Source organism: Rissa tridactyla, chromosome 3 (assembly GCF_028500815.1).
Source record: "Rissa tridactyla isolate bRisTri1 chromosome 3, bRisTri1.patW.cur.20221130, whole genome shotgun sequence".
NCBI lineage: Eukaryota > Metazoa > Chordata > Aves > Charadriiformes > Laridae > Rissa > Rissa tridactyla.
This window is the reverse complement of record NC_071468.1, coordinates 84,943,304-85,231,661: the sequence shown is the minus strand read 5'-3', so window position 1 is coordinate 85,231,661 and position 288,358 is coordinate 84,943,304.

Sequence of the window (288,358 nt, the reverse complement as noted above, 5' to 3'; positions counted from 1 at the left end):
AGATCGTTGCAGAACTTTACATTGAAAAAAGGCCACCCTTGCACAGAGCTGCATTAAAGGGACAGTTGGCCCACATATACCACAAATTTAAGTTATGGAAAAGTAAAATCATATACAAAAATTAATATGGCTCTATGAAAAAGACACAAAATCATTAATTGAAAACATCTTGGGTTTTTCTTTTCAGAAGTGTCATTAAAAATTCTCTTTTTTTTAATTGAAATGTAGTCTTTCTAAAATTTAGTATATCTTATTCTGTGAAATGCATTCTGTGTTACGGATTTATATACAGCACAATTTTAGTCTAACTTATTTAATCATGAGAGTCAGTAAAAAGATCAGAACTGTCCACATAAAGAATATGACCACTGCTTGGCTCAGCGCTGCTTTAATAGTTTAAGCAGAAGCTATTAAATAAGTACCTGTAGCAGAGACAATAGAGGGTATCAATAGGGAAACTGCATTATTTAAGAGCCCAAACAAATATACCTCTATAAAAAAGATAAAGTTCCAGTCAATTAAAAAAAAAAAAAAAAGGTAAAAGTTAAAATTAAGGAAAGAAAACGTGGGATCGAACAGAAGCATTCCTCTGCTTCTCACACCTTAAATAAGGGACTTCAAAAAAATTAAACCTCTTCTCACATCATAAAATGCATGCAGGAGGAATCTAAGTGGGTTTCAATTTCTCACACAGTGGAGGCAAGGTGTCCCTTTGTCCTTGCTCAGTTAGTGCATCCCTGTGCTATTTGTCTTTGTCAGACCGGTGCATTTCAGTACCTGCACTCTGAAGTCCCAGTTTGGGCCATGCTCCTGTGCTAAATGGATGCTCTGTAGGATATTGACTACTGCGAGTTTGACAAGGCTGCCCTTTTGACAAGGTGAAAGAGGTCATTATATTCACCTCTGGGATGCAGCCAATATAAATCTCGTTCTTAAGGAGACACAATGTGTTTAGAAGCCAAGCCACAGGTCCAACAGCCTCCTGGATATTACCTCAGAAACATAGATTTTAAAAATTTTTACAAAGTAGTTAGGGTCACACAAATATGATAGGAAACAATCAATACTGTTTATTGCTCTCGGTGGTATAATATCTGTATGTAGGACAAATTCAGGAGACGTATCTTGGGGCTTTCTGTGACAAACAAGACTTTCTGTTTGAGGGGAAATTAATGAATGCCAGCCCATCCACCGGGGAGATGAAAACATATGCAAATGAGCAAACCTCCACAAACCACTGCATTTCTTAATCTTCTTCATCTGTCCCACCCCTTTTTACGGTTAAGTGAGTTATTGCAGCCCTAAAGCTGTAGAAATCCTAGCACAGTTGCCACTAGAGACTGGGGCTGAATCCCAATGAGTGGAAAGCACTGATTAAATGACAGAACAGTCTTTTCCATTCCAGTAACTCCAGTGGTCAGACATTGTGTATTGCAAGGACTTTGAATGTCATTGAGCTAAAGGAGCTTTCATACTCATTATCATTCTTTGCATATTCATCCACAAGGTGGGCCCTGGGCTTCATGGCCTCCTAAATGCTCTCTTCAGGCTGAACAAAATTAGGAGAATCTCACTAAAGAACCCCATATGGTGCCAAGGAAACTGTGCCACTTTTACAGACCACTGACAATTGAAGTTCCGCTGCAGAGAAATAATTTTGTTGCCCAAAGGACAAAGCTGACTCAAACACAGCAAAACATATATTATCATCACAGAAGCTTTAAACTGAAAAAAGCTCAGAAAAGCAGTCAATTAAGTTCTTATACAGCCTTGGGACCTCTGAAATATTTGCCAATCAAATACTAAATAGTAAAGGACTGCTTTGCCTACCTACTATTTACTGTTTAGTGTTTTTCTGCATAAGAAAAAAATAATCCATACCATATAGAAAAGTGCATAAATTGTCATCTGGATTATGCCTCTCCTGTAAACCCTCAGGAAAGCTGCCTGCTTTTGAGACAAACTGCAAGTTCATGGTTCAGATGCCTAGAATTTTCAATACATATTTATTATCAGAAATACCTATTTCCTTACCTTTGTGGTTATTCTTGGCAAATTATGCCACAGAATATATCTGTAACATCTGTATATTAAGTCTAAATAATGAGTATTTAAAGGTTGTCTGTATTAAATTATGAAATAAACATAGGTGTGCCAGTGAACTGATCTATGTGAGACTAGTCTACACCAGAAAACAGGATGCAAGGTCTAATGAAGGAAAAGTTCCTGAGTTTGGCCCTGCTAAAAGCAAATGTGGAACCAGATGACTTCCAGAGATTCCTTCTAACCTAAATTATTCTTTGATACTTCCTTCTAAAGAAATTGACCACAAAGGTTTTCTACTACCAGTTTCTCACATATTTCTCCCTTATTTTGAAGCACAGTTGAAGTACAAGCCTGCTGTTGCCACTCTGCATAGCAATGAATTGATGGTTATGTGGTGCAGGATGCTGACCAACTGTACATTTGTCAGATGTAGGAAGGTATGCTCTTTCCTTTTGAGAAATCCCTAATAATTTTATTTTCCAGATCCTTACCTTTTTATTTGCCTCATATTTCATGTGAACATCTGTCTTAATCTAAATCTCTAACCTTTTTGTATGCGTGGGCATTGACAGCTATTTGTTAGAATCACATATATTTAAAATGCTCTCTATTTTTCTGTCTGTTTTGCAATTGCCTTCCCGGATGGCTGTATGCAGGCTACTGTCAAAGCATCTTTCCTCACATTGTTTAGTATTCAGTTCACTGCTCATTGCTTAATCCTCTTCACTCTCTTCTATTAAAAAGGGGATTAAGCATTTCTAAAAATAAAAATAAATGTTTAAAAGTTTGAAAAGGTGATGCAAGTAACTGTGAGTGACTAGCAGTTTAAAGAGTTCAAACATTCTCTAATTAAACACCAGTGTCAAGGAATGCTAAATGATCCTAGGAGTTGAGCTCTTCAGGGGCTGGTAGGTACTCATTGATACAGCCAGACAAGCTGCACACCGGCACTGGAAGAACAGTTATATCCCTACATTCTGCCAGAAAGAAAGTTGGAAAGTTAGGATCAGACAATTTTTAAAAAGTGACTTAACGGGAGATGGACGGAGTATCAAGGTGAAAGTTCAAGCCCGTTCTCCTTCCTTTAAGTTGTCAGAAGAAGCCCTGGAACATATTGCTCCAAGCTTATTCTCTGCTGACCCCAATGGAAACAGAGCTGTTCAGCAGAAAATTCTGCAAAACTTCAAACTTTATCTGCCCACTACAAATTAACTCCTTTCAAATAATAATCCTTATTTCTGCCTCTGACTTTGTTTGAAAATTATTTACAACCAATCCTTAGAGAAAGCAAAAGCTTAGGATATTTACTTAGGCTTTAGAAGAGACTTCTGGAGATGTTAGTAGACATGTCTTCTTCCCAGCAGATATCGGAGACTAATGCCGTTACACAGCCAGAATTGCACCTACGCTGCACTCAGAAACCCTTACACACAGAAACCCTTGTTACATAGAGGGAAAACTGAGGCAGGAAGAGTGATGACCAAGGTTTTTTCCAGTTCCAGCAGTCTATACTTCAGTTATATACATGCTTTTTTCTGCAATTTACTAATCCCTCATTAGTGTTGAGATTAAACAAGGTTTTTATAACCTCAAGGAAATATTATGTGGTTTTACTTGATGTATATTTTTACATACATGGAAAAATAGGTAACAAATAAAGGGTAATTAAACAGAAAATTAATAACATGGAAATAAACATGCACTTCTCAGCATTAGAAAGCATTTCTGTTCTTTCATCCGAGGAATACAAAATTTAAGACGTACATTTTTCAGAGATGGGTAATACTCTGTAATGCATAAATATAATACACAATGAAGAGTACTAAAGATTATGAGAAAGTATACAATGAGAAGATGATGGCTTAGATTTTTATGCTAGTGAAGTGTAAAAGTCAGTGGAAGATCTATCCTGAATTCATTTTAAGACCCTTAGCTGAAGCTTAAAGAATGTGATAAGGCATCCATAGGAGGCAATTTTAAACTAAATTTCTGAAGAGAAATGAATTAATGCTGAGTGACTTCAGAGAAGCATTGGCTAGAGAAAAGCTATAAAAGGGCTAATCAATAATAATGGAGTTCTAAAAAAAAGGAAAAGAAAGAGCATGTAGATAAGGCTGGTAAAAATGTTACGTGAAATTATTCTAATGACTGTGAGGTCACCGCAAAAGCCGCCGTCTGTTTCATGGAGTTTCTAGAGAAGATTTTTAGAGAAACAGGCAGGAAGATACTTTTTTGTAGTTAACTGGATTGAATTAGCCAAACTGAATTTTTCTGTTCTGGACAAAATAATTGTCATAAGGTTTTGTTCGGCTATGATTTATCACTGACTCTTAGGTACCTTATTTTGTCATTAAAATCAACAAAGTAAAGCAGTATGTGCAAATTGCAAAAATCAGAAAATATTCAGAAGCAGAAGATGACACTCATGAAAGAGATACAAAACTTCTTCTAAGAGGAAAGACTGAAAAGATGTTGATTGCTGCACTCATAGACTTGATGAAAAGTTTTGTCCAAAATTTTAATGCTTTGATTAACTTCTTATGTCTCTTTCTCATGACTTCAATGTATGCAATTTCTAAGTACCTTAAAATGTATTTAAATGGCATTGGGGAAACCATAATGATCCATTCCAAATCATCCTGTAGATTTGTATCTTCATGCAGAGGTACATGTAGATCTTTTGTCAATGTATATATTTAGACCTGAATAAACATTTGATGTGAATGCATAAGTACTGTGCTATGATTGTAAAAGTTGAGGCTGTTTTTACTTAAGCTGGAGTAATACAGTCTATCTTATTAAGTTAGTTATTCTAATATGCTCCTAAAATTGTTGAATATATTGATAAATTTCTCCTGAGAAGTGTAACATTGTAATTGCTACTTAAAGGAAGAAAGGAGAGGAGAGGAGAGGGGAGGAGAGGAGAGGGGAGGAGAGGAGAGGAAAGGGGACAACGACAAGCTTTTGTTTATAAAAAATCCTGACTTAAAAGTATTGTGAAAGATCATATTTTTAGGTGCTCTCTAAAATTATAGTGTCTTATGTAAACATTATATTAAGAATAGCTGTAAAATAATTGACCAAACAACATTTTTCAGAAAAAAACACACACTTCTGATATCATAGAACCAAAATATAAAATAATATTAATAAAAAATATTTCTGTATTTAAGAACAAAATTTATATATAGGAGCAGAGAAAGTGATGAAGCTCCCTGCAATATATTGGGTACAGCAAGGAGTGCAAGACTTACAATAAAGATCAGATACGTAAACATGATCTTCACGATCCTTAATGGAAGCACAGCTGTTAGAAGTCTCAAGGTTTTCTCATGATGGGGTGACAGCAAGTGTTATTTATCAAGGACAATGGGAGAATTCTGAATGCTACTTCCATTTCAGGTTGAAGCAAAGAAGCTTTAAATTTATTAAAAATAAGAAAAAAAAGGGTGATTTAATTATTTTCCTTTCAAATATTTATTTTAACTATTCCTGTTGGAGAATACTTATTCATTTATATAGAAAAAAAATTAAATAGATTTGAAGCATTTTGAAAATTCAGTCATAAAAATTTCATGAATCTTGAGTAGCTTTTTGTCAAACTGAAAGTGTCTGTGCCATATCTGAGTGCCTTGTGTTTAGGCTATCATATTTTCTTATGTATCCTACATTTCACAAGATTGACCAACAGCCTGATTGTTAAGACAGTGTGATAGAAGTTGTGATGAAAATTTCCATCCTGCATTTGAGAAACTGTTTTCAGAATCAGTACTTTAATGTTTCTACAAATTAGAATACTGATTGATGAAAATTGTTTTGTCAGAAAATGACCTAGTAACTCACTTAATGACATTGCCTTAGTTAACTCCAGTGTAATTTTGAAGTTTCTAGTTCTGGGGAAAAAATCAATACTCTTTATCTGATCTTGCCCCATCACCTTAGTAGAAACAAATTCATCTGTTAAATTGGGTCTTTTCCTGTGATGATTTCAAAAAGGAGAGAATTTATCCAGTGTCCTATTTGATGCCCATATTTAAGCTAAATCATGAGAACATAAATCAGAAACTGAAGTAACAGCCGTTCAGCTGACAGATCAGGTAGGAGGGAATGCTTAGTCACAGTGATTAATAGGTCTTTTCAGGAAGCACTTAGATACCATGGTGATGGGTGTTATAGCAAATCCTCAGAGAGTCCTTGATGACTTCATATGGTCTAATTCCTTTTTGACAGTAAAGGGAGGGTAAAAATTAGACTTCTAAATTGCCTGCTTGGTATTCACATGGAAATAGGCTGAACAAACTACCATGACTACAGGGGTCTAGGTTGAGACTGTCATTTCCAAGGACACTTGAAAGGAGAGCTCCTAATTTCCTCAGATGATTTTGAAACACTAGCTGAAGGTCTCGTCTTGTGAGCTGTTATGCACAACTGCACATAGGTCAATCCCTCCAAAGTTTTGAGCAGATTATTGTGTAAGCACTAAGCTTTTATGGACTGGGGTTTACAACAGTAATAATTAAAACGCCCTGATTAGAAGCCTTGGGCAAAGACTCTAAGAGGAAAATGTGGAGGGTTTTTGGCTCCAAAAGATGCCTATGCCTACGGGGAGTCCCATGTCTGGCTGCAGTCTGATAGAATCACCGTGGTCCCTGGGACCTATTTTGCCTATGCTTCAACTTCAGCAAATCAGTCTCATTATTCTTATTGAAAGAATAATCGAAGACTGTGGGAAAGCAGTCATTACCCTGAAGGAACAGTTACAGCTGCTATTCCTCCTGTCCCCCAGCAACAGGGAATGCTGCTCATTTTCAGCGTTGCTGAATATGCTCAATGCTCCAGAGCTCTCCTTCCAGTTTTATCTTTCCTATGGAAAGAACAACCAATTCCAGTCCTTCTTTTCTAAGGCAGAATAATTTTGTTTGCTATACAGCTCTCCTAATCTTTAAGCTTTTCTGAATCACCACACTGCCTTAGACAATAGTTACCATTTCCACTTTGAAATTGACCTGTTCTAGCATTTTTAGTACAAATTTCCCTAGAAAGAAGCCCTAATAAGAAGAGAACTAATTTTTTGATAGGTTATCTTGAAAAAGCTATTATATTTAATCTGACTATAAATTAGAAAGATAAATACATAAACTGATTTTTTTTAATAAGGTTTCTAAGCAAATTAAAAAAACCTAAAATGCCTATTGGCATTTTGGCTTTCAATATAAAAAATAGATGCATTTTTTGGACTTATGACATTTTTGATCTGATACAGAGCTGGAATAAATTGGCAGAGTTCCACTGAAGTGAATGTAATTGTGTTGATTATCACCAGCAGTGGATCTAGCTTTTACATCTCAGCTGCTGTGTAATTACTATAGTAACTCTTGTACAGAGAACCAACAAAACCCACTAATTTTATCAGAAAGAAAGAGGACTTTGTAGGCTTTTCTTATGTTTAAAAAAGCTTTGTGTGAACTGGAGTGCAAATTGTAAGTAACTTATAACATACACCATAATCTTTCTGCCTCCTGACGGTCCCATTTCCAAGGGTATTTAAATTCTGGCATATGGATGATTCTAAAGTATGTTCTGAAGCATCAGCATCCATAGTGAAGCACCAAAAAAGAAGGGGTCAAGTGAGAACTTACAGAGCTCCTGAATATCAGAGGTATTACTGATGGGTCACATCCTCTGCCGCCTTCTCCAGCTGAAATAAGCATCTGCTTATTCCACAAACATGACCACATGTGTTCATAGGCTTAATGGGATCATCTTTTGAATATATTTGTTCATTTGTTCATTTGTTAAATAAGTTCCCTTCAACCTTCCATCTTTCAATACGTCCTATTGCAATTTGTGCTTGGCAGGAACAGCGTTTCAAAACAGTGAATTGCTTGAGCCCAAGGTACATAAAACACTGTCTTATCCTTAGGGTTCCTCTCCTTAAGAACAGTGGAGCTGCTTATCACCATTGGAAAGCACAGCTGTATGAGAAAAAGTCTTTTTTTCCTAAAGGTTGAACCTTTCCATTTCTATAAAATTATGCATTCGTTTAACAAGCGAAACTTCATTTTCCAGTTTTACCATGATTCTATGCCTCTGGTTAGAAAAGATCTCTGAAGGTTGTCTGTTCCATCTTTCCATCCCCAGGCTGAAACAATTAAACCTTTACCATCCCTGACAGGGATCTGTCTGGCCTGTTCTCAAAGTCCACATCTGATGCAGACTCTTACCATTTTCATTATCAGTCTATTTCAGTCATTTGCTATTCTTAAAGTCAGAAAGTTTTCCTCATGTCACACAAGGCTCTTATGCTGCAATTGCAGCTCATGGCTTCTTGACCTGTCCCCCCACAGATAGAAAGCAGATTGTTCTTTTTCACTTTGCAGGAGCCTTTTACATATTTCAAAAGTGGTATCATGTTTCTTTTCTGTCTCCCTGTCTAGACTAAACAGCCACAGTTCTTTCAAGCTTTCTTCACAGGTCATGTGAGTAGGGTCCTACATTACTCTTGATAATTTATGCCAGGGTTTTCTCTACCCACATCTTTCTTGTAGTTTGGTGCCCGTAAAAGACCCAGCTGAAGCTGTACTAGCACTGGTAGAAGGGAAATATTGCTACCTGTCTTTCAGGTTTGGTAGATGTATTTCACTGTGCTGATCTACAGTCTTAAAACTACTAAATATCATTGATGCATGCTCAGCTAACATTGCCCAGATACATTTTACTGTAATGCAGTCAGTTGGACAAACAAACATTCTAATCAAAAGGCAGAATCTTGCATTTATGTTTATTGATATTTCATTTTTGTCACAAATATTTCTTCTATTTGACAATATTGCTTTGATTTTGGAATCTGCCCTGCAATTTATGTTTACAACTTCCAAAATGATATGCTATGTCCATTTAATAAATCTGATTTCTACTTCCATCATCTAAATTGTTACATATTGAATAGTACTGGATCTCTGCAGAACCACATCCTTCCATTTGAACTCTTATCTGTCTCTGCTTTCTAGATACAGTTTTCCATCACAATCTAGAGTAAGCTAGTTCAAATACCACCATCTGGGCCAAACTAATTTATAAACTATTGATTTCTGAGAAATCACTTGCATCCTAAATACATATGAGCACAAGATCATACCATTATTGAGGTTAGAAGGGACCTTGGGAGGTCATCTAGCTCAATCTCTTGCTCAAAGAAGAGTGGACAGTGAATTTAGACCTGATTGCATGGTTTCCACCATTCATTTGAGTCTGAAAAACTTTCAAACACGGTGATCCCATAGCTTCTCTGGGCATCCTGTCCCAAGGCTTAAACAAACTCATAGGATAGATTCTTTTCCTTATATCCCCTTGAACTTGCCCTGTTTCAATTTATTACCAGTGTCTCTTTTTCTCCCTCTCTCCACCTTGTTAAGGAACCTGGGTCTATCTTCTTGGTAGCCTCTTCTTAAGTATTAGAAAGCTGCTACTTTCACTTCTACAGTGTGAACAAGCCCTGTTCCTTCAGCCTCTCCTCACATGGTAAGTGCTCCAGCCCCCAACCATCTTGGTGTCCTTCTGCTGGACTCTGCTGCACTCATTCAGCTTTATAAACACTTCTTGTACCAAGGTCCTGAAAAATGATTGCAATGTACCTGATGGAGTTTATTAATTGCTGAGTAAAAGGCAATAATCACTTCCTTTGATCTACTGAATGTGCTTTTGTTGATACAGCTCAGTATGCAACGAGCTTTTCTGCCAGGGCACAGAGATGACTCATGTTTGGACTACTGCCCACCATGTTCTTTTTCAGCAGAGCTGCTTTCTGGCAGGCAGTTCCCAGCCTATACTGCTGCAGGGGGTTAGTCTGCCTCAAACACAGGACTTTGCAGTTGTCATTGCTGGATTTCATAAGGATCTTGTTAGCCCATTTCTCTAGCCTTTCTAGATGACTCCCAATTGCAGACCTCCCCTGGAGCATATCAACTGCACCCCCCATCTCAGACTTACCCACAAATTTGATGAAGACAAACTTTATCTAGTCCTACAGGTCATTGTTAAAGATACTAAACATGATAAATCCCCATTAGCCTGTGAGAAACTCTACTTGTACCCAATCTCCTTGTAGATTATGACCCACTACCTTTTGAGTATGATGATCCATCCGATTTTTCACTTACCTAATTAGTCCATCCTTCTAGACCATGATGCCCCATCAAAGACACCGTGGCAGATGGGGTGCAAAGTGTTGCTAAAGTCAAAGTAAACTCTGTCCACCACATCTACAGATCTAGTAAACTCATCATAGAGATCAATCAGGTTGATCAAGCATAGGTTACCTTTGGTAAACACGTTGGCTATTCCCAGTGACCAGAAATGACTTCTAAGGGAACTTGCTCCCTGGGGAGTTCCCAGGGACCAGAATGAGACTGACTGACCTGTAGATCTGTTTTTGCTTTTTTTGAAAATGGATATAACATTTGCCTTTCTCCAGTTCTAATATATTATTTCTGAAAACAGAAAACCAAAGCAATCTGCAAAAAATTAACACATTATTCAAGACCTGGGATAGGGGAAGAAGCTGAAGTTTTACAGTGGCATAACACTTGTCTGGTTTGCTCTGTATTCCCTTCCTAACACTTTATTTACTTTTTTGACTGTCACTGAGTTAAAGTATTCATATACCTATCTGTGTAATCCCAAGGATGCATTCCACTGCATTAACAGGTTGCTCTGAGTTCATCTATGAAGACCCAATAGTTTTTTCTACTGTCCTTCACTTTCCATTTATCTTCACCGACTTTTGTTTGTCACTGGTGTCTCAGGTGTTTGATTGTGTGAGTCTTCTTCAGTCCTCACACAGGTTTTCATTTTTCCCAGATAACTTTGTCTCATTTCAGACTTTGACAACTCTCTGTTAGTCTTTCTTTCTGGATCTTTCATTAAGTTTTCATTGGTCTGAACAAAGATTTCACTAAGATTCTATTCATAAATGCCCTACACTTCAAAATCTGATTTTTTTTTTTCCCCTTGTTTCCTAACTTTCAAACAGCTATTCATTTACCTGTGGACCTCCCGCGGTTTTCCTCTTAGAGAGCAGAATTGATCAAAATATATTAAAACAGTGATTTTGAAGGGAAAGTAGAGACTATTGTGCACATGAAAAACACACAGACAATTTAGTTAAACAATATCATTAACCTACTTGGAATTGGGCAGGTTTACAGTTTATAGAAACCCTTCTAGGAGAAATGCCTTTGGATCTTGATAGGTATAAGTGCTCAGTTTGCTGGATTTGAATTTTATTTAGAGAGAAAACAAGCTTGTGTTTCTGAAAGGTTATCTGATGGTAACTTTTCCTGCAGAATTTCAAAGATAATGCAACACTACTCTTGCCCAAAATACTAAAGTCAGAGTCCCCAATATGACATTGGATGGGTTCTGATTTAGAGGTAAAAGTATTACCTACTGAATCAATAACATCATCCGTTTAATATAAGTACATGGTGAAGTAAATAGAAGTTTTGTTATTGACTTCAATTGGATTTCACCTCTAAACAACTCTTAGAAGCTTCTTAGCCATGTAGAAAAACTACTGCTGACCTTGTTTATCATGCTGATATTATGAGATTTCAGTGCAAGGTGATATAGCTTCAAATTTAAATTCGGTCACTGGATGCAGAAAAACCGAAGTGTTGCATTGTCAAATATGAGTAGGCAAAAAATGGCTGAACAGAATTGTAATACAGAGCATAATGATGTTTTTACGTTCTCTCCTTGCCTTTCATTGTTGCAAGCATACCTTGAGATATTCATTACTATTAATAAATCACAGAGAAGCTATAGTGATAAATTTTCTGACATTTTCTTAATGTTGATGTCTCTTAACTATGGATATTGTTACAATTTCATTTCCAGTGCTAGCTCTAAGGATTTTAATAGAAGAATCTTCTGCAACTTATATATGCACAAACAAACACACTGACTTGTTTTTGTAATGAAGATTTGGAGTCAGTGAGTGAGGATGAATCACTTAAACTGATCATAGTTCATTTGTCATAAGTCTGAATCTCAGAGAATGGAGTCATGGCTGATGACAATCATTCTTGGATAGTTGCTTTGAGTGCCTCTATGTTGCTTGTGAACATGACAGCTGTTGAGTTTTTTATGAGAGATACATTGCATACATCAAGATCTGAAGGTTCTTTCTCTATATCTGAAAACTTTGGTAAGTATTTTAACTGACAAAAACTGATGTTGAAGATATTATTGTTTTCTGTAAGTTTTATCTATTTATCATAAGATTATACTAAGATATTTTCCATGACCTTATAGAAATCTACTCTAGATCATCTGGTATAAAGATTTCCTGGTTTATTTTGGGTGGGTTTTTTTGTTTGGTATTTTTTTGTTTGTTTTGTTTGTTTGTATTTTTAAGAATCACTATTACCAACTTATCAACTAAGGAAGTTTTTTATTATTGTTTTCTATTATTTACTCCAGCACTTTGCAAGACTTGTATCAATGCTGAGCATAATTTAGAAGATACACCAACTTTGGTTTATATTTGTTCAAATAGGTTTCCGTGCTGTTTCTAAAATGTGCTTATAATTAAAGAATTATTACCTTACTCTTTCTTTTCCTTTTTTATGCAGTTTGACTGGAGTGTTTTGATTTGTTTTAAGTTTTACAAAGTGAAAAGAGTTTAAAATAGAACTGACAGATTTATTTATGATGCACTTAATGGTGAGGAAGTCTTATCTCTTCAAATTTCTTTACATAACACTTTGTTTATAATACTACTTTTAAGACTCACACCTGCCCTCACTCCACTACTGTGCAATGAACCACACTGGAGAACTGACGGAGCTGAAAAATAGCTGTTTCCTTCTGCTGTGTGAGTTTTCATCAGCATCACTCTCTTAGTGCTTTTCGTTGCTGCAAAGTTATGCTGGCATGAGGGAGGATATGGCATGGGGACAGGACTGTGTAACATAGGATGCTGCTAGTAGCACTAGCAGCTTTAAAAATATCAAACTGCAATTGAAACTTCTCTTTTTCACTGAGTTGCTCTTCATTCCTCTTTCCATACATTTCTTGCTTTATTTTGTAGGATTAGTCAGCTAACATAGTGCAGTAAATTTTCCATGGATTTCCACTGTAAATTACCCTCAAAGTTGTGTATTTGCTTTAAATTAATGATATTTGGATGAAAAGTTATTGGGTGAGGTATTTTGCTGGAATCTGAGTAAAATCAAGGACGTGTTTCCAGCCCTGACATAGATGGAGGTGAGGGAAGAGGAAAAGAGTGATGGTGGGGGAAAGAGGCTTTGCAGCTGTGTAATCACAGTTGCATCACAGGATGCAGGAGACAGCACTGCTGTAGAGTGCGAATGGAGAACCTGAGTGCCCTTAGCACACCTGCACCTTGATATAATTAGTATAGAGCTCTTACTTTTAGAGAAGAATTGCACGTTTTTAACTGTCTAAAAGGTAGGTGGTATAAATCATGCTGTGGAGGTGACACTACTTCCCCTGAGTTTAGACTAGGCAACCAACTTTTTCATGATTTTGTTGCATAGACCGTCACAGACAGTGTTTCCCAAAATCTAATTCACTGGGATCAGGATGGGGGATCAAATCTCTTGAACAGAACAGTTGGTGGCTGTCTAGACAGCAACACGCATCCCCATTGCAAGGGTCTTTGCAGCAGTGTCTTCAGCTGGATCGGCTGGGACTCCTTGACCTACTGTTGTGCTCAGTTCTTGCAGCCCAGCTGGTACTGGTCGACACCTTTGCCATATGCAAGTTCCATTGCAAGGGATTATTTCAAGCTACAAAGAAAACATCTAATTCTAACTGTCTACAAAAGACTGCCCCATTGGACTTATCTATGTACAATTTGATCAATTTTGCTGCAAGAACCTCCTGAGAGTCTCTGAGATAGAACGTTTCTCCACCCAGGATGTTAATCAACATATTTAAGCATAGAAATTGGTCTCGGCACTGCAGAGTTTCCTGGGGGAAATCTTCGGGGCAGTCCAAAATTTCCACCAGGAGAGCTTCTGCACCAATTAGTCAAATCCTTAATTGAGAGGGTGGCTAGGATTTCGGTCAATCACTGTCTTAGGTCGGTCTATTGTCTAAATTGCTCCATTATCTCCTCTACACAGATGTCTATATGGGGAGTTTGTGGATCACCCAAGGAGCTAATGACTTGAGTGCACTAGGTATGCACACAGGCACAGCCCTGTTACCCAGCTACACCACAATTATTAACTGTAGGATAAACTTGAATTTCATACTTCTTTGTATACTTAAGTTCTATACATCTTGCTGCAATTAGAAGCCAGGCAAGATGAAACTCAGCACCTCTGTAACTGTAGCACAGCCTGAGGAGAAAGACTAGTTTCTGACCATTTTTTTATGGAAATTATTTTAAACAAGACTTTTTTTACAATGTTGGGGTTTTTTATGCCTTTAGTGGATTCAAATTGTCTTCATAGCAAATGCATAGTGACTAAAAATAACAAGATAACCACTAACGAACTTAAAACATGACCTCTTTTCTTTGTGTAGGTGGGGCCTGACTGGACAATGAAGAAAAAGACTTACATACATGATTTTTCTTCTCTTAAGAGAACAGCATATTGTGTTTATTGTCTACCAAGCTGAAGCATAACAAAACCTCATCAGAATGAGTTTTCCATAGCTGATGATTCTTATATGCTCAAAATTAATGCACACTGTTGCTTCAGCCTTACAGTAATGTTTCAATTAACCAAGTGTTCACACAGTGAGACCAAACTCACAAACTTTTAAAAGGCCTGTCTAATGAACTAATTGTGGTCCTTTCCTTATTTGCATTTAGCTTTTCATAGGTCATGGTAAATGAAAGCCAAATAACTTTTCTTAAATTGTAGCAAAGTCACTTTAAATTTATTTAGAATTAAAAAAGAATATTATCATTATTTGATAGACATTTTTTAGAAGGTTTTTTTTTTTTGAAGGTTGTTTTGGTTTTCAAATTTAACAATTGTACTTAAAATCAATTAGTCTGAAAATAACAATAATATTAAAAGGCTAAAAGCTTGGCATATTCTTAATCTATGTACTCTGACAAGCAATTAACCTCTTTTTTTTTGCCTCTTGCACAGACAGTCTATGCTCCAGCACAGGCTAAAGCAGCATGACTACCCACAGCTTAGGTTGGAGGTAACTTCAGCAGCATTTATACCTCCATTCACCTGTCAGAACAGCTGAGCTCATCCAGGTTCACAGCTCTTGGGTACAACTGAAACAGACCACCAGCTGATTACGGCTAGGTGTATCCAAGAAGGGAGAAGGGAGGAATAGAGCAATACAGATATATCTTGTGAAGGTAATGTCCCTTGAACATCATTTTGGGACATTGCATCTGGTGATCTCAGTCAATGACAATCTGCAACTGAATATTATGAATTTATAAATTTTAGTTATGAATTTTGTCATCTATCTAATAAGGCATCAGCATCTATGTTAAGAGAAGGAGAAGTAAGAGAAAAAGAAATCAAGACAAGTCTCCCTATTGTTAAATCACTGCCTCACAGCTGTTGAAGTGCTTTACCTACATCTTAACAGTTACTACAAATACGTGATCTGGCACTTGAGTGCTCCTAAATCACTTTAGCAGCTGTTTTTAACAGGTATTTCTGAAAGAAAGGCATCTTAACTGAGGTGTTGTTATGCAGGTTTCTTAATCTCAAGGCCATATTCCTCCCCGCAGAATATCAGCAATTTCCACTGACTTTAATAGAGGCAGTTTATGTCCTGCAGGGAAGAAAAAGACCCTGAGAGCATTAACTAAAAGAGCTTTAACACAGAAAACTGTAACTGAGGTCATCTTAATTCAGCTCCTTTACACTGTGCTAGCCTTAAATGAACTAATTTGAGACCTATGACCTTAACAGAGGGGTCTCTCAATTGACATACTGTCAACTGTTGCAAAGTCTACCTGAGATAGCCTTAGGAGCTCTATATGAGCGTATGACCGTACTATGGGAAATGTGAATTTCTTTTGGCTTTAGTAGAATCAGCTACTCACATGAAACCTCTCTAAGCAAGCAATTTTAATTGGGCTAGTCCTCAACTTTGCAGGTTTTACTCAGCTTTTGAGTAGAAGGAAGAAAATAATAATGAATTATTATATAAGTTTATTAAAATATCAATTTATAAACATTTCATATAACTTACATGTGATTATGGAAAATCAATGGCTGTGTTTATCCTATTAAATAGAAGAGAAAAAGAAATTAACCCTTGGGACCAATGCCTATAAAAACCAGCTAGAATGTGTCCCAAAAATTTGGAGCTAGCACCATCCCTTTAAAAAATTAGGTTTGGAAGTATTTTTGAAAATCCAAATCAAAGCCAGAGATTCAGTTAACAATTAAGAATACAGATGATCAGAGCTTATGTTCAGGACTCAAGCTTCCCTGTATTATTTTCCCTTATTAACTATAAGAAGTAGCCAGAATTGTAGGATTTTTGCATGCTGAGGGAGAATTCTGTTTCCAAGTATTAAATGATCAGGACACCCTACCCCCTCCAAAAAATCCAAACACAGAGTTCCTGGAAATAAAGTTGGATAACACGAAAGAATACTTTAGAGGGTAGACTATACTCCTATCTTAGCTAACTAAGGGGATAATACTTTTCTTCAAAATCTCATTCCTCGCCTATTTGCTTCATCTATCTGAATCATGATATGGCCTGATTCCTGGTGGAACTAGTTTCTTCTGTGGCAAAGAAAATGGTAGACTGAAGGACTCATGTTCCTCTGGGGACACAAGGGCTACTCCAAGATCTGCCCTGAAAGCACACTTACTGGTTAGCATCAAGACCATTGCATAGAGTGAGGTTTCAAGTTCTAAAGAGAGCTTGACTTCAGTCCTTTGTAGTTGGCCCAAGCATTACATCTCCAGCTCACAATGAGGACAGGACAGTTATAGAAATCTATTATGGCTTCTCAGCTTGAATCTACCAGCTCAGTACCTCAAGGCTATGTGGAGTGGTCAACATAGGACAGAGAAGTGGATTTCAGCTCATTCCTGGGGTAGGCTGTACTACCTGACAGATGGTGACTGAGCTAGAGAAGTCACAGGGCTGGAGAAGTCAATATGGGGAGTGAGTGTCACAGGCAACAGGAAGGAATTATGAGCCATGGACCTCTGTTTCCTAGGAGAGTTTCTGAAGCACTTTCCCTCCTCATACTGACAGCTAAGTCTAAGAACTTAATCTAGCCATAGTAATTGACTACTCTATTTTTTAAAGAGTTATAAGAGAGAAAGGGACAAATGATAATAAACACAACAAATAAACCATATATAAAAAATGTTTTAAATTATTCATGTAAAATACTTTTTCTCAATAAGTGTGCATGAAAAGCCAAACAGACGTATGCAGCTCAGGAATCTGTGCCTGTGTAATTCTGACTTCTATCTGCACTTCAGACATTTGGCATTTAAATACACGGACACTTAAAAACATTTGGACTTTATTGCATTGTTACAGATGCTAAAACAATTTAGTACTTGGCAATATCTAATCAGAACATCAGTCTATATGATGACTCCTGCAACAGAACCCTTGTAATCAAATGTTATATACACAGATGTAGAACAGAAACAAAACAGAACAGGTATGAAGTTCTGACTTCTCTTTCCATGCAAAAATACAAGATTTTATTTTTTTCATTTGATCAAGGTTGCTTATCTCAGAATGGTGTGTTAGGTTTTGCACCAGAGTTTACATTTTTTATTCTCATGGCTGATTTTTATGGTTTTAATGCAGATTGTTGATTTTGGACTGCTGAGTGTGAATGCTTATAACAGACAGAGGGGTTGGATGTGCACCTTCAAAGTGCCCTTCACTTACAAAACTGACCTTGCAGAAACAAATCCTTTCCTGTTACAGTTGTGAAGGTTGTGCAGTTGCTGCTACATTATGATCTCTCAGAAGGATATACTTAGTTTTTTCTGCCTAATTTACTTCTTCTGTGTTGTATTAGTTATTTTCTGTTTCTAGTTTAAAATGATACTTGTTTTATGAAAATTTCCTTCTTATAAAGTTCCATACACTTCCACCACACATGAATGCATTTATTTCATAATGCTAGTTAATTGTTCTTAAGAAAAATGCCAGATCATTCATATGTATATTAAACAGAACTTCACCTGAGTTTTAAGAAATGAGTGTCTAACCCTCATTTCTCACGTTGTCTCTCAGATCACATTTTCCACCTTAAGGTCTTAAAATGTTTACGGCAATGATCAACATCGTACAGGGCTGCTCTTGCATCTGCTAATTTATCTTTATGTATTTGCCTATTTGGGAATGTAATGGAAAACAGTATTCTCCTGCTTGATGGTATATTTATGCTGCAGACTTCTGCCAGAATAGCCATGTCAGTCAGGGTAGACGAGGTATGATTTGAGATTGATTTAGCTGTAGCGGCAAAAACCTATCGTGTAGACTATAGAGGCAGAATCGCATTTTTGCCAGCTCTCTGTGAGAAAGGTATGCTTTGACAGACATAATAAAGATATGTGACCATGGAAAGAGAGCTTTACTGACACGATGTAACAGTGTAACTGTGCTTAGAAACTACAGATATAGTAAACATAGCCAGAGTAGTAACAGAGGTGATTACCTGTTTTTTGTGTGTTTTGTTGTTTTGGGGTTTTTTTTGAATGGCAATTTCAAGACAGCTTTTCAATGACACACAAATCCATGTCAAACTTGTTAATGTTTTTGTGTCTGGGCATGTCCCTGCAATATCAGGTGAATGAAAGGCTTTGTAAAACCTCAAGGATTTAGTACATTTTGCCTTCTAGACTATTTGTCTATTGGATCCAGTTACTTTAGTAGGTTATTTGTCAGGAGGTTTTTTCTGGTAAGAAAAAGAGCCAAACAAAAGTTGGCTTCTAAAGTAAGTGTTTTAGCATGGAAAAGATATTAAACCAAATAACTTGCTTGGTCCACCTATGCTGTATGTGTTCTTTCTGAAGTTTACTCTAAAAAAGATGACATATAGCCCTGCAACATGATGCTGTTTCCAAGAGTGAATTTTTCACTAGCATTAAGGAGCTCATAATGATCTGAATCAAATGCAATATTCTTGAATATGTATCTGCATTTGAGAATCCAACACCAAGCAGATGGGTGCTCACATAAATATAAAATATCACTATCTTTACGTATAAAGGGACAATATTTCAATAGTATTTGTAAAAGTCATATAATCAGCAATGAAATATTCACTTGAAAAGGACTTGAGTGTTTCAGCCACAGTTTGTCTCTGCATCTTTAAGCAGATTAACAGCAACTTGGCTTCAGCTCATCAAGGTTTTCTTCCCTTCCTGCCCGCAGCAGGAATCCCTCTGTGAGTGAGCAGGCTGTTTTACAACTGAAACCTTAATTTGAGACAAACAGAGGTAGTGTAAAATTAGAGAGTTGTTTTGCTTGGTTTTTTTGTTTGTGGTTTGTTTTTTTTTTTTCTACTGGAAGAGAAAATAAACAAACAGGTTATCATGCTGGCTACTTTAACCAATAATTTGAAATTCACCATTAATTCACTTGTAAACATTTGCGAATCCTTGTAAGTTCTTATAAGCAATACTACCACAACATTCCAGATCTCCAGAGAATGGGTTATCATAACCTCTTTAAGAAAAAATTATAGAATGAGGATTCACTCTTCAATTGTGCTACATCTTGAGGCTTATGACTGAGTGAATGTTTAAAATCTGCTTGTGTTGCATGCAAGAATACCTCAGAAAGGCAATCTGAGCTACAAGCATCACCCAAGAAGTGTGGGATACTGGCAAGAGAAATATTTGAAATGCATTTTTCTCCAGAACTTAAATACTTAAGTAGAGGATGAAGGAAGATATGTGTGCTAGGTAGCATTGATACCTCTAAATATCCTTTAAAAAATTAGAGATGTTCATAGAACAACTTCTTCTCACCTTTTGTCCGCTGTGTACTTAAAATACTAATTCGCAAAGGGGAATCTTTAGTTCAAAATCCTATTTTCTGTCTCAAGAGAATGTTCTATCCATACGGCTGGAGAAACTAGGAAGAAAAATGCACTCACCTTCTCATGATGCTGTGCACTTTGAAGACACCTTGGGACAATATGAGAGCATAAATCCACAAATTACCAGGAAATTGTTACAATTCTTACCTGTGAAAACTTCAGTTTAGTTTCCCTTTACTAGGAACATTCCTGTATTTTATTCATTGACTCTTGAGTGTAAATGTAAAACAGTTCCTACAACAGATTTTATTCTAAAGGAAAGCGAAACATTATCCTAACCAGGCAAAAGGGTGATCAGCATACAAGCTGAAAGGACTGATTTTTGAAAAGGAGAAAATGTAGGAGATGGATTCCGAGACCGACAGTACTCTTTATCATCTGTTCATCCTTCCACTGGGATAGGCCAAATAAGAGATCTCTATTGTACAAGGACAAATAAGAACTGTAATAAACTTCCTGTTACATGATAGTAAACCTTCAACTAAGCTATTTCTTTCCGTGCTAGTAAGCAATTTTGCATAAAGAATAGGTCTTCTACCCTAAAATGTAATCCCTAGTGAATTTTGTACAAGTTAATTGTAGATTGGTGAAAAATAAGATAACAGAAGTGTTGACATAATTGTAAATAACAGCATGCTAGACTAAAATGCCTAAGCTGGATAACTTAATGCATCTTTTGAAACTTTGCTCATCTATGTGTGCAATATTGGCTTTGAACCAGACATAGCTGTTTGCAGCCCAGCAACGTGTCCAAATTTAACACTGTGTATAATGACACAAATGTGATTAGAATGTCACACTGAGATCAGTATGCTATGCATTGTACGTCCACATAGTATGAGTAGTTCCTGCACTGTGAAGATTAGGGTTTAAGAAACAGAGGAAATGCAAGTGCTACCAGTTTTGTACAGTGCAGGACTGCAGTATTGAGATTATTGATGATGTCCAAGAAAGTTTGCTGGGAAGCTGAGAAGTGAACTAAGATCTCAGTATCTGGCTAGTGTCTTGAACTTCTGTCATTCTACTACATTGTTTTTTTTCTGAGACTATCACACTAATGTGACTTAATCTCTTGAATTTTTTGCCTAAATAACTTCAAATAGGTTTTTGAGACTGGGGTAGGTCCTGAGTCTTCAAACTCTATGCAAGATTAGCAGTGCTTACTTACATAGAGAAAGTAATTGAAGCTATATTTATGAAAGGAGTATTTAATAAATCTAATTTTGCCTACACCACTAGAAATGATGAAATACCAAACGGAACAAATGTCTCCTTACTCATCAACTATGATCACTTCTTAATTCAGTTGGAAATAACAAACACACCTTCTAGAGCATCTTGACAGGGAAATTAAACTCTGCCTGTGCAGCTGGACATAGTTTGAGTTTGCCAAGGGAGAAGAATCACAGCTTGGGCGAACCTGAAAGTGGTAAAATGTGAAGGTAAGTTCTAAGCATATCACCTAGGTACTGGATTACTTGGATCACTATCTAACTTGGATAAGATATCCATGACCCTGGCTCTTCCATAGCCTCTGACATGCCTTCTCCTTTGGAAGAGCAGAGCTTGCTAACATGTTAAGTTTGGCTGTCCTTCTCTGGAAAATTTCTGTTGCTTGGGACGAGAGCCAGCAACCGTCATGAGATGATTATCTGCTGGAATACATAGTCACAGTTAGAACAGAGGTCTATGTTTCTGAAGAGGAAAGATGAAAACCATCCATAATAAGGCATGTTCCTAAAGGGCAGAAGGGTCGTTGCATGAACACTTGTGTTTTAGGAAGAGCGAGGCTGTCTCTCACTTTTGTGTGTAGAGGATAGCAGTTCTTTCATGAAATGGAAGAAAAAGCATTTAGATGAACATGTCAATCATTGAACTAAGGAAGTTTTATCCCTCTAATCTTAGGGGGCACAGAGGGGATGTTTCCATTGTTGTTTCCTACATGAAAAGATAAGATCTAGGAGAGCTGTAGTCATAAAAGCAGCACTGTGTGAACTTCCTACTCTACATTTATTTCCCTGCTTCCTAGTAAATGCATGTGGCCTTAAGCTTAACAATAATCTATGTAAAGTTAAATATTTATGAAAAAACTTTCAATTTTAAAATATCATCTGCACTTTTATCTTGCATGTTTATGCTAGATAAGAGGAAATGTGTTTTCAGTCAAATGGAAAAGCATCGATGTTCTATTTCCTGTAAAAAGAGTAAATTCTTTCTCTTAGATACAATATGCGGGAAATTTCCAAGACCTCCAAGATCTCTTAAACAATCACCTTTCTGACACAGCTGCCAACCCTCTTTTGGCTTTAAAAGAAGAAGCTCCACTGTTTTCTGGAGCGTCTAATCTCTGCTAGATAGATTCCAAGGAGACACAGGACAATAGTTTAAGCTCTATTTGATTGCATTTCTTGAAAAAAAGTAAATAAGAGACTTCCAGATCAGCATTGAGGTTTTAGATTCTGACCTTTTTATTTCAAATTAAAAGAAAGAAATAAAAGCACTAGACCTAGAATCTAGGTCCCTAACTATACACAAAACACTTGCAGAAATATTTTGCTTCAGAAAAGGACATTCTAAACTTTAGTAATTACTGCAAGATATATGCTGTACTGATCCTAATATTACAAAAGTCAAGTCTAAAGTTGGAGAGCTAATTCACTGAGCATTGGTAGAAATAGTTTCAATGAAGGCAATTATAAAGTTAATCATACATATACATGTTTGTAGGACCAGAAATTTTATTAAAAATTCATTTTCATAAATACCTTCATCATGTATTCATCGAGATTCCACCTCTTCTGTGTCCTTTATCTAAAGAAAAAATGAAAGGGAATTTGAAGCTATGGTAGTTTTTATTTTGTGAACATGAGAGCAGAGGGAGCAAAGAAAATCTGAAATAGAAAAGTATACTCACCCTTCATAAAAAGAAATCATAGAAAATCAAAATGGTATGACAAATGGAGTCTGTTCTCACTGCAACAGTTCTATAAGGGGCCTTAGATTAAATTCTAATTATAAATAATAGTCGCTTCTAAATAGTAGTTTTGTCTCACATTACATGAACACCTGAAAACTCATCTGAAACAGACCTTCGGCATTTTTTCCTTTATACAGTGGTGTATTTTCTTCCATTTAGTTAAATATAATCAAAGGATAAAATGTAAATGCTTCCAAAAACTACATAAAAAAGATAGAACATAAACTGAAAACACAAAAGCAAAATTCTTTTATACCCTGTCTCAATTATTATTCAAGAAAGTATGCCTTAAGATAAATCTTGTTGTCTCTCACTGTTCATATGGTCTACATACAGCCACTATTTTTAGCAGAGAAATATTGAAATGTAAGACTTGTACAAGAAATTATTGCTGATTCACCCAGATAACAAAAATAGTTATTAGTTCTCAGCAGGATAGATAGTCTTGAGATAATAGCTGTGACTGGATTTCTATTAGGTACAAGTAGGATATCTGTTTACAGAAGAGGACCCAGAAGGGAAATTTAGATGTACAAAAACCTGTTTGATTTATACAGTTCTGTGAATTAGAATACCAGCCTGGGATTCTCATTACATTTTTACAGTCAAAACAATAACAAATGTTCTCCTACATTAACTGACCAATTCCAAGTAATAACTTGTTCATCTCAAGCAAGAGTTCATCTGACTTCCAGTGCCAGTTTAACAGTTACCATGCAAACACAGGAAATTATAATCTTTTGCTATGTCATTTATATTACTAATGAAACATTTAACATCAATTTGTAATCTTTCCCATAGGAAAATTTCTAAATGTATTCATCTGGATTTTCTGGGTGTTTGGTCTCTTGACAAGGATGGCAGTGATATCTTGTCTTACTTAAATTCTGTTAAATTGTGATCACCTGCTTATATACAGATGCAGACATTGTTCCAGTCCTTGTGGTAATAAAAGCTTTTATTTTAAAACCTCTAATGAGCCATTTAGGAAAGGATATGAGTAATATTTGAAATTCAGTGCATATGACCTTGACAGACAGCCAATACAGAGCACTAGAGAGGAACACACAATGAAACCAATATGGAAAAAATAAGTATCCTTTTAAACATATCCCATTGAGAGGGAGTTTTTCTCTTCATCACTCATTCACAATGGAAATGGCTTGAGGTAAAATGAGAGTTTCCATATCCTCACGTATGGACCAGCGTATTCACCAACCTTCCATTTTATTTAATACAGCATCTTAAGAGGATCAAGATGGATCCCCTGGAAAGACTTTGGTGTATATTTACCTGCAAGTCCAAGAAGTTAAATAAACGAACACCTGAAAAGGGTGTACGTGTTTAATTATCCTCTTGAGTGAAGCTCTGTTTTGTCCAGCTAAACATCCTATAATAGGTCACTGAAATGCTTCTGGCACCAGATTATAATGACCAGAGGTCCCTTCTCTAACTCTCCACAATTGTTTCACATGGATCCTAAATTACTTAAAACTTTATTGAATGGATTCCACTGTAACTCAATAAAATGTGCAAAAGGGAACTGAGGAGCAATACTGAAATAAATTTGATTTCAGCTACCACCCACCCTTTAATTGCTTAAGTGTCTGAAGTCTCTGACCATTTAATCTTTGAGGCACTAGTAACATACCCAAATGATTGGCTGCAAGTTTTTAAAAATTACCTTGTGTACATGCGTTAGGAGCTCTTGGTATACTGCAGCAGAAAGGAACTGCCATAGAAACACGACCTTAACACACTCCATTCCCTGATGGCTATAAAGAGATACAGTGGTCCCCGAGTAACTACTGCTAATCCACATGACATTCAAAAATTACTAGGTTTTTACTCTCAAGATTCATACAACGCCAGGGAACTCCCCCTGCTTCCACACACCCTAGTCTCCCACCTTTCCATTCAAACTTTCTCAGATGGAACTTTGGCCTTATCATTCCCAGAATGAACAGTGTCTCTACAATATGCTGTTGATTTCAGAGAGTTCAGTTAGTATAGAAGAGGCTTAGCTAAAAAGTAAAATTACTGAGCAGAAAATTCGTTCTGTTTTACCTCAAGCCAGGATGCCTATTCATCTTTAAACATTCCTAACATTTAACCACCTAAGAGTGGACAGAAATACATGCGCAGTACAATTAATCTCCTTTCTTGAGGGATATTGTGATTCAGTTTGAAATGACAATTTCTGAAGAAAAATAAAAAGTTAAATCTATGCAGGACTAAAATTAAATACAGCCCATCTCATGATGACTGCCACAGTCTAACATTAAATCATTCATTCAGGAGGTAGGAGACCTGACTTCTACGCTATCCTCAGTCTGGAGAGGGATTTAAATATAAAAGAACGTTAACGGTCACTTTGTCCCATTCAGGCTGTTTCTTGCTCTGTAAAAATAAGACAAAAAGGGCACATGATTAAAGCAGAATGATTAGGGAATTTATCTAGAATAAATTATCACAGCTGGATTGTCGTCAATGAAGGGCAATGAAGAAAGGGGAGACTTTAGTAGAGTCTTCCTTGGCAGACATTAGATATCTCCTTTCCTCTGCTGACTGATTGCAGATGGTTCTTTTAGATTACTTGGATTAGTGTCCTTATCCTTTCTACATGTGAGCATCTACAATATCATTTTGGTAATATCTGGGCTAGATATCTAAAGTAAATGGTAAGAATTCCAAATTCCAGATTCATTTCCTTCTTTATAACTTTCCCAATCTTGTAACTAAAAGAAATCCATTTATTTTTTGGTCTATAAATACTTGAAAAATTATTCTCCCTGTCAGAATTTTCCATTTAATTATTGCAGACAGAACTTGTCATAAGCAGAAAGAGGACTTGGAAGTGTTCGTGTCAAGTTGAGGAACCCATCTATTCAGATATTTCACTTTAATGGTGTCTTATTGTCTCCCTTATCTCACAGAAGCGTGCAGTACTTAGAAATGACCAGAAAAAAATGTTGTGAAAAGTCTATGGTCAGTAAAAGTTTTTCTGACAAAATATCTTTTTTCCATGAAGCTGCATTAATATCGTAAGTTTTTAATGTGAGGAAAAAGCAAATATTTTTATTTTGTTTTCTCATTTCAATTGGAAAACAGTGAATTTGTTTTGATTTTTTTGTCGTCTATCCTATGTTTTAACATGACTACCATTATAGAAAAATCAGCTTCATTTTTGAGATTTAACAATAATTGTCTTTTATCAGTTGTTGAAACATCTTTTTTTCTGTAGGTAAGATGTGTTTATACAGAAATGGAATAACTTACCAGTTAATAGTACAAGAACGTTATTATCACAAAAAATAAAAAGGATACAAAAAATGAAGGAAAAAACCTTACTGATTAGTGAGTTAAAATCCTTAAATCCATATGGTTTTGTGCTCTTTATAAGCAATGAGAATGGGTTTCAAGAAACAAAAATGTTCCATGAAGATAGTTTCATTTACTTATGAACAAGAGCCACCTCACCTGATCCGATTAGGCTGAAAATAGTACACAAGTTGAATGTCATGTTCTTTAACATCATGTCATCTCACCTTATTCAAATGAAACGTAAATGGGTAAGGTGTTTAAAAATGCCAATAGTTTTTATACGAACCCTGCATAGGCTGATTTATACCGTATTAATAGCAGCTGGGGAATAACTTTTCTTCAAACCTTAGATAGGGGTAAGTGCTATCACACTATTATGTGCTAACAGGAAGAGATCTTTGATCTGATGTAACAAAAATCATCTCCCATTCTATTATTTCTCCTCCACTTTTAAGTTTCATTTCCCATTTCAGAGATACTTTTGTCGTAAAAAGACTCACCTTGTGTGAGTGCACAGTCTCCACCTGTTTCTCCTGTTGGACCATTGCTTTCTTATTCTCTCTAAGTGGTCAATGCCATATTTGAAAGTAATGACTGTTTTAAAAGTTCTCCCAATAAAGTTCTTGGCTTTCTAATGCTCTCTATATTTGCTTGAGGGGAACTATTGTTTCACTAGCAGATTAGCCATTCCTGTAGCAAATAGGAGTTTCTGTCTTTTCCTTGTCTTTTCTTTTAATGCTTCTTAGAATGTAAAGAGATACCATGAAAACATGGCACATCTCACTCCAGACACCAAATTAAAAATAAACAAACAAACAAAACCCTCCCTAACCACCTAAAGAAACAGTTTCTTCACAATTTGTCTTTGCCACAGCTTAGACCTGAAATATTGAATATGTCTTAAAATTCATTGTTTATAAGCAAGTCATCTCATAGGATGGGAATCCTGAATTTAAAACAAGTCATTTTTTCACCTTTAGTATGCCATGGGCTCAATGACTTCAAGTGATTCTGAAGTGAAGTGACACCCTGACTGTCTGACTGTGCAGTGGTAGCTGACTGTATATGATCTCTAAATTAGTAATCCTGATAAGTAACCCTGACAGGTTTTGAATTTAATCAGAAATAGAAAGGAAGATATTTTAAACTATGGGTTTTTTTAATTTTAGACCACTAAAATAATTGTGTTATATACTAAATGAAAAAAAATGTCAGTTATTATGTCTGTAATCATTACATGATTTTGAAGGTTAATTGGTAATAAAATCTGAAATGTCCAAGCTGTTCCAATCATAACTATTATATCATTTTTAGAATAAAGATCACATAACTATTGAACTATAACAGACCTCCCAGTTTTTATGAAATATGTCTCAGGAGGTCTGTTAATCTCTTCTGGGCCATCTGTCCTATTTGAATCAGAGAAGATAAAGACTTTCGGGATCAGGGAGAAAGTAGGGCAATGCATTCTGGGACATATCTAAGTTAGGTAGAAATATTCAAGAGCGGCTGTTAAACAAGGATCATTGAGCAGGGCACATGAATGGCAAGAAGTCTGGTTAGAAGACTTCTAAAACTGTAATACTTCACATGGAATCTTGCCAAAGCTCGCTGAAGTTAGTAAGAGAAAGAAAAATGACAGTGGTTAAAGTTTCGATTCTCCAGATTTTATCAGAAATTATTTCCTTCATCTTTGGCTATTTGTCTCCTGCTCATTGTGGTTTCTGGCTTAAAAAGGAAAAAGATACATTCTTTTTATATAAGTATATTCTGAAAAATGGCAATATAATTTAATTAGTCTGCTGGTCTCAATTGTTAAGCCTCTGCCAAAGAAACATTGGTTTTTTTGGGGGGGTTGTCGTTTAGGTTTTTTTTACTACAAGGTGTACTCATGGTATAAAACTTTCAACAAACTACAGAATTATGATAATGAAATTTATTGAAGTCTAGCAATCATGGGTAGCTCATATTGACCTGCTAGAATAGCTAAAGTAGCTATGTTAAATAGCAGCCACCTCTCGGAGCAGGCCTCCAGAGACCTCGGCTCCTCACCAGTGTTGCCCCCTTGGTGCTATGCCATACCCATGCTCTCCACAGGGGTAATCCTAACACTCTTTCTGTCTCCACTACCAGAATGGTTTGCTGTTGGTTTTTCAACTCACCCCTGGGAAGAAGAACACAGAGACTTCTCTTTAATTGGGACTATGCATTTTGGAACAGCTCGAGAAATTTTAATGGCCTCCTAGATGTCGGTGGGGAACCGTACTTTTTATCAGGTTCAGCTATTCAATAAGAAGCAACCTTTTCAGAACCTGTCAGTGACTGTGAGTTTAGACTGCTGTATGTGCATTTGCTTTTCTTTGAATGCTCCATCTCTCTGCAAGCAATATTGTCCAGCAAGGGAAAAGCACTTTTTACTATTTCAACTGTAAACATCAAAAGCTGGCTCTCATCTTTTTGCTCTTCAACTTAGTATAAATAACCAACTAGTCAAAGAGCAAGAACTGCCTTAAACCCAATACAAAAGAATCTGAATAGCCAAAGGAGTAAAAAATCTGAGCTTCAGATGTGGCTCCCTGATAATAACATTGTTATGTTAAGCCACTGGGTTGACTAGACTGAAATCACATACTGAACCTTGCTTTTAAGCAGATCGTTTTAGAGGCTGAATTTCAGACTTCATTTTTCCTAATCTGAGAAACCTCTATGTACAAAAAAGTTAAAATATTATTTTGAATTTAATTTGTTAAAAGCTGTACTTTTTTTTAGCATGTACATTGGAATACTGTGCAATTCCCTAAACAATATTTAATTATATTTACTTCAAAATAATTCACACAGGCATCCATCCTCACCACTTCATAAAAATTGCTCCAGTACCAGATATACTGATGGCAGAGCTCTCAATATAATTTTCCCAAAGCAGTATGCTTCGCATCGTCTGAACAGTACAAATATAGAAGCAGACATAAAGAAGAACATTTTTCGTGTGTAAAGACATAAGTTTGTTTAGGTTTTGCTCTTGGTACTGAACACTGTCTAACTAGTAAGCAAGCACAGAGGGATGATTCCCACTGATGAGAGGACACTTTTATTAGAAGAAAAGAATTCCAAACACTGAAAAGCACCAAACGTTTCATTAGGTTACTATGGCTTGTTGAGATGCCGTATATGAGCTAAACTAGTACAAGAGACCCATTGTGTACCCTTGGCTCATGGCAAATGCGAAGTAAAACTGTCCAAAATAAAAAACTTGTTTGTTTGTTTTTTTTTAATACATGTTTTATTTCTAATTTACAATAGGTTAAGTATCCAGGTGAAATCAGGTAAAGCACCTGTCTAACACGTGGTAAATCAATTGTTTCTCTTAGTCTGTATAACCTGACCGTGGACCTGTGCCAATATGCATGTAAGAATTATTCACATTCCTCTCTTTTAAGTGGCTTTACAGAGGTACACTTGCCATTTCTTAATTTATTCCCTTTTGTATTATTTTTAATCATGACTATGGCTTTGCTTTTCCTATGACCTCACTGTCTGATATGATTACCACCAGATCAGAGGCCAGCCATGCTTCTGGCCCCAAGAATGCCATTAAACAGAGAAGGGAAAATAGAAAGGAGGTACTTTATTTAACGTAAAAACTCAATGTCAACTAGGCGCTGAGGGCCCCTCTTGCCAGAGACATCCCACAAGGGTGAGGATTCCCTTCTACTACACTACAGCCCTCTACCTACGTTCATTCCCTAGCTGGAGTCATTACCTGTAATCTACAGGTTGCTAGGATCCTAGGCAATCTCCTGAGATGTCAGTCAAGGAGCCGGGGCCAGAACCTGGTGATTCTGTTTCTGTGTGTCCTTGCCCTAATAAATTTGGTATATAGCTTAGAGATGAAAGGAGGCTATACTACATTCTAAGGTCAAAAGAGACTGGATAACAGTATTGAGGGCTAAGCTTCCAGATCTTGTCCTGAAAACAGTCAGTGCACCTTACTTTATGTGAGGCTTATTTAAAGATGATCTGGCAGAAGTTGAGGACTGAAATGAATTTTCCGTGGGTGTCAGCCTGCTTTGAATGCATCCACATTCCTCAGGGCACTAGTGGCACTGTCACCAGCAGTTGTCTGCTTTCATGTTGCTGGACTTCATGTCATCAGGCAGGAAAGAAAGCGTCAGCCTTATTTAAGACGAAGATGACCAGATTCCTAAACACAAGTGTCATGTGATAATATTTTTGTATGTTAAAATTTCATAATCCTGGCATATTCTTGGCATATTCTGGAGTAACTGGACAAAGATGTGTTTTGTCAAGGACTATTGCACAGAAAGCTATTGTATTTGAAGGATATAATGAATTCTGGAGTATTGCAGGTAGCAGTAATACCATCCAGCGGTAGGCAAGGGGTAGGTGGTCCCAAAGACATGAGATTATCTCAGTGAGTGTGTCCACATTGATACAGTGGGTGATGGATTGAGTCTCACGTCTTTCAGATGATGCCAATTTGCACTGGGATTAGATTTCTGGAAGAGATATGCTCTCACATAGTGCTTTGGTCAGGTCAATATGGAGAACATGAACACGCCCTTGCCCAGGGGAAAGCTGTCTAACCTCTGCTGGTTGTGCCATACCTGAAGGGCTTCATGACTCCCAGTGTGTGCAGGCTTTACCCAGAAGCAGTGGGAGACAACAAACTCGTGTCTGAAGGCCAGTCTTTCAGGGTGTCTCTAGACATTACAGAGAATATATACTGGGTTCAGCAAAGCTCCCAACCCTTTATGAGCTTCCTACAGCCACCCGTAGGGTTAGTGCGATGCCAGTAAGCGTGCTGCTCTACGTGTGCTCAGAGGGGCTGGGCATGCCCACCAGCAAGGGACTGTAGGAATATGATAGGGTGTGTGAGAAACCTCATATGTAAACACCTATAGGAGGATATCCAGACTAAATGCCTAAAAACACTCTTACAAGTGTTTCTAGATTGCAGCAACCAGGACAAATTGTGACTAAAACACCAGTCTTTTAATGGCACTTGAATACCTATTGTTTCCATAGAACTCAGAATTAGGCACCCAGCTACTTTTAAAAATATTCACTGTAATGCTTTCATGGATTCTGGCTTTGTTATAGCTATTTAAGAGCCTTACAGCTAATGATATTAAGTAATATTTCAAGGATTAGGTAGAAAAGAACTTGTGTTTCTGCTCTCCTTTGTCTGTCCTAGCCTGAAAAATAAGTAGAGTTCATTCCTATGGAAAACAACCTACAACCCTTGCTAAAAGGAATAAAGTAATGCAACTGAAAAATGTCGTAATTTCCCCCATCTTGTGCAGAAAAAGAGATGCATAGAACACAACTGTTTTGCATTTGTGTGCAAAAATCACAGAATCGCAGAATCATAGAATGGCAGGGGTTGGAAAGGACCTTCGGAGATCATCTAGTCCAGCCCCCCTGCCAAAGCAGGTTCACATAGAGCAGGTTGCACAGGAACGCATCCAGGCGGGTTTTGAATGTCTCCAGAGAAGGTGACTCCACAATCTCTCTGGGCAGCCTGTTCCAGCACTCTGTTACCCTTAAAGTAAACAAGTTTTTCCTCATGTTGAGATGGAATTTCCTGTGTTCCGGCTTATGCCTGTTGTCCCTTGTCCTGTCACTGGGCACCACTGAAAACAGTCTAGCCCCATCCTCTTGACATCCACCCTTTAGATATTGATAAGCCTTGATGAGACCCCTGCTCAGTCTGCCTTTCTCCAGGCTAAACAGACCCAGGTCTCTCAGCTTTTCCCCGTAAGAGAGGTGCTCCAGTCGCTTGATATGGTAGCAAAGACACATGGTAGCAAAAAAAGGCATGATATCCATCCTTTCCACTGCACAAAGAGATCTGGAGAGCAACATAAAGCTCCAAGCTTCCCCAGAACTTCCACCTGGCTCTTTTCCTACCCTTCCTGAATCTCTGACAATTATAAAATGATTTCAGTGGATCTCTGTCTGTCACTAGCCCTTGTGACACCTCCTCAGTGCTCTTAACTTCCTGGAGGACTAAAATCACCCCAAGGGAGTTAAAGCTGTAGTGAATAAACGGTGAGATTACTGTCTACTTCAAAGTATTTTAAACTGTGTGCGTAACAGATAAAATAACTAGCCCATAGGCGCAGCAAACTGTCCCAAATCAGGAGAATGCAAATTTCAGTTGTACTACAAAGGGGAAGCTAACCCGTGTACTGTACTAATTCTTATGAAGTCTTTTTGCCATGCATGAAGCCAAGGTTATCTGAGTATTTCAGACATTATTTTCATTCTCTTTTTTTTTTTTCCAGCTTCTCTTGCTCCCTTAACAGAGTTACTGGATCCCCTGCATTAAGATAACAAAAAGCATAAGATGCCTACGTTTCTCTCTATGTGCAATCTTAAACAATGAAAGAAATAATTTCACCATTTCTGCTGTCTGCTGTGAATTTTTTTCACACAGCTCTAGATGGCAGTGCTGATAAACAGCTAGTGCATTCAGCAGGGACAGATTTTACTTGGTGAACTGCTACGACTGATTTGGAGTCCTAACCTTTCCTCCACTTACCCTGTTTCCCACTCTACCACCTGCAGCCCTATAAACAGAAAAGACTTGCATGATGGAAGCCATCTGTACAGTAACTCATCAGAGTGCTGAAGAGCTGTTCTGCTCAAGTGTTATCAATGTCTTCCAACTCACTGTGTATTTTTCTTACTGCTAAAAACAATCCCAAGCATTCTCTTTGGCAGATTAGTAAGGAATTCAAGTAGCAGATGTTCAAATCACTTTTTATTTTTTGCATATTGAAACTCCATAAGGGTACTAAGATCTGTTTCTAGGTCTTTGTGCTAAGTGCAGCAGTTCAATCATCTCTGCTTTATAGTCAGTAACTATGATATAAGGAAATAAGTGTATATTTATTGTCTGAAAACCGATGCACATTTTTTTATTATGTTTAGCCTTCCTGGGAAATGCCAAGAACAACTTACACTGATTTTTTTTCCTATGTTTTCCCCACAAATAATAAACATCAGGTTGTAGGAAATACCTGAATAACTGTTTACAAGTTACTGCTGAACAAACTTCCTTCCATCAAAACTCTATCTGATGTACTACAAATAGAAACTTCTACCTAGCATTCCTCGGTATAAATTCAGCATACAAAGGTCCCCTGAAGATATGACTGAAGTGGTCTGCTGGGATAAAATCTACTGGATTACTTGAACTAGAAATCTCTTTTATACCATACTTGTCCTCTTGCATATGTTGAGGCATACGTACAGACTTCTCATCATAATTTTTTTCCAGAGTAAGTAATTTTAGGTACATACACATTAGTATGGTTCTATTAGTAAAATAAATAGTGCCAGGGAAGGTTCTCAAGCATTTTAGTTGGATCTTCTACCCTGGTAAATCTTACAACCCACTCAAGCACAATTTTGGTGCATGTTGACTAGGACTACCACAGCAATTCCCAGACATAGTTTAGTAGTAAGAACCTTACAGGATCCATTATCAATGGGAAATTTGCATTTAGTTAACTTGTTTTGGAGACAGTGAAACTATACAAACATGCACATAAGTTTTTCTATGCCACCTAGCTTCAGTGCTCTAATACATTCTTGTGCATTTTTAATTTGCTGGTACAGAAATGACCTGAATTTTCAATGTTTTTCTTCTCCAAAAAAGTACATCATTGCTTTCAGACCATAAACTTATGAACAGTCATAGGCACTGCAGTTACAGAATCCAGACAAAACAGGAATAAGGGCAGGCATTGGAACACATCCATTTATACCATCTCATTCCAAGGAAGCCTTACTTAAGCATCATGAATATTGCGATTTTACTGTGAAGATTTCATATTTAGCACACAAATCTTGTTATATTAGTTGAGTGTGACACTTTGCATGAAGACGTCAATATTTGGTCAGAGAAACTTTTTAAATTGGAAATGCCGGATGTCTACCACACGGTGGTAGATGATACACACAGTCCCTGTGAATCTCAATTTATCGGCAATGAAATGGCCATAAAATTAACATTTCACAATACTCTAAAACTCATTTTATTCTTTGAAATCTTTAGGATCTCTAGATTAAAGGACTTTCCCAGAATAACTGAAAATCATTATATTTGTTTTCAATTGCCCTATACATTTAACCTATAGCCCCGATACATTATCAAGGCATAGAGGAACATAATTTGGCAAATGCACTTCAAATCCTACCAGATCCATATGTTTCAGAGCCGTCTCAGTTGAATGCTATTTAGCTAAATTGCTGATCAGGTTTCTTGAAGAGAATTTTTCTCCAGCGTGTCACTAGTCACATACAAACTTGTCTGAGAATGATGTGTAATGATGGCTACAAATGTCAGAAATGCAGGTACTATTTTACATTAATCTACTCAAGTGAAAAGCATAGACGCCTACCTTGAGAACAGAAGAATAGACCTTATTACAACATGAAATCTGCATAGCATATTTAACTCATAAATAGTGCAACAAAACTAGTACATAACACAAGATTGCAATATGTAGCTATATTCAGGCCTGCTGGAAGCATTACAAGTGGATAAAAGTCACCATTCCCTCTGCCATGTATGCAACTCATAAAACTGATCTCACATACTTTTTACTTTTAGCTCTATTGACTAGAAAGCTAATACATTTTTTTAGTAACTATTCAAACCTATTCCTAACTAAAGAATAAACATTTCCTATCTGAAGAAAAGAAGGATATTGTTTTCTCTTTTTCAGGTTATCCCTGTAGTCAGCTTCTGCAGTTAGTCAACATGTGATGTTTTTTAAAACTTGAAACATTGTAGGTATTTATCACTGTTGATGAAAATTCTGATCGGAAGTCTTCTGAGAGTTAATGGGGACTGAAAAGAAGCTATTTCAGTTTTGGAGATATGATGCCTAAAGTACTGTTTTAAAAGAAAGTACCTATTATAGATATCATACACTTTCTGTAAGACTGCACACTCATGCTGTAAGATTATTCACCTGCTTAAGGAATTTTTTCTTTATGTAATAGTCTAACTAGCTTAGAAAAAATATTGAAAGGAAAAGATATAAGGGAAGTCTGGAAAAACATTGCCCTCTTCCATATAAGTTTTGGGTTTTAGTATAAAGGTAAAAAACCCATTGCAGAGTGCTGCAAATGTCCACGCATGAACAAATGGTGCCTTGAAAAGACTTTTAATTTTCATTTCAGTCATTACATAAATAACTTTTCTTGGTTAGTATCTGGTCTTTGGGAACTGAAACAAGTAGCTGTTTTGATCAACAACAGTAAGATCATTCTCAAACTAGATTTAATTAATAAGGCACACAATTCCTTTAAGACGCATATAAAACTAGCTAATGTGTTTGCTTGTCTCAAATAGGCATACCATAAGGCCACATTAAATATCTTAAATTATGACAATTTTATCAATTCCTTTGGCATTTTTTTTATAATTTCTTAATCTAATTTTATCAGTTAAAGATTTTCTTAAATCAAGTTAAATTTTTTCTGGTTAGATAGAATGCTCATTCTTTTCTTATTCTGCCCTTGTTGGCTAATGAGAATAATTGGTCCCCATCCTTTTATAACATTCCTTTATGTATTTGTAGGCAGTTATCATGGCTCTCCAGTGGTCATTATGTTTGGGTATTGAACATCTGCTCAAGAGTTTATTGATGCTGCAGATAGCATCATATCTACTGGGAGTTATAGCACATTGCACTGTGTAGCCATTCTAGGAGCCCTACCTGCAGGAAGGTCACTCGGTACTAAATCAGAAACAGCTACAAAATGCAAAGTCCTTACAGTGAACACAATGAAGGCATGCATTTCTGCACATTTAGGTGAATTAAGTCTTTGCAAAGCTAGAGTAATGATTTGTTAAAAATGTATAAAATTCTGATACTTACTTAAAAAAAATTAAAAATAGAAACAGGGACTTTCTGTATCTACATTTGATCATGATGTTTTCATGGTGTCTCAAAGCATCAGATAAACTTTTATATTTATTTCTAGACATTTTGTTCTGAATTCCCATGAGGTTTTGACATTTCTATAGTACCATCCATGCTTGAGAAGAAAATATTACAAGCCTGACAGGTGTTGACAAGCAAAACATTTGTTAGTGAAGCATGGTATTAATTATAAAGTTTATGTCCTTTGTTTTGATCCCTGGTTTGTCTCAGGGTAATTTTCAGGTAAGAAGCACTTGCTTTTAAAGTCTACAGGAAAAAAGAGAGGAAGTTTTGGGCAAGATTATGAAAAAATAGAAGATGACTTCAAGCTAACAGAACATCCTGATCTACAGATCATTTCTCTTTTATTTAATAATTAATGCCAGCTACACCAGCACGCTTAAATCCTCCACAGATAAGAAATAATTAAGTTAACACCACTAAAAATGATATGTAATGTCTCAATCAGTGAGAATTTTTAAGTGGGAACATGGGGAATGAAACTAAAAGGAAATAGGCCTTTGGGTTTCCTGAAGTTTAAGTGAAAGACACATTCACACAGATGCAACTACTATTGCACTTTAAGAGTTTTGTATCATCTGTTATAATAATCACTATATCTGCCAGCAAAGTAATGACTTTTCAGTGGCATTCTCACTCTCCACTTACATTTCTTTCCTCAGTCCCCAACAACATTCTGCGAACACGATAGTGATTACACAATTCCCTTAAGGAGGCTACAGGACAGGAAGGGAGGAAGGGAGGAAGGGAGGAAGGAAGGGAGGAAAGGAAGGGAGGAAGGGAGGAAGGGAGGAAGGAAGGGAAGAAAGGAAGGGAGGAAGGGAGGAAGGAAGGGAAGAAAGGAAGAGAGGAAGGAAGGGAGGAAGGAAGGAAGGAAAGAAGGAAGGGAGGAAGGGAGGAAGGGAGGAAGGAAGGAAGGAAGGAAGGAAGGAAGGAAGGAAGGAAGGAAGGAAGGAAGGAAGAGAAAAAGTATTTGAATATCTAAATGAGAATCTGCTATTGTTAGCCAGCAAGATATTTGTAAATGAAAGTATTTTCTGTTTTACCTTCTTGTGCAACCTCAAAATTTCATTGCCGTGTGCTGTGATAAAGATGTGACACTGAATGCTGAATATTGCTGTACTATTTTTATTTACTAATAGAGCAGTGTGGTGGTGTCTCACTCTATGTAAAAACTGCTGGCATATTAGCAGCCAGAATGCTGAGAGCCTTCCAATTTGAAGGCATGGGGTGGGCCAACTGGCACAGTATTTATGAAAGGGGCATTCATACTATGCACATTGCTAAGCTGCCCACTGTGAATCAGAGAAAGAGAGACAAGCAAAGTGCTATTGAAGCAAAGCCTAGAAAAAGAGCATCAAAGAGATAGGAACAATGAAGGCCCAGTGTCAGAATGGGATCATGAAAGCCTGAAGCCCTGTAGCAAGGCTGGCAGGTGGACACATGCTGCTGCAGATCGCAGCAGCAGGACAAGCCATCAGGATACTATACATAGTTGGCAAGGTTGTTAGAATCCATTTGGGGTAGATTAGGAGCCCTGCAGAGAAAGGATTAGCAGCCATGAGCATAGTTTAGACAGCAGAAAGGCAAACTGGAAGTCTACAGTCCACTAGCATCTACCTTTGTGTTTTCTTCCTTGTTGTCAGTGAAAAAGACCATCATGAAATGAAATGTTTTCAAATCAGTCAAGAATAAACTTGCTACTCCATTGTCTTCCCAGCTCTTGAGAGTGAGAGCATTGTCTCTGTAGTGGATAAGGAGAGAAAAGTCAGTTGTCTATCTCCTACCAACTCTAATATCCCTTCTACATTCAAGACAAATCTTGGAGTCCTCATAGACCATTTAAGTTTCTATGGAAATACTATAAATGGGAAACCTATGCATGTATAGGTGAGTGTTCTACATGCTGTTTTTGACTAGTTTCTCAAAGATATCCAGCATGTAAGCCTAGAGTTGTTCTAGGGTGTGTTGAGAATACGCAATGGATTGCACTGAAGTCCCGTGCTCATGTTTTGGCATGGACTCTCTAATACTTGAAGCTTAGCTCTTCTTGCTGACTTAAGCTGCAGGAATTTCCAGTTTTCTGGAGTTTGGTTAACCTCCTGCTGAGGTTTCATATTTGAGGACCAGACAGGTCCTCTGCACTATTACATCACCAAGGAGTCTGGCCTCCTTCACAGTGAAGCTGGAGGTTGTAGCATAAGCCTTCTCCTTTTCTGTTTTTGTCTTTATTGTCCCTACATGGAAATAGAGAGAATAACTGGAAGAAAACACTTCTAATGAAAGAGCTGTCCCCCAGTGGGACGTAAAGAGGCTATGTCAGAAAACAGCACCTCTTGTACATGGTGATCCCTTTTAAATTGTCAGACAAAGCACTCACTTAAGTGTATGTGTCAAATCAAAACCAAAATATAAATCAACTTTATTAATTTATTTATTTTACTAACAGATCTCACCCAGGTAAACTATCACAGCTAGTTACACGATTGATTGTATCAAGATAGTAAGACTAACATTTATACTGATTTTATTTCATGAGGCATATGGACTGTATTGTCTGGCTTTGGCTTATCACCCAGTTCATCTAATAACAGATCAGCTCAGAAGTATATGAATAAAAACCTGTGTGTGTTCAGAGAAGTATTAATTTTACTGCCTGCCTTTCCATTTACTCTGAATAGTGATTGAGGACTTCTATAACTTTATATAAACTTTGCTGGTATGGACTTTTAGCTTGGATCTTTTCATTAGAGTTGAGCTATGCTAGTGAACTCTTGCATCTGGCAAACCTAAAGTTATGTAGATATACTTTCCCACATTATGCTACTTGCAAATAAATCGTAAATTGTTCTAAAGAATTCAGGGGAGCTCCTGCAAATATCACTATCCATGTATTCTGATACATTTCCAACTTTTTCGGTGGCTGAATTTCATCCTTCCATAAAATTCCTGAATATGTAGCCTTATGTGAGTGGGGGTGGTGTTGAAATATCAGAGAAAATGGCAAAATGTTCTGCAATATCCAGTTTTTTACTCCACACCCTGAGACTCCTTCAGACATCATTCTTTCCTGATCCTTTGGTGTGACCTTACATTTTTTTAGTTTCTAGTTGCCTCTTCTTGGTATGATTGCTCTATTAGTGACATAGTTTCAGGACAGTCTTATTAAAACAGACTTGTTCAAATCTTCCTTCATGTGTTACTATTGACAATATCATCATTTTTCTTGGAACCTAAAAGGCAGCTTCAACATGGATATCCTGAGGTCCTTATATTCGTGCTGTCTTGGTTTTAGGGATTATATTCTACATATTTTTGTATATGCAAAGACTTTTTTTTTTTAAACTTTTCCAAGTAACTACTACTGCTGAAGCTCACTGGTTTCAGTTTGGATAATTTTTATAACCTTTTTTCTAGCAATTCAATTTCCTCATTCATATATATTCAGAATGATGTGCAAATCTATCTTCCTGCTCCTTTTTTTTTTTTTTTTTAATATATATTCCTCCACAACCCCTTTTCTTTCTGCGGCATACTCTATAACAACCTAGCTAACTTTGTTTTTAAGAATATCCTGGCTCTACCCTTCATCTGTTATTTGCCATTGAGAAATTGAAATTTACCTTGAATCCACAGTGCTGTGCCCAGCCTCAGCTGTTGCATTTTAAAAGCAAACACAATGACAATTGCTTCCTGTTTTTTAATCCTGCCTGGGAAGGGATCCTCAGGAAACTTCTGCTAAACTACATCACTACCATTTCTTATCTTTCTAAGAATTTTTCCTTGATTCGATACCAACAAGAGACTCGTCAGAGATAATCCACTGACAAGAGTTGTGGTGATCAGTGTTGTCCCATTGTTTTGTTGTAAACTCCCTCTGAATCTGCTTTCTTTTGTCTTATGATTAAATCATTAATTCTTATTTCAGGACTTTCTTTTTGTTCCATGAGTATACAGCACCTAACACAAGAGGTCATGGGAAATGATTAGGGCTCCTAAGTGCTAACTATAATTATGATAATTATAATCAACAAGTATTTGCATGAATGTCATGCTATCCCCTTTTATTTATCAAGCTGGACCATCATTTGATGAGATTATGTGCAGATTTAGCAGCTTTATCATATTTCACTTTCTTACACCAAAGAAAAATGAGCTATAAATGGGAGCTATGTGATGAACTGAGTTTAGATTTAATTAGAAACGGAAGTTAAAAGCCAAGAGCCAGGCAGGAATAAGCTGCCAGCAAAGGTTGAGGCTGCTATAAACCTGATAAGGAAGAAAGTGTGGGGTTTAAAACTGAGAGTGCTGGTAGGGTGGCTGTGGGTTTCTGTAGTGACAAACTGTACTTACAGATTCAAGGAGTCCCTGATGAAAAGCTGCTCTCATTCCCTAATGTTTTATGGGAACACTGCAGCCTCCTGGAATATTTTTCAAGCAGAAAGCCATCATCGTGACAACACTGGAGAAAGAAGGGCAAAAAAAAATTCTTTCTGGTAGGGAAATAAAGACGTCTTAAGCTCGACTTCAAAAGCTCTCTACAGCAAACAGTAGCTGTGGAGATACCGTTTCATCTTTGCCTCTGGGATATTATTAAGCCTTTCTAGTAGCTCTAACTGCAGGAGAAGGGATTACAGAAGTTGCTGCTGTGTAGCTGCCTGACATACAAATATGTGGAAAAGCAGAGATCACGTTTTTGTACAAGGGCCACTTATTAGACAGCACTGAAAGCTTAACCTAGAATGAATAGCACAGCACACTCTGCTAGCTGCGCACAAACAAAAAACATGCAATACCCTCACGACTCATGCTGGCCTTTTAAGTGCTTTGGGAGAATGTTCAGGCTCCTGGCTTCCCTTTTGTCATGGCTGTGTATACAGAGATTGGTGCCAATTGAGGCTGTGCCGCTTTGGTACAGAGAGCCATGCCATGCCATTCACCCCGCTTCAGTTAGGGCTGTGTCAGCATTTCCATGACAAATCCATACTTTCAAGGGTTTACAGCTTAATCGTAGCAAAATCCGCAATTGGCTGAATGACACACACTGTTCCAGTGTTAAAGGCTTTGTGTGCAAGCACCAGAAACACAGAGAAATAAATGATTTCAGGTGCTTCTATTTACTTGGAGCTGCTGCAGCGGCCTGGTAATGGCTTTGTACTTTAAAAAGGACATTATAGAGTCAAGGTCCTTATTGTGAGTTAATTGTTATATTTGAAAGGGAGGGGAAAAATCAAAAGAACCGTATGTTTTTTCAGGGCTTTTCAACAGATCACTAAGGATTTTGCAAGATTAGCGTGGTGAATCAGGGATTGGAAAATGAGTTGCAAAGTGGTAGAAGGCAGTTTAGAAACAGTTGCTCTCAAAACAAGTCCAGTTTCACTTTGTTAATCCTGTGAGACTGTATTAGACTGAACAGCTATGCTTTCTAGGCCTCCACAGAAATAAGTCCCAGGCAACGTGTAGCACACGATGTCCTTAGCATCTGCTACACCCTGTCAAGTCTCAAGCACTTGCACTGAAAGACAGATTTTGTTTTTTAAAGATTAGCATGAGAAAGGAAAGTCACTTCCTCTAAATACTGATAAGAAACGGTGTGATGTTACAAAGCTGGAGAGCTGTCATGATCAGAGGACGGTCACTGCAATAAATAGTCTTTAGGGCAGCTGTAGCAAGTGTCTCCTGGTCAAAGGGGATGAAGTGCTGGGTGCTTCAGCGTGACCAGCGTAAAATCAGGCAGGTGGATAATTGTTTGTAGGTTTGGATATAAGCTTGATACTTTGCCATATCTGTAAGTCAAGTGCCGATGCAGTCATTTTTATTCTTAAGGAGCTGCTCTGCCACTTGCAATACTCATAAACAAAACTATTGCTATGCACTTGGGAAGATGCCACCAAATTTTTCTTCCATCGTAGATGCAGTTCTTATGGTGAGGACTTATACGGCCATCTAAACTCAGCTATTTAATTCTATGATTAAAATAAGGACATTATTCTGCCTGAATTTAAATCTTCTGTTAAAGTTAATCTTGCAGGATTCACACAATTCACACAATATCTTTCTTACTTTAATTTGAAAAATTGTGTGAGTCCGGACACACTCAGAGACTGTATACAATAGACTTTAATACCTCCAGTAAATATAGGCCTCTAGAGAAAGATTTTAAATTATAATTAATGTTATTTTTCTTATTTTAAATAATGGTATATAATAAGGAATGCTGGGAGTCTATCTCTTCTAGGTGACTATGAAAATTTACTTCATACTTCAATTTATTTCCATATGTGAACAATATCTAATTATTGATTTTAGAAAAGATAATTGATGAAAATATCATTAATATGTAGTGTCTTGAAAAGCAAATCAGATTACGTGAGAAACATTGTCAGTTATTTAATGGAACAAAGCATAAGTAACCTGGAAATTGAATTCCAGAATGAACTAGTGGCTAGCTTCTATAAATAGCTATTTGCAAAACAGGTCCAAACTTTCACTTACTATGTTCCCTCAAATGGAGCTTTAAATAAAAGAGCACCTTGATGAATAATATATTCAAATGAATAAACAATCTTACATGAAGTGAAGAAGCAGAAAAAAATAGGATTCATTAAGCTGGATCTTTCATGTGAGAATGAAATAAATGTGAAATCAAACAAAACAATGTATAAGGAAGAATGTATTTCTCCTGCGAAAAACTGGCCTGTGTATTGTGCTTTTGCTTTTCTTGCTTGTGTCATGTAAAAATTGAATGGCTGACATGATGCCATCAGACCAAGTGGAGTTAGAGATGTTGCCATGATATGACACTGCTGGTTTTCCACATATCTGTCACTGAATTCTTTGTTTCTTGTCTGGCATGTTCCAGTGCATATTCCAGAGTTGAATAGCAACACCACAGTACAAAGTAAAAAGCTATTTGTTAGTTGTAAAAGTAAGAAAATTGACAACGAACTATGCTTACTAGTTTAAACTCATTCAAATCAAACTAGAGCACTGATGAGAAGCAGAGAAGGAATGGCACAAGTGGTAGCACAGCACTGTGGCACTGCCCTACTTCTCCATCAGCTCTTGGAAGGCAATAAAGTCTTACTTCTGTACGATGTCCATATAACGGTTGTCATAAAGGGAAATTACATGATCTGCCAGTTTCAGAAATCTGAAATTCAGGGGGTTCCTGAGGCCAGGGACTGCTTGCATATTGTTTTACATTTTAGAGAACCAACGAGAGTCATACTGATTATCAATGGTCCAAAGATGTGGTAAACTGAATTCTGGAAATTATCTCATGAAACTTGCTTTCGGTGACCCAAATTTTCCTTTATCTTCTGTTCTCCTACCTTCTTCTCTCTGTATGTTTGTTCATATATTTAATACTGTAACTATGGACTCAGCAGCTTCTATTTGTACTTTCCAGGTAGGAATGCCTTCAAAGTATAAGGCTTCATAATTGGAACATAATAATAATCAGAGATAACTGCATAAATCTGAATACCGTTGTCACACAGGATATCAGTCTAGAAGCCTAATGGTTCCCTCTGACCTTACAATCCAAGAATCTGTAAAGAATTGTAGCGGTAACTTGAAGATCTTAAAACACTTCTAAAAAAAATAGGTTACCCTAAATACAAAATACTTGTAAAGACAAGGAAAAGTCCTTTAGGCATATAGCCAAGCTAGCACATTGTAGAAAATTAATTTTCATGCTTGTGCTTTCAACAAGAAATATGTCACCATGTAGAAATTGTATGAAAAGGATAACCATTTCCTTTACAACAATATGTGCTGAAAAATAAAACTTGTATAAACATTTTAGGTACAAATATAGTCTTTATTTCTCCCCTTTGAAGAACTGAAATACATTTTAAATTACCTGGTGTAAATGGTATATCATGATATGATGAAAAAGCCTGTATTTTTAAATCAATGTGGTATCAGATTGTGTAATGGGGTTAAAATACTGCTTAAATGAGTTTAAATTGCTGAATTACATTTAATAAATTTCAGAGAAAGTGTAGAGTTTATACCAAATTCATATCTTAGGTTGAGCATAAAAATCAAACACTTGATTTTCTGTTTTCTTTTATGTATAGAATAGTTACCATTTTTCTTCTTCAATCTTCAATCAAGGTAAATGAACAAATAAAATATAAAATAATAAAATTTATCTTTTGATTTATCATTTTGAAATGCTGCATACATCTATTATTTTACAAAATCCCATGTCCTTTAGATTTTATTTGAGATTAACTAGTCAGTAGAATTAAACAAAATCTACAATAAAACTGACAGCGTTATACTATATTTCAGTAATCATCAAAACTAAGACTATAATTAAACATTCTAAATACGTAAATTTCCTGATAAGTGGCAATGCAGTGTATATTAACTCTATTAACGGTGTTTTCTTCAAAATAACTTTAAATGTAAAAGGATTATCTGATTTTCCTTTTGTAAAAGTAATAGTTTCCTTTGCTAATAGAAGTTTTAACTACTTTATCTTGTCAGACATATTATGCCTTAGAAATGGAAACGGTATTGGAATGCCTAAGATTTTTTTTTCTAATCTAATTTAATTTGTGGAGACTTGCAATATTTTTGGGGGTTTATTTTTCAATTAGAAAATCCAATCTCTATAAGTTCTATTACCAGTAATTCTGTAAAGTTCTCAGACTAATTAATTACTTATATTTCTTTGTACATATCAGCTATTTTAATGATCTTTGATCTTTAATATTATTTATATGAGTTCAATATTGCCTTTTAAAATTTAAAGACAAAAAATGTCAAAATATGCAAATAAACAGTAAGAACACAGGAAACTAAAACAATACTTATGGTGTTGATTTGTTCAGTACAAAATAATATTTTATAATTCATAATTTTTAACAGAAGTGAAAACTTGATTATGGAAACTGACAAACACAAAATCTTTGTGTTTGATATCTAGTTGAAATACATGAAGACAATACCTCTTTAGTATTCTGCACATCAGTCTTAGAAAACTGGCCTGCCTTTATACTTTTAACGAATAATTAGTGCTTAATACCCTAAGAGGAAAAATCAGAACAACAAAGCACCTCTGAAAAGATCTGCAAAAAGGTAGTTGTCTGTAGAATGGAAGGAGCGGGAATGTCAGAAAAACTCATAGTGCACTGATGAATTGTTCAAAATCAATTTTAATTTTAGGAACAAATACTGTGAAAAAAAAGTAAAGATTAAATGAAAAGATAGATCATGCCATGGATTGATCTATGCAGCTAAGAAAGCAAAGAGAAACAAATTTTATGAAAGTCACTCTCATAAATTGTAATATATAACCTTCAGTTTACTCGTGTACCGTAATACAAAGATTTTTTATACTGTGTATTTAAAGTTATGGCTTTCTGTGTCAGTGGTGTACTGGAGTGATAGCAGCTGATGTGCCAACAGCCCTGGAAATATTACGCCAAGCCAGAGGAGCAGACATAATATCTTCAGGCTGCTGGTGGAAACAAGACTGCCAACAACATTTCCTGTGCGGCTTTTAAAAAGGTGCAGTGTGTAGTTCTTCCAGCACGGCTCTGCAGCAATGAATGGCCTTTTAAGGAAGGCAAATAGTACCATGTTATGATAATCAGAGCCCTTGAAAAGGAGATAGGAGCAGTGAGGAGAGGGAGAAAAGCTTTAAGCAGCCTGCAGTGCTATACTCTGCCCCCAGGTATCTTTTGTAGCTTCTATCAGAAGCTAAAACCTTGTTAAATGGTGTCAACCTTGCTGAACGCATCAGTAGTGAGGGTGACACCTGTGCAACGGAAACACCTTAAACACGTTTAAGTTTGGAGGAAAACAAGAATGTGGCAGAAGTGCAAAATATTAAGGTACACGAATTAGTGCTAGACATAAATCTCCATTTTTGAAGACAAGAAGAAAGGCTCACTATCTACACATACATTGAAAAAGCAGTACAGACATAATTGGGGATAATGAGAGGAAGAGCGGGGAAGAGAGAGAGGAATTTGCCCCCTGAAACTGAGAAAGTGCCTCTGGAACACTTACTCTGAAGAGCGTTGCATCTCTAAGCCGGTGCCCACAGCTCAGAGATCACACCAAAGATGAAGCTGGAGGAAGAACTGTCCCAGGCCGGCGTAGCCCTGTGCGCACCAGTTGATCACCAGCACTGCTAACAGCTTCTACCTACTGAGGAAATTAGCTGGCAGGCATGGTGCCTGCAAATGGTGATTTCCAACAGGGACACTGAAGCATCTATGAAAGAATTTGTTGTTGGAGTTAATCTAGTATTATGAATTATATTTTATTTTTCATAACTGTTCCGTCCCTCTATCCAGTCTGCTACTCAGGGTGGGTCTGTGTGAACCTGACAACTGGTCCCGAGTTCTCTCTGGAACTAGTGGGTACAAGTAAAATGATGTGCCCAAGCCTTCTCCTGGAAGACTTTCATTTCAAGAAAAGGCCGGGGGACACAAGGCACAGGGGAGCTATAGCTGCTGTTGGGAGAAAGAGCATGACACTTAGAGCCACAGTCTTAGGACAAGTCCTGTCTGATAAGCATAGGTCCCTGCAACACCTGCAAAGAGAATATCATGATTCTGGGCAAGCCTTGAAGCCTGCCCTGACTTCCTCTGACACATCACATCGCCTCTATCAACAAGCCGTCTGTTTCAGAAGGTAGAGAGAAACGTGCATTTTCCCAGAGGGTCACATCTTTCATTGTACAGCTCTGGTGAGTACAAGCCTGTTCGCAGGCTGCAATAGTGACTTCTGGGTATCTTAAACATCTGGCTTTGTGACAGTGCTGTTACACGAGAACAGCTTTTGTCCCACAGAAACCCTGTGAACACTTATCCGCAACGGAGATCTATCCTGATCTTCTGTAGGAGTATCATATAAGAGAATTCTGATGGTATGGAGACTAAGTGCTGGCTGATCATATGACTACAATTTTTTAAACTCCAATAAGGCAGTGATGCAAGAAACAAGGGTGACTTAGTAAACAAGGGGTATTAGCTGCATGGTAGTACTACAGTATCTGAGCAGTACAGCGCAGCACCACACATGCCACATGCCATTCAAAAAAACGACAATCAAAATATTGCACAAAGATTTTAATACTATTTTTGCATTCATGGAATTCATGTACAAATACATTATATTCAATAATAAACTGAAAACTATCTCATCCCTGAACTAGCAGTCACTTGCGTCACTCACTGTGACTTCATTTGGAAAAGGTAGCAAGAAGGATTCTGGTAGGTTTCCTGTGAAGAAAGGAAGATTTTTCAGAGTATAAACTTACCTTGATACAGCATTTGTACGACTTTGCAAGTGCTAAAATGAGAAAACATCCTTTAAAATTTGTAAGATAAAAACAATGCAAAAATTGCGTGTATGAATAATTCAGGGAAACAGAGACCTCCTTTATATAAGGTTTATATAAGGTTTCATAGGGAGATTTTTTTATAATAAACATACTTGCTAACTTTTCCAATCATTCTTATTTCTGAATTACTTTTTCCTGAAGAGGGAATTTCATTGACATTGTTATGGGCTGCAGTTTAATTCCTGAAGACTAGTATGAAAAGTGACAAAATTCAGTTAAAATAATTAGATTTTTCACTCCTTGAAAACTCTCAGTAATATTTTCCATTCTTCATTAAAAACAACAACAACAACAACAACAACCACCACCAAAAAAACCAACAAAAAAACCCCACAAATGAGTTAGCCTGTAAGAGAGGATATTATTTTGAACAGAGAGATTTCTAAAGATGCATTTTTACTATCTGTAGTTACATTTCAAATGATTTTTATCTCCACCTCGGAAATGAGCGCTCTCTGTTTATATGTATTTTCCATTTGTCTTTTTTTGTTTGCAAATTTACTTCCACCCAAAGTTCCAAATCATTCATTTCTTCTCCTTTTTGTGTTTCCTCCCCTTTTCCTTCACTGCTGACACGCATACAGCTCTTCAATCCCTGTGAGTCATTTTGAAACCTGTGAGAGACTGCTGCAAGCAATATATTCCCTGATCATAACAATTTGATGTAGACTCATTCCCTGTGCAGATCTAAAGAGGAAAGTAAATTGGAATTTTTTTTCAGCTGGGGAGAAAGCAGTAGTGCCAAATACCTGAAGTCATTGAAGACCTCATTTCAAAGATGATCTTAGAATTTAGGAGCCATGACACCTGTCTTATTTAGGACACTACTGGCAATTGGCTACCAGATGCGTTTGCACTCCTAGCTGGTAGAAAAGCAGCAGAGAATAAACAAAAAGTAAAGCTGCAGAGTTACCTTTAAAATGGTAAAACCTGTGCTAAATATCTTTGAAAGAAAAGGTATGTCCTCAGTTCAGAGGTGGTTCATGACAACGTGAAGAATTTTCTTTTAACCCCTTCTGGTAATAGGCCTATTCTCTTCATTAATTCATTTAGCATTCTCTATTTAATCCCATATTATAAAATTTAGCACTTTTTAAATAGCTCCATAAAGCTAATCCATTTCTTCAATCCATGAGTATGAATCCATACTCATCCAATAAGTACATAGTTCAAATATGTTAATTTGTTCCTGTTACTGTCTGTATTTTGGTAGTACCTACAGGACACACCTCCCTCCTAAGCCCTATTTTGCCCCTCTGACCTAGGCAATATATTGGGTACATTCAGATATAATAAACAGGAAATTCTTGTCCTACAGGGCACACTGTAAAAAATGACAGCATAAATGTACAACAAACAGAGCACTAAACAGTAAAACTGCGGTATTGTGTTGTGTATTGGAAGACATCCAGAATGAAGGTCAACTGCCTTATGACATTTGGCATGTTTTTAATGCCCTCTTAAGCATGAGAAAATATAGTCAAAAATGTGATAAGAGTTTTCTGGTACAGGTAGAAAGGCATAGCTCAAGCCCAAACATCAGCACTCAGGAAACCTGCCCAACCTTGATTTATCCACTTAGCAAATTGGGAAAACTGGGGTAGAAGACATCAGGCAGAGATCACAACCAAGCATGAGTCAACTATGTCAAACCACTTCAAAAAAGAAAAACAAACCCTGACCTTCAGGCTAGGTGAAGATGTAACAGTTGTATCTGGAGGCACATGCAATAGTTTTATTTTTTGGCTTACTACTGGAAAGTCACACTTCGGATCAAAATGTGCTGCTTTTTATGGCTGATAAGAAAGGTAGAAAATCTGACCTAAGAGGAAAAGCAAACAAACAAATAAACAAACAAATAAATGGAAGACATTGATAGGCTTCATTGAGAGAAGCGAAGGTAAAGGAAACTTCATAACAGCCTTCAAATACATCCAATGAGGATGTAGAAAAGGAGTGCATTGCTCACCACATCCAGTGTGTCGAAGACAAGAGAAGGTTTGAGTTGGAACATGGAAAATACAGGGTCAGTATTAAGGGAAAAATGATGAAAAGTACATCTAGCTCTCCATCAATGAAAGCTGTTTGGATGATGGTTAGCAAACAGTTTTCAGGAATGATTTAGTTGTAGTTAATTCTGATTTGGACAGTATCAGGTGGCCTTCTGCTGTTGTTGCCAGCTTTAATTTGTATGGTTCTATACAGGCTGCTTAGGGAGATTGTGAAAGGCACCTATAACTCATACGAGATGGTACAGTGGCTCAGCCAGTTTAAAAAGATAGGTAAACTCCAAATTTACCCAAAAAGCACTTAAATTATTTTCTCCTTTTTTTTTGTGTGTCTATCAAAAGAAAAATTACGATAATTAATTTTTCTATAAAAATGAAAAGTTATGTTTGACAAATACAACCTATATCCAACCTAGCTATTATGTTTAGAAATTCAAAATATTTTACCTTTATATATTGATACCATGTATTATTCTTCTAAAGTAGTGTGTTCCTAAATTTTATGCTGATTTATTTTAAGCAGTATATATTATTATTTTCATTTTAAATCTACAATGATTTTGTTTTCACTTCTTGTCTTATGAGTATTTTTATATATGTTTCTTTAAATTTTCTTGAAAAGCAGTATTTTTTCAATACTAAGGCACGTAAAAGCTGATATCCACCTATAACTTTTTTTGCCAACTGGATATATGCAGGCAGTGGATAACTTTTGATTATCTGTAGGCACTTCAGAAACCTGAGTGCCATAATTTGCTGCCTACACATTTGTAAAATATGACAGTGTTGGAAAACTCCTATAACATGAGGTATGCCCTGTTTTCTGATGTGCTTTTGCACAATCCTTTTAGGATTAGACTTAAAGAAACCTTTAATACGTGGTACCAGGAGACATAAAGTTAATCCCCAAAATGATTTACTATTCTGCATAAATGAAAAATATAACTATCTCAATAAATCAAATATTAACCACTTTTGCTGTGAATAACCTTCCTTCACAGAAAAGACTAATAAATGTTGTTCCCCATGCACAGCATCATTACAAACACAGCTTGTTCATTTCCTTCTGTTGTGCCTCTTATTTCTTCAAATTGCAGGCACCAATATGGATTCTATGACTTATGGATTTTTAACTGCACTGAAAGGGGGGGGGGGGGGGGGCGGAATGACAAAAAGGGGAAAAAGGCAATCGAATTTTACATCAGCTTTTTTCCATATAAGAAATATCAAAATATTTTGTAATAGTGTGAGCTCCATTACTGTGAATGGTTTATTCACTATTTTCACTTCTTTTATTGTTTGTGAATCACAAGCAAACACTGCAATTTTCACAAATTTGTTCATTGGTTGAAATTGTTGAACAAATGCTATATAAGGATATATTCAAGCTAAAAAGCTGATTGTGAGCTAGTATGGATATTGCTTCAAATAATCAATATGTGCAATTTGGAATAGCAGCTGTTTGATAGGCTACAAAGAGCATGTGACATTCATCTATCCCCTGTCTGGATTAATCCCTCTTTTACTTTACAGTTCCCACTTTTCACGATTATCACTTTCAATCTGCTCCAGTGACTGCAAAATCTGCTGCTTTGGCAGCCACTCCAGTCAGCAAGCTTGTTCAATGTTCAGTGCTCTTAGAGAACAAATAAAAAGGCTTATAAGCACAGATCAAATAAATATATGTGAAATAGGGAACAAACGTGAGTATACATCTGGGGTAACACTGAGCTGTGCCTGATTTTAAGCACTGAATTGGACTTTTTGAGTCCCTTCTCTACTCGTGACAGTGATGAATGACCTCAAGCAAGTTCCTTCCTCTCTTTGCTGCTGTATCTCTCAGTGATCCTCACCTCCTTTGTAAAGTGCTTTTTAAATCTGTACTAAATCAAGACTAGGTGCTATTATGAATATTATGACTATATAAGCAAAAGTGACTGACCTTGTCACTCATCTGTACCTGTCTACATATAGAACCAGGGCTACTAGAATCTGTTTCACCAATAGAAGACATGTAGACAGTGTTGTCCTGTATTTTGTATGATCTTAAGTCCTTTGGATTCTCAATATCTGATAAGGCAGACACAATAAATGAAAAAATAAAAAGTGAAAAAAATCTCAAGCTAGTGACTTTCCAAAGGATAGAGCAATAAAATCACAGATCTTTGTAACACAAAACCATGTATTTCAATGACAAAAATCAAAACATTTTGATTCTTAGAAAACTTGGAGAAGCTGTGCTTTCTTAGAAGTTACAGCAACAAAGATGAGGACAGAAGATTTTGGGTTAGCATCAATCACACATTAAAGAAGTCCAAATTAAACATCTAGCAGACCAAGATTTCATCGCTTCTTTAAAGGGAAAGTGTATCTTTAAACCAGTAAACCAGTTTACTTTCCTTTTTCAGAACACGCAGGCATAAAAATCAGGTTAAAAATATTTACAGACCTTTGAACTATTGTATTCTACCTGATGTCTTTGAAGATTGCAAAAAAACCTTTAACGGAAAAGAAGAACATAATGATGCTATCAACATACACACAAAGAAAGCACAAGAGATAACGGTGTGTATTAAAGCAAAGCTGATGGATGGACATCATAGAAATTGTGACATAAAGATATATGAGTATTTCTACTTTTTCCAATTACTTTAAAATACTTTTAAATAACAGTGCTCAAGTGTCCAGGAATCATTGCTGGCATTCTCAAATATTTGTATTAATCACAGGAGATGCAGACCAAGCTGACTAGATCTGAGTACCTGATGGTGCACGAGACATGGAGACAATTCCACTTGCTCCATCCCAGGCAATACTTCATATAATTTTTTGACCTGGTGTTCTCCGCTGGCCCTGTCTGTGGCATATAATGCAAAATCCTAGTAGTTTGCACTTCAGGAATCTACAAAACTTAATTTTCTCGTTCTCCATGTGTCAATGACTATTATAATAGAGGACATACTTAATGGATCTATGATCCAATCTAACCAGACTAACTCCTGTCGAAATTCTTGTCAAGACCTACACCAACTTCACGTGTTAGCCCCTTACTATCCCATTTACCGGCACTGCTTTTGGACTGGGTGGGCTGTTCTAAGTTAATACCTCTTATTTGCAATGAATTTCACTGCCACAAATTATACTTAGTGAAAAGAAAGTATTTTACCTCACAGAATTTTACACAATAAGTTTCACTTGAAGCCTGTGCTTTGAAAAGTTCACTCACTTCTACAGCTTCTGATTCATTTTGAAGAAATAGCCTTTAAAACAACAGAGAGATGGTTTCTACTTTTCTAGTATTTTAGCTTGTCAAACAGAGTAAATAAAATGTTTTGATTTCTCCTTCCCCAATGTGTTTTTGCTCAGTAAGGCTCAAATCCGGCTACATTTAGTGTTGGGTGACAATGCAAACCATTTGTACCCTGTTCATGTGTTGACTGACTGATTTGGTAGCCTGTTTTTGTTTATTTTTAGCAGGTTAAATCCTACAGGATCTGTATATGGAGGACTGCCTATTTCTTTGTGATGTTGCCTTCCAATTTTACAAATGCTGTCAGGCAATGCTTTTTTTACGAAGGATGGTTTCTCTTGAATTAATTTTCAGCTTTGCATTTTTATTTTAAGATTTAGTGTTCAAATGGTGACTTTTCTTTACATACAAAAATCTGGAAATTATTCTTGTTCTTTCGAAATTAAAATATTTTTTCCTATTCACATTTATGCAATAAGGCTCTCCCTGCAGAATTCCCTACCAGGAACCTATGCTTCATTTTGTTTTATCATCTACAAATACACACTAACGACTCTATTAGTAGGTATTTATAGGGGGGAAAAAAAAATATCTTTCCCGAAGCAGCTAATTTATAATGAATATTGATAATAAAAACAGCTTCTTTATAATGAATACTGATAATAAAAAAGATTTCAATTAAAGATTAGGAGAAAAGAAAAACAAAGTCAATATTTACAATATGCTCTGTATTTTTCTTAGAAAGCATAGTGTGAAGTAGTCCTGATCAGAGCTATTCCAAATTCAGCAGTAGTTAGGTCTGATGCTAACAATTCAGCATATACTTCAGTTCTTGCAGATCCAGCCTGAGCACAAAGTGACAACACAAGGCGTTCTCGGTTGTGCGTGCCTCTGGGCTTATGTGATCTCCTACAATTTTAAAAGATTTTTTTCATATGAACTCTCTCTTTACAGTACATCAGATTTGTGCTCAGAAAACTATAAAACACTAAACTAAGATATGGATAAAGAACCATTTTCCAGTTAGCTGCAACTTGTAATACTTGGCATATATACTTTGTACTTGGACTTGAAGATACCAAGACATCAACAGAGTCAAAACCTGGAGCACACTTCAAATGTTAAGCATTGCGCCTTTTAGTAGTTCTCTTCTTTTTTCTTTCCGTTGGCTCTTTGGAAGTTTTTGAAGTGACTGTGCAGGAGTAGCACAGGCGTCTGCTGCAGCACTTTGCTGAGCCTCACTCGGTGTCTCGGGAAGAATATTACCTGACACTGACACATTAAGTCAGAGAAGCTAATGTAAATTCTGTGCTTCAGCTGTACAAGCAGAATGTAGGGTATTTTCAGTTTCATTAAAATTAAAGAAACCTATTGGAAAAATATGACTTTTCTAAAAATAATGATAATTTTTTTAAAAGAATGGAAAGAGTAGCATCAAATTTCTTTCTTTGGGAATATTAAAATTCTCAGCAGAATACTAAGCATCAATGGTTGAACTTTTAAATTTTATAAATCCACTAAGATAGCCCACATAGTTCTTAATGCTTTTCTCCATATTGCCTTTATGAAGCTTCCAATTTTTGGCAGCCTTAATGCATTTTATTTGTCGGTGTTATTAATTAATTAAGCTGTAGCAAGCGCAATGTGCCGTTTCATGAAATAATAACTTTTCAGCTGTAGATATTCAGTGGCAAGAGACGCACGATAGGAATGAGTGAAAGAATGTAGTTTTGCATTAGTTTTGTTGTATGTCTTTTCCTTTTTGAAAATGCTTGAAAACAGAAGTAAATGTTTGTTGAGAAAGGGACAAAGAACAGAGGTGTGGAAAGTTTTGATTGAACGCTTAATGCATTTAGATTAAAAAACAGTAATAACAACAAAATTGTAAAAGGGACATTATAATTCACTCCGAACAATAAAAAGAGAGCCCTTCATTTCAAGGATGTCCTTTCAAATTTTATCTAGGTCAGCGTGCACCAGGGACCAAGTATTAACTCTGCCACTATGCTAGGAAAGACAATGAAGTCAGCCCACAGACGAATTTTGTCCTAACTGTCACTAACAACTCCTGACTAACTCACAACTCTGTGCAGACTGAATTAGACATTTAAAACTCCCAAAGTGGATGTATCCACAGTATAAAGCTGTGTCTTACACCAAATGGCATCCTTGTGTGAAGGCAGCCAAGAATGGAATATTTGTTATTGTTATCAATAATAATAATTGTTTCCAGTAGAGTTTGTGGTCTGTGGTTCCTGCTAATAGTAATATTGAGACTGCTTATTTTCTCACTTCTGCTTTTCTGCAATTCAATCTGCTGCCTGCATTTGGCTCTGTTGCTCAGAAAAAGGCTGCTCGTACTTCTGATCCCTCGTCTACACCCCTCTCTCCTACACTGACCCCCAACCTTCCTCGCCTTGCTCTTTCTTCTTTCCTCTAACGTCCTTTCCATTGACCTCTTACTTTCCTCTGACGTTTTCTTCTTGAAACTACAGTTATGCTTTAAGAGTCTGCCTTCATAAATCCAAAACAAACCCACCAGACAACCAGAGATCTGCCTTGGTTTTTTTTTCTATTTTCTGATTGTTCCCCTCTTCAAAACTCCCAAATTCTTTTTTACCACTACAGTTTATTCAAAGATATGATTGGGTTTGGTTTTTTATTTTTAATTTTTTAAAACAACTTTAGGAGACTATGAGAAATTCATTAAACATTTGAATACTGGTCAATTCACAGCTTTCCCAGAAAAAAAAAAAGTGTTTAAAAATGTTCTTGTATTTAAATAAAATTATTTTTAAAGATATTGAGTTTAAATTACTTCATTTATTTACCTGAAAAATTTTGTATAGATGGTAAAAAGGGTAAATTAGAGTATTGCTTAGGCTCTGAAGGCCATTATAAAGGCCTCATAATTCTGATTAAGAATCGTGTTAAGTGACAGTGAGCTACCAACTGACTTAAATGAGCAAAGAAGACTGTACATCAGGGAGTAGGTATGTAAGAAAAACCAAACCAGACCAAAAGCAAAACACATTTCAGTAGAAACTTCTGTACTGCATAAGGATATCCAGGACTTTCCTTTTAATTTAATTAACTTCAGCAACAATTACGTTTTGCATGGCAAATGTTCTTCTCTTTGCTTACTTCAGTCTTCTGTCAGCTATTCATTTGATTGTAACCACCAGCAGAAAGTGTACTTGGGAGTGGCAGTGGCTTCATTTTAGAGAAATATGAAACAGGTTGGAAAAACATTAATAAAAATCATGAGGAAAATAGTCTATGATGTCAACACAACCTTCAAATCCATGGACTGCATTTATTAAAAAAATAAATATACACTTATGTCACGCTCTTGTCATTAACATTTAACGTGCGAAGAGTGGGCGCACATTCTATATTTAATTAAAACACAAAATTATGACTTCCATCTGCACATGCAGACCTGAGAAGGAGCTTAAGGTGCACAAAAAATTTACATCTGGTATTCAAATATTGGTGGGGGGGATATTTTGACCATATCAGGTATCACATCATTCCTCTAGTGTAGAATAAATATGATACTTTATTTATTAATGTTTGAAGACATTTTCAATATTTGAAGTTTCTCAGGCACTTGCATAGAGTTTAAATCATGCGGGGGAGCACAGCTTCCCAAGGTTAGGAGTTCTCTTCAGTTATTTACTTATTTTTATTTTATTTTTTGGTTTCTTTGGAAACACATACAGAAAATTTTTTTTCTTAGAGCTGCTTTTTCTCTAATTCTTTTGTTCTATATTTGGTGCCAAGGAGCACAGACCATGTTAAATCCATACAGCAGTCTGCAATCTTCTTAACCATATGCTATTTTTACAGCAGGTCACCTGTGGAAATGGTTTTTGTCAACCAAATCCTCCTCTTCTTGGCTTGTCACTCTGCTTGCTCACACTGAGGCTAATCCTGGTGCTGTCACTCTGCAGCCACCGAAGCCACCATCTGCTCTTTGCCCTATTCCGGCCTTTGATCAAGCAGCAAGCAAATCCTTCAGGATAGGGAAGGATTTCCTGGGCACTGGCCATACGGCAACATATTTGGTCATTGCATGGAGCCCTATGTAGCACTGCAATTGCTGGGAAGTAACATGCTTCCCCAACGTCTTCACTTGGAGTTAAGGAGATTTCTCAATGCAAAAATCAATCATTCTCGTCCACCTCAGAACGGGCAAAGGCACTTGCACACAGCTTTGAAATAAGGTTATGAAGTGGACATCATGTCCCCCAGAGTGGCAAAGACTAACCCCCCACAAGAAAAAGGAAAGGACCATGCTGACCTTCCCACAGTCCCCACCTGAAATATGTTTGCTGACAAGGAGTTCAGGTGACACAGAAAGATGTTGATTCAGAATTGTTTTCTTGTCTCCATGTGAACAGATCTGAAACTCAAAGGATAAGGCTGGGTAGCTGCAAGAGGAAATCCAAAATGCCAAAGGGGATCCTGATTTTGTGACAGAGGGAGGGAACTGGGGCCACTATAATAACACAAGATAGTAGACCTTAGCACATCTTAGTTTTGCTGAGCAGTGATGGGACCCAATATATCACTTATCTCTCTTATGGGCATGGGGTGGGGGCACTTAATGGTACAACTACTGCTAAACCCTGCAAAACTGCATCTGACATGGCTTGAGGTAGGACAGAGGCTAACACAATCGCTGAGTAAGTGTAACTGCTGGGCCTTAAAATATCTGTAGACTATAACAGAATTGCTGAACTAACAAGCTGCTGAGCCAGCATAACGAATAGAACAGAGCAAAAATAATGCAATAACTTCGTGGTTAAGACAGCTGTAAATGAAAGAGAAGGGAAGGGCTGTCTCTCAGCCAGTTTCAAAGAACTGGCTCCCCAGTCTCTTGTATATGGACTGGAATGGCTTCAGCAAAACAGCAGAAGGACAGTCTGGACAGCTGAGAATGTATGTGGCCAGTGGGTCACAGCATTATAAGAAGATAAAAGACAACTCAGAAATTCACCAAGGTGGGGTCAGCAGAAGAGAATCAGCATTGCAGGTGCCAGGGGCTGAGAAATGTTTTTTGAAAGGTGAGCATTTTCTCCAAATTTCCTTGACATACTGGGCAGGATGTGCCTGGATCCCCATGCTGTGAGTGTGACCTCTAAGTGTCAATGGGATCTTGCAGGCCTTCATATGTTGAGAGAACCTAGGGATCTGGCCAGAAGAGTGTCTCATAAGCAGAGTTTTTTGCTGCTAATGTGTGTACTACAGAGTTTATAATAAATGTCCACTGCTGTTTATATAATTTAATTAGTTATTTTACAGGATTGCAACAAAGATAGATAGATGGGTGGATGGATGGATAGATAGATAGATAGAGAGATAGATAGATAGACAGACAGACAGATAGATTCATACATACATACATACATACATAAATTCATTTCCATGTTTAGCTTATCATTATCTCATTGTTCTGTTGCTATCATTGCCTGTAGTCCTTGGCTCGGTTTGGTTGTTCCACAGTTAAATATTGCTGATTTGTAGTTATATTTGCTGTTGCTGTGCTTGCACCTATACACTGGAATTTCTATAAGCTGCTAGTCAACATAATTTATTAAAATCATTATATATACACCGTGTGAATAGTTAGTTTCCTTCCTAGCTGGAAAGTGTCATTGCACAATCCTGGGCTTGTGCTTCTACTCACTAATTCATTTGTATTTTCTATCTAAATTTTACAGTTATATCTTTAAAAAATTAAAAGGGAGTATGGTACTGATACGTAGTCATTCATATTGCTAAACTATTAGCCTGGTTTCTGATATCTTTGGTCCAGGACAACTAGCAAAAGTACTAAACTACCATGCCAACTAGCACGTCTGGGTATGCTTTGAAGGATGGCATGAGCTGGAAGCTATTCCAAATAGATAGTTTGGATGTCGTCACCATGTTTTGTCAGGAAAGGATTTTAATCGTATGGACACGAACTGCACCATATCTGTCAGCGTCAGGAACAAAGCACAAAACCTATTTCATCTGATATAACACTTACACACAGCCTTATGTATCTTTCCTACTCGTGTCCACAACAGTTTTGAGCAGGGTTCTAAAGCTTCTAGTAGGTCTTTTTTATTATTCAAACAGCTACTGTTTTGCAAAATGAAACTTTTGGAAAAGTTCCACTCAACAAAGCAGGGCTGATAGCAATTGAATTTTGCATAAACATATGCTAAGATCCTACAGAACTTAACAGAGAATGAGAGTTTCTTATAAGGGTATGGATCATCTTACAGAATAAATTAATTCTATATCACATTCAGCACGTCCCAAGAGCCATAAACAGAATATTTTGTCTTTATTTCTTTATTATTAAATTATGTTACATTTTAATCTGAGATTTAATACTGTCCTTTACAGAGAACACATGCTCAGTTTTTTCACGTGCTTTTTTTTTAGGACATTTTTTCATTTCTTTCTATTCTGCATTTTAATAAAAAGCAGAGAAAGTATGCAAAATATAACACATTGAGCTCTCCTTTCAAGCACAAGCAGAATGTTTACCCTTGAATTAAAGAAAAAAAACTATATGACAGCATATTTAATTTTGCATTTATATGAATTTGAGTCATTAAGATTAAGTCTAGACTCAGGATGACATTTTTTCCCCTATCATCTGGTTTTAATTGAATCATAATTTTATGTCTTCACAGAATGACTCTCACATGTTACTAGATTTTTAACAAAAATATATATAGAGAAAAAGACATGATTTTTCCCCTATCACTTCCTATTTCCTTTTCTCAAAGACTTAAAGAATTATTTAGCACTTTAAGATCTACTCCTCTTCTCTTCTCCTATTTCTCAGACAAATTTCCAAAAAGAGGGGAGGAAGTTTCCCCTATCTCTTTTACAAAGTTAATTGTTCCCTTGTGGGATAAGTTGCCGAAATGGGAAACGTGAAAAGAAAGTCTGCAAGGTAAAGCTCACAGGGCTCCCGTGGATGCTCACTTCAATCAGCAAAGGTTTGGAAATGCATCGGGGATCAGATATGTTAATCATTTAAAATCGGTGCCTAAATCCAAATATACCAGAGTGAAAATACAGAAAGCTGCTGCATTTCCCCCCTCCCAAGAAGCAGTGTTTCAGTTAGAAGCCATGTTGACAGCAGCTGTTCCTGCTGTGTCTGAGTCCTCCTTGCGCCCCTTAAGGAGTGCAATATTAATGTCTGTGCTTAGTCTGTGCTCAGATATCTGTATTCACATAAGCAGCTATTCTGCGTTTCTTCATTTCCATCACAACAACACTCAACACATAACCAAGGCACTCTGATTTTACGGTGCCTGTTGTAATGGAATATGCTAAACAGGGAAAAGTGCAGTACTGCAACTGAAAGCATTAATAATTCCTGGCAGATAAATGGGCATACACCATGATATAGCTAAATAACAGTAAAAATGTTATAGATCTAAATAAATTATAAACAATAATAATAATAATGAATAAATAAGAGTTTAAGATTTATTTTTCTTCTCCTTTTTTGTCTAAAATCAAGAGGTAAAGTCAAGCTACATTTTCAACATGAAACCCGCAAGCATAAGCACTTGGTACTTCATTGCTACTTAATGAAAACTAAGATTCCAAGTAACAACAAAAAAAAACAAAAAAAGCAACTCCGAGAGCTGAGGTTTCAAAAAAAAAAAAAAATGATTCATGACAAAATCATAAAAACAGACATCACAGAAACTATACTGTTGAGATGCTGCTTCTTGTCTAGACAAAATTAAGGTGGACTTTTCACTCTACTCCCACATAAATAAAAAGCAGGCTGTGCTCTAAGAGAGTAAATTTTGTAATTCTTAATTTTTCCTCAGGAGTGAATTATCTAAATAAGTAGGAACATAAATGCTGTTAAAATGTGACTGCAGAATTTACTCTTTATCTCTTCTTTTGTTCCTTTCCATTCATTTAACAATTTCAGAAGAAACTACCTTTGCTTTCCATCGTCTTTCTAAAGGCTGAGTGAAAACCTGTGTCGCTGCCAACTGCTGCTGCACCTGATGTTTTATTTCCACAGCTCTCTCCAAACTTGTACATGAACCTTAAGACCTGAGCTCATTCATGAGGCAAGCCTTTGCTTCCAACCTTATGCAAAATAGCCAGTGGGGTCATTTATTCGGCATAAGATTTATTCTTTAACTACTGCACATGGTTAAATTTACAGTGATGTTAACTGGGGTTCAATGTGTATATTAACAGGATGCTGGAGGACTAGCTGAATTCCTTTCTGGTATATTCAAAGTCACCATAGGTGTTATTTATGCCACTTCTGTTCTTAGTGCCTTTGCCAAAAAATAAAAGTCAGTCCAACACAGTTGTCATCTAAAAATAAACACCAATGAGATCTTCTTCCTGTGGGCTGTAAGGTCATTCTGTAACTCAGCATGGTTCATTGATCTCTTCTACCCCCTGTGCCTTTCCAGATTTATTGGAAATCTGTTCAAAGGAGAATATATCTTACCGCGCACTACTCCAGGAACTGCTGCTAAACGCTGAGTAAAAGATTCTTTTCTACTCCCTTTATTCCTTGTCCTTAGAGACAGAACCAAGGAAAATCTTCCCAAGTGCCTCAGTCATCAGCTGAAAACAGATGAGCTGGGAATACAGGTTGAATACCTTCTGCTGCTCTTCCTTTGGACAGGTTCACTAGTTCAGGAAACACCTTGGGAGCAATTCACGTCAGTGTGTGTCTGTATTGCTTCTTTCATTAGCGTGAAGAGCTTCAAAGTAATTTGAGTCAATGATCTGATTATTAATAAAGAACAGCGCTGGACACAGGTCAGGCATGCCGGCTTTGTATTTATCTTCCCTTTAATATATCACAGTATTAAATAGCACTATGAAGAGAGAAATCACATTGCAACTAGCAAGAGATATCTACCTATTTACTTCCTGTTAACCTAATCATATCATGGCACAGGGCAGTTCAAGCACTCATGTAAACATATGTAACTTATTAGAAAAAAATGGAGTTTCATCCACATTCACTCAGGTTACGTCCCCTCTTCACAGTAAATTCTGATATAAACAGGAAAATATAAACACATGTGCTGGGAGTTTTACTGGAAGCTCAGCAGCTGGAATCTAATCACTGAAGTTTGATTCATTTTTTTTTTTTTGTTCTTTTCCTTTTTTCTTTCTTTAAAATCAAGGTTTCTAGCAAGACTAATGTATGTACACTCAAGCCAGCGGTATGTGTTGTATTAGTACAGCAGCACAGAAGCAGTAGGGTCCTGGGGTCTGTGGAGCTCTACCAAAACAAAGGGCTCGTCTTCGAGCTGCCCCTGGAAAGCAGTGTGCAAAAAGGGAAAGACGCTCAGTACTTCGAGAAAAAGTAAGATGAAGCACTTAAATTTCTTTGATTCCTACTACAGAGATACATATGACAGAACAAATTTGCGTCAGACTTTTTGTAAAGTGTTATCTCCTGCTTTCCCCTACTGCTGGGCCAGGCAGCTGCGTGCCCCTTCCCCATCTGGACCTCGTTCCTCTCTTCTCTCTCTTCTCTATTACTCTTGAATGTGAACACTCATCTGCTTTTGGCCTCATGTTTTTGCTGCCAAGTGCATAATAGTGGGCTAGAAAGGCTGTGCTTTCAAGTCCTAATAATGGAAGACTCTTCCTCACACAGTAAATTTGATAGGATGCTCTCTTTAAACCATTATCTGATTAATAATATATAATATCAACAGTCACTTTTTTCTCTGTCTCATCTTCCTCCTTCATCCCAAAGGAGAAGTGGTGCTGAAGAGGCAATAGAATTCAGAAATGGAATATTTCTCTTTGAGTAGACATTCAAACACCTTTATCTCTGTCCACCTCTCTCATATTCTCCAAAGACATCCCTGCCTTCATGACCTCTCCAGCTTCCAACCAGTCGATTCCTTTGCTCTCTCCCCTGAAACAAACATGCAAAACATATTGTGAACTTTACCTAAATAAACGCAATGGTATTTGAAATGCATATTTAAGTCCAAGGGTGAAAGATGCTATTTCAGCCCAGCAGAACAGCATGCAAGGCACTCCACTGTCATACTTGTACACTGCGACTAGGCATAAGTTCTTTGTGAATTTCTGTTAAAAAGTTTTAAGTCCTGCTATCACTACTTCATATTTCATTTTTTAGTCAGGATGTAACTTATTTAGCAGTAATTAGTGAATTACGTGGGTGAGTTGCTTAAGTGCTAACTTTCTTCCACTCCATGCAAACTGAATGCAAGGCCGTTTTCAAGGAGGCATGATCCAGACTTCAATAGATACACACAACAGGTGGTTGTCCTATTTCTGTGTACATACTAAAAGTAGAGTGGCAGACTTGCTTGCCTGGTGCATCACCCCTGCATGAGAAGCACATGAAAAAGTCTTTCTACTATTGATTTTCTTTCTTAAGGTTGGTAAACATCATCATAAACCCAGCCCCAAATATAGTAATTCCAGCTCAAATTTGTAGCCCAGTCTACGAAATAAACACAGATACGTCCTTGGAATTCAATGTCCTAGAAATAACTAACTAGTCCAAATTCCTGAGAATTATACAAACTCTATGAGCATCTGAGTTTGCTGACATAGAGTCATAGAATCATAGAATCATAGAATGGTTTGGGTTGGAAGAGACCTTAGAGATCATCTAGTTTCAACCCCCCTGCCATGGGCAGGGACACCTTCTACTAGACCAGGCTGCTCAAAGTCCCATCCAGCCTGGTCTTGAACACTTCCCGGAATGGGGCACCCATACATTCTCTGGTCAACCTGTTCCAGTGCCTCACCATAAAGACTTTCTTCCTAATATCTAATCTAAATCTCCCCTCTTTCAGTTTACTACCATTGCCCCTCATCCTATCATTCCACTCCCTGATAAAAAGTCCATTCCCATCTCTCCTGTAGGCCCCCTTTAGGTACTGGGAGGCTGCCATAAGGTCTCCCTGGAGCCTTCTTTTCTCCAGGTTGAATAACCCCAACTCTCTCAGCCTGTCTTCATAGCACAGGTGCTCCAGCCCTCTGAGCATCTTCGTGGCCCTCCTCTGCATGTATTTCTAAATATGTGTTCTTTTTTGTTTCAGTAGCTTTCTTAGGAAATCTAAGATATCTCCACATATTTTGCAGATAAATGTTTAACATTACCTGGAATGGGTATAAAAGCTATATATTTCCTGACACTGTTCCTAAAGAAATACGGTGAGATTGATCCCTCATGATTACAGGTAGCAAAGCTAGACTGTGAAAATAAACATGCAAACAAATAAAAACATTAAGGAAGCATCAGGATACCACAGCACTGAATACTGTAACACTTAAGACACCTTTGCATCCAGCAGTTGGAGATAGGTAAGAACCTTACAAGATGATCCTAATAACCAGCATGCTGAGCTGACAGCTATAATGTTAAAATACTGTAAAAGCAGCCAACTAAACTAGCAGAGCAAAGAAAAACCCCTGAATTTGTGTTTAAATCTCACGGATAAATTAAACAATGATTCATTTCTTTTTCCCAAGATCTGTTGAGGTTTAGGGCCTCAGAGCAAGAACTGTAACCCACAACTTCCCATCATCACATATGAAATGAGCGCACTTTAACTGTGGAGCTGGTGAGCCTTCTCTCTCTCTCACTCTCTCTCCCCCTCTTTTCTTCTTCTTGCTGTAGTAGAATGCCTATTTCAGTAGGTTTTTAACAAAGTGAAATTCCTTTAAAATGAGTTCAAATAGTTGTTAAAATAGGATGTAAAATAGGATTCACTGTAGACTTTGACTGTCCCAGGCCGCACGTACCAAATTGCTTCCTAGTTAGGGCAAACCATAGGAAAACTGGCTTTGAGTTATTTCAGGCAGAAAGGGTGACTGAAGCCCAGGTCCTCTGGATGTGAAATTAATGCTCTAACCACTGACCCTATGTATAAAAGGATAGCATAGAAACACATCATATCTTACAAAAAATGGCAAGTGTGACTGAATGCAGTGTAAGTGTACTCATAGCACTTCTGCTGGATTGAGTTCTTTCAAGGTTCCTGGTAACACTGCATCTAATTTATAGATCCAAGCCAGCCCAAAGCAGCACAAAGTTGTCCAGCTTTATTAAAACTGTGGCATTTTTGGACAGACACAGAACAAGACTTAAGGTATTTGAGGAACTCGTCTGTTGAAAACTGAGCAACTTTCTGAGTTCAAGTGCTTCCAGAACAAGAAGTCATCTGAGTTGGGGTTTTGAGGATGGCAAAGCTGACTTAGAGTGCATGAATTCCACCTGACTTCCACTTGAGGAACTACAGACCTTTCTGGAGTTATACATCAATTTACAACTGTAGGAAAAAAAATAACCCCAAAGTATTTTTTTTTCCCATAGGTGCAGTACTTTAACTCCCCTTACACACGTAAAGAAAATCTACACCCATATTTCTCAGGATTATATTCTGAGATATCCTTCCATTTCAAAATAAAATGTGAAAGAAAAAGGCCAAATACAAGACATGCTGAGGATCTGTAACAATTTTGCAGTTAATGCTTTTATCCAGACATGATTGAACTTCATGCCTTCCCCAAGCTCTTTCCATCTGCTCAGCGAAGCACAGGGTAAGAAAACAAGTAACTGCTGTAAATTGATCCTGAACTTTACCGTCTCACATGCAGGCCTTCCAAAAAATACTTAACACAGTAACTAGAGTTGTAATATACTCATGTAAGAAAGAACATTGAGTTAGGCAATTAAAATCTGGTTGTCTTCTTTCTAGTATGGATCTGGAGTAATTTCACTGAAGTTAAGAGTGTAAGTCTTGATTTACATTAGTGGAGATGAAAGCAAAAGTTTGGCCAAGAGCATTTCTAAATTTATGGCATTAGTAGATTGACACAGGTTCTCTTTGGGGTTAAGTGAAAAAATAACATATAATATCTTTCAAACCAATGCAATTGGGGCAGCTTTAAGCACTACACTTTCCTTCTGAGTACAGAAAATACACGTTTATTATGCATGGGGGATCTTTTATTTTATCAAGATTGCCGAAAATATAAAGGGAACCAAATATACCCATGCTAAAATTACCTCCAGAAGCACATTTAAACAAGACTTACACAACATTGTCAGAGGGGAAGAGCAAGCACAGAAAGTGTCTTCTCTGATTTTCTGTAAATCTCTCCCTGGGTGATTTTGATGACTCAAGACCTGAGAAGCTTAGAAAAATATATATGAGACAGTCAGCTGCTGTTAACTCTATAAATACAAACAATAAATATTGTATCCCCCACTACAAAAGAAAATTATAGTGCCCTGAGCACTGTAAGAGTAACAGCACTACCAAAAGAATATTATATGTCATAAGCTGTTACAATTAATGATCAAAAGGAGAAAAAAAATGCCCTAAGTCCCTTTTTTAATAAGCTTTGTATTCATGAGCAACAAAATTAGCAGGCATGTCTCATTTCAAATACTACTGTAAATATTATTTAGTATCTGGAAACTGACTAAAACATTTTGACATAGCAAAAATTTCAACAGAACAATTTGTTACTCTAAGAAAGCAGTAAGTCTTCAGCTGCTGTAATCAACTCAGTGTAATTGAATAGCTCTGTACACCTTTGAAAAAAAAAACAAGGAAACAATCCTACTTCTGTATTCTGTCCACACTTCATATTTAAGCCAGTCCAGCTCCAGACCCTGATCTAGATCGTAGAGCCCATTTGTGTGATAAACATAAACATTGGACACAAGAACTCTGCCAAAGGTTTATAGTGATTGAACCTGCCTGATCCAAATACCTTTGCTAAAAATAGTTATTCTATTTTTAAGCTTTTTAGACTCTGATCATTTTCTTTCAGGCTTCTTTTACTTATTCTGGGTAAGTTGAAGCTTTCAGTAGTATCAAACAGCTATTTTCCATGGACAAAGTGAATATCTTTTAAATTCCACAAACACAATATTTATTTAGATAAAAATATAATTTAAAATGTGTTGCAGTGTTCTTAACCTAATATCTGCGAGTCAATGCTTAAAGCTTTTAAGAAAAAATGAATTGTGTTCACATGGACAGTGCATTAGGCTGAGATTCAGAAGACCTTTCCTTTGCTGTCTTTCCTTGCCCTGGTACTGGTTGTCTGCTGATGATGTTGGGAACATCACTTGGGCTACATACTCAGTAGCAAACCAAATCTGCCCAGGACTATTTTCTACCAAGGAAGCCAAGTAGAATATCCCATACCTTTACTATTTGACTCTATTATCTGTCAAAAAATGCAAGATCTCCAGAGTAATTTTCCAAAGCCTGTGCTGACTCTGAACTGTGACTGAGATAGGTTTAGAACCTGTCTGTCCTTTGCCATTAGATAAGTGAGTTTTAGTATCATCTGCTTGGGGCCCTCTTTTGTTTATCTGTGTAGACGTAGGTTTTACTTCCGTCTTCTGCAGTTTCTCCATCTGTAAGAAGGGGAACATGATACCTGCTTCCCCTACATCATGCTTTGTAATCTATAAAGGAAAGCATTAGCTATTTTCCTTAATAAAGAAAATGAAAATTAACTATTAGAAAATACAGCACATTCTTTCTCCCCTTATAATCACTATAACTCTTCCAACCTGCCGTCCCCAGAAAAGCCTTTATGTCCTTACTTGCTCTATAATGAAAATATGCTGTTGGAACAGTAGCATTGACTTTCTATAATGTCTACTAAAGGTGTAGTAAAGCTTTTGTTAGGGATATAATCCTGAGAAATACAAAGACAGAGTGCTGTAAGTTTTCTCACAGTTTTAATCATTATTTTTTATTATTAAAATTGGAATGGCTAGGTATTTAATGTTACCTATTATACTGAATATAGAAGATGCAATTCAGCAATGTGTTTTGCCACTTGCTTGTCCTGTTTAAGTCAAGGAAGCTTAAATGGACTTGTAGAAGGCAGCTATTTTGTATTCAGAGCCATGGTGATGCAGGACTATGTATTAATTTTAAAGCTTTACTATGCAATCCCTATTATCTATAAAAGACAGCTACTAGCATTGTTTCTTGTTATTTGGTTTGTATTCTAATGAGTGGTATTTCAACACATGTTTGTGTTCTAACAAATTGGAAAACAGATTTTTCATAGGGAAATGGAAAATGTTGCTGTGCAAAGTAAGTTCTAATGAGGTGTTTCTGGCAAATTTTAGGAGTCAAAGTTGAGAACTAATGAGTGCCTTGAGTCAAGTGAATGATAAAAGACCATGTGGCAGTTGAGAACTGCCTTGGTTCTTTATTTGTTAATTTCTTGATTGTCAAATAATTTCATTTAGTAAAGAAAGTATAAGTTTCTTTTTTTTTTTGTATCTAGCATTCATTTTCACCCAGAACCCTTGATTGGTAATAAAAAAAAAAAAAAATAGTATCTGTTTATTTTCTGTGAGTGTTTATAGTGTCAGGTCCTGTTCCTACATGCTCGTACATGTGTGAATAATTTTAAGTGGATGAGCAGAATTAAAATGTTTGCAGAAGTATTTATAGGAATAAAGCCTAAATCCAGTTGGTAGTCACTGATAGTGGAAAAAGAGCTCTTTTCAGACCGAGCACTTGCTTCCGTTGCTTCAGCTTTGTTAGCCGACTTTTGAGAAACTCTTCTCAAGTCTGTGCATGCCTGCAGTGTTGGTAGATAGAAAGTGAAAGTTGAGATCCTTAGAAAAGACAAGAGACTTGACATGCACCTCTAAGAACATTTGCTTCCTTTATTACTAGAAAAGGCAGGGAAAAGTAGTAGGCAAAACAGCTTTCTTTCCCACACCTACACAGACACAATGCAGAACAGTAGTTAATGGTTAGATGCCAAGGAACAAAACTCCATGGCCACGTTGGGAAGAAACCTCTTAAGGTAAGTTTTTACGATAAAGGTTTTGGTCTCCATATCTTCTAGATATACTCTGAAAATAGACATCTTACAGAGAGACTTGACCCTGGGATGTCTATGGTGCAAGACGACAGGCATTGTCAAGCACAGTGGACTTTCATTTAAGCCAACAGCTCCTTGCTCTTTCCCTTTCCTGGCAGACCAGTCTGCAGGAGACAGAAGAGTGATAGCCCTGAGACAGGGCAGACTGGAGGTGAAGTCCCTAACAGTGGCTCTGTGAGATGTCTTGTCTACTTCTTTAAGAAAGGCAGAAGAGCAGAGGGAAGAGGCTGGAGGATAGTGTGGGAATAAAGAGAGAGTGATAACAAATTGGCTGTCTGCAAAGCTGATAAATGCCCATGGGGCCTTTTGTTTGTCTTTTAATTCCCTAGGTACCGGATGCATGTGGTGATGTGCTAATCTTGAGCATCTCTGAGCCTTTCTTACCATGGAAGCAGCTGGGAGGCAGACATCTGCACTGTGAACTTACTGTGTGAGATGATTCTCTCACCTCCCTTCCCCCCTCTCCTGATGAGCGCTGGCTCTGATGAAGCCATGTGTGTGTATATTCAGGGATGCCTGCAGAGTTTCCCCTTCCCCAGGAAAGCCAGGGCTAATCTGAGAAGTCTGGTTCATAGGCAGTTTTGCAGATATTCCCACAGAAGGAAGTGAACATATGACTAAAAATGAATGACCTAGTTAATAACATTGTTTTGGCAAGGTTGTCTGTGAGAAAATTGGTACCAAGAGTTAAGTTATACTAACCTGTTCCAGGAAGCAATGATTCAGGGTGAAACAGGACATATTTTCAGTTTAAGGCACTGCCAGGTTATTTCCCACACCACTATCTTCAGTCAGCTTCTTCAAAGACATACAAAGACCACATGTGGCTCGCAAAAAACCTGCCTCTCCGCCCCCCAAAAAAAAAGACTGACAAGCTCACCTATCTTTCCTGGGACTTGAATTTCCATCTTGCTTGAATTGGAAACACACCTGAACAGCAGGTCAGGTATGGGCAGGGCTAACTAGAATGCAAGAAGCAGCAGCAGCATCCTGGGACAAGCTGGACCACTCTGCACTGGGTCTAGCTGGGATGGAGCTAACTTTCTTCATAGCAGCCTGTGTAGTGCTACGTTTTGGATTTGTGATGAAAACAGTGCTGATAACACGTCAATGTTTTGGCTGCTGCTGAACAGTATTTATACAGAATCAAAGCTTTCTCTTTTACTCACTCTGCCCCGGAGTGTGCAGGGTAGGGCTGGGCAAGAAGCTGGAAGGAAACATGGCTGATCTGAATTGGTCAAAGTCATATTTTGTACCACATAGCACCATGCTCAACAAAAAAAGATTTTCTCTTTACAGGTAGCCGTTACTTGCAGACTGGATGGACATTGGTCTGCTTGTGGGGGGTATGTGTGTGTGTGTGTGTTCCCTCTTTCCCTAATTTATTAAACTGTCTTTCTTGCAACCCACAACTTTTCTCTCTTTTGCTCTTCTTATTCTCTCCCCATCTTTCTTGGGGAGGGAAGGTGGATTGAGCAAGTGGCTGTGTGAGTGTTTAGCTACTGGCCAGGATCAACCTATCACAGGTCCTATGACATTTGTTTACAGTCACGATGTACCTGTTCTGGAGTGACATATATTTGGTTGACTTGCACCGTGCCATGCCTCCAACCTTATATGGCATGCCAAAACTCTGACTCAGAAATGGGAAAAGAGAAAGAAAATTATTCCTCCAGGATCACTGGGAGAATGTGGCTAGGCACAGTCTCAAGAATGTTTTGTTAGTTCATGCAGATAAACATCTATTTGGCTTTTCTCCGTCTGGGTGCTCGTATGTCCTTACACACTGACTATGAGTACCATTTCTGGCCTCTGCAGATCAGTGAGGGATCTGTAGTCTTATACGATATCTGGTCTTAAGGGAAAGAAGCACTGCTTTGTACTACTGCCACATTTAGCTTCAATTTTACTGGAATAATTTACATCAGTGGCCCTCCTCAGATCCTATTCTAGATGCAATTTTTACTCTCTGGTTCATTCCACTTGTCTGTACTCTTCCACTGTCACTGTGTGCTGCTCAGCACAGCACCTGCTAGGCTACTAAAAGCCCAGAGTCCGCAGCCGTTAGTTTACACTGTTAAGTTTTCCTTTTACTCCTCTGACTGGTGCTGTGGAAGCAAATACTGTAGCCTCCCTACCCTTGCTTGCCAGGCAGCTGTATCTCTTCTTAGATGTCAGAGGATGACTCCTTAAGTAATTTTTATCAGTCCTTAGCTATCTGATCATCCTATTACACATACTAGTAGAATATGGCTTAGGGATGGTAGTCCATCTCTACAGCATTACCACACTGTTGGACTAGTGTCAAGGGAGCATGATTGTGCATCACACTAACACAGCTGAACACTGCTTAAGCCCTGCAACCCTCACCTGAAAGAGTACGATTGAGCTTTTCTGGTTTTGATTGGTTTTGTTGGGGTTTTTTTTGTAAATGTGTTAACCTCCAATAAACTGTTTCCACAGAAATTCCCTTCCACTGTCTGGGAAAGAATATTATCTCACCAAAAAAAAAGAAAAAAAAAAAAAAGGTCTATTTCACATGACTTTCCCAGCATTTTATAACTTGCATTTTACTGTACATCACTGGAGCAGCTGACTGGCAGCAGTCTAATGACACAGAACAGAACCAGAAGGCAAACAGCTTACAGTGTGGTTTTGCAACTTGCTATAAGTATAGCGCTGCTAATGGATGGCAAGGCTGGGCCCAAAGAAATGGAGGTGAGAGGTAATTACATATTACTCATATAACTTCCAATGCAGGCCAGCAGATTACTATGGCATACGCAGCTATGATTCTGAAATGAAGTCAGAAACACTTTTGATTCAGAATAAGTACATAGTTAAATCTACACTGAAATGCAGTGAAGTACCATTATTTAAAAGATACTAATTATTGTTGTAAATGGAAAAGTGGTCAGAGTGATTTTTTTTCCCTTATCTATTTTTAAGCCTTAACACTTTATTCTTTCTTTTTAAAGAAATTCTTTGTCACTTCAAATGTTAAATCAATGTCACAGGTGCATGGTTCTTTGTTTTCCCTGTAAGAGTGCATATTGCTTTACAAGCGGATGCTATATTTTAATAAAAGGCATTTTGCACTGAATTTCAATATAATAGAAATGGACATTCTGTAGCATGCGTTCAACTGTAATAAAATAGATTCATTACAGTATGGGAAGGACTGTGAGTTTGAAAATATGTTTTCTTCAGAATATTTAATAGAAAAGAACATATTATTCCTGTATATAAATTGATAGAAACACGATGCAATCACAGTGAGAATGTGCACCCATTAATAGGACCAGAAAAGGAAGGATTGTGATGAATATGTTTGCAATTTTCACATCTTACAGATAAATTCTATCAGACAGAAATGAAAGCCATTTTTCCCCTTAAAAAAAAAAAAAAAAAGAATACAGGTTTATGTGAACTGTACGGTAGGTCCTTGCATTCAAGGACTTCTCTGCCTAGCAATACCTAATAAAGCAATTGGAGTAATAAAACTCTGCTTGCTTACAACTAAATCTGATACAAACGAACACTAGACAGTAAGATGTGAAAAAAGTAAGTGAACTGGGATAGGCACTGAATAAAGGGATTGTTTTTTTTCTATTGCAAAAACTAGATAGACCTTTAGGAAGGCTGAGTTCTGGTCCTGATTTGTCTGCAGAGGGTCTATGCATTCTTAGTCAAATCATATGAAAGTATTTCTAAGCCAAAGGTGTGTACTTATTTAGCTGGCTTTGAGATTCTTAGCTAAAAGGTGACGTGGGATCATGTAACTCACGCTAGTCAGACTATGACAGCCATAAGTTTTCAAAGGTAGCCTTCAGTGTGGTTATGGAGTGAAGGTACAAAACCCACGCGTACTAGATCATTTGTAAATCACTTTATTGACAGCTAACAATTAGTTCTTGAGTTACTTTAATTTTGCACTATCTTCCATTCTCCAAAGTAAAGTTTAAGAGACACACTATGTCCCGTCCAATCATTATACAAAATTAAAACCATGGAAGTCATTGACAACAGATTTTGTGGATGACAAATATTTGCATGGAGTCAGACAGCAACTAAATGCATTCATAGAAGAAAAATCCATCAGGAGCTATCAAGAAGAAAGATTATACCCTGATCTTAGAATTCCCTGCACACTGCTAAAACCTGTGTTTGCATTAAGAAGAATTATTACATGCATCTTTCCTCTGCTAGGCATTGTTAGGAGAAAGGTAGTTGGACTGTGGATTCAGCCTAATATGCCCATTTTGATGGTTTTAAGTACTGAATGACTAATTTATGTATTCACAGGCTTCCCATCATGCCAAAATAATGATCTACATGCATTTTTGAATAGAGGTGAGAAAGGAACCAAGTTAAGAATACCGTAAATTAGTGAAGTTCTCAGACTTGTTTCTGTTTTCACTTCAAACAGGTTAAGAGTAAAGACTGGGACTTGTTGCTTCAAATTGGTATATCTTTCAAAGAAACTGTGATAAGCTAGTGGTCCTATCAATCTCATCATACAGCATACAATGCAAGAAATGAACAAAATCTCCCACAAAAAATACAGCTATTGTAGACTGACGATTCCTTTATTATTCTGAAAGAAGATATGGAAATGATTGTTCTGATTGCTTACTCTTTTGTAGAAATAACTGTAACAGCCAACTTTAGGAGCATATTGTGCCAAATCCTAACTATTGCAAGTGTGGTACAGAGCCTAAGATGTATAGACAGAGAAATAGATTTCCCATTTTAGAAAGACCTGGAGATATATCTTGCTGTAATTTCAAACAGCAAATTGATGTGCAGGTTTTTAACTTTGTAGTAAAAATCCTCTCTGCACAATTTTCCCTTTCCACAAAGTAGTTTCCCCCCTTTGATTTCAAACTCCAAACTTCTATAACTCGCTTAATGTTTACACAAATATTCCACACTTAGGACCAGCACAGCAAAGACTGAAGAAGTGGTTGTCCGCAGCTTTATCCAATACCAAAAGTTATTTCAATGAAAATGGAGTACAAAATTCATTCTCACACTTCACAACTAGGTCTTGCAGAGATTGCAGCTTTTGAACAAAAGTATTATAAAACACAGAAGGAACCCCTTGAGTCTTGATATTTGAGGAAATTGTCTCTCATATAAGGAAAATTCTCATTTGAACCTAAGAATTGAAATTGCCCCTTACATTTCTCTGTAAGTTTATAACTGTTTATAACATTCAGTTTAATAATAGATAAATAGAAAATTCACTGCAGGTTGCTGAATCTAGTAGTCTGACAGAGGTGAGGCTGCCACAGCACCACGGTCCTCGGTCCAGCCAGCAACCAGACTGAGCTGAGAATGTATCATTGATGGGCATATACGTACACACACAGAGTCCACCTTCACAATATGCATATACACACTCATATGGCTGGCCACACAAAACCACACGAATACAGACAGATTAGTCCCATTTCCATCTCTGACAGCTCAGGACTGTTAGTGGGCAATTTATACATGCACTATGGACACATCCAGTAGCTGGATTTAGACCAGTAGGTGGCCCCTGGATCCTCTGGTTTCCCAGGTGCCTCACGCACAAAGAAACACACATGCAAATGAGTCTGGTCCCCAGGCCTCACACTCTCCCCAGTTGCTGGCTTGGATCTCCTGGATCCTCCAGTAGCCAACTCTCAGACCACTCTGGTCTCTCCAGCTGCTCCAGTACTTGGCTCCCAAGCCTCTGTCATACTCACCAGCTGGTCCAGCTGGATTTTAGCTAATTATCACATACCAACATGCACCACTCCAGCCTCTCAGGTTGCTGGCACCTAAGATATATGGTCCCTATAATCTGTAGTCCCCAGTTCTGGCTTCTGGCACTCAGGCCTCCGTGTATACACATGCATGCTGAAAATAAAGACCCATACTCATAAAAATAGTCAAAAATAGGCATAGGGCATGGCCAGGCAAGCGTATTGACCAGCAGCCTGATAAGAGGCATCTGGCCCCTTTTATCTCTTTATCTCTCTATTTACCCATCCCTGTTCACAAACCAGCCAGATCCTTCTCTTTCCCTGCCTTTGGTTTCTCCTCTAATCCTCTGATAGTAGTTTTGTACAATCCCGAAACGATCCCCCCTGCATCCCACATCAAGTCCGCTGCCTCTATAGGTAGTATCCACTCAGCCTGTAAGGTGGCCTGGGGATCCTATCCCATTGACTGGTGGTGATGGGGCTCACTCACAGCCCATGGGGCTGACACCCTCCCAGGGCACCCCGGGAAGGGACGAGTTGGGGGACTCATTCCTCTGCCTGGGTTATTTGGGTTCCCTTGCCTCTGGGCTTCTTCATGTGTGTGGAGATGAGCCTTTAATCACAAAACCTAACACAACACAAATCCGGCTGAAGTTGGTTTTGCCTGTTTGTTTTGCAGTCAGATCATGACGATATCATATTGCAGGTCTGTCTGGGCAGGAAGAAAGACACAGTTGTAAGCCCTGTGGGCTCAGTCAGCTGCTGCTTTTTGGGTAACCTCTATTCAGATAGGAACCACAAGCAAAATTCATCAGTTTACTTCTGCAAGACTGAACTTTGAACATCTAAACTTTGTAATTCTTGTTCCTAAATTAAGTGAGGACCTCCACTGTGTGGAAGGAAGTCAGACCCTTTGAGAGCCTCAAGAGAGAGATCACCTCTGCCCAATTAAGTTGCTTAATGTCCTTTCTGGAGGCCTAAATTTTAGATGAAAATGAGGGAAGGATGGAGGATAGAGTCACCTAGGGCACTTCACCATGGAGAGTCTGCCGCTTCTCACATGAAAGTAGTTGTAGAGAAAAGGAAACAATTTATAGCATCTTAAGGCAGATTTCTAAACCAGGCCAGACTAATTACAGACTGAAATGGCCAGTATCTCTCCACTGATAAAGGCAATCCAGGGTGATAAACTCAGATGTAAACACTGTAGGCATCAACATTTACTCTGATGAATCTCACTTTAAGTCATTAGTTAGATGTGCAACATAGGAGAACTGGATGCTACTATAAATAGCTTTAAAGTCACCTACCTCTCAGTAGGTATAAAATACATATCACTTAACATGAGAACTGGTGAACTAGAAACTTAAATTTAAGCATTGGTAAAGTGCCTAAGTAAGGTAAAATGCATCTCTTTCAATATTTTCCATATGAAATTCAAGGTCCATTAATCTCAGCAGGTGTTTAACTCAAACACGTTTGCGTTAGTTTTAGAGCAGCATGAGCTTGAGCCAAAAAACTTCAATCCAGAATTCTCAACGGGGAAAAGTTTGAGTTTTTGAAAGTTTAGATAAATACTTTTTTTGAGGATTTATTAATTAGAATATATTAAGACAAGATCAGAACAAAGCAAAACACCACCATGTTACAGGGAAAGAAACCAGAACCTTTTTTTCTTTTTTTTCAGGGATAATATTCCTAACCAGCAGGCTAACAGTTCATGTCCTCTTTCTTTCATCTGATGAGCCAAACTTGGCCTCATAAAGGCAAAGCTTGGAAAGTCTAGGCAAAAAGCAAAGTATGACTGAAGCAAGGGTAGAAATTTGGATTTATGCTCATAAATTCCTGTTCAGTATGATTTCAGGTGCCTCCTTTATTTTTGATATGGTCATTTAGCCGCACCTGAATTAAAGACAACATTTTGGATGTCAGTTTAGCAGCGTATCTCTCATATATATTCCTTATTCTTTTTTTTTCCCTGAAAAAACAAACAAACAACTTTTTTTTTTCTTTTCTGTCCTTGGTATGCCTTACAAATTTTGCTCAATATTACAGTTCTTGTCATAGTTCCTCTAAGACTGATTTGGCAGCTGCCAAGATGCAGTCAGAGGTGAGCGCCATGATAGGGAAGTACTTAAGCACAGGTGACAGGCTGCACGGCAGCAGCAGCATGACATTTTATCTGGAGACACAGACAATGCAGGCAGTAGCACATTGCATTTGATACACACAGGGGACAGCTGTGGTAAGTGTGGCAATGCACAAGTAAGTGCTTTGAAAGAATATGACAGGCAAAATCTGATTTATATTAAGAAATGGGAAAAAAAGGAATGTAATGGAAACCAAAAAACAGATTCTATACCTTGAGAACAATTTTGTCCTACATTAAATAAGCTGTATGTATACTGCACACATGCAACATTAAAAAATACTTAAAATATAGATTACACCTGTCAGTTGGAAGATTTAATTCCACACAGTCCCAGCCTTTGAAAAGGTTTGAGTCTCCCTGCCTAACGTGCATTAAATATAACCTCGTCCATGAACAGTTCCACTGACATGAGTAAAAGTGGCAGTGTTAGGTTCCTGTTTGACAAAAGCAAAACCAGGTATCAATCATTCGTTTTGGTTTAGGTTTCCCTTAAGAGTTATTTAATTTCTGTGTTGCTCATAATTCTCAGCAGCATAAAAAAAATAGAATACCGAACTACCCTGTGACTCTTCTGGAAAGTTAGAAGTCATGTATTCAAGATCAAGTACTAATATCTCTCATTCGTACGATACATTGAATCTTGTTTTAAAAGACCTTGGAAAGAAGAGAGCGAAGGATACAACGGTTCATTGAGGCCCACCACTGGCAAACTATCTTTTTACTTTTTTTGATCTTTTTACAGATCAACCCTGATGTTGTCACTGAGTTGTTACAAACCACAGAAGAGCAACAGTGGAGGTATGTTGGCTTTCTGCAACACCATTATCCTCCACAGCTGGCAGGATTTTGGACAAAAATATTTCTGCCATTTTTGAAAGCACATGGAGAGATAGCAAAGAGATATATGTACTAATAGGCTTTTATTTTTCTTCACAGTAACCTGAATTCATGACATTTATTCAATGTACAACTGTTACACTGTTTCAGATACAGAGGAAAAAATACAGAGGAAAAAAAAACCTTTTGGCATATTTTCCTCTTGTATCTGTGTTCTATAAGTTTTTGTGTTTAATTATATACTGGTTGAGAACCTTAATAAATATAAATCAATACAGTTTAAATGGAATTAAGTAGAGTTATGCTGCTTAAATCTTTTACATCTTTTAAAATTTGGACCTTGTTATATAGCCAGAAACACTTCTTTTTATAGACGAGAAGTAAAGAGAAATCTGACTGCAAGATGAGGATACGTCATTTATCTACGTGTCTATCTTTTATGCTATGTTTCTTGTTTAGAGCTTGCATAGGTTTCATTATTTTCAGCCTTGGAATCAGTAGGCAGTAAGCTCCAATTCTCCATTTTCCTGCCCAGTCACACATCCCTCCAGGAGAAGGAGATCTCCAGAGCCCTCCTACCCTACTCTGGAGCATGGCACCCCCCTTGAGGTGTGTTTTACAGGTACAGAGCAGTGATGTACAGAGACATGTGAAAAAAGTGATATAGAGAACTCGTTGAAGCAAAGAGTTGTGTACCACACCAGCAAAAGATGAACAGCAACACTGTGGGTTCCTGGGAAACTACAGCCTGCAAATTCTCACCACCATGAATGATAGATACATCGCCAGGTCCAAAGTAAAGAAAAAGGAGATAATGAGACAACAGCTTTGGCAAGACACAGATGTAGATAATGATTTTTACCTGTCTATCTGCTCTGCCTCTCGAAAGATGTTCCATTATCATAACATTTACTGGGAATTTTTAGTTAACTGCCCTAACAGAGAGAGTTAATTATAGCAAATATGCCTAAAGCACACTATGTTAAAAGGCTGATGTTTCCTTAACTGCTCCAGATTTCTAATAGTCTTCCTATTGTCAGGAATTTTGCACTATTGGTAATACCAAATTACTCTTTGGCAAGGAAAAGGTGGTTGTTTTTTATTGCCTCAATGTTGGTTTTTTTTCTGCAATTTACTGGCAGGGCAATTTGAGAAGAGAGAAAATGTTTGTTTGCAGGATCAATGAAAAAAGGAGTAGAAGTGAAAATGGAAGGTAAGAAAGTCAGAAAGACAAAATATAAAACTATATCAGGAAAAAAAAAAAACAAAACAACAAACCCTGAAACCAGCACAGATAAGGCAGTGAAATCAGCTAAAGAATACAAATATAGAGCATTCTAATCAAGAATCAAATGGAAAAAGGTTGTTGAGTCATAAGTAATGTAACACCTAAAACTTGTAGAAGACTTGAGAGACACCAAAGAAAAAAGGCAGAACCTAAGATGCCATGAATTAGAGGAAATTTGAGTATAAACATACTGGGGGAAAAAAAAAAAAAGATGAATCCTGCAATATTTCTTCTGAAGTGGAAATGTCAGGCTTTTCAACAATAATGCAAAAAGAACTGTTTAATAATATTTCTTTTCAGTCTTTTAGTATAATAACACATGAAATATTTTCCATTCCAACAATAACTCAGGAAAAAGCTTAATAGCAGTTTATAAAGTTAGATATTTCAAAGAAGCAGGATTAATAACTTGAATCTAAAACTATTAGAAGAGCTGAGCAAGGACTTTTATGGGCCAATAATGTTGATTTTCAATAAGTCCTGGACATGGGAGAAGTTCCAGAGAACTGGAAGAAAGCTAGTGTTCTATCAATATTTTAAAATCTGTAAACAGAATGACCGCACATTATAGGCTTGAAATATATGTACTACACAAAAAAACATGAAAGTGATAATATAGAACTTGACTGATTACATTAGCTCTCTTTAATTCTTTTTTAATGCAAATCAACATGGCGTTACAGAAAACAGATTGTATAAGCTAGGTTTTGCTTCTTCGGGTTTTTTTTATTTCAACTGTGGCTGCTAATAATAATAATTTTCCAGTATACTTTGAATTCAGTAGGCTTCTGGTTATTTTTTAGGAAAACAGAATAAAAAACAAATCAAAAAAGCAAAAGCAAAACAAAATAAAACATGACACGTTACTTTGATTGGACACTGGCTAACTCAATATTTAAGTGGATGTGTTTCTAATGGTGTCCTACAAGCAATCAGTTCCTAGCCTACATGCATTTGAATGTTTTTATTAATGTTTAACATGGAATAGAAATTTGGAGAAAGAAAAAAAAAAGAAAAAAAGAATTATGAGGTATCAAAACCAAACAGAAGTAATCAAGCTGTTTTTATTTCTGACTATAAATTATCATCAGATGATGTATATGCTATTCACATTTCTTTGTTTTGACTGCAGTTTCTTGAAAATGAAACAAATTAATAAACTGTTGATCTCAGTAGTATGATGTATTCCAAAATCTCACATAAATTATTTTAAGAATAAAACTTAATTCCTATCTTTAAAACCTTCCAAGCCAGGCTTAAGCCTATATATAACTCTGTTGAAACAAATCCGGCCTGGTCTTTTTATAAAGAGAGGAATGAATTTATATTCAGATAATATGCTTAAATTTTATTGCAGTCATACCATTTAGCAAAAAGCATACACTGAAATAAGAATGACCTAAAGCAATATTCCTAGTAGTGAAATAATTTCATAGCTAGATTGAATGAAGTTGAAGGGATCATCATTCCTATCTCTTAACTAAAAGAAAAATTAAAAAAAAAAAAATTCCGAGGTTGAAGACCCTATTACTGAAATATGGGAGTACAAAGAAAACACAAGGTTCTACAACTTTATTTTGGAGAGGCCATCTTTTGGCCCCTACCATTATTTGACTTACTGCTCGAATACTAGCTATATCTAAAGGTGTATTAAATGCTAAAAGTCCATGTTTGGAAAAGACAGGTGCTTATGACTGGTAACTAAGATAAGAGGAATAAAGAGAAATAACATATGCACCTGTTCTAGAGAGCACTCATTCAGATGGGTATATAATACAGATCAAGCTCACTGTGCAGCTGGGTCCTTTATAGCAAAACCCATCTTTCTACCATCTAGTAGATTAAAACTCTCAGTACAGAATAGGCATTGCAAATATCAAGTTAATCTGGCAATTAGGAAAATAACCTCTTCAGATTTATCTCTGAGTCTGGCAAAGTAAAGAGGGACATATATAACTTAAGGCATAAAAAGTTGTACCTTTGACTAATGGCTAATCATTTGTTGTTTATTATGAAAAATAAAAATTGCAATAAATGCTACTGTAATAATGATTTGGGAGAAGACCAAGTGAAGGTCTAGGTATTTCTTGGCTGTTTATTATTTTTACAGTACTTTTTTTCTACTACCATTAGTTATATCCTAGGATTAGTCATATCTAGGAACAGAAGTCAATTACTTCAGGAACTTCAAAAATAATCCGGACACTAAAAAAAAAATTAATGACTTAAAAAATGACATGGCTAGTCTAAGCAATTTCACCTAGAATCCTTCCTTAACGAAGTCGGGCTCTATCAGGTGGCCAAGTATCCCTTTCAAACACAGGTGAGGTGATTTGTCAGTCTTAGATTGCCTAATCTACAAGTATGTGTTCAATGTGTGCATGAGTGGGGAGAAGGCAAAGAAAGCCAGGTGGCCTAACACAGAGTTAAAAAATATGAATGATTGGGAGGAATCTTAATTTTTTAAATGCTCCAGACAAGATTATAGCCTGACCTCATTAATAGGGTGCAGATTGCAGCTTTGTCTTTGCCACTGTTACTGTGCTGTGATCTGTGTTCCACCCTTAACACTGCAGTAATTGTTACATTTCCAAACTGTTACTGATGCTAAGTAGAAGGGAGGTCTTACACTGGATGCCACTAATATCATGGCGAATATCTCACAGCTTACAAACAAAAATGCAGTGATTCTTAAGACACAAGTGCACAATCTAATTTTTGTACTGAATTTAGGATCAAAAGAAAGATGACACTGCTGATACATTTACTTATATCTTAATCGTTCGTAGGATAGCATCCTATGGCAACAACTCTGTAGTGATAAGGACAATACAAATACAAAATAGAAACAGTCATTCCTCAGTTCTGTAGTTGTTTGCAGTCCACGTATTCAGCTACATTTATTGCCTTCCAAAACTGGTCCTTCCCAAATAATGAAATACTCTCCACATCCCTTTGTATTCCTGTTGAAAGCTCTTGGTCTACCCTGTCAAATGCATTTTAAATACTGTTTTAAAGACCGAAATTTTGACGACTTGATCTAAAAGTTTTGACTCATTGAAAATAACCTTTTTTTGTGGGTGTTCTGGTTTGGGCAGGGATAGGGTTAATTCTCCCCAGGCTCCAGCAACACAGGCATTCCATCCCACGGGAGCCATGCCGACTTGGAACTGCTGGGAGTGGGGGACGGGCTGGGGCGCCCTGGGTCTGGTCAGTGAGCGGCAGTTCCATAATCGTGTTTTTATTGTTACTGTCGTTTTCTTTTTCCCTTTGCTGTTCTGTTAAATTGCCTTTGTCTCAACCCAGGAGTTTTGCCTTTTTCTTCCGATTCTTCCCGGTTGGGAGAGAAGCTCGATAGAGCGGCATGTGGTTTTGTTGCCCTCTGAGGCCAAACCCCAACAGTGGGCACAGGCAGTTCTAACCTGTGAAAGGTCTCTTCACTCAGATTTTTGGTTTGAATGAAGTACAGCAAGCTGGACAGTCTTCAAAATAGCTATCACATTAAATATGGGACACCTTCGATCAAAATACAGACAGATGCTACTAGGCTTACTAGCAGATTGCTTGACCATGAAAAGAATGGAATTTTTTTTCCACAGGTTCTTAGGCAATAAATTCCACATTATTTAAATAATTGCGCTTATTGTACTTGAGTGTGAGAGATCTGTATTCTGTATTTCCGTGGTTAGGGTATTCAGATGGGCATCAGAAAAGTGATACAATAGGGACTGATGAACACAGCTACAAAAGAAAACTCTTGAATAACCAAAAAATGTTATTCATTTATTAATAAAAAGTTGGGTTTTTTTCACATTTGTTTTTCTGCCAACATTATTTAATAGCTGAAGCATAATTTTGCCCTTGTTTATGTCACATATGTACTTTTAAAAAGCTTATTTATACCCTCCTTCAGCCTTTCATTTTTTGGGTAAGCATGGTACACGTTTTTCAGATAAAGTCTCACAATGTTTTATATAATGACATTTCCCTTTCTCTGTTGGATATACCTCTTATAGTCATTATAGCCATATTGCTTTAAGCTTATAGACACTTCATGGCAGAGGAGTGCATACAGGCTTTATAAATTCCCATCTTATTGCAGAAATTTATACTAGTCCTATTCATCCTGTTTCTGAATGTCTGTCATGACATTCTAATTTTCCTGAAGAAGTACCCCACCTCTGTGCATCACTAGCTTTTATTATCACCATCTTACTTTCTGTAGCAGAGCTGTTAATTTGGAAGTTGTTAGAAGTCTGTTAAACCAAAACATTTGACACTCTAAGAATAGCCTCCTTTCAGCCTCATAGTTTGACTTACAGCACAACTTATTTTAGTTCCTTATTCCTAACAATTCTGGAAATTATGTCCACTTCCTCCAGATAAACTAAGATTTTGCAGGTGGAAACACATCCTTTTTTTTTTTTTTTCTTTTAATTGCTATATATATAGATCAGATCTGTATTTTCCTTGACAAAAAAAAAAAAATACTGTAAAAGATATCATCTAGATAGCTACAACTTACCTTTGATAGTGTCATGTGAAATTGCATCACATGTTCCAGTTGGAATCATAGAATCATAGAATTATTTGGGCTGGAAAAGACCTTTAAGATCGTCAAGGCCAACCATAAACCTAACTCGCTGTCGCTCATCACTTGAAAGAAGAGACCAACCCCCACCTTGCTATAAACTCCTTTCAGGTAGTTGAAGTGAGTGATAAGGTCTCCCCTCAGCCTCCTTTTCTCCTGACTAAACAACCCCTGTTCCCTCAACCACTCCTCATAAGACTTGTGCTTTAGACCCTTCACCAGCTTCATTGCCCTTCTTTGGACATGCTTCAGCACCTCAGTGTCTTTCTTGTAGTGAGGGGCCCAAAACTGAACATAATATTTGAGGTGGGGCTTCACCAGTGCCAAGTACAGGGAGGCAATCACTTCCCCAGTCCTGCTGGCCACACAATTTCTGATACAAGCCAGGATGCTGTTGGCCTTCGTGGCCACCTGGCCACACTGCTGGCTCATATTCAGCTGCCTGTCAACCAACAAACCCAAGTCCTTTTCCACCAAGCAGATTTCCAGCCACTCCTCCTCAGGCTGTAGTGTTGCAGGGAGTCATTCTGACCAAATGCAAAACTCACTTAGCCTTGTTGAACCTTGGCGAGGTTCAGCAGAGTTGAATAGAGTTGGCCTCAGCTCATCGTTCCAGCCTGTCCAGATCCCTCTGTAGAGCCTTTCTACCCTGAAGCAGATCAACACTCCCACCCAACTTTGTGTCATCTGTAAACTTACTGATCGACCCCCTCATCCAGATCAATGATAAAGGTATATATAAAATTGGCCTCAATTCCGAGCCCTGGGGAACACCATTTGTGTCCGGCCACCCGCTGGATTTAACTCCATTCATCACAATACTTTGGGCCCGGCAAGACAGCCAGTTGTGTCAAAGGCTTTACTAAAGTTTAAGCAGACAACATCCACAGCCTTTCCCTCATCCACTAGGTGAGTCACCGTGTCATAGAAGGAGATCGGGTTAGGGACCTGCCTGCCATAAAACCATGCTGACTGGGCCTGATCACCTGGTTGTCCTGCATGTACTGCGTGATGGCACTCAGGATGATCTGCTCCACAACCTTCCCGGCACCAAGGACGGACTGACTGGCCTGTGGTTCCCTGGATCCTTCCTCTGGCCCTTCTTTTAGGTGGGTGTAACATTTGCTAGACACCAGTCATAGAATCACAGAATCATAGAATCATTTAGGTTGGAAAAGACCCTTGGGATCATCGAGTCCAACCATCAACTCCACTCTAGAAAGTTCTCCCCTATGCCATATCCCTTAACACCACATCTAAACGAGTCTTAAATACATTCAGGGATGGTGACTGCACCACCTCCCTGGGCAGCCTATTCCAGTGTCTAACCACTCTTTCTGTGAAGAATTTTTTCCTAATGTCCAGCCTAAACCTACCCTGCTGCAGCTTGAACCCATTCCCTCTTGTTCTATCGCTAATTACCTGTGAGAAGAGACCAGCACCAACCTCTCCACAATGTCCTTTCAAGTAGTTGTAGAGTGATGAGGTCTCCCCTCAGCCTCCTCTTCCTCAAACCAAACAGGCCCAACTCCTTCAATCGCTCCTCATAAGATTTATTCTCCAGGCCCTTCACCAGCTTCGTTGTCCTCCTCTGCACTCGCTCCAGCACCTCGATATCTCTCTCATATTGAGGTGCCCAGAACTGGACACAATACTCAAGGTGTGGCCTCACCAGTGCTGAGTACAGGGGGACAATCACCTCCCTACTTCTGCTGGTCACACTATTTCTAATACAAGCCAGGATGCCATTGGCCCTCTTGGCCAATTGGGACCTCCCCAGCTAGCCAGAACTGCTGGTAAATGATGGAAAGTGGCATGGTGAGCACCTCCACCAGCTTCATCAGTACCCTTGGGTAGATCCCATCTGGCCCCAAAAATTTGTGTGTGTCCAAGTCATGTAGCAGGTCACTCACCATTTCACCTTGGATTATGGTGGCTTCATTCTGCTCCCCGTCCCTGTCTTAGAGCTCAGGGGGCTGGGTACCTTTAGAACAACTGGTCTTACTAGTAAAGACTGAGGCAAAAATGGCATTAAGTAGCTCAGCCTTTTCCTCATCCTTTGTGACTACGTTTCCCCCCCTCCAATAAGGGATGAAAATTCTCCTTAGCCCTCCTTTTGTTGCTAATGTATTTATAGAAATGGTTTTTATTGTCTTTTATGGCAGTAGCCAGATCAAATTCTAGTTGGGCTTTGGCCCTTCTAATTTTCTCCCTGCATAACTCACCAGGTCTCACCAACAGTATATTTATTACATTACTTTTCAAACATACTGTACCATTACAAACAACAAACTGATTTAAAACACCAAAAGACTTGTACTAGATTTGCAATTTTTTTGTATATATATTTTTTGGAATTAAAATAGAAATTTTGGGTGTGTGGGCTAGTTAATCTTTTGTTTTTCCCATTGTGATGATATTCTTTTCTTTATACCTTTTCTGGGCATTTTTCCTTTCTATTTTTATTCAATATAATGTGAAACCTGTATTGAAAAAGTATGCAGCTACATATAGACCTTTTTCCTTTTTTTTTTTTAAATCTGTCTCTTCATTGCAGTGTCCTCATTTCTTCTTTCCTCATCCACAAGTTTCCCCATACCCATTCAAGTACTCCGTCAATCAAATTATTCTTTTTTTTTACCTGTATTAGCATTGAAAGTCTCTGTTTCAATTTGACAGGGAGTAGAAAATTTTTTAACTGTGTTAGAATAGGCTGAGTTGCTTAGAAACTGAGTGCTTTGAGTTTCCATCTATGTGAGAGGCCTAGCCTTGTTTCCCCTTTGCCATAGTGTTTCTGTAAAGTGTTTAGACTGTGTATTGCAGAGACCATGTTTTATAAACGCTTATAGAGGGTCTAGGTAACTGCAGTTTCTGTTCTCAATTAATATAAGTAATCGTGATTATCTGATGGAAAAGTTATGTGTGGAAGAGCAGGGATGGAATGCATTCTCTGTATAAAATATAACACACATAAATGAAGAATTGAAAGAATTTACCTTAGTTTTTTGAACTGGAAAGTCACTCCTGACCTATGGAGTTTGTGTGCCAAGAAGATTTTCCCTATTACTCTCAATCAGTACATAAGGCATTTGTTCATTTAATCACAGGAGGAAATGGCACAAAGAATTAGATAACATTCATGTTAAAACCCTACCAGAAGACAGGTACTAACAAAGATATATTTTATATGATTCCATAGCAGACTGGATGTTCCATGCTAAATAATAGAGATCTATCTTCATTGAGGCAGGGGAGTTGATGATTCAGAAGTGACATAGGGAAAGATAGTTGCAGAGGCAATTGGTCACCATTTTAAAATAAAAATATATTTTACATCTTTAGTAATTTTATAATTTATTTGTTTTATAAAATTAAGTATTTTTTTACATTCTCATACCTCACTCTCTGCTCTCTAGATTGATCTTTTGACATTTGCAGTGTCCCGTATCTTCATTAAGCTCCTGCTTCTATAGCTTTTCTTATGTTTCTTCAGTTACAGGTTAGTCCTCATCTGATACAGGTCCATGTGGCAATGCTGAAGTCACTGAAGTCAATTTAAATCAGCTAAGGAGCTGCTCCAAATGCAACTAATATGATCCACTTGCTACGCTTTTAAGATGTTTGGTGAATTATTTCAATGATGTTATATGTATGTATGTATGACAGCTACATACATAATGGGACCTTTCACTAAAATCTTGAAAACGTCTGCAGTATTGCTGCTCTGCATTGGAGCAATTGAAGGTTCTAAATTCGTTTTGCATGTGCAAAAACCAAATCCCACTAAATTTGCTTTAATCAACAAATGATCACAGACTGACATACAAGCAAAAGATGATGTGTTAAAAAAGGGACAAAACACCTGCCCTCAATGTTTAAGTAAATATATATATCTCTCTCTCCATTTAAATATGTATTAGACACAAATAACATTTGCGTGCCTGGATTCTCTGCGGCAAAGGTGCAGGCTTCCAGTCCTTCGGTCAGGTCGAAGAGCTGCCAAATTCAATGACTGGTGCTATGAAGAAAGAAGAAAAACCTCTTCTTGCCCATAGCATTTCTAAGTTCAGACAGAGTGGCTAAATTCAGCTGTGTGGGGATATACAGAGCTGCTAACTGTCTACAGTACTACAGATCATGAGAGATAGCAGAAGTGACCTGTTCATCACTTGGCAGTGCCAGTTAGATCACAATAGTGACCTATTATATACTAGGTGACTTATGCTATCTAATATCTGTATAACTAACCACTTTTTAATATCTGTTCTTTTTGTTTTACTTACTCATATTAATGGAATAGCTGTTTTGGAGGTTTTTTGGTAGCAATACACTAAAAAACAAAATTTATGTGATATTTTATCAGATTTTTCTTAGTTAACAGTAAAAATTATCTATTGGCAAGCCTCAGCCTTTTTTCATTAAAATGGAAAAGCATGAATGGAAGGTAGTCAAACATAAAACGTTATGAGGTTGGACATGTCTCAGGCAACTATGGCATTAACTACTGTGCCTTTTTAAAAGAATGCAACTTGTGTTTCCATGTCTGAATTTGTCTTCTGCTCATTTCACAGTTAGTGTTCTTGACGGTGAGCCATGTGAAGGAGCTATTGTGAGTTAAAAAAGTAATTTTGCTGCTGTTACATAGAATGAAACAGAGAACTGATTAAAGAATGGAATTAACTAAAGTACCTACAGGAGTCTTTTAGTTTTGTGATAACTTCTCCTTATTTTATTGCCTAGTTTAAAAAGAAAAACAGCTGTTCAGCCAGTTAACTTGACTCTTCTCTTGGTGTATTAAAAGCTAGCAATAGACCACAGGGACACAAATCATTGCTTTCACTCAGCTAGAGGTTCACAGGTAAAGAAAATGGTGAATACTAGAGGAAATAGTCCTTAGGTATAGGTATGGAAAGTTTGGATAAGACTTGTTATATGATCTAAAGCCATGGTTTGGGAACATCCACAGAGGACACTGTTTTATATTTATGTCTTCAAGATGTAAAAATTGTGGTCTCCTTGCACTTAATGAGCACTGATGATTTCCTCCTGTATTTTTTATATATTAACTCATTTATGTGAAAAATGGGTATATAAGAAAATGCCTTGAAATGAAAACTGCAGTTTTTCGTGACTAGTTTGAATCAATGAAACCAGCTAGACAAGAAGGAAGCAATGCAGATTAAAGGCCAGTCTGTGTTAGGGTATCTTCATGTTTTTCTCTGGTATCACAGAACATCATTTGGTTTTCATTACATTTTGTTTTATTTTGTGTTCAGTGGGAAATGCTCTTTATATTCTGTTTCCTTTGTACAAAATATTTGATTAATCTTCTCATAGTTCTCTGTATGTTTCTGTTTCACCGATGGAACTCTGTTCATTGGCTCATTTATCACCAATAGGTTCTCCTGGATATTAATCAAAGACTATAACCTAGTGGGGAAAGCTCCTTCCCACTGTATCTTCAAAACATCAGTTCAATAAAATCCTGTATCCATTAATTTCTTATACCTACCGTGATATACAAGTAACTATATTTTACCAGTAATTGAGAGTAGTAAGGTGAATATAAAAATGCACACCTTTAGCCCTTCTAATACAGATTTCTCTTAATGTGACTAATACAGTTGACAGTATCCATACTTCTTATGTGCATAACTATCAGTTCTAATAAGTGCATTCCTACCAACTTGTTAAAAATATGTTATACATATATATGTATATACAGAGAGATTTAAAAAACCCCAACCCCAAAAACCCCATAAAGCATAAATCAAAGTATTTGATTTGGAAGTCCTCCTGTTTGCCAGCTGCTTTACATAATATACATTTTTTTCCGGGATACGTATTTACTCAATCGTCAGAGAGACTGAAATGTAGGTAAACAATACACTACGTGTTTTGAAAACTAAGTTATTTATGGCAGTGGAATAATTTCCCAAGCCATTGTAGCTCTAACATAGGGCATGTTCATTATCAGATCTGACAACAGAGAATTTAAAAGAAAATATGCAACATATATATGTATATAATACACTGTTGAATGAAGGGTTAAATATCAGAAAATCACTCACTTGCAATTGGAAAAGCACTATAAACAGTAAAGTATGTTTTAATACAAAAAAGAACCAGGCTGGGAAAATAAAAGTTAAGACTTTCTGGGTTTGATATCATTACGTCATTTTTGGACGAACATTAACCCCACTATATCAGAGTAGAGTAAATCTTCATTAACACCGAAGTCAATAAGATTACTCTCCGGCCCTTTGTCCTGAGCTTCTGACAGCGTTGCGTTCTGAAATAGTATTGGAACTGATAGACAGCCTCAGAGCCAGACTTGAGTAGGCACATTTGTCTTTGCATATGAAATCCTTGTTCAATTAATACAGATACATAATCTCTTTCAGAGTATAGAGATATTTACAATATAGTTAAACCTATAGATTTAGATCAGATTGACATAATCTAGTTTGCGTTTCCTAAGGCGTTACATTTACTTAGATATTAAAAGATTTATAATAGAAAAAGCATTACTCTATCACAAAAACCACAAGGAAATAGATGCAAATCTTGATTGTCTATGCAAACACTAATCTCACATTCTGTTTTCACATTTGAATTGAGCAGCGGAGGTTTGCTTTTGAATTGAAATGCTATTGATATCAGCATGCGCTTATCAGCTCAGGATAGAGAAGTTGTCTCTGTTCCCATGCTCTTACAATTTGCAGAGAGGTTGTTTTTTTCAAATGTTATTTTTTTCTAGTAAAGAGACAGCTCATTAGATCTCATTACTAGTCAGCAGCTGTCACAGAGCATGGATTTCAAACTTATGGCAATACGTCTCTTCACAAAAGCTTTCTACGAAAATGGGGAAACAATTTATTTTGTCATTAACCTCAAATGACATTATATATGGCTGCATTTACACCTTTTGCTCTGCTAAAGAGCATTTCAAAATTCAGTAGTTTAAACTTGTTTTATGGCATTTGTTCTCTTTAAAATACTGATTTCTGCTATTGGAAAACTAAACCAATAAATGAAGTAAAACCCAAGATATTTCATCACCAAATTCAGTCACAAAAATAGGAGGAAAATATTTTATTTGTTTCTCCTCACAGCATGTTTGCAAGGAAAGAGGGATTCCAGGGAATTCATTGCTTCTCTCAAACTAAGAAGGGAACTTGAGCTAGAGAAGGTTGACTGGGCAATTCCCATTTGTACCATAAGAAACTGCAAGGATAGTGTATTATATTGAGGAAAAAAGATGTCCAGGGAATGTTGGTAATGTAACTTTAGAATTAGTAATATTAATTTAACATTTCTGAACAAGGGTATTACAAAGGTCTTACTTCCGAAAAGGATTTTACAGCCCTTACATTAAAATTAGTAAAAAATAGGATTGTTATTTGCAGAGCTAGAAACAATATATAATGATCTTATTATTTGAACGTTTCTTTCATCTTTTAGAAAATGCAAAATGAGGATTGTACACAGTGTTGCAGGTACAAGTGTTAAAACCCATAGAAATTGGCCGCCAAGTGCTGCCATATCAAGCATTTTCCATTGTTAAGCAGAAATATGAGTTAAAGAGCAGTAACCAACATTTTACAATTCATGGTGCCATTAACGAAATCTGAAGGCCGAAGGGTGCTTACAGGAGACAATACCTCCAGTAAGAAAAAAAAAAAAAGGCAGCTTCTCATGCAGACATTTTCTGAAAAAGAAGAGGTAGAAAAGGTATGATAGGTATGATTTACAACATCGCTTATGACTCCGATGACACTTCTCTGCATGTCTGTTTGATCCTTAACATCACAGGCTTTCTTTTTCTTTTTTTTTTTTTCACAAAGCATTTTACAGTACTGTTTTCTTTGTGGTTTCCACTTTAAATAAAGCATATAGGTGTGCCAAATTAGGGTCTTCCACAGGAGAAAGGTGATATGTTTTTTGTTGACTATTTTGACATTTAAACAAATGTTTTCATGTTTTACCATCTGCCACTTGCAGAATATTTACAGCCTGTAACTAAAGAATTCTATTAAATATTGTATTAAAAGCACAAATCCCAATAACTATTATGTGTGACTGCCAAAACTTAGGATCAAAGAAAATAGTGTGGAACATTAAAGCAAAGTAGGTTATAAAAGCTACATTTTAAGTTCTGAAGGGTGACACACACAAGTCTTTGGGGCCAGATGGGATCTACCCAAGGGTACTGAGGAAGCTGGTGGAGGTGCTCACCATGCCACTTTCCATCATTTACCAGCAGTCCTGACTAGCTGGGGAGGTCTCAATTGACTGGTGTCTAGCAAATGTTACACCCACCTAAAAGAAGGGCCAGAGGAAGGATCCAGGGAACCACAGGCCAGTCAGTCCGTCCTTGGTGCCGGGAAGGTTGTGGAGCAGATCATCCTGAGTGCCATCGCGCAGTACATGCAGGACAACCAGGTGATCAGGCCCAGTCAGCATGGTTTTATGGCAGGCAGGTCCCTAACCTGATCTCCTTCTATGACACGGTGACTCACCGAGTGGATGAGGGAAAGGCTGTGGATGTTGTCTGCTTAAACTTTAGTAAAGCCTTTGACACAACTGGCTGTCTTGCCGGGCCCAAAGTATTGTGATGAATGGAGTTAAATCCAGTGGGTGGCCGGACACAAATGGTGTTCCCCAGGGCTCGGAATTGAGGCCAATTTTATATATACCTTTATCATTGATCTGGATGAGGGGGTCGATCAGTAAGTTTACAGATGACACAAAGTTGGGTGGAGTGTTGATCTGCTTCAGGGTAGAAAGGCTCTACAGAGGGATCTGGACAGGCTGGAACGATGGGCTGAGGCCAACTCTATTCAACTCTGCTGAACCTCGCCAAGGTTCAACAAGGCTAAGTGAGTTTTGCATTTGGTCAGAATGACTCCCTGCAACACTACAGCCTGGGGAGGAGTGGCTGGAAATCTGCTTGGTGGAAAAGGACTGGGTTTGTTGGTTGACATGCAGCTGAATATGAGCCAGCAGTGTGGCCAGGTGGCCACGAAGGCCAACAGCATCCTGGCTTGTATCAGAAATTGTGTGGCCAGCAGGACTGGGGAAGTGATTGCCTCCCTGTACTTGGCACTGGTGAAGCTCCACCTCAAATATTATGTTCAGTTTTGGGCCCCTCACTACAAGAAAGACACTGAGGTGCTGAAGCATGTCCAAAGAAGGGCAATGAAGCTGGTGAAGGGTCTAAAGCACAAGTCTTATGAGGAGTGGTTGAGGGAACTGGGGTTGTTTAGTCAGGAGAAAAGGAGGCTGAGGGGAGCTCTCTACACATCTCTCTCGCTCTCTACAACTACCTGAAAGGAGTTTATAGCAAGGTGGGGGTTGGTCTCTTCTTTTAAGTGATGAGTGATAGGACAAGAAGAAATGGCGTCAAGTTGCACCAGAGGAGGTTTAGACTGGATATTAGGAAAATTTCTTCACTGAAAGTGTGGTGAAGCATTGGAACAGTCTGCCCAGGGAAGTGACTGAGTCCCTATCCTCCCTGGAGGTATTTAAAAGACGTGTAGATGTGGTTCTTAGGGACATGGTTTAGTGGTGGATTTAGCAATGTTAGATTTACAGTTGGACTTGATGATCTTAAAAGTCTTTACCAACTTAAACGGTTTTATGATTCTGTGATTCTAGGAATAAGCATATTTGGATATTTTATGGACAAAGGAGTGTTGCCTGCTTTGACAACTGAGATATGAAAAAAAAAAAAAAGTAGTAAAAGGAAGCTTCCTGGAATTTCTTTAACTTACCTTAATGGGTCATTTGGTAAATTAATCAAAACACGACTGAAACAAAATATCATGAAAGCAATCTTAATCAATTCTGAAAATCGGGGATATATGTATCTGAGATCATCTAGTCCAACTCCTCTGCAATGAGCAGGGACATCTTCAACTAGATCAGGTTGCTTAGAGCCCCGTCCAACCTAACCTTGATTTTTTCCAGGGCTGGGGCACCTACCACCTCTCTGGGCAACCTATGAAAGTCTTTCACCACCATGTTTGTAAAAAATTTCTTCCTTGTGTCTAGTCTTCTTCCCTCATCTGGTTTAAAACCATTACTCCTTGTCCTATTGCAACAGGCCCTACTAAAAAGTTTTTCCCCGAAATCCTGACGTGTTGCTCAGGGAACATCATTGTCATCATACCCAGCTTTATGCAGCTTAAAATGATTTTGTAAATTTCTGCTATTCACTGTAGGCTCTGTAGTCAAAGGAAAGAGATAGACATCTACAAAAGGTGATTCAGGTCCCTTGCAGGTGACTCCCAATACACCAATAAAGCTAGATGAGAAGACTCTGCCTCTGTACACCAGCACGCTTACAGTGAAGCTACTGGAGGACAGGAATATATCACAACTGTCTTATTTTCTATATTCTTAAAGAAACTAATGACTCACATTAGTTTATATGAGGATCCTGGTCCTGTGATAGGTGTTAGGAATGCTCTGAGTGTGTTGGCCAGACAGAGGATTTAGGGAGAGAGACATTTAGTTTCTGTATCGTGGCCAAGTTAAATAGCGCTTTTTAAGCAATAAGCTGAGCTATGGAGAATGTAATGAACTCTGCCAATATGCAGTTATGGCACTTTTAGGAACTCTAAAGGTAAAAATAATGATATCTGCAGAATACAAGTGTTTCCACAATGAAGTGGCCTTGAGATCACAACTTAGGCATGTAAGTCCTTTTCTGATACCTAGATTTATGTGATATGCCAAAGATCAGAAAGACAATCCATGGCAGAGAAAGGATTTGACCCAAGGCCTCAACTCCTGAGCTAATATTTGAAATACTCCACAAATCAGTCTTTCTTTTTGACAGTTCACTATGTGAGAATGTAATTTGTTTCTAAGCAAAACATGTTCCAGATGGTTTGCATTTGTAACCACGCTTGAGGAAGAATTATGAATATACTTGTTTGGCTTCCATGTTAGAATTACACGATGAAATACTTGCCATTTATGAGTGTCTGGACCTAATATTTACATACAATTTTCACTTTCTAGAGTCAGATTCATACCTATTTTTGCTCCAGCTGCCCTTGATATAAATCATGTTGCATAGGCATCGATACAAAACTTTTTGCATGTAATCAAGATGTCTGAAACAGAATTTCTCCACAGTCCAGGATTTTGTGACTACTAATATGCTAAGCAAGCTGCCGATGGATTTTTCAAAATATGGGAATATTTTCAAATTTGTGAGAACGAGGTCAAAACATTGAACTGAAAATGGGGGCACATAAACAAAGGGGAAAACAGTTTTTTAACATTTATTGCAAAATATATGGTGTACCCCTAACTAAAACAGTTCAACTAGCTTCAGCAGACCATATTTTTATACTTAACTCCTCCAAGAACATCCCATGATATTTCAGGTCATATTCATGAATCACATAGGTTAGAATTTCAGCTAGGGTCTAGCTTGCACCATGCTGGACTGATAAACATTTCCCTTCATAATACAAGACAAATCTTCATTTAACTGGATATTAACATAATTTTTAATTAAATAAGCTAATTTAACATGCTTAGGAGATTTCAATTTTAATATTAACATCTTAGATGTCATCTGAAGGTGTGATAATAATAATTACGGTTTTGTATAATAATTCTGTCTTGGGTTTGTTTTTTTTTGTTAAGTACTATTTGAGTACTGTTGTTAGTACTTATTTACCAATTTTTAATTTAATTTTTTGATTTTTTTTAATTTAAGTACTATTTAAGTACAATTTAACATTGTATAAGCAAAGGGTATCTTTCTCTGCTTTATCACAATTTATGATTTCTTTACAGAGATTATATGGTTTGTGATTTCCTTTTCAAAATGTTAATTAAAGATCTCTAATAAGATCTCTGATAGGATGAAACCAGTAGTCTTTACTTTGAAGCAGAGACAACTGAGAAGGTCATGAAATCTTGGGAGGTAGGGGAGTAAGAATACCATTTTTGCAGTAGCAACATCTATTTAACCATAGTGAAAGACAGTAAATTTCAGACTGATGAGGGAAAATAATGATTTCCTAAAAAAAAATTTACCAGAAATTCATTGCAACGAAATGTCATTCACTGAATTTTCAAAAAAATGTGAAACCTGATCAGTGAAATAAACAATATTATCTTAGGAAAAATATCCAACCAAACAAGAGACCAAAAATTAAATGCCAACCAAATCCTACCAAAAAAGAGACCAAAAAACCAATTATTTTGTTTTAAAAGTCAATTCATCTTTCGTAAGGTATGTTTATAAAACAGAAGTTAAAAAAGCAAATAAAACAATGATTCTGTTTTCCTCTAAAGAAGCTTTGTCTAAAAATTGTTTGTGGTCCTACTTCTGTTGAGACTGTGAGTAAATAACTTCACCAAAAAAAAAAAATATTCTTTCTTATTCATTTTATTGTTTAATTAGACAGTAGTCCTTTTAGGACAAGGTGACTCTTATTACAGTGATTGCACAGTCCCGGTTGTGATTGAAATCTCTGACTGCTATGGCATACAGCAGTAGTAGCGTCTCTGTCTTATTGTTGGTGACTGAAACCGTTAAACAATAGTTTATACATCACAAAGTTCTTCCACTGGCTGTTCATACAAGTAAATTTTACTCTTTAAATATGGAACGGTTGAAAACTGTGTAATAAAGGCCTATGTGCAGCAGGTGATGCAGTAAATTAGCAACGTATGAGAACTAAAAATAACCAAAACTTACAGAACAGTAGATGAGTAAATTACTATTCATACTATCACTAAAGATAAAGCAATTATGATTTATGCTATGTATATAGCAAATAACATGAAAGTCGTAATTTATTTTTCAGGCTATTTCAAAAGAATACACTAGACATCAGTTTATCATGGTGTTCTTGCTACAAGATTTCTCTACTGTGCTACATTCTCAACGTGCTATGACAGGTACGTATTTTCTCATTCTGTGTAATACATTTACCATTAATGATGGTAAGCTGCTCTTGTGTATTCTGCTAATTGTTCAGGCTTTGGTGAAATACTAACTTGGCTATGGAATTGAACATATTTGGTTATAGAAAGTAGCAATACATCTGCAATTTTCACTTTGCTGTTCTTGCCTTTTTGTATGCAGCTCCAGCTGTCTCAATGAGAAAGTAAGGGCTGTAATTCATTGGAAGGGACAAATCATCAGACACCAGTTATAGTTGTTGATGTGTGTGCTCTATAACATTAGTATCATCTTCTGCTGCATCTCATTCTCTTCCTTTCTCTTCCCAGAAACCTCATACATACTGTTTATGAGCACATCTTGGGTGTTTTTTTTGTTTCTTTTTTTAATTTCTTCCAAATAGCCCAGAATCCAATGGACTCTTGGAGATATCTGTGGCACATCCTTCAAGCAGTAAGTAGAAATTTTCTATTGCTTTCTGGCTTTTGTGGTTTTTCTCTTAAATTAGTCAGAGTAAAATTTTGCTCATTTCTTTGTTTCTCTTAGGTGAGCTTTCCCATGCTATAGATCCCAAAAGCTGGCACATCGCAAAAAAAAATCCTAATAACAGTAATCATATGGCATCAGCTGAAAAGTTATATGTCATATTTTTTTAAAGTAAAGAATCAAACCAACACCTGCCATCGTACACTTCCCCCTCGCACCCCAAAAAATAAAAAAAAAATCCCTAAGAGGAACCAGGAAGTGGCTTGGGGAAGATTTTTGAAAGATACTATTTTTGTGAAAAAGCTATGTTTTCTGTAGTGCTCTTTATCAGTACATTTCAACCTTTCTTGGAAATCTCTACTTTACAAAAAACGAACTAAGACATAATAGTATGATCTTATTGTCTAAGGTCAAAAGTGCTGCTGAGCAGGAAATAGAAGTTTAAATCCTTCTCTAAGATAGCTCATTGACTAAAACCTGCAGAATCCAGGATTAACCTGTATGATCTGTTTGTTTGTGGCGTGGAAGAAGGCTTTAAGGGCTACAATCTAGTGTCAGTTTCAGCTTCCCTAACACTCATTAAAGAAAAAGAAAATTGCTTAACACTGTGTTTTTAAGAGTCCAGCTGGTTAACTGCATTCTCTGCTGCAAAATAGTTCCTTCTGCCAGCTTGGACTGTCAGTTGCAAAATACCCCTCCTGAGGGATTCAACACATAAAAGTAGTATCAATAAATTGAAGATATACTTGTGCCATAAGAATGTATGACAATTATGTCCCAAGTCTTTACTTACTCTTAGGCTTAGAATTACAAGTCTTAGGTCTCCTAAAGACTATTTCAAATGAAAAATATTCTGTAGTATGTTTTATTTATTACCTGTTGCTGAAGTTGAGCCTCTCTGTATGAAAAAGAAGATGATGAAGCTGCCTTCTAATCCCAACTCCAAATTGGGTAAACAGCAGTCCGAATATGTGTCTTGCACTTCCTAAATAAATCTTCTATGCATTCTGTCTTGGTTACCTTTTTGTCACAGTACGCCTACCAGTTTAGGGCCAACTGTATGCATAAGCGTCAGTCTGTGTGGTCAGACAGGACTGCTCCCAGGGCTTTAAAAATGTAAGGCTCAATGGTAAGACACAGGCAGATATCAAATGCTCAGCAGAAGAAAAGTAGGCACCTATTAGACCTACTGTTGCGTGAAACGGGGCCAAGTGGTTTTGGCAGAAGATAAACCCCCTTGCATTCTAACACTCCTCACCGAGGTGGGAGGCTAGGTGCGGCTAGGTTTAAATTCTGAGTGATGCCCAATTCAGCACTATCAGTCCAATCGCGTTTAATGTGTATTAAACTATTACAATTTGGATACACTAATAGTGGACTGCACCTTCAGTCTAGTCGTGCTCCTGAACTAGCACGGCCTCTCCCAAGTTTTGGTCGCGTTCAGTGAGAAAGCGAAACGACTAGCTACTTAAACAGTGCAGTTTATTTAAACAACAGATATACAGGTTCTTTAGGATTGCCAGTGATAAATACACTGTCTGCAAAGCACGTGCAAATAAAGATATTGCTAAGTATATAAACGCACGACAAAATTATAAACGATACAGCCTGACTATAAATGTAGGGTAGAGATTAGAGAAATTTCTAAGTCCCCGAGAAAACACACGGTGTAATCGAAGTCTTACCCAAAGGCGTCCCTATGGGGGGGAAGAAAGGCTCAGCCCGTCGACTGATCCCGGAAATCAGCAGTGGAATTCTTTGCGATGGTGTCTTCCCTGACATCCCCTCTCTCTTGGGCTATTTTTGTATTATTTTTTTATCTTCAAAGTGGAGTTTGAGTGACTTTAGTCATACGTACTTTTATTATGATTAATGTATTCAAGGAGGAGTGTTCACACCTCGGGGGCAGATAGCCTCCGGGATGGAGGTGTGTTTTGGTACATTGTGGTGAGCAAAGTTCTCACAAAAGGACAGCATTTCATCAACATTTGAGGAAATGCTGGCTTGGGTAGCGTGTAGGCCGCTTATCAGTTCCGTAGTACCATCTCGTCCCCATATCTGCTATTCGTCACAAGGGAAGGCCACGGAACAAGCGCGTTCCATTCCATCCCTCGTGTAGTTTCGCAAACAACCTTGTACAGGGAATCACAGATGTTGCATTCTTCATGTGCTAGCTGCGGCTGTATTCTACCTCAGAAGCCTCTTGGTTTTATGACTTTCCTTAATGTGTGAACAATGCTGTATTTTTGTATTCTTGGCCAATTTAGTAATTATTCCACACCTACTTATAGACACTTAAGCTCCATGTGATTTTAAGTACTTACAGGGCTAGGATACAAATTAGTGATGACTTTGTGTTGGTAATGGTATTTGATAGCTCAAATAGGTGCTTAAAGAGTCACATGTCCTTCCAATATTTCTTTGTGGAACTCCTTACAAAGATTTTTTCTTTTTTTATAGGTCAAACTGAATTCTTTTTCTACGTCTGAAGAAAAAGTAAAGAATTAAGGATAGAATTGAAATTCAGCCTCAGAAAATGGGGTATTGTGTCTCTGGTTGATTGCGTTTTTATCACAGACTGGAATTGCCTGATCAGTATAGGGAAAGATTAAACCTCTTTATTTTAAAATGTTTTTGTTTTATTCCTGCAACTTTATATCCATTCTGAATACCTTCATTTTGCCACCTTCTTCTTGACCTAGTTATTAGTGGAAGCCCAGCTTTAGCACAAAAGGAGCAATCAACAATTTATTAGGATTAACGAATATGATAAATATTATGTTGTTGCATAATGAAACCAGAGCTTTCAATAAGCATTGCAAAAAAATGTTGTCTAGATTAAGTTTGTGATTTCAATGAACAGATTTGTACATTATAGCTTGAACACAAAGGAGTTAAAATAAAAATTAAGGAACCTTGACAAGGTCATAGAGGATGCAGGAACCTACAAACCCAGCTGCCACCAGTAAAATGTCTGGCTCTTCATTTTGCAGGAAAACTGTTATAGTTAAGATTTAGATTTAAGTCAGCTGAGCTCCATTGCTTTCAGTGGAATTACAATGATTCTCACCAGTGGGGAACTTCACATGACTGAAGACTTAGTGTATTCCCATTCTCTGCACTTCTTCCACATCTATTTAGTGGATCTTTAACCTATGAAGTCCTTTGTTGCAAGATAAATATGTGATATTAATAAATGGGATTTGCATCAGAGAGGTGTATTACATGATTTGTTTATGTAAATAACACAAGAAGTGAACACTCCAAGGGCAAACAGTAAGTGTTGTTAGATTGGAGCTATTAAGACTGATGTGAAATGCTGCTTAATAGAATAATGCCATGTGACTTCTAGTGCTAGATTAATCAAAAAGTTTAACGTGTCATTTAAACAGAAAGAAGGAAAAAATAGCATTTCTATTTACTGTGTATCGATAGGAATTATATTTCTGCTGTTATACTTAACAAAAAAAAATATTGCAAATAATTGTCCATTATCATTTGAGAATGTCCAGGTATCTAATGAATTTGTGTGTTCAGACTATAATTACATTATAGTAATTTATTATCAGTAAAGGGCAGAGAAAATAAGGGTATTTTCACACAACAATTAATTATTGCTGTGATTTCTTATAGAAATGTGGATGCCAGCAAAGTGAGAATTTGTTAATCTACTGACAAATAAATGCAGTCTTGAGGAAAAAGCCTGATTTTGTTGAAATGTGCCAAACATCTTCTCTTGTCTTCTTCAGCACGGACAGTAGAGGAGATTTACCTCTTCAGTCTCCTTGTTTCCTTTGAGGTCATGTTTTCTGCTGGACCTCTGAACAAGTATTTATTGTACCCTTTCTACATGCATCATTTTATTCAGTCAGATAAAGTTTAGAGAACCAGAATAATTTAAATCTTATTTAAGTGTTATCATAAATAAACTTGCATAACGCACAAGGCTTTTGCTTGAGGCTTTGACGCAAGAATGATCTTTCTTGTTTGATGCATTTATCTAGTCCGTGGCAGAAATACTGTTTTCGAGTTTATGTGACCAGTCCCATACCTGCTTAATTACAAATAAAAATATTCTGGTACTTGTAGTGGCATAAAGAGATACATACACTTATGTAATTCCAGGAACTCAGGAAATCACTCATTTTGTGCTCCTCACTGATTCCCCAGGTTCTGCACCCATTCATCTAGCAAAGCTCATTCATCCCTTTGCAGTAGCTCAGAGACAATGATCAATAAGGTTAATGACTGTGTATATAAGATAATTCTATCAATTAGATTCATTTCCACATATAAGGGAATAGTGACTATACAAAAGCTGCTTCTTTCTCTGACCTGCAAAGTGTTTTGATTCCCAAGGAAAATCACACACACATCCATCCCTCCCTTTGCCTCTAAGTTCTTTCCAATCACAAGCATCCTGTTAATTGCTGTTTGTAGGACTACTGCTCTTCTACTGCAGAGTAGCAACAACAGCGACAATAATAGCACATCTCTGCTCTTAGAAATTATTTTACCAAGATAAACTCTTTGAAGCAGTAGAAGTGTTGAAAAATCAACAGGGCAATGTTTCTTTCCTCAGTTTTGGTGATTCAGTCTTCCTGCTTTACACTGCTTAATGATGCAAATCAATTGTAGTTCAAATTAAGTCAGATAGTCACAGCCATTTTGCCTCAAGGGAACACTGTAACAGAGAGACCATTCTAAGAAACCTTATCCATTGCTCGTAATAAAGAAACCTAGCTATTTAGTAACATCAGCATTGCCATCTTGGACCAGATCCATGTTTTGTCAAATTATATGTCTTATGGCCAACAGCAGGCTATTTGCAAGTATGACAACTTAAAGAGTGTTTTTTCTCTACCTTGAATAGGTGGGAACTGTCCGTCCTTCTGATTAGCAGTTTTGATATCATTATTTCCCACCTATATATATCACGTCCCACTGATCAAGAGTTGTCACCTCCATAGTACAGACAGCATAGAACAGAAAAGATGTTTGCAATGTAGCTGCTCTGAATTGGAATACCTAAGGCAGGGACTGACACCCTCTTTTCTGGAATGTGCTACCACAAAGCAAAACTGAATGTAGTGTTATGTGCTGGCTTCTGATACTGAAGGAACGTCTATCATGTCCCTAGAACTTGTATTGCAGGCAAAAAAATACTCTCAGATGGCTTAAATGTCTAATTTATCTACCTTGGGATTTGTAATGCACTGCTGTAAGGCACCAGGGCTAGTGTTCGTTATGATCCCAGTGAAAAGGTCATTTGGGCTTGTTAAGGTATTGCTTAAAAAATCATTTATTGAAGCTAAAACTATAGGGAAAATGAGGATAATATGGTTAAACTTACATGCCTTCAGATGCAGGGAATAGTTATGCATCATCAGACAGACCTCCAGTCAGAGAACAGCAGATAGGGCAGATCCCATTCATTTGATGGCGTTTTGGTCTTTAGATATTCTTAGGATTTTCTTGGATATACTCATAAAAGAACAATTCTATTAATCATTTCTACTGTCAAACAAAAGGATGTACACATGAGAACATTCTGCTTCACTTTAAGATAAATACAAGGACACATAGTTGGTGTAATGGCTGATGCAAACGGAAGCTTATTACCAGCTAAGTGTACCCTGCAGCCAAGTGATATGCAGAGCACAACACAACCCTGAAGGCCAAGCTATACGTGCATCATAACACGATATGGCACAGCAAAGCCCTGCACCCTCTCAGGTAAGCTGTTATGTGGATCATTAATTTTTCAGTGTACAATGGTCTTCCATTTACAGTCACTATTGGGTTATCTAAAATATTTCTACCATCAGCTGCTGTGCTTGTCATTCTCAAAATAAATTCTTCAAATGGTGAATGATACTCTATGCCTGCATCTCAGTGTCCTCAACCAACCGTTCAGCATACTCCAGCTGTATTCCACCATGGAGACATCATACTCCACCACAGAGAGTATGCACTAATGAACTGAGCTAAAAACTGAAGCATGGACACACTTTACTAGTCCTTTCTGCCTATTGCTGTAAACTTGTATAGGCAGATAATAGTCCTGCCTGCATTACACACATGAATGAAACTTGTCTCTTGCTTTGTCTCCATCAGTCTCATCTTGGTCTCTAATAACTGTCCAACACTCTGCAGCTCAAAGTCTCCTACCGACTCCAAATAGAAATAATTATAATTCAAAAATATCCCCAAATGTATATAGTATTATTCTCTTTGGTAGCCAGATAAGTGTTTGGTTTTGTATTTTTTCTTTTCACTTAGACAGGGTTCCGTGGCAGCAATCTTTACAATTTAATTATATATTGTGCTAAAATTTCCCATTTTGGTTTATCAGGCAGCTTGTGTTTCGTCTTATCATAGTATGTTACAGGGATGACAGCAATTTTAAATCTGAATTCTCTTGAACATTTACTGTCGCACATATTCTTATTTCTTTTTTTTTTTTTTTTAATCTGTGAAGAAAAAAATTGTAGTTCATTCTCTCTTGGTTGTTGCCTTCCGATCTTTGGAATAGTTTAGTATTCTCATTGTTCTAACAAACTTCTAGTTCATCCCTCTGAAAAGAGGTACCAATAGAGTATATTGTAATACATTACATCTTTGATGTCTATATGTGACACTATGAGATTTGTTGCATAATTCTCCAGACTCATTGCTTATGCAACCGTGCATCTTTACTCTTTAGAACCCACTTATGCACTGAATGTATTTCCCCTGAGGTCTCTGAAGAGACAGTAAATTTGAAAAAACCTCTAAGGTTCACACAGGATCTTAAACTTGACAGTGTCTGTTCAGTAAAGACCTGAAGCTGCATTTTTAAATGGTTTAATTTCCATTTCATAGCATCTATTTAAGAATCAAAACATTTCAGGTATGTATTGCTAATATCTTAAAAGATTTTTCATCATGATACAGGTTTTGTGAAGCCTTTCACATTGTGCATTTATTTTTTTGTTTTTCTTTTGTGTAGTTTTAATTATATTAATTGTTCCTGTCATTCTTCAGAATCTCATATATGCAACTTCTGAGGCCCACTGAATAGAATTATAGATTCATAGAATGGTTAGGGTTGGGAGGGACCTTTCAAGATCATCTAGTCCAATCCCATTGCCATGATCAGGGATATCATTCACTAGATCAGTTTGCTCAAAGACCCATCCAACCTGACCTTGAAGACTCACAGGAATAGGGCATCCACAACTTATCTGGGCAACCTGTTTCAGTGCCACCACTCATCGTAAAAAGCAACTCTCCACAGAATGTTCTTTGAATGTTCAATCACAACTGTCTCAGCCTTTCTTCCTAGGACAGATGTTCCAGCCCTCTGATCATTTTCATGACCCTCCTCAACCTACTCCAACAGGTCTATATCTTTCTTGTGCTGGGGACCTAGAACTGAATGCAGTACTCCAGGTGGGGTCTCATGAAAGTGGAGTAGAGGGGCAGAATCACCTCCCTCAGCCTGGTGGCCAAGCTTCTTTTGATGCAGCCCAGGATATGGTTGGCTTTCTGGGCTGCAAGTGAACACTGCTGGCTCATATCTAATTTTTCATCTACCAGTATCACCAAGTCCTTTTCTGTGGGACTGCTCTCAATCCATTCATCACCAAGTCTGTACTGATACTGGAACAGACTGTAGAAGAGCTTTTTCTTTTCTCCTGCTGGATTATTGACATATGTTCAAGCTGCAGTATAAATAAAAAAAAAAAATAAATTAGAAGCTTAGCTTTGGCACCTTATATCGTAATGAATTCCCTTTATTTTATCATTATTTGGCAGTGTTACAAACCTCTTGTTAATGGGAAGCTCAATGATTTGCCTACTAAGTTTGATGAAAATGCCAATGTAAGTTCAAAACACATTTCAACTTTTGTTCCAGCAAATGGCCATATGAAAAATTACTTTATGTGTGTGAGGAGAAAATGCTCATTCTGATAAGGATGTCTTACAGTTTCAGATTTAAAATAAACATACCTCCAAAAAAAGAAAGAATAATGGATTCATAATAGCTTAAGTAGACAGACCTTTCTCTCTTTAGTAAATGTTGCCAGAAAGTAGCTCTAGCAAAATTGCAATGGCAGCTGACCCCAAACCTTACAGATCCTAGTGAACTGCAAGGTACGTCTTATTTCTGGCATGTATTTCAGTTACAGCGGTGCGAGTTAGAAGGCATTCACCTGACTGTGACAGTAACTGAGCATTCTGGGGAAGCAAAATCAACTTTTTTTGGTATTATTTCTTTCAGATTGAGAGAGACAAGAATAACCTTAGATGTAGGGAACTGAGCTTTCCAGCTTGACAGGATTTGAGCCTTATTGTCTCAGAAAAATGAATGCTGGAGTTAACGTTTATAGTTCTTTAGCTGACTATCAAAAAGACTAGACCCTTGTACAGACAAAAGTTGCTTATGAAAATTGTTTTTCCATTTAAATTTTTTTCTACATGCAGCTTGTGTGTAATGTACTCCTGCATGTTTCCTATTTTCAAGCATTTTATGAAAATGTAAATCAGATCTAACTATAATAATTTTTTCTTAGCCATTTGTTTGTACTAAAATGTCTTCAACTGAAACACAAACCTAAAAATATGGGAAATGCTGGAATTACGTATTTTGATATTCCTTATTGATTTCATCATTACCAAAGAATATGGTGCAGATGGTCCTAGTTTTCTTAACTAGTGGCAGTGGCTACCTCTCTGTTTTTTCTTGCTAAATGAAAAAACTCCAATCCTTAAATCTAAACTTCTAAGATTCTCATATGTGGAAGCAATGCCAGTTCTTACTTTTTCTCCCAAATAGTTTTTTTAATAGAAGAAACATGTATTTACATTCTATTTGGCTAAAGAGTTTTCTGTATTCTGAGAGGTAATAAAATGTATCAGATGTTATCTTCATGAGAACTGTAACTCAAATCAAGGACATGTTAATTTTATTAGCAGCAATTTGTCTAACCACAATAAATCATGAATGATGTGGGTTTACCTTTCTAACTAATAAACCTATTCATATATTTGCCAAAACTGTGGCAGAAACATTTAACGATTATTTTTAATGATATATGCAGTGAACAAGAATTATCCTTATTTCTTTTTCCACTGTAAGGAAACATTCTTTATTTTAAGAGCATTGTAAGCTTATTGATACAGAGAATAAGACACCTTGTAAAATTAGAGCCAACCCATCTGACTGTCCTTTCTGTTTTCAAGATAATATCTGCTGTCACCTTCATATGATGCGATTTGTGAGGACATATCTACTGTTTTTAACTAAATAAAAGTAGAGCCTTATGATCGACTAAAGCATTCTCATTAAAGTATTAGTTGAGGTATGTGATGCTTTAAAAATTGTTTCCAAATATGTAATGCTTCTGCTAAGTTAATCATTTACTGTTCCCATTAGTACGATTGTTACGTTGTCCATTTTTTGTAGGTTTTCTCCCAAAGTCGTCTTCATTTTTTTGCATGTTAAGTAATGTTACCATTTAAATTTAAATTTATACTTATTTTAGATTTAAAATCTAGTTTGCTTTAGCAACTTTAAGGAAATTAATTTTAATATTTCCCTATAAAACTTTTTAGCTATATTTTTGATTCTGTTTTAGTTCAAATACTATTATTCCTTGATTGTAGGTATTGGAGCATTAATAGTACAATTTCTCTCGCTTTTCTAGTGATTGTTAATTTTCTACATAGTTGCAGTTACGTTACATATCCAAGACTGAATTTAAAGCCCTCTTTGAAATCTTTATTTCCTAAAATTCTTAAAATACCTAATCAAACAAAACAAAACTATTTTTAAAAATTACTTAGACAAGGCCTTATATGATCTCACTGCTGTTAGTTTCTGTTTAGATTTGACAGAACCTGTCTGCCTTCTTCACTTATTATTTTCTATTATGACTTTAAATCTCTGTCTTTATGATATGAATGCATATACATACAGAAAGGATGTATTTAGCTACTAAGATTGCTACCTTTTCCCTATCCCCTAACCAAATTATTGTAATAATTATTGTTGTTACTATTTTTCTTCCAGTTCTTAATATTTTTTTTTCAGATGAGTGGTTGAACTAAAAAATCAATTATTTATAGAGCCTGAGTCCAGATAGATTGGATGTACTTCATTTCCCTTGTCTAAAAATTCACATATCAAAAAAAGATATCAAATTAATCAGGCATGAATGTGTGTTGTATTTCATCCCATTTTCCACATTCTTCCATTTCTTTGATCATATATTCCTTTAAAAGTTTGTCCAGAGCTTTCAATACCATTGATTCATATGACAATGAGTCTACACTTATTCAGATTACTATATTCTTTCCTCTTAAAAGCAGACATTGTATTTTCCCATCTCAGTTATATGTTACCACCTTCAATGGCTTCCTAATGATAAATTGGCAATTTCACATACAGGATGTTCCAGCATACTATGATAGAGAGTATTAGTTCCTTTGACTGAGATCTTTTATAGGTTTTTTGCCACCTTAGATTTTTTTTTTTTTTTTTTTTTTTTTAACCACAGGCTTTCTTTGTGATGTGTCAATTACCTTCTTCCCCTCTAACCACATAGTCTTTGCTCTAATCCCTAGTACTGCCACCCTGGAGAAAAACAAGTGGAATATTCATTTAGTTTTGAGACTGTTGTTTCATTATTTTTAATTTCAATGCTTTCTTGTTACATCACTACATTAGACATCACTAAACAGAATTCACAGGTTTGTAAGGAAGAGCTTACGTAATATTCTAATTAATAATTCTCTTTAAAACATTAGGAGTAGGCTAATAAAAAGTGTTGATTGAGTAAATATGGGAGAGATGATCAATATTAAAAAAGAGTCAAATAACATACTGTGACACCTGTAACGAGAGAGACAGAACAGAACAGAACAGAACAGAAAAGAAGAGAATAGAATAATTTCAACTGGAAGGGACCTACAATGATCATCTAGAGAAACTGCCTGACTGCTTCAGGGCTCACCAAAAGTTAAAGCATGTTATTAAGGGCATTGTCCAAATGCCTCTTAAAGACTAACAGGCTTGGGGGAATTTGCGTGAATTGCCAGTGACAATTTTCAGTGCCAGGCCTACTATGTAAAGAGAGTAGTTTCAGTAAGTGCAAGCTCATAAGAGGGAACCAACTGAGAACAAGGGCATGGATTTACAAAAGAACTGAGGGTGAAAGGGAAAAACTAGTGTGCTAAGGCTATGGAAAGGCAAATGTGACTCAAGGTCCTATTAAAAGAGCTAGGAAACAATAATACTGTTCAAGGAAATTATGATAATCACTTTGAAATACTGTGCATGATGTTAGTTATCATGAAAGTTCAATTCAGTTTGGAGCAGATAAAAGAGACCAATTCATTTAGTTTAGAAAGCAACTAGTTGTGATTTTTGTCTGTAAATCCAGCACGGGTGTTTTCCAGAAGACAGAAAGAGAGGCAAGTAATACAGAACATGGGATGGCAGAAGGACAAATGGAGCAGACAGGGCATGAATATATTTTTTTCAGAAAATTATAATAAAGTTACTGACTTTCAGAGTGACATTCTGAAGCAATTTACTATAAGAAATGTGAAGGCAAGCATCTGATCAAACTAGAGGTAAGTATCTGACCAAATGTAGACTAATACCAATATCTATGTGCAAGCAAAACATCCTACACCACTTTACTAATGGAGATACGCATCTTAGCGTATGATCTAACTCATCCCAAAGTAGATCAACTACACCAGATGAAAGTGTATTCTAAAAGTATTTATTTCCTCCCGTCAACTATTATGGGAATGCAAAGCAACCAGCATCTCCACATCTTAAGTGAAATTAAGTCCACTCCAGGTGGCCATATTTGGCTCTTTATTAGCAAAACTGTACACTCCCAAATTTGTCATTTATTCAAGCTGCATAGTATTTACTGGGAATTCTACTATAAGTTATTCTGTTCATATTCTTATTCTTATAATAGTGTTGTCAGACAATATTCTAAATGGGTAAAAGGGAAAGGGAAGGTGAGTGGCACGTATCAAAAGTTCTTTTTTTTTCTCTCTGTTTGCTTAGGTAAAAGAAATGCAAGTCATCCCATATATTTTTTTTTTCATTCTATGTCTAGATTCATGACGTGCATTTAATATTATCACTGATGGAGATATGTGGATATTTGCATTAAAAATATACCATTTATTTTAATTTGTGTCTCCATCCGTAAAACTACTTATTTTATAGAAATAAAATTATTTTCAGAACTGCAGCTCAAACATTCAGAACTAAAGTAGGAGAAAAATAGTAACAGATTCAGGATTAGCACATATTAAACTTCAGTGAAAATTTTGTTTAGTTCATCCCCCATAGTTTTCTCTTGTTACATCCATAAAAGAAGTTCACGGTTTTCTTGGTCCTCAGTTCTGTGAACGACCACTTAAAAAAACAGTTTTATCTTCCAGTTGTTATTGATACTGTTAGTAACTGGCTCAATTACTCACTTCTACTATTACCTTCCCAGTTGAATTATATTGATTTACAGTCCCTTTACATGTGTAGCCCAGTTTTAGTTGGATACTCACATGATACTATTTGTTGTTCTCTATCAACAAAGCTTATTAAAAATCTATGTGCAACTAGATTACAGTTGCCCATACACCATCTGTCTTAAAACAGAAGAGGGACTAAAAGTGTTATTAAAAATGCTTAATTTCACGAGCTATTTTGTAGGTATTTTAGCTTTCCTAAAATTACACCAGCATCCAGAAATATAGAAATTATAGAAAAATCTGGCAACTTGTATGTGATTTTACTTTAAATTAATTTCTCACACTTTAAAATCTAAGGCACAATTTGCATCATAACCCTTTCTTTTTCCCAGTACCCATTCTTATTTACATAAATACTTATTTACTCTATTTTTGTAATATACAAGAGTTCTGAAGTGCAAGAGGATTGCCCTTTAACATCCTGAAAATGATAGATGAAAAGGAGTCAGGATTTTAGCGGTCATTTTCCCTACATTTTGTGGTCTCTGACAACAGCACCTGGTGTTGCCTTTCCACTAACTTAAAAGCTCCTTTTATTCACCAATATGTTTATGTTGGGGATTAAAACCTGGAGTTAAGGAGATATAAAACTCTTCAGATAACACATGATCTTAGCTCTTGTTTTCTCTTGCCTTTTAGTTTTGTTTCTGATTTAAAAAAATACAACTTGGATTTTTTTTTCCTTTTTAAACTTTGATATTTCAATTTAGTAGAGTGAAAGTAGCTTTCTCCTTTGAAGGTATTGATTGTGCATTATGATTAATGTACTAGAAAAATTTAAAGTATGTTACAACTAACATACCTTACAGTTTATTGTTTGTAAGGCCTGCACATGTATTTTAATACCTTGCTATGCAGTTTATGAATGATAGATAGATAGATAGATAGATAGATAGATAGATAGATAGATAGATAGATTGATTTGCGAAATAAAAATGACACCAAATTTATGATCTAAAAGAATCAAGCATGTATGTTTTTTGGTCATTGTATTGAAAACAACTATTGAATTAATAAGGAAAGTTCTTATAACTAGCGGCAAACACAATATGTTGCCTTCCTGAAAAAAAAAACCAACCTTGAATACCTGCTTAAAATGATTTAATTGTACAGACACTTTTATTAAAGGATGTATCATGAAAATCATGTTTGAAATTGCATCATTTTGACAAAGGGACCACTTTTTAAAATTGAGTTCTCCATGTCCTTGTTGAGATGACCACTTGAAAGGATCAGGAGTTTTATAAAACAGAAATGGCTAACAACGGAAAGGAAACCTTTCTGTGAAAGAAACAAAAAAACACAGTGTTGGTCAAAACTGCATATGAATATCATCTGGACTATGAAGGCAAGTAAGCATCTGTCTTCTCACTGGAGCTAAACAGGGAGCTGCCAAGAAAACTTCCAAAATCTGGATCTCACTGCTCAGGGAGTCTCTCAGTTGATTTTGGTCATTTACAAAACAGTTACAGTATAGATAAAAGCCTTAAAGGCTAGAAAATTCCTAACCTGCAACTACTTTCATAGGGCTTTTTTTATAACCTGAAGAAATGCAAAGCAAATTCATTCACCATGCTCATTTATCCACTTCGAAAGATAACTTCCAATAATGGTACTTACTTGTGCAACTCAGGTCCGTTTACTGTCAGTGCAGTAAATTAATGGAGATCATTTGTAAATATCACTGTGTATGTGTTTAGAAAGGACATGAAATCAGTTCATTTAAATTTTGGCCTCCAGGCCTACAATTCTGAAGTCAACTTTTAAAAAATGAGGTGGGAGAAAAGTTAATTGAAAATCTACCTTTAGCAGTGTTCCTGAGATACATATCTCTGCTTAATTTTAGCTTAAGAAATGCTAAATGCTGCTTTTTAAGTAGAAATGGCTTACAAGCTCAGAGGGCCAAATTATCATGCTCTCGCTGCCACAGACAGGAAAACCGGTTAGCGGGCCAGAAGGAAGCATGAAAATCTTCAGGAAGTCAGAGTAACTAATAAAAGGTGAGTCTGGTGCATGCTGTGAAACATGGTCTCCATTAACCCTAGGAACATCCAAAAAGAGGTGAAATAGGCAGAGAAAATTTTTTTTGACAGGGCCTCAGTCTTGTGTATTAACATCAGAAGGAGCCAAATTAGTACATAGCAGCAATTTGTAGTGATAGAAGTATAGGCCTAAACGAACTTGTGAAAAGCCAGATAAGACAGGCAGAAAAGAGAGGCAGACAAAGACAAAGGAAAAGGAAAGAGTGTGCAGAAAGCACAGAAAAATTGAGGGAAATATTTTGGTACACATACTTTAGATTTTATTTGCTGTAAAGCAAAAAAATATATTAATTTGCAAAATTAACTGGAATAAGTTATCCTATTGCCTTTCTATTCTGCACTGCAGCAGGTGGAAGCAAAGATCTTTATTTACTATCTATGCAAAGTGAATGAACTAATATGAAATACTAGCCAAAAAAAGGGAGAGAGGGGTGTTGTACAATTGGATGAACATAAACTGAATGTAGCTAGATGCAGTAAAAAACTTAGTTGAAAACTGGCTCCATTTTCAAGTTAGATAAATTCTGAACAACATATTTACTGACACTATAAATGTGAGTATGGGAGAATGGGAGAAATGGGAGAAATTCTACTATATATTTTAATAACAAATACAACATAGCTCTGGAACGAAAGCCAGGAGCAAGAAAAGAGAAAATAAGTCACTTCGATGGATTTTTTGAAGTATTAACCTTCCTTATTATGAGAGTTTCTGAAGCAGTTGTGACTACTGCACTAAGTGAACTGTATAGTTTATATTCTGAAGCTACTGTGACCCTTTCTCCAGCAGAAGAGAAGAGAAATGAATTGTAGTAAATAGGGGAAGAAATCAGAAATAACTGTTAGAAGGCCAACCATGAGGCTAAATGCCTTTGAGAAGAGGTCAATGTTTGATATGTCTTTTGCTGCTGGGCAAAGTATTGTACTACATAAAAATACTTTGATCTGATGGGGTTTAGCTTATTTGCTCCTATCCTTCAGCTCTCAACAAGCATTAAAGCATATAATTAAGCAAGAGTTCCTTTGCCTCAATCCAGAATAAAGGAAGAAATTGTTTGAAAACAGAAGATCCAATTAGGTCAATAACAGAGGGGGTACCTGAAGGTTTGAGTTGCTGAAAGCTGCCAAACATATCTCCTTGGAAAATAATGTTTCCTCATGAGTTAGTTTGCTTCATAGCAATCAACAGTGCACTCCTCGTTCACTTGCAATGCAAAGGCCTTGGTAACACATCTTCATGGGCACGTCTGTGTTGTCTCTTATTTTTAGTTGCCTCATGATTGTTGAAAATATTCATGTTAAACACACAAAATGTTTTCAGATCTAGGTGTCATCTAAATCCTTTAGCAGTGACAAAAAAATAGTCTTTTGACTGAAGTAAACTCAGGCTCAAACTTTTTGGTCTAAGATTTAATACTCTCACAGTTAAAGCAATTTCTGAACAGATGTATATAAGGTGGGCTGGCCAGGAAAAGAGTACACCTGTGAACAACGTCACAAGAGGGAATATTATAGGCATTACGTATGCTCATGTTCTGTAGGTGCTAGAGAAGAGCTGAATTCAGTGATTTAGTAGTGTGAAGTGCTTAAAAGAACTAGACCTTCCGAACTCATAATTATAAAATACTATGCTGTTAAGTAGTATGGCTATGTATGCATGTTGTTCAGGCTAGATTTACAAGGGCTGCATAAAAGTCTGCTCAAATTGCCTTTAAGAGGTTAATGAAATTCTCTGAAGACCTACCTTCTGCCTCCAAATATCTGAGCCCCTAATCTGCTTGTATCCACTGGCAGACTTTGCCACATGCTTAAATATTTGTTAACAGGAGCATGCACAAATGCCTCTGACTCTGCTGAGCAGATGAGGCAGCTATGTACAGCCTTGCCTCTTTCTAGCACAGTTATATTACAATAGCTTTTTTTTTTTCCCACCCTTTTAATGAATGAATTAGACTTAAGGAGATTATTGTCCCATAAATGGTCCAAATGCTCTTGGGATTGCAAGTTAATAAACATTGGTATAGTTATAGAGTATAGCTATGTGGAAGAATCATATAGTGTTACATAAAGACCATTAAGCACAAGAAGCCAAACACCTGAGGGGTGAATTCAGCAACCATAAAGAGAAAGGAGATGCAGCAAGACCTACAACCATGACCTGTCTCATTATATTCATATCATCATTGCCATTTCATTTTATAATTGTTATTATAAAACCATGTAGAAGGCAAAACCTCTTCATTTCTAGCACACGTTGTAAAATCTGTTATGTTAATTGCAGACTATAATGACTTTCCTGCCATGATTTTTATTTGGTTTGCCGGTATTACCACAGTTGACTTCTAGAGAGATACTAGGCTAAATTCAGCAGTGATTTCTAGTCCACACAAAGTTACTGACTTTACAGGAGCTAAATTAGACGTGACTCAGTACAAAATATTTATCGCTATGTGTAAAAAAACCTAGAAACTTCATAGCCATTTATTGAGGCCATTTTAAAAATACACAAGAGGATTAAAATGGCAATTAATGATTAGTTTCAAAAGGTGTTGTAATCAAAATTAGAAGTAACATTTTTTTTTAGTCAGTCCAAATAGTAAAAAGAATAATAAATGGATATCACAAACCTCACTTATTAAAATATATTCTCACATTTTCAGCACATTTTATTATCTCATGGCTACTATCTTTGATGCAGCAAAATGTTTAGACATATAACTCCATTCCAGAACATGAGGAATCCATACATGTATTCAGAGCTTGGAGGACTCAGAGGATTCACTCCATACCTAAGTCCTTAAATTTAGATATTTCTTCAATTCGGCTGATATTTCCAAAGACATGCCCCTAGATGTAGTACTAAAACAAGTTCTGACAGGAAGCATAGAATAATAAAATAATCATCCATTATTTTAATACATTCCATTCATATGACATGATTGTCTTAAATATACATGACTGAATAAGAATTTTTGTCAGGATCTGAATATTAATCTCTTACTGCTTTCAGTCTGTTGAGTATTCATAGAAGCCACTTTGTTAAATTCCTTATATTTGACATACTTTACTTTCACTAAGTCCTCTTCCTTCTATGCTGGTGTTGGGGTTTCTAAATTCAATGTTTAAGGCTTGAGTCAATTGCCTAAACATAGGGGCTTGAGGTTATCCTGTGTAGCTTCCTCTGCAAGTCCAGAAAAACTTGTCTCACTTCACCCTGTGTGGCATCATTCAACATCCTTGTGGAGTTTTCAGATGTTCTCAGCCTCTCAAATGGCACCAAAATCTTATTTTTAAGCACCTGTATTGAGCTTGGACTAAAGTTTACATTTTGTATTTTTATCCTTCTAAGTCTAAGGTAAGAGTTTAGTTCATTTTACAATGAATATGGAAAGACAGGGCCACCTTCTCACATTAGGAATTCAAAGCAGATGGAAGAAATTGTATCCTCAGCATACCTGTCTCTCACTGTTGGCTATTCAAGGAGCCTGAAAGTTTATCTTAGATATGCATGGAATCAATTTGATCAACCAGCCATGTACATCTGAGCAGTTCAATGTCCCTTTACACTGATGAAAATGCATAGAATCTTTGAGGATGCAGGTGGTCACACCTTGATTTAGATAGCAATAGCTAGTGAAAGGATTCATTGTTTTTATCATTGCATTAAATATAAAGAGAATCAATTGTAATTTTTTAGTTGTCAATCTTCTTTTGCAGAAGACTAACTTTAGTTGATATGAATCCTATATGAAATGTCTAAATTTTAGATGGCTTAACAAGCTGTAGCAGTCTCCACCATAAAACAGATTATTTTATTTTTGGTAGAAGCAAGATAATTAAGTCATTAAGGGAGAATGTTTCTAAAGTGATTATTAAATTCTACAGTGATCTTCAGATTTAGACATTCTTCCATACTTTTTCTTCCATTATTTTTAAGGGAAGCATAAAGATATTATCTCATAGCAGTGTTAAAGGAAAAGACAGAAGGAAAAAGAAGAAGAATCAATCCCAAACCTTTCACAACTTTTTTTTTTTTGCGGGGGGGAGGTAGGAAGGGTATGTGCCTACATTGTTCTTCTGTATTCCAAATCACTTACCCTGTTTGTTGTTACTTACCGACCATAAGATTACTGATTGATTAGCCCACAGCTACCAACTAAATTAAGGATACTGTTGTGATTTAACCCTGATAGGCAGCCACGCCACACACAGCAGCTCATTTACTTCTCACCAGTGGGATGAGGAAGAGAATCAGAAGGCCAAAAGTGCGAAAACTCATGGGTCGAGATAGACAGTTTAATAGGTAAAGCAAAAGCTGTGCGCACAAGGAGAGCACAGTAAGGACTTAATTTGCTGCTTCCCATCAGCAGGCAGATGTTTAGTCAACCTCAGGAAAGCAGGGCTCCATCACACGTAAAGGTTACTTGGGAAGACAAACGCCTAACTCTGAATATCCTCCTCAACTTCATTCTTCTTCCCCCCAATTTTTATTAATGAACACAACACCATACGTTATGGAATATCCCCAGCTGTCCCAGCTGTGTCCTCTCCCAGCTTCTTGTGCGTCCCCAGCCTACTCGCTGGCAGGGCAGGCTGAGAAGCAGAACAAAAGGCCTTGATGTGTAAGCACGGCTCAGCAATAACTAAAACATGGGTGTGTGTCACTGTTTTGGTGACAAATCCAAAACATAGCGCCATACCAGCTATTATGAAGAAAATTAATTTTATCCAAGCCAAAAACACCTCACTGACTTGAGAATCCTGTCAAATATACCTGGGATGCCTGATAATTTTCCACAAACAGCTTTGTAAAGTTTGACTGAGCTTATACTCTGTGTCTTGCATAGACTGAAAATGGACTATTTTTGTTTAAGGTAACAAGCTATACTGACACTTTTTTACAACTTTATCTTTTTTACTGCAATAAATTGTTATAATTAAAAATATATTTAATTTTGACTCATCTTTTGTTGTGATGCATCACATAATATTAGAGGGGTGAATCTGAATTTTACTTATGTCAAAGAAAATGGTAAAAATTTCACAGATGATATTTTCAAACTGGAATTCACATTTTCTTGCACTGAAGTGTGGTTTTATCTGTCTGCATTATGAGAAAAGAAATACCAAGTTTTCCCTTGGCTATCTACAGTATCTGAACCAGCAGTGAAACTTTTTTATTCCACTACAGTGGAAATTAATTTTGAGCCAGTAGCTATAAAACAGTATTATGATTTACATCACAACTAGAAATGATCAATACAGGATTGGACTGCCAGGCCTCATTGCTTGATTAAGTTCTGTCAGGGACTTTTCAACCAACAAAATTATCTCATATCTTACTTCAAAAGTAGTCCACACTGGGGAAACTGGAACTACATAAAGGATACAAATAAGTATTTCCTGGTTTATTTTTTTGTTTGTTTGCTTGTTCATTTTTTTAATTCTATATTTTTAAGGGAAAAGATATTCTGTTAAAGTCAATGTTCTCTGTGACATTGACATCCATGAGAATGAGACAGGGCTCAAAAATGAGTAATGGCAAACAATGTATGAGGATATTAATCCCAGTTATGTTACAAAAGTAACTAAAGTGAGTTCTGTGTGAAAGCGTGTCTTAATTTCAAAATCTTTATTTTAAAATTACGAATGTTTCAGGAAGAGGAATGTCCACAGGAAATGCAGGTTGGATGAATAATAAAGAAGTCTACACAATGACTAGATAGAGGGTAATAACAGGAGACTTACTGATTTTAATTGACAGTGGAGAACTACAGATGGATGCTAAACTAAACAGCTATGGAATCGTTGCTAAAGGGTGTACTGTGGAACTTGTAAATAGGGAAAAAAAAAAGCTTTTATTTAACATATGGAATTTTATTATGGGGAAAGCTCTTTAAAAGTGAAATTAAAAAATAACTATGAATGAGACTATATTTCTAAATATATTAAATGAAATGAGAAAGACTTGTAAAATTTTTACTATTAGTACTATTATTATTTAATTTAACAGTTAACTGTTGTGTTTGCAAATGATTGCATTTATTTTCATTTTCGTTTTAGTACTATAGTGTATGTTAAATTTGAAAGCACTTGACATATATTAAGGTATATTGAACCACTGAAAAGTAGGCCGCTCAGGATGTGATTGGGAATTAGAAATAAATCTGTTTCACAGCATCTAGAGAGGAAAAATCCATATATTTCAATAAGGGTATACTGTTTTGGTTCTGTTTTTTTTTGAAAGTTAAGTAGTTTTCAGCTAGCTAAACTTCTATCTTTAACTAAATGCCTACTTTTATAGTACAAAGGCAAGCTCAGTCCCATCCTTAAAGTACATGCAGGACAAACAGGAACATGACCCGTAACACCTCGGTTAACATACTCACACAATGAACTACAGATCTTAGGCTGTGTTCCCAGGGTCAGTCTTCTGATAAGCTGAGCCTTAGTTTTCTAGGATCTCATTTACAGATGTGCATTCCTAATCAAAGCGGTCTGTAACTGCCTTGTCCACAAGTAAAAAAAACAGCTAGAAAAGAACTGAAAGAAACTGTAGAAGGCTATTGATACCAGTGGACAGGCTTTCCTCGAAGCCTTAGAAAGCAGACAGTAAGCCACCACTCTGGCAGGATGCTTCTGAAAGTAGAAATGCAAAATTGTTTTCTGAGGTGCTAGGCAACCAAGCCAGATTGCTGCAGAATTGAGTCTATACTGCAAATTGTATTTGAAACATAAAACTCTGTGATGGTGTGTTGGTTTTTGGTTGATGGTTTGTTTTGTGTTCAGTTTCGTTTTTTTTTCTGAACGTTAGTTGTTAATGGTCAATTTATGGTCAAATTCTGTCTCATACTGGTTACAAATCTTGTGGAGTTCTTTTCAGAGTATTATTAAAGAATCCTGTTGTCTGTTGGGGGCTCCAGCCAAAATACATTAATAAAGGAAATTAAGAGGTTATCCATAGATCAGAGAACAATTAGAGATTTGAGTTTACATGTAAAGATTCTGTGGTCATAGTTCTTTATCACAGACACTGAAGTATAAGCAAACAAGGATCGCTTATGTCCTCAGCATGAGGCTCTGAAGCTCATAAATAGTCGTATAGGAGCTAGTTCAGGGTTTCATTCTAGAGCTGTAATTTGAAGTGATTCACATTTCTTTTCCTCATTCTTTGTTTTATCCTGTTTGAGCCAGATTCTGTCACCCTTATTCAGAATGAACAGTAATTTACATTGCAAATCATCCCAGTGATATCCCTAACATCACTCAATGAATAAAGTGTTACTCAGATAGAACATGAACCACAGACAAAGGAGTCTTGATGTACTCAATATGTACTTGATATTTTGATATAGTTGATATGTCTATTACATATAATATTTATTTCTATGAGGAATATGGGAGGACCGGTTTTCAGCTTTGGACCAGTTTTGCATTTTTATCCTATCCAGGCAGTGGAGGTTTTCATTCTCTTTTGAAGACAGTTGCCCGCCTGGTGTGAACAGTTGCTCTGAAGAGCAAGCTGAAATGTCACACTCTAGATTGCTCCTGTCCACATATCTGAAAGGAAAGTAACAATTTTTAAAGACCTTTACAGTTAGAAATATCAGAATATCAGGCTCCTACATGAAGGAGCATATAGTCTTTACACATAGCCAGCAGTAGTTAAGTTATAAAGTGTTATAGTTTATAAATTTTATTCCATGTGTTTCTGCTTATTTTATTGTTATAGATGACCAAGTGGTAATCATTTGAAGACACTGCAACCAGTTAAGCACTGTCTGTGGTTTTGTCGGCAAAACTATTCAGGCTTTCTTTTTATTGTGCCGTGAGTATGAAAAAGAAAACTTACTGAGGACCTTGGGGCTGACCTTTACTTGGAATTGATTTTAAAAACGGGTTAGGCAATTAGAATTGCATATTATTTTGTTCTGAAATCATGCTTTGATATTCAATATTGTTATTATTTTATGTAAATATACTACCATCGCAGGGAACCTTTGCAAGTTTCAACATGATTAGCGCCAAGGTTGATTTTATAATGAGAGAAGACTCTAAAATCCAGGTCCACAATCTTGGTTATAAGCCTTCTTTGTCAAATGTAATTCCTTCATTAACAGTATTTTTGCTTTTCCAAGTAACACATGACAAACTTTATATTTTTTCTAGAACTCAAAACGTCTGGGTCACTATGACAGCAGAGAAGTGTGTTTTCTGTGGTAATCAGTACATTTGAACCTATTGTTCATCTATATGATGAGCCATCCACAAAATTCTCTTAATTTTCTTTCATTTGGTGGTGAACATTTAAAGAGAGAGAAAAAGAGAATGAAAGATAGAGAGAGATATATTGAAAATATACTGATGTAATTACATGTTCTAGTTAATGCCTCTAGGAGACCGATTACTTTCTTATAATCCTGGGACTAAATTAACCTTGTTAATATGAGTTTAAATTCTCCAGTTGGTTATTTTAAATTGTTCTTCTGCATTGGAGGAAGCTGAGGGATTGGAATTTTTTTATTCAATTCCTTATTAGCAGAAGTAGCAAACCAGGTGTGTGGACAACTTGCAGAAAGTAAATTACAGTAGTAGAGGCATAAGTGAAGCTCTGAAATGTAGCATAAATCAGCACTTGCTCATTGAAAATTGTCTAGGAACTCTGAGGCAGGTATGTTAAAAAAAACTGTCTCCACAAGCTTCTTGCGTGATATTTGCCTCCTGATTTAGGAGTTAAATCTTCTCAATCTTAAAGAAAAGCGTTAGAAATAAATAATCTTCCTACCTTATCTATATGTATGATGCATGGCAAATAATCTAGTAGACTAGACCTATTCAGACTGTAACAGAGAAATCTGAGGGTTCTGGTGACCCCAATATTTGAAAGAGCCCCAGACAGTGGAAATGAGAACAGTCATTCATTGTTTGATGACAGTAAATATTTAGCATGAATGGTGGAATGGTGGAAAGGCTGTCAAGTTTAAAACAAATAAAGAAGAACAATAAAAGCATTGCCACAAGACATGAATATTCATAATTTTGCGTGAGTACAAAAGTTAATTAGAAAAATGGATAGGAGAAAAAGGCATTACTGTTCCATAAAGGAAATTTTTGGGCTGCACAGTACTAGAAGCTAGTGAGCTTCCCTATGTGCCTAACCTGTTCTGCTCTTTCCCAAGGTATTTACTGAGCTATTGGCTGTTACTAGAGACAGGCTGCTGAGCTGAAGGGATTTTTGGTCATTAAGAATAGTAATTTTTATATATAAGAGTTTACAGTGAGCTTTGCAGTAGAGTTTAAGTGTTTTAGAGTATCAGCTTCTACAAAAGTTTGATAACATCTGGGGCTTTTATTTAAGAGAGAGCAAATGACCTAACATGTAACAGAAATAACTACCTACATCTGAGAGATCCTCATAGAGAAGACTTGAAAAAAAGGTAGCCCCATATTTGTGGCATTTTTATGTCATTCTGTTATTGGAGAGGGAAAAGAAAAAACAGAGATATAATCCAAGAACATTTTGTTCTAAATATAGTACACAATTCTAAAAGTTTTTCTTTATGTAACTGACAGCATATTTTTATTTTCCTTGAGTCGTTACTTGGAATGGCCGTGAGTATATTATGCAATTCTATGTTAAAGTACATGTTACTTTAACTAATTTTTCTACGTTAGTCATTGTAGGAGGAAACATTTGAGCATAACAGTAACCTCAATTTAAGTTTTTTTTTTAAACTTGATCTTTAATAAAAATGTAATTATAAAATTTAAAAAAACAAACAACATGTTGGGAAGGAGTAAGTGAAAAACTAGAATTGAATATGTGAAAAACAATGGACATAGCTACTCTTTAAAACAACTGTTTGGAAATGTGGAAAACCAGAACAAATGTTACAGAAAAGAATTCTAAACACTGGTAATGCCTTGTACTACTTACTGGAATAAATTAATTTATTTTTTTTCTGTCCCCCCCAACCCTATGCAAATTATTTCCTATGTCTTTTTGTCATGGTTTGGGCTGGATTGGCCACTGAAGCTAATGACAGATGCTCTCCCCTTCAGATTCTTTCCCTTGAGAAAACTCAGGAATTTGAAAGGCATCCTGTACCTACAGAACAGAAGAGACTGAACAAGATGTCTAACAGTATTGAGTAAAAATAGTTCCTAGCACAGAAGAACATGATTCCTGAGGGAAACCAGAAAAAGAAAAGTTGAAAGAAATAAGAAGGCTCTTCCACTCATGAAATAAGAACATTTTTGTGAGATGCTGACTGCAACTTCATATCTCAGCTATTAAAATGAAAAATCCCAAAACACTCAAAAGAAATACTACTATCAAGAGGCAGGTAAAATGATTGCAATCAAGTGGCTAGAAAGGTCTAACTATGTAATGTAGGTGCTTCACCTGAACTATCCTACATTAGCTTAGAAACCAAACTGTTAAATGTATGAGTCAAATAATTATGTCAAAGATTGACAAGAGTAGATGATATTCATTGTATATTCCCAAGTTTGTTTAAGTCACACTCTTTTGTCCAAGGTAATTGGATGCATCATTATCATTCTTGCTTGTAATAAGATACATATAAATTAGAAATAATGTGACGAATCATCTGCTGATGAGTATCAACAAAACTCCATTGACTGAAATGGAAATGAATTGAATTCAGTTAACTGCACGTTCTGGTTTATACCAGCTGAGGAGCTGCGACAATTTATATTTTTGTTTTCACTAATATATCTTACGTATTATTACTGCATTAATAGTATTATCTCTGAGTCCAACAGTTAGGATTAAATGATAGACAACCGTAAATATTCTCCATTTGAATATTGTGCATGTTACAGAAAACAATCATTTTACTACAAAATTTCACAGGATGTTAATCATTCAATAATTCATGGCAATTTTTAATTCCTTATAGCGTATTTCACATTCTTTTGGAATTCTCAAGAAGTATAATACACAGGCAGAAAAATCCCACATGTAATTTTAACTATAAAGAAAAAATAAGTCTAGATAAAATGCTTGATGACAACTTCAATAGACAAATAATAAGGATCTAATGACAGATAAAGTAACAATACTCTACAGCAAAAATTCAAGACTGAAGTGATTTTAAACAATCTGTGATCTGATTTTACTAGAAATTTTGTGTTAGCATCTTTTACTTCAAGCATTTAAACTGGTTATTCAATTTAGATGTGTCAGTTCCTGCAGACAAAGATTTAGAACAACTAAGTTAAAGAGCAATCAGTCTTTTAATCTGGGTGTGCTGAATTGCCTCCTGGAATACTAGCACAATAATAAAAGGAGCCTGAAAGTCATGCAACTAAAGAATATTCTACCTAGTCCCAGGTGCTTCACCCCACTGAGGGAGGTAGGATCTCCAGACTAATTTTCTATGGCTTTATATCTGTGCAGAAAAAAAGAAATCCATTTTGTGGGTTTCTGCATGTGGTACGTAAACCAGAAACGACAGTGCACCTCAGCAGACAAGTCTGGAAGTAACCTGAATCGTCCTCTGTAGGAATATAAACAGACTATTCAAATGTGGAGATTAGGTGGTACTAGGTTGTAACCCACTTTAATCATGTACATAAAATCTGACTTTTATAGTGTATTTATTAAAAAAAAAAAAAGGTCTCTGAAACTCTGTTAATGTTTTACAGATAAACCATTAGTTAGAAACATTAAACTATTAAGACTTCACTTGAGTGAGTTGAGTCCCATTGCATTCAGGATTAATTTTTCTCCTGTTTGCAGGGTCATTCTGAGGTTTTTGTGCAACCTTAGCCCCACAAGACATCCCAGGGTATGAATGGTGCACATGGTTTTTTGTGACGTTCTTTCTTAGGGAAACTGTAGCTTGCAGACTATTGGTTCTGTGTTTCAAACACTTCAATTTACTTTTCTGTTCTCATAGTTTTGCAAACTGCATTTCAGACAGCACATTCTATCCTTTCAAATAAATTAACTGTTTGCATAAATGAGGGGAAAAAATAGAAGAAAAGCTACATTGTCCACAACTGACTTTTATAGCCTAAAAAAACCCAGAACAACAAAACAAACAAACCAAAAAAATCTAAATAAAGACAACCCTTAATGTAACGTCTTTGAGATTTTGGGATGTAACAGGCACCAAGACAGGAAACTATCAAGGTCTTGTAGTTTGATGTAACAGTATGTGAGCAGTGTGTACATTTGGAAGGTGTGAGGAGAAGAGAAAACACAAAAAAAGAGAGGAATATGTGAACACAGGAACACAAGTATTCTGGTACTGATCAAATAAAAAAAACAACATCACTTGCTGCAGAGCCTGAAAGTGGCAATGCTAACTCATAGGAATATTGGATAACTCCACTTCCTGGAAAGCTATACAGCAACAGAGAGCCCGGACTTCTTAGATCTGTATTAGGGGTGATCCTTCATGAGCAGAGCACTTAATGCTAACTTTGAGAAGATAACAAGGAATTTGACAACTTCAGTAACAGTCTGCATGCAGAGCCTCAAATAATTTGCAAGATCAAGCATAGACTGTGACCTCATAGGATCATAGAATCATTTAGGTTGGAAAAGACCTTTAAGATCAGCGAGTCCAACCATTAACCTAGCACTACCAAGTCCACCACTAAAACATGTCCCTCAGCACTACACCTACATGTCTTTTAAATATCTCCAGGGATGGCGACTCAATCGCTTCCCTGGGAAGCTTGTTCCAATGCTTGACAACACTTTCAGTGAAGAAATTTTTCCAAATATCCAATATAGACCTCTTCTGGTGCAACTTGAGGCCATTCCCTCTTGTCCTATCACTTGTTACTTGGGAGTAATAACCCCCACCTCGCTACATCCTCCTTTCAGGTAGTTGAAGTGAGTGATAAGGTCTCCCCTCAGCCTCCTTTTCCCTCAGCTGCTCCTCATAAGACTGGTTCTCTAGACCGTTCACCAGCTCAGAAGCTTTTAATGAAATTAATTTAGATGAAAAGCAAAATAATCTTGCCATTTTATTTTCACAGTATTTTTTTTGCTTCTGCTGCTTTCAACAAAAACTCACGTAATGTTTTTATTTAGGTGAAAATTGTGCCATTAAATTCTTACTAAACATTTCCACTAAACACTTCACGATGGATATTCAGTATAGTGGTGGAAGCTAGGCTGGTAAATAGAAAGTGTCTGAGATCATTCCTTCATATTGAGGCAAACGGCACAAAAGCTGTTTCCATCCATGTGGTTATTTTCTCCTACCACCAGAGACGAGTAACTGCATCCAAGTGTTGGAAAATGTCTCTGGGGCATATTAGTGCTTCAGCTATGCCAAGAAAATGGTGCAGTGTTAGTTGGTCAAGGCGAAAAGTGCACCAAGGATTGCTCTAACTATTTCGAAATACAAAAAATAAAGTCCCAGTGCCTAGGAACATTTCCATTATTTCATAATTTACTCAAAGATATGTAGCCAGGGAGTGAAGGCATGTAGGAATATTGAAAGCCACAGTGGATCTCTGGTGATCTCATATGAGAACTGTGCACATAAAGAGTTTTTCTTCGAACACAGGCTGACAGGCTGAAACTGTACCACACGCTACTGATTTCTAAAACAGACGTGTTTCAGAAGACACTTGAAAGAGAAAAAAAGGACATCTAAAGTTTTGCATGTGTTTTACTAAATAGCTGTGCTAAAGGAAAGCATTATTAACAGTATCGTTGTTAATAATTTTATTAGTCTTAGTTTTAGATTTGATGTGACCAACAATCTTGAAAAGAAGCAGAAAGGAAAAAAAATACGAAACTTTTAATTTCATAAAATAGTTGAATTAGAAATTTAATTTAAATATATTTTTTTACTTCTTTCAGAAAACATTTCAACTTTTTTAGCAATCAGTTCTAGAGATGGGAGTGCTGCTCTAATTCTCTGATTCTGGTTGCTTTCACACTAGCCAATTATTCCTCTTTCTTGAAGACATGACCACTGTTGGGTATCTCAGGTTGGGCACATAAATCAGTATCGGTTTTCAAAGTACTGAGGATATAATTTATTTAGAAAAATTATTGAAGAAAAAAGATCTGAACTTTCCACAGATTAACTTGAGACGCTGTTATTTCACTTCAGACAGTGAAATGTTATTTCAAAACATAACATCAGTGTTACAGATGTTGATGAGGTTCTTCAGGAAGTAGAAGGTGATGGAATTTCAAGATCATTAAATTGTGTACTAATATAGTACACCTGACTATAAGCTGTAGAAGAAAAACTGCTTAACTTGAAACCAGGAAGGAAATAAAAACTTGTATCAACCTTTTGGTAATAACAAGAACATCCAGTGATCTCACCTGGAGTCATTACATATTCCCACAGAAATTAAAAGAAATATTGAAAAGCAAAATTACCTTTCTTATGTCTTGAGAAGTATAAATCAAAAGGATGGCCTCTTTTGTATTATAGTTCAAAGTGAGAGACATGAGTTCTGAAGTTTTCCTTTCTTTAATAGAAAGGATAGGTCCCATAAGTGTCATAGTGCCCTTGTTACATGATTTAGTTTCATATTTGGGGAAAAAAATTGTGATTTTGTTACGTTTGTGAATAGCTTAGCTGAAAAGTATATGATCCATTCAAATAACAGGAAACACCTTCTCACGGCTGAGTGAATATTGTTTAGTATGAGGGGATAAAAACACTTCTTAATGGTTACATTAGAAGTACTAGATGTGTTCAGTCCAGCAAATATGCTTATAATTAGAAAATGAAGGCTGACACTGAAATTGATTCCTTTCACTTTGACTCATCCAGCTGTGATAACATCCCTAGTAAAAGAAGGGAAATTCCACTCCCACTACTTGGTACTTTTACTAGTTCCTCTGCTATTTGTTCCCTTGGGGCTCTTCTGACCATTTTATTTTGATTTGGGGAATAAGAAGCATGCTCCTTCAATGTTTCTTCTGCAACTGCTGTTTATTCTTCTGACTGTAAGATTCTAGATGACAGGTGAAAGACAGTTTTCCTGTTTCATAAAAATTCCAAAATATAAAATTGAATGAAAAGTCAAAATCTCTTTCATGCATTCAAAAGAGAAAAAAAAAATAAAGCTTAATTGAGTGAATACATTTCCTTTTGGTAGATTCAGAACTCTTCACACATATTTTGATTGTTTTAAATGACACATACGGAGCTTAGCATTCAAAATGAAAAGTCACGTTGAAGAAGAAAAGCATATTTTTGTATATATATTGGCATCATACATATGCATATGTTTTTTATTGAATATCTGTTTTAATACATGAAATCCTCAAAAATACCCCTTTCAGAAAAAAGTATGAACTAGACTTTTTTTTTTAAATTACATACTTATCCTTTTTAATGCTTGAAGAAAGATTTGCCAATTTAGTTGTAATATAGCCTTCAAATTTTTATTAAGTTTTAATCATAATGGCCTGTATTCTGTATTTCTGTACTTTCTCATATTTTCTTCTCTCCCACTCTTTGAATACAACTTCTGGAAGTCAGAAAGTCAAGGAGAGAGAGAAAAATGATAGGAAAAACTATGCAAACTGATCTTACAACAGAACTGAAGGTAAGGGATGCAAACAGTAGAGCTTTTTCTCTCCTTATGTCTCTCGCTCCAGTCTCTATCAGTCATTAATGCTTTTGAAGGAGTCCAATTAGCTGATCAGGTACGTACAGCTAAAGAAACAGAAACAGAGGGCACTTCAAAAGTTTAATTACAAAAAATTACAGCAGCTAGTTAGTCTCACCATTCTACATTTGATCCGTGTGTAACAAAATTGTATTTCATTAAACAAAAATGATTGAAGTGGAACTAAAGTGTAACTCCCAGAAGAAAGCAGAAGTGAATTTTTTGAAGGACTATCTTGACTGTAGAATTAGTTTTTGGTCAACTGAAGTATTCTGAACGTATTCAGAATTACTTACAAGTTTTCTGTGATATCTCCCTTTTTGTGTAATTTTCCACCCCAAGTGGAAGAACTATATACTTAGTTCCAGCAATATAGTCAGTAAGGAGGTAGAATGGAGATGCAGGATTTTAGACATGGCAAGTAAGATGCAAGAAACAGCTAGGTACTGGAACCTAGCTGAACATAGTGTTGGGAAGCAATTTTGATAAATTCTGAGGCATAGGACAAAACTACTATATATGAATAACAGGTAGCTACAAAAGTATAGTGTATCTATGGATATACACATATATCTTCTAATCAACCTTCATTTTTGAGGAGGCAGCTATTAATGGCCCTAAAACTGGGTTGTACGTTTGATTACATTGTACTGATAAAGCATTACCTAGGCAATTTGAAGACTGTTGAAGTCAAATAATAGTTTATAAAAGGCATGCCCAAATGTTCCACAAGACGATATCACAGGACTTGAAAGTGCAGGCACAGGGTGATACCACATGTCCCAGAGCTATAAACACTACTCAGAAATGGTCAATTACATTTGCTAAAGGAATGTAACCCTGGGAACAGAGTAGAACTAGCTTCACGAATAACAGAGCGAGCAATGAAAAGCATTCAGCATATGTAAACCTTAGATATAACATGACATTTTGAGATAAAGAATGAAAAAAAAACATTGTGGAAAAAGTAAGCTGTTAGTAAATGTACCAAGGACACCCAACAACAAGGTAGAACAAGCCCACATCATGAAAATTGATTTCAAAAGAAGTTGGGATGCTGATGACTTGCCACAACAACACACTGAAAACACCAAGTGTAACCTCAGAAAAGATGGTAGATATTAAAATGTTTATGTGTGTCAGCTTTAACTGTAATTTAATTTGGAATGGACTGTAATTGGACACTTTGGACTATAAGTGCTGGTACAATTCTAAACAGACTGATTTTAACTCTTTGATTAGACTATTAAAACTTTAATTAGATTATCAGTAAATTAATCATTTCAAATATAAGGTGTGCTTCCCCTGCCCACAAAAATACATGAGGTGTTTCATCTAATTGCTCGTTGTTGACATATGATTGTAATTTGAATGCAAGAATAATTTAGGGGAAAAAAAAAGTAACATTGTATTGTAAAGAATCTGATCTTATTTTTTTTAATCTTTGCACAATTTCTAAAATATTAAATAAAAGTCTGGGGTTTATATCTGATGTCAAGTGCCTGTTTCATGCTTTAAAAATTGGAATTTATTTAAGGTATTAATATAGAGACAAATATTTTCACTTACACTGCAGTAATGTTCAGGTTTTTCATCTGTACATCTTTTCCTTTGACAGCTGATTTTGGCTTACTGATCTTGTTTTTTCCATTAATAGTTTGTCAGATTTTACATTAAAACCCTGCAAGAAATAACTGAAAACAGGACACATATAAAAAAAGTTGGATGAAATTTCACATGGTCTTTATAAAGACTGACTATAATAATAGCTGCAGGTATCTACCTTTGAGAAATTAGTGTAATTACACCCCAAGTAAAAGTTGTAGGACTAATCTGCCTATTGTTCCATAAAATGAGTGATATGGTCTTTTAATTAAATTTTTGAAGTTGGCAAGTGGTACAAAAAAGTTAAGCCAGGTCAGGAGCTACCTAAAAAAGATATAACAACATAAGGATTGGTTTCACTTGGACATAAGACTATAAGACTATCAGGGCCAGTCAGCATGGGTTTAGGAAAGGGAGATCCTGCTTAACCAACCTGATCTCTTTCTATGATCATGTGACCCGCCTTCTGGACACAGGAAAGGCTGTGGACGTTGTCTGTCTGGACTTTGGTAAGGCCTTTGACACTGTCCCCCTTAGCATTCTCCTGGAGAAGCTGGCAAATCATGGCATAGACAAATGTACTCTTCGCTGGGTTAAAAACTGGCTGGATGGCCGTGCCCAGAGAGTTGTGATTAATGGGGTGAAATCCTTTTGGCAGCCGGTCACCAGTGGTGTCCCACAGGGCTCAGTTTTGGGGCCGGTTTTGTTTAATATTTTTATCAATGATCTGGATGAGGGGATTGAGTGCACCCTCAATAATTTCGCAGATGACACCATACTAGGTGGGAGTGTTGATCTGCTTGAGGTTAGGAAGGCTCTACAGAGGGACCTGGACAGGCTGGATCGATGGGCCAAGGCCAACTGTATGAGGTTTAATGAGCCCAAGTGCCAGGTCCTGCATTTTGGTCACAACAACCCCAAGCAACGCTACAGGCTTGGGGAAGAATGGCTGGAAAGCTGCCCGGCAGAAAAGGACCTGGGGGTGCTGGTGGACGGCCAGCTTAACATGAGCCAGCAGTGTGCCCAGGTGGCCAAGAAGGCCAACAACATTCTGGCTTGTATCAGGAATAGCGTGGCCAGCAGGAGCAGGGAAGTGATTGTGCTTCTGTACTCGGCACTGGTGAGGCCTCACCTCGAGTACTGTGTTCAGTTCTGGGCCCCAGAGGGTCACCATCTGGGGTGTCACCATCTGGTGGTGACCTTCTGGTCACCATCCCTAGAGGTGTTTAAGAAATGTCTAGATGTGGCACTTCAGGGCATGCTCTAGTGGCAGAGATTGTAGGCTGTTTGGTTGGACTCGATGATCTCAAAGGTCCTTTCCAACCATGAAGATTCTATGATTCTACGATTCTATAAGACTCTACAGTACATTCATTTGTGAAAGACATGTTTGTATGTAAATCTAGAGCTTGACTTGTTTATCTCGATATAGAGTTTGATGATCTCTGAGACCCTCTAGGGTATTTGAGAATACCTATCCATGACAGGATGAAAAGTGTTGAAGACCCGCAGGACACTCACAACCTTCCTAACTGGCAGCTAAAATCAGAAGGGATGCATCAAAGCACCTCATATACCACTACCCATGCGTGGAAAACTGAATCCAGCAGCAATTCTCCAGTGCCTGCAGGAGTTAAGGTACCTTGCACACAAGCAGATCAAATTTTGTACATGTACATGCTTACATGTATCTGTAGACACCTATATGTGACTAACTTCCTATTCGTAAGTTTTATAGAAGTGATACATAGCCTGAGTAAAGATTAGATCTAGACTTCTTCGAATATTAATTTTAGCACCAATAAGCCCTGGTAGAAGAAGTTTTTAATAAAAACTATTGGTAACAATATGTCACACTGTCAGTCATGAGGAAGCTCTGTCTTTGTGGTTGATCTTTAGGAGTCAAGTAATGGAAATATATGAGACACATCACCAAATTGCAGGGCTGATCTTTGCAGCTGGCTAATACGGCTACTAACTGTGATACTACTACCAGACGGAATGTGAAAACTGTGAGTCAGCTCTCAGGTCAATGAATTTCAGATTCACAGACAATAGTGGCATTAAAACCTGTGTGTTAATGTTAGTGAGATCATATATTTTGAGGATACTGGACATCTTTCTGCATATGTGTTTATTATGACAATTTTAACTGGTTGTTTCTCAAAGTGAAATGTCATAATTTTGGGACAAAGCAAAAAGAGAGTGTTTGTGGCATGGTGCAATCTGATTTTGGTCCTTTCATATTCAGTACATGCCTCAAATGATTATGTGCACATGTACTAAATGACTAGAAAGAAAGAGACATCTCTGTTATGAACTAGGAACTTATCCATGAGAAAAGACAGTAAAAAGAAAGTGACGATGTGTGTGACTTTTTCACAAGCTGTCACACCAATATTGTTCTTTAAAAGATATAGCTTAGAAGGAAGTTGTCAAAGTATTCCTAGATTTGCTAGTAAAATGTTAATGCACCAGTATGATCTACGTTGAAATACTGTATCCAGGTCTGACCATGAAAGTCTCCAGAAATATAAACTCAGACTGGAAAAGTCCCTGACTACGTCTATTCAGATCAACAGCATAATTTATATTCAATAATGAGCATAAATCCTATAATAATTTATTTGGAAAAAAAAAAAAGAAAAAGAGAAATCTCAGTGAGGGTATTATTTCCATCTATAAATACACTGAGTAAATAAAAAACAGAGAAAATGATCCACTGGAGGTTCAACCCACCCCCCTACCCCAATACAATCAGAAGAACTAATGCATATGAATTTCTCATGGAAAAATTTGGGTCTCATCAAGAAAGAAAGTTTCTGAGCAGCTATTTGTCAGTCAGAGAATCACATGGAAAAGTTTCCAAAAGTAAGAAAAGGTAAAATTATCAAGGCTTTAGACGTCCATTTTGACTTTAAGAGAAAAGTCATACACCATCTTTTCCTGATGCTATTGCATTGAAGCTCATAAGGCCAGATTTGCTGCCTCTGTTCTAGAAGAAAAGGAAAGGCAGTAAGGACAGAGATAATAACGTAAGTAAGTAAGTAAGTAAATAAATAAATAAAACAATATCAAGCACAGAGCAAAAGTGATGAACAAAATACACTCTTAAAATAGCAGGGCAAAATGCTGAGCAAATGAGGAGACTTTAAAAGAAGCTAAAATAGTATGGAAAATAAAGAGGGCAGGCAATATGTTATTGATCTATCATTATGTTTTTTTCACCAGCTATCATCAGTTTTGTTAATTCTTCTCCTGATTTGACAGGCTAGGAAGCTGAGCAGCAGAATGATGTGATCTTCTGAGAGAAAGTAAACTAAGTTAGCATGATCCTGAACATTCCAAAAAGAGTATTTTAGTATATCTTTCTAATCAAGTTATGAAGAGTTAACACATATAGTATCATTATTTCAGGAATGTTTACTACTTGTTATTTACATTAAGTGTGGGAGGGCTCTTTAGACCTGTCTGAAATATGTCTTCTGCGAGCACATTTGCCTTTTATTAGGAAACCAAACCTTTTTTTTGTCTGATTTTTTGCAACCAAATACACTAAATGAAACTTAAATACATTTTTATTACAATAGTTAGAAACTGATTTTCCAAATTAAATATTTTAAAAAAATAAATAATCTGTGCAAAATATTTCTGAGTTAAAAATGCCTTTTTATTTGAAAAACTAATTTATACTACCACACAACTATGTACTGGCAAGTGGTTGATCTTTTCTTGAATTGCCAATGACTGAAGCCTCAATGCTTTAAAATTATTCTTAAAAATGGAAAAGTTCTTTTAAAATTTTTGAGAAAAATAAGTTTAATAATATGGTTAAATAGAAAAAAAAAGTCTTTTATTACTCTCCTTTCTGAGTTGCATAAGTATTATTTAAAGATACATACAATTTAAAAAAAAAACAACCTAAGAGTAAGATCTAGATTTCAAAATTAAACTTGGATGACAACAGCAGCAGCTCTTGAATAAGAAATGTTCATTGTATTTTATCCATAACTGGACATAACATAAGGAAAAATACAGCCATTAAACAAAGAAATCTGAAGGGATTTCCCCTCCCTTTTTTTCTGATACAGTGTCTGTCAGGATTTTTCAGACAGTCCTCACCAAAAATTCTTAAGAGTTAATCAGTAAGTTAAAAATGTAAATCTTTCTTTTCCTTTCTGAATAATGAAAAATATTTTGGAATTATCTTCCTTTTTATACTTATTTTGTATTAAATTCCTTATAAAGCACAAAAGTATGTATTGGTTTTTTTTTGTCTGCCTAGAAAATACCAAACCTTCTGGGGGAACACAATACAAAATAAAAAGAAACCAAAGGAACTCACAGAATTCTATTTCAGTGATTAAAATTTTCATTTTGGGACTTAAGCAAGGACTGGATGCTTTCTTAATCTAGAGCTTTTCATGAGAGCTCCTGTCAGTATTAGCTTGGAAATTTTAACTACAGATCTTCATTGCAAGAGTTAATAATCAGAATGTTCAAAGATTCACTCACAAGCTAATAAGATTATGCTATGTAACTTCCTCACATGTTCGTTCTGTTTTGTAAAGCAGCTAGGGATCAAGTTGCATGACATGGTTAAATGGCTTCATACTGTATTTGATTGCAATGACATCTGGAAACATCCATGTATTAGAAAATAAATTACGCCTGCACTGTGGAAGCTTTCTGGGAAACTGCAACCTTAATTCAGATATACACAGTGAAATGCTCATGCAGCACATTGAAAAGCATAGATGATGAAATTATAGTATTCCATAACAGTTACATTTTCTACCTCAGTCAACAATGAACATTTACAGATGATGGAAACCAAAATATACCACGGAGAAGTTAAAATTCCTCTCTAATCTTTTAGAACACTTGTCACCAAATATTTCAGGCTGTTGAAGACACAATTACTATGAACAGTAGGATAGGTCTCTACTCTGTTAGCCTTCATGCATAATAAATAAGCTTTCAATATATAATTAATGTAAACAATGAAACTGAAAATAAGGCACCTTCCTCCAACAAAAGTTTATTATGAAATACTATAAGATCTTGAACTTTATAAATGAACATTGCCTGTGACTATTTAGTTTCCTGTGTTGTAAACATAGTCTGTCCATAGCAATCTCCATCTATGGCTCAGTACATCCTCAGTCTTATTTAGATTTTAACACAACAGTTGCTTATTTGGCACTTGACTGTCTGCCAGCAGAGCACTAAATATAGCTGGTTTTTGTCGTTTTGCTTATTAACTGATGAGCAAGATTGTTTGCTATGTTAATCAGTTCATCCTTAGTCCTGCCTTGAACGCTATTTATACTGGTACTGAATATTTCAGTTAATTAGAAGAAGAAGTCATGCTGGATCCATAAATTTTGTATATAAGGTTAATTTTACTGTTGTACGTACTCCTACTATAACCATATATCAATGGTTTAACTATCCTGTCTGAATTTTTTTAGTCTGTGTAAAGATTCCCCTGAGATATAGAGTCACTATGCAATGTCTCTTAGAAGATCCACACTAAATATCAGTAGCTGACTGAAAATGATATGGTGATCTCAATTGTTTAATGCCCACTATCCCTTGCGAGCCCTGTAGAACGCAGCAGTGGAGTGCAGTACCTAGGCAATGTTGTGTGTATTGCAGCCGAAGAAACTTGCAGCCGAAGAAAACAAAAGAAGTCTCAGAACACTCAATGCAGTAGAAAAAGGTCATTATTGAAGTACTATTAAGTTTGTTTAAAAGGAAAAAGGAAGGCTGATGGCTTTGAGACAGTTGTTTACTTTTTTCATAATCAAACATTTTGATCTAGGCACTAATACTGATAGATGCTGATTTCATACCTCCACCTTTTGTTGCGGTAGATAGACCAAGGAAATGAGACTCCCATAACCAAAGAAAGCAGTGAAAGAGCTTTCTAGAAACACTTGGGGAAAAAAAAACCCAAACATTGCCAACTGCATGTTTGGAAATGTGGCATTAATGATTCAGCGCATGTAGCAAGAGACTAAAAATGAATATTGATGCTGCTAAGCTCCCCCCCACAGGTGCAGGAATAGGCTGACCCTGGGTGTTGTTTGAATTATCTTATATTATATATTATGGTTGGTAAAAAATAAAGTAGTATGACAAAATCAGGGTTTCAAAAGATACAAGTACACAGAAATGTGTAGAAAGCACACACCATGGAAAAAAAACCCTACTAGTTCATAGCCTCATGAAAGTATTACATGATAGCAAGAACCTAGTATGAAGTACAGATAAATACGTGCACAACCTGAAAAAAAATAAAACATATAAAGGAAAAAGTCCCCAGAAACTTAGTTCTCATTGAACTGTGATGCCTGAATTCAGTAAAGAATGGAGAGCAGGATACTAAGTAACAAATCAAAAATTCTTATTTCTGTTGATATGATGGATAGATTTTGGAAATGTTAGCATCAAGATATCTTTGACTGTGATAAACGTTTTAGTGAACTACAGAAAGTATCATGAAGTATCTTTTAAAGAGATCTAAACAAAGCATTAGATTTCTAAGAAGAACATAAGCTTTTTTGTCTTCATAAAACACCTTAATTTAAATGGAGATTATATTATACCATAAGAACAAAGTTATAATTCATAAATTTAATCTACTTTTAAATAGATATCTATTGAGAAATACTCACTGCAAACACGAAAAATGGAGGAATTATATTAAGCCCATAAAATGGCAAGAACTGAAATGGCAAAGATTTACAAAACAACATCTATGCTAGAAAACAGCATTTAAAAATGAATTGTGATGTTGAAGTCCTAGAAGTCAGCAAACACTGGCAACATGCAGGTATGTTTAAGAGTTATGAGTTATCTAATGATTATGTTTCCTAAGGCCTAGTGAACTCAGTCCGTAGGTAGCCAGCAGTAGAGCAATAATGCTGTTCTCAGAGAATATTTAAAGTCTGTGGTGATACTGCCCTTCTCTAGGTCTTCCTTTCTGCAGAATATTTTGCATTTCTTAGCTGTGTTTTGGCATGGAGCACTCAGTCCCAGAATTTGCCTTCTGCTTCTCCTTTCCCTTCTCTAGTTTGGCCTTTGGCTCCCCTATTGTTCTCTTGGCCATGATTTCAGTCCCCTGGTCTCTCTGATCCACTTTCTGAGCGTCTTCATAACTTTCTACATTGTTGGCTCTCTCTTTTTATTTTTTTTTTATCTTCTCCCGTTTACAATGTTGCACAGTTCCCACATGGTTTTGATTAATGCACTCTTCCCTTGCTTTTGCATAAGTAGGACTAAGCTAAAGAATTCCACAAACTGTTTTTAGAAGCAACTTAAAATGTTTTATCTTCTCCAGGACTGTCTCATTTCTGTTGGATTTGGTGTAAATGTGTTGCTCCAGATTCACAGCGGAAGAGGATGGAAAAGATGGGGTGATCCCCTTGCTTTCACTCCCATGGAGCCTGTGTCTTCTTGCAACCATCTGAGGGATTTACTATGAGGAAACAGAATTTAATGGCTTATTTATCTCACTCTATCTGGGAATGGAATGGAATCTCCTTTCCCAGTGCCATGGATGCAATCTGCTTTAGTCTGTAGCCTGGGCACTAACTGGCTTCTACCACATGAAAGTCAGCCTGACCTAAGTGGGAGCTGTGCTTCCCTTCTCACTATGCTTACTAGTTTTTGGTCAGTAGAAATTTTATCTAAGCCTCAACCAAGAGGAGCATTTGTCTCTACATGTTTTTACAACTTTCTCTGCCTCCAGCACTCTTTTTGCTTCTATGGATCAATCTTCTAGTGCAGATTAGGTGAAATCAGCATTAATCACAAGAAAAGCCAGTACTTCTTGGTGACCTTTTTTTTCCCCATGAAGGAAAAAGTCTTCTGACAGAAAGTCTTCTGAATGTGCGCTCTTCTTTTTGAAAGCAGCGATTGTTTTATCTACCTGTAGTAAATTTGTGTATTTGTCAGGATCACAGTCAGTTAGAAAAGAGGAATGAGATCACGGCACCTCCTCAGGGCTGAATTTTCAGGCCTGTGTGAGAAGAGGCACAAAAGGGTCTCGTGGGAAGAAATACCACAGGCAGTAACTCACAAATTCATCCTACCTAATTTGAGGCACCAAACTGAAATACTTAGGAGTATAGTCAACCTTGTAAAGTCAAAAGAGCGAGCTACTTGAAGAAAAGACCTAGATACTCTCAGAGGAAAGTTCAGATGTTAGACTGAAAAGCCTCCTGGAGGTCTGTTTCTCTCTCTTTGATCAAGGAAACTAGAAATGCTACAACCCTGCCTTAGATGCCTTCCTCATTGTAAGGTTAAGTGGAATGAACAGGGTTCAAAAAGCACATCATAACAAAACCTGGGGCATGTGAAGCTGGGGATAGGTGCCTAATATGAGGATACAAAGAGCTAAGTGCTTAATTACTGGCATGTACCTTTCAGCGTAGCTGTCAGGGTTCTGAGTGCACCCACAGACCCTGCTGTCCCTGCCCAGCCCTTCCCAAGGGTTTCCCTCACCCTGCCCATGCCCCAGGACCTCATTTCACTCCTCAGGGCCATCAGCCCCTGCCCCAGCCAAGCCACAGCAGGGCAAGTCTCCAGATGCCCACAGTCTTGCCCTGCCCGCTTGTAGGTCCCACTGAGCTGGGCCCACCTGCAGGCCCATGTCCTGTCGCAGACTCATCCATCCCCATCCCCAGGGAGGTGCCAGGTGCCCAGGGCTGGGTCAGCCCCGGTGCCCCCCCAGCTGCCCTGCTTTTGGCTGGGGTGGTGGGACAGGGTCCATCTGCCAGGCCCAGCTCTGATGGACCCCAGGGAGCCCCAGCTGCTCCCCCTGGGAGCCCCTGGCCCCTGCTGCGCCCTGACAGTTTTTCTTTTTCATATGCTGTTTTACGCTACTCTTTGCTTCATTTCCCTTTTAGTTGTGCCTCTGCTTTTAGAGAATATTTTTGTCTTATGTCTCTTAAAACAGGATCCTCAGGGGCATTTAGGTGCCTAATGAAGCAGATTTGGATTAGTGGTATTTTTCACACTGCCTAGGCACTTCAGTTCTAATGAAAACTGAGCACAAGACCATCCTTTCCTCCTTGCTGTCATCTATGTTGTCATTTGTATCCCCATTACCCCAATATTGGGCAGAGGGTGGGTGCGTTGTAAACCTGATGCAAGATGGCAGATATCACCAGGAATCCGGAGAAGGAGAGACAAAACAGGCTGGAGCAAAGGATAACCAAGTGGAAAGAGGATAACAAATCAAGGTAATATGTAATGGTCTACTTCATTGCTCTTCAGAGCTCCCACTACTCAGGGGTGCCAAGCAAGCACCTATGTTGCATGTGCAATCAATTGACACACGTGCAGTAGATTTGCTTTTTGTATGCTCATGAGCCATTCAGTCAGAAACTTGGTAAATCCTCATGAAAATAAAAAGAACAATAGATAACCATTAAAAGCAGTAGGTCTACCTCCACAGCCACTACAGGAGGCAGTTTGATTCAGTGTTGGGTGAAAAAGGAAAGGGATGACTACCTTACACATAAGAAAATGCTTACACATATTGAGAAAGGCACATATGTAAGTGTGGGATGGGGATCTAGATTTTTAGGTACAAGAAGGGAACATTAGAAATCATTTAATGTTTGCCATTTGTTTTTAGTATTGAAAAATAATTCAAAATGTTTGTACTGAAGAAAGGTAAAATGGGCATTCAGTAGTTGTATTCAAAAAGATAAGCATGTTGTGGACTAAATCTTCCCAAATCACCTTAAGAACTAGCATGGGACACAATTCAAAAATTTGTCCAAGGTCTTTCAAAATCTGGCTGCTGCCCAGACTTTTGAGGTGTTTTACAGACAGTGATGTATATTGTCAGTCTCTTTATATGGCCGTCTGGAGGTGATTGCTGTGCTGAGAATAGATAAGGCAATTGGCACCATGCTGAGGTAAGATTAGGAAAGGCAGACTTATAACACCCTGGGTGATATTGTGAGGGCAATAATTCCAAAAGAATTAAAAAAAAAATAAAATTCAACACCACATACACACAAGCTCTTTATCATTCAGGGTCGGGAGTTGGAGGGTAAGTCCAGTAAAAACCTCCAAGTGAGCAAACATGTCACAAAGACATTGCAAATGTAGTGGCAGGTGGTTCACACAGCAAAAGAGAAAGACATTGTTTTCTAACCACCAAATGACTGCTCCTTCTGAGAAGACGGTAACACAGTTTCTTTATGAACGAGCTTTCGTCTGACAATAGTTTTTCCTCGCAAAGCTCTAAGATCACTTTATAATTCCCTCATTTCAGTTTGTCAACGCTGTTCCATGCAAATCAACTGCCAAGTAACCAGAATTAACCAGCACCTCTACCCAGGTAGGAATTTGGACATTCCACAAACTTTCCTGTTGGAATGAGAAAGTTTGTGATTTTCTGGGAAGATCAACCATGCTTGCAGTGTCAGCCATCATATTCACTGCTGGGCTGAACCCTGAAGCCTGTTTCCTGGAAGGAGCTTCTGTACAATCTGCACACTTAATGTGTGTGGTCAATCTCCGGTGAGCAAGCACAGGGGAGGACTGGAGCACTCCAGACAGTAGGAAAACTTACGTAATGCTACTGCTCATAAACTAGATATAGCTCTTGAAAAAACGGTTTAGAAGGCTTTTATGTTCATTAATAATGAATGCCTTCTAGGAAAAGCTTTGTATATGAAAGCATGTCACTAGTTTAGGCCCCAGATTATGACGGCTGTGTTCATTTAGGTCTGTGCCTGTACTAAAAATCATGATAGTCCTGAGCTTCCTTTTGTGAATCCAGTTTTGGTATCAAGGCATCTCTGACATGATTTTCACAGAATTTATGAACTATACAAGTTATTCATGCCCACAGAATTCATTGTCTAAAGTTGTCAGGTAAATTGAGTTGACAGGGATTCAGTTAAAAAAGGAATTAAAATCTGTTAAGTAGATAGGAATTATGGGCTTCCCGTGGGACAAAAAACATAAAAAATCCACCAAGAGATTGTATTTAATCTTCAGCTCTTAGTTGTCACGGGGAGAACAAAATCAGGTTTTATTTTTTCTTTCAGTCATTCTGAGTTGTACATATATAATTGACTTCAATAGTGGAATTACTCTTATGTGATTTTACAAGCTCATCACACATCAGTAGCTATGCAATGTATATAACAAATACCTTTAAAGTCAGGAGAGAGAAATGGGCATTTTTTTTCAGGTCATGCTTTACCTGGTCTTTTTTTGATGTTTACAAGAGGAAGAAATTCCTGGAAGTGTTAGCATCTCTTCATTGCCTATGTATAGGGGATTTGGATGATTAGCTCAGATGTAGATCTATACTGTAGACATACATTTGGGCAGTTGAAATAACTGCTGTAGATGTGACGATATGATGAGAAAAGATTATTAAACTAATTTACCTTGCCATTCCTGAACACAGTCCTAAGCAAACAGAGATTCTATACATTGCTGATGTTGCATGTTACTTTTGAAATATGACCTATTGTAATATCCTGGATGCCAAATTCTCAGAAGGTGTCTTGTTCTCTTAGGATGAACACTCATAAATAAAAGTGTTGGAACACCATCTGGAGAATTAAAGAGGTTTTAATCTTTTGGGATTGTGCATGGACAGGTCACATACAATTAGAGATATTCCACTAACTGAAATTTTTAATGGTTTAGTTGTTTTTCACTCTGGATTTGCAAGGTAGGGAAGAACGTGAATCTAGGGTAACAACAGGATGCATACATACTACACTATTTTTTAATTTCTAACACAAAGGGCTTGTAAAAAGACAATAACTATAATGAGAAATTACTAGGACCAGAAAATGATATGCAGGATAAATAGGAAGCAAAAAGTAGTGATTCAGTATGGCCTGAGGAATATACTCTTTATTTATGAAAAAGGGGCCCTGATTCTTAGAGTAGGGGTATTTTATGCCTGTCATTCCTTACACCATTCATGCCTTAAACCAGATAGAAATTACTTCTAAGCTGCAAGGCCTGCTTTGTATGTATTTGGTTCAGGACCAAAACGTTATATGCAGAGCAATATTAAAATATAACCTTCTGTAACATTTTTATTTGTTTTGAGAAAGAATTTCAACATTTGTAGACTTCTGTAGATATTATATAGTTTAAATTAAGACATTTCTACTGTTAGTCAGATGTACCAGTGTATTGTCATGGTGAGTCATTCTTAACCTAGGAAGGCCTTTCTCCTTAGTGACACTAGCAATCTGAGGAAACTGAGAACGTGTTAAAAGGAGTTATGACCAAATACTTGCATGGATACATCTGTCATCTTGGAGCTCTTTTGTCATGTTGGAGTTTTTGGACTGTTTTTGAAGATGATAAATTGGAAGCTGAGGACATTGCCTTTACTTAAAGGCATTTTGGTTAAACTATTGTGGTTGCCAATTAGTACCAATGAAAAAATAACTCTACCCTCACGTTGGTGCTCCACCTCATCTGTGGAAAGAAGTCAGTACATCTTAGGGGTATTCAGAATGCTACCAATGTACGTTTCACAAGACATGACACAGAGGGGTGAGGCAGACCACATGTCCCTCTTCAGAGCAAGAACTAATCTGTAAATTATGCTTCTCATTTCTTGGGATCATGGAATTCTTTAGGAGAATCTCAAGAAATTGGACTCATTCTTCTTAAACCAAGGCTATTTCATTCTTCTTAAACTGATGCTGATTCTGCTGATGACCAAAAAAAAGGTAAAAAAAAAAAGAAAGAAAGAGTATCAGGGCTTACTTTTTGATCAGCACTGCATTTTGTGAGACTATCCCATAGATGTAATAGTGTTTAGTAGGCCAAGACCATCATGATGTTTAAAAAAAGTAATGCCTTGCTTTTTGGGGTTTAGAAATAGGTACTGAACAGTATAATTCTGTCAACAGAGAAGGAGTTTTTACTTAAGTTAGACTCAGGAAACTTTAGAGATCAGATGCCTCAAGTTTTAGAAATCAACTAACTAGGAATTTTCAGGATTACAGATTTGGAACTGAGTTCCTAAATTCCATTGAATTAGATGCCTAATTAGACACATTAGATCCCTAAATCTTTTTTTCCTTCCCTTCCATACAGGACTTAGTGATTAGCAACAAGAAAATAAGTCCTTCTCTCTAAAAATGCCATAAATATTAAAGCTTTAGCAATCATTGGAAAAAAAAAAGTGTTCCTCTTACAGAATGGGAAGTAATGAACATATGTCAAACCTAACAGCTGAAAAGGTGTGTTTAAATAGGAATCTAATATCTTTGGTACAAACATGGCTAGACAAGACTTAGTCCTAAAAGAAAGGAGTTTAGTGTCTTTTTTTATAACCGAGACATGTGAGGTGTTAACATGAAGGGATTCCAGAAAATACCTATTTAATGACAACAGAATGATGGAATTAGAATGCTGTTTAATTCTTCTGTCTTAAAAATCATAATGCCAAGGACATCTCTAAAACATGAATCAGCTATACCTCTGACAACCTTCAACAGAGAAATGGAGAAGAAAGGGTAAAAGCTTCTTAAAAAGATTTCTTCTGAAAGACAAGGATAGAATTATTTGATGTGGATGATTAAAACAAATGATGTTCACATCACGACATTTACTGTATTTAGGCTTGAAAATACAAATCTTACAGGCAGCCTAAAGCAGTAGCTTAAATGTTAACTAAGGAAACTGAGATGAAAGACTACACATACTGTTTGGTGGTCGAAAATGTTAGAAACATTATCACTGTAGAAATGTTTTAGGCTAAAAGGATAAAATCATCAGAGACTTAAAAACATTAAACTTCTAAGATAAAAAGAGCCCTTAAATTGTTTGTTATGCTTAACACCAGCTGAGATTGTGGAACGAAAGAAAAGAAAAAGAAAACATTGATAAGAAACTAATAACAAGGAAAGGATTGAGTTAGAAAGAAACACAAGCAGGAAACTGGTGATAGATCATGTTGATCTAGCCGGATGCCAAAATTATCATGAAAGTCTATGTTTAGGCTTTTGGTTTATAAATTTATCTTTAAAATTGGATATTTTTTCATAAAAGAAAAAAAACAGCTATATTTTTGAGTTCAGTAATAATGACATATAACATGGTACACATATAAGTGTGGAGAATTTAGGTGCTCGATAATATAGCTCCAGGCTCCCTAGCTTGATAAAAGAATAGAAGAGGGAGAATAATTTCTTAGTCACATCCATTATTAGTCTTTGCATTTGATAATACTAATCCAAACTATTTTGAACCTTTATACTAGTTTTTGAAAATTATTTTCTAAAAACACTAGGAAATTAAAGCTTTTAAAAAATGAGCAATGACTACTAATTAACAAATGAAGAAACTAGGCCATGCAGCACTTTTTCTCAAGACAGTCAGGAAATTATTATCAGAGAAAAGGATAAAGTTCATTTTCCTTATACAAAGATACTATTTTAAACACTTTAAAAAAACTAAATACATGCTTTAGGTAAAAAATTCCAGCAGCTGCAGATAATAGAATTGTTGAGAAAACTGAATTTATAGAAGATAAATTAACAAAATTGAAAAACATTAAAAACTGGTAATAAATTAATAACTGGTAAGAAATGGTAATAAATAAACGGTAGCTCTAAGGAAAGATTTTTAAAATCATAGACTATATCTTATGGTTTAGAAGATTTCAGAATTTTGTGAACTCTTTAATAAATAAAGAGCTTGCCATTTCAAGACTTAGCCCTCTAAGGGAATTTGTTACCTAATGGCAACCTTTGATATCCAAATTTAAAATCTCAACCCACAGTGTTTTTAGTGATCTGGCACCTGAACTACCTGGACACGTAAGTTCCTGCTAACCTCTCTACTGCTCCTCATGAATGTCAGGCTTAACTGCTAGCAGGCATTTACACCTTTAAGCCCTTTCCTATTTGTAATTATGGCACCTGTTCTCAACCATGCTCACAAAATTGATCCTGATGTAGAACACCTCAAAAATAACGTAATGCCTGCAGAATTACTGGGACATTGAAAATTTGCAAACGGGAGATTTGATTTCACAGGAGTGTCTGGCACATTCTGCAGAAATCTTCCTAATATGGTGGCTCAAATTCTTGTTCTAATGCTCTTTCACATTGTGAAAACTATTTAAATACCAGTGGCAAAAATTTTGGTTTAAATAAGTTACTGGGCAGTGAAGCTTATTTAGATGGAAGGCACAAAGACCACTCCTTTTATATATATAAATCAGTGTACTATTTTTATGGAACAGGTTGAGATACACAGCTTTCAGTGTCATTAACCGCATGCCTGTAAGATAGTGAACAATCTAAGTAGAAGTAATTTCTGCCTCTAGGATTTCATCTGATTATGTTTGCTACTGGACTATTAAGTGTGTGATCAGGAAATAAAAAGAGCTGACATTTTTATCTCCAACAATGTATTCATTACAGTGAGATCACAGCCGAAAGAACAGTCTGAGCCTCGAGGTAGATGTTTAAGGTAGGCAGGGTTTCATTTCCCACCCACTTTTTCTATGGAGTAAATGTCTTCTACTTTGCACACTGTGTTTTGTAAATCTTATTAAAGGTTTATAAATTTTCCTCAATGTTGTTCTGCCTATGTCCATCAATTAGCAATGCAGATTTCGCAGGACGACGGAGTACATAAGAAAGGGATATTGTCCCTGACGTGTCAAGCACCTTTGTGTATTTAGCTCTTAAAACTTCAGGGTTGTTATGTTATGGTTCAAGGAAATGTAGCAAGCACGGCCCATATGCATAAGTGAATATAGCTGTGGTGTGGAGGTGTTAGCTTTCTCCTTGGGAATATGTCTACATCTGCAGTCAGAAAAATAAAGAAATAATTGACAACCATACCACTCAGGACAGGACTATACAAACAACTAAAAAATAAAAAGGAAAGGATTACAGTTAAAAAGGTGACTAGCCTAGATACAGTTCCACCAGAGTTGCTTAACAAACAGGCAGGTCAAAATATGTAACTAAGTAGCAAAAGGAAAAATATGGAAAGAGCTAGAAATCAGTCTTGAGATAAAGAGAGAGGAGGAGCTCTGGAAAAAGTTTCAGAAAAGAACAAAATGCAAGATTGCATAGATTGGTGGGATCAAACTGACGAGATAAAACTTGATACATATTTGCTTGTGGTAAGTATAAGCTGTTCTCAAAAGTCATTGAGGTTTCTTCTGGTCATTAAGCATTTTAATGTTAATGTTTGTGTGCCATATTGGTGTCTGAGCTTCCTGTGGACTAAAGCTTTCAGGCTGTTATTTCTATAGATAATAAAAAATAATATATATTACCGAAACATTACCTAGCAAATTTTCAAGACAGAGTGTCTGCCTGGTCATACCAACAAGGAGTTGCATAGTACATAGGGAAACTTTTAAAAAGGTTTTTCTTGTTTGGGTTTTGGGGTTTTGTTTCTTTGTTGCTTGCTTGTTTGTTTGTTTTTGGAAAGAAATTATAAAGAAAAGACAGGCTTCTTGAATTCACTATCCCCTAAAAAATTTTTAAAAAACACACCCTATTTTCTAAGTATTAGCTGTCAACCAGAAGGAATTGATAGAATAAGAATATTAATCTAACACTAGTGAAAAATCTCTGCAATTCAGGAAGGAAAGGAAATTCCAACATGCAGATGTCCCTGATTACACCCTATTTGCTTTATGCCAATCAGGTTATATTTTCTTCCCTTGGGAAGATTCTTTTGAATCAACTCTTTTTATTGACCATTACTGATGCTTTTAAAGCCACCTGCTCCTTTTGCTTCAGATCTCTAGAGAATTGCTCTTCCTTATGGTATCCCTGGTCTTTCTGGAGTGAAATGGGGGTAGAAGCTTATAACTTCCAGTGCTGATTCTTTGTTTAACTTATTGCAATGGTTTATCTATTTGGAAACTGAAGGTGGGAGTCTTTCTTCCATAGAATTAACATCTATTTCTTAATAGTTCAAAAGCATTAAAAAAGACAAAAACATAAGCATATTATTTATCTTTTCAAAGACCTTATTTTGCTGTAAAGTAAGCAGAACCTGATTCCAGTGACAGCAAATGAGAATGAAATTTTACATTCTGTAATCAACAACCTTCTTGCTACCCTTCCACACCTTTGCTACTTTTCACTTGCCTAGTTGAAAGTCTATGCACTATTTCAGGACAAAATGACCCTTTTCTATCAGTGACTGGGTTTCGGTGACTTGATATTTTTGTTAAAAGCCCCACATGCACATCCATTTGGAAGTCCTATTTCTGGAATGTATAAGGGCTGAAACATCAAAAGTGATCTGTGATAGTTGTTTCACTGTGGGACCAGAAGGTACCTGTGTCTTCATTGCCCGGATTTCCTCATCCACGCACTGGACATTTGAAGACGCTAGTGTTTTCGCCTTCCCAGCAGAAAAATATATTGAAATTGCCTTGACATGTTCAAGAAAACAGTCAAACTAATTTTAAAAGGGTGTCTCTGCTTGCCCTATTTATTTGAGTTCTTTCTTTCTGACTTGTAGTTCCATTGTATTTAATCAGACCTTCTTCTCATGCATGCACTCTTGATCATAGAGGCATTCCTTGGTTTCTCAGAAGTAGAGCTAATAGATGATTGTTCTGGAATGGAAATGAACTGGAAATTCTATAAGTGTAATTATGTATTTGCAGAATAGTTGAGGTTGCAAGGGATCTCTAGAGATCATCTAGGGCCTGCTCAAAGCAGGATCAGTTACAGCAGGTTGCTCAGTACAATGCCTTGTTGGTTTTTGAATATCTTTTGATGTTTTTTGATCTTTGTTGGTTTTTGAACATCTCCAAGGATGGAGACTCCACAACCTACAATGGCAACCTGTTCTTTCACCAGAAAAAAGGTTTTTTTCTCTCATTCAGATGACATTTCCTGTGTTTTAGTTCACAATCATGCCATCCTGTCCTTTCACTGGATATCACTGAGATGAGTCAGATTCTGTTTTCTTCACAGTTTCCCATCAGGTATTTGTACACATTGACAGAATCACCTTTGAACCTTCTGTTCTTCAAAATGAACAGTCCCAACTCTCTCAGCCTTTCCTCATACGATAAATACTCCAGTCCCTTAATCATATTTGTGGTCTTTTGCTGGTCTCACTCAAGTAACTCCATGTCTCTCGTACTGAAGAGACCAACGCTGGACGCTGCATTCTATATGTTCCTCTTCAGTGTTGAGTAGAGGGAAAGGATCACCCTAACTGACCTGCAGGCAATGCTCTTCCTAAGGAGGCCCAGGATGCTGTTTAATGCAAGGGCACATTGCTGATGCACATTCAGTTTGTTGTCCACCAGGATCTCCAGGTCCTGTTCTGCCAAGCTGTTTTCCAGACAGACAGACCCCAGCCTGTACTGGTCCTCAGGGCTTTTATTCTCCAGGTGCAGGAATCTGCATTTCTGTTTGCTGAATTTCATGAGATTCCAGTTGCCATGTTTCTCCAGACTGTCCAGGTCCTTCTGAATGGTAGCACGACCCCCTGGTGTATCAGCCACTCCTGCCAATTTTGTATCATCTGCAAACTTTCAAGGGGTGGATTCTGAGCACATAACTTTTCGCATTTAGCTTGCCAGCCTAGTTAGTCACTTTCTCACTTGATTGCTGGTCATCATCTCCCTTTCCAGTTGTTCCTAGTTTAAAGCTCTCCACAACTGGCTGGTTCATCATGTTGGCAAAGACTAATACCTTCAATTTTGTCTGTAAACCGTGGCTATTGCCAGTGATTTATATCTAAAACATGGTCTAAAAGTCTTTATATGGTATGTAAGGTAGTGCAGAGAACCTTTCCTCAGAGTTCCTTTTTTCTTAGTAGCTCCCCCGTCTTTGATCTCCCAAAGGTATCTGTTTCCAAAAAACAAAAAGTCTTCTTAAGCTGTTGCTCACTCTTCCTATTCCAATAACATACTTACTGTTCTACTTAGTCACTTGCTGTGGCAGTGCCTCCTCCTGTTAAAATGAGTTCCTTCCTGAAATTACAATATGAATCTATCTCTGTTTTTTCACTGGATAGGAAGAAGCAATCACTTGCATGTGTTGATTGCATGCATAAATACATAGATATGTAGATAGATAGATAGATAGATAGATAGATATACATACATATAGATGGATACACGCATATAGAAGTATAGACAACTTACTCTTGTAAAGCCAAATTTGTAAAATAAATTTTGAATTCAGCTTTGAATGTTCTTGGATTCAGTAGTTATTATCCTCTGCTGAGGATGTAGTTACTGTTACTGTGTCTAGATTCTATTCATGAGAAAGCTTTGACTTTATTGCTGATAAACATGATTTTTATTTCTTTATCATTACATAATGCAGCTGTCTGGATGTCTGGTTCTGTTTTACCTCAAACCAGGACACCTCAGGTGGGAATTTCTCGAGTATTCAATGTCAATCCCATTGAAAAATTATTCTTGATATTCAATGGAATAGAGAGAAAAACATGCAGGCAATTTGTTCACAGCAGCCTGTGAAGTTTAAGGAGATGCTGCATCTTATACCAAGAACAATATTTTCAGGATATTTCCAACCTGGAGGTTATAAGTGTGAAGATTACCATGACATGGAAGATCTATCTTTCATAAAATTAGGTATCACTCTGCTAGTTGCAGAGGGAGGTAAATTTTTCCCACAGTGCCATTTGCCATCTGGTAATACTGGAGCCAAGGCTAATAATCTAGTTTATAATCCCTAGTTAAAAGTTTCCTCAATAAATGAGAATTATGAAAGGCAGAGTTTTCAGAGACTTTCATATTTTAGCCAGCAACCCTACAGCCTTGCCTGTGTTTGACTTACCTCACATGAAAATATCAAAGACTGTAAATAGACCAGCACTGCCTCGTTCACTCTTTGCTATAGAGACTTAAAGACAGAGTCTGTTTGACATCAAAGTCATGGTGGGGAATCTCAGCCTGCTCCAAGTTTAAGGCTGCACCAGCTGTGGAGTTTTTTTCCAGCCAAACTGTAGCATAAACAGAGTTATTTCCTGTCCCCATTTTAAATGTAACTTAGTTTCAGCATCATCAGCATTCTGAATGTAATTTCTACTGTCTTTTGTTAGCAGGGTTTTTTGAAAATGTTCCATCACTCTACATGATGAATTAGGGAGTAGGTGTCTCTAATGCTGAATGAACAGTTATTGTAGTTCCTGATTAAGAAAGTATATGTCAGAATCTGAAGATACTGACATGTCACCATAAAAGCAATCCAATGTGGGGCTTAACTTCATAAGTAAAAGAGAACTAAGAAATCATACTGTGGTAGGGCAGAACAGCCCTTGAGAAATAAAACATTTAGTTTATGACAACTAAACCGACAAGTTTGTATCTGTTGTAATGAGAAACGAGTTTGAGAAGTTGGGGCTAGAGAATGATGGTAAGCTGAAAAGTCATAGGCTGGTCAGTCAGTAGTCTGACAAGATATCATGCAACAAACAAAACATTGCTGATCAGAGAGCCTTTAAATATAGTAGTTCTACTGAGGTACATTGGATAAGTCAGAGACTTGAAATTATTTTTTTTAGGAGTTATTACTTGCATAGATTATTAATTGTAAAGAAGTTACGATTACTTTTTCTGTTCACCATCAAACACTGGTTAATTGCTCCAAGGGTGCATAGACTGATCTAGTCACATGTTGTAGGCCTCCTTCCTTCTTTCACACTGCCAACAGTAAAACAACTAAATTACATTCTTCTCAGTTTGAGCAATTCTTTTTTTTTTTTTGCCAAAGAGACACCCTGAATCTAGAGAATTTGTTGTGGTTTAACCCCCTCTCTTCAAAGAAAAAGAAAACTAAGAAAAACAAGTGATGCAAAACCCCAACTGCTCACTACCAGCTGACCAATGCCCAGCCAGTACATGAGCAACAGCAGCCCTGGCAAACTTTCTCCCCAGGTTTTATTGCTATGCATGATGTCATATGGTATGGGATACCCCTTTGGAAAGCTGGGGTCAGCTGCACCCTCCCAACTTCTTGTCCTCCCCAGCCTACTCTCTGGCAAGGAAGTGTGAGAAGCAGACAAAGCCTTGACACTCTGTAAGCATTCTTCAGCAATAACTAAAACATGTGTGTGTTATTAACACTATTTTAGTAACAAATCCAAAACATAGCACCGTAACAGCTACTATGAAGAAAAATAACTCTATCCCAGCCAAAACCAGTTCAACCTTAATTAGTATTAATATATATTGTTATGAGGAAATCTGCACATCACTCCCTGGTTAAAATGTACGTGTATTTTCCTGCAAATCTAACTGCAACATGGTCATTTAGGAAAAGAAAAATCTACTTTACATCAAAACTTCAATTTCTATCAACATCAAAGGAAAATAATCAAAAGTTCTTTTTCTACTTTCTAATACAAGACCAATCATAGTTTGAATTAAATAAATAATAAGCACTCTTATTTGCACATTGTTAATCTTAGCTACTAAGTAGATGTTTAGCATTCTGAATACTGTAACAATTGTATTATTTTAGTTTTCTATAGAAACAATAACTATCAGATCAGTTACTGAATCAAAAGCAGAGAGTGATATTTAATGGAAAATGATGAGGATAGCTTTTCATTGACTGACTATATCTGTTTCTATATTAAAGATAACATTTTCTGTTTACTACTCTGAAACTTGAGAGTTATAACTATGGTTCCCCAGCCTGACGTATGATAAATGAGTTCCATCCTCTGCTGTATTAAAGAATGGAATGAAAACTTAATGGCCAAAGAGCACATATATATCTTAAAAAATAACAAATAAACAAAGAGATAAAAGGTGTCTAAGTTGTTCACAATTCCCTCGTTGCTGATATTTTTAGAAAATTAATCACAGGCACACATACACAATCGATAGTTGTACATCTTGTGAGACATTCAACCAGCTCTCACTCTAATGGCTCACATAGTTAAGTAAGGGTTGGAATACAGATAGTCTTTGTATCACTAAGTTAAAATAGTTCAGTAAAATAAGGAGAAATAAACTGAAATCCCAAAAAGGAAGGTGAAAAAAGAAGTGAAATGACCATTTTCTTAGGATGGCTCTGTAGTTGAAAGAGTAAGAAAAAAATTGCATTGCTAACTTGAGATATCTATCTTAGAAGTAAGCCTCTAGATTTCTTTGTTGTAACTGAACATTTGTATATATGCATATGTGTGTGTGTATATGTGTATATGTGTATATATATCTATCTATATGTATATATATTAGGCAATTGCAGATTTCTTTGATGGGAGTGTTTAGAAGACTGGTGCATTAAACAGGGCTTTAACTTCAGAACAAAACTCTGCTACATTTATTCATTAACAGCACACATTGTGATAATGGTAAACTCTTACCTTTGTCAACGACCTTCGCTACAGATAAAAACCTCCTAGTATTTACATTTTTATCCCAAATGAATTGTGGGTATGCAATACCACCGAGTTGATTCTATATAGTAAGTGCAGGTGAGAACTGCCCTTGATGATCTTTAGTTGCTGAGGTTGGGGCTTTTCTGTCAGAACTAAAGTGGGCTGTCGTCTCTCTTATTTGATTTTCCTTGGTTATACTTGTTGCTTTTATGTTTTTGCCTCCCTCACAAAAGGGAAGGTCTCATTTTCTCCTGATAGTGCTTATCTGTTTTTTTTCTTTTGCCTATCTCCTGCGCGTTTGGCAGGAGATCCTGTCTGTTTGCGTTCTCTAACTCATATCTTGTTCATTGCTGTCTTGGGTGTCTCCTAAATTCTATTACATCTGTTGTTCTTTACCCCTTTAATGGTCGCATTTCCTACATGCTTATGTAAAATACTTACGTCTTATTCCATCTGGCTGTTCCGTTCCAGAGCTACATACCACTTATCTACTACTTTTAGTTACATATTTTAATATACTTATATTCGGCTTTAAGGCAAGATAATATTATTTATATCATGATTGATACAAGCTGATATTGTTTTTGTTGTGATTGATACACACAATTTCTTGGTGTACAGGCCTCTGCTTTGGCTACACCTTTTGCAAAGTCCGAGGGAGGGCTTTCTCTGGGCCCTGATCCAGAAGCCAGTTCAGAGTACGTAAGGCTAGGGCTCCTTGTGTAATGTGGACCAGATCAGCACCTGACGGAAAGGGATGGTCCCATTGCTTCCATTGACCGATAGACATAGCCATTAACGCAGTAAAACCTATTTGTAGCCATTGTAAAGCTACTTTCTGCCTCTGATCCTTTATTTCTCCTCTCCCAATCTTTGTGTTTCATGTCTAGGCAGGGCTCTTTCTTGATACGAGTCTAGCAAACCATGAGCTAAACCTTTATATATTCAAAGTGAAAAACATAGCTTTCCCTGGGTGAATGACATTCGTTTATGACATTTATGACCCATTACAAATAGCAGCAGACTTGAATGCTGAGCAAAATCCAGAACAGTGTTTGAAGTAAAAGAAAAGGAGCTTAATAGTAGCCTGAAAGAAGTAAGACTGCGAATGGAATGAACAAGAACGTTCTTCACTTTAGTCTCCTGGATTTTATGTTTTTCCACTTTTGCTCAGACCTTTGCTCAGTGAAAAAGACTGGTTGCAATGGGCCATGATGCCAAAGATGAAAAAAAGCCCAGGCAACCCCAAGTGCTTGTGGTAGCCTCCACAGTCTTTCTAACATACAGCCTAAAGGGAGAACTCTTACAATTGTTTGTTTGTTTGTCCTTTTCATGCGCTTTTTATGGAAAATTACAATAGTTCAAGAAATCATCATCATCACATGAGATCTTCAGATTTTATGATTTTAATCATAAACATAGTTTGAAGTCGGTTTCTGTTTACAAAACAAACAAACAAAAGCATATCTTTTGCAAAACCCAAAAAGAGATGATAAACAGTTTTCAGAGGGAGAAAGCCAAGTACACAGAGGTTAACTAAGTAGCCCAAAGTCACTTACAGAGCTGGAATTTGAAATAAGAACTCGTAGACACAGGTCAGTGAGCACTAGTGGTGCAACCTGCCTCTATTTTAGTATGGTAATCAAGATGATATGATTCCCTTAAGAGTTCCATTTTAATTTGTCCTGCATGGATAAAAAGCAATTTAAATTGAGAAATAACAAATGTCTTATTCTATATAAATAAAAAATGGAATAGAAAGCAGGTCAGAGAAATTACTCAAGCAAAGAAATAAAATTTTCACTAAAACAGCGGTGAGCTTTTAATCCAGAAAATGTTGCTATTTTCATATTGATTCCATGGGAAAAAATTGCCTGAATTATGAAAGGAGAAAACTATCACTTTAAGTTTTGAGGGAAGATTTTAAAAAAAAAAAAAGTCACTAATCTTCTGATCTTAAAATAGCTGCATCATTTAATAAGCAGTTATCTTGTCATTTAAATAGCAATCTCCTGAGTGTATTTTAGCTACAAAGTGCTCTCCTAAAATATACCAAACACTAAACTTTGTTTCATATATTCTAAAGAACAATTAGGTGAGCTAAAAGTGTACTTACTTACATGTGCACGGAGTTCCAATCTATGGTTTTACAACAAAAAAATCCCATAGGAGAAAACAAAATGTAGAAGACTGGACAAGATGGGGTACGGGAACCAGCACCACTTAGTCTTGAACACTGAATTAAGCATGCCATTCAGAAAAGTGGAGAGGCCTGACAGTAGATGATAGGCATGGATGGTTAGCAGGGAAGAAAAATAGAGAATAGCAGGATGTGAAGGAGAGGTTTGTAGGGTGCACTGAAATGGTAAATTTTTATTTTTTCACCAACGTACGAAAAAAGATGTGCTTGCCAGAGTGTTTAGAATACCACAGCTGTGTAAACAACCTAAGGGTTCTCAGCTGTACTTAGGCTCTAAAATAGGGCAAAAATGATAATAATTTTACAGTTTTTCCTCTAGAATAAATTCCTAAATATATTAGAAAAATTAAAGTAGATGAAAATCTTTTTCAGACATGATAAAGCTAAAAGAATTGGCATATTATTTGAAATAAAGAAAGAAAAACAAACCACCACACAGCAAACCAACAACAAAACAACAGGTATTTTGTTTTGTTTTGTTATCACATTAGTTCCAGATAATTTCATGAGAGAAATTAATGACATTTACCATTCCCTAATAGCTACCCATCATCCGGTGAATACTTGAGGTTGTTCTTTGTCATGATGATTCACAGGGCAGCAAATATAAATTAAATTATTTGTATTGAATTCCTGGGAGCTGCATGTATTCACTAATTTAGGAGATCAGAATGCCAAAACATAGAATGTGGGTGTTCATTTCTGGACACAAAGAGTAAGTATTTGTTCAAGGTTTTATTATTTAAGAAGCATTTCTTAAAAAGTTGATCATAAATTAAGCAAGAAAGCTAGAAAGTGAGCAAACAAGCTAGCAAGCAGTCTATTAGGGTCTGGCTTGTGCTCCAGAAGCACATATTAAGACTGAAAAGAATTAATTTATTTTTTTTGTGGGCAGGAAAAAAAAAGTAGCAGGTGCTAAAATTATTCCATTACACTAAAGTCAGTATTTAACATGGCTCATTATATTACCCATAAGATTTCACTCAGTCTTTCAGATAAAATGGTACTATCCTTTTTGCCTAGCAGAATCAGTCTATTTTCAGTATTCCAGGGATTTTAGTGCACTTTGCATTTTGCAGAATAAGGCAGAGGACACGAGTGGACAGGAAAGAAATATTTTTTTATGACCGAGTCTTACATCAGGTTCTGCAAATTTGACTTTTTAGATTACCATATTCAACTTTCTTGAAGGAGAGAAATTCTTTCCCATTTAAGCAAACACTTAGCGTGAACTCTAACACTAATGTATTTGTTATGGTAGCAGTGTATTAAGGCGGCTTATACTGTGTTTATTTTACAGCATTAAATTTACGTCTATAGTTGTTTAACTGGAAAATTAAGTGTATTGATATCCTGAAGTAGGAGATAAGGTGTCATTTTTTATTCTACTATGGACAGTGTAGGAAGAAAAGAGTTTATGTGAAGCTCTTCTCAGAGGCCTTGATGTTTGCTGGAATGGAACAGAACATGTTTGAAATCTTCCCATGACCTCTCATCTTTCAGGGAGATAAATCGTTTTTTTCAAGGTTTCTAAGTTACTCCAAGATAATCTTTAGATTTACCTCTGTGCAAGGCCAAAGGGTTCACAGAAAAATTAGATAATGCCTTCTTCAGCTATTTTGTCACACGTAGAGTCATATCAATCAACAGTGGTGACATCTACCAAAAGAAGTCTATGATAATATTACAATAATGAAGTTGAAAAAAAAATAAATCTTCTGTGATTCATTGTTCTTCATGCTTCTTAGTATCATTCAAATAATCCAGATGTTTAAAACCTTTCCTCTTTGGATGGAGGATCTTTGGATCTTTGGAAATCACTGAGAAAAATGCTGATTGAGTCATTCAAGACATTTAGAATCATAGAATCATAGATTCTATCTTTTCTGTCAAGTTTAATGCATATTACACTATGACAATCTATAGAAACTATAAAACTCACCAGAAGTAAAAAAATCCAATACACATAAGATATTAAATAAAAGGCACTTAATTTAACTAATGTTCAGTGTAACAGGAGTCATATACATAGCCAAGTAACAAAAAGCAATACTGTTATTGAAACAGATTCTATTGCAAGAGTTATAAAGTGACAGATTGTATGAAAATCTCATGGAGACCTTATTTAGATGGATAATGACTGTGATGCTTCACTTGCACTTAAGCAAATGAAGAACAATCTAACCAATAAATACAACATCAGAATTAAGACCAGTAATACTTTTCAGAAATGATTGACTCATTCATTTGGAATATTGTATATTGGAATACTTCCACTTTGCCTCTTGCTTTGTCATCACATTTTCATCCCTCATGTATACTTGACAACCTTCCGTACATACCATCTTTCCACTCATTATTCATTGCTTTTAGAAACAGCTAGATTTTGAGATAACTAGCAAAGTCCTACACATATGTACATCCGATATTACGGCCCACTTTGATCTGCTCTTCATCCCACATATATATTGAAATGCAATCAAGAACGTTTCTTTCAACTGCTTCCTAAGAAGAACTTTCATCTTCTAAATAGCCTGGGAAATCCAAAAAGACAAGAATATTTATTGTAGTGTAGCCCTTCAAGTTAGAAGTCAGTGGTCTCAGCCCAGAATTCAGTGGTTTAGCCCAGCTAGACAACACTTGAAGACAAGAAGATCAGAATGAGAAACGGATGGATAAAATTGCTACCTTACATCATTGTGCTGCATGTCCTTTCTTTCTGCCAGTGTTTGTGAGTCTTTTTCCATTTTCTCACTATTTGCTCGTGTTAACGTTTGGTGACAGGAATGTGTGTCTCCGTGTGTACATGTGCCTACGTATATAAAAATGTAGTAAATTAACTGTACGTTATTGGCAGATACTCAGACATCTGAGTTCCACAGCGATGCTCCCCCTCCCTAAGAAAGTCGGGAACACGAAAAAAGGAGAAGGCATTACAACTTAATATCATCTTCCCAGCTGAGAAGAAAGCAGACTGAGTACAACAGTAAAATAATTCATCAAGTACTTCTTTGATAGTCTTTGTTTTGCCAGTCATCCCCATGTCACTGTGAGTCTCTTTTATGTTTCTTAAATATTCATACAGGCTAAACATTACATGGCAAGATATCATGCTAAATTAAGTTAGTATTAAATACTGCAGATGTACGAAGAAATGATTTGTAGAAAAAGGTGAAGAAGGCACAACTTCAAAGAAATGTGTGATTCCTGCTTTTCAAATAATGAGGGCAAGCTGAATGAACAATATTGACTTGTACCAAACAATACATGAGAGAAAATTCAGCAGTAATGATTTATCTCCAAAACCTGTGAGAAGAGGGAATATGTCACTAAAATGTGGTCACCAAACAATCTTTAGCAGTATCCAAATAAAGACAGATATGTTTCTGCCAGAGAATAATACTGAAACTTGGAGATGACCCTGAAACTGAGAAAGGTGAGTTTTAACTTGGATGTACAAAATGTTTTTCACATGGTTTGTGGTATAGACTGGAATACGTCATGTAGTTAAGGACAGAAACATCATTGAAAATGTTTCAATATGTATCCCAAATATATTCCAAAAATGTATTCCCTAAAGAACAAATATCTTGGACACACTGATTTATGTCTGAACATTATGTTTCTAAACGATTTGCACCGAATCTACAGCATTATTTATTCATTTAATAATCTGTTCATTATTTGCTGTATTTATTGTGGGTAGTTAAATAATATATTGAAATACAATATATAAAATTGAAGCTAAAATATAATATAGATATGTTTTAATTTAGACACCAATGCATTGATGATATGAAAGCTGTTACTTTGCTTTTGGAACTGGGTCAATACCTGCATTGTAAGGCAAAATCTGGTATCACTCAGTCTTTTTATCTATTTTTTGGTTACATTTTCAGTGGAACGGTCATATAGAAAATCTGTGGCATATGGTCACTCCCGGGGTCCATGTTTCTCTGTTATGAAGGCCTCTGCATTTCCCCTCACTTTCCCGCCCAAAACACATCCATTATGTGACAGTTGACATTGGGTGATCATTCTGGAGATGAACACAAGAACACACCCATCTGACTTCATAGCCCTTCAAACCATAAGCTAAAGAGCTCTGCATTGGAACTGACTTGTAATATCATCTTTGGAGTGACACTGTTTAATACACCAGCCTGGTTTCAAATTCTTCAAATAATACTTAAATTCTTAGGGAGACAGCAATTTAGCAAATTTCTGTGTGAGCATGTTTATCCTGTTTGTTTTCAGAATATTGTTTTCAGAAGGTCTTTATGATCCTTCTTCAGTTTTTACTTATTTTCTATGAAAGACTGGAACTTTAAAATAACTGTCTCAAAGCTTGCTTAAGCTTCTGCAAATCAACGGCAGGCTTGCAGGCCGATAAGAATCTTGCTTGTGTCTATTTAGCACCTTCTGCAGACCATCCTCCTGCAGACCATCCTCCTGCTTGCCGGTCACCACCCAAGATTGCCATCAGCTGAAAAGGGGTGTGTTGCTCCCCGAGCTGGAGAGGGTGTAGGCTTCTGGCTGTCAGAGTGGCCAGATCCTGCCTAGCCCAGGGCCCATCAGAGCCTGTGTTCTTAATTCCAAAATTGCTAAAGCAAAATGACTGTGCCAAGCACGGCCCAAACAGCAAGGGGACAGGAAAAGCTTACACAGCAACCGTGTAAAATGACAATTAGCTGGGCAAAAACCACTGTCACGTTGATTGGTTAAGCTATGGACTGACCTGGGCTACCCAGACTATAACCAGCACAGCGACACACCACAATTTGGGAAGTGGAACTGAGACCCCCACCACCATCAATCACGGATCAATGGGACGCTGCTGAGCTTCCAGAGGACTGCTGAGATGTCGTTGGGCCTGTGGTGGTGACTATACTCTTGCTGTGCTCTGTAACACTGCTTCCCTTTTCTGCCTTTCCTCCACTTCTGCATTTACTCTATTGCTTGTCTCAGTGGCTATTGCTGGGGAATAACAATAAACCCGTAAACCTGCAGTGAGCGGCATCTGACCTTGTTTGCATCTTAATTTCACATTTGGAATCATTGTGAATCTTTCCCAGGCCTGATGTAGTCAGACTGGGACATAACATTTTTGCAGTGTGTTCAAGCTGTTTTGCTACCTATGGATAGCTTCTCAGTCTGGGGTTTGTGCTTATGACGCAGTGTTTTTGTTTTCCAAATGGAAGTTAGGACATAGACTACTTTGTTTATAGAATAAGATTGCTTATATGTTATCACCCTGAAAATATCCTTTAAGGAACCTTCCAGTAAATAAATGTAAAAACTTATAATTTATTTTGACATTCCCTTATACTATTAGAGCAGGCAGATAACCAAGGGTGACAATTAAGTACTAGTACCTCTTTCTTTTTGATGCTTACACTTTTCACAAACACTTTACACTGATAGATCTTGTAACAGATGATTTATTTCAGAGCACTTTCTGTAATGCGGAATATGTTTTGGCTAAAAAGCTTAATAGGTTAATGAAAACAGGCTAAGATACTCATAGCTTATTTAGGAACGTATTTGGTAAAAAATTGAGAGTGGAGGAAGGAAAAGATGAGTTATTCTTGGCAGGGAGGCAGGGGAAGGAAAAAGGGAAGGGGAAGAAATGGAAGGAGAAGGTAAAGGGAGAGACAAGGAAAGTTCCTGTTACAAAAAGGATCTAGTAAATCATGAATGTCACAAAATTATGCTGAAATACCTTAACTTTTAGGTTTATATTTTAAATTCCTGGTTTTGTGTTATATTTTTTTTTGGTCTAAATTAAGGCAGTGTGATCTGTCTGTAGAAAAACTGATACAATGACACAAACTCAGTACTAGAATTGGGCAGCTGACAGCTTATATCTAAAAAGTATATTACTGAAGGGAGTGTGATTATCCTGAAAGTTTCTGAAAGTTTGTTAGTCTTTCTATCTTTCTAAGTATTTTCATGAAGTACTAACATTATGATTTTAGGAGTTTGCTAATTACGTTAATTAATTCTAAATAATGTAAAAAAAAAAAAAGAGCTGAGTGATACTGCAGACTTTAGCAATGCTTTCACTGGAAGACATGTGGATCACCTTCTGGGCAGAAGACAGAGATTTCAACAGCCAACAAAAACTCAATTAAATTTACTAATTTTAATTCAAAATGGGTTTTGTCTATTTCTAGTTCTTCAACAAAAATTGGAGTATAAGGAAACTGTATAACTCTATAAGCTGTAGGATACCACATTAATTTACTAGGAAGGTTAAAAAGGGGGAAAAAAAAGGAAATAAAATTTAGGATTAAAATCGATGTAGATAAACATGAAGTGATTAATGTATGTTCTTGTGTACACACACAGAGACACAGCACAAAAATATGCACAAGAGAAATTAAGACATAACAAAACAATTGGCTCTGAATTGACTGTTCTTGATCAGAAGCAGAATCTTGCGTTATGACAAATAGTTCTGTGAAAGCATAAGCTCAAATTTCAGCAGCAAACAGAAAAACTAACCAGATGTTGAGATCACAGAGGAAAATCCTTCTTTACTGAATAAGTGTGTGATTCAGACGCATCTTGAACATTGTTTGCAGTTCTGTGCCTCTCATCTCAAAAAGGTTGTATAGAGTTTAGAAAAAAAAAATAATCAGAAACAGCAACAAAGAGGTTTGACAGTATGAAGTGGCATCAATATGAAGAAGAATACAAATCATCCAGGACTCCTAAGTCTGGAAAAGTGGTAACTAAAGAAAGATATAGTAGAACCCTACACATTTATGAATGGTGTCAAGACTGTATGCAGGTACTATCTCTTCACTGCATCTCATGCCACAGGTACTAAAAAGCTCAGACTACCATGTTAGTCAGTCCATGATTCAAAACAAGGAGGAGGCGGCAGTTCTTTAGAAGATGAAGACGACCTGTGCAATTCCTTGATGATAATGAGGAAATTTACATAGACTCAGGAGGAGAAAGGAAGATGAGTTCATGTAAAAGAAATACAGAATCAGGTATTTCCTGATAAGAAAACAGTTAGGGATTGAGAGAGCATTAGGTAGAAGAATATAGCTTCCCAGCTTCTATCTAGAAAAAAATAGCTGTTGATGCAGACAAGGTACTGGGTCAGATAATCCATCAGCCTGAGCCCATATGTTCTAACTTTTCCCTTAAAAAGGACGGTTCAGCTGGAGACAAAAGCAAAAAGGATTTTTGTATATTTTGTAGCATTGATAACAGCAGATTTTGGTAAGGCCACAAAAGACAAGTGCTAATCATTAAAAATACACTCTCAGAGGAATGCCCACAAAAAACTTGAGCAATGGAAAAAAAATATTAAAATAGAAAAGAGAAAATGCATGAAGACTTTCAGGAAAGAAGACATCAGAGAGTATGAATCTTCAAAGTAATTCCAAGTGTGGCTAGCTGAGGTGCAGATCTGAAGACTACCATGAAAACTGGAGCTATGTTGACTCTGCGAGTAAGGCATCACTGACGTGTCAAGGCAATGAAGGGTCTACTTTAAGCTCTTAAAATGAAGTGCTTGAGGGGCTAGGATGGCAGTATGCTTGACTTTCTGGGTTGACCAGGAATAGAAAGAACCAATTTACAAATATTAAAGGATTTCAAACTACATGCCTATCTTAGTTAAAACAACCAATTTATATTCTCATCTTGTGCTCCTGCCCTTCAGAATTGAGCTAAACTCACTAGTAAATTGCACAGGTATACAAACAGGTATAGCAGTGTATGAACTTTAATCGCTATCCATTTGAGAACTGAAACTAAAAGCAGCAGCTAAATTTCCTTTAGGAAGTTGTCAGACCCATCACGCCATTTTGTATTCCAAGTATACTGTTTAGCTAATTAAATTTTGCTAAATCCTTCTTTCTTTTTTTTTTTTTCACTCTAGACATTTAAAGGTTCAGATGAATCTTTACAATAAGGTTCATAATTTTTAATATCACTTCAATATTGATTACTGCAGTTATTTATGCCTCAGTGGAATGAAAAAATGATTAGGTATTTTTATTAATGATCTGGAAGAAAAAATAAACAGTTAATTACATTTTCAGATTATACTAAATTAAGAAGTGTTGCAAAAAAGAGTGAGAAATGAGAAAAAGAAAAAAGATCTAAAAAAACTAAGTGAAATGTGGACTGGAAATAACTAAATGAGCTTCAGCCTGAAATACTGCATACAAGACCTCTGAGAGTTAATAATCCAAATGACAGATATTCATAGATGTGAAGTACTTGTAATACAGTAAAACTGAATGAGACTTTGGGCTCTAAATGGGCACTATATTAGAAACAATGATTCTTTTAGCTGCTTATACACAAATGTAATGTGATGGCGGAAAAGATTAAAAATTTTATCTTCTATAGCATACGAACCAATCAAATCAGAAGCCAAAGGAATGAAAATCTATTTCTATATGGCTATCTGTGACCATACGTGTAGAGTACTTACACAGTTTTGGGGACCTCATTGTCCAGATGACATCAGAAACTAGACGGAATTCAAGGAAGGACAATCACTTTGATTAGACATCTGAACAGAGAAATTTACTCGTGGGGAAAAAAAAAAGTAGTTGTAAATAAAACTGTAACTAAAAGGTTAGGTATTCAATTGGTATGGCAAATATAGCCATTAAAGTTTTTGTAAATTATATGTTGAATAAAATCTCCTTATGTAAATTGCAGGTTCCATTTCTTTTTATTCTTTTATAGATAATGTGTGAGAATTTTTTCTCAAGAATTTGCAAAGAAGAAAACTTTTGAAAATATTTGTGTGAAAAGAATTTTGTACTGGAAGTGAACCCACACTTGCTTGGAAAGCAGCTTTAAAATATTACAAAAGTGGTTCCTTGAAAAATTACAAATGTTTGCTTTTATTGGTGAAGAGAAGTGAATGTTTATATTTATAAATTTGTAGAGACTAAAAAGAGAAAAAAAAGTTATATTAACAAGTGATCAATTGCACTGCACTACTGGCAAGAAATAAGAAAACAAAAGGTAATGTACTAAAACGATCATTTACCAAAAAAAAAAAATAAATAAAAAATTGGAAACTATCTATCAAAGTATTATAACTTTGCCTTATTCCCCAAGTGCTCTAAGCAGATACGGAATTACAAGAACCATGATCCAAGCTAGTAAAAGCTGCAGGAACATACTCACTTACTCAAGTCCAGCAGGTCATGTCATACAATCACTAAACTTAGGTACAGAGCTCGTGGTGTCCCCATAGGTGTGCTCAACAGTCCTCTGGAGACTTTTAATAGTCGTGTTTTCCTAGTCAACTGTATAACTCATCACTTATTTGAACAATTAAATTTATACTGCAAGTAGTTTTCTGTGTTAGGCAGACTGAATGTTTTTGGCTTCTATGTTTTTTGGTATCAAGTTTAGTTCTAGTTCTCTAGTCACGTGCATCTTTGTAAGTGATTACTTTTCTGCCTATAACTTTCCTAGCTTTTGTTGTTACTTGGTATGACAACTGAGCATATTTCTGTTGTTAAAATTCCTTTGTATTTTATTTAATTAATTTTGTCTACTGAGATAAGAACCAAAGTATCTTTACTTAAAAACAGTTTTCCAGACCCTATTCTAAATATAAGTTTGCAAAAGAAAAACAAATATGTTGATTCAGATTCGTATTTTCTGACTGTTCAAGATATTTTGTTTAAACAGAGGTTTAATTCTTATTAGCAAACTCCACAATACCATGAGGAAGTTTAATATTTTTTATTTCCAAATCATATTTAGATCAGCAAAAGATGGTGGCATAGTGCCTCCTTCAAAAACACACACGTGCCCATATTGGAAGAGTAACTTCTCAGCAAGATCAAGAAGATGGAGAATCATGATATAAGAGAATAATAATAATAATAAGCTCCTACTAAAATCCAAGTATCTGAAATAATAACAAGGAGATTACTGAAAAAGACAGGCCAATAAATGGCTTTTTTTCTTTTTTAAATTTGCCCTAACTTGCAAGTGCCTTTTTTAGATCTAAGACATTAGTTTTCAGCGAAGTAGTTATCATCTGTGTAACTGTACAGAGATGATAGAATTTGCACACATGTTGAATTTGGTCCCTTGGATTTTATCTCATTTTATCTGAACAGTAAATCTGCAAAATAGATTAACCTTCAATTTTAATGAAATATTGTAAAGTACCATAAGATGGCTCAGCATGACAAGGTACTATAAAAGCTTAAGTAGCCATTCTCGGGATAACTTTGTGGGAAGTGAGCAACAGCTACATACCAGTATCTAATTTGCTATACAGTTTTTCTTCTAACAAGTGGTTTATAGCTTCAGCGAGTATAAACAGTGGTGAATACAATGGGAGAGGCTTTATACTTTACAGATATTTCAGATATCTACTGCATTGATAATACATTTTTTCTCATCTTTCGTCACAGATAACTATAAATGCTCAATTTTTCCATTAGCAATTGGTGTTTACTTAGGCAGAAATAAAGCAGAATACTTTTCTGTGCTGAAGTACCAAGACACAATAAAAAGTCTGAAACACTTCAGACTTCTCCAATATTGTTTGATGCATCACCAAACTAAGTGGAAGCTGGACAGAATGACAATTTCATGTCATTTCACTTAGCTTTTGTATTCAAAGTTATTTTTGTGAGTGTTAGAATAAATAGCAAGATACTGAAAACCTAAGATTTATTTTACTCATATGAAGTTTGTCTTACTTCTTTATGAGTGCTCAGAATAACTAAGTAGGTACAATCTGACATTAGGTTTTTATAAAATGTCCCCTGTATTTCTAGCAGTAAAACCCACACATATATTTCATGATTACCACTTGAACTGTGATTTCTTATATTAAAAATACTCAGTATCAATGTGCATTTACTAATAATATTTTGTATCACCTTGTAGTCATGTGCCTCTGTATTACAGGTCCTAATGTGTTTTAACTGCTTACATGTCCATGTAATAAACATCAGCTGGTCCTACCAAATTAATTCTTTCTTTATACAGACATTTTCTTAACTATTATATAAATGAAAACCTGTTAATGAAATTATTTCATGTGGTAAATAACTGAATTTTTGTCATCCATAATTTCTGACAACCTTATGGTTTCTGTACAATACCATGAGAATGGTGCTATAGTTTTAGTATTATCCAAGACCTTAAGAAGATGGTGTAATAAAGGACTTGGATTGTCAAAATTAGTTTAGCAAGGAGTTTGGGTTCCTTGAATGTCATCTCCACATAACCTTGAACATGACAAATGAGGACTTGAAGAGCATTAATAATGTATGGGAAATGCAATCTATTTTCTGGCTCCACAGTCATAATTAGGTTCTGATAGAGCCGTCTGTACCAATTTACTGAGAAACTTTTATTTCCAAAAAAACCCCACTTTTCAGAGTACTTATCAGTGATAGTGAGAAGACATCAAAGCCAAGTTTAGAAGTAAAATGATTTGGAAGTTGGTGTAAGTTAGTTGCCTTTATACCAGTTATTGTCACCATTAGACAGGTGAGCCTAATCCACTTCTAACTAAAGCAAGTTATACTATAACTTATGCAGAAAGGAACAGCTTCTACAACACACGAGACCTCCATGAACCTGGGTGTATATAACCCAAATGATTAGAAACAGCAAACAGGTAGCATTAGCTTATCTGCTAATATTTTGCATTTAGTTGGTAAACCAAAATCCTCTAGTTAGAAAGATGTTTTATTATGATGACTGCAGGATATTCTCCAGAGCTGTGCCCTTTCATTTTACATTAAAATTATTTAAGTCAAACTTATACACTTATGAAAACAGTTTTTAGAAAGAATAACTACATATTTTCCCCCCTACATTTCTTACGTAATCTTTTTATGGTTAAGAGAAGTACTGTATTACAGCACTGAATCCTGAGTGGGATGGCATTTGCAAATGAAAAGGGACAACACTTGAAAGTTTAAATGTAATATCTGCAGTTGTGATTAAATATTATAACACTTAATAATATTCTTTAATGTTTTCTTTAAAAACACGATTCCTATAGATCATTCCATATTCACATACCATGAGTGCAGGCAGAATGCAGAAGCAGCTAATAATAAATCTTGTTTTCATGATTTGCTGATGACTATTTCACAAATGATAAAGCAAGCCACTAACCAATGAAGTGGACTGAGCCGTGCTCCTGCAGTGACAGCTCGTGTAGGAGAAGCTGTGACCCTATGTGATTCATTGTACTTGATACTTCTCTTTGATCTGAGCAGGAATAGGTACCAATCATAATTTTCAACAGAAATATTCCACTACCACATTAAAATACTATGCTAGTACCCATTTATGCTAGTGACAGTGCTAATGCACCATGGGATGCTGAGCAGAATAGGGTAAACTCTTGAAGCTGGATTTTAAAAAATAATAATTTTAGTTAATTATTGATTCAGGTAATAGGACACAAAAACAGGGAGGTTGTGGCCAATACAGACTGGTTTCTCTCTGCCACCACTTACCAATTCCTCATCACACAATAAAAAAATTCCTAGTTTTAGACTTGTGCAATGATGCTACTGCCACATTTTCTCTGTACACTGCCACAGAATGTCTTACAGAGGTCATATGGTGTGTTTCAGTTCCTCTAACAAATATTTTTTCTTCTGTATTTGTCTGTTCATCCACAAAATTTCTGTTGTCACAGTAAATTATCAACTACTAAAAGACAGTGATATTTGTTATTTCAGCACGAGCATATAAATATTGCAGTGGGTTCATAGTGTCTGAGAAAAGTTACAGTTAGCAAATGTCACACGTTAAAAATGCAGAATTTAGAGGCCACAGTAAAAGGAAAGCCTGTCAACAATTTATTACTGGTAGGAGGTATCTAATTAAGAACAAGTCCTTAAAAACTCCATACTGATTGTAGCTGGTGAGGTGCTGTCAGTGAGGGGCTGTGGGGGCAAATGCTCTGCACAGGCAGAGCAGAAGAAAATAAAAAGAGAAACAGCAGAGTGAACACTAAGACCAAGGTCAGAGGAGGAGGATCAGGTGCTCCATGGAGGAGAAAGTATTCCCTCCAGCCCTTGGAAGGAGCCACACCAGAGCGCATGTACACTGCAGCCTATGGTGAGCCCACATTGATTGGAACAGAGGAAAAGTGTGATGAGGAAGTAGTGGCAGTGGGAAACCACTGTCTACCATCCACAAACTCCCCAATTCCATTTCCATTACCTGAATCAATAATTAAATATTTAATTTAATTGGCAAGACATTCATTTTCCCCAAATCAAGTCTATTTTGCCCATGGTAGTGATTGCTAAATAAATTCTTTATGTGAACCCACAAGCTTTCTCATTTCTGATCTTCCTATTTATTCCCTGTTGTCCTGCCAAAGAGGGAGGGGGAGTCAGTGAGCAGCTGGGTGGGAGTCTGGCTGCTCTCCAAGGATAACCCACAAGAAACGTAAACAAAATGTAAGTTTGCCTCTGGTTTGGCTTGTGTGTATATTTCTGCAAAAACTGGTTTACCCACTGTCCCTTGAAATTTGACCCCCATCATTGAATCACAGCGTCAGTATTAGCTTTTTGCATTATTACCTCTTCTCATATCAATGGGTCTGGGAAATAAAATTCGGTCTATTATTAATACTAGGTTGTATCACAGCTTGGATGCAATTTGACTATGCAGTTAATGTTGTCATTTCCTCTCCACTGATTGTCAGTATTATTAACTCCAAGGCCTAAAACTCATTAGTCATCTATTTACTCTTTCCTCCGTCAGTCATAGCATTAGATTACATTATGTTACCTTTATAAAGAAGATGTTTTGGCCTTTTGGTTGTTTTTTTGGGGGGTTTGGTTTGTTGGTTTTTTGTTGTTTGGGTTTTTTTTCATTTATGTCATAGTATCTGAAATGTCGGTGTGTACAATTTGAGGCTTTTGTCCTTAACTGTGGGAAAAACATAATTTTACTCACTGTAATAAAAACTGGGATCTCAGGGAGTAGCTAATGGTGTTTGTTAAAGCTTTAAGTATTTCATGATGAAATAGTAAATTCACTGTGTATGTATTCATATCCACAGTTATTTGCTGCTTTTTAAACATCCAAATATATGTTTGTATATATGCTCAGAGGCATGAATATGTAAGTACACACGCATGCATGCAGACAGTAGATATTTGTGTGTACACAGATGAAATCAGGGTCTCGGCAGCAGAATATGTATTCCCTTCACAGCTGAAAACCCTCTTTGCTGAAGTTAATGAATTATAACGGAAACAACTATGCCATCCAAAAAAGTACCTCGCTCCCTTCTGTGCAGAGTAGCGCTTTTCAGTTTTAGTTATTTCCCCTGGATATAAGTTCAGATCATTTTACAGCAAACGTAAATTAATAGCATACACAGGGATCTGAAAATGACACAATGGTTTTATTCAGTGTAAAGACTGAGAGATTACAAAACATTGCTGGATAGGGAATAATTGCTAAACACATGCAGTCAATGCCTTGGACTACCCAATGTATACAATAGTATAAAGGATGCAGTCTGTACCACTCTGAGTCCTGAACAAAGAAGTTTCAGGTAATAACCACAACAGTGGGGCTCTGAGCTCTCATGATCGATGTTGTATTGTTATGAGAATCTTTAAATAAAGAAGTTGAAGGCTGCTGCAATCCTTCAGGAAGTTTTTTTTTTATTAGTTTTATGTAATTTAGTCAACATTCACAGTAAGAGCAAAATGCATCTGCATTGCTACCTTGGATGAGTCCATTTTTGAAGATATGGTTGCACCAGTGAGCTCTTCTATTTCCTTGCTTTGCCACATGTCAGAGTAATGGACTACTTCTCATCTACGAGGATAAAAAGACTGAACACCTATGGACATCTGTACTTTTCTCCGCTGGCAGATGAAAGCCAGGTGGCATACCTTTAGGGCCTTTTAAATGGCCAGAGGCACAAGTTTATGCAACTGAACTGACACAAATCATGATATCGACAAGGGACTTGACTCAGCTCCCTGCACATAGGTGCCCCGTGACCTTCAATGTGCTCTGGGTTTACTGCATGGCCTCCAGCTGCTGCTCCAGATGGAAACAGTCCCATATGATTCCTGTGTCATATTTGTTAGCCTTGGAGGGTGTCTGTACTAACTGCCCAAATGGCAGCTCAAACAGCATTAAACACTTATGCACAAACCCCTGGGGAGAGATCCAGTTTGATGTTAAGACATCTATCTATATTTAGAGGTCTAGATGCGTGTTGGATGTTTAGACTTTCTAGTCAGTGCTTCAATGACACCCAGGGAGTGAATCAGCTGACAAACCACAATACTCTGTTGCATACATACGAAGGGACCTGTGGTGCTGGGAGGGAGGGACAAGATGAATGAATAAATGAATGTGTGACAAAGTGAATGGAAAATACAAAGTGTGAAATGTGGATCTGTTTAGGAAAAAGCTTTTGTGGAAAGTGGAGGAGGGAGCATTATTTGATAATTGAAGTTTATTATTTTGTTTTGTCTTGACAAAGAACAGTGTAAAAAGGTCATAAATTCTGTAAATGAAATGATACATTTTATAATGGGATTATTTTATAGTTGGGGATTCTAGAATCTTTAAAAGTTCTAAGAAAATTGCAGGTATTTTGAAAGAAGCAATTTAAACAAAAAGATTCAGAAGCAAAGGTTTCAGTATTTTTTCAGGAAAATGGAACTCAAAATGAAATCATGGATAGCTTTGTATTCCTGTACTTGGATATTATTAAATATTTGATGAATAAACTCTTCCACTGAAATTCTCTGATGTAAGACTGTGTTAGGAGTTGGAAAAGGAAGTCTACTGAAATGCTACAAACAAAAGACATAGCAAAAATATAGTGAGAGGTAAGTCAGGAAGTCTTTTAAGATGATACTAAGCAGATGAAAAGGGGAGAAAAAGCAAAGGGGAGAGGAGAGGAGAGGAGAGGAGAGGAGAGGAGAGGAGAGGAGAGGAGAGGAGAGGAGAGGAGAGGAGAGGAGAGGAGAGGAGAGGAGAGGAGAGGAGAGGAGAGGAGAGGAGAGGAGAGGAGAGGAGAGGAGAGGAGAGGAGAGGAGAGGAGAATACCACGGGTGAAAAAAAAAAAGCAAAAGGAGAGAGTGTCTCCCACTAGAAACCTTGAAATTTTGATCTGGCACCAGCAATGGAAGCTGGACAAGCATACTTTTAAAGATGGTTCATTACCCTTTTTAATTCAGGAAATAAAGTGGAAAACAGCAACAGAGCTTGGGAGTAGTTCCTAGAATTGAAATTCCGACATCTCCCTTCTGTACATATTGTCTGTGGAAAGTTCGGAGCTTCGGGCCTGGTTTCACTGCACCCAGGAGCCTCATCAGGAAACGCCTAAAGTGAAAAGAAAGGCTGTGTTTGTCTCCCACATAGCAAACAACTCTGAGATCAGAGTGCCTCTGACAGCTGGATGCACGAACAAGACTGATTCCTTTTTTCAGGCCTGTGTCACCCTGGCTCACTTCTGAGGTGAACCTAGCCGTCTCCTAGGGGGATGACATACTTATGGGGTGGTGAGGAGCATTGACTGAGTAAAGACTCGGGGACAGGCAGGAAGAGGAGGGAGAAGACAGAACTGGAGCAGTTGCAGGAATCCTTGAGAAGGCATCTTTGGCTGGCTTCTCACATCATACTGGTTTATTGTAGATGTTGCTTCTGACATTCCGGTCAATCTAATTATAAAAGTATTTGTCACTACCAGCTGAGGAGGAATTATAATCAGTGACCACAAAGGTGATCACATTAGTCACCTCCTTTATTAAAGGAATCATTTAAATCCTGTTGAAATGAATGAAAATAATCCGGTGATTTGAAAGGAAAGGAGAACATGGCGTCATATCATAGTGTTAAAAAACAATACCAACAACATCAATGCCTGATAAATAATCTAGTCTGTGTAACTGGCAAGTAAGAACTTATGGAACATGGTTACCACTACACAAGCCAGTTGATCTATTCCATAACTGCTGTTCTGTGTTTTGCTGCTTGTAATTGTAAAGAGCTATCCCTGTGTGAACCTTCCATTAATCTCCAGCTAGGCTGTCAAAAGTGTGATGGATGTAAAAAAAAAATGTACTTTTTTTTTTTCATTTTTTTTCCTTTCTTTTTTTTTTCCTTTTTTAATACCAGGTACTCAGGCAACACGGCGATGCAGCCCACATCTTAATCAGTAATTTTATAATTATTGACAAATCAGCTAAAGTGCAAGCTTCATTCTGAACTATATTTTAAGAGTTTGCTCTCCAACTACTCTGTTATAATAAATCTATTTTCCTGTCAAACAGATTGAAGCTGGATTTCTTCATTGCATTAAAAATGATAGCTGTGATAAGAATGTATCTGGCAGCAGAAGCTTAAACAGCTCAATTTAGATGCTGTAGAGAGACTCCAGTTAGTCCTTGGTGACTTGCTTGTGTGTTATACATATAAAATCTTTTTGATTTTTCTTGTTAGGTGGGCTTATATGTCACTATCAAGCTTTGACTTGATTGACAGCTTGCAATGGAACAATAAGGTTATTTTTTTTCTATGTATCTGCTTGCTTTTTCACAAGCAATAAATGTAAACTGAGCATCTTGGAGGTTAATATTCAGAGCTCTGCATGGGTAGTGTGCACTAAAATTAAGTAGTGGTAACATAATTTATACATATGTCTCTCACAGTCTCATTTGAACATTTGTTCTTTTATTTTTATTCTTTTTTTTCCTTAGTGCTTGTAAGCCAACATTTAAACGTTAAGAATAAAAGTATATCTGCCAGGTGTACTAAATACAGCTTCCATTTCACCACCTCAAGTTAACAAGTGTTGCCTGAGTGAATGCCTGTAAAGTAAGAAGTTACTAAACCCATTACATTACTGGTATAAAACTGAGATGTCTGGATCTTGTCCAGCCACTGTGTTAGGAATACTGTGGTTGCCTATTCAAAGCACAGGTAGGGTTAGGGGCTGAAGGTGGCTGAAGTCAGAAAAGCCAGAAAACTGGACAGTTATCCACATGCTTAAGTGAATCGAATGGCAACATGAGAATAAAGAGTGAGCTTCAACTCCTGCCTCCTTCCTTGACACAAAATACATCTACAAAGGCAATTTGTAAGTGCATCTGTCATGTTATTCAACTGCACTTATCTGTTCAGTTACATGCACATCAGTCCAGAGGATACCAATGTATGTGTCCACAGGAGTCATGTCACGCGCAGATACATTTTTCACATGACAGAAATTGTCTCATTCTGGTTGTGTTACAGGCAACTGTTGCATTCTAATTGCTTGGCAAATGCACTAATGGTTCTATGATCAGGACTTTGTGTAACAGGCTTTTTGGCCTTTTTCATCTGTTAAGATGTCCAGTACATCTCAGGCAATGTAAATGATTCAAACATTTCCTCTTCCAGTTGGATTTTAGCCTGAGACAGTGCAGACATAAATACACAGACCACGTTAACTTTGCCACTGGGAAAAGTTAGTGCACCTATGAAGCAACTATGGAGCTCCAGAAGCAGTAGTGACGGTGTGCTGGTATGTGTCACCATCTCCTTTGCTAGAAAAAAGCCTGAGTAACACAGAAAGGTAATGAAAAAAATAAGGAGTAGAAGTTGTGGCAATTGAAGCCTAAGCTCATTCTCCAACTTCTGGGCCATTCTTCCTTCACAGTAATGATGCTATTCTAAAAGCATATTCTCTGTTCATACGCGGAGATAAACGCATATCCAGTCTGAATCACGCTGAAACCAACAGAAAGGCTCTCAGGGGGTTCATTGAGTTCTAGTTCCATTTTAATGCACATTTCAATGGACATCACAATTTAGAGTTGTGTTTCAGGCAGCACAAATCATGCTACAGTATTAGAAACTCTTTCAGCTCATGATGAGGCAGTTAATAAGCCTTGAAGAATATAAGATGCACTCAGAAGAATCGAGGCAATGATACTTAGCTGAGTCATCAGAGAAGACTTCTTCCCTCATCTGTTAAAATGAAGATATTTCAATCTATTCGATTAATGACTGATTAATGATCTATGGAATTTCTCTACCTGCTGAAAATATGCCCACGGAGTCACAAACCTTTTCATGACTGCTTATTCTATTTTATTACGGTGTCCCAAAAGACTTTGCTGTATATTGCACATGGAAAATATCTACCTCAAAATTTTTTGCAGCCTCTAGCAGTATCACAAGGTTGTCTTTGTCACTCTTTCTCGTCTTTGTCACATATTATTTTATTTTTTTTTCACGTTTCTATATGTTTTTTTTATTTTGACTTCTGATTACTTTTATAAGCTAATTCCTACCCAATTTTCTTTCTAAGCAATAAGTTTACATGGTATATAACATTGAAAATATCATATTGATTCCAACAGCATTTACTACACCTTTATACAGTTAAGTGCACAATAAAATATTTCCCCTTTTTTACATATTTTAGGAAAATTAGTTCTTCACCTACAACAACAAATCTAGTATTTCATTCCCTCAATAAACATAGAAAGACAAAAATCCAAACAAATAAAAAAAATTATGCACTTTTAAAAGTAATGTATTGAATTTTTTAACATAAACACAGAATAAACAGTTGTAATAATTCTAAAAAGTAGGTGTAGATAAAAATACTTTGCTTTACTTTTTTAAAGGAATTGAAATTTAAAGTGTGAGACAATAGTTACGCGTCTTGATACACAGAACATTTCTGGTTTGGTTGTTTGTTTTTCTCACAGCGAAGAACAACCGAATATTACCCTAAATCTCTTTTGCAATGAAAAATTCAGCTCTCGACTCTACTTTTAACTTTAAATCAGGTCAGGATTTAGCAGAATGGGGCCTATTGAAGATCCAAGAGCAATTGAATTACAATATAACAAATAATGTACTTAATAATAAAGCAATCTCCATTAGGTAACACATTTGTCAACTCAACAGTTTTTGTCCCTGCAGAGCTAATCAAGAATCCACATTCACTTCTGATGGTGCTGGCATAAATCCAATATTTGATACCATAGCCATTTATTCCCTATTTATACATATTTGGGGAGGGAGATCGGTACAGTCTGTAGATAAGTGATGTCCACACTTTGGAATTGCTTTTCATGCATCTGCACACTTTTAAATACTGTGAAGAAAAGACCTTATATCACCAGTTTGGTAAGCTTTTCAAGTGACTTTAGACTAAGTGCTATAATTGGAGATTTTGAATGGATTAGTCCATTAGCAAAAAAGTTTAAATCTGGAGATTGTAAACCATGGAAATGAAGCTTCAAAACATATTTTTAGAAATGCCTCTGTCATGCAATCATAGAGATTAAGGCAAATCTGTAAGAATAGAATCACACAAATATCTTCTGGCACACATATATACCTTGTAAACACATTAGAACTGTGTGAAGCTTCCCTCAAATTCTCATGAAAATGGACTGTAAATCACAGCAATATAAATTATAGCTTACTCTAGGTGGTTTTCATGAGGCATGCACAAATCTTTGCCTGTTATAAGGCACATAAGTAAGAAACAATCTTGTGTATTCTATTGCTTTCTCAAGGAATAATTAGCAAATTAAAAGATAAATTAGCTCTAAATACACAAACAATTATTATTTAAGCATAGTTCAGTAAAACGTAAAGGTAAGAAAGTGTCATCTGACTGACAGATAAAAATAATCTGAAAGTATGGTAGTTCATCCCATGAAAGACAAGCTGGCGGGCTCTAACTAAACTGATAATAGACAGTTGGGAGGAGGTAGATTTGAGGAGAAGGAGCTGTCTGGGTGGTCTGATGTGAGCTGATTGCAAAAGATCCATTATACTAAAACGGATACCAGGTATCCAAGCAGAGAAGAATGTATAAACATTAGATGTGAGTAGACTGCTGCAGACAGAGAACCTTTAGAGAAATAAGAAGAAACGAAAGAAACGTAAGCATTGATACTGATTGCAGTGTGTCATGGAAAGACAGAGACCAATAGCTTCAGCATATCCTGAGGAATATCTATTATACTATCTGCAATGAAACCTTAGTTCTATGGTCAGAAGGGACTGTCATCATGATGTAATCTGTCCTCCTAACCATAAAATTCAGCTCAATAATTGCTACAGTAAGCCTATTCTCTCTGGCTGAATGACAGCATATTTTTTATTATTTTTTTTAATTTTGAATGGATAAACTAATCATTAATTTGGTGAAAAAAAGATGAAAAACATATGACAAAAAAAAGATTGAATTTAGGCTTCTCATCCCTTCTGACAAGAATTATCCGAATTTAAGACACTAATGGTTCATTTGGCATTCCTCATGAATGGAGAGGAGATAGAGGGAAGAAGAAAGGAAGGAACCCTCAGAAGTGGATCTGCCCTGGGGAAAAAGTTTCTGTTTTCTGCTTTAAGAACAACCCTCCTTTTTTTGACATTCATTCTGACCTCACTGCTTGTGTTGAATGCCAGATTAGATACTCCTATGACAACACTAAACTGAACAAATAAAAGGAGAGGAGGGAAAGAAAAGAGGACTTCTTCAAACAATAATAAAACTGCGCATGTCTACACCAATTACAATAGCCGGTAAGCCATCCCTAATTTTATGAAAATAGATGGTCTCATCTAGAATTAAGAGATTCAGAAAGCATTTCTTGCCTTGGTAAACTTAATAACCTCCAGTGGTCTTAGTTGTAGACAAACATCTTGCAACTTGAACTTTTCTATTGTCAGCTACCTGCTTTTGTCTGGTGAGTTAAAGGATTCTCTAGAAAACATTTGTTTCGTTAAAAAGCTCTTATATGATAGCAAGGATGAACACAATAAAATTCAACCGTATCTGTTCCATAAATTAATTACTTCTTTGGAATACAACAGAGTTTAGGGAAATAAAACCTTTGGCAAGAATAATTTCTCACCATCCAGAAAGGAAATAATTCTGGGAAAATAAGCAATAATTTTCAAGGTGCCCTTGCAACAGAATCTTTGAGTTTTACTTACTGTGGTTTGCTGTTTTCTAAATAATCTGGTCATCCTATCCTTTCATTGTGTACAAAACGTGAAAGTTTTTCTGTTGTGAAAAATAGAGCTACCCCTTCCCCCAAAAATCATGAAAATATTTAATGTCATTTTAAGCAAAACAAACAATGTAGTTGAAAGGAATTATTTCAGTCATTTGATAACTCTAGGGAGCTATTGTAAAATTCTAAATTCAATTAAACAGGCAATTCAAGCAACTTCATATTTCTTTCTCCATTGTAAGAGGGAGACAACGATTTAAACTAAATAAATGCAGAAGTTACAAAGCAGTATAGATCTTAAAGTTTCATAGGTAAATCACAAGGGATAAAATGCACAATGTTAAGATTCTGAAAGTGAAGTTAATTTTTATATGTTCAATCTATAGGACATTTTATTATAACTGGACTGGTTATACTTTTTTGCTCTCTGTACAGCTTTGACCAATTGACACATAGTTTTGATGAATTTATTTGCTTAAATTTATTTAACAGATATTTCCACAGTTCTCATGGTTCTAGAGGGTTTATATCATGGAAGTTACCCATTGATTGATCAGCAGAAGTGAACTATATTCTTTCTGCACCTGAAAGGCCATTCTTCTTATATGATCTATACAACCAAACCTTTTGATTACTATGTGTGCATGTACATGGTGCAGTTTATACGCAGTATCCTGATCATTCAATTATTTTCTTGTGTGAAAAGAGAATGAATTCATTGCAGTTTATAACCTAAACTGCAATGATGAGGATTTTTCTTTTCCTCTCTGTTCAGTTTAACATTTCTGACTTGGTAAAAAAATAGTGCATTTATGAGTTTCAAGACTGCCTTGCTGTGTGATGGTGGTATCTAGTCAGGTTGCAGCACTGCAGCTTGAGGGAGCGAAAACCAGACACCACTCTATTATCTAATGACAGCTACTGTAAAACTTAATGTCATTTTGTTTTTTTGCTTAAGGTGTAATAGAGTCTGTTGTAGCCAACCACCTCTCTAATACTTACCCTCTTTATCTATCCTCACCTTTTGTGTTAGATTGGGTATTTTCCTTCCCTTCTTGCTAAAAGTTCTGACTGACATTTCCTGTGTGCTTTCAGTACCTCTTTTTTTTTCCCTTTGCAGCATTTCTAATTCACTTTCTCTATTCCCATTCACTCTGTCAGTGCTTTTGTCCTTCTCCGGCTTGGTATAAAAAAGAAAAAAGAAAAAGAACCTCTCTCCCCGTATGAGATATTAGAGCTTTCCCAAACGTATTTTGCTTCTCTCCTATGAATCCTTACTTAGCACTTTTCTGATTTAGCCAAAATTAAATCCCACCATTTCTTTGCGATTTGCAGTACATCTGATTAAAGAGTGTAATGGAAAATTACAATCATCTTGCTGGGAAAAATTGAGACAGTTGTTCTCTGATTTTTATTGGGTCTATTCCAGCATTAAAACTGGCAAAGCTTGAAGTATATGAGGAAGCTTAAATGTTTTTGTTATACTCCATTTGTACATGCTAGCATTGCTTTGTTGATTTTGCTTTATATTATCCTTGACTATAAGAAGCACAGACATTAGTGATCAAAGGCACAGATTAGGTCATCTGATCTATTTTTATCCTAGCACTGTTTTTTAGCCCATACTGTATCTGAATAACTTGTCCAGTCTACTTTTACATGACCCTTTTCCAGTTCCTCTTAAAATTTACAGAGCTATTTCTGCTAATATTCATCCAGCATTCTGCTGCACTCAGTTTCATCCAAGTACTTCTACTTAATATGCCCTTAGATTATGATAAAAATGCTTTTCTATTCCTCAGGCAAATTCTTGACCACTGAAATGCCTAGGCAACTCGCTCTGAAGCAAAAGGGATATGTGTGTTAAAGGATGAATCTGGCACTCAATATTTACAGTAATGGTAATTGCCCTATCCTCTTTATCATTCTTGAATCAATAGAGAATATATGGGAAATTTCAAATGAAATCAGAGATGTCTCTTGGTGTCTCTAATTCAGACACTATAGTAAGCACTTTCTCAGCACCTATTTCCCAAGAGAATGTCCGAGGCTTAGGGAAAATACCCAAAACACGATGCAAAATGCAGGTAGAAAGATAAGCACTACAGAAAGGCATATAAAAGAATCTGCACACTGCTTCTTAGAGCTAATAAATAGGGAACACTGTATGCAAAATGTCGTTTCAGTCGAGACGGACAAACGACAAGACTCTCCTTGAAGGTTAAGTTAAGGGTTTTTTTATTGCAAACTTGGCTTTCTTATATAGCTAATCTTTTGTTCACGCTCCGTTCACGTGTTCTTTTTACGCTTTCAATTGGTTAGGTTACATAGCACACGCGCTCGTAGCTACAATGCGATTGGTTATTGAAATCCTGTTTACATTGCTCAAAATCCGGCTTTCTCACAGCCTAGTTCCTCCTTGTTCTCTGAAGCAATCTTCTTCTTTCTCCTTTTTGTTACATTGTCCTTACATGACACAACTCGCGGCCTTCTTATGGGTACACTGCAATCTCTATATCTTCTGTCAAGGGGTCTACGGACCCGCCGTATCCCCCAACATGCAAAGGTGTAACTAGGGTTTCTCCCATCATTGAATCTATGGCTTCTGAGCTCCTGGCAACTGCTTCTAGCCACTATAGAAGCATCTATAGCATCTCAAATACTCTCTTTGAGGAAACAAGACTTATTCTTCTATTCTGAAGTATAACTCATAAAAAACCTCCATCACCAACAATTAAAAAAAAAAAAAACAAACAAAAAGAAATAAACATAAAACCCCCAAACTTATCATCTCATAAAATTGCTCATGCTGAGGAGGCAGGGACACCAGGCTCATAACAGTAGCTCCTACATCCAAGGAGAAAGCTCTAAGCACTGCTCACAAACTTTCCTCCTTTACAAGTGCTCCAGGATGTGTACAGTGAGAATTATTTGTGGAACAACAGGAAAACAAAACCGAACCAAACCAAACCAGAGGATAGTTACCTTTCTAGTCAACAATAATAATTATTTCTGATGTATTTTCTCCCTAGAAACAATTTATTTTTTTTTTAATGAAAACTGATATTTTGAAATAATCCAATGACTCCAGAAGCTGAACCTAAGGAAAAAACAAACATTTTTAATAGTCATTAAAAAAAAAATTAAAGTTGGCAGTGCTCACATATAATGTTTTTCATTCAACGACTTAAATGGATTTGACGAAATTAAATTAGGCCTCTCAATACTCATGAGGATCAGATAGTCGGTTCTTACAGAATGGAGAAGAAAGATTTGGGAAGGTTAAATATTTCAGCAAAGTTCACAAAACAAATTAAACTTAAAGCTGAGAGGAGAATTCACTAGTTCTCATAACATTCTACTTCTCTGCCCACTATGTGCTCTCCCACATTTCTGGTATTTATATTCAACATAAACTAGGAAACCTTCATACACTTCTAAACTTCCATATAAGCCTCTGTTTTTTGGTACTTTCTCTCACTGTTCCTTTTAATCTTGGATATTCAGCATATTCTAGTAGTTTCCTTTAAGGTTTGCAATTATATAAATCAACGTCCTGTCAACAACCTGTCTAATTTTTATTTATTTTTTTCTAAAGCAGTCAATAACAGATAATTGTGTGTAATAGACTTTTCTGTTATTATTTTGAGTTTTGATTCCTCTTTCAGGTTCAAGATTGGATTGTACTCCTAAGAAATCCATGACAGTCATCTGCATTGTGACTGGAGGTTCACCTCTGAGGGGTGAATGTACCTCTGTTTATGATACATCCTACACTATAGCATTGAGGTTTCCATGTCTCTTCATATTTTTTGTCTTTGTAATATTGTCATAATAATGTTGTAACCATGCATCCCCTATATTAGAAAATAGAAATAGAATTGTCTAAGTTGGAAGGGACCTTTCAGATCATTGAGTCCAACCATCAACCTAACACTCAAAAAAACCATCACTAAACCATGTCCCTCAGCACCATGTCTATCCATCTTTTAAATACCTCCAGGGATGACGACTCCACCACTTCCCTGGGCAGCCTCTGCCAATGCTTAATAACCCTTTTGGTGTAGAATTTTTTCCTAATATCCAATCTAAACCTCCCCTGGTGCAACTTGAGGCCATTTCCTCTCGTCCTACCATTTGTTACCTGGGAGAAGAGACGAACCCCCACCTCATTACAACCTCCTTTCAGGTAGTTGTAGAGAACAATAAGGTCTTCCCTCAGCCTCCTTTTCTCCAGACTGAACAGCTCCAGTTCTTTCAGCTGCTCCTCATAAGAATTGTTCTCCAGACTCCTCACCAGCTTCATTGCCCTTCTCTAGACCCGCTACAGAATCTCAATGTCGTCTTTCCTGTAGTGAGGGGCCCATTAGTTCTTAGCTTCTCAGTGAGTGATCAAAAACCTTGGAAAATTATGTGTCCATGTCTCCTGTTCTTTCGTGCCTAACAAATATTTTGAAAGAATTTATTTGGATCCAGCATTTTGTCAACATTTCAGTTAATCTTCCTATCTAGACACACTATGATCACAAAACTATTACACAAATCTCTGTTCCTCTCCCAGGATGTTTCCTAGATTTGATCTTCATGTGAGAGGGAATAAATTCACTTATTTACCACATTTTATTTTTTTTTTATTCTGAGATCATAACTTAACTTTTTTCCTGCTATTCAAGAAGACATTTCATGGTGTTTTAGATGCTCCTGGTTAGTTTATCTTAATTTAGAAGGCTTTAAAATGAGACATCAACAGACAGAAACAAATTTATATCCTCTGATCTCTGTGTTCTCTATGCCGTATATTTTCTCAAAAGAGATGAAAACTTGTCTTGAATCTCTGATTTTACCAAAAGATTTGCCACTGAACAACAATTCCATTTTTTCAGATAGGTCAACTAGGAGTCCCAAATTAGTATCATCAAATATATACTGTAACATCCATTTGCTATTGTCACCAAGAGAAAAATATCAATGCAAAAACTTAGTTCTGGTGCAGCTGGGTAAATGTTCAGCTCTTTGTACTAAGGTTTACTTTGCTAGCATGTCTTTTACAGGGGATTTTATGTATGTCAATAAGTATTTTAAATGTTCTAAAGTATAGCACGTGGAATATTAAAGACTAAAAGTTTGCATAGATTAGATCTCATTCCCAGGGACAGCATTCAGAAGAGGTGATCACGCTGGCATCTCTTTGGTTTGGGGTGAGATCTGTCATGGCTAATTTAAGATATACAAAATTAGAGATCTAACTAAATCTTGTCATGGACACTTGCAGATGACAGTTCATCATAAAGGAAATTAATGGAAGGGAATCATGACATGTGAGAGTATTTCTCTCTCTCAGGTCATGGAAGTTATCTAGATCACTAATTCAATCTAAATTTCTTACTTTCATTGACTCTTATCTTTTATATTTATCTCTTATCTTTATTGTACTTGATGGAATTTCTTGTTTTCTTACTATATGAATTCCTCTAAAGAAAAGTCCCTTTCATAGAAGCACATTTTTCAACTTTTCTTACAACTGCTTAACAGAAATATTGAGGTATAACTAGACAGTTTTTGGAAAGATTTAAGGGTGATCTTGTTATTTTATGTCAAATCTCTTGATAATTTCCTGGTCCTTTCTCAGCTGTTAAGAAAGATAGAAATGAGTATCTCAAGCACAAAAAATTTAGTTCTACCAGAAGAGTTTCAAGGGTATAGCATAAGTATTATTCACAGTGAAATCATCCTTTGAATGAGTACTACAGTAATGATAGTGTTCAGAGCACCTGTGAGTGTTTTACTTCTCTTTTTATTTTTTCAGTGATAAATACTAGATAATCTGAAGAGACTTTAAAAGCAGTCCTATTATTAAAAAAAATATAATCATTTCTCATTGTATTGTATTTGTATGATTATGGAACAGGTAGTAGAGAAAATTTTCAATTTTAGATGGTTAGTAAGCAAACAAGTGTACAAGTCCCATCTGTTGTGAAATTCCTTCCATCCCTTGTGTAGTACATAAAGTACATTACAAAATTTTTGGTTCTCTCTTTTTTTTTTCCCTCTGGAAGGGAGAAGACAGTTTTGGATAATCACAAATTAAATCAGACTTACAGGGGAGAAGTGACCAAACCAGCAACCTCACTGAGTAACATGGCGGGCTGCTGGCCAATGGACCCATTTGATTAGGAGCACGGAAGGAGTAATGTGAGACTGGTATGCCCTGCATAGGAACTGGTGAAATGGCCACCGGGAATGGCCAACAGGGAACAAGAATATCTGGCAAGGAAAGGTTGGCTGTGTCCAGGCTCCTGAAAGAAGGGGCAATCTTTGGAAGCCAGACCAGTGGAAAAAGCACCAGATAAGGCTCTCCTTCATCACAGCTTATTCCTCCTCTTTCATCCAGTCCTACTTCATGACAGTTTCCACTTCTTTAAGTAAGGAGCACACTGAGGTACTCACAGAACTACCGTCACTGTCTTCTTAAAACCAGATCAAGAAGTGAATGACCTCTGGCCAAAATGTTGCTGCCCCCTTTTCTTTTTAGCTCCCTTCTTTCTGAAAGTTATCCATGAGTGTGAGGAGCTGCTCAACAACCATATAAAATCATTGTACTTAAGGAAATACAGTGAATTCCTAAGAGGTACCAAGCTGGAAATATGAAGGGAGGCAGAAGCGCTCCAGAAAGGGTCAAGAGACTAAATAGTCTGACTTGACTAAAGAACATTATTCCAGAAGCATAAGGCTGTTTACAGACAGTACCCAGAAATACTCACTCTCCTATGCCAACCACTTAGGATTTCTTGTTGTTACACTGTGAATCTCCATAGAGAAAGCAGGTGAATTAACTTCCACTTAGTGTTAATTATCACAGGTACAGTGATACAAACACTCACCTATTTTTCTTCCTGTTAGTTCAGTGACCTTCTTGAAGGTGGCTTACAAGGCACTGTGTTGCATAACTCCATATGACTTCATCTCTTGTTCGTATCACCTAACTTACTCCCCACCTTTATCAATGGTGTGTCATCTGAGAGTAATGCACCCTTGTTGCAATAGGAGAAACCATAACAGCTTGACAGAGCCAGTATATGTACCTTAAGTAGATCCTGGGGCCGGAGTCACTGGAACGGGCAAGCATAGAGTATTTTACTCCATTTTGGAAAAATTTAGATGACTTTCCATTTTTTTCCTTTTCTTAGATGTTTAAATACCATCATGCTCATAACAGGGAGATGAAGTAGTACGAAAACTAAAAATTTCCTTAGAAAGTAGGATTTCTACATGCATGGTTTTGTTGCATTCAGTGGAGAAGACTAAATCCTTCTAAATCTCTGGCTCTGTTAGCCTAGAAAATACATGGTGATAACATGAGATTTTGATGATAGAAGCTTGTGCAAAATCCATGGCAAATTGGAATTTGCTAGGATCCTTAGTTAGTCACAGAAATCACTTGCTGCCATCCGCTTGAATTAAATGACTGATTCTGTGCGTGTGTAGTCAGAAAACTATATTTTATAATATGTGATCCTCATTTTAATGGTTTCATCTATTTTTTTTTTATTTATTGGGATCTTAGCTAGTACAAATGATTAAAATTACATACTCAATGTGCATTTGAACAGTAACATGCAGACTTTGAGACACATATATGTTCTTTCACATAAAATCCCAGCCAAAAAAAAAAAATAAATGTAGCAGTGCTACAATTTCCTTTAGATAATCACTACTTTTCCTTTCACCAAAAAAAAAAAAAAGAAAAAAAGAAAAAAAAGCCTATTCAAGGTGTTTGGGGGCAGAATATAACAGAAAAACAATGCTATTGGTGCATCACCTTTTCACTATTCTTTAAACTTTAATGGCTTCAGAGAAGATACTAGTTCTATTTTAGTTACTGTAAGTGGTAAGATTAAAACAGTAGTTGGAACACTACTGATGTCTCATACAGAATACCCAATAAATGATGCGTGTGTGCTGTATAGTCCCTTAAGACAGCTAATATATCCATGTAGCTAAGCAGCTACATTGCCTTTCCCTTGCTGAAGAGGCATTCAGATGCTTAGTCAGAATAATTTAGCTGTTCTTCTGAGAAACCTGAGCTGTTCAAAGAAATGTTATCAAGGGTGAGGATCTCATCTGATGTTTTTCCACCCCTTCATAGATTTTTTTTTTCTTCAAGCCAGGCTCATATTCTACCTGATGTGCTGAAGCTCCTTCCTGCAAATCCAATTTGCCTTCAAATATTTGGCACTGCTTCAAGGAAAATGATCAAATGATCAAGTTCACCTTGATCCGTTAATTTTGAAATTGCTTGGCTTGCTCTTTTTCCCACAGTGTTGGGTCGAGATTTTCTTCCCAGGGTGAGTTTCAGCTCATATTCTGCTTTCACCAGCTGAGTTGCAGATTTGTAGTATGTCTATCAGTTTGGATTTTTTTTTGTATGTCAGGCTGCTTGCCCTTGAATGTTCACCAGTATAAGAAAAAGAGAAAACATCTAAGCAACTAAAGGAAGAAGAGAATTCCAAGTATGCAATAAAAATATTACTTCAAAAATAAATGGATGACTTTTTTTTTTTCAGTTTCTTGGCTCAAACTTAATCCATGAACTATTTAAATCTACAGCTGTGAGAAATGGCACCTTCAGGAAAAGCTCTTCTGTCACTGACATCTTACCTAGCAGTTACCTAAGGAAAGCAGAATGGTCTGGGGGTTTTCTTTTCCTTTCTGTCACTATGTGAAAGAGCATATGGGGCTTGGAGTGCTAATTAGGGATATAGAACTCTATAAAGAAATTGTGTCCTCAGCACTGCTCTCCACTGTGTGCATTATCTTAACCAGCCATAAACACTGAATGGAAAGCTCCACACTTTGAGTTTCCTCAGTTTGAACTAAAGAGCCAGGATCTGTCAATAGGACAACATCTAATGCAGATCAAGCATAAAGGAAGATTAAAACTGCTGTTGCCAATAGGTATATGCTTATGGACTTAGTCATTTCTCCACAACAAAAGGTTTCTTTTGTTTCTCTCTGATTTCCACCACCATGATGTGTTGTGCAAAGTGGTACAGTATTATTTCTTCATGGGGTAGGCAAACTTTGCTTGCCAGACTTTTAATTCTTATTGTCCTTGATTAATGATTTTGTATCTCATATTATCATATTGTAAATCATCATCTCAATAGGACACGATTTCTTTGTAAAACTATTTTCTTTCCATTACAGGTGGTCTTTCTTTTTAGTGTACTATGTCTCTGAATTGCTTTCTAAAGGATATTCACTCCCTCCATTGAACATAGAAAAAATGTATTAAAAAGCGCTCTAGGGAAAGTAACCTGGTATTTCACCAGACTAAATTTGGACAATATGCATATTGTCCAATAACTTTTCTTACGCCATAACAATAATGATTCTCTTTTCTTTACTCAGAAAATTTTAACAATACTTTTTCTTTTCAAAGAAGGAGAAAAGTCAAATACACTTGCAGAGGGCTTTGCAATAAAGGGAACAAGGGGAAATACAGTTTCTACTGGAAAGTGTAGACAGGATTGGAGTAGAACAAAGGGCATTTTTGTCCAACCTTTGTTAGATTCCTCAGCAAGGATGAAGCATTGAGTTGGAATAATTCACTTTAAGATAAGAGGGAAGTTTAATTCAAGATATTAAATGATTTCAAAGAGTTATCTTTATTTTCTGATAAAGAAATTGAGTCTTCTCTAAATGTATTTAGTGCAATGATTCTGTACTATTTGTTAGCTGACATATCAGAATACAAGTTTCTCTTTACAAATGAGCTGATGTGGGTTGATAGGTTCATTTAGGAGGGAAATCATCTAATCCAGTGTAAACATAGTATCATACATAAAAAAGTGACTTAATCTTTTAAAATATTGAGTACTCTTTTTCTTTCTTTCTTTCTTTCTTTCTTTCTTTCTTTCTTTCTTTCTTTCTTTCTTTCTTTCTTTCTTTCTTTCTTTCTTTCTTTCTTTCTTTCTTTCTTGTGGGGATACTGTCTTTTCAAGAAAATTGTGATTTGAAAACTGGGATAAAACCCCATGCTAAACTAGAATTAAAAATCATCCCATGCAGCTTTCTTATAATCCTTTAAAATTAACGTTATACTGTGTTTTATTTTTCCTTATTTGTGACTGAGGATTTTTTGCTGGTGGGCTGTGCTGCCAGATATTTCCACAAGCACTTTCCTGACAGATAATTGACCGTTTGACCACTGGTCGACATAACTGTGGAGTTGCGAGTATAACTTTCAACTTCCTTTTTTTTATATTCTTCTGCTTGCAATTTCATAGAATTCTGGAATGTCCTTTCCCTGCAGAATTGTCAAGAAAGAGCACAGTAATAGGGGTCATCTGTGAATGTAATGAAAAGTCTCATAGGAATCACTCTGTGCATACAATGTCAGTGGAGGTGTGAGCTTTGCTGTGATTTTATTCCAAGCTTGCAGAGCTCTGATTCCTAGCATACGACTCTTTTTTATGGCCCCTAGTTCAAGTCAAGTCAATTGTTTTGCCCAAGACTCTCTTACTTCTTTACTCTCCCTGTGTATCTACAGCTAACTGTCACATTTTAATTCGAAATTGGAAGGCAAAAGCTAAGAAGGACATTCTACAGGTGTCTGGACATAATAAAAATATTTTTCAGTTTAAGAAAGTGTATGAAGGAAATATACTCCATAAATATATATATATTATAGCCATTGAGATTTCTGATCCAATTTTGTAATTAATATTTTATTATCATAAGAAATCAATAGCAAACTAGAAAATCATGTACATATTCATTGCATTATGCTTTACTTTCTATTAGTTGATGATCTCATTTTATTTCATGATGAAGCAGTCCCAAGTAATTCATTATATATCTTCCATATTATGATATCACAAGGTTGTATACTATGACTTATCAGGATTTGATATGGTCTGTTATTGACATAGAATGTTATATATTTTTTCTCATACCACTTCTAAAATTTTTTTAGGGATATCAGGTACTTGTGATTTAAACAGCTTTTCTAGATCAAAATATTCCCTCGTTGTGCTGCAATAAAACATTTTGACATTTTCAACATGAATAGAATATAACCATCAAATGTACTAGAGAAGGAAGATGTTTTCAGTACACTAGAGAAATGATTCAAAGGTAGCACAGTTCACCAGTCTTGTTTGTTCAGATTGGACTCACTTTGGATCAGGGACCATTTAGTATTAATCTATATTAAGACCCTTAATGAATTTAAAAAGTCATGCTTAGTTTGCCTGTAAAACACAAAATTACAATACTATTTGCATCAGATACATGCAGGTTCTGGTGGGTTTCTGTTTTTCTTTTTTTTTCTCCCCTCAATGTATTTTTTCACTGTAGCTGTGGTCTCACTCTTACCAGCATTCCAGGAAAGTCAAGGTGGAACTTTGGCCTGGAAATGGAAAAACTTTTTTTTTTTTTTTATTTTTTAAACTTGACTATATTTTCACTAAATGTCCTCAAAATTTTACTTTTATCTTATAAATGTGAGCATACTGACTTTGCAGGTCTGAAGCCCTGTAGGGCACTACTAAGGGTCTCACAGGAGTCCCTTTTAAAAAGCCATTCACCAGAACTGAACAGAATGAAGAGTGAAGCCTGCTAGATTTCTGCTCTCTCTTGAACCCAGCTCAAAGAGACGGCTTCCCCGATGCTCCTGAGGAGTGCCTTTGTCCTTTGAACTGTCCGAGACCAAATGTCAATTACTCAGTCACTGTCCTTTTCTGTAGGATGCCTTCATTGAGACGCTCTAATATGTGACACAGATCAGACCCTGTGCTGTGCTGTCATTATGTATGCTTTCGCTATGATTAAAAAAAAAAAAAAACAAACCCCAACAGTTTCAGAAAAGCATATTCAATAGTTGTTTGTTTGTGAAATCATGTAACTTTTTCTCAACGCTAGTGATCAGGAAGCTTTTTCATTTAAACAGAAAATTAAATTTAAAAATTCCTATGAAGACTAGCTTCCCTGGAATCAATTTCTGCCGCATTAGTATTTTTCCTCCCATGTGAGTTCCTTATTTAACTTTATGAATAAACCACTAAGTAGTTTTTTTTTTCAGATCACTTGGACTCAGGATCTTTATTTCAGGATCTACCTAGTTTAGAACATTTTATTTTAGGTAGCCAGTTAAATTTTGTAATATGCAATGTTGAAATCAAGCATCCAGCTGGATAAAGTGACTATATTTGGGGTGATCTTTAAAGTGGCATTGTTAAGAAAGAAATCTAAAGACTCTTTTCATTAGAAACTAAAATAGAATGAATGATGAACAGAGTATAGATTAAATCATATTCAATGAAAATAAAAACTTACTGCCACTGAGATCATACTTGGAACACGCTGTGGGGTATACCTACTGTATGTAAACACATTAGGAGCTATCTGCATTTTATGTTGAAGTACTATTAAATATATTCTTTGTTTATGTGCATTCAGGAACTCCAAAAAGTAAATATTTAGGTGAGCAGAAATGGAGAATTTGACATTTCATTCCCAACAGGCAATGCCAGAAGAAATAAAAAGTAACTTCAGAAACAATGAAAATTGAAAAAAAAAATAACATAAACAGTTGTTGAGAGATAAAGAGTTGACAGGCTACCTAAATACTTAGAAAATTTTCCAATATAAATATCACTCTATATTTGAACCTCCTATCCTTTTATTTGGAGGTATGTGGCATTTTGTGAGGAAGATGTGTTGATTTACAGAAAACAGAGCCTAGCTGACTGTTGTATTTCAGCATAATATTGTCATACAGAAAGTTTTGCAAGGGATAGTGAGCACTGGCCTCAATCCCTCCTAATATCCAGAGGTAAATACATAATGACAGCTAAAAGATTTTTGAATAGCACAAAGATTTTTGGAGTGATAAATAGCGTTGAAGGCAGAACTATCAGAGGTGGTGATCAGGCAGGTTTGGTAACTTAAGGCTATTCAAACTCAATGCTTCAATACAGCCATGCACAAAATCTAGGAAAAAATAGTGCGATCCACTGACACCAGCTCACATACTAGAACATAGCAAATGAAATAGCTTAAATGTGGAAAAAAAAAAAAAAAAGACAAATTTAAAAAGGCTTTCCCATTGCAAAGTAATGAAAAACTGAATGTCTAAACAGTTATTGTGGTTAAACCCAATAGGCAGCTCAGCCCCACAGCTGCTCACTCAGTTCCCCACAGTGGGATGGAGGAAGAGAATCCAAAGGATAAAAGAGCAAAAACTCATGGGCTGAGATAAAGACAGTTTAATAGGTAAAGCAAAAGCTGTGCGTGCAAGAAAAGCACAGCAAGGACTTCATTTGCTGCTTCCCATCAGCAGGCAGATGTTTAGCCATCCCCAGGAAAGCAGGACTCCATCACATGTAAAGGTTACTTGGGAAGACAAATGCCATCACTCCCAAACATCTCCCCCAGCTTCCTCCTCCTTTACCACAGCTTTTATTTCTGAAAATGATGTCATATGGTATGGGATATCCCTCTGGTCCACTGGTGTCAGCTGTCCAAGCACTGTAAGCACCACTCAGCAATAACTAAAACTTGTGTGTGTTATCAACACTGTTCTGGTCACAAATCCAAGTCACAGCATCATACAAGCTACTATGAAGAAAGTTAACTCTATCCCAGCCAAAACCAGTACAGCAGGTAAAATGAAAAAGACCCACAAGTGCTACTCAGAGGAGCTCATTCTACCTTGAAGAAAAGGACTGGGAGATAACATCACATCAGTGCATAAGTACCTTCACAAGGGGAAATCAATTTATTGGAAAGGAACAAAAGGAACCAGTGGCCAGAGATTAAAACTAGACACATTTCAATCACATAGTAAGCATGTGGTTTTAACCTGAAGACCAATTAAACTTTTGTACAATCAAGGAAGTTTCTGGGAATTCCTGCACATTTCATGCCTGTACATTCAGATTTTTCAGAAAGATAAACTTTGTGAATCAGAAGTTATACTTTCCTTAAGGATAAGGGTGATAAAGCATCAACCTGGTGAAATATTACAGTTTGCAGTATTAATTGAATTAAAGAACAATAAATATTGTTTTTCTTTTGTCTGTAACACCAGTTGACAAACTGGACATATATTTAGCCACAAAATCAAAATTTCTTTTTGCTGTGATTAGCGTATCAACATTAATGATCAAGAATTAAAGGCTTCAGGTGGGAAAGAGAGGGAAGAGCCTCTTTGACACTTAGGGACACAGTTTAAATATTACTTTTATTGTTGCATAACTAACAGCAGACCACTGAACATTGGTGAACCACAACCCATGTCTCTATGGTTTTGTTTTACAACAAAAATTAATGAAAAAAGCAGCTCTTGTACTGGTCAATATTCTAGCCCAGCCCATGGCATATTGTCAGATTTAAAACACAGGGCAAGAATGACATACAAATGACTCTGCAAAGACAGAAAGTGGTATGGTACTCATGAGAATGAGAATTCAGAGGCCAGAATGGCTATGTTAATGTATCCAGTAAAGTCCTGAGCATATTCAGCATGAACTATTTTTTTCCAAGTCCTGAACAAAGTTGAATCACTATGCAGTTGATGAAAAACTCTCAGAACTACTTGAGTCTGAGATTCCTTAAGCAGAATGGTTCAAAATCACTGCTTGTAATAATGACTAGAGCTACACAGACTCCTGAAGAACTTCACTCTGCTTCTCCAGGCAAATATTTCTTGTTTTTTGTTTTTGCTATTTTTTTTATTCATCCTATATCTGTGAAACCTGTGTGCATTATAAACCTGTTCTGTTTGCACAAAATCTGTATAACAGAGGCTGTAAAAGTTTCCACCTATAACTTAGTAACCTACACGAGGAGAAAAAATATGACGCTATTGCAATAACTGTATCCAACTGCAAAGCCTTTTTCTAATGATTGGGATGTAATTCAAGGAGTATGTGGTTGCATTTTCATAATAATTTAAATAAATTAACTGCTTTTCTTTAATATTCTCCAGTGTAAAACTCTAAGGACTATGAGTTACCAAAGAATAAATTTATTCTCAATGAGTTTCATAGTTCCATGTTTTATTATAAGAAGGATGAAATAGAAAATACTTGTCTGTGAAAATGGTAAAGACCTTCTGACACTGTGCTGAGAACTCCTTTCTATTTTGATCTTTTTAATTACTTCCTTCACAAGTTTTCATTTACTGACCCACGAGTGTCCTTACTCCTCAAGGTCCCCTTTAGAAAGCATAATTTTCTGTATGTTCAGTGAGCAATAACAACTATTATTGGCATTTTTTGTTACATGCTGAGTTCTATGGCAGGAAGTCAGATATTCTCCGTAACTTTCTCTGTTGGCCCAATTGACCAAAGTTTTACTGCTGAAGCTAACACTAAGTTTCTATAGTGCAGAAATGCAGTTATAAGGTTACTAACATTTTCTTTTTTCTTTTTCTTTTTCTTTTTCTTTTCTTTTCTTTTCTTTTCTTTTCTTTTCTTTTCTTTTCTTTTCTTTTCTTTTCTTTTCTTTTCTTTTCTTTTCTTTTTTCTTTTTCTCTTCTCTTCTCTTCTCTTCTCTTCTCTTCTCTTCTCTTCTCTTCTCTTCTCTTCTCTTCTCTTCTCTCTCTTTTCTTTTTTCCAGCCTAAAAAAAATACCTCTTGCTCAAAATATCTATCAGGCAAAAAGAAATTAAAAAATTAATTGGTTATGTCTTGGTAAAAAAATAATTTTAAAACTAAATTACTTCTTTGAAAATAAAAAAAAAATTAAAATCCCACACTAGAGTAAATGAGATGGCCTTTTGCATACACAAAAACCCTCCAGTAGCAATTTAATTTATCAGTGCAAAACCACCATCAAAAATAAAATAGCAAGATACAGGCATTTTAGAACACTTTTAGGGAAAAGTAATTCTCTTTTCAGAAAGCTCTTCTTTAGAAGCTTACTGCACACAAAGAATCCAAAACAGATTAAAAACAAGTGCACTGAAACATGACCTCATACCAGAGTTCATGAAAAAAATTTATACAAAAGTCTCTTTATAAATACCCACATTCTAGCTACATTTTCTTATGGTTGCATTCAAGTCAGTTCCCATTCTACTGCCCTGTTTAATTCGATTATGTTGGGGTTTATTTGCTTGACAGACATAATAGTCAATTAATGCTAACACATGCTAAATCCTGTAACATCTTCTACTCTGATACCCAACCGAAAGTACCTTTGATGGTGTCAGCAGTTCACATTCTAAATTTAGACAAAATAATTATCTGAAGAATGATAGGTTTTTATGCATATCAGCAGCCATTCATACAGAGGGATCTGCTATGGTCCATTGTGTTTGTAATCCATGGATTACATTCTGAGTATGCATTGACACGAGAGACAGTAACAGCTCCATTATGGCCTATCATCCCAACTAACCATGAATTTCAAGACATTCTCCTCTACTTTTCCGTGAGCTTCTATTGCCTCTTCTGTTTTATAGATATTTGCACATAAAAATACAAATGAAGTACAGAAGACACAGAATGGTCCTAAATGATAAAATTTTAGAGACTTTAGAGAACAAAAGAAAGAACGTCAGATGTGAATCCCTGCTCTACTTACGATATTTAAGGTTCCAGTGGTGAAAGATCTGTCACTTCACCCTGGTCTGAGACTAATAAAACATTCTATTAAAAAAAAAATAAATTGAAATTTCAAGGGACTGATTGTTCTTTTTAACAGAAAAACCAGCAGCAACAGCAGCACCAACAAAAAAGCAGTTATTAATCCAGTCAAACCTTTTAATGAGAATTCACAGTCTTTTACAGATGGGAGTCATCATTTTCATTGCTGTATTATACGTATAATAGGTTCATTTATATAAAAACTAGGGATATCTGACTACGCCTACTAGTTGTATGTTAATTTTTTCCCCAGTCCAGAATAGCTGTTTATTGAAAAACTGTACACTGATGCTTACAAGTCTCAAGATGATCATCTTCTCCTAAACATCTTATATATTAAAAAAATATTGTAATACAGTTATTGTTAATAGTGAGTTTCCTTTTTTCTTGGAACAAGATGATGATTCTGAGCCTTTGATACCTATCAGTAAACAGCTTGAAAAATGGCTTTGCCAGGGGCACTGTGTTCTGCAACAGTGACTGATGGCACACCCCACATTTGTCAGCTTCTGACCCAATATATTAATGCAAAACCAACATAGAGCCCTAGCAAGTCATACAGCCTGATACTGTCTCCAGATCCTCTAGTACCCATATTAACCACAAAATGATCTAAAAGAAAGGACAATTTCTGAGTCAGCATGCAATACAAAATATTAATTTCTATCATATTGCTTATCTGTACAAGAATGACAATACAGTATGCAAAGTAGAATTATTTAAATTTTATTTTTTTTACGATTTATAGTTCTAAAAGATAGTTTGGCTTTGCTTCAGTTAGGAATCTATCCAGATTTTCCTACAACTTCAGATATTTAGAAGTAGGTTTTTTTTTTCACGTTCCCAAGTATATAATGAATCTAGATCCAAAGAAAGATGTGAGAAAATTTCGTGTAGTATTTTGTTTAGGGTGTAGTATTCTGATCAGGTAGCATTTTAGTTATGTAATTTCCTGAGTAAACCATCAACAATTTTCACTTTCTTTTTAATGTAAAGAAATGTTACTTGATAAAGGGGTCGCACAAATATATTCTAACATTATTTCCTCAAGCAAACTTTATCTAATGTTTTGGAGTTCTACTCTCCTCAACTAAATATCTGTGTTGTGTCTCATCACCAAAGTCACATAGTCCTATTGCTGCTTGCTCATTAAAAGATTGACACGTTCAAGCTGTCAAAGTGATTACCTAAATTCCCCCTGCACAAATTAATTTGCATGAACATTGATAATGCTTTTTTCCTGCAGATATTTTTTCTGTAGAAAATTTCATCCAAATGTACATATAAAGAAAATAAGTTTTTGTATATAACTTATTGTATATAAGACAATATGTCATCTTTATTAAAAGAAATAATCCCTTTATTTACTCTTTTGATGATCTATTCCAATAATGAAAGAGCAAGTGCTGACTTCATATATTCCATAGCTGACAGCTGTCTTTCCACTTGTTTTGAATGGATCTGAAATACGTACTTCTTTGTATCAGTCTTAGTTTCTTCTAAAATGTAAAAAAAAATAAAAAATGCTATAGACATCATACCTATGCATCTAATCAGGTATAGTTTCGTAAACTAAGTACTGGAGATTGATTGCAGTCACAGTGCAACTACGTTGGAGGGAAAAGTATTGAAGTATTAACCTAGACGTATTGTTTGGTTGTCGTTTTATTTTTCTCTAGTTATACAGCTGAACTATAAACTATATACTATAAACTACATTTGTAATCATTGTGTCCCAAGTGTGTCTGTGGATATGTTAAGCTATTTTCCCTACTGGAAAAAATACATGACCTTTGAAATCTTGATGCTTTCTCACTAAAATTCATAGATCACGGATTTCAAAGCATTCAGGTAATATGCAGTTAATTTGGAGATAAAAAGCCTTAGTATTTCAATATATTATTTTCCATCCTAAAGCTTTTGTGGTATAATAGATTCCCCATCTGTGAATCAGTATGTGCTTAAATTTGTTGTCTTTAAATCCTCTGGCAATTTATGTGATATGTGACAATACATGTAATACATTCCAAAAAATTGTATGTGTTCTTTGTTATAAAGGAAAAAAAGCTTGTAAATTGTTCAGTAAATAAACATAGAGTGGGAAGATATTCATGCTAAGCCCAACAGAAGAGGAAAAGATGACATATATTGCTATGAGCTACTTCTAAATTCCAAATAACTTTTGCCCATGCCAGGTGTGAACTGACATTTACCTCTAAATTTCATGTTGTGTCAGTGCTACAGGGTAGGGAAGCCTTTAGTACAGCAGCATTCCTCTCCCTTGCTTCAAAATTTTGTGAACAAACTTCATCTTTCTATTTTGAAGATCATCGAAAAAAAATTCCTTTATAATAAAGGTGTCATTTTAACAGGTTTTACCTGTAAATACTGCAAAGAATCCATATGCATAGAATAAACTACTATTCCTTATTGAGCAATATACATTGTGCAATTCATTGTGCAATATACATTAGATTCTAGTGTTCCTAAGTGAAAGAAAATATTTTTTTAAAATTTTTTTATCTTCAAAAAAAAAAATAGAGGGATTAGGGGTAATAACAGGTAGTATAACATGTATAAGAATGAAAAATCCTGCCAAAACAATATACATCATGTTTTCTTTTTATTATAATTTTGTGATCGTATGACAGACACCCCAATTCTGCTTATTGATCTGCAAAATTGAACTGATGTAAGAGACGGACTGTAAATTCCCTGACAAGGGGCAGAAGGCCCTCCAAGCCTTCAATGGAATGCCTCAAACACTCGCAAGGAAATAAATAATGCAGGCCTGGCCTTCAAAGAACCGATAAGGCTAACACTTCTGGCGCCAGAAAGTGTGGGAGAACTGCCTTGTGAAGACGGGATAGTTCTGCCACTCGTGTGGTGAGCTTGCTAGTTCTCAGTTCTCAAGGCCATTGTGTCTGATGAGTGACCTTTGCTTCATTATCCGCAAAATGCATATGAAAGCGCACACCCCTGCATATGCTAATGAAGATTACAGAGGTCATGCTAAACATGTATGACTATGGCACTCATCTCTCCACCCAAATCATGCTACTTGTCACCTGGGAGAAGGGAGAAACCTGAGACAAGGCTGTTCTCAGCAAGGGGGGTGGACCATGCTGATTCAGCAAACATAAAAGGGGAAAATAAGTGCCCCTAGGGGGGAACAAACAAAAAAACAACAGAAGAAGATTGTGCCTGGGAAGATTCTTCCCAAGAAAGAAGACCGTGCCTGGGAAGATTTTTCCAAGAAAGAAGATTATGCCTGGGAAGATTCCCTGAAAAAGACGCTGGAACCAGGACCGGTGATCTCTTTATCTCTTTTTCTCCATCTTTTCCTTTCTTTATCCCTCAGTTTCTCTTTTCTCTTAGAATTGTTAAGTAACGGTTAGAGTTGTTAAGTAATGACCTTAAGTACGACCTTAAGTACCGCTTGCCATAAGTTGTCCTATACCTGTTGTTAAGTGACACAATGCATACCTCACCACTTGCCATAACTTGTTACATACCTAACCAATTATCGTGGACTTGTTCAGAGCTATACTAACCATTTTGGTAAGCTAATAAATGTTTCTATATGGACCTTGAGATTTATCTCACCTTAGTCCGCACCGTTGAGAATTTACGAATCTGAAGTCACCTACCCTCCCTCTTTACTGGGAGTGGGACGTGACAACTGATTACTCAAAATACATATTTTAGGTAAAATTCGTTGACTGAGGTTTATATCTTTCTACCTGCTACAGACAAACGACCTTTGCTGTTTTTCTGAATTTGTAAATTTAAGAATACAGCTTTCAGAATTAAGGTCTGAGGCTTTGTACACAGTAGCTTTACAATACATAAACACATTTCCAGTCTCTTTTCACTTTTAGAATGCTAGATTTCATTACCAATTAAAAATTGGAAAGATCCTAGGCTTAGCCCTGATTAAATTACAAAGCTTATCTGTATATTTTGCTACCATTCAAGGACTGTTGTGTGTGTGCATATATATAAAATATTATATTTATATATTACTAGATACATTTAAAAAACACACTCAGAATATGTAATTATGTGTTCATCAGTTTTAAGGAACTGAGGCCAAGCTGAAAGACAGCAGTGTCTGCTTTTTACTAATTTCATACTCTGCCCTTTAAGTAACCACTGTCCCTTGGAAGTAAACCATGTAAGATTTCTACTGGAAACAACAACAAAAAAAGAATTTCTGACAAAGATAACAAACATGACAAAATCTTCAAAATCAAAGCAAAGAAATAAAAGAATAAATAGATAGTCCACTGCTGAGTTTGCATAGTTGAATAATAAAACATATTAAAAACAACACTCAAAACATGTTCTCTTTAATTAACTGACCTTATGTCACCAAGAGGTTGGTACATACAAATTGATAAGAGTCTTCATAACAGATTCAGCATTATGCAAAAGTTCACTGCAAGAACTTTTGAGCTATTGAAAAGCAAGAAATACCTCTTTCTTAAGAAGGTCTGTACCTGTTTAAAACCCACAGATTTTAAAGTTATTTCCTTGTATGACAATCTAAATGTCATAATAGAAAAGGACTTTAGAAGAACTTAAACTCTAGACTTTAGAAGGACTTAGACTCTAGAAAATAGAAAAGATTCTACAAATGCTTACACAGTAAAAAAAGACTAGGGAAAATGTGAGTCTGTTGCTGAATGGGTCAGGGGAACAGGTAACAAATGACACGGAAAACGCCAAGGATCTCAATGCTTTGTTTGCCTCAGTCTTTACTGCCCGTCAGGTACCTCAGGCTCCTGATATCAGAGAGAAAATCTGGAGTTGGAGTTAGGAAGACCTATCCTTGATGGAGGATGACCAATTTAGGGAGCCCTTCAACAAACTGGATATACACAAGTCCATGGAAGCCTGATGTATTGCACTCACGACTGCTGAGTGGGGTGGCTGATGTTATTGTAAGGCTACTCAATTAACTTTGAACAGCCATGGAAAATGGGAGAGGCTCAAAAGACTGGAAAAAAACCAAATGTCACTGCTATCTTCAAGCAGAGCAAGAGGGAAGATTGGGGGAACTACAGGCTGGTCAGCGTCACCTTGGTCTCTGAGAAGCTGATGGACAAAATCCTACAGAAAAGCTTTTCCAAACACGTAAATGATAAAAAAGGTGATCAGGAGTAATAAGCATGGGTTTGCAATGGGGAAATCAAACTTAACCAACCCAAGAGTCTTCTAGAATGGTGTGAAGACCTTGGTGGATGAGGGGAGAGCAGTGGATGTTGATCATCTTGACTTTAGAAAGGCTTTTGACACTGTCTGCCATAATATCCTCAGAGACAGAATGACAAAGTACAAGTTAAGTGCACAGTCAGTTGGAAAGAAAGGGACAGCGTACACCCTCAGTAAGTTCACAGATGTTGCAAAACTGGAAGGACTGGCTGACATACTAGAGGAAATTCAGAGGAACTTTGACAGACTGGAGAACTGGGTTGAGAGAAATCTCACAAAATTCGACAGATGGAAGTGCAAAGTTCTATACATGGGGAGGAGTAACCCTAGATAGCAGGAAATGTCAGGGGACAACCAGCTGGAAAGCAGCTTGGCAAAGAAGACCCTGGGGGTCCTGATGGACAACAAACTGACCATGAGCCAGTAGTGCACTGTCACAGCAAAGTCTGTCAACAGCATTCTACTCTGTGTTAAGAAGAATGTGGCCAACTTGTCTAGCAGGGTGATCCTTCCTCTGTGGTGGGTTGACCCTGGCTGGAGACCAGGTGCCCACCAAGACGTTCTATCACTCCCCCTTCTCAGCTGGACAGGGGAGAGAAAATATAAAAAAAGGTTCATGGGTGGAGATAAGGGCAGGGAGCGAATACTCAGCAGTTACCATCACTGTCAAAACAGTCTCAATTTGGGGAAATTAATTTAATTTATTACCAATCTAAATTAGAGTAGGGTAATGAGAAATAAAATCAAATCTTAAAACACCTTCCTTCCACCCATCCCTTCTTCCAGGCTCAACTTTACTCCCAAATTCTTTATCCCAGAGATGCTACCACTGTCACTGATGGGTTCGGCCTTGGCCAGCGGCAGGTCCATCTTGGAGCCCTCTGGCATTGACTCTATTGGACATGGGGGAAGCCTGTAGCAGCTTCTCACGGAAGCCACCCCTGTAGCCCCCCACCACCAAAACTTTGCCATTCAAACCCAATACATCTTCTCAGCTCTGGTGAGGTGACATCTGGAGTTCTATGTCTGGTTCTGGATTCTCCAATACAAGAAAGATATGCACTAACTGCAGTGAGTCCCATGAAGAGTCACAAAGGCATTTAATGGACTGGAGCATCTGACATATAAGAAAAGGCTGAGAGAGCTGGGACTGATCAGTCTGGAGAAGAGAAGGCTCATGAGGATTTTATCAATGTGTATAAATATCTGATGGGAGGAAATGAAGAGGAGACATTCTCTGTTGTGTCCACTGACAGGACAAGAGGCAATGGGCACAAATGTAAACTCATTAGATTCCATCTGAACATAAGAAAACACTTTTTTCCTCTGAGAGTGGTTGCACGCTGGCACATATTGTCCAGGGAGTTTGTGAAGTTTCCACCTATGGAGATATTCAAAATGTGACTCGACATGAACCTGGGCAACATGCCGTAGTTAACCCTGCTTTGAGCAGGGGGATTGAACTGGATCATTTGTAGAGGTCACTGCCTACCCAAAAGATTCTGTGATTCCAGTAAAAAAAATTTTTGCCTAGCATGTGTCTATGGAATGATCTGTGTTTATAATCATTAGTGCAATACAATGGGAGTGGATCTATGAGAGCAACATAATTGGTGGTGGTGACCATATATCTCAGGATGGGGGGCTGGCCTAATTCTGGTCTGATTCTACAGCCTAAACACATGTTAATGGCTGAAAAATACTAGATTATCTCTTCGAGTGCTTCATTGCTCCATTTCATCATTTCCATTTCTCCAAAAACATTGCATGACACAAATCAATAATCAGTAACCACAAATGACTTCAGAAGGGTTTTTCTGATCGGAAATAAAATACCAGTGCTAATTCAGGCAGAAGAGAGTTGTAAGTTACTTATTGTCCTATGAATAATAATTTAGATATTGGCCTCAATAGAGCGGAACAAATACTGAGTTGACTATTTCTTTGGTAAAGTCAAATTGAGGCTCTGACCCTGCTGTTCACCTGATAAAGGAGCTGTGAATACAACATGCATGAGATTCAGTATAGGTACAGCTGGTGTGTGTAGGGCAGCATAAATGAACAGGTCTCAACAGTTCAGGTTCTGCTTTAGTACAGTGTTTCATAAGTATCTGAGGTAATTCTCTTGCTTATCATGGGTTTATCTTTGCTATTTAATAATTCATACTATTCTGTGTCTTAACCATGCTATAAAACTGAAGACCTGAAGGGGACAGAACCTTCTCATGTCTACTCTCTATCATCAGAATTTGGGGCAAGATTGCACAATATCACTAAGACCCTGAGGGCTGATATATCAGTAGGTTGTGATGAGGATAGGAAATAAAAGTAGTGGCACAGTGCATTTGCCCTAAGGAGTTTACAGTCTAAAGTCTCTTTCCTGCAAGCAGCTCTACATATGAACAGGCATCAGACACAGAGTGCGGTCTGTAGGATCAAAGTTTAATAGTAAAAAAGAAAAGGAAGAAACCACTAAGAGGCCTCGATAAAATGTTATTACTTTTAATTTGTTAAACATTATGAAAAAAATCAGTTTCATTAAACCATTTTTTTGGGTGGTCTTATATGGAAATATTGAATATATGAATTAAGTGTATTTGTATTTGAAAGAAAGTACAAAGTTACAGTCATTTTCACATGAGGATTGTGAAATACTTTTAGGAACCTTAAAAAGTAAGGAGGCTGATAGGCAAAGTAAAGAGTAAAATTATTAAAAGCACATACCTATATATTAGCTAAAAATGTTTCTATCTTAGTCAGATCACTGCGTTAGCTTCTATTAAATCTGAAGTGGTCTGTTCCTTTTTATGTCAGGTGTGATAGATTTACACAGATAAAACTTTCCCCTGCTATTTCTTCAGTGACTACAAGAGGTGATTTAAGAAGGAATCGCTGTGTTTGTATTGGAAAGTAATTCATTTTCCATGCTATGGTCCCAGCAAGGGTTCTGATCTCCTGCAATGATGTACGATGGCTCCGTAATGTGGGCTACTAAGGGGAAAATACAAACCAGAAACTATCAAACACTTTCCAAAACTACATATCAGACTTTAGCAAGGGGAGAAGCTCATGTAGGGCTTAATCCAGCACATCAAACTAGTGTAGACATAGGATGTTGGAAAAAGACGACTTTGGCAGAAATCAGTGCCAAATATAAGCTTTTGTTTTGATGTTTAAATTTAAGATGTGCTAAACATCTTGAAAACAATTATTGGTGATTAGTTCAATCTGCTGGTTCCTGAAAGATGCAGATGGTACAGCACTAATGACAGTAATTACAGTTCAGATACTTCAAATCCACTTGCAATGTACGCACTTTAAAAACTTTTATGAATAAGCGAGATTAAAAGTGTCTGTGTAAAAATAAAACTCCTCTGTCCTATATCCTGTTTAACAGAGAACTTAGTTGAATATCCTTAGAAATTAGGCACATTAGTTAAGAAGTAATGTGTCTGAGATATGCATAGAACGTGCACATATAAAGAGAATGGACTCCTTAGTACAGTTCTGGTTTTGCATGGGGTTTGTAATGACTATAAATACAGCATTGATGCAAGCGTCTGAACACTTTTTATTGTGATTTATAACAATGTAAAAATGCTCTCATCTGCTATTCTGGATGCTGTTATTTGAAGTAACAATTCAAACAACATCAGCAGTATGAATGTGAGGTGAATGAGGCTTCTGCAAAACCATCACATTAAGGAGGAGTGAATTAGATCTCTTTTTCTGGAAAGATTTCATTCTCAAAGGCTTTTCATTCAAAACCTGAAAAAAAAAAAAGCCCTAAGTATTTCGGTTGAAACACATTAGTGGTCAGATTTGATCACAGAACAAGACAATGCAATCTTAATAAAGGTACAAAGTCAAAGTCAGCACTAATTGGATATACATAGGTTTAAGATCACAGATGTACAAATGGAATTGCTGACGCAGTGGCCATTTTAGTTAGTCTGAAGGATCAAAAGAAGGATTTAGCATGCTATATGTTTGTTGTAGCACAATATGACAATGAAGCATTAAGGCAAGGAAAACATTTTATAAATTTCTGCCTAATAATACACAGACACTTTTTGAGGGAAGCACCAACAAAACCCAGAACCAAGCCAGAAAGAGAAAAATGTTTGCTAAGAACACCCTCAAAGGAAACATAACCTATGAACTTTAAGAGTTTGCATTCATGAATAGGAATGTATTATAACATATTTTATATAGCATGCAGAAAATAATAATTTCATCTAAACAATTGAAATATCAATTTTTCAAAGGCATTTTCATAAGGCTGTGTGTATTTTCTGCTTAATGCCTTAATTAAATCAGTATCAAAATGTTCCATCCAAGCAAGCCGTTAAATTATTTATAAAGTTTTCTTTAAATAGTAAACCACTGTTTTGTCATCTTTATGACTTTTTTTTGTGGAGATCTGTCCCCTGTAAATGCCGATGGAAGTTTTAGGATGCCTACAACAATATAAAAAGCAGTTCAGTAAGTGTGAAGGAAGCTGTTTCACCTTGAACCTTCTGTTAGTCACTTCCCAGCTGGATGTCTCATAGGTGGTTTACCTTACTGGTAATTTAGTTTCAACAGAAAAGGCCTATTTTTGCCTGCTGCACTTCAAGTTATACTTTATCTCTGACCTCAGGCTGACTCAGTAGTTACCTTTTATCTCCACAACAGATTGTTCTAAATTGTTGAACATATACAACTCAGCCATTACATCATTTTGTGATAAAGCATAAATGTTCCCAGCACTGATAATAAATATGGCATTCTATGTCTACAAATGCGAAAATATTTCAAGCGTGTGTAGTGACTCAGGTTCAGTATTTGTCTATGTGTGCAAGCCGCCTAACCCCTTTTGTTCTTATCCAATTCATGCATGTTCTGCTTCTCACTGAGGAAAAGGGTACTGTATCCATTTCACGTAAGGATTCACTGAGTTAAGGAGAATTCTAGTGACTTGCCTGAGGCCGTGCAATAACACAAAAAACATTGCTAAAGGTACTTTTGAAAATTACCATTATTTTTTTAATTAATGATCGCTTTTGTTGGTCAGAGTCTGCCGAAGTGCTTTGCAGAATTTTCAGCTCCATACACCAAAGCGTGTGTGTGTGCACATGTAAGGAGTTTCTGTGTGCATTTACATTTGTACTTCTTTTGAATTTGTATGGGTTTTTTCTTGCACAGATCTCCAGTACATTTTACATTCGAGTTAAATCTGCACTATGGGAAAAATGTGCTTTGATATTTTAGAATTTGAATTGTTCTTTCTGCAAGAAAAAAAAATACCTTCCCCCCAAAAAATCAACCAAAACCAAAAACCACATAAATCCACAAAAAAACCAACAAAAAACAACTATTGAAGTGCATAGTGATAAAATAAAAATAAAAAATCAAGTAGTATGTAGCTCAAAGTGTATATAAATAAAATACATTGGCATTTAATGAAAGGGTATAGAATATTAGTACTGATAGGGTTTTTTGTTGTTTTTCCTGTATGTTTTTAATAGCAACAATATAATATTGTTGTGAAAGAATATGTTAAGCAGACAATTCAAAGAAGCAAGAATGGAAGCTTTCATGCAGCCTGTGTGAGCTAGAGAAAAATGATGGATCTGTGACCTAGTCCTAAGGCTACACTAATGCTGCATTGACTCTGAAGGGTATCAGAGGAGCTGATACCCTTTCTTTGTGAACATTTCCAGAACCTAGCATGCTTTGATCATGCAGCCTTCTCTCCCCACCAATCTTTTTACCTAAAAATTCAGGTACTACTTCTGTGTCTATACAGCAACATGTAGCCAGCATTGAAATAACAGCTGAATGAGAACAAAATATATAGAAGAATTGAATCCTATATAATTCTCAAATCAAAACTCAGATTAATTATGAAGATTGTATCCTGTGGGCCTGAAATATATTCACAAACATCTCTATATAAGGAGCATACATATAAAGTTTCAGAAAAAAAGTCCATATTTTTCTCATATTATGCAAACTGATAATCGTTTTAATCAGACGGTATTGGCTGAAATGATGTATGTTCTTCTTTAAAAATGTAAGGAATTAAACATTGGGGAAATAAGCTCTTGGTAGTAACTTTCACATAAGTCTTGTGACTTATAAGAACTCAGTCATGATATAAACATAACATAGGAATGTATCCAAATCACTGGTTGTCACTGGAAAGAATTATAGGACGTACATAGTTTTATTTTTTAACCTTTGATCACACAGCTGGCAAGCAAGGAGTAGAAATACCCTATCTCCTATATGACTCCAGTATACCTACGCACTGGAAATGCTGGAGGATGTCAGCTGCAGGAGTGAGAAATAAGGAAAATAAACTGGTTGTCCAGTGTAGAACTGTGCTTCTCAAAGTCCAGGTGTTGAGAAGCACAAAGGACATTTAGCAGTTTGTGGGCAAAAATGTTGGTGTTTTATAGACAGGGTAGAACAGTAGATTACTCATAAATCAATGATGAACGTAAGCATAACTACCCACTGAAGAGACTGGTTGAATAATTTTGACAGAAAGTAGGTAGGGGGAAGAGGAAAACAATAAGAAAGAGGAGCCCCAAGGAGGCTTCCCTAAGGAACTTAGTTCAGTATAAACTGGAAAACAAAAGCATAAAAATATGCAGCTCAGAGAAAAGCTAGAAAAAGTGGTAAGACAAGCAAACAAAAAGTTAAATGTATAGCAGATGTAGTACGATGTTCCAACACAACACATCCAGCAACACAAATGTCCTTGTGATTTTTGCTTACTCACTAATAGACCCTCTAAATTTCAGTTTCTATGCCTATTTATTTGCTATTTAATGTAAATATCCTTTTCAAGACAGTATCTATTTGTGAAAATCCTCATATGAGGGCACAATCTATTAAATCTTAGGAAAAAATAAGCCTCACAACTCTTTCTCACTGCTGCTTTACTGTTAATCCTCTAGCTATTTCCAGACTTCAGGGTCTGTTCTAATACAATCAAGTTAAGAAAGAAAATCTGAATACTTCATGTCATTTCCCTCATAAACAAAATACCTGTGCTGAAATATAGGAGAAAAGGTTCTGTCCAAAATCATAAGATTTTTTAAATGGCGAATCTTGTTTTGCAAGTATTTACAAAACACTGCAGATCAGGAATTTCAAAAAATATGGAAGTAAGTAACAAATCAAGCTTACATCCATAAAAAACCTCACTCTATGGTACTTCTTTTCAAGAAGCAGAATAATGTACTTTTTTTTCTTAAATATTTCTTCTTATTAATGATTTTATAATTTTACTTTGGTCCAATATTGAACCTCAATCTATTACTGAACCATTACTAAATTAATTTTAAAGTAAGTGAATATTGCAACTAACGGCTTCTTTTCCTCAGTAACAACTTCTTTTCCTCAGTCTTCACTGGCAAGGGCTCCAGCCACACTCCCGGAGTCACAGAAGGCAATGGCAGGGGTTGGAAAGAACTGCCCATCGTAAGTGAAGATCAAGTTCATGACCATTTGATGAACCTGAAAGTGAACAAGTCCATGGGACCTGGTCGGATACACCCACGGGTACTGAAGGAACTGGCGGATGAGGTTACTAAACTGTTCTCTATTATATTCCAAAAGTTGTGGCGGTCTGGTGAAGTCCCCACTGACTGGAAAAGGGGAAACATAATCCCCATTTTCAAAAAGGGAAAGAAGGAGGAACCAGGGAACTATAGGCCAGTCAGTCTCACCTCCGTGCCTGGTAAGATTACGGAGCAGATCCTCCTGGAGGCACTGCTGAGGCAGAAGAATAATGAAGAGGTGATTGGGTACAATCAACACGGCTTCACCAAGGGCAAGTCATGCCTGACAAACCTGGTGGCCTTCTATGAGAAGATCACAACATCAATAGACAAGGGGAGAGCAACTGACATCATTTACCTGGACCTGAGCAAAACCTTTGACACTGTCCCGCATGACATCCTGGTCTCCAAGCTGATAAAATATGCGTTTGATGGACTGACAATTCAATGGATAAAGAACTGGCTTGATGGCCTCACCCAAAGAGTGGCTGTCAATGGGTCCATGTCCAAGTGGAGGCCAGTGACAAGTGGAGTCCCTCAAGAATCACTACTGGGACTGGTCTTGTTTGACATCTTCCTCAGCCACATGGACAGTGGCATACAGTGCACCCTCAGCAAGTTTGCCGACGACACCAAGCTGTGTGGGGTGGCTAACACGCTGGTGGGAAGGGATGCCATCCAGAAGGACCTTGACAGGCTGGAGAGGTGGGCCCATGCCAACCTCATGAAGTTTGACAAGACCAAGTGCAAGGTCCTCCATCTCGGTCAGGGCAATCCCAAGCACCAATATAGGCTGGGCAACGACTGGCTTGAGAGCAGCCCTGAAGAAAAGGACTTGGGGGTGCTGGTAGACGAGAGGCTCAGCATGAGCCGTCAGTGTGCACTAGCAGCCTAATTGCTAATTAGTGCAGAAAGCCAATTGTATCCTGGGCTGCATCAGGAAAAGTGTGGACAGCAGGTCGAGGGAGGTGATTCTCCCCTTCTACTCCACTCTCGTGAGACCCCACCTGGAGTACTGCATCCAATTCTGGAGCCCCTACTACAAGAAAGATATGGACATGCTGGAAAGTGTCCAGAGAAGGGCCACGAGGATGATCAGAGGGTTGGAGCACCTCTCCTATCAGGACAGACTGAGAGAGTTGGGGTTGCTCAGTCTGGAGAAAAGAAGGCTCCGAGGAGACCTTATAGTGGCCTACCAGTATCTTAAGGCGGCCTACAAGAAAGCTGGTGAGGGACTGTTTAGGATGTCGGGTAATAGTAGGACTAGAGGGAATGGATTAAAACTAGAGATGGGACGATTTAGATCGGACGTTAGGAAGAAGTTCTTCCCCATGAGGGTGGTGAGACACTGGAACAGGTTGCCCAGAGAGGTGGTGGAAGCCCCATCCCTGGAAGTTTTTAAGGCCAGGCTGGACAGGGCTCTGAGCAACCTGATCTAGTGGGAGATGTCCCTGCCCATGGCAGGGGTGTTGGAACTAGATGATCTTTAAGGTCCCTTCCAACCCTAACAATTCTATGATTCTATGACCGTTCTCAAAATAAATAACTTAAACCTGATATTTGAGCTTTTACTAAACCTGGAGGAAAAGAAAGATATTTCTTCATTGTTTAATACTTTTCTTCTTCTCTCTTACTTCCATTGCTATTTTTGCCTTTCCCTACCATAGCCTGCTCACCCCTTTTTTTCTTTTCAATTAATCTTTAAAATAGTAACTTTTAAGTAGTCTACGGGTTTCGCAATATGTTTGGAAATCAAACGACGTATTCACAATTTTTGTATTACAATTGATTTGTTTATTTAGACATAGAGCTAGATATCAAGCTTTGTAACATTAAGTTGGAATCTTCTTTTTTTCTCACACCAAGACATTACTTTGCCTTTGATATATACTTCTCACTTCTGCAGGCTTCCTTATTATGCCAGTTGCACTTATCCTCTCCAGTTTTCTTTCTCCTGTCTAATCAACGCAATAGAGTTCAAACTCTAGCCTGCTTAGCAAACACCTGTATAAACTATATAAAAAAGTACACATAGAACAATATGTTAACAAAATACTCCTGCTCTGAATGCCATCAGTCAGTTCAGAGGCTCGACTAGTTTGAACACCCAAATACAGAATAAATTTCCCACTGGCTTGGTGCAATTGTCAGAGTGTTTTAGGTTCAATTCTCAGTGTGGACCTAAGGGAATGCATTCACATTTGCAGCAGGGAGTCCCATAATAGTATCTAAAGATTAGAAGTTATGAGAAGTTTGTTTATCAGCGTTTGTAACAATGGTGAAAAGGTTCACTGCAGCTCTAATTAAAAAAAGCCTTGGGAGGATTTGTTTTGTTTTGTTAGACTGGTGTGGCATTTGTTAGGTATCTGCTTCATAGTGCAATATTTTATTTGGCTTTATTTTAGCATTTCAGATATATCTTCTGATATAAATACAAAGTTTATGTCTTTAATGAAGAGAGATCTGTACAGATAGCTAAAAATAGACATAAGCTGATTGAATGGTTTTTTTCACCTCCAAAAAATCATAGGGTTTTGGTCATCTCATTAACCGTAATTTTAGATATCTTTTCTTTCAATATTCTGTTTGCATAAAATTTTAAGATGTTGAAAAGTAATCAAAGGGGTGACTAAAAAAATCAATCACTTTCACTTCAGTTGCTTTTCTTGAGAAACTATCAAATAGATGATATGTCTCACTGACAAGAAGATTTTCATGGTACTGAGCTTAAATTTTGCTTTTAAAATTTCATTCTCATATGTGGCCCCTTTGCATTGCATTGTAAGGCACACATAAACTTAAAACAAGAAATATGACTACCTTTTAAATATTTGTACGTGTCTATGTAGTTGATTTAGGTTATTTATCCTGAAAACATTTCTGCGTGTCCAAACCTTTTCCTTTTGAAGTAAAGTAGGAAGCAGTCAGAAAGATTACACAGTGCAAGATTTCCCTGTTTGAGTTGGGTGTAAGCAAGAAATCTTATGCGAATTTAGGAAACTTTTTCAGCTCTCTGCACCTCTTCTGTTTAATCAATGTCTACTGAGTGGATTGTCACTTTGTGCAGTTATTTAAAACTTCCAGGACTAATTCTGACATTTCTGGAGGCCTCCATAATGTAATCGATGATTTAGAATGAAGGTTAAAAGTGACAACATGTAAAGTTTTATCATTTGTTTACCTCCTTTCACTATGTAAGAGGAATTGCTTAGGCTGATTAAAAAACAGAAGCCATGTGCTCTCTTTTCTTAAGAGAGTACTCGGATTGACTTACTAATTGCATTCATTGTTTTGAATATCCTTCATATGCCTTTCTATTCCTCTCTTTAAATGAAAACATTTCAACACTTTTCCTACTTTTACTACTATTAACTTTAAATATTAAATGTTTTTGTATATCTTTTGGTGGAAGATGCACCATAAATGTATATAAACCACATAAAAGTTTTCAGACATCAGTTGTGACTATTGTGTGCCTGTGGTTTGGGTTTTGGGTTATTTTTTATTATTTTTTTTGGTTTGGGTTTTTTTTTAGTACCTAGATGAAAGTGTCATAAATTTGTCTTAAAGTTCACCTAAGGAGATGCCAAAAGGAAAGAAAAAGAATATTTATTTTGGTTAATCTTTTCTTATTAACGTTGCCCTGTCTCTCAGATATTATGGATAGAATCCTTCTCTGTCACACTGTGGAAAGCAGCCTACATAACAAAGATGTTAAGTTCCCTAGAAGCGTCCATAGTTTCTTAACAGAAACTGCGCCTTTCACTCCATCCTTAATATTACCCCCATACCTGTAAAGCAGGACTGGCCAGGAACAGATTTTTTATCACAAGTAATAACTCTTTCTGCTGAATTCAACAGTAAAATTATTTTCTACAAGGGTTTTCTCCTTAAGGGATACAAATACATACAGTGTCTGTATTTGTCATGGGCGCCAGGGGTTCAGGAGGACATTTTCTGTGCAGCTGGATGGGCAGGCACAGTGCATTTCCTGGAGCCCTGCAATTCTGTGCCCATTGAGTGGGCTACTGGAAAAGGCAGCTCTTCCAGACTCTTGCTGGTTTCCAGATTGCCCCTGGTTTTTTTCATGCCTTTCAGTAGCTGATGCATTGAGGAATGGGTCCTGACAATTTCTACTAGTTAGCACAGCATCCAGGTAGGCATCCTGTGGAAAGATCACTCTGATCTCTATAGCAAGACACCTTTTGCAGTTATTATTTTAATGTATGCTAAATAATGCAGGAATTTTGGATAAATCTCTCCACGCCCAGCTCAGCTGCATGGATTAACTCTCAATAACTTTTGGATATCATATTTAAATGTCATCAGGAAAAACATTCTGATGATATGTAATTTACAGACAGATTTTAAAGTTTTACGTTTATGATTGAGCTTCTAACTTTCTTTTAATATCAAAACTACATATCCCACTTCTAATGTGCCTCTGCACCTGTTTGGTTTTTTTTTCTTTTTTCTTGATTTGCATTATTACACAGTCAAAATCTTTTATATGAGGTACTCCAATAAGTATTAATCCCTTTAAATCCTCCTTTTCACCCACCCACCCACTTATGGCCCAATTTGCTCTGGTTTCATGCATCATTTGTTCTTAAAATCTGCGGAAGTTTCACAAAAATGCTTAATGCAGCAAAATCTGCAAAGCATAGAGGAGTCTTACTCATTATAGTACATTCACTCTATGCAATTTTTTTTATCTTTAATTAAGCAGTATCAAAAAAGCAAGTTTCTTTACCCTCCAAAGGAAAGGGGTGGTTTTCAATCTTAATTAATTAAATAAATATGTCCTAGTTAGAAAGCAGTCCAATAGGTAAATACAACATAACTTTTGCTAAATGTGGATTGTAATCCAAAAGATGTTATTATTTTTTCCAGTCCAAACCCAGATTTTTATAAATGTATGGTTTGTTTGAAAATATTTTGAAAACTATTTGCAATCAATATTTTTAATGTAGCTGTCACTAAATAAAAACCCTACCCTTAGTCCTGCCTTAAGCTGAATCTAATACACTGGCTCTTGAAAGCTGTAGAAATAGAAAAGACAAAAAGCTTTAACCAGGTTGAAATAGGATTTTCAGCTGTGAAACTTATAATAATGCAAGGCGTATGGAAAATCATAAAAGGGACCTGGAGCCTTTCCTATTGCTTTATGTAGGTGTTTGTAACAAAATCTCCCATTGTAGAACCCCGTTGCATTTGACCATGACACTTTGACATAACTCCTGTGATAGTCTACATTGATTAATGTGAATATGGTACATTAAAGTATAAGCTTTATTTAATAGATATGTAAGTATATTCTTTTTCAAAAAAAATAATAAATAATGACAGTACCAGAAAATGTCAGGTGTATTAAACAACATTTTAAATTTTAGAGCCTTCAGTTTGTGAAGATAAAGTGATTTTGCAGAGGAGGGTGGGTCACAGACTTACGGGGAAAGTTCCAAAATGCTGAAATACTTACACAGTGTCCTCTCTGTTCCTGCTGATACTTTGCACATTACATTCCTGACAGTCAATCTATCTTTACCCCGTAGTAAGGGAAGATTCTGCCTTCAGAAAGAATATAAAAGTTTGAACCATTATTCTCCAAATTTTCTAATGCAAAAGCAAAAAAACTGTCATTAATATAAAGAAAAGAGTTTTTCATTATTAGCACCTAATTGAAATTATTCTCTAGAGCATTATATTAAAGACAATTTAGGTCAGGTCCACATTTACCAATGTCGATCTTCTTTTCAGCATTGTACCATACCCATGCTGAAATTCATATTCTGTGCTCTGGCTTTCCTTTATTGGACTCATCTAGACCTTTTTATTTGTACAGTTTAATTTAATGATAACTTGTCCATTACTTATTATCATAGGCTATTTGTCATATTTTAGTAGAACATAATAACAGACTTTTTAAGTGGAGGTTATGCTAGGCATTCAGACTGTTTCAGAGGTTGTATAATCATTTTCTTTCACCTTAATAGCTATGCTTAGTTTTATGGCCTGAAAACGTGTTTTAATTCTGTTTTACTTTCTAGGGTGGGATAGTAAAGCTGGAGGTGGAGCTGTAGGCAAATTTTTATAAACTTAAACAGAAGCTTTGGCCTTATGTTGGTTTCAATGAGATGCTAGAGAAAAAATAATTTTATTTGAGGCACTGTGGGGAATTCTGTCTTAACTTGAAGAAATTTTTAGTGGTAGAATTGATTTTTTTCAGGTTGGGAAAGCAAAATCTATATATTAAAGTGGAAGAAGGAGTTGAAGGTCAAGGGGTGAACTGATGCAGCACATCTGAACCTGAAAGTGAGCCCCATGATCTGTTTTGCAGAGTAGAAGGCAAGGGGAGCTAAGGCAAAGTGCAGTGTTAGAGGGATGGTTTGAGGTACTGGCTGCCTAAATGTTACCTAAGATTTTATTTTTGCTTGGTATTATTCTGTATGCTTGAAAAGCATTTAAATATTAACTTCTTCATTTTAGAGGTCCTGCCACATGCTAGGAAATACAATACTAGTGAATTTTCTTGGCCTAGGACATAAAGAATTACCTGTAAGCAGGAGTTCCTGGCTAGGATCCTGAGTCTCTAGCACGTTTACTGGGTTAAATAGGCTTGAACAGTGTGAAGGAAGCATAATATTTTGGGTTTTCCTGGGGTGCCCTTTCTTAAGACTCTCAAGAACTCTTTTGTCTTGACAAGATTTCTTGTACTTCCTATTACAGGGAACAGGACCAGGACAGAGACACAACAGATACCCCAGCCACCTGTAGACCACCCAAAAGAAGGTGCCATAAATGAGGCTGGCACCTAAAGCTGCCTCTCTACAGCCCAGAACCATGCGTAAAGTCACCAAAAGGTATTTTGAAGATTCTGATTTTGCGTATGTTAAACTTTACCTTTCATTTGAGTTCAGTGTCTTGAGTTGGTGTTCTTGTCAATAAATAATAATAATAATAATAATAATAATAATAATAATAATAATTAGCAGTGTCACAAATTTATTTACTGAGATAATTAAGGCTGTGATTTGTCAAAAGATATCATTTTCCAATCTTGTAAATGTTATTGCATTCATCCACCCATAGGAAGATTACTGATGAAATCCCAGCTATTAATCTTTCTTGCTTTATAAAATGAACACAGAAGTTTCCTTCCATCACTTTTAATTCACTGACAGTGATAGCACTTCCTCAACTGGCAAGCGAGAAGCCCCTTCAGACAGTGTATCACATGCAAGAAAACTTCAAGAGAACTATGCTGTATATTTATGGCAGGGAGTCAATAAAAAGAATTATTGTCAGTACTGTTGTTTCATCTTGAAGGAATACACTGGCATGCTTGTGACAAAGGAGGACTAAGTTTCCTATTTCTAGAACAAGCTGAGACCAAGGAATAATTTTAACAGTTCAGATTTATTCATTATTAATTTGGTTCTGGAAGAAAATACTAGTATTTATAGGTGGAATATAAGAATTGCATAGCTGAATGATATTTAAGTAAATAACAATTCAATAAAAACTGAACAAAAATTGAATTCCAAAGAAATTGCCTTACGACTTTGTCCTGTCCTTCAAAAATTATCTTGACCATTAGCTTCAAAAATCTACTATTGGGGTGTGCCTCCAGAGGACACACAGGGCTTTTTTAAGATTTTAGCAGACCAGACATTCATTAAAAGTATGATCAAGAGTAACTTGCTGTTTAATACAGGTCATAGAACTTACCTAGAAATTACTGAGTCCCTCGATACCACCCTGAATATATAACTTTCAAGTTGACAGGGGCCAATTTATCTCTCCCAGCTTTAGCAATCTAAATTCAAGGTTGAGTTTTAACCCAGCATTCTTTTCTCCTCCCATTTTCACATATGTATATATTATAATGACATAAATTACACTCCCAAAATTAATATCTCTCCCTAATATGCTAAAGACAGAACCTACATTGCTTACTTGGACTAGAAGTATAGTTAGATGTACTAGTGACATGGAATTCATCATATTTTCAGATCAATTATTCTGCTGGTTCTACTGTTATATGCTCATTACAGTCACACTAAAAATATTCCTTTTCTCACTTTTTTGAGCTGCATTTTCAAGTTCCTTGTTATTACTACACCTTTTTTTACTAGATTTAGGAGCCACCAACTGTGAAAAAAAAGTCAGGGAAGTTATGCTTCATCTCCATAACATCTGTTTGATCAAACAAAATGGACTGAACTTCATTAATCTCTCATCATAATGTTTGGTTTTTTTTTTTTCACTTTCCAAATCAATCTTGAATGTCTTTGGCTACCTTTTTCAATTTATCTTAAGCATTTTAAAATATGGACATCAGAAACAGGCATATCATTCCATTAACAGCTTTCCTCTGTCATCCTGGAAAATGGGTTTAGAACAATGAAAAGCATGAAACATTCCATCGTACCCTCCCTAGTCTCATCCTGCCTGACTGCCATGTAACCTGTCTCTTGAACAGACTGAAGGCTACTTGTGAGCCACCAGGCAGTGATGACTTGGCAGAAGACCAGTCCTCGTGATTATTATTTCATGTGCTCCTAAGGACATACCCTGGGCACACCAGAACCTGGACCTTGCCCAGGCTTGGTCTCATCAGGCAATGTAGACCTGTACACTTATGCCATACTCTCTTCTGGTCCTGAAGGTGATTTTCTGCTATATAGAGGGACCTCTTCCTTCTCCCTAACTGCCCCCGCTGCACCCCCCACTCCCCAGACGATTCTGGCTTCCTCACTCATCTTGATAATTTCTCTTTGATAAAATGGTGCCCCAGACACTATGGTTATAGCTTGTCCTCATTGGACTGAAATTATTTTAGGGCTGGAGATTAGTCATTCATTTCCTGGAAACAGCTGTACTATTGATACCCAAGGTTTATATCAACACACAAAAAATCAATGTGTCCTGAACCATTACCCAAACAAGTTGCCTCTTAGTCTTTAGCTTGAGATGCACATCTCATTTTTATATTGGTCCTGCAGTCAGAATGATCACAGTATTGTTTCTGCATGTGTTTATATAAGCTGAACAACCATTAGAGAAGATAGCAGACAAGGCTATCAGATGACCTTCTTTACAATCAGTAAATCATATTTACATATCAGCAAATCTTAAGTGAATCTACATTCCTCTTAAGACAGGAAACAAGATTTCTTTACGTGTTAATAATATTTTTCTCCAATATAGTGAAAATTTTCTAAGAATCACAGAATCATTGAGGTAGGAAGGGATGTCTGCAGACCACCTAATATAACTCCTGCTCAGAGCAAGGTCAGCTAAAGCACGTTGCTCAAGACAGTGTACAGTCAGGTTTTGTACAGACTGAGATGACATAACTTCTCTGGTGTAGCAGTTAGCTTAAGTTAGGCCTAGTTGACAATGCTGATAGCAGACCAGCATTAGTCTCCACAGTGTCCTTTGGTCCCAAACTGCAACAGCTGGGAAAGCTGTTCCAGTGTTTCACCACCCTCACAGGAATAAAGCCTTTTCCCAATGCTCAAATGATTTGGGGTTTTTTAAAATAAATGTTTCAATTCCTGCCTGTTGCCTCTTGTCCTGTCACTGGGCACGGCTGAGAAGAGTCTGGCAATGTATTTTTACTCCCCCCTGGCAGAAGGGAGACTGATAAGATATCTCACTATTTGTCAAATCCTGTCATCATCCAAATCTTAATTTTGATTTAAAATCTGAAATACACAACAATACCATCTTCTAAATCCTTCACGTTACTGAAAACAAATAGACCAGTTCATAGTTCTGGAGAGCTAAAGTTGTCGTGCAGCTCACTGTAGCTTCTAGCATGACCTTATCAAAGACTTTTTAAAAGTCAAATAAATTAAGGCATTTAATTAAGCAGTCACTCTCTCTTTCTGCCACACATTTATACATCCCTGGTAGATTATAATAACTAAACATTTGCTCCTTATGACATCCTGACCTTCACTCTATTGTTCTTCATTACTCAAATAAGAAAAAAAACATCAGATAAGCTTTTTTTTTTTTTTCCTCCCCACCCACATTATCTCTCTGTATTGAAAAGGCCTAGAACTTTACAGTAGCATCCAGTACCACATCACTGCTGCAGGTGCTATTGCCATCATCCTGCTCCTTCTGTTGACACCCACACTCTTACCCAGATGTTGCAGGATACAAGTCTTTGTGAACCTCAGCTGCAACCTCACACTGTTTTGTGCAGCGTGGCTAGGTCACCATGAAAAAAGGTGTCTTTTGCTTTTTTTACACTTTTCGTATGTTCAAAGCACTTCCTTTGAGGAAGAGAAAGGAGAAGGAAATTTTAATTATCCCCCTCCAGGATGACTGACCCCCCTTGCACTTCTTAGATCTTGCTAACCTCAGTCTTGCTCTTCCTCACCTCAGTCTTGCTCTTCCTCATCAGTTCTGACGTCCTCCTTCATTTGTCCATTTTTAAGAGACAGGCTTTTCCTTCTGCTTTATCCTATCGGTATATAAAAGCTGCCATGTGCAATCACCACTGACATAAGCCATTTCCCAAATACTGACCACAAAATGTGGCTAGGCAGAACTTGGAGGAAGAGGGTGTTCTTTGTCGTTGCCATCAGTGGTCCAAATGCTGAATGCATTATTGCACTTGAGAGGCTTGATGTTTAAGATTTGAGGAAATGCTTGGAGGGATTATTCCTTGGTCTATGAAGGAGAGCTACTGCCCCCAAACCAAGAAGGGAAGGAGACCACATCATACTGGATAGTGTTACATCAAAATATCTTTTTTTTGATGTGTCACAGAACAAGCTCACTCAGGTGTCAGGATAAAGTCCCCTACTGCACCCAGCTGAGAAGCAGCTCCAGAGTGGTGACTGAAGCAGAATTCATATAAAGGAGGAGGACTCTTACAGAAAAAGACATTTTCTGCTTATCTTTCCCTGCCCTTTTTCCCTATAAGTCTTTTCCCAAATCTTTAAACATGGGCAAAATTTTTCATTAGAATTAGGAAATAAGAACTACAATCCTAGAACCTCCCTATCTCCTTCCAAGGGGGTAAGTTCTTTTCAAAAACTTCTGAAGATGTCACTGTGGAGCCTATTGCTTCATCCTCAAGAAAATACTGTTGGTAAAATATTCCAGAGTGAAGAGGAGTGCTTCAGCTATTTATTATCTTGTGAGGTCCTTAAACGAGGAAGACCTGAAGATGGTCTTTTGTTCTTTGTACCTATTCTCCCCATTGAAACATAATTTGCCTCAGTGGCTTTCAAAAGAACTATTCTATAACAATCTAATGTGATAAAGAACTCTTAAGTGACAATTGATGTTGTATTTAGGCACACCGAGGTGCTGGGTTGGACTTATTGTTCAGGAGGGAGCAAAGGTATGAAACTTCTCAGCCAGATCACAGGGTTTTGATGATAGCCTCAACACTCTCTTTTGCTCTCTTCCTAAATCTTCTAAAGGGAATGGGAAGTTCTGGCTCAGCTCCTGAAATGCTCCCCATTTCTTCCATCTACCTACTCTGGCAAGCCGTTGGGGTCTGAAATCTGTCTGGTATCCCCTCTGAACAGCTCAGTATTGCTCCTAGATCATGAGATTTAGAAAAACAGGAAATGAGGCAGAAGTGCCTTGGGCTGAGGGCTATGAAGACTTTCAAGAGAAGCAAGTAGAGGATGAGATTTTTATGGACCTGCTTTAGTCTACGAACTCCTCAACATCCACAGTGCCCATGGAGCTGTGTTTACTGGAGAAAACTCCACTCCAGGTGGCTGGGCAAAAAGGGGGGATCATGACTTCGTCCTCTGGTTCACCAGCAATTCTAAAGCTGCCTTTACATTTCTCAATAAATTTGTGAAGGATTTTTTACCTTTCAGTATTTCTGGAATAAGTAGTAGCACCACTGTCATCCCAATCCACTGGTGAAACACATTATAGCAGCATTACTACTTACCAGAAAATGGAGTCAGACACCAAGGGAGCCAGCTCTCCTGGGTAGCAGGAGAACCCTCCATCATTTTCTTGCAAAGACTTAGAATAATAGAATCATAGAATGTCTTGGGTTGGAAGGGACCTTTAAAGGTCATCTAGCCCAACCCCCCTGCAGTAAGCAGGGTCATCTTCAACTAGATCAGGTTGATCAGAGCCTCATCAAGCCTGGCCTTGAATGTCTCCAGGGATGGGGCCTCCACCACCTCTCTGGGCAACCTCTTCCTGTGTCTCACCACCCTCATTGTAAAGAACTTCTTCCTCATGTCTAATCTAAACCTACCCTGCTCTAGTTTAAAACCATTGCCCCTTGTCCTGTCGCTACATGACCTTGCAAACAGACCCTCCCCAGCTTTCCTGTAGGCCCCCTTCAGGTACTGCAAGGCTGCTATAAGGTCTCCTTGCACAGACCCTGCTGACAAACTTAATTTCAGGTATATATCACCCCAAAAATATCTGGTGGGGTGACAACCCTGATCTACCTGAAAAAAGCACTCTGTCACTGCTGACCCACAGATCCTTATTAGTGTCTCTAGACGAACATTGCACATCATTTCAATAGGCTTTAAAACACCTTGCTGGTCTATCTCCATTACCAAAACATGCCTGGGAACACATTTATGTTCAGTTTGCTCCATTTTATCATTCCTTTGTCTTATTTTAATGTAGAAAAGTCAGAAGAGAAGGTAAGGAATTCACATGGGTTGGTGTGTCAAGCTTACGGCTCATTGAGGGCATAAACTAGAGAATCCTCCATGGGCTGAAGTGCATGGATTGATTCATTGTGTTTAATAGCCCCTGATAGTGTTCACACTAAACGCTGCAGTTATGAATTTCCTGCTCCTTCTATTTTCCCTTATGGATTCCACACCCTGGCTAGAAGATAGTTTTTACTGTATACATTTTCAAACACATTGCTGGTGATCCACCTGGCATACCACAGAACCATTTCCAGCAGGAAAATGGAGAGAGAGAATTATCAGAACATGTAAGGGTTTATCAAAATATCTCACCTATATATGATAGGGAAAATGAGAGTTGATTTGAAGGAGCTTTTCTGTCCCTCAATAATTTTGTTCATTTGTGATGATTTCTTTTTTCTCTACTTTGCTTTCTATATTTTGTTTCCAAGATACATGGCTGCTACACATAAACTGTAAATAAATACCTGAAAAAAGATCCTCAGCATAATTAAAATAAATAGTCTTAAAAACTTCCCATCCAGTTTCAGTAAAACAGCTTAGCTGGCTGCTAAATCTGTTCATGAAAGATTTCAAGAGAGGGAAAAATTAATATTCTGATATAAGAAAATGACCAAAAATTACCATTCCCAAGTATAATTTTAAATCATAGTTTATTGAAACAATCAAGACAAAATAATGCTTGATCACATCTACACTGACTACAAATAAACTGTGAAATAAGTTTCTACAGTGTGGTGTTTATTTGGTTGCTTTTTTATATATATATATATCCTACAGGTGCTTTTGAAAATATTTTGGCATCATAGGTAAGTGATAAATCATGGTGTTTCCATGGTAGCCAAGTATGCTGAGTACAGCAGTTGTCTCTGAACTTCAAATGCATTTCAAACCTTATTCAGCTATCCTCTTTAAAATATTGTCTGTTGGTTCCATATTCCCTCTCTGGTTTAAGAACACGTTGTAGCCAGTGACAGAGATTATTAAGAAATAAAGAAAGCATGCCATATTCTATTTTGTTCTATTACATAATTTTTATTTTGTTTTTTGAATGGTATTTCTTTCCTACTTGCAGAAGAAACATGAAAGAGCCAGAAAATTTGGCAAGAAGAGCCATGATTTCCAGTTACTGTGACTACCGGAATATCAGTGATAACTGAATATCTGTGACAGTTAGATACCCTCTGTGCTGTTATTCTACCTCTGCCCTTGAATATGTTTGTAAATAACCTGAAAAAGGTGGGGAAGAAGCGAGAAGTAAGCTGGCAAATATTGTTGATGACAGGAAGTTTTTCAAGATAGTATCTCATGCAGAATTGCAGAAATGCTTTAAAAACTGAGCGACTGGGAAGTAAAATGTCAAATTAAATTGAGAGTTGATAAGTGTAAAGTGATTCACTTTCCTGCAAGTGGGAAGGAAACATTAATAATTTCACATGCAAAATGGTGAGCAGATGATTAACATTTGCCCCAAGAGCTTCGGGAATGTTGAATGAAAGTATCGATTTAGCGCTCAGTAGTGATCAAAAAGGCAAATAAAAATTTATTTTAAGAGAACCAGTCTCTTAATAATAATTGCTACAACTGTTCCATTGTCAGGCCCTGTCAGGGCTCTTTTGACCCTAAATGAAGATTTGGCAGAAGTTCGTTTATGGTTGGAATATAATTTATTTCTATACTAAGTATTTAGAAAAGGTTCAGTACTGCAGGATCTGGTCTAATCAACCAAATTTAAATTAATCAGAAATTATTTCTGAATGCGGTTTAAGAATTCATGATAATATGTTAGTCTCCTGACAACCCCTTTTTATACATTTCATGTGTTTGCATTTTGCAACAAGGATTGACCAAAACCAGAAGAATGATATTTTTATGTGTTTAGAATAAAGCTTTAATAATTCAACACTTGCTTTTAAAGAAATTAAGTGTACTACGGTAGCTGATTTGGGGTAAAGTTGAATTAAATGTTCTTTATCTGTTTCAGAAGGGTAATGTATCAGTCCTAGCAAACAAATGATCAGCAGAAATGATTAATGCATTTGACATCTTTTAGCCCTTATAACTAGCCCCCGCCACAACAAATGCAGCTGAAAAGGTTCTCTTAATTCATAAGGACTGGACAGCACAGGAAAAAGATGTTCCTTGTTTATGTCACTCATCACCTTTCTTTTGTTTCCTCTTTTTTTTTCTTTAGTTGTTGTAGAAGAAAGACCATCTCTTCAGCACAGATGGGTACATTTTGTGTAAAGTCTTGTGCTTTGGGACATGCCTTTATCATTTTCCATCTTGATTGTATATAAGGCCAACACAATAAAACTTTTAAAGGCTTTCTAATTAATACAGAGGAAGTATTGGCATTACTTAGTCATACTTTGCCATTTGCAAGGAATGAATATGTTAGACTTCAAGCAATTTTTTATTGAGCTTGGTGGAATTAATGTATGTTCTTAGGCATCTTTGTAACTGTACCAAGTATTGATAAAAATGTCTGACTACAAAAGGTTTTACATTTTTAAGCTAAACTAGGTTTCTGAATGAAACAGGAGTGTTCAGCGATATATAATATTCTCTGTAAATGTTGGGGTTTAATGTGACACGCCTTAGAAAAGAGGATTCCATTACTGTAGGTTTTTCATTTAAAATGATATATAAGTGACACTGTTGTTTAACAGACACACATTTATATGCTATCACGCATTTATGTTAGAAAAGGGAAAGCTAAAGGACTGCATCTGGCACTGGGAGGGAAGGCCATTGGGTTTATGGCAGCATTTAGTTCCCATGAGAACAGAATGTGGCCACAGTTAGAGATGAGCATTTGGGAAATGTCTGTCTTCTGCTAAATGAAGTTTAATTGTATTAAATATTTAGGTTACATCTCTAGGGGAAATATGTGAACAAAAATGGTATATGTTGCCTGAAACTACAGAATAAGTTTATCAAGAAAACATTTTGGAGGGAAATACCCTTTTAAACAAACCAAAATATTCATAATAAAAATGTGCTTGAAAATCCAGAACACAGTTATAATTAATTTTAATAGCATTAGTAACTCTTACTGTAGCTGTTATTATTTTTATCTTGTTAATCATTTTAGATTTTTGAAAACTGACTTCTCACAGATTAGAATCTGGAAGATTTTAAATCAAGAAAAATGTTTTAAGTGCTTGTCTACATTTGCACAGATAAAAAGACTTTTAAAATATTCTTAATTCAGTGACATTTTATTTTTATTTCTCATTATAAGACTGTCTTAGACTATTTTAGTATTAATTTTTATGGGAAAAAAATAATCTGTTAAGGCCAGAAAATGAAAACAGCTCATTTAGAGTCTATGCAATGCTTATGACGTTTCTTGATTACTGGATATTGGCCTTAGTTCCACATGGAGCTTTACTGAGGTATGTTAAATGGAGAATTTATTAAGTTGAAGATATTTTTCTGTGGCTGCTGCCTCCTCCTACTCCTGCACTGCAGCACATTGATCCTTCCATCTCCTGCTTAGCCTTGCCACTTCAGCCTGACCCCACGTCCGTCCTCTTTTGTGTGGGGGAATGGCACATGTGCTGAAATGGGATCCTTTCACACCAGGAATATGGAGGGGGATTTGCTTCTTAATGCTAATCATAGTTACTAAAATAGTCCATAAGGCTATGCTCTCTATGTTAATCTTGCAAAGACATTCATAGGACACCTGTTCTGGATTAGACTGCTAGATTGATTTTGCAACACAGTAGTTGCAAAAAGTGCTTACAGACCATATATAGACATTTGCAAAGGTTAAATACAGACCACGTTTGGCAAAAATATCATTCCAAAATCTCTGTCCAAAGGAGATCTGTACACTGAGACCTGTGGGTTAGATGAAGTCTTTTTCCCTGGTCATTGGCAGATTTGTTAAAGGAGCAGTTCATCTGATGAAATGCTGTACAAAATGTTCAGGAGGGTTTTTGGTTTATAAACATGCATTCATTCCCTAGGTGCTTTGCCCATGGTAGAGAGGAGCTAAGCTGTGATGTTTTCTTTCTTTCCATCCATCTGTTGTTCTCTCTTTCTCTCTGTGTGTGCATAACAGGCATTCTGTAATTTACAGATTAAATGTAAATCATATCAACATACCCCAACATATTATTATTTTATGATTGTGTTGTTGTAAAGTGACACAGCAGTTAGTGATTCCCAATTTGCCCGTGGCCACTCTCAGTTTCGCCAGCTTTCATGATTGTTATATCTTACAAAATCTCTTTCATAGTCATAGCCGTTCAAAAGTTTAAAGAGACATTATAGCTGGAGAAACACACATACGGTGAATAGGTCTGGCAGTTCTAGGAGAGCAAAAACATTTTCATTGAGATATGATCTAGCTTTTTAATTTATACAAAGTAAAACAATATAAAAATGTTTCATTTTAATTTGTTCCCTGTTTCACTGATGAACAAAATATAATAAGTTTTCCCACATGAGTTTATAAAAACATCCAGAGGCTCAGATGCTTCATAATATCCAGCTTTCTGAAAATATATAGTAGGTTAGTCGGATTGATTCAAACATGTATCAAAGAAATTGACAATAATCTTAAATAAGATTTAATTTAACAAAAACATTAATTTTGCAAATCATAAACAATCTACCTAATATTCCATAATAAACTCAGGCTAATTTTTTTATAGCATAAAATGCACAATATCCCATATCATGGCTTTTCTACATAATACACTCTCTTACCATTTATACACCTTTGTCAGAAACCTTAATCTCCTATTTGCCTGTGTTGCATTTTTTGTGGATTTTTGGAGGAGTTTTAATCATGAAAGTGCAAGTTGTAGCAGATAACAGATTATCATATGCCACTGAACTACTTGCATGGAAGAAATAATCTGTAGAGCAGATGGTCTATACTAGCATAAACATTACTAATTTTAATGGATAGTCAGGTTATTTTATTACATTTTCTTCTATTTAAAATGAAGGACAATAAAGTACGTAGGGGCGTCAAGCAATTACCTACCAGAAACTATTCCCAGCTACTTATCTAATTCTGGAGTTGGTCAGTAGTCCCTCAAATTTGATCTCTTCTGTAGGATTCCAGACTTGTGCCAATGTACTTTACTTTTAAGCATTTTCTGTGTAAAACATGGAGTATACAAGGAAAGTCAAAATGAAATCCAGAATGTTTCTGTCACTTCCCCTGTATTGCCATAAAATTGCTATGGTTTTGTTTCTTGTTTAAATGCTGCTTTTACTATTCTTTGAACTTAAAGTATTTTACTTTTGCTTTACAGACCACAGTGGTTAGAAAAGCGTGTCATTTCTAGGGGAAAAAAAAAATAAAATGAGGAGGAGATTTTTCTAAAGTTATTCAGACCTTTAATTCTTCCGATTTACTGATTACAATGTTGAAGTGTAACAGGAAAACAACTAATTAGAAAAAAAATAGTTCAATGGATGGAACAGTTAAGAAGTGCCATTGTAGAGTCCCTATTGATCAATTTGTTTCTCCAGGTGAAACCCAGTGGGTTACACCTCTAAATGACAGGCTGCCTATCTAAATTTCTTTCAGACTTGTACATCCTCAACAACAAGAACAATTTTATGCAGACCAAATTGTAGCTTTGGTGGCATCTTGGTAATTTCAGTGAGTTATGGTAGTACAGTAGAGCATGTGGCTATGTAATTAGAAATTAACAGCTCTTTTGACAATGTACAAACAAGATGATGTTCCCTTTTCATACCTATCGTGATCTTGCAAGCACAAATGAGGAGAGGGAAAAAAAGTGTCTTTAAATTAATAGAGATAAATTTGAGCAAACAGCTATGCACAAGCATATCTGTCAAATATAAATACATACTTTATTGCTAATCAATTTGCATACCTAGGCATAACTCTCAATTTGGACTATGTTATGCCTGAAGAAATAACACATCAGCATCACCATAGCCAGTACAACTTTTCTACAGAAATTAGCAGAGGAGAAAATAGAGTAAGCAGGTAGGAAGAGTGAATGGGACAGAAATTTGACTCCATTCTCACTGGTCATTGGCCAGATCCATTAAGGGCTGTTATTTTTTGTTGACATATAATAACAGTTGGGCTTTGTCCCTGAGAACAGAAAAGAAACAAAGCAAGATCATGTGAAGTTGTGGCAGGGGAGGTTTAAATTAGATATTAGGAAGAATTACTTTGCTTAAAGAGTGGTCAGGCCCTGGAACAGCCTGCCCAGGGAGGTGGTTGGGTCACCATCCCTAGAGGTATTTCAGAAACATGTAGATGTGGCACTTCAGGGCATGCTCTAGTGGCAGAGATTGTAGGGGGTTTTTTTGTGTGTGTATGGTTGGACTCGATGATCTCAGAGGTCCTTTCCAACCATGAAGATTCTATGATTCTATGATTCTAAGAATTTTAACTTAGAGATGTGCCTTAGCGCCAGAGGATTGAAGTGCTTAAGCACTAGTTCGGATAGTGAAATTCAGGTCATGACAATCAGATTATACTGCTTCCAACACACAGTGTCATTAGGATTATATTTTCTTATTTCACAGCTTTTCATATCCCTTACACATTGCTAGATATTCCCCTGTTTTTTTTGCTTAGGAAGGTTGGAAAACATGAATAAATGAGTAGGGAGATCATAGCACAGACTAAATACATTGTAAAGAAGATGGATACTTTTTCAGAACACTAAGGTCAGACCTAGTTACAATGAAAAAGACGTAATGTTGACATAAAAAAAAAAAAATCAGTGAATATTTTATTACTATAAATATATAATGTTTTTAAAAATATTTTTTCCTCACCTTTTATTTAATTAGTGTATTGAGTGTTTCTACAGATCTTATTCAGCTTGGAAAGAGATCTCATCTGTTTTCCTTTACATTTAATAATAAATTTCAAACTCCACTGCTGTGGATCAACCCAAATGTATTGCTTTTGCTTGGGTTCAAAATTAGACCTTTTTCCCAAGAAGAAAGTTGGAGGGGTGGGGAGGAAAGAGGGAGGAACAAACCACAAATACCCCAATAAACATCCCGCTCCCCAAAACATTCTAATATATTTATAGTGAAGGTAGTTATCATTACTACTGCTGTTGTTGTTTCTGCCTTTGAAAATATGTTTGAGATTTAGTCATAAAGTATACTAAGTCTCAGTGGCTACAAGGCATGCAGTGTTTTACTTTAGAAAGTGAATAAGAGTATATTTCCTGGTTAGATTTTAGCATTTCTGAATATTTGGATGCTTCTCTGGTATTTAGAAAATCACATTTTGGTTGAATAATAATGAGATGCTTTGCATAGTTTTGATTCTTTTTTTTTTTTTTTTTCCTCCGGAATTAATACTTATTAACTATATGTTTAGATGCAAGTGGATTTTTTTAGTCTGAGAAATAAAAGATTGCAAGTTTAGGCACATTTTCCCTGCAATAGCAGCTGGAGGTAGTGCTGAAAATGCATCCCTTGAAGTATGAAGTAAGAGACAAATAAGTAACAGCAGCAGCAGTATTGACTACAGCAATGTTTTCCATGAATGCACTTTGCTCATCTGTCTCTGCTTTGACCATAGAAGATTCATTCTTTACAATAAACAAAACTAGTGATTTTCTAGACAAAGATGGGTATTTCTTCATTAAGGTGTCTTTTGATGCATTATATGTCATCTCCCATAATCCATTCTTTTTTTTTTTTAATCACCCCACAAAATCACAAGGTTTCATGCAAGAAATTGATAATTCACATTAAGTGTTTACAAATATTTCTACTTGAGTAAATCATTTCTTTCCAAATGCAGTCCTTAATAGCTAATTAGATTTTCTAATAGCATTGGTTACCATCATGGAGGTTATGTATGAAAACTGTTCCTTCAGCAAAATTAAAGGATAAAGCACTTAAATATTTTTTCAATGTTTTATGCTTCACTGATTAATTTCTCTCTTTTAAAAATACAGACACATTGTCTTTAAAGGCAGCATATTAATGCTTTCCACACTGTAAATAAAGCACACAAATGTCAGCCTGGACAGTTTTAGTTGCAGTTAAGAAAATTCAAATTTGCAACAGACCTGACATTTACCTCATAATTCTTTTAAAGAGTCATAGCAATGAGAGGTTTTTTAGCATAACCCTTAAAAAAGAACCCTTAAAATAGTCTAACACTGAGAACTAAATCAGAACAATAGTTCAACACCACCAGGGAAATGGGGTCCGTTTGATTTTTTTTCTGTCATTTTCTACGTGTTTTTTTTTTTAAAAAAAACACTGTCCAAGCCGATATCTTTAGTTGTTTGCAGTATCTATGCGTTACTGCAACAAGAATGAGAAACTGTAAGCCCTAACTTCGGCTTTGATTCGTAGCAAAGCTTGAATCTGTCTTACATAGAGAATCCATTTATACAAACCACGTGATAGGTAAGGAATGCATTTGTCAATAAAAATGTGTGCTTGTTCCTTTTCCTGCAGAACTTTAAAGTTCTTTCTTCTGTGTTTTCCTCTTGGAGTCAAACAGGAGATTTCTGCTTAGCATACAGAGAAGAGGTGTCAGCAATGTTCTTTAAAGTATGTATTAAGATTTTGGTCTCTGAGGTTTTGGTGACTTCATTTCTCGGTGAAAACAACACCACCAAAACAGCTAGATTGTTCTTTTCCCAGACTGGATGCACTCTAACCTAAGAATGAGGTTCATATGTCGGGCTTTTTTCTGTACTTACTTTTGACTTATTTCTGGAGTTTGTTAAATTTTTTTGGGTTTTTTTTGGTTTGTTTTGGTTTTTTGTTTTTTGGGGTTTTTTGTTTGTTTTTTTGTTTTTTTTTGTTTTTTTAGTGTTAAATGTAATTAAGAATCAAACTGTCATTTTTTCCATATTTCATTGCTGGGGAAATACCTATATATTTTATATTTTTCTTGATCCTTCAACTTTTCAGTTTTATGAGCATTTCTGTCAGGGTGCCTATTTGCTAAAATAGCTGTAAAGAATACATACAAATATCCTGCTTATGGATGAATTTCTGGTTCTGTCAGATCCTACCTGTGCGTTATATGTTTCATAAACACATTTGATGCTTACCACATTTCTAAAAATATCAGGTCTTAGAAGTACCTATTTTGAAATCTAAGAATTGTGTTTTGGAAAATGTGTTTCCAAGTTTAAGAGTGAAAAAAAGTACCTACAAATATAAGCAGATTAAGAAGATACCAGCCTTGAAGTTTAAAAGAACCGAAGATTAACAAATCACTAAAAGGATATTTTTAAAGTTTCATAATTTTTATGAACTTATCTTGATTTTAGGGGTCATAATTGAATTTGATCCTTTGTAATGTGAAAAACAGATGTTCGGGAAACTTTTTTCTTCTTCACTTCCTCCCTCAGTAATTTTTCTTTCTTTGCACAATTATCTCACATATTTATTTCCTGTATGAGGCAGATCTACACCACAGTGCAACTCACCACCCACAGTTAAGGAGAAGTATTCTGCCACATGAAAATAAAGAAATGTATCCTGTATCAGCTGCTCTCCTTTGAATGAAAGAAGAAATATGTTTCCAACCTTCCAGCTTGACAAGTTATGTATAAACCACAGAGCACATCCCTATTTATTTATTTTTTCTTCGTCAGTCACTAGGTTGATTATATTTATATATACAAATTATATAATGAAAAGCAGAAAAAAAAGTGGATAGAAAAGATGGATGTAATTACTTCAGTGCTCTTTGTAATTGTCTCCAGACAGAATATCCTCATCTCATGCCACTTAGACAAAATATAATGCTTTAGATGTGGAGATATGCTTATTATTTGCCTTTTCTAGAATGCTTGACAAAGCTATGTGCATACATCGAGTTCTTTTTGATGATGTTTTTGCCCACACTTACATGAATGATAGGCTTCCTTTCCTCAATTATTTTGAATCTCTAGGTAATAAATTTACTGAATGTAAGAACAGCCACACTATGTCAGTCCAATGGTCAGTCTTGTCTTGTATTTTATGAGCAAATATGAGCAGGAATGCATGATAAAGGAAAAAAAGCATAATAAGCAAGAGCTGTATAGAACTATCCTTTGCCCAGGAAAGCTCCTTTGTCCGGTGGTTGTAACTGGCAAACTTTTCCAACCAGTATTCACAGCTGATGTGTTCTAAAACTTTTCTGCAGAAGATTCTGGCTTTTCAGTGCTCCAAAAGTCCTAGTGAACCATAGCTGTTTTGTGTGTCCCTGTTACCTTTGCACAGAAACCAGGGAATGATGGTGTAGTGTCAGTCCTCATCTAAACATGGAGCCAGGAGTGCCACACATCAGAATCCAGACTGGGGAAATGTTTCCAGAGCCTACTGTATAGACATATTTTATAATACTTTTTTTGTTGTTGAGAAGTGTTTCTGTACATCTCTCAGTACCTTTGGATGTAGATCCAAAGGGTAAAAAGCCCATCAACTGAGATATTGGGAAAGAAATAAGCGCATTAAAAGACTTCTTCATCTCACTTATTGTAGGCACCTATCTTACGATGAAGTGAATCACCCTCCTCAGAAGCCCATTTATCTCCATTTATTCAACAGGAATGCTTGGGTGACTGGCTTAGGCATAAATATCTAACTTTCAGTTACCTGTGCCATCCTGGGTGAATTACATTATTGGTGCACTTACATGTATTTAGAAAAAATCAGGCATGGTCTTATTATAATTGTTTTATTTTTCTTCAGAAGATACAAAAATTGCAAAATATTTTAACATCTTCTAACTTACATTCGGAAATACTGAACATTTACCTGTCTAAATTTTACTATGAGTATACTTGGTCTTTTATCATAAACATTATGCAACGAGTGTACAAGTTATATTGACACACAAAAAGAAAATGAGAGGCAATCCATTTTGTAAAATCTACCTGGTAAAACAGCACCAGAGACAGCAGAAACTCAAGTAGGTATGGTGTCATACAGTCAGGCCATGCAACATTACCAGATTTAGTCAAACAGTGATATACGTGCATACCTATGGATCTGAGCCTGAACCTGCAAGTCAGAGGGATGACTCAGCTGGGCACTGGGCTCCTGTCCAGGCAGGCATACTGCTCTTATTGCTGCACTCCCTCTGCACTCTGGATTCTGTTATAGCCCTGGGAGAAGCTTTCTCAGCTTCTCCACACTTGCAGGGTAAATATGATTATAGGATACCTTACTGAGGGCTTGGCTGAAATCAGCATTAAGGCTATTTTTAACACTTTTGTCATCCCCTGGAATGTTTTGCAAGAAACATGTCTCCTTGTTTATTTTCATAAACGTGTTTAAATAGATTTTTAAATTAAATTGTATTATTCATGTAAATGGAATAATAATTTGTTTCAAAATACAAAAAAAACCCACCCTGAGTTTTAGGGTCTTCATTTTCAGTTGCTGCAAAAATGTGTTTTGACATAAATACACCACTTTTTAATAATTGGAAGCCATTTTTCAAATGTCAGTTCTGTGAAAAACATCAGTCAGATGCAACTACACACCAGAAATATTTTACGTGTTCCCTGAAAACATAACTTTAAGGTGATTCTTAGTGCTCAAATTTCTTTTCACTCCTTTTCCGTCCTTTCAGTTCAGATTTACTTTTTTTTTCTTTCATTTGGTAAAAATACTGTTCCATCTAGAAAATTGGTATTTAAAGACCAGATTATAAAATATTCACTTAATCCACAGATGGTATTACTGGTCAGTAGGATTGCTCAGAGAAAAAAAGATGACCCAGGTTGATTGTAAAGTTTTACTATTAAATATACTACACTCTCTTGTTTTCTGGAAAATTGTACACACAATTTCTTTTTGCATAGTGCTCTGGATTGAATTTTGTCTGCAGTTTACAATTCTGCAATTTAGGGGTTCCTGATACTATCTAAATATCCTGTTACAAATATATCTAAATATCCTGTTACAAATATAATTATATATATAATATCACTTGAACTTGTCAGTGTGAATTTTATGTACATTTCTCTCTGAAAAAAAGAAAAAAATTCTTCATTGGAAATATGGAAAGTCTTTGGATGATTGGACTCATTATCACCTACATTTGCTGTTTTCCCAATGCAGGGATCATCTCCAATTTCATTATGGTTTGTAACTCAGTTCATTTTGCAGATCACAAAATCAGGGAATAATCCAGGCTGGAAGGGACCTTGGAAATCATTTAGTCCAACCCCCTGCTCAAAGCAGGTCTGATCAGATCAGGTTGCTCAGGGCTGTGCCCAGTCAAGTCTGTGTGCTGTAAATAAAGGGAGTTAAGAATTCCTGGATCCTGTGCTGTACTGCTCTAGGTTATCTTAATGATACCTCCTAAAATATGAATGCAAAGTTTTATTTTATATGAAGTGAAAATAATCTTGGGAGAAGTTAAACAGAGCATTCAGGACAGCTGCTAAAACATGGTATATTGTACCTCATTCATTATTCATTGATGCCAAAACTAGCCAGATACATTAACTTCTGAAAGTGTTTAACCCTCTAGTGACTCATTTCAGCATCATCACAGTAATTCAAAGTCTCCAAAAGACAAACAATAGAGAGAAGCTCAAACAACGATCAAAGGAAATGAGAAAAGTGAGAAAACATCTTCCAGCAAATGATTGAGGCTTTATTCTTGAACACATATGCTATCAAAGTGGCACAAAACCTTTGAACTGTAGTCTCATTACTCCTAAAACAGACACCATTCCATGAGTGATTAGTATCTACTACCTCTGTTTTAGAAAGAGAAGTTGTGATCATATTTTAAGGACAAGAAGAAACCATGGTGGCTATATGTCTTGGTTTCTGTAATTTTCTTCAGACTTGAAAAAAGAAATTAAGTCATTTTTTCCAAATTTCCAGACAAATGACCACTGTGCATGCATAGTTTACCTGCACATGTGCTATACAGCTCACTTGAGCATGCCCGGTAGAGGTAATATGATCCAGATGCATTAGACTTACAATGCATGTACTGCATGACGCATGGTCCCATAATTCATTTGGAGATTGTGTGCCTGGAAACATGGGAACACTAGGCATAATACAAAATTCTGCTTAAATACCTTTAAAGTGATATTCCTAGTGGTTTTTTGACAGTAACTTTCTGTATTGATCTCAGTTGCTTCATGTAACAGAAGAATCAACCTATCATATATCAATCAATCTTCATATATCTCAGTTAATATTACCAACATACTTTGCCACTTAAGTTAGACTTTCAAATGCAGCCACGTGGCATACCACAAGAATGGCTCAAAACAGAATGAATGTCTCTATATCCTGTTTCTAAATTTTCAGTTTTCTTAGAGATAAGTAGTCTCTAAGGTAACTAAAGAAAAATCCCTGATATTCCTGTTAAATTTTTCTGTCTTCAAATATTTTTAAAACAGTCACTAATCTTCTTAAGACTTTCATGAACCAGGTGCAAATATGATTGTTTCTACATTGATTTTTGATTGATCTGTTTGGTTTTGGGGGAGTTTGTTTGTTTGCTTTTAAATTACTCTTTATTTTGTGTAAGCCTGAGAAAACTTCTATTTCATGTCATTGAGACCTTCACATACAAGTTGAAAACTTCTATTTCATGTCATTGAGACCTTCACACACACCACCATTGCTAAACTTCATGGTCTCCGCCTCCAAGCGTTTTGAGAGGCAATTTCTGCCTACACTCTGAAAGGACAGAGCATACCTTTATTGAGCAGCATCCAAGTAGAACAATATGATCGGTAAGTGTTTCACCACTGGCTGTCTTAATGCAACTGGGCTTCAGCAGGTGTTTGTCCTCATTCATTTTCAAGTATCAGTGTCTTTGTACTTCCAACAGCATGGTAGCGTGCTCTAGATTTTAATCATTATTGTATTGTGTTGTTTGCTGTAGGCTTCTAGGTTTTCCACAAGTATAACAGATAGCACATGGAGTCTTCCGGACAACTGGAGAAACTTAACAAACTGAACTGTGAAAGGCTCAAGGGGTTTGTCTGCAGCAGATCACTCCTAATTCACAAAAGATTCTTCTGAAGGGAAACCCAGCACATGTCATTTAGGAAACAAGGATAACAAGGAGCAGACCCATCTCATGTTGCCATGGGAATACTTTTTGTTATGTGTCTGGACAGTGTAGAAGTATTCATGAGTCATCTCTATAAGCCACATAATGAAAAATAGGGAGCAATAGGACTAATATGCATGCTTTCTGCAGAAAATTATTCACTATCTAGACACAGATAATTTTAGAATATCTGACAGAAATTACCCTTGGTTTACTGCAAAAGACCTCAACACATTTCTTTTAAAACATTTTTGAAAAATTCGTGTTTCGAAACAAGACAGTACCAAAGAACAAAAATTACCTCACAACTACTCTGCCAAGGTCACTTTTCTTTGTTTTTTTTTCATTCTTCCTTTTTGTAGGAAGTAGTCAACATAGGAAATAGTCAGCTTGGGTTTATGGAGGGAAAATCATTCTCTACCAACCTGAGTGCCTTCAGCAATAAGGTTATTGGCCTGGTAGATGAGGAGATAGCAGTGAGTGTTGCCTATGTTGACTTTTGTAAAGTTTTCAACACTGTCCTATCCTCATATACAAGCTGACTATGTATGGACTAGATAAGTGGACAGAGAGGAGGATCTGAAACTGAGTAAACTACCGTGTTAAAACGGTTGTGATCAGTGGCTTGAAAGTGCAGGTAAGTCATTAAAAGTATGCCTCAGGGAGTGATACAAGGGTGGAAAACAACTATTAAGTTAGTGGAAACAAGTTTGGGTAATATTATTCATGGAGTATTGTCCATGAATCCATAGATCCAGTAAGGCCATTTAACCACTTTTCATGCATGAAGGTTTGATGAGAGAATAAAAAAAAATATTATACAATATTGTTCCTCTAAGAATTGATTCAAGCAGTTCTAAATAAAGACAGAGATCAACCTTTTAGATCCCATGTGATTTGGGGAAAGTATGATCTGAATAGATATGGCTTGAAAAATACTCTTCAGGACTTGCATCCTGAACTACAGTATTTTGTCATTTCTCCTTCTTCCTAACCTACTCACCCTTAGAGGTCAATAAAGGTCATGGTTTAAATGTTATTGGAATGGATGAAAAAGAAATATTGTAGGATTTATTGATAGCAGGATTACAGGAGACTAAATTAAGTCGACAAAAATGAAAATATAATTTAGTCCATATTCCTTGTTTATGTATTTGGCACATTTTAACATTCTTTGAGGGATATATAACAGATATGTTATGAGTTAAAAAGGGAAGCCAAGAATAATGCTAATTATATTAAAGGAATAGAAAAAAATGTGGTCACAGGAAAAAAATAAGCTACTACATCAAGATAACCTCACTCAAGAGGAAAGAATGCACACAGGTAGAGCCTATTTTACAAAAAGTCCATTATCATAGTTAATGCTTCAGACACAAATTACATGGAAAAAAGTTACAAATAGCTATCACGTCTTCAGTGCACTTAACTTTGTTTTGCTGCAGAAATACGCTGTGAAAGAAGAGGTCTGCGGAGAAAAGCTCTGAAGTATCCTCTCACCTGAACTGTTCTGTCAGGCAGTGTCATGGTTTGGGCCTCAAAACAGGACCGGCAGTTTAGCAGTTTTTTTTCCTTTAGGAGTGAAATATTTTAACTTCAATGCCTTCATTATGATTTGAGGTACCTCTGCGATAGCATCCTGGTCCTGATGCTTTATAATTACCAGGTCCTCCTCTGTGATCTTCAGTTGCTCTTTCTGGGGTGTGCGTAAAGTGTATATTCACACTTGTGAAGGAGAATGATAAAGAGTTGCTACAGTTGCACATAGCATCATCCACCCTTCTGTTCTCCTCTAGAGGAGAAGCACCACATGGCCACTCATGATAACATATCGTATAGACATGATGCCTCTGTCCCCTAAATAAATCTCTGCATTAATGCATACTTAACCTCTCTTCTCTGGAGAACAGAGGTATCTTGCCTCTTCCATGGCTTTCACACTAGATTTTGGGGGGTGGAAGTTGCGGGGGCAGGGATAGGAAGGACATCTTAGCTTCATTACAGAGTCTTTCGGAATTATACTAAGTAATATTACAATTAATGCCTTATACCCTTTTGGCTGTGAAGATCTATGAGTATTTCTCTAGGTTTCCTTGTATGTGTCTCTCTTACACACTTAGTCTATAAGTATTCACTTTGAAATAAAAATACAGGACACAAACTGAACTTGCCAAAAAGTCCTTCAAAAACTTTGAAGCTGGGTGATACAGACGGCAATGCCATGTGAGTTTAACCCTGTGCTTCACTCTGCTAAATGTAGTAAGTTTTTCCCCACGGTAACAATGTTATCAGAGAGGAGAATCTTCAATGAGACAGAACAATAATCCCATAACACCAATGTGAGCAAAGGGGAATTTAGAGACAGTGAGTTACTTCTGACCACAGTCAATTACTTGACTTCCTTAATTTATCCCAGAAGGTTAGCTGTAAAGTCACTTCACGGTAAAACCACAGTATCTTACATCAGCAGAGTAACAGTTAAAAGTTAGTAAAACACAGGTCTTTTCTAAAGTTGCCTTGAAAGACTCTGGTTTCTTAGATGCCCTTGGCAAATTAGTGACTGCAACAAATAAACGCCTGCTAGGTTGTTTTTTTGTTTCAGTTTCACATTATTATAATTACTGTTGCAATTTTTATAAATAGAAGTACTTGCAGAAAGAGTGGAAACAGAGAAAAGAAGACCAGAATAGTAGTCTGATTAGATAGTTAGTTTTCATGTGACTGTCAAAGAAAGCTGATCAAACAGCATTTTGCCCCAGTAGATCACAAAAAAATGCCTGTTTCCGAAGTTTAGATTAAAAGATACATGCTATAATGAACGGCATTTTCAAAGTCAACAAACAAGATTTATCTATGTTCCTCAAATGTTATGTTTATATTCTGTTGATGTTTACATCCGGCTAAGAAATCACAGAGAGGATGGCTGATATGAATAATCAGAAAATCAGATAAAAAAAAAGAAAAAGAAAACAGTCAAATTGTGCTCTGACAGTGATTCAGCATGATGTATTCTTTCATCAGTCTGGAAAGTCTAGTTTCTCCAGCTATTCTTTTCATACTGTCAGTAAAAGTTTCAAAGAAGAATGTTATATGCCAACTATTAGAAGATCAAGTTTCAGAAAACGTTGAAGTTGACTTAGAAATCATGAAATTAAGAAAAAAAAAATCAAGATGAACCTTTTTTCACCTTTTAATTTCTTTATAGGAGACTCATATCACATGTTAGATTTCATGTTGTGATCAGAGAAACAAAAACTTCTTTTCCTTTTTTGAAAGCTATGATGAACATAATCACTCAGGGAACAGAGCAAAAAGATTTGGATTAGCAAGACCTGCATGCAAAGATGGGAATGAACAGAACTGTTCTTCCATTACAGAAAAATGCAAAATTTCAGCCTGAAGTATATACACAAAAATATTTGAATGTCTTAAAATGTCTTAATATTGCCTCTAATTTGTCCATCATTATATAAAATTGCTAAATGTCTCTCTTACTTATTTTTCTCCTGAGATAAAGATCTTAATCTATAAGACAAAGGCCAGAAGTCACTGGAAGACCTCTCTTAAAATATGGTACATAAAACAATTAGGTGCCTTCAATTACAAATGTTAGTATGCTTATCTTATGTTTTACTATAAATGTGTGTTTAATATCTGTCTATAATTCTTCTCCAGGATTCTTATCACTCCCTTAAGGCAGGAGTATTACATTGTATTGTATTATATTATATCATATTCTAGTCTGTTAATTATATATTATAATATACTATATATTATTTTATTATACTTTATATTTATTATATTACATTATGATAGAATCAATCATAGAATCATAGAATGGTTTGGATTGGAAGGGACCTTAAAGATCATCTAGTTAAAACCACCCCACCATGGGCAGGGACACCTTCCACTAGACAGAGTTAATCAAATCCCCATCCAACCTGGCCTTGAACACTTCCAGGGATGAGGGATCCCTGACATCTCTGGGCAACCTGTTCCAGTGCCTCACCACCCTCACAGTAAGGAATTTCTTCCTAATATCTAATCTAAATCTCCCCTCTTCCAGTTTAAAACCGATACCCCTTGTCCTAAGACTACAATCCCTGATAAAGAATCACCCCCCACCTTTTCTGTAGGCCCCCTTTAAGTACTGGAAGCCTTCTATGAGGTCTCCCTGAAGCCTTCTCTTCTCCAGGCTGAACAACCCCAACTCTCTCAGCCTGCCCACATAGGAGGGGTGTTCCAGCCCTCTGATCATCTTCATGGACTCCTCTGGACTCGCTCTAACACGTCCATGTCCTTCTTAGGTTGGTGGCCCCAGAGCTGCACGAAAAACTCCAGGTAGGGTCTCACCAGAGCAGAGTAAAGGAGCAGAATCATCTCCCTTTACCTGCTGGCCACACTTCTTTTGATGCATCCCAGGGTGCAGTTGGCTTTCTGAGCTGCAAGCGCATATTGCCAGGTCATGTCTAGCTTCTCATCCACTATTATCCTCAAGTCCTTCTCCTCAGGGCTGCTCTCAATCCATTCTCTGCCCAGCTTTTATTTATGCTTGGGATGGCCCTAACCCAGGTGCAGGATCTTGCATTTGGCCTGGTTGAACTTCATGAGGTTTGCACAGGCCCACCTCTCAAGCCTGTCCAGTTCCCTCTGGATGGCATCCCTTCCCTCCAGCGTGTCAACCATACCACACAGCTTGGAGTCATCGGCAAACCTACTGAGGGTGCACTCAATTCCACTGTCCATGTTGCCGACAAAGATTTTAAAGAGCACCAGATACAATACTGACCCCTGAAGAACTCCACTTGTCACTGGTCTCCAGTGGTCTCCATCAAGCAGTTGACCATAACCCTTTGAGTGCGGCCATCTAGCCAGTTCCTTATCCACTGAGTGGTCCATCCATCTAACCCATGCCTTTCCATTTTAGAAACCAGGATGTTGTGCAGGACAGTGTCAAACGTTTTGCATAAGTCCAGATGATGTCAATTGCTCTTCCCTTATCCACCAACACTGTAACCCCAGTGTAGAAGGCCACCAAATTAGTCAGGAACAATTTGCCCTTAGAGAAGCCGTGCTGGCTGTCACCATTCACCTCCTTATTTTCCATGTGCCTCAGCATAGTTTCCAGGAAGATCTGCTCCATGATCTTTCTGGGCACAGAGGTGAGACTGACTGGCCTGTAGTTCCCTGGCTCTTCCCTTTTTCCCTTTTTAAAAATGGGGGTTATGTTTCCCCTTTTCGAGTAAGTGGGAACTTCACTGGACTGCCATCACTTCTCAAATATGATGGATAGTGGCATAGCAACTTCATCCACCAGTTCCCTCAGGACCCGCAGATGCATCTCATCAGGTCCCATGGTTTTGTGCACACTCACATTCCTTAGATCAGTCTGAAACGTGATCTTCTCCTATAATGGGTGATTCTTCATTCTCCCAGTCCCTGCCTTTGCCTTCTGCAACCTGGGAGGTGTCCCTAGAGCACTTGCCATTGAAGACTGAAGCAAAAAAGTCATTAAGTACTTCGGCCTTCTCCATATCCTGGGTAACCAGGTTTCCCATTTTCCTCTGGAGAACCGTTAGCTTTCCTAACCTGATCCATGGCAGCTCAGAAAATTTCTCTGTTTTCCTCCTAGGCTACCTGTCCTTGCTTCCATCCACTGTAGGCTTCCTTTTTCTGTTTAAGTTTGTCCAGGATCTCCTTGTTCATCCAGTCCTCCTGTCATTTTTGCCCAACTTCCTCTTTATTGGGGTGCATCACTCCTGAGCTTGGAGGAGGTGATCCATGAATATTAACTAGCTTTCTTGGGCCCCACTTCCCTCCATGGCTTTATCCCATGGTACTCTGCCAAGCAGATCCCTGAAGAAGCCAAAGTCTGCTCTCCTGAAGTCCAGGGTAGTGAGTTTGCTGTGCGCCCTACTCGCGGCCTTAAGGACCTTGAACCCCAGCATTCATGGTCACTGGAGCCAAGGCTGCCCTTAAGCTTCACATTCCCCACCAGCCCCTTCTGTGAGAACAAGGTCCAGTATAGCACCTCTCCTCAGTGGTTCCTCTATCACTTGGAGAAAGAAGTTATCATCAACATATTCCAGGAACCTTCTGGATTGCTGATGCCATATCACGGTGGCTGAAATCGCCCATGAGGACCAGGGCTTGTGAACATGAGGCTGCTCCTATCTCTCTATAGAGGGCCTCATCCGCTCAGTCTCCCTGGTCAGGTGGCCTGTGGTATTATGCTGTGTTATGTTATGTTACGTTAAGTTACGTCAAGTTACGTCATGTTATATATATGTATTTGTGATTCATTGGAAGGTATACAAAATATAGAGAATTCACTACCTGTAATATTCTAGTGTTTCTCACATTAATTAAAAAAATAGTAATAAGGTCTCACAAATAATAATTTTAAAAAGTTGAGACATTCTGATGTACAAATGCTAAATCCAGGGGAAGTTGGATTTTTTCCAGTGTTTTAGCTACTAATTGTGCAGGTCAATAAGACTGCCTTATTGTTAGCCATGTTTTGGAGAACATCAAGCCTGTTTCCCATGGTATCATTTATCGGTATTAGGACACTTCAGCTTAGTGAAAAACCCGTACACTATTAACAGTTGTGCCTGGGAATATATCATTTTACTGATCAATGATTGTTTTTAAGATCTGAAATCACAAGAGCTGCATGGTATCCCCTTAACTTCCTAAATAACATAACAGCACAGTCTCCTAGTGATACTGGGACTGCTGCACCAATCTTCAGTCTTTGCTTCACAGCAACTATATAAAAATATTTTGTCCTTCACTGTAGCAATGCCATTGCGTGTTGATAGTTACTATGGTGGGCAGGGTAGAATATTATCCAGTCTTGGGTTTTGTGCCTCTAACAGAGGTCATGGAAGCGTAACCAGAAACCAATATATATTTAGAAGCACCTCAAAAGTCCCTGTAAATTTAAGTTCAGGGGATCAAAGACCTCCTACTTGATCTTTCTTCCTTGTTTTATTCCCTCCCAGAAAAGGGTCTAGGATTGAGAATGGCAACATCAGTTAAAATATCTCCTCAGAAATCACAGGGGGAAAATGAGGTAAATCCCTATGTTCCTTCTAAATTGGTGGATTATAACAGACATTTTTGACTAGAAAACTGGAGATGAAATACACTGATTAGGTTAGAGCTTGGACTACATGTTGCTATTTCAAGTCTGTTAGGAAAGAATACACACAGTTTTGTAAGTGTTCGGAGGAAAGTGCTTTGAAAGCAAGGGAATGAGAGACATCTCAGATATTTTTACTCTTTCATCATGAAATAAATCCCTTTACAAGACCATACGAATTTGCCTGTATCAACCACAATTTATGCAACACTTTTTTCTACTGGCCTAAAAGACCAAAGTTTAGCAAAGGAGGTTCACATCTCGCTTTGCAGTTTAGCTATGTGAATATCTGTCCTGAGATAGTTAGCCAGTTGCCAAATCTTACTCCTTTTCTGAAATTAAAAATTAACTTTCTTTTCTTGTTCTGGCCTTACCACTTTTTGTAATTTTACCTAAAATCATAAAGGGTCCACTGTTTTATATAACACCATAGCTGCCAGAAGCACATGGTTACATATTAAAGTCATCTTTTGTTTTACACCACAAGTTAGTCTTTTTCATTTCTCAATAGGCAGAAGGGTTAAAAACTATAATACATATCCATTTTCAAGAAAAAGCAGAAGACAGATACTAAAGTACTTCTGTTTATCTTAAAATATGAGTTCAAGCCAGTCTCAATACAGAAGACAACCCTAGCTCATGACTTACTTTTACAGGTTACACCAACAGCCCTGCAGTTTATTACTGTTTGAAGTCTATTTTGCTCTTTTCTCATCCAGTTCCCATTCCAGTTCACTCCACCAGTAACTTAACATCCACCTACTTTAATCTGCTATTGGGATTAATGAACAACAACTGCCACAGTGACTTCCCAGGATAGCTGGAGCTTTAAACATTTATTATGGCTTTTTTAGTAAGTCATACGACTAAGCAGAGTAAAGAAAAGAGATCTGCTGCTCTGTTTCATGTGCCGAGTCTATACAGATCTTAGAATGAGATATCGCATATAACAGTGATTACAGCAAAATTAAACCTTGATTGTTGCCAAATGGTTGTTGTTACGCAGACCACAAAACTAATACACCTGTATCCGATAAGCAGTTTTTGCTTCAAAGTGGCTTTATATGTACTGTATTTACATGTAAATATTTTATTCTTCTGGCATCAGAAGTATTTGTGGTATACAAATTCCCTAAGTGAAACAACAGAATGTGAGCATTTATTTAAAGTGTTGGCACTCCGAGCACTGAGTCAAAGCATAATGGGTTAAAGTAATAAACATACTAGTAGTGAATAATGTAACTGATTCCAGATTCTAAACAAATTCATACAGTTCCATGCTTCATAAATCAATTCTATCCGTTCTTTTTCCAACTTCTAAATCTACTCTTAATTTTAAATGTTTTTTTTCTGCATTCCCTATTTTGTAACCTTTCCACGTAGTTTATTCTCTCTCTATGTCCATCTTGTATATTACTTGCCCTTTATAATGTTCTTATATTTGTTTGCTAGTTGAATTGCTATTTACACAATAATCTCACAGACCTCTAATTTTTAAATTGTTTAGGAAGAAGTAATTGAGAATGATCAATATCTGAAATTTGAATGTCATTGGTTGTCTTTGATGAAATACACGAGGTATGTAGTATATTTTGTTCCAGAACTGAATCAGCATGACTTTTCTGTTTTGGTTCCAATAATCGTGTTTGCAAATGTCTATGAATATGCTTAATTTCAATGAAATGGGGTGAACAATCTGATAGTAAACCCTTGTATGATAATATTCAGAAAGGAGAATACAGAAGCTTATGGCTGAAGAAGAGAATTTTATTTACAATTTGGAGCAGGCATTCATGGTTATTTTTTCATCATTTGCTCTGCTCTAGTTTCAGCTAATGGAAAGAGAGAAAGAGATAAGCCTGTGCCTGAGAATTTTTGCTGAATTTGTAGAAAATCCAAGTACGGCAGTCCATTAGGAATACAACAAGTTTCCCATTGTCAAATCAGCTTTCAAGTATTACAATAATAAATATTATTTACAAATAGTGTATGCAATAATCACCAATACAAAGCTCTGTCCCAATTTGTGCAAATAGATTCTGAAGTATGTACTATCACATCCTGAGGCAATTCTATATTTAGCATAATAAATGTTATAAGAGTCCAAGGTCATTAAGAAAAGCCATTTAAATAACATTAATCCTTGTTTTAAAAGTCATCACAGATATTTGGAACCTAACGTATCCCCAGTGAGCTTTCAAGACCTGGTATATTGAATTCTGACCTGAGTTGCAGGAAAGAAGTGCAGCAAGCATACATACAGCAACAACAATATCTGGAAATACCAGTGAAGCAGAGCAAGTCTTCTGCCCTTTATTGGCAGAAAGAAGCTGCTGGAAAGTTTACAGATGCACAAATGTGAGAAACCATGGTCTGTAGAAAATTAAGTTAGACAGCTGGCATTGACCAAGTGCCTGATCCTAGTGACTACAGTGCCAGGTCACTGAGGTAAATGAGAATTACTCACAATGGTCTTTTCCTCATTAAATAAATTCTTAATGAATAAGTTTCTTTTGCCATCATCTGTCACTACAATGAGCAGAAATCTTTGAAATAAGTTGTGATACAGAGGACACGATCATTTTCAGATCCACACAGACATGGGTATGAGAACAGCTGATACGTTTTTTGCAGGATATGTAACATCAGTCCCAATGATTTCTGACATCACTTCTCATATCTTGAGATCCCTTGTCAGAAAAAGAATAGTAACAACTAAACAAAAAAAAAAACGCGTTGCATTTCTTTTCTTCTAAATCCAGTTCAACTGTTCGTCATTAAAAGACATTGAAAGACTGGCTAAAAGTGTGCAGACAACATCTTCAGCTAGAGAAGTCAACATTTGCTTAGGGCACCAGGTTTCAAGAAAACCGTGGCCCAGCTGGAGGAAATCCAGAAAGGAATAACAAGTAAGATCAACAATCTGAAAATCATGATTATGAGGAAAGACAGGAAGAACTGTTACTGTTTAGTCTGAAGAGGATACAGAAGGAGAATGAAACATCAGTCTTCAAATATGCAAAATATTACTGCAAACAAGAAAAAGAATGGAAAAATCTGTTCTCCAAATCTCAGTTGGGAATAAGACTAGAAATCATGGGATTAAATTGCAGTTAAAGTGATTTAGTTTAGACATTACAAAAAAATATGAAATATTACCAAAAAGAAAAAAAAGAAGTAATCTCTGGAAATGATTGCCTGGGAAGGTTCTGGATTACCCATTATTAGAGGTTTTTATGAAAAGATTTGGCAAACAGTGGTAAGGAATAACAAGTGTAGAGGCAGAGGCCAACTGCCAGGGGACAATTTACTCCATAGAGTAACCTGTCTCTATAGCAGAAGTCTTTTGGGTTATCTGTGAAAGAAATAGTCTCTCTCTTTCTCTCCCATTCTTACAACCAGTTGCCTATTTTGCTTTAGGTGATACGCAGTGGTTTTAACAAAGTTTCTGCCTGTGTGAACAAATTCAGACGAATAAGATGCAACTGTTCATTATCATTTAAGTGATGCTTATCAAAAACCTGCACAACTACTTTTTTGTAAAGGACTAAGATGGATATTGAATGAAAAGACAGAACCAAACAGAGCGTCTGATTGAGGGTGGAACCACCAGTTTCATCAATCTCCTTGCAGGTAATTCCTGTCCCCAGTGGACCCAGTGCTACATGGACCTCTTTTCCTTCAGTTTCCTGCTGCTAAGGTGCTGTGGTCTGCCTCACAGCTACCCTGTGAGGATGAGAATGAAAATATGGTGGTGGTCACCTTCCCATCACCAGTCTTTGCATGCCACTTTCAAATGGATTTTCTGATAAATGGTGCCAATGTGTTATACTGACAGCTGGAATAAAAATGATTTTTCAGTTTGTGTTGTGTTAGCAGAATACTCACTCATGGACCAGGATCCTATTGTGCCAGACACTGCACAAACTCCAGTACAAAAATGGTTCATAATCGCAATTACTTTTTTTTCTTCCTTTTAACTTGATTCACTGGATACCCTTGTTTTGATAAGGATTAAAAATCCACCAAAACTAGAATGAGATGTAGAGGAATTTGCTGGTAGTTGGCAGCTCATTTTCATTACTATTTCATTGGATCAGGTTATGTATAGAGATAGAATTGTACTCTGTATTCTGCTGGAAATATTTTCCAGGATTCAATGGGAAACTGTGCTGTGATGCAGACGTTTCAGGGACTTTGATGACTACTCATAAAGAGTAAAGAGTGCATGGGTAGTTTTTAGGTGTTGTGTACCATTAGAGGTCTAAACCTGTATTGTGTAAGCTCACAATAAGCAATTTAAGTTCCTTTCAAATCTGTTGGATAGAAATGGTCACTTACACAGGACAATCCATCCTGTCCTAACCAAACTGTCTAAAATATCTAGAAATGACTAAGTCAGTTTGCCTGCAGAAGTAACCATGTATCTCTTTGATTGTTGGGAATTCCAGGATAACTATCTTGTATTTAAGCAATAAAATCTTAAAATGCTGTAAATTGTCTACTGTCCTCCCTCTAAATTGTGCTCTCTGTCTCTTTTAACAACCTCCCCATCTACTCTTCACCCAGGTGACTTTCTTGAATCCAAAAGTACATTTTTTACAAGGTGAAATGAATAAAATGACCAAGCTAAACAAAACCAAATGATGTCTGTATGAAATTGATTCCAATTTTTTTCCTCAGAGGAATGTCTTTACTGTTCGTAGCTGTAACACAAAGGCCTTTGTGGGGTGTTCATGAGACTCACACATGTGGTGGCCTGGATAGCCCCAGCTATTAGGTCAAGACCGCGAGTGTGCATGGGGGTATGTGTGTATCGTGCACAGGATGGGCAGGAGGGGATCTGCTCCAAACCAACCACGTTAAAGAGGAAGACGACCACCAGACAGATTAAACGGTAACCAGGGAATCAACCAGGAGAAGACAAATTCTGTTGAACAGAATAAAAGAAACAGAAAAACAGAGGGATTCAGCCTGAAAAGAGGCATAAAGGCAGGATGAAGAGTTGCCAGGTGGGGGACACCCTGCAGGGGGACCGGCAGCGGCGCCACCCGGCCACCACCTGCCCCGGGCCGGGCCGGGCAGCGCAGCCCCGCGGCCGCCGGCGGCAGCCCCCGCCCCGAGAGGGACCGGGCGGCCGCGGGGACACGCGGGGGGACCCACGCCGGGGCAGGGGGGGCTTGTGACCAACGGGCAGGCGGCAGAGGAGGGCTACATGGGCGCCAGGGGGTGCCGGGTGTGTGTGTGTGCGCTCCTGGGGATTAGTTACGGGGGCTGGGAAACGTGTAGCTGTTTATTAATGCTCTGGAAGTGCCTGGTATCATGATTTATCTGTTATATTACCAATATTGATCCTGAATGTATAGTTCACTGTGGGTTAATTACATGTCGTTAATAAATTAATAAAGTGCTTCGATTCTGACGCTGGCCTAAACTATGTGAACGGACTAGCTTTTTCCTGGTGACTGCCTTTCCTGGGGAAGCATGTGTAGCAACCAGTTACAATTAGCAGTGGATTACTTGTACACAGTTCAAATAATAAAGGCAACCACTGTTGATACTTGTCAGGAATGGAGAGAACTTTAAAATGTTTCAGATTTTATATTGGAATAACTAGAAGCCTTGCAAATTAGCCTGAAAGATTTGGGATTTTACTTCCACATTTCTCTCATCTGTATTCACAAGACTATTAGACTTAATAATTTTTAAGTAATATATGTCATTAATCCCCAACATTGATATCAAGACGCAGTCGTAATAGGAATAGAACTGTACTTTTGTCTTATTCACTGTATACTGATGAATCTTCTGTTTTATTTGTGGCATTTTTTCATTTCCACTTTTTAAGATAATTTGTCTCAGCAGATGACTTTTATTTGGTCATGTTATTCATATTACTCATCTAAACATAGGAATCTGGGGGGGGGGGAAGCATGCAATTATTATTTTTTCTTTCTAGAATGAAAAACAGACCTGTTCAAAGATTTAACTGGTAGTTGAAGAAGAAACATACTTTACCACGCTCCAACAGGAAAAAATACAATGCTTAATTTGTTACCATTGTAATTACTTTAATTCAAAGAAAAAAAGAAAACAAGTAGAACAACTGATGCTTTGCCAAACTCTGTCTTCCACAGAACTGTAAGTAAATGATTAAAGGCATAATTATGTCCCTCAGATGTTTCAATTTCTAGCTGTGATAATATCAGCCATCTACATATAGTTTAATTATATGAGCATAATATAAATGTATATGTATATGTACATATATACATATATATACACACCCATAGGTATATATGCACAGACACACAGGAAATGAAGGCAGGGCAGAAAGAGTACTAATTTCAGAGGAAGCATGTTAAATAAATAAATAAATAATTCCTTGATATTTATTGAAACAAAAATGGAAAATTGGTGCATATGCAACATTCCCCTTACCTCATATTTTTCCTAGCCCAGCTAGAGGTGTTGGTTAAGGGGTGCTGTAGATAATGTTAATTGAACCTTTGGGAAAACCATAATGAAGTCATATTCTACAGACCTGTGTACACTAATGCATTCTTTGTTCAGTTGGGCATCGTAATGTATCTAAATAATTAGGCTATGCAGCACTGCAGTAAAAAAGATTAAAACAAAACAAAACAAATCCCTCATCCCTGCCTAGTTAAGCAGGATCTCCAGTGTTGCCAGTGCCATGTGTTCTACACTCATGAATCAGGACGCTGAATTATAATAGTGGCTTATGCATCACGGCCTTCAACAACACAGTAAGTCTTGCCTCCTAGCTTTCAAACAAATAACCTTAACATTTATATATCTAAAATTGTAATTTAATTACTTAGTGTTAAGTTACAAACTTCAGTGCTAGAACATCCTTTCAGGCTTTTCTGTCCAAAACGCTTCTGCAGTTACAAACAAAACTCTGGGAGTTGACCTGGTGTATTATTATTATACCCAAGACAGGCTACAACCAAAAATTGCCTGTAAGTGAAGGCAATATTTTTTCCCAGAGAAAATTACTTAATCAGGAAAAAGAGAAGACAAGGGTTTAGATACATTCACACTGTTCTTCAGAAAACAAGTTTTCACCTTGTGGTAAGAGGGAGACAGTGAAAAACATGTCCAATACAGGTGGGATCCAAGTCCTCATCCAAAGTCCAGCTCCAGAATCTCTTGCAAAATCTAGACAATTAGTCCATGAAGCTTTGGAATAGATATTTATTTTATATTCATATTACTGCAGTGGCCTATTAAACTCTCTAAGTCTTTCAATTAGCCCTTATTAAAATAGTTTATTTTCCCTAATTTTATCTTAGGGTATAGATATCAAAATGTTTTGCCTATTGAGCGACTCCGAAATATTTAAAGGGAACATACTAGCCTTACTGGGTAAGACTATGTAGAAATATTATAATATGTAAGAATACATAAATTAAAATTATACCCCCCCCAGCATCCTTTGATAGTGAGTTCTGTGAATGATAATGTTCTATTCAAAACAATGTTTTCTCTTGTGTTTTTTTTTTTTTTCTGGACACATAAAATGACACTTTTCATGAAGACCCAGCTACAACCAGACAGAGGCTATTAGAACATATTTAAAGCAAGACTTTCACGGCTACTGTAATAAACATAATAAAAAACCTACAATTATTTTAATATAATGAGCTTGAATAAATAGTTTATCATGATAAGTAACAAAATTTCTGTTTTGTTACTAACAATTTGTTTACTGTAACTGATCTCACTGTAACTTTTCTCAATATAGGTGATTTTTTTAATTATTTTTTTTAAGGAAAGGGACGTTTTTTTTTTTTCCTGCAAAATACAGTGTTCTACAATATTTCTTTCTCTGAATGCTGCACTTTATCAGCAGGTTTCCCTGTTCCATTAAGTACTTTAGACAACTCAGACCAAACTTTACATTAAAGGTGACCTTATCAACATATCCCTGCTTTCACTTATTTAGTTATAATCAAAACCTGTTCTGACACATGAAAGATGTTCTCATTATGCAAAAAATATCTGGACTGGCATAATAATTTGAAAGACATCCAACAGCTTTACTTCATCGCCAACACTGAAATACTTCCTCTCACTGCCTTACTGCTTTATTATTTGTATTCTGAGGTTCAGTGTAAATGCCCACAATGGACTTTATTCTTTCTGGTTTTATCAAACAGTTCCTACATCACTCTATTGATAAATCTGTAGCAGATCGGTCAACTGATAGCTGCAGTATATATTATTTTCTTCTAAAAAAAAAAAAAATAGGCAAACCCAGATAAGTAAAGATGCAGAGACTTGGAGCTTTTGAGAATATGGAGGATTTTTTTAAATTCAGACTTTTCATCTTCCATCTCAAGTTAAATTTCAGATCCTGAGGGCTCACAGCCATTCTCTGAGTAGGTTGACTGAAGTTTTCTCAGTGAGATTTTACTTAGTTTCAAATGAGAAATTCTTAAGTTCAGTATTTCCAATTTAAAGATGTCCAGACATTTTCAAGGACATAATACATTATTCTCACCTTTCTAAATAAGCATTCTTTTCCAGAAGGCTTTTTAATAGACCCTTGCGATATCTTTAGTTATGCTTCAGTTCTCTGAACAATACACAAATAACTGTGGGTCAAATATTCAAAGGCATTTGGATATCTCATTCCTACTGAGTATCCAAGCCTAAGTGCGTATTGCCAGTAGTTCCGTGATGTTATGTTATGTGTTGTCTGATTACAAGGACAAGCTTTTTAAGTGGTTGAAGTTGACTTCTCTCTTGGTTTGGGATCAAATATTGCAAATTTGCACCCAGAATATATTTCTTGTTTTATATTATCTCAGTAGTAGTGTTTAATATTTTAACTTATAATTCAACATAAAGGAAAGGCAAAAAAATCTCATTGAATTCACAGTGACAATAAATGGCAGCAAGAACTTTCATACTCAGAAGTGATGCTCTGGAGACTTTAGGGGGTTGTCCTACCTGTCCAGGTAGTAATAAGAAAAAACAGCAATAATTTACCTCTCTGGGAGGTTTGTCTGAGGTTGAAGAACATGAAAAGCTTGTTAAAGCAAGACATATAGCATTAGCAGAAACAGGTATGTCTCTTTTGTCACTTTCCATTCATTATTATGTTTCAGCCCTTCTAAATGAGACCTTTTTTGTATGACGGTTTCCTTTTTCAGTGAGCTGGGAAGATGAAACCTCACAGAAATTATGATTAGAAAGAGCAAAGACTGTCTTCTGAAATTTCACAAAATCTAGGGGTTTTATAATCTTTGAAATGGTACTAAAATTAACAGACTTCCTTGTATGTTGGCATAATAAACTGAAAAGTTGCTGTGAAGCACAATATTTCTGTTAGTAAGAGGGAAAAAGAAATCAGCAGTACATTGCTTGTCATAGCACATGAGAAGTCTTAACATCTCACACCACTGTATTATATATAAAGCTCTTCAACATTGGAGCAGAAATGCAGGATCTGAGTTACTACAAACTCTGAATTTAAAAATGCACAGCTTTCCTCCAGCTTAGCTTTGAAATTACTGTTTCTGTTGTTGCACTTTTGTTTCCTTTATTCTACCTCTCACAAATCCCTGAAACTAATCGTAAATTCAGGAAATTTTGACATGATGGAGTCAGTTCATTGATTTCCAATGAAGACATATAAACAGTCATAAAATAAAAGCTATTAATTTATTGATAAAATTAATTATAGATGATCTTGCAGTCCCTGGTGCTTCATGTAAAATTGTTCCAGAGATAGGATGCAACTTCAGGTAGATTGCCAGTTCATTTCACAATGATCCTGTAAACTCCTGTACAAAGGTGTTTGCATGTTCTCTATAACACAAACACAAGATTGATACAAAAAAAAAGGAAAACATTCACACCCCAATGAGCTAATATTTTTCGGAGTAAATTAGTTTTGCAAGCTCAAAAGAATGAATAAGAAATAGAACTCTCTCTAATATCTTTTTTCTTCTGTTTCTAGAACATTATCAAGCACCCTCTTCCTGCTTTTTTTTTTCCCCCTCCTGTTTTCTACTAATGAAGCTATTTCAAGTATGGTTCTACGTGCATACATCCACAACTGCAATTTATTCCCAAAAAAGTATAAAGATTCTTCAGCTTGGCAATAATACTGAAAACTTATTTTATCCAGGACTAAAAGTTATTCTGGAGTGACACAGAAGAGTTGTGTTTATGGGACACATGGTTCCATGCAGTAAGCCCTCAGGGAGTCACTTACCATAAACTTGAAGTAGGGTATTGTTATGGTAATAGAGCAGACTATTAAAACAAACAGAAACCAACTAACTAAACTAACAAAACCCCCAAAAACTTATTCTTGAGCCCTATAGGAAATAAAAGTATGATCTGTTGCTTACACCACAACAGCTAGAAGCAGAGACACTAGGTTAATATGAAGATTAGACCTCATTACTGAGACATTTGTCATGACAAATGCTGATGTAAAGTTTACAGTTATACAGTACATATTTATATGTAATATGCAACAGGACTGAAGAAATAAAACCGTAACTTCAGGAATGTGGGTGATATCCAGAGGGTTCATTTGGTATGTGACCTAAAAATCTAAAGCTATACAAGGCTATTTGCTATCAATAATTTTTTGTACTTATGGCCTTAGTCTTAGATTTAACTGTGTCAGCGGAAACTGATGATAGGCCATCCAGAAACCAACATTTTAATGCTCTAAAAATTAAAAAAAAAAGATGCATTTTAATATTTTCTTTCAATATGCTATATAAATATTTTGAATTAAAAATAAATAGAAATAAAAGCTGAAAGTAAGATGTCTCACGATATTGAGCAACTTAGTGGGTAAAGCATTCATAAGTAATAGGAGTAATACATCAGTTTATCTGAACTTTTACAGGTAGTATGTTGGATATTTTCTACCAAAATGGAAATATGTCGACAAACCACACTAGTTTCACTAAAAGAAAAGAACTTTTAAAGGAGGGTGCAAAGAGATTTTGTATTTTTGTTAGCAGGTAAAATTGCATCAAAAGACTTAAATATGTTGACCATTGTCAAAAGTGTTGTGCACTAAATTTTTTTAAAACTGCCATGTTTAATTCAGGAACCTAATTGTACATGCTGTCATATAAATATACTTACTAATCTGCCACAGGTTTACCATTTGAAGCAGTAAGTTTCACTGGAAGTGCTAAAGAGTGTGTAATATACACAACATAAGGCAAGAGGCAACTCCTGGCAATGCATGCATTTGGATTTCCCAGGACTTCCCAGGGCCAAATACATCTTGTTATGACTAATGCTTTGTTTAAATAGCCAGAAATATTTTGTAAATCATCTATGATATCTTCTCACACCTCTGATATACCGTTATCAATAGCTATCCTAGGACACATTGCCAGCAATAGCGACTTATAATTTATTTTTAAGAAATTCCAGTAATTTGTGAAGTGAAATGGAACCACAGACATAACCACAAGACCCATATATCTATCATTCTAAAGCTTGACTGAATGCTTTACTCAAAAGCTAAGAAAGAGTTTATGGTCTATGAAAACAGAAGGGCAAACTCAGAAAAAGAAATGGGCCAGCTTCTTTTTGACATGTAGAAACATTCCACCTATCAGCCCTGTCAGCCTCCATTTGTTTTATTTTTTGGATGAAGTCTCTGTTCTTAATGCTTTCTTTGAAAATAAGGCCTTAAAGGCCCTGTATGAAAGGAAAAAGTTTTTAAAAAAAAATATGTAGACAGCATGTGCTACATTATTTAAACCAGAAATCTGGTCAGAAAATCATTTATTTATTTGGTCAGAAACACTGATGGAACAAAAACAACAGGGGGAAAAAAAAAACAAACCCCAAGCTCAACCCTTTTCAGTGATAATAAAATTTTTCTTGACAAGGTTTTTTTCAGCTCCAAGTTATGTGACATAATCTGCTTTCCCTCCTCTGCCTGATTTGGGTCATACAGTTGAACATGGGTCCATGCCTTCTCCAGAAACCTAACCACTAGGCTATGCTGTTGCTCCGCAAATACATAGTTGGATATTCATTAAATGCAAAAGAGTGAGATTGACAACAGTCCAGTCACTAAGGCTCTCAGCTATGATTCAAATGATCCAGGCTCAATGTGCTGTTCCAATGAGCATTTAGTATGTTATTACACAATGTTGAACATTTCCAGCAGAATAAGCTATTACTACCCAATAGTCTGATCGTCAGAGTAAATAGCTTTGATACATAGACCAACATGTTCATTTGATGGACGTCTACTGACATTAAAACATACGGTCTAAAAACTGTCTTGATATCTTTCAGCTGGAATGGAGTCCTGTCTGTGATGTATTAAAAAAAAAAAAAAAAAGTCCGTTTTGTGTTCTTATCCTAAAAATATTTTCAATGACTACTATTAGCATAATTCATACCTTGATCTTAAAATGTGCTGAATATTCTGGGTCAGTTCAACAAACCCCTTACTAGATGTACAATTTAAAATATATCTCACATATACTTCCAGGAAAAAAAAAAAAGACTTTTCTGACTTTCACTTACTGACACATTGGAAGGAATATGCCTTTGGTCTGGAAATCTTTGTAAGAAAGAGATTTTTTTTTAGTTAATATAGTCAATAATAGTCAAGAAACCCGTGTGGTTTCTTGAAAGTCAAATTGCTTCCATCTCAACTTTAGATGGCAGAGTTTCAAGAAAAACCTAAAGTTTTCATCTAAATTTTTTTTCTTTTTTTTTTTCTTCATATTTTTGGTAAAGTTTGGGATTACTTTTTTTTTTTTTTTTAAAAAATGGAAATCTTCCATGTATGATAAATCCAGTTCTTCTATATAATTGCACTGTGACTATTCTTACGATTTCAATATGACAGTTCCAGCATTTTTCCATTTAATTGGTTTGGGCTAAGTAACTCACCTCTTTGTAAGAAGGAACTCACAAACTCTACTATAATCATAGCAAGAGATCTAAGCCATTAACCATATAACCTGTAAGATATATTACCCTGTTTAGACTAAAATTTAGGAAAGCAGTTAAGCAAAAGATAAAACTTTCAACACTTCAGTGTATTTGCTTAAATACTATGCTGAATAAAGGCGCTGTGTAACTTGGTATCTGAGTATAGAATTTTTTTTTGGAGGTGTATGGCACTTTTCATGAGAGGTTTCATTGATGGCTACCAGAAGGCTTCTTTGACAGGCAATCACAATGCTGGTAAGATGAAAAGGTTTTGGGGTCATCTTTCTGTTAAGTGGGAAAAAACCCACAAAACTAACAAGCAACAAACCCCCACAAAGAAATGAGATAACTGAAGAAATACATTTCAGGTGTAAGCAAGGTGCTTTGTGATGTTTCTGTAGTACTGGTGGTAAATGCAGGGTATCCTTTATCATCCTATGCATGCTTGAAAGGAAAAATGTCAGTTGATAAAGCCAACAGACAGTTAAAGAAGAAGTTTTGACCTAGCCGGGCACTGAAAGACAGGCCTTAGTTCAGAACAGAACCATGGGAATATCAGGCTTGACAACTGCAAGTGAGGAAAATGCCTGGTTTTGTTTCCTCATACTCTGTTGAGGGGAATAAACTTGCTGTAGCAGAGATACCTGTCTCATAAAATGAATGAGTTTGAGTCCTAACAGACTTAGAGCTCACATACTCCATCCCAACCAGACCCAGTACACCAAATTTTATTAATTACCTAGCAGGCCATAGTATAATACATGTAATATCCTGTTTTCAGTAGCCTGGAACTTTAACAAAGTTTAGTTGCTTGCACTGAACAAGGACTGAGCCCATGGCCAGGAGAGGCAGGGAGGGTAGGAATCAACTCCTAAGTTCAGCAGTAGCATTCAGAAATTTAAATGGCATCGAGAACTAAGTCAGATGTCCTTGGGGTAACCTAAGGGTAAATTTTTGGGTAACCATTAGTGGTTACCAGATGTGCCATAAGATGTACAGTACAGCAGTGGCTTTCTGGACAGGCAAAATCCCAGGACATCCCAGGACATCCAAGGAGGACCCTCTATCTATAAGACTACCATAAGCAATGGAGATCTAGTCAATAAAGTTAACGCAGAAGAGAGATTGATGCAGTTCATCCTAAGATTCATCATGGGGTTCAGTTCAATTACCTGCAAACAGATATTTAGATGTGCTTGAATGTCTCAAAGAAGTTCTGCTAGTCCCTGAAGAAGTTGGTTCTAAGATGAATCCCACTTGGTATCGACTGAATCCCAGCCTGGCTCACTAGGCAAAAAGCCTGACACTGGAAGCAATGGAAGGAAATCAGGGCTGAACTGTCAGGTGATGTGAGGAAACAGGGATACCCACAGGAAGGCTAGAACTGAGAAGGCAGACTAAGAGTGAACAAAACAGATGAAATGGATGAAAGATGGAGAGATCAAAGGTATTAAGAGTTTCTGAGTAAAGAACTGTAGCTGGCTAAGGGAAAAGGTTAGGAAAGGGCTTAGAGTTGAAAGTGAAAATGATAACGACTGAATAAGACAGCTGAAGCTGGTAGTATAGGGAGGAAATTAAAGCTGTGGCAAGGAGATTGAAAGTATTTGCAAGTACAGCAATAAACCCAAAAAGGTGAAGTCTGAAACTACACAAAAGAGAAAACTGTAACTGAATCAGGAGCTAGTGTGGAGAAGAAATAGCACTGGGACCCTGACAGGCTGGTACAGGGGGAGAAGGAGGTGTTAAATCTTCCAGAGACATACCAAGATCTACCAAGATAATATATTCTCACAGAAGTATGTACTCAGGAACAGTCTGGAATGGTGCCCTAAATTGAAATTCTTAGCATTGCCCTATTTTCAGCAAATATCTATGAAATATGTCATAGACTCCTGCAGTGCTGGCATCTATATAGGGGACTGATCCCACCTGATGCTATCACTTACTCCATTACATGGAGTGTCAGAGGTCTGTGATGTCCATTCAAAACTTCCAGACAATCTGTCAGATAATACTTTGTGACGAGCTTCTGCTTTTCCAGTTTGCCTTTTTTTATAAATGGAAATTGTACCCAAAACCCATCCTCCTCTCCCATCCCCTCAAAAGATTATGAAGCTCCAAAACCAAGTCTGTATCTGCACCATGACTTAACATTGTCTTTACATAATTATGAGCAATTTATTTAAGCTGACCTTCTCACAGGTGGTTACTAGTTATCTAGTACTCGTCACGTGGATGAATTTACAAGCATCTGGAAGCTGTAAGGTATTTTTAAATACTATGCATATTCTGAAAAAAAAAATTATCCTAAACGCCTAATATGATTTACTACATTATTGGATACACTATTCCTCTCCTTCCTCTTTTTGCCTCAATTCATGAAGCGTAAAAATGTCATCCTCACTACAGAGTACTGTGAAAACACATCCATGCATTAAGGGCTTTTGCCTGTGATGCGTGAGGCAGTTTCATGGTTTGTCATAGCTCAGGAGATGTTTCTGGTACTCGAGAGCATGAGATGGGGACTGTTCATGTCACACCATCGGCAGTGTGACAAGGCTTCTCTGAACTCAGCACGGAGCTGCTCCAGCAGGTCCTGCCTGACCCACGTGGAGATGCCATGGCTACTCCTCCTGTGTAACCCCACAGAGCTGGAAAAACATGGTTGGAGGGGGCAAGAGAGAGAAAAGGCATAAAGTCACCTTGCACATGTCAGAGGGATGTTAGGCCCCCTACTACAGGGGCTGGGAGCTGGCAACGAACTGGGTGGGTCTGACAATTCGTGTGTGGGACCGGGCGGGTCTGCATTCCTTCAAGTCTGTGATAACGCGGATATTGCAGTGATTAACTGCCACAGGAGAAGAAATGAGCAATTCTGCCTCTGGAACAGGTTTTGTAGTAAATATGTAGTGAATCAAGTTTGGGCCTGTATATTCAGCATCAAGAAAACAAAGCAAAATATTGAACACTTTTCCTTAAGTGAGCAATATCCACATATCCATCTGTGCCTTGAGAGAAGAAGGTTCCTATGCAAAAATAGCATGTGATCGTGTAATTAAAAACTGTACTGAATGAATAACAATAGACAAGAAGCTAAGATTTGTACACACAACAATCACTGTCACTCTCACACACATGCACATATATATACGATTGTGCATTCGTCTGTGTGTATCTCTTACGATCTTTCCCCTGTTCATAAATTTAACCCAGGATTTAAGACTCTGAGTGAGATTTATCTGACCAGATAGATTTATCTGAATCTATCACATAGATAAATGTAAAGTAGCTGCTTAGACACTTCGTAATTAGTTGAGAGAGAGAGAGACATTTGATGTTATCCACAATCTGATCTAAATACGTTAGTGAAAGCACCCTAAAACTGCTTAATTCCATAGTTTTGACTATAAAACAGTCTGAACGACTTATTCAAATGTAAGCAATGTAGACTTCTAAGATTAGATAACATGAATCCCATGCTAAACATTTATTTCTTGCTACAAATCCTTACCAATAAAAAAAAAAAGCATTATAAAATAGATTGCAGGTAATATAGCAAGAAAGAAATACAGAATATAACAATTCTGTCTAGGTTAAGTACTAAAACATTTACCTACTCCACTGAAAAATACTTGGAGTAAAGTAAACAAAATGAAAATGTGAAATTGCATCTTGAAATGTATACTACATTTTCATAAACCATAATAATAAAAACAAAGCTATATAAAAGTGAAAGTAACAATTGAAATAATTAGTCATTGGTTAGGAGGATGTTGAAAAGCAATGCACAGAGAAAAAGTACATTTCCAACATGCAATTATCTAGTTAGTTAGAACAATTTGTTATTTTTCCCCCAAATCAATATTACAAATGCTCAGTATTTTCTTCTGTAGTCTGAAATTATACGAGTCAGATGTAAGTACCAAGCAGAAATGATTTGTAGCTCTAAAAATTATGCCTTCTTAAAATCTGATTGTAAAAATTGATTGTAAGCATGGAATTTGACATTTTAGCAATCATATCACATTACCACATGTACCAGTAAGAATTCCTGGCATGTGGTGTTATATAGGCAAATTATATATGCAGCAACAGCACGAGCAAGTTCTGTTTGTAACTAATTTTCAATTCCACACATGATGATGGAGGGAAAAAACCATGGATTTTTCATTTTAATTTAAATTGTTGATGAAGACATAATGCATGGTTTGGCTACTTTTAATATCTTTGCTATTGTTCAGAAATGTATGTAGCATGCATAAAGATGCATAATAGGCTTTACTCTGTATATTATTTAATTCGTAAATAACAGGGTAAGGTTTTGGGAAGGTGTTGAAGATTCTGGCCCCATTTAATCTGAAGTTTTCCCTTCTCCTTTCTCTCGTTTAGTTTAAAGAGGAAATGTATTATTAAAATAAAGAAGCATGCATGGCATTTGGAAGCGACAATAGTGGTTGAAGAACAGTCCAGCTCTGCTGGAAAATTAACCACCATCATGTGCTCTGTGTGAACATTTTACAGTTTGCCATGGAAAACAATGCTTTTAGTACTTTGTTATGTTTGTCTTAACTATGTAGCAGAGTAGCTGAAGTATTATTATGACAGAAAAATAAACTGTTTCTAACACTAAATGCATCAAGCCATATTTAAACTTCAGTAGGCATATATACACTGATCATAAAATGTTTAAAGATAACATGGATGTTTAAGAAAAAAATCAGTCAAGTGATGTCCTCTGAAACATAGAGGTATAAGTTATTCTCTCAGTGGCTATGCATGCAACCCTACAAGATTTAAAGGGATTTATACATATGGTGAAAGAAAGTGAATTTAGGGAACATTTTAATTCCAATATACATATATTTGACATATCTTAAAGTTTTAGACACTTCCTTTTAAAGTTGCTAGTGTCTGTTAGCTAGTTATTTGCATGCCATTTTATGAGGCAGTCAATATAAAATTGGCATCCTACACACTTGCTGAACAAATATATACTTAATATACTATAGTTATAACATACAGGACTTGTGTCCCATCTAAAATGACACAGGTTCACAGGCAAATTGGTAACAGAGAAGGTGATGTTTAAGCACTAGATGCATCCTGTAGTGGAAAAATTGTCATTGATGTCAGTTTGTTGTGTGAGGTCCATTGGTCTTGGTTACGAAATTGCCTTTATAAGGACATACACAGGTGCCGTCTTCCATGGGATTCACACAGTACTATTGTGGTTACTTTTCACAAGCACCTTTGTACTGATGGTATTAGTGTGACTGCCTGACTATATCTCTTCGTTTCTGTTTTCTAAATATAGGGCCAATTTTAGTTGTATCTAAGGAACTCACACACTTTACAACAGAATAGTTTCAGACATGTCTGGCTTAAGAACTTTCTTCCAACTGTAGTATAGCATACCTTCGGACAGCCTATCACTCAATATACTATACAAAATTATTTGAATCATCCCAACAGTACCCCTCTGAAGTTTACCTTTCTTAAATTTGCTGTTCTTCAGGTTCTACATTATTCAGTCGAACAACACCAAGAAAACATATTTAAATCTGACACTCCCATTTTCCTTCCACCTCTGCCACTTCTCCCCACCCTCCACCCCTCACTTATATACTTACTAATTGATCTAGAGTTATTTATTTGCAGACTGGAGGGATTCTTCTCCACTGATCAAACAGGCCCCTTTCATCCATTCCCTTTTCCTCTTTCTCAACCAAATACCTCAATTCAGATAATATAGATGTTTAACAAAACCACAACCAAACCCACAATTGTATTATTTTGCATGCAGTGGTTCAGATTCATGGACAGCCAATATGCTCAGAAGATGAATCCAAAAAGATGGAAAAAAGAGAAAAAAAAATAAACTGCGTTTTAAATTATCTTACCACCTTACAAATGCATGTCCTTTAAAAAATAACTGTAATGAATTTTCCCCATGATTTCTCCAAACACACCTATATAGGTATCTAATTTTTTTTTTTTATTCCCACATCTTCCCTAGTCTTCCCTTTATCAGTGACATACTTGTAAAAGTTTCTCTTTTTGCCCCTGATGTGCCTGGACAGATTTATTTCTATCTGGGCTTTAGCTTGCCTAACCTGATCCATGGCTTCTCGGACAGTATCTCTGTTTTCCTCCTAGGCTACCTGTTCTTGCTTCCACCCTGTGTAGGCATCCTTTTTGCTTTTGGATGTTTCCAGGAGCTCCTTGTTCATCCATGCAGGCCTCTTGACTTTTTTTGCCTGACTTCTTCGCTGTTGGGATGCAACATGGGTGCATGCTTGCCGTATTGCAAGTTTGCCAACAACACCAAGCTGTGTGGTGCAGCTGACACACTGGAAAGAAGGGATGGCATTCAGAGGGACCTGGACAGGCTTGAGAGGTGGGCCCATGCCAACCTCATGAAGTTCCACAAGGCCAAGTGCAAGATCCTGCACACGGGTCATGGCAATCCCAGGCACCAGTACAGGTTGGGCAGAGAATGGATTGAGAGCAGCCCTGAGGAGAAGGACTTGTGGGTGCTGGTAGATGAGAAGCTGGACATCAGCCAGGATTGTGTTCTTCAAGTCCAGAAAGCCAAATCCTGGGCTGCATCAAAAGAAGCATGGCCAGCAGGTCAAGGGAGGTGATTCTGAACCTCTGCTCTCCTCTCACGATACCCCACCTGGAGTACTGTTTGCACCTCTGGAGTCCTCAGCACAAGAAGGACATGGACCTGTTGGACATGGCCTTGAGGAGGGCCATGAGGTCAGAGGGCTGGAGCACCTTTGCCATGAAGACTGGCTGAGAGAGTTGGGAGATTTAGATTAGATATCAGGAAGAAATATTTCAATGTGAGGGTGGTGAGGCATTGGAACAGGTTACCCAGAGAAGCTGTGGATGCCCCATCCCTGGAGGTGTTCAAGGCCAGGTTGGATGGGACTTTGAGCAACCTGGTCTGGTGGTGTCCCTGCCTATGTCAGGGGTGTTGGAAGTGGATGATCTTTAAGGTCCCTTCCAACATAAACCATTCTATGATTCATTTATTTCTTGGGGCAAAGGTAAGGTAAATCAACAGTATCAAAAGCATCTGAACGATACTTGGTAGCAAAAGATCTATGAACATTCTTATGCACATAAGGAACAGATTTCGCTATCATTTTCCCTCTTTTCTGAGTCTCACTTTTGATTCTTTGTCCCAGCTGGACATGGTGCCACAAGTTGACACTGCTGCTCAGTGAACTGATTACACAAAGAGGTTTATTCTGAAACATGTAAAATTTTCAGTATCTGTACCCACAGGTCCTCTAGACTATTTTTTTTTATCTAATTGCCAAAACCAGAATTTAGCCATAACTTTTGTGTAAATAAAACACCTATCAGGATAATTTGCAGTAGCCTCTGTATACAGTGATATATACATTAATAAGATGCCTTTGCAAGGGTTTCAGAGTTCTTTTTTTGGTAAAGGTAGGTAATGCAATATGAAAGCAGAAAATTAAATTTCTTCAGAAATTTCTTTAGAAAATGAAATTAAATGGATATGTAATATGAGTTTTCAACGCTGACAGGAATTTACAAGTCTGAAAAGGCAGAGTTTCCATCATAACTTTTGTGTTGTATGCTAATTTAGCCAGTAATTTCCATACAATTTTGTAAAGAGCAGTGAGCTCCACAATTAGAAAAAAAATCAAAATGAAACGGTCAGTGTGTCAGACATATGAATACCTTCAGACTTTATAGAAAAAAGGTATGCAAAAAATTTCTATGACATGAAGCTGGGTTGATAGTCAATATAGTTGAATGTACTAGAAATAAAATTAAGACTGAACTGTTAAGTGAACTACACTCATCAGTCTTTAGATCACTTATAACTTGGATTCAACATTCCTCCAGAAGAGTATTCCAATAAATCTGCTTGATTGATAAATAATTATAGGGTTTAAAATTAAACAGAAACACACAATCAAGGTATTTGATTTATTCATTATTTCTACTTATAATATCCATCTCACTTGACAATTTTAAACTGGAATTACAAAAAAAATCTGTTGGAATAAGACAACCTTAAAACCCTAACTTTGTATCAGAGAAGAATGATATCCACAGAACTAGTGAGGAAGTAAAAAGATGTCAAAAGTTAAAGATGAAGTAGTTAAAAAGAGGTTAAAAGTTTTCCGGACTGTACAAACAAAGCAATAATATATAAGTGAAAGAAAAACCTAGAGCACTGATGACTGCTAATCTTGTAAGAGATAATTTAGAGCTTCACTGAATAACTCAGCTGAAAAGAGGTATTTTTGTTTCCCATTATTTTGCATTGTAAACATTACACTATTCCATCTAAAACCATGTGTTAAATGTTGCTAGTTTTCTGTATTAATTAGGCTATAGGAATACAACATTATTTTCCAAGTGACATACATGGTTATAAAATACTGAATTCTCACCTCATTGAAAATGAAAAGAAAAAAAAAGAAAGCCAGATAAATATTGGTTCCAAGCACTGATTGAATAATTTGTTAAATGCACTCAATAAATTGTATTTTAAAAATTAATTATTTTGTTAATGACTATAATAACAAATTATAAACATTCAGAATGGGAGAATAACCAAGACGCCTTTTACAAACGATTGCCAGTGGAAAAAAATGTGATTGATTTATTTTTATTCTACTACTGCTAATCAATTGTGAACTGAAAAGTATAAAATATAGTCCAGACTCCTGTCTAGATTTTTCTTAAGAGATTTGTTCATTAGTCTCTCTCTGGCTTCTTTTTTTTTTTTTTTTCCCCTTTTATATAACTGAGCTGCTACAGAAGCAATCAAGGACAAGGACTTCTGCAGAGGAGCAAAACAAAAGAGGGGCCTCACTGGGGACATTGTAACCAGATGTTTCCACGGGAAAACAATTCTCTCTGACAGAGATTATGACTAACATGACATGCTCCTTATTCCCACTGCCCTGTGGCCTGGGAGAAAAACTGCAGAAACAAACCGAAGACGTATTGAGTAGGTGCAGACAAAATAAGGACTCTGGGACTTTTGGAATGCTTTCCAGAGTTTTTGATATCTTGCTGTTTGAGCTGTTCTCTATCTCAGCAGCCCCATTATTCACTACCAGTAACACTGGCCCATTTTATATTCTTTTCCCCATAGCGGTCCTGTCTATATCTCTTTCTACATCTCTTTCCACATCTCTTTCCATTTAGCTAATCCCTCCTCCACAAAAAATAATCAAAGACTACACAGCTATGTAGTCTTTGTTATCTTCATCTGCTAACATGTCATATAACTTTCACTATGTTTTTGTCTTGTTTATTTAAGTTCTTCAGGAAAGAATGATTTACCATATACCCATATATTTCTTTTTGCTTACCAGGAGAACAATATCTCTATTTTCTAGTACTACTGCTTAGGTGTATAGTTCGTAGTTCAATGGATGCAATGGAAAGACTTTTATCCATCCTTCTGTATTCAGATTGTTACACCATATGTTTTATAACACATATGTGAGACGTCATTCAGTGTTTCTTAACTTGTATACTAAATACAAATACACAAAACCATTACGAAACATAGCAAGCAGTTTAATGAAAATCAAACAGCTATTAAAGGCAGATTTATTGAATCTAACTTTAAACACTATTGACATCTACATCTGAGCTAATCTCTCTGGGCTATCTGTATAGTCAGGGAAGAGAAATTGATATACCTTCTGGGGTGTAATTCATCTCAACCAAAAGTAGGCGTCTCATACAGGTCATACCAATTGCACCTCAAATGTGCCTATTTCTCTACCTTGGCTACAAAACAAGCCTAAAGTGACTAACAAATGCACTGTAGATAACTGAAGTCAGATGAAATGCTTCCCACTCTTATCAATTTCTGTGCTGACTACAATAGGCACACATGTTTTCTGAAAGTTATCAATAATCTTACTATTATTATGTCACATTATTCCTGCAGTTCAAGTAAGCTATAATTTCTTAGTCAGAGTTCATGAAATATTACAAAGATATGTACTTTTACCATGTTGGAGAGTATTTTTTTTTTCTGGTCTTTGATATTAGTTTCTAATCTCCAATATCAAGACATTGGCCCCTGGGTTAATTTGGTTCTTCTCCAGGGTGTATCAGAATGCGTGTAGATTCCTGGGTATTAGCTGTTTAGGAACACTCACCCATAGATACATGAACTCTTCAGTATTAAACAATTGATCAATATAAGAGTTTCAGAGGAGAAAGTAGTGTTAAAAGTTTATTCATTCTGTGCACTCTTTAGAGATGATTAACTGTCTTTATTATATTAAAGCAAACCCAAAGCCATCTGCCAAAGGCGATTGTGTCCAAGCACTGAAACCATTTCATGTGAAAACTCATTTTCGGGCTCCTAATTATTTTTCATTATAGTGGCAGTGTGGAATAGATTGGAATTGGACAGTAATTGCCAGGTCTGAGCAGTGCGAACCATTGCAATGTATCAGTTTAGATGAAGTGTGACAAGGATACATCTAGCTACTATATAACTTCCATTAAGCAACTTCCCTGTCCCTGATCATGTAACACTTCATAGAATGTGGTCAGCACAAGGTCATAATAATGGCTTTCTGTCTGACTTCAAGTATTTTGTACACGCACAAGCTGTTAACCCCCTCTGTTAGCATCGCTCTAACAATGTCCAGTTATTACAGTTGTCAAGGATATTTACAATATTTCTCCACAGGGGATAGGAGAACTTTAAAAGGTTACAAAACTTATATATGTATATTTTAATGCTTCATGATGCTAGAATATCCTGGAATTGAGAAACAAATTACCCAGAAGGTAGTAAAATGCTTTTCTACAGCACTGCATGTGTTAGGTCCTGCAGCATAAATTGGAAAATAAATGGGTTTAGGTTCAAGTTCTAAATCTATAGGCATTTCTTACAGCAAAACTCCTTTTTCTCATGTTTCAGTCTTTAATTTGCTTCTCCCTCATTGCTCTCTCCTTCTTTTTCCCTTCCCAGAACAAAAGCATTAGGCCTTGATCTAACTGTCTCTAAGGTAAATAATAATGCTCACACTGGTTTTGGTGGTCTGTTAGTCCTTTGCTTTAATGGAATTATCTGAGGTGCAACTTTTCAACCCTGTACTTTTCCTGCTAACCCTGACTTACATGACTTGATTTTTGTTTCGGCTCATACTTAGAAAAGTGTATTCTCAGCCTTGTGCATCTCTGTTTCTGATACTCTCATTATTGCCTAGGGAAGAGCATCCAACATTCAAGCAACATCAACATTCAAGTAAATGACCAGTTCTGAAAATATCATGGCTTCAGTTTTCATCCTCACTATTGTAATTTAATGGAAGCATCTTTTGGCAATAGTAGCACTAAGGAGAAAGTTGGCTGTCCCTTCCACCTAGGATGCCAAATACTTTAACTCTGAATCCATGGCAGATATTCAATCACATAAAGCTTGTGTTCAGAAAATGAGCCCAAAGTTCATCTTATCTCTTCTTACATACCTCATCTGTACTTTCCACACAATGAAAACATGTGTCTCAATATTTTTGTAACGTGAAGAATTTCTACTGTATTCAGAAACATGTCATAACACTACTTTAGCTACTTCTCAGAGGCATTATATACCGTACAGATATACTCACTGTTAAAATGAGTGTGTACTCACAGCTTAAGACTTTGCCATTCAGCAACTGAAAAGCTGTATATAAAACAGTGGTTCAAGCACAGGATAATTAAAAAGAATACTGATTTTATCTTCTGTAAATAGTGTTAATTTTCCAAAATTCTAAGGATGACAATATAGCACTATATTTTCAAATGTCATTCACAGCAGGGATATTTTTAAAAAATAAAAAGGAGTGGAAAAATAATATAGTTAATGAAGTAGTCTGTCATCAATGAACCTGTAAATTGAAAATACTTTAAAATGTTCTGGAAGGGTAAAAATTCATAATAACGCACTCTAAAATTGGTTTTGTCGGGTGGTTTTTTTTTGTTTTGTTTTATTCTTCTTTCCTCAAATGTATGTCAGCCAGTTAACTTAACTACAGTGGTGTTTTCTGACTTTCCTTCTGGTGAAAGCTAAAGTTCTTTCTGGGGAGAAAAAAAAAAGATAAATCCTTACCAGTATAATCCTAAAAATGAGCCAATCTTTGTGTACAAACAAATTTAAAAAAAAAAAAAAATTGTTGAAAGGGCAGTCTATATCTCAAGTCAGTAGGAAGGAAACATGTACTGTCTAAACTACCAAAATGAATTATTAAAATAAAATTTTATCAAACATATTTTTTTAAAAAAAGTGCTAACTCATTCTTAGTAGAAAATATCTCCGTAATATATACTGGAAGAATTATTTTACATACGCAATGTCTCTGATATACTGGTATGCATGAATCACGTTAACCATGTCAAGACCACACTCAAATCCTGACTTCTCAGTTAGCTTCACTTTCTATAAGTCTGCATATACATATTCAAAACTTTGGGACATACTCACTGGATCCCCTGGTATGAAAGGTTCAGGGAGCTGAATTTGACTCCACTCTGATGGGCAAAATGGAAGTTGTAGAGTTTGCCCTCACTTAGCTCACCCATAGACTTTAAACAATATTTCAGTAGCCCTTGCACTTTAATGCCAATCAGCCACACACCATGCTGAGGCCCCTGTCTCATTAGATAATGAGATAATTAGATACCGGCAGCAAAAGGTAAAATCCTTTTGGGGTAGCTCTTCATGCAATATAACCCGATTCCAGAAAAAAGCTATATGAAGTGCTAAAGACATGCCATAAGTATTCAGAAAGAATATGCTTCAGTGCAAAGCCTTCGTTGTGTCAAAATTTCTAAATAGCAACACAAAGCCATAGCCTAGGATGTGACCCATACAAGAAACTTAATAAATGCAAGTCTTCAAAATTGCAGATTTGGGATCTAATTTGACTTTCCTGGGCATCACATCAGATATAACCATTTTAGAGTGAACGAGAGCTGTGGGAGGGAAGTGTCTACCAGTTCCCAGGTAAATCATGATGCTTTTTGAATTGTGGATACCTCATCTCTACAGTAGAAGGAGCTAGAAATTCAAACATCTATGTCTGAGGCACCTGTGAAGAACGTCTGAGTCCAAGGCCATGGACAAGTCAGTGAGCTAAGACTATAGTTTGCCTCTGGGAACTGGTCTGCCAGATCCTAGATCTCTCCAGTTTTCCCCCAGCATGCCTTTGTATACACTTACAGAAATAGGATAATTAATCTAAACAGTACATGCAATGCATGTATGTGGGTGGTATATGGGAAGGACCATACTTGAGCACACTTTTCACATGCATGCTTTGATCAAGCAATAAATGAGGTAAGAGCTCCACGTTTGGCAAATACTAAGAGAAGATCGGAAGGGCATGACTCTTCTGATTGTTTTTCTCTTCCCATACATGATCTCACACACTGAGCTTCCCAATACACCCTCTTCCTACTGAGCTCCAGGCACAGTTCATTGAAACTGTTATTTACAAAAGATGTTTAATGCTCAATAATCCATTTATCTGCTTTAATAACTCGGATAATGCAATGAAAAGTATATCTCTTAAATTTTCAAACAACTTGCTGAGGAGCATGTCAGACAGGGTGGAGGATGAGACTGGAATTCAGAATGACAGGATGAAGAAAAAGCATGATTAAATTCATTAGGCACAAATGCAAGGTAAAAAATAGCTGGGTGAAACTGCAGAAAGAAAGCTTCAGACTAGCAAGTGTTTATGAAGGTAAGGGTAATGACAGGATGAAATGGATTACCTCAGAAGGTTGTGGAGTTGCCATCATTGGATTCTTTAGAAATATCCATAAAGAGTGACAGTGGTATAACTGATCTGCCTATAGAGGTCTTTCCAGACCTACTTTTTTTTTTTTCTGTGATTCTTGCTTTGTACTGACGTGGCACAAGTCACCAAATACACAAACGCATAAACATTGCAATAGAAACTGGATGTGTCATTGCCAGGGCCCTTGCTGCCTGAGCAGAGCATGCCTGGTCATCTCTGCTCTGTGCTCATGGCAGAAGGAATGCAGGCACATGCACGGTCATTTCTTAGGAGGGTTATTCTCCTAAAACAACACACATGAGGTACATCCTTACCTCCTGCTTCTACAGCTATGTTGTTTATCCTTAGTCTGAATGGAACACTTCTGGCTTTGTAAAAGCAGTATGAAACAATTTGTAAGACTGCAAATGAATCTTCAATATCCACACTGTCCATGACAATCTTGGAAAACTATCTCAAGGACGTTGTGATTGAAGCCACAAGCTGAGATTGTCTTCTTACAGAACTGTCAGGACAAGGTCAAACTCTTTGCATGATTGAACAGGCAAATGTCCAGCAAGGATGTGTATGTTGGTGTATGGCAGCAAATCCTAAATACAGTCTCAGGATTTTGTGTGCTCTCCAGATCACCATGTACTGAGTCTCAGCCTGTGCAGAACAGATGGCTTGAGCCAGACTTACCCCTCTTTATTTTAACTCTCATCTATGTTGTCAGAAAATGTCTCTGTTCTTGCAGCTGAGTGCATTCACTGAGGTGTACATCAGACAGGAGTTTGCCACTAAAATACAATTTAGACAAGCCAGTCCACACAACTGGCCAGGCTGTGGATAAGTATGTCACAAATATCTCAGTGCTCAAGGAAATGGTGGCCTGATGAATTGCCACAGGGTGCATGAAACACAGGCCAGATGAGGGCATCAATGACGCTGGAGAAGTGGACAGGGAACATGTAGTGCATACAGGGACACATACAGTTGCCACTTGTCTTGGCATGGACTGGCTGTTACTTTTGCCAAAAAAGAAAAAAAAAAAAAAATTAAATGCAACTGACACTATCTGGCTGTTGTATGTGTCTGTTGCATGGACACTTGTAGTTCAAACAAGATGGCTTGGCCGCTCAAATGTGAAGTCAGCTGTGACTATCAAAAGTAGAAAAGATACAGCTAAGGATGCCCAGGAGAGTCCAGTCATTATAGTTTATGGGATGTCTCTTTTAATTATTTTCTTAACTTTACCATAATGCTAAAATGTCTTTCATTCTTAATAATATTTTAGATGCACACAAATTAATCATATCTGGTATTTTTGTTATTTTTTTTGTAAATTGGCAGAGATGTAAAAATGAATTTAATTACAATATCAAAATCTAATAAAAGATTTTAATATGGGATTCCAAGAATAACACAAGATAGGAATTATATTATTCTATGCTATGAAAGTTGGATTACATCAACATCAGTTAATTTAATTCATAAATGTACTAACATAACGTAATAGTCATTAATCAAATTATTTTATACAGAAATATATTAAAGAAATAATATATTGACTTCACTGACATCAGTGGCAATCATGCTGAATTAATCTAATTAGGATTTTTCACCTCGAAATGTATTAAATATTTAACTGTGTGACCACAGTCCAGTGTAGGACCTACAGTTCAAAAAGGCCCAAACATCTGTCCTTTGGAGGAAAATATAACTTAAAATCCACCCTACTCATCTAGTGTGCTAGTTTTGGCTGGGGTAGAGTCAATTTTCTTCATAGTAGTTAGTATGGGGCTACATTTTGGATTTGTGCTGAAAATATGAGAAATACAGGTATGTTTTTGTTATTGCTGAGCAGCGCTTACACAGAGTCAAGGCCTTTTCTGCTTCTCACACCACCTCACCAGCGGGTCAGTAGACTAGGGGTGCACAAGAAACTGGGAGGGGACACAGCAGGGACAGCTGACCCCAACTGACCAACAGAATTTTCCATGCCATATGATGTCATGCTCAGCAATGTAAAGCTGGGAGAAGAAGAAGGAAGGAGGGGACATTCGGAGTTACGTCATTTGTCTTCCCAAGTAACCGTTACTGGTGATGGAGCCCTGCTTTCCTGGAGATGGCTGAACACCTGCCTGCCCATGGGAAGCAGCGAATGAATTCCTTGTTTTGCTTTGCTTGCGTGTGTGGCTTTTGCTTTACCTATTGAAGTGTCTTTATCTCAACCTATGAGTTTTCTCACTTTTAGCTTTCTGATTGTCTCCCCCATCCCACTATGGGGGGAGTGAGTGAGAGGCTGCTTGGTGCTTATTTGCTAGCCGGGGTTAAACCATGGCATCTAGCCTTTCAATGCTACAAAATAAAGAGTGTTATTCAGTCATAGAGCTAACTGGTCAAAGAATGCTGCTTCGAACCATGAAAATTGATTATCCTTGAAACTTTCTTCTCAGTCATGTAATTTATATACCCTTACTATTAACATCTCGTCCTTCTGGAACCGTGTTAAGCTATGGCATAAATGGAGGATAAACATAAAAACTGATTATCTATTGATATAGTTGAAGAATCACAGCTATTATTGTCAAGAGATTTAAATGTGCCTGAGCAATGCCTTTGGATTGTATTGAAACTGTTTAAGAAAGTGAGCATAGTGTGCTTTCTTTTGTTTTTTTTTTCTTTTTTTTTTTCAATGCTAAAGGAAAATGTCTACCACAGATTCTCTGTTCTTCTTTTTTAATGTGCAACTTTAAGCTTTCCTTTCAAGTTAGTGTTTTACGAGGGATGATGTTGCATATACAGTATGTCAGTGCTGAGTGGCACTTTTCAGATGGCTGTCTTTCAAAGAAAGGCTCATTTCTCTGCATTATATATACTAAATGTATTAGCAGTCATGTAACTTAAGCATGTAACCCACATCTTTTTGAAGGGCTTTTTGAGTATATTTGCTATTGTATAGCTGCTTTTTTCTATTATTTGCCAAAACAGGGCAAACCGAGAGAAAGAAAAAAACGGGGGGGAAAGGAAATGGAAAAGAGAACAGTAATCAGAGCCTTTGAATTGCCTAGTCAGTAATGCAGTGTCAGTTCTAATTATGTTTTTATTATCAGTATCAAAATACATAGCTTTCTTAAAATGTATGTATATAATACTTTCACATATTGATATACCAAGGACAGAAAAAGGCTTAGCACTCCCCCCGCCTCAATGTTCACAGATATCCCATTAAATTCAATGGTAGTTCAGTACATTAAAGGCTTGTAGTATCAGGACATATTGCTCACCATAATGTGTGACACCTTTATCTTACCTGTCATTCAAAGATTTAAAGAGAATAAATGTTGGCTCAGGCCTTACATAGTTTTCTACAATATAAATAAGTGGTTGTTTTCAGGATATAAGGATTGCTTACTTGGTGCAGTTTACTGCACAGTGTGTGATGTTGACTGCTCTTTTCACTATCTGGTGCCTTGAAATGGCTGGAACAACCAGCCCTCTGGAGTTTAAAGGGGAGTAAAAAAGAAAATGAGAGAAGAAATAATGAAGATCAGGTTCACTAGCCTTGTATTGTATAATAGCTGTCAAAATGAAATAGAAGTTATCAGAATGATCATATTAAAGGAGATAAGCTCTAACCAAAGTCCTATACATCAGTGTCAATGCAATATCTGCAGTGAAAGTGCAAAAGTTAAGCAATAAGAATTTCCTTAGAATGCACTGATCCTTGCAACGTAGTTGTATAATCCATATAATTTATATGAACTATCATCCCTGTACTCTCGTGACCTCAGGCCAACTGTATATTCAGCTATCTTTATTCAGACTCAATCATAAAACTACCAGAGGGAGTGAAAGAAGAATACGCTTTTCATCAAATTTCCACATGTAACATAGTGGTTGAAATTCATAACAGATCAAATTGTGTACTTTTTATTTATCTATCTACAGTTCTAGAATATTTCCAGACTTCTTATTTCCATAGCCCTGATAGTCTCAAAATCTTTAACATAAAATTTTGTGATTTGATCAGACATCTATGATAAGTTTTAATTTTATAGGTGAAAATTAGATGTATGATCAGACTTCATGACCAGAGGAAAAAAAACACGTACAAAAGGAGGTCTTCAACACATGACGCCATGAATACTACATAGCTAGTTATTATTAGTTAAACACTAATTGTCCCCGTGCTTTCAAAATACCTTTCAATCCACATTACTTGGACTGATTTCTGTGTTTGGGATGGTTCAGGGGGCTAAAGAAGTCCCTTATTAAAGAGGAATTCCATATAACTTCTTTCAACATAAAAAAAAAATACTCCTGTACCAAAACTGTACTTCTGTGAAGCACCTGTAAACATCTGACTCTTGAAAGTTCTGAGAAATTTGGGATCCTGCTCATCTGTGAATCTACCATCCCCTTGACATATCTGCATGAAGGGACAACAGTTCACCAAACATTTTCCAAGTATGCCTTCCGGTTCTGTATGCAGTTTAAGTACATTTTCCAACTTCCTTCTGAGCTCAGTGGCAGCAGTTATTGGTGGTCCCTTGTGAGATTTGAGAAGTAGTACTTAGGGCACTTACAGGCTGAAAAGACTGTGCTGCCTTGCAAAGTACAGCTCTATTCGCTATTGCCCTTAATACGGGGCTGTTGATGGCATCACTGTTCAGGTTTTATGCAAGTGCTAGTACTTCCCAAATGAGTGAGGGACAGAATTATTTCCATCCTCAGCCACATGTATTGCTAACATTTTTTTTTCACAGTGTCTAGTAACTGTGCCTAGTGTCTGTGTCTAGTAACTGTCTAGTAACTAGATGCCTTAATTTTAAGGTTATGGGCTCCAGATGAGGCTACAAATTGTCTAGTAAGGTGGATCTATGTGTACTCTGTATTGCAAACAGTCAATATACATTAGGTTAGAGAGAATGAGAGCAGAAGGATGCATCAAAGGTGAGCCTCTTCGTAGTGAGAAAAGAAAGAGGGAAAAGGAGTGCAGACAAGGACAGTGGATATCATTTCATAAATATGCATTTTCAGGGCATGACTCATTTGCTCTGTTTTAGACATACTCATTAGCAGGAGACATGTTGTACACCAGAAGTGTTGATAGCTCATTTCCCATTGGCTATAACAATATTCTGGGGCAACTAGCTTAAATACAGATCTCTGTGCTCTGGTCATCTAAAGTAAATGTTAAACAAAAAATGCATGCTATCTACCCTTTGTTACCTGGAAGATAAAGTACTCGGGAAAAAGTCTGGGGTCTAGACCTACATTAAATATGTCTTATTATACAATGCATCAGCTGATGAGTGTTAATTAAAAAAAAGAAACACATTTTTTTCATATAGTATGTCCTTGGAAAGGTAAAGGAGAATCTGGGAAAAGCTTTTTTTTCTGCTAATAGGGAAGAAACAACAAAGAGATCTTCTAAGAGAGCTGAGAGACAATGGAAGCAAAGATTAACTTTATTCACAGGCTGATGAAGAAATATTACAAGTTAAATTTTAATATTCATTTTGCAGTAGCAGTAAAATGTCCCCAGGGAGAGAACATCCGTAGTAATATGGATTTAGCCTTGAACAAAAGATAAGAAAGAAAAGATGGACTTTTACAGCTTGAAATTGTCAAGATTTGACTGCAATGTGGTATTGCACTCTTCGGGAAGAGGAAACGTAAGGGCAAGAAAGGAAGGAGTTTTATTCAGAATGCCAGCAAAGAACATTGAACAACAGCAGAAGTGTTTGGCCTCTTACTGGTGAATAAGCAAAGTGTTACAGGCACCATATAGGCATACAAGAAATTCGTTCTAAGTGATAAGTAGAATGAAATCACATACAGAGGAAGTAAAAAATATTTTGTATGAGTACACATATGAATATCTAGCAGCATAAAGGATGCACTGTTTTTCAACTGCATCAGAGGAAAATGTTCAAGGACAGAAGTAAAGAAATGTTCCTGGTTTGCATTGATATGGCAGGAGTGGTTAGCAGAAAAGGTTTTGTTTCAGCAGGTTCTGGTGGAAGGGAGATTTTTCTCAGTGTTTAGCATATTAAGCCGTTCTTCATGGGCCTTTTGCTCTTCATTTTTCATTGCTTTCTTTTGAAGCTTTTGCTGCCGACAAGAACTTAACTAAATATTTTAATCTCTATGTTTTTAAAATGATCAGTTTTAATCTGTCCTTTCATACCTAACCCATGGCTAGTTTAGATACAGGCCCCATATTATTTTTGTATTTTTGGAAGTCTACATATAAATTCTGAATATATAATAAAGAATTGATAAAATCCTTATTTTGCACACTTCCATAACTACTTCCAGAGTGTGGCATAATGCTGTCAGAAGTTCAGCTCTAAGTGTTTATCTCTCCCTTTATTAAACATAGTCACATTACAGCTCCATTATTTTAAACACAAGGAGCAGATAGACAGAAATTTGTTTCTATGCCTATATAAAATATCATTTTATGACAATGAATTCTGGTTATTACTAGCTCAATACCAATTTGACCCTACACTATTAAATAACCTTCCATTCCACATTACTTGGAATAATTTCTGTGTTTGTACTAGAAGACCAGTGTTTCAAAATCCCTTATTGTACAATACCAACTGGGAGTCTGATGTACTCTTCCACATGTGTTATAAACAGATTGTATTTTCATTTGCAAATACGACATTATTATAAGAGTTAGTCTAACAACCTGAATAACTAACTTCCATACTTCATGTTTATCACTGCCTGCATAAATTTTAATTAGGAAACTGTATAAATGTTCAAGAAACTACAGTATATAAGCAGAGTAACAATTAAATACCTGTTAATGCAATTATAACCCAATTATCTCTTTTAATTAAATGAGTTTATCATTATTAGAAAAACAGGAATATCTTTGAAACTGCAGGAAAATTTGTCCCAAAAGTTCTTGTAAGGCAGTTCTGTTCATCAGTATCTAAAGGTAAAACAAAGCTATTGCCTTTTCACTTAGTTAAACCCTTCAGTGAATAGTAGAAAGTGGTTTAGAACCACAGGAGGTGACTGCCCATAATGGTTCTGCTTCATTAGCAAGGATGTCTGATGAGAGATCAGAAGGTAATGAATTGTCAAGCACCTAACAAAACCACAGAACAAATATAGTATAAAAAAAGGAAGGACATAGATCACGGAGAGGCCTCAGGAGATTTTTTTGCAAGCAAAGGCGGAGATGTAAATGAGTTATTTACAAGCTCATTTGGGATAACGCATTTGAAATATGAGTCAACATTTAAAAAAAACCCACAAAACAAATTATTGAAATAGTGGTAAAATTAATAAGGTCAGAATTATCTCTTACAAGTCCATATACCTTATACCTGCAGCAGTGAAATGTTAATAATACCTTCTTTTTTTAAAAAAAATATTAGAGAAATTAAATAGGGAGGCATATTTTTATTTAAATTTTGAGCTGTAGTGTATTATTCTTTGTTTCCCATTCTATTAGATTAACATCACATTTCTAATTATATTAATCAGTTTATTTTAACTTTGCAATGTGTCTTTATCAACTATTTATATACTTGTATGTTACTTTTCATTAACATTTCATTTTATGTAGTTGGAAAAGATATAAAGAGCGTCACATGTCTGTTGCAATCATTATGATATTTTTCTTAGCAAAGTTATTTGTATTTATACCTTACATATTACTAACATTCTCCAAGACAATGGAGTAGCATAATTAGGGCAAAATGTAAGATTTGTATTTCTGTCTTTATTTCTACGGTCAATCAGTTCTGTGATATCTGGAAATTTACTTCCTCTGCCTCAGGTCCCACACCATCAGAAACCATCTTTTGCAGTGTGTGTGTGTAAAGCTAAGTTTCTGCTTAAGCAGAATCTGTTGGATAAGAATTTAAATAACCAACTTCTATGTTGTGACCTGTTCTAATGATAGCAAAGACTTGCAAAAGGCACTTTTTTTAAAAAATGAAATCTTAGTTAGAGAACCTTCTCCAAACAGATACAAAACTGTGTCCTTAATGAATACGCATTTTTCCTTTTTCCTGTTCTCTGATCTATTCAAGCTTAAAATTTTCATCTCATAAGTCATGATTGAAACTGTATATGCTTTATTAGAAAAATCTGAAGTTTTTCTAAGGTTGTCACCAGAGAGAATCCTATTTCCCACTGCCCGGTGCCATTAAAGTCTGGCCTTATGAGGAAGAATGTTTCATAAAGGCAGTGCCCAGAAACACTTTTCCAAATTGGACAGGCCTTCAACTAATAGTTACATTACAGATCATAGCATTTTCATAGCTTGCTATTTATACTTTGAGTAGATGAAGACCTAAATTCTCTGTTGATTTCAACAGGTCTTGAAAAAAAAAGTAAATAGATAAAAGGATAAAGCATTGCAGATTAGACAGGTAGGTAGACAGAAAGACAGACAGACAGACAGATTGGTAGATAGATAACAAATCTCCTATTCTTCCATATTTTTTTTTCCCATTCTAAATCCCTTTCTCTAGTAGCTTTCCTTTATTTATTTTTTCTCCAGGGTGCACTGTGATAAATTTAAAACTTTTTGGTAATTATCATATACTGATTATGCTACAACAGAGGAGGATAAATTCACACAAATTTGTAATCCTCTGAGACCTTATTTTGTTTGTTTTATGCCTTTCCAGTATAAGACATTTTAGACTATTTAAAAAACCTGCTATTTCCAACGAGGTGCCTCCAGGCATAGGTACTCTTTCAAAAGAGCCTCTTGTTCTCTGAAGGGTTACACAAATCAATTCTCTGCCTCTGTGGTATAAGCACCACACACTGTAGTTGTGGTATTTGGCCTTGGAGTAATTGGTGTGATTAATAAATGCTGATGGATCAGCAAACTGTTTGCTTTGTAAAGTTCAGGATTTTGGAGATTAGACTCAAACTGTTGTGTTGTTATTAATGTAATCAGTCCAACACAAAAAAAGATGGAGGAGATGACAATTTGGCAACACTTCAAAATAAATCATGGCACCTCATTAATCCCTTGAGCTCATGCAGGATTGTTGAATTACTTAGCTAACCTTATTTGATATTAGCAAGGGTATAGCATTAATGCAATAGGAATTTCATTTTGATGTTATCTAAAAGTGGGATTAAGCCCACAAAAGGACATTGTATAAACCTGTTTTTCAGTGGCTAGATTGGCTGGCATGCCTTACAATCTTCTTTTTCATAGAGAGCAGAAATGTTTGTAATTTTTCCAAATGACCAAGAGATTTTCCAGGACACTCTTCAGTGAGAAATGGAGAATACTGGAAGAAAACGATTCTATGATTCTATGATAATAAAGAGGAGTTCTAATTTTAAGAATTTCAATCAACTCCTTAGAGAAGTAAAGTTAAGCTTCACTAATGCTTTATCTTGATTTTCTTTTTCTCCTAGTTTAAGTAGTAACATTCTTAAAGGTCTTTGAATAATGGGTTATTAAATATGGCAAATTACTGAACATAAAGTATTAATGTTCTTATTGGCATGTAAAATCTTTGTCAAGTGAAACTTTCTCAGGCATACTTGACTCTCAATTTCTTTTCTTTCCCAAGCTTGCAGTCAGAAAGGCTATGAAATTGGCAAACTACAATCTTTTTTGTAAAGAGAATTTTAGTAATGTATTAATGGTAAAGACGTAGGATTCAAGCTGCATTTTTTATCTCCATGTGACAGAGGTATTTACACAAAGGACCTTCAAGGTATTTCCTCGTGTCCTAGGAAAGTTCTGACAACTGCTGGTGTGTGATGAGATCAAGTTACAGCTGTCTGTATGCAAGCTCCCACAGGTCCTGTTTTTTACCTCTTTTTGATTGGAAATGCCTTTTATTCTCAGATTCCTCTTGTATCAGTCTTAGGCAGATACTTCATAAAATGTCTGTTGAAATTTAATTTTCTCCTTCATCTCTGTCATCTGAACGTAGGGTTTTTTACTGGCCTAAATTGTAACATATAACTCCTGGTTATGGCTGTTCCAAGAGGCTATACATTGTTTATTGCTAGCATATATGGAAACAGCCATCCTAACGTATATATTTTTCTTATGAATGATAGATCAGTCTTCTGTAGAAACACAACTAAGCCAATCTAATTTTCAAAGCAGTTATTTAACAGGAAGGACCACATTTATACCTGAAGTGAGTGATGCAGTAATTTCTAGTAAATAGAAATCTACTCTGGGATGCTTTGTTAACTGTATGGAGCCTGTTAAATGCTGTTTGTTGTACCTCACAACTTCAACATTTAAAATAGCATTAACTAACTTACTTTCTTTCTTTCTTTCTTTCTTTCTTTCTTTCTTTCTTTCTTTCTTTCTTTCTTTCTTTCTTTCTTTCTTTCTTTCTTTCTTTCTTTCTTTCTTTCTTTCTTTCTTCTCTCTTTCTCTCTTTCTCTCTTTCTCTCTCTCTCTCTCTCTCTTTCTCTCTTTCTTTCTCTCTTTCTCTCTTTCTTTCTCTCTTTCTCTCTCTCTTTCTTTCTTTCTTTTTCTTTCTCTCTTTCTTCCTTTCTTTCTTTCTTTCTTCCTTTCTTTCTTCCTTCCTTTCTTCCTTTCTTCCTTTCTTCCTTCCTTTCTTCCTTCCTTTCTTCCTTTCTTTCCTTTCTTTCTTTTCTTTCTTTTTATTCTTAGCTCTGTTGCAGCTGAAAAGGAAAAAAAACTTATCATTCCAGATGGAATGATATGAATTACATAGAAAGATTTGACTCTCTAATTTCCCAAATTAAAAAAAGCGCAATCTATATTTTCATTCACAAATATAATTCTTATGACTAAATATGTACAGTAAATCAGAATCCAAACTGTGTGAATTAAGTAATATTAAATGACCATTTATATTAAAACAAAGGATAATAAAAAGCTAATAAAACAATACATTTATGTTTACTACCACAGTGCACTATAATTTTTTAATGGTTTAGTTATTAAAAAAATAGAAATACAGTAAGTATATTTGGCTTATTTTGACATTTAACTACTAGAAAATTTACCACTATTCATATAAATGTAAGACTTAAAAAAAGCAATGCTTGTTGATATGACCATCATAAACATACATCATTAGGCCTAGATGCTTAAAAAAAAATCCAAATAAATACAACATGGATTCAATCGAACAGTTACATGAATGTCTTGCTGAGATTCAAGATGTGTGAGAAAAATATGTCACTATTATGTGCACACAAACAAACTCAAGTCTGAAATGTTATAGTTATTTCTGGGTGGAGGCTTGTTTGGTTGGTTGGTTTTGTTGTGTTTTTTGTGGCTGAAACTATTCTCCAATTTTGACTCGATTCCACGAACCACTTCCTTGAAGGTATATTTTCCAGAACATAAATGAGCTTTCTTCTCAGACTATTATTATTTAGGACAATCAAAGCTGTTTAGCTTTCACTTTTAAGCATGTGCTTTCTTGAGATTACCTTCTATTCCTCTAATATTCCATAGCTATTTTTACAATGGAAGCAGAGTCTCTTTGAACGGTCTCTTTCCCCCCAGGTTCCTTTGAAACTTCCCATTTTTATTGCTTGTTCAGCCTTTAATGCAAGTTACTCATGCTCAGACTATGAACCTGGGTCTTTTAACATACTGTAAATTCTCCCAGGAGACCTTTTCCTTGCTGCCCTCAGGGGAATACAGATGTCAACCTGTGTCTTACTGCAGTCTCCCTGACGGTAGCTCAATAGATCAATGGTTTGCCTAACAGGCAAACTGCTTTCAGTAATGGCATAATCTTGAATCTCGATAAAGTTCATTGTACTCCCAGCATTTGCGGTATGACTGTGGCTGGGTGCCCTGTCTACGCTGTGGTAAAACAAAATCAAGTCGTGCAGCCAGCAGTAGCACTTTTAGTACCACAAGTTCCTTCTGTTTCCAGAAACATTAATTTTTGGAACAACTACTAATCTTGTTTTGTTTTGGCTTGTTTTCTATCTCACTGAAATGCAGTCAAGATTTCTGCTTACCGTTGCAAACATTCAGGTAGCCTGATCAGTTATGGTAATTAGCTTTGAGGGTGAATTTTTTCATATGTTCCAAGATGAGGCAGATCAGAATTCTCTTTATTAGCATAATATTTACCAGGGTAGCACTTGTATTCAGCTCCAAGGAATTAATCTTCCTAGCTGACTGTGTCCAAATTCTTGTTTCCCTAGTCAGATGGACTGTTCTGCACACTGAACAGAGGAGGGCCCCAGCACAGGTTCCAGGCTGCTCAGCTCTGAAACGTAAATTCACATGATGGAGAAAGATGAAGGAAAAATAAATGGTTTGCAAAGGCAGCACACCTAATGCAAAATTTTGATGCCTAATGGCAGCAAAATAATGAATTGCAAAGCAAAAACACTGAATTATTTTTGAAACCTGAGGAAAAAAGGCTAATTAATCAGCTGTACAATTACAGCATCTACTGAGTCCTGAGGCAGGTGGCAAGGGCAGTTCATATCTCTTGGAGATATTATTTTGGCCTCTCTGCAGACTCAGGCCAGGATCAGACTACTTTAGAGTTCACTGGTGTGAAGTTATCAGTGCTATCAGGAAACCAAGTAACTTGTTCTTACTTTGAAGCAGTGGAACGACTTGAAGTGAATGCTGAGACTGCACATGACAGAAGCAAGTGTATTTTGAGGCAGTTTTCATGATGAACAAATTAGAGAGCCCAGGAGCAAAACATTGCTACTGCTTCAGCTTTTCTTCTTTTTCTTCTTTTTTTATTTTTTTGGGTGGTTGGTTGGAGTTTTTCTTGGGTGTAGTTTTTTGTTTGTTTTTTTTTGTTTGTTTCTTTGGGGTTTTTTGGGGTTTTTGGCTTTTCTTTTTTTTTTTTTTTTTTAATTCACTTGCTTACTTGTGGAAGTGGGAATATTAGTTCTGAGTTGGGGGCTAAAAAGACCTGAAAGATAATGAAGTAATGAATAAATGAATAAAAATAAATTCATTAATAGCCCCTACTACATCCAGAAAGCGATGCTCCTGGGTAAGAGACATCATTTCTGAAAAAAACCCTGTGTTTTTGAGGAACTGAAAGAATGCATGTATTCTTATTTCTCACGTAATTAATCCTTTTCACCTTATGTTTCTTTTCTCTTATGTATTCTATGTTTGTAACTGGGTGCGGGGGAAATATTGTCATCCTATGCACAGTTCTTCATCTTTCCCTTTCTTAATGTGGAAAAGACAGAACAACAACCTTTTGAACCAATATGATATATCACTTAATTTTCTTATCTCTTCCTTTTTACCAAACAGTTCCATTAGGAACAGATTTGTTTCAGAGTCCATATGGTCATATAACATCACTGTGAGCGCTTGAAGGGCATTGAATTAAATCTTGGCTCCAGCGTGCATGGAGCCACTGATTTTTTGCAAGCCAAAACTTCACCCATTACCCTTAAAAATGGTTTATATTTAGAAGTTCCCCAAGCCCTTGGTGACTGGAGCCGCTGCATGAACTGTAGAAAGTTTAACTTGTGTTCTCAAAACTATAGCTGTATTGTGCCGAGCTATTTTTCAATTCAGGTCTCCCCATACTCAGACATTATTGAAAATCTCTGCAGCAAAGAACTGTTTCTTTCTTTTGTTTGGTAACTCTCAATAACAGCAATAGTCTGTGGGGCGATACTAAGCAATCTGCAGTTAGCTTGGAGATAATTTCAGATCCCTCAAAAGGATCCTCTTAGCATGCAATGACATAACTTCTATTCCAGTACCTGACTCAAAGAGCAGATGTCAGGAACCAACCTTGACATCCCAAGTTCCCGTCTTATTTGCTAGTCTGTAGAAAAGCTTCCTTATTGTGTGTTTCCTTAGAGGAGGTCCTCCCTTTGACAAAACCTGATCTCATCAGAACTAATCCACATGGTCAAATACACGTCATATTTCTTTTATTTCGCTGTCTTGTACAGGACTCATTTGTCACCTCTCTCTAAAGCTGGCAATAAGATGATTTTCAGGCACACTTTACTGGATAGCTCTGATCATTCTTCCCTGTAGGTCAACTTGAGCCTGTGTCCTCACTGTGTCTGTATAACAGCTTTAAACCAATCTTAAATTAACTAAAAATAATGATACTATTTCAAATGAAATGTAATAAATTTTGCCACACAATCTGTTCCTCTACATAAAAGGAATTAATGGTTATTTTGTCTTCAGCAAAATTTCAAATAACTTTTAAGAGCTGTAAAATCAGGCATTGGTGGAGTAAAATCTAAACATAATAGCTTCAAGCTGCAAATACCACTCCCCTAATCAAACTTAACAGACCCCATCTACCTTGATTTTATACTCACAAATGTATTACAGACTATGTGAGTAGGTCACTGAATGTGAAAAATATCTCCATTTTAAAAAACAGGATTTTGGACCTGAGTGCCTGTCCATTAATGACATAAAGTGCTGGCAGCAAGAACAAAAAGCAAGAAATGCAATGTCAAGGCCTCTTGTGAAATGAAGTTTTGTAACTTCACTAGGTTTGGTAGATAGGTAATAATTCCATTCTTAAGTGAAAGCATATACCATAGAGAGATAGCTGAGATTTATTTTCACATAGGTTACCATTTGCACACGGTTAACACGGTTTACACATGTAGCTGTGCAGTTTGAGCAAATATATAAACATTTAATTAGCTTAATATTCTGTTACTCTTTAATATGTCTGCACATCTTAGTCTTTCTGCACTGAAGAGTTTGGGCTGGAATTCATTGAGACAGTGAAAAGGCTGTAAGGAGTTCCACAGCATCAAAGACTCTGAAATCTGACATTAACAGCACTTTAAATCTGACATGAACAATTTAACAATTTAGCAATGACTTCAGAGGGAAACTTTGCTAAAGCCCATTCCTCTGGGTGTTATCTAACTAGGAAATAAGCCTTCAGGTCTCTGCAAAATGTAACCCACCTTACTTGCCTTAGATTACATAGCAGATACTGAAATCATCTTTAAACCAGTCAACTGAGAGGGAATTGTGTGACACTAAGTTATTTCTTGTCCTTACAAACAGATTGCAGAAACACAAGGGAAAGAACTGATGGGTTTTGGTAAGTACAGGTTCACTCCTGTTTAGGTTTCAAGAAGTACATCTTGGACATTTCTTTTTCTGTCCTTTTCCTGCCTCCTTTTTTTTTCTTTTCCTTTTCAGAACAAAATAAATGTCAACTTCAGACTTCACCTCAGGGAACTCAGATCACCGTTTAGTATGGCTTTTTCTAAGAGGCTTAAAGATGCATGTCCAAGACAGAGCTTAGGAATTAGAAGACCAGTTGCTCTCTGGTATACATTAGTTCTTGGCAATATTCTGTATGTGAAGACATGTACAAATAGATGGAATTTTGTTCCTCTCCCCACCACCACCAAAACTCTAATACAGAAATATTTAGATTAAATGCAATAGCTGGTTAAGGCCAGATGAGAACTATACTTATTGACTGACTTTGCATCGGGCTTCAGATATGTGCTAAGGACATTTAGAAGCTTAAATCCTAGTAGAATGAAACTCCGGCATACAGCAAGATCTCACCCTTCTAGTGGGGGGTGAGGCTAGATGACCCCCAGAGGCCTCTTCCAACCACTGTTCCTAGGATTTTGTGATTGACTCTATGGTGAGGTTATTCCATCTTTGGCTTTCAGGCAGATTCCTGAAACAAAGTTAGTTATTTGTTATGCACTATAAAGCAATGACATGGAAACAGTGTCACCAAGTTGCAGCATCTTAAAAATTACCTAATTTGCCCCTGTATAAAAAGACATCACGGCATGATATTGCATACTTGTATCCCATAGAGACACTTTAAACCATTTCTGGGAGTTGTGCCTCCTTTGAAAGTCCAGTTTGATTGATTTTGAGAGATTGTTGAGACATCGCCATCTGGATCAAAAATGTAGTAGTTTAAAAGGCAGTATGATCTTGCCTCTTTTCTGTAAGGAAACTTCTGATGAAGCTTACAGTTTTACAGAAAGTTGATATGTTCACTTTCTAGGATTTTGTTGAGAAACAAGCAGGAAGAAAGGGATAGGATAATTTGTGAATTATGAGCACAGTTGGATACTGTTTCCACTTTTAATATATAAACAAGGTCCACAAATTTTGGAAAAATATTGAGGTGCATTCTTTTATGCTTTTGTTAAAGACTAGCGTATCTGATTTACACACTCTGATTGTTTAGCAAGATTTGGATCACACCAAATCCAAGAGCAATAATAACATTTTAACAGATTTGTTTGTTTGTATTTTTAAAAATAATATACTATTTAAACAAGGAAAAGCAGTCACCCAAATAGCATATTAAAACCACGTCTATGCATATTTAATCTTCCATTGTGCTGCACAAGTGTTCTTTAAGGAAGAAGTATATAAAGTCTAAAGATCAGTGGGATTCCTTCATATATTGGTGGTTTTTAGGAAAGAGACAGATGTATGACCCTGTAACATAGGCAGTTTCGAATGCCCAATCTTTCTGTTCTGATCCAGGCAAGAAATGAAGAGTCCCCTTGAGTACTAATTAGGCCTACCTAAGTCATCATTAACAGATCTGCAAAGTAAAGTATAGCAAGCCCCTCTCCCTACTCCATGCTGTGCCCTCTCAACCTCCATATATTTTACATTGTTGTTTTTCCATCTGCTACAACCTGTGCAACAAAATCTTCCTTCTCCTTGTCTGATCCTGAGCCATTACAAGCAAATTCTGTTTCTTAAAGGAAGGATTTTCAGAAAGAAGTTAAACGGCAAATCACAATTTTTATGAGGAAATACATATCAGTATGTAGACACCGATAGTAGAACTACATAGATTTAGAGATGTGTGAGAGGAATTATTTTACAAGAAAGCTTGTGTCTCAATTTCTGTCTTTTTGAAATAATTGGCAAAAGTCTACCTGATTACATTGGAAGTAGGATCAGGCCCTTAAATATGTTGCTATAACTCTTCTTAAGACTTCTACAGCTTATGTTAGGATCTCAAATCTTGTCTGTCTACCTCAGGAATGAGAAGTGTGTATTTTTATAGTGGTTAAATGTATATTTCACTGATTTAAAATGTGTTTTGCAAAGCTGTCCTTGTCACTTCTAGACTGATCTATTTATATGAACTTTCCCCTTCCCAACTCTGTTTAGATAGCTGTAGGGAAAAAAAAAATTCTCTGTACTACTACGGCATGTTGTATATCTAGACATAATTTTACTATTGTCTCAACCTTAAGACTCTTTACAGAGAGAGTTATGAAATAATAACTTTATTTAAAGACTCAAAACTTGACATTAAATTGTGGAATGACTGAAAAGAATAGAAAAGTCAGCAGCACCACAGCAAGAAAATAAAAACAAACAATCACCCACAAATTAAAAATTGTCTGGAATGTTCTTCTTGTAAGGGAACAAATATCCATCTTTTTTCCTTTCAAGCTCTATTTTAAACCTCCTTAACAAGACCTACTGATTTTAATATCTCTTTGATAATGCAAAGTAAGTAAATAATAAAAAAAAAAAAGTAGTTCATCCACTATCAAGAAACAAAGTCAAATCTTAAGTCAAATCTGCTGTCATTGTTCAATGTGCCAACCTTGTGGCCTCTGTATTGGAGTGACTACATTGGTGGACAAGGGAAGAGCTACAGATGTCATCTATCTGGACTTCTGTAAGGCCTTTGACACAGTCCCCAACAACACCCTTCTCTCTAAATTGGAGAGATATGGTGTACTGTTCAGTGGATGAGGAACTGGTTGGATGGTTGCATCCAGAAAGTAGTGGTCAATGGCTCAATGTCCAGAAGGAGATCGGTGACAAGTGGTGTTCCTCAGGGTTTCTGCCCTGACCAATACTGTTTAATATCTTCATCAATGACATAAGCAATGGAATCAAGTGCACCCTCAGCAAGTTTGTGGATGACACCAAGCCGTGTGGTGCAGTTGGCATACCTGAGGGATGGGATGCTATTCAGAAAAATCTAGACAGGCTCAAGAAGTGTGTGGACCTCATGAGGTTCAACAAGGCCAAGTGCAAAGTCCCGCACATGGGTTGGGACGACTCCTAGTGTCCAGAGGGGCTAAGTGATGAAGGGATTGAGAGTAGCCTTGCCAAGGACTTGAGGGTAGTGGTGGATGACAAGCTGGACATGAGCTGAAAATGTGTGCTTGAAGGCCAACCACATCCTGGGCTTCATCAAAAAAAGTGTGGCCAGAGGGATGAGGGCGGGAATTCTGCCCCTCTACTCTGCTCTTGTGAGACCCCACCTGGAGTACTGCATGCAGCTCTGGGGCCCTCAAGCTAAGAAGGACACGGACCTGTTGGAGCAGTTCATAAGGAGGGCCATGAAGATGACCAGACGTTTGGAACACCTCTGTTATGAAGACAGGCTGAGAAAGTTGGGGTTGTTCAGTTTGGAGAAAAGGTGGCTCCAGGGACACCATCTAGCAGCCTTCCAGTACTTAAGGGGGCCTGCAGGAAAGATGGGGACAAACTTTTTAGCAGGACCTGTTGTAATAGGATAAGGGGTAATGGCTTAAAACTAAAAGAGTGAAGATTCAGACTAGATATAAAGAAGAACTTTTTTACAGTGAGGGTGGTGAAATAGCAGGACAGGTTGACCAGACATATGGTAGATGTGCCATCCCGGAAAACATTCAAGGTCAGGTTGGACGGGGCTCTGAGAAACCTGCTATAGTTGAAGATGTCCCTGCTCATGGCAGGGGGTTTGGACTAGATGACCTTTAAAGGTCCCTTCCAAAACAAACTAATCTATGATTCTATTGGGCAACATTCATTATATGCAACAAACGACATTAGAAGACCCAAAAGCAATTACTCAGCTTCTGTATTTTTTCTTGGTAATATAATATAACAGAATTAACTTATTAGCCATTTACAAATGTGATGTTTTCTAAAGTTTTCCAGTCAACATGAGGTGCTTCTCCACAGATAACCCTTGGAAACAGAGAAAGTATCACATTTCACTTGGGAGCTTGATGTAGGTACTAGCAACACTTCCAGCAATTCACACAGCACCCAGTATGTGCCAGGCTATATTTCTTTTACCATAATTCCTTTTATATGCCTATAAAATTACACACAAGGAGACCGTGTGACATATTTTGCTTTCTTCAGATATTGATTTGAAAAACATAGCTCAAACTAGTAAGAACTTGTGAAAAGGTCATATTACATTACCAAACAGATGAATTTCTGTTGGGTAGCACAAGATGTTTCAAGGAAAATGAAAATCATCCAGGGAAAGAAAAAGAAGCTAATAACGTGTTTTCACAAGACCCCAGTCTTTTTCATACTTCCGCAGATAGAACACCTACTGCAGCTGAAGTAAATATAGCAACCTTCTAGCTACATCCCTGTCCACTACCTTTCACACTCTGTGCCTTTTCCATCTCTGATATGCACTGTCCCACCTTTCTCCATTATTCCTTAGTTTGCCTTTGTTGTATTGATAACAGTGGAAAAGTTCCCTTTTACATTGGGAGATAGAATCAGCAATTATAAAAATATCCCTCTCTGTGTCATTAATCTAAAGGGCAGAGGACCATGGCCTCAGCACCTCGGCCCACAGTTCGGAGTTTTGAGCGCAGTCACTACTGTGAGTTTGGGCTTGTGCAAAATGCTTCATTATTATGATCCTCTCCAAACCAGTGATTGAAAGTTTTCAAAAACTGTGATTTTGGTGAAGAGAGCAACATACACTGGAATAAGAACATACCTTACCTACTTTAAAGACTTCCTCATTAGCAAGGATTCATAAACAGATAAAATATGACACCTCACTTTGTGCTTCTGCCTCCTCTGGAGTCCTTCAAACTAAACTGGAAACTTAAATCTAATAGACTGAATTTCCTTTTCTCTATATATCTCTCTCTCACATTTTTTTCTTTTTCCTATTTTTTCCTTTTTTTCTTTTCTTTAATAAAAAAAAGTGAAAACTACCCAATGAATCTTGAACGTAATAACACAGTTCTTAATACTTAATCTTTCTTTTGCCACATATGCGTCAAGTCAGAGGTGAATTTTGCCACTACTAATGAAAGGAAGCTGAAGCCCATATCTTTCTTCCAACCTAATTTTCAACATGTCCAAAGTGGTTTTGCAGTTATTTGTTCAACTGTCAATACATTTTTTCTCTAGCTGAACTGTTGTTCATCTGGACTAAACAAGTATTAAAAAGAAAGTAAGATTTAAAAAAGAAAAAATATTTCCAGGGCAAAAATTATTTCATTCTTCTTGTATTATTTTAAATTTTGGTAGGTGGTGTTAAATTAATAATTAAATAAATAAGTTTAAAAAATCTCTCTCCAAAAAGCAATACCTGGGAAATATTGTGTCTGCTGTTCAAGAGCAATATTTAGTAAAAATGTTGCAGCCAGTAACTTTTTCTGCTGCTGATAAATGCGAAATACTTTCTTGCAACTGTCAAACAAATACACCATCTGAGAACATCCCTTGTTGCTCTTCCAAGTCTTCAGTATTACCCCCAGTGGTCTAGGAGGCAATCACAGTTTTGAAACATGAGTTTAATTTTAATTTCTGTGTTATTATATTGACAGAAGAGCAATAAAAACAACTGTACTTGCAACCTGCAGTAAACTCATCTGGTAGATTGAAAACATTACAGCTCAAAGGTGCCCCCATAGAGAAATAAAATAAAATCGAGGAAATGTTCTAAGCAACATGCTCATATTTCTTCACATGTACAAGAGTTACTCTGACCTTCTAGAAAAAAACCAATTATTTATGCACTGGATTAAATCAGAATCTTAGGACTGACAAAAATATTCTTCCTAATTTGCCTGGCCAATTGTCTTAAAATATTTATTTTATATTTACCACTGTAATCAGTAGCTCTCAATTACAATTCTAATTGTACTTTGATTTTGGATAATTGTTATCATTTATATTTCTCAAATGTATGAATCGTTTAATATTATTTCATGTTTTACTCTACATCCTAGTCCAAACCTGATAGAACAGTTACTGACATTTTACTTTATAATTTTTAGAAGAACAGTTGACCATACATTTTTGGAATTTCAGAAATTTTCAATGTTTAATTAATTTTGAATTTACTTGGGGTAGAGAGTTTAAGGTTTTTTTTTTTTTTTTTTGCCAAGGAGTCAACAATTCAAGTGTTTTCTCCATTTAACACTTAGTTTTCTGCTTTGGTGGAACTCAGTTCTCTATTCCCTTTTGTAACACGTATAATTGTCAGACATTTAACAATTAGCCTAAAAATTTCTAGATTTACAACTAGATCTGAATTGACGTCTCCTCTATTCCTTTCCTGCCCAAACCTATTATGAAGTAAAATAAACACATTTTTCCCTCAGGATTTTTGTATACCTTCCTGAAGTGCTGGATAACCTTGAATCTGTGCTGTAAATTTTCTGTTTCCAGGCACCTGAAAATCCATAATTCCATAATGAATAAAGGTCATTTTATGGATGGAATCACTCAAATAATAAGATTTATTATTTAGATCTTTGGATCATGGAAGTTCAAGTAAGTTTCCAAACTTTCTAGACACTGATTGCACTAGAGCCAAACCTGTTGATGTTATTTACCTCCTGTATCATAGGCCACAAAGAGTGAGATTCAGATTCAGATTCTGGCACCATTTTAAAGTTCCTAAAATTTGGTGATTTTATATTATCACTCTGAGCTCCCAGTGGAAATCGAATCTTCAGAGTCAATGGTATTTAGGGAATAGATACACACACATATTTCTAGTATTTTAAAAGTTCTAGGCTACCTTGCCTGGCCTCTCTACCTTCCTCTCCAGAAATGCATGGGGGTCACTTGTGGCTCCTATGTTCACATCTGACAGATACACATAGACAGTTCAGATGCTCTGGGGTGTTTCACATGGCAAAAAACATCTTTATGTAGGTAACTGAATTGCAACCATACTAGTTAGTCTGTTGAATCATTCCATAAGTTCTCTAAACTCCATTATATACAGAATGTTAAAAGTGAGTATATCTAATGTAAAATCCTATCAAAAGTGCAAAAATGTCGTTCCTGATAATGCATGTTTACAAGAAAGTGGGTGATGGTGTCTTCACTGAATTTCAGTCCTTTACCTTGACTTTATGATATTTCTGATGAAATTTAGAGTTTGCATGATATACTGAATGAACTTCACTCCCATCCTTGAATAGACTTTGCACCAAAATGTGTGAAATTTTGCAAATGATAATTTAAGTCTAGGAACTACAGTTAATCAATTGTTCAATTGGTATGCCTTTAATTATTGATGTAGTTAATATTTATTATTTAATATTAATTAATATTTTAATGTTATTTAATATTTAATACTCTTAATAGCTAATACTGAAAAAATCATTCTAGGAGAAGAGACTCATAAACTGGAATACAAATTTTGTCAAGCCCTTTTGTTATGCGAGATGGAAACCAAACACACACAGAGATACTGTTTTATGCTGGGATCCATAATGAAGGGCTCATGATGAATTTTTCCAATACCCTTACATGATTGTTGACTTTGACCAAATATTTTCCGTATTTCCATTACAAATATTCGTTTTTGCTTTACAGTGGTTCTTTTAGGTTCAGCACAATCTTACTGTCCTCCTTTAATAGCAAAGGTAATTTTAGCTTACGTTACAAGATTTTGAAGCAATTTTAGCATTAAGTGCTACTGAAACATATGGCTCAATGTTTATCTTGTCTTATGCAACATCAGTTTTATATAATGCATGTTTTCCTGAAGCTGTTAATCTTATGAGACAATGCTTATTTTGCAGTTTTCTTACTCCAACTTTTTGGGAGTGGCAAACCAGTTTAACATGAATCTGCATAATGACTGAGACCCATCGTTACTTTGCTGCTTAGCAAACCATTAGGCTAGCACTTT